This window comes from Ciconia boyciana, chromosome 5 (genome assembly GCF_034638445.1).
Source record: "Ciconia boyciana chromosome 5, ASM3463844v1, whole genome shotgun sequence".
NCBI lineage: Eukaryota > Metazoa > Chordata > Aves > Ciconiiformes > Ciconiidae > Ciconia > Ciconia boyciana.
Genome location: NC_132938.1, coordinates 25134829 through 25423186, shown reverse-complemented (window position 1 = coordinate 25423186; position 288358 = coordinate 25134829). Strand labels below are relative to the sequence as shown.

The 288358-nt window shown below is 36.9% G+C and overlaps 2 protein-coding genes across 9 annotated transcripts; one reads left to right on the top strand and one right to left on the bottom strand.

Annotated features, from left to right (window-relative positions):
* Positions 1–28332: 28332 nt before the first annotated feature.
* DTHD1 (death domain containing 1) lies at positions 28333–48770 on the bottom strand. The gene is made up of 10 exons (XM_072862851.1): positions 48500–48770; positions 43497–44283; positions 42655–42985; positions 41797–41976; positions 40733–40977; positions 38374–38538; positions 37499–37788; positions 35955–36199; positions 29212–29269; positions 28333–28622 (listed from the first exon to the last, which is right to left on the bottom strand). Exons 1-10 carry the CDS (start codon positions 48768–48770, stop codon positions 28333–28335), a joined length of 2862 nt encoding a protein of 953 aa, XP_072718952.1.
* Positions 48771–61691: 12921 nt separating this feature from the next.
* On the top strand, positions 61692–202954 carry ARAP2 (ArfGAP with RhoGAP domain, ankyrin repeat and PH domain 2). Of its 8 annotated transcripts, XM_072861826.1 has the most exons (35): positions 61921–62062; positions 63242–63296; positions 68348–68470; positions 69753–70808; positions 78035–78105; positions 79074–79153; positions 84009–84094; positions 84889–85245; positions 88338–88407; positions 94022–94142; positions 97014–97195; positions 129320–129435; positions 130637–130836; positions 131583–131668; positions 132360–132542; positions 134708–134882; positions 136215–136349; positions 141247–141391; positions 143740–143842; positions 144486–144684; positions 146762–146825; positions 153635–153798; positions 155836–156048; positions 158279–158384; positions 160273–160420; positions 161312–161380; positions 169566–169640; positions 170758–170875; positions 176029–176157; positions 182557–182696; positions 187560–187642; positions 189003–189038; positions 189530–189593; positions 194045–194173; positions 199441–202954. In XM_072861826.1, exons 4-35 carry the CDS (start codon positions 69901–69903, stop codon positions 199792–199794), a joined length of 5109 nt encoding a protein of 1702 aa, XP_072717927.1. In that variant the 5' UTR covers positions 61921–62062; positions 63242–63296; positions 68348–68470; positions 69753–69900; the 3' UTR covers positions 199795–202954. The 8 variants fall into 8 exon arrangements, 7 of the variants coding, with proteins under 7 accessions (XP_072717930.1, XP_072717927.1, XP_072717926.1 ...); XM_072861825.1 differs by lacking the exon at positions 63242–63296 and having other exon boundaries at positions 68361–68470; XM_072861827.1 differs by lacking the exon at positions 63242–63296.
* The last annotated feature ends 85404 nt before the right edge of the window (positions 202955–288358 follow it).

Here is a 288358-nt window from a genome sequence, read left to right as displayed (position 1 = left end):
AAGCATCTCTGTGCACTAATTAGTCATGGAGTGACTCCTGCTGAGATGCAGCTGCGAAAAAGAAAGCTTAGATATTTCAAACAGGTGAAGTATTTAGCAGTGCCAGGAAAAAGTCTAGTTAAAGTCAGACAGTTTTAAATAGTCTAGGCCTGATGAAATTTACTGCAGTATGCTTAGAGAATGGATGAAGTGCTTTTAATGCAGTTAGAGGATATCCATGAGAATCTTTGCAGGTTGGGAAATGTATCAAAGACTGGAGAAGTCATGTTCTCTTTAAAAAGTGAGTGTGGTTGTGGTTGGGTAGAAGAAAGAGGGATGGTATTTGGATTCTAGCTGTTGAAAAACAACAAAATAACCAAAATTTATAAGCTTCAAGAATTCTATAGGTAACAGATCCATGTCACTTTTCAGGTACAAGTTATGATAATCTAGCTACTTTTTGCGTTAGGCTAACAGGTTTACTGGACAACTGAATCAAGTATCTTTTGGTTATTTTCTAGTCCAGGTAACAGATGTGGCTTTGGCAGTCCTTTAACAGTTTGTCAGAGAAACTATATTTTCTCTTCTTGAATAGAAGTAACTAGATAATTCATCTTAAAGAAACTGATACTCTTGAGTTAGGTATCAGTGCTCTTTGGGGCTCAGAAGACAAACCCTTTTCACTGTAGTTTCTAAGAGGTTTCTCTGGAAAAGGCACACTTTTCTATTTTTCCCTATGGACTGATTTCTATTTTAGTTTATCAACTGTGAATCATGCCTCCTAGATGATTTCCAACATCTGTGTACTGTTTGTTCGTAGAGCATAGCAGATGATTGTTTAGACCCTTAGAGGTGTGCTGTTATATGTTGTTCTGCTACAAGAGTAGAGTTAGAAATAGTCTTGAAATATCACATTTCTACTTGCTCCTAGGAAAAATTCTCCATCTATGGATGTGGTTCAGGCAGCTGGTATACATGTAGGTTTGAAGCTCAAGATACCAGTAGGTCAGTCTGGGGTTCATCTTCTGCATGATTTCCAGCAACTTCAAAGGAAGATGGTTAGTCACTTGCGAGAAAAGAACATTGGAAAGTTTCGATTAAATGTATTTAACTTCTTTTGTTGCAAGGCACTTTCTACTTCTTTGTGCTTTTCTCTTGGAGGTTTTGGCTGCTATATAAAACAGTGTGCACACTGCTATAAAAGTTCTTCCGCAGGGTGCTGTTCAGAGCATTTATAAATAATTCTTTTGAAATCTGATTTTTAGACAAGAGTATCATAAAGATCTTTTAAAAAAATAATCTTGGTAAATGTGCGTGTGTAGGTAGCTTAATTGTAATCCTTGTAAAATGGAGTAGGGAGGAGGAAAGAGTACTGTGAAACTCAAAATCCAGCTATAAATCACTGGTAACATCCAGCTAAACAGAGAAGGAATTTGTCTGGTGCTTGGTAGTACATTCTCTGTATCTTAATCTTTTAGTTCCTTGTAATTTCCTAATTATTGTACTTGAGCATACCCTGTTTGGCATTAATCTGGCTCAACAGTGAGACCTGCTGCCTTAAGTAATGCTGGACTATTTAAGCCCGAGTCAACAGAGCTGTCAACAGCTGAGCTGTCTGTCAAAACAAACAGAAATGTGATCAAAATCCCCTGATTGCTTAATTTCCTCCTCCCCCAGTGTATTAACTTTATTAAAATAATCACAACAGCTAGAATAAAGCTGTAAGTGTGCTGCATCTTGTTCAAATAGCATTTGCATTAAACAAACTGTTAGAAGAGGAGGTTGCAAAGTAAAGCCCTGCCAAAATTGGCAAGTTCCAGCATTAAGACTGTAGCATAAGCCAACATTGAAAGTGTGCACTACAATATTGTTTTAAAATAATGCTTGCTATTTTTGCAATGTACTTGTTCATAGTTCAGTTGTCTCTTAACAAGCAGCTATTCTATAGTTCAGCTTATTCATTCTACAGCCCATGATCCCATACTTTATTTATCATACATTATTCAGCATCTGCCTCTAACACAGCTATTGTTAGCTTCCTTTTCTGTGAATGACTTCACTAGAGAATGTGTATTTCTTGAATGATCACATACAATGGTAAAGGAAGAAGGTATTTTATGGCTGTGGATCGAAGACACAAAGGCATTAGTGTCATATCTACTTGGTGAAGGAATATTTAACTTGAGATGCCTAGGATGTAATTTTTTTCAGAGTACGTGTATTCTGTAAGTCCGAAATGGAAATCTCTTTGGCTTCAGGTGGATTTCTGGCTTTTGAGCAATCCTGCAAACTTAGCTATGGGTGTTGTTCAGGCAACATAGAATAAACACAACCTAGAACAGTCTAGTCTAAATAAACTGCCTAGTATCATGTGAGAACCACACCCAGATGCAAACTTTCCAAAACTGCCAGTAAAACACTTTAACCAATGGGTTTATTGTTCTTTTCCAGCAAACTCCTACCTCATAGGGGATCCCCTATATCTAATACTGCAACAAAAATATTTACTTCATTGCCAGAAAAGCTCCAGTCTATTACTTCTCCCAAACAACTTTGACAACTTGTCTCACTGTGCTGATGTTCACAATTCCACTCTTGAAGTTTAATGTGATATTACTATATTAGCTAAGAACCACTAAGCAACAGTAGACAGTATCTTCCTTGCAGCTAAGCAGACTCAGCTAAGCTGGGTGACTTGGCCTGTTCTTGGGCTCCCCACAGCTTCAAGCATCGATTCCAGCTGCCAGTTAACCACATACGTTTCCCTTTGTGATTTCATTTCTCACACATTTTATACCACATCGAATTTCATACCATGTTACCATTTTTGTTGGAACAGAAATCTACTTTTTTGTGTCCAAGACAGAACTCCAAACATTTGAGTTCCCTCCTCCAAAGCATAGTGATTCCAGACTTCAAAGAAAAGGTCATCAGAATTTGTTTTATTCTCTAAGTTCTTCAAAATTACAGTTATTTTTCCAATAGCAAAAAACCTCTCAAATAACTTGGCCAGACAACCTAGAATACCTTCAAATAGTACTTGTCCGTGGCAGAAATCTATCAAGCAAAATATCAGCTCACACTGATATTTGAAGCTTGGCAACTGAGATGAGCTCTAATAATGAAGAGACCTAAGAGAATCTTAATGATGAACAGTGGTATCAGTCCCAACTGTAACTATTCAATGTTACATCTGGTATTCAGATCCCAACTGCTAATGGGAACACTTTCTAAACTAGGACCTTTGATGACAAGCAAATGACAGCTGATTGATAAATGAACTCAGCCTCCTGTGTGTGGCCCTGAACTTGTAATAACTTACTGCTGTCATGTCTCATGACCTCAGAAAAATACTATTGCCCAGAAAATAAGATAAAAAGGCAGGAGTTAAGAAATTAATGAAAATCCTTTACAGGAGACAGGTACAGCTGCATGCTGCAATTCCCACACAATCCTTACTTGGGCAAGCTGCCTAAGGTAAAGATTGCAGAATGGCAGTAGAGCTGCTCGCCCCTTTGGAAAGCCTAAGACAACATTTGTACTGAGCCATGAGTCACTTTGGGAGATTGGTGTCAGCGCCCTGAGTGATTTTCCCCTGACGTCTCTGGGGGTTTGGCTGCCTGAGCTCAGGGCCAGCTTAGAAATAGGACAGCTGAGGGCCTTGAAAGAACGAGCAAGCAGGCGCGTCCTTGGAGGCTTGCTCCCAGCAGCTCTGCTAGGAAGACTGAGCTGGGGCTCCCTCCTCCTTCGCGTGGGGCTGCGGAGGCTCTTGTGGTTGATCCCTGCCTGAGCTGTGCTGCAGCCGTGTTGTGCCTGTGCCCTGTTGATCCAGGTCCTGACCCATTGACTTGATATCCCAGCTGGAGCTCGGCCCTGCCCTGTCACCACAAGCATCCCTGCCTCGCTGCGGGTGGAGGGACAGGCCCTGGCTGGCAAGAGCCTGCCCCACCAGTGCTGCTCTGTGCATGGGCATGCGTCTTTGGCGGAAAGTGTAGGGCGAGAGAGGTGTTTGTCATTTTACTGCAAAGCCTTTAATACTGTGGACGCTCAGAATCTCAGGGATTATAAAACCCTTTGCAGTTCTTATTTTTCTTCACAGTTCTGAAATCACATTATGGTATCTTCTGCTAAGCAAGCTGTGCTTTCCAAGCACACCTGAAAAAAAAGGTTTTTGCTCCAGTTCCTTTAGGTATTTCTGTTACATCAATTTCAATAATAACAACAACAGATTAACTCAGTGCTGCAAAATTATTGGTGGGATATATTGCTGACCCTTTCCCAAAGTTGGAGAAGCTGTACAACCAATTTTATCAGCTCATGGCTCAGCCTCAGCCTAGTGATAGGTTAACTTCCTAGCATGTTTCCATACTCGATAACGTTATTTCTGCAGTATTCATATGGCTGGAAAATTCCACAATTCCTATGCTAGTATGTCCGTCTTTCAATGATGTCTTCCACTCCACATATTGCCTTGTACTGTGATTCTATTTCCTAATTCACAGATAATAAATTCTAACGGTTTAAGAAAAGCTAAAGTGCTTGTATAAAAGAGCATGTTTGCCTACTTCCCCTTAAAAATACATCCAGATTGTATTCGTGGGTACAGCTTGCGGACATCCTCAAGGACATCTCCCACAGGAGGAGGAATGCCTGGGAAGTGCCATTACAGAGAAAAATAAACTGTTAGCTCAGCTCTGTTCTAGGGACTGAGCTGTGGTGAAACAGAACGGGGAAGAAAAATCCGATCACACAGAGAAAATTACCCATGAAACTACTGTTTTCTTTTAAAAAAGGAAAGCTGCCTCTTCCACAAGAGAAAATAAATATTCCCTTCCTTGAAGAAGAGAATTTCCACCATATGTTTCTATCTCCAATTCCTCCAAAATACAGATGTGGGTGTAGAACTGCAAATTATCTCTTTTCTACTGAGATGTTTCAGCCCTTTAGGAGTGCTTGCAGGCAACAGCATGCATGTCACACTTTCAGAAGGTCCCTTCCAGTCCTATTTCCTTCAGGAAGTTTTACTCCCTTTTAAAGTCAATGGAAGATAACGATATAAAACTGAAAACGAAAAATTGAAAAAGTTCTTTTAAAACTATTTTTAATTAATAGTGAGACATTTGCCTCCTAGGATCTGGCATTACTTTGTAACCTGGAAATACTCTACAAACCTGTAAGTTTCTCTGAGTTGTTTGTTATTTCTGTGACAAGTAGCTCTACAATAGACATAGAAAAATAAGAGAAAAAATCTTTTTATAGCTGACTGTTCCCAAGAACTTGGAAAGTCTGGAATCATGTTGAGTCCAGATTACACACTGAAGCAAACACACTTTATGTAGTCTAACGCAATACATTCAGATTGTGTTGCAGTGACTTGCAGTGAAACAGTTAAGAAAATATTTTTGTGGACATAAATGTTAATTTTCATGCCTAAATGTTAAAGTAGGTTCTGACAATTTAGGATGGGATCACCTCACATAAGTGAGCTGGGATAGATTGGAGAGGATAAGATATTTTCTAATCTAGAATATGACAAATATACCTTAAAAATGCATCTAGAGCAAAGTATTTCTTTGGTTGACAAAAAGACTCTTTTGGCTGAAAAAGGCTTCTAGCCAGACGAGACTGTGGCTTCGTGACTTTCTATGTAATGTTGGAATTAGGATTCCAGAACGTATTTGTTCAGGTACAATAGTTAACTTGGAGCTAAATCACAGGTTTCTGTGTATAGGCAACATTCAGAACCCACTATGATATTGCCCTGCAGTGTTCTCCCAGTAGTTGTTCCTGTGGTTAACTTTCCTCACTTGCACAGACATTTGGGTTTTTTCTCTGAATTTCTCTGTGTTCATCTGTAGTGAATTGAACTGAAGAACCACAAAGGCACTCTTCTAGCTGCTCAACTCGTCTCCATCCTTTAAGATAAACAGGCAGAGCTTCTTGAGGTTTCTTTCCAATAACACATTTTATGTCTTCTACTGCTTTGAGTAATTCTTTTAGTGCTTCTTTCATCCGTCATCCTTATAACTGTAGCTTACTCAGAGTCAGGGCTTTGAGCTCAGCTTAGTACTATAGCAGCTTCTCCCACTGGATATGGGAGCATTACAAGTGCACGTTTCCAGCCTCTCAGCCCCATGGAACTATCGCATAGCACTGGTGGGTCAGCTCTTTTCCTTGGCACTCACCATTGCACCCCCTTCTGTTACTGTTGGCACTAGGGTCCAGGTGTGTTTCTGTGAAAGGCTCTTCTGCACCATGTGTCGAGATCTCTGGGGATGTTCAGGCTGATGGCAAAGGAGAAGAGGCTGAGTTGTGTCTCCTTTGTCTGAGTACTGCCTGGGGAATCTCAAACTCTTTCTTTCATGCCGTACAATGGTTTCCATCCTCTGCTCCTGAATGCACGTATTGCTGTATTGAATTTTTCCTTCATTGATTGAACCTGCCCTCCTTGATCACTCATTGAGTCAACAACAAAATTTATCAGCATTGACTGAATTATTTTTGTCCTCAGCTCTGTAAAAATATAATTAAATGTTAAATCAGTCCTGGGAAAGTGTGATGAAAGAAAAATAGCCACTTGGTGATATTCCCTATTTACATTGCATGGTGAGATCTATTTGTTACTCAGTTTTTAATCCCATTAGTATGTGCCTTGATGATTTTTATCAGCTGAATTTATAATTTCATAAAAATGATACCAACTTAATTTGACAAGATCTATTTTCCATGTACCCATGTTGATTAGCAGTAATTATATTATCCTCCTTTAGTTGCTTATTACTTGAATCCCATATCAGGCTTTACATAATTACAACAATCTCTTAATACTGGCAGCATGAGACCTTTCACTGATGACACTTAGATTATCTTCCCCATGATAATGCAAGGTGTTTTTTTTCCTCTAAATATTCCAGATAGATGCTTAAATACCTATTTATACCGTTCACTAAAATGTTATGATAGTGTGAGCATAATAATGAACTGAATAATACCCCATCTCATGTTTTATTTGGTGAAAGATTTGACCAGAAGGTTCAGAATTTAGTCTGAGCTGTCACTTCCCTGGAAACTTGGGGCTTTTCATATTCAAAAATCTTTCTACAAGATTTCTGTACATTAAACATTTCCTTCCTAACAAAGGAATATATTCCAGGCCTTATTCTTTTTTCCTGAGGATTCTTACGTTGTTGTATTGGAAGTAAAGGGTTGATGACCAGATTTTATGGAGCCTTTATGCAAGCACATGTTACGTAAGAAACAAAAGAGCCCCACTTACTGCAAGGACTACAAATCAAACTGACCCTTCGTGAATGTGTTTCAGATGCACTTCCAAGAAAAAGCAACTGGCCTTATAGCAGCGGGTAAGGGGAGGACTGGGAATAGAGGGAATCTTGGTTACCTATCATGTCCTTCTATCTTCTTTCTAAGAATTTAAGATTTATTATACTTTCACTATTGGACTTCATATATAGTTTAATACCTTCATGCATTCAGTAGCTAGAACGTACTTTGAAAATCTGATTTTATTTGTCTAAAAAGTGTCCAGTCCCTGGTATGTTTTGCCTACAAAATATAGTTCAGTGAACATAGTTGCATCAGCTATACGTTTAAAAACAAGAATTACCTATATTTTCACACCTACAGTAGACAGGAAAGTATTTTTCTATATCTTTTTGTAAGCAGACATCCATTTCTGGCATTCAAAATACCAAAGGCACACCTGTGTAAATAACACAATGAAGAACAAATTCATAAATTAAAGAACAAAGTCAATTGGACATTTTTATCCTCCGTGTACTTATTGGGATGAATTTGGTCCAACAATTGTATTGTTTTGTTTCCAATTAGTAAAATAGTTTGCAATAGCCTAGGTCCTTGGATGACTGAAGAACTGATATTCAAATGAATTTGTACTTCTGCTTCTGATTTTGTTTTGCTATGATTTTATTTTCATAATACAATATGATCAATTTTGCCTTGTTTGTCATATTCCTTCATTAATTTTAATTAATGAAGTCATAGCATTTTTAATAGCAAGAAGCCTTGGAACACAGTGGAAAAACAGCATCTATAGGATAAATGAAAGTCTTTGCAAAGTTCAGAGGCTCTAATTAGAAGATTGAATCTAATACATCTTTTTCCCTAAGTGATATTGGATTTTATACATGATTTATAAGATCTGAAAGGCCAAAATAAATGTAAAACACTTAGTACTGAGCCTATAGATTGATGTCCCCTGACTTTTTGAAAAGAGTATCTGAATTTACTTGAATGTATATCAGCTTATCAGAACTTTGCTGCTGTTTCTGGAATACTTGTTTCTTTTTCTGAACAACAACTTTGTTTAAAGTTTTTTGTTTAAAGATCAGTGAATATTTAACACCCTTTTCTAAGTAGTTTCTTTCCTTTGGAAGATTCTCTTGAAAAATGATCTTTTTTTCTGAGATAGGTCTTAAGTATGTGATTAAAGGAATGAAGGACATCCATACTTCTGTCATGTGGTTACCACTGGCCAAGCTGCTACTGTTTTAATGATAATGATTTTCTCAAATGAAGAAAGTAAGTGGTTTTTTGGTACTGCTATCTGGGGAAAGATTTGCTGGATTTTTATCTGAAAGAAATAAATGTAGTATTTTATATCACCTTTGTATTCACTGAGTAAGAACTTTTTTAGCATTCTGTATTTCAGTGAAATCTTTGAGACATACGTGTGAACAGGAGCTTGGGATGAAGGTGAGAAATACATGAGTGCTCTAAGTTAATGATGCTTGTAGATTTTGAACTGAGAATGACATATATTCATGTTTTAATGGTTAATTTTCCTTGATCTTTAGTGGTTTGGTGTCATAAGAAATTAAGTTGATAGCTAAGTTTCTCACATGCAAAGGCAGAACTCCTGTCTGGTTGTAGATGCAAAAGACCTACAATTATATGTAGGAAGCAAAACATAAAGCATGTTACAAAGAAAAAGAGCTGTGGGTTATATCCTTAGCTACTAGTGGAGCACAGTGATTGATATCAGGTAGGGACAAGGTCCTAGATAAAAACCCCTATATAGAGGTCTGATAACTGAGTGGTTTTATTTTCTCTCAAGCATTATTTGGAAAGGTTTTATTTTTCCTGTAGTTGTTTTCAGAAGATGGTAGGGAGGGGTGCTAATCTTTCTAAATTCTGGGTCCAGAGTATCACATCTATCTGGGATGCTTCCAAAAGGGAAAATAAAAATGTGTATGCCTGCTAGAATGTTTGGTATAGAAAAGAACTATGTAGTGGTTAACACATTATTTTTCCTATTTTTTCCCTGAAAAACTTCTAAAGGGAAAATGACTGGCAGGACAAAAGAAAATATTTATTGACCTTTTGCAATGGTTGTTAAAATCCAATACTTCAGTTCAAGCTGAACTGTATGCCATTGAATGACATGAAGCATCTTGAATCATCCTTCGTATGTACCTTGAACATCCCTTTAGTAGGCTGGCAGAATTTGGTGTACAGGGAGGATTCATTCCCATATCAAGTGTTCCAACACTGTATAAAGACACAAGACAACTGCTGCTGAGTCATAGTGGTTCATGCATCTTATTAAATTCAACTGGAATATAAAGCGAGTTGAACTGGACAAGTGACAGCATCATGCCATGGAAAAATATTTGTATGTCAATGATGGTATTAAACTTTCCTATGTGTAGAAGTAGGGCTTCTAGGGTGTATCACTTACTTTTAAGAAATAGCAGAAAGTTGAGCTGCTCAGTGAATATTTTCCAATGCCAATGTTGGCATCCAGGGTAATTGGGACGGTGCTGGAAGATTAGGATTGTTCAAAATGGAAATATTCTGTGTTTATACTGCAGAATAGTGGGTAATCAGTTCTCCAGACACAAGCTTTAGTTTATACCCTTAAATAGCAGTGGTAGGAAGTTAAGAGCAACACTGTAGGAAGAGGTAGTGTACATGGATGGGACTGCCATCTGGAGAAGCCTTTTTCACTGCAGTTTTCAGTAAAGATGCTGTGTTTTCAAAGAGAAAATTCCAGGAAGAAGGAATTTGTTTCAGAGGCACAACTTTTGTAATCTACTGCACTGTCATACGATGACCTCCTTACAATTGTCCGCCATGTAAACATGTATGTTCAAATGCAGCTTTCAGCTAGTTTTTGAGACTGGCTTGAACAAGAGAATTTGAAGATACGCAAAATAAGGCTGAAGTCATTGTTACCATCAGAAAGAGACAGAATTAGACTTTCTCATGGAATTTTCCATAAAGCAGCTTCTTTTCTGCATGAACAAGGAAACTTATTACCCTAACTGCTTTGTTCATTCGTCTCAAAAGAGAAGACTTTTTTGAGTTGTTCAGAATAGAAATGTAACAGAATTGCTCATCCTAGATAAGATTTGAAATTTAAAAGACTTCCTTTCAACCCTCAAAAATTAAAATAGCAATAATAATAAAAAAAATTTAAATTCTTATGCCTAATCAGCTATTCCCCCATTCTTAAAGTTTGCATTTTATTTCTTTTTCCCAAATATAACACTTGTGCATTGAATTCCATCATACCTTTTCTAATATAATTTTTTTTATTCTGATGCTGTGCTTATAACCTTTCCTGTCTTGGTGCCATGTACTATTTTTAGAGTGTATTCTTTATTATGTCTTTTACAACATTACTGAAAGTGTTTAATAGAATTTGATCCTTGATTGTTTTCTCCTCTTGTTCCCTGTCACATTCCCTTTGCTTCATCATCTTAATTTGTATTTATGCTCCTTTAGTTTCCTTCTTGCCTTAGGGATTTTTTCCAAGTTGATTATTACCCCTTAGGCAGTTCCTTTTCTCCTGGGGACTCTCCTTCTCTTTTTCTGAGCCCTCCTAAACATTCACTGACTGGCTAGCTTTGCATTAACACTCTACAGTGGATGCTCCTTGCTCCACTTACTTTAATTACAGTTATTTTTTAAATGGTATATTTAGCATTTCATGACAAGCATTCAAGCCAGAAGATGACAAAGCTAAGGTTTTACTGTCAGCCTTTACTCTGTTGTTTTAAAGCATATCCAGTATTATGCAATCCTGATGTGCAAAACCATACTGTTGTTTTCGTACTGGTTCTGTGAAGTGCAATGCGGGCAAAATGTTCAGGAAAGAAAAAAATTGTTCAGTGCAGATGTTATGGACCAAATGCTAAAGGACAGATCTGATGGCGTGGCAGATACTATACAGCAGTTTATTCCATGAGTAATATCCCACTTCCCTGAGGGAAATGTTGAATTGAAGGATAGTATTTGCCTGGCTATGTAAGAGAATGTACAGAATATAGTGTAGTTCAGCTTTGGTTTTAGAGTGTTTGAACCTACAGGTTCACTAAGTTTTTTCTGGAACTCAGGAATGTCAAACATGCAACACAGGACCAATGTCCTTCTGGTCTAATTTGGCAGTGGCCATAATCTGTTGCTCCAGGAAAGAATTGCTATGACATGCTGTGATGACATCTTTTCCTAATGCAAAGCTGTTAGTGGTACAGTTTATGCTCTGAAGCATGGCCTAGCCATGTTCTAGACTATTTTATTTTGCCCTAATGTAACTCTGGATGATGTTCTTATTCATGTGGACATCTTAGGCCTGTAAAGCTTCACTGTTGTCTCTGGCAGAGTCTTATTGTGGCAATTATAGTTTAGGGGTTTTTATTTCATTTTTTCCCATCTTCCCCTTAACAAAAAATATCTGTCCTAAAATGCTCCCTTCTTAATATCTCCAGTGCCATAAGTACGTAAAAGAAATAAAAATGCTCGTTTACTTCTTGCAGACACTAATTTTTTTCAAGCTTCTAAGCAACATCATGGGAGTGCAAACAAATATGATTCCAACTTGCACAGGCACATGGAGTTTGCCCAGGCTCCCAGTTGTTGTTACAGACTGAGATCATGCTCCACAGCATTACCACTCTCCTATGAACATGAGGCTTGGATGGACAAAGAGTGACCAGAAATGAGCACTTGGTGTCCAAGTACCAAGTGTCTTCAGTGCATTGGAAAATCAAATTCCAGAATCTCTAAATCTCAATTTTCTCAGATTATAAGTGATTGTTGTGTTGTTTTGCTTTGTTGTGTTTTAAGGCAAGTCACAAAACTGCTCTGTTGTTTTACAGCTTCAGAGTTGCTGTAATACTGGCTATCTAGTAAGACTTAAAGAGGTTTTGTAGTATTTGAGATCCATCGAGTGCTGGTGGTTAAATTGCAAATGTAGCTTACAAAGAGAAACCCATTGCAGAAAATAAAGTTGGCTGCAATCCCATCATAGTTTTGAGTACAATAAAAGAAGGAAGTCTGCAACAGATTTTGAAGCCCCACAGCATCAATTATGAGCACAAAAAATAAGTCAGAATTGTACTTTAGCAGACTACAAAAATTATTGCACGTGTAAAAATTGCCAGAATAAGCCTTCTGCTTTGGTTTACAAGCTAATTTGAAAGACTTCACTTGAACCTTTTTGTCTGAGAGGTTACATGCTAAGATGTAAATTAAATTTTTCCGAGAAAAGGGGAGAACTGCATGCTTTAACTGATTTATTTTTTTCTTGATTCAAAGTTTAAAATTCTTGTGGAAGATAAATTCACCTTCTTTTATATCATACAGACTTTTATGGCAACTTATTGTACATCTATGTTTCTTCCTGTTGTACTTCATTTTATAATAAGAAACCCTCCTGTAGTCCAGGAGTGGACTTAAAGGCCTGTGGAGACAAAGCATTTTTAAACTCTGTATTGCATGGTAATAGTATCATGGCAAAGAGGAAAAAAATAAATACTTGTCATCCCATTGCATGCTATCATTCTTTTTTAATTTTAAAATCATTATAACAACATATGTATATTCGAAGCATCTCATGAAAGCATGTTCTCAAGGCATTTTTGTCTGTTACGTGTAATCTCTATTCTCCCTGACTCAAGCATCTAGAAGACCATAATAAATTATCTGTCAAGGAATCAGCATTTTATTTGGTGTCACTAAGAGATTCTGTTCTGTCTCACAGCTCACAGTAGCTGAACTTTAGCAAAAGTGGAAGCACTGAGAGCTATTCCCATTATTACATACATTTTAAAAAATTTAAAAATCACGTACTTATGGCTTGTACTGTAACAACAACTGTCCTCATGGCTACTGGGGATTGCAGATGTATGGTAGTATAACCACATCCTGGCTTTCCTCTGCCACAGATATTTCTAGATTATTTTCTCTGACCATGGGAGACCAAGAGAAAGTCTCTTCCTCTTAAGAATCTCCCCTTATTGAACACATTCCACTGCTGAGCACAGCATTGGACCACTACTGTAGGAAAGATCTGAAGTCTTTCCACTTCTGATATTTGAGCCTGTACCAAGCTGTTACCAAACCTATTAAAACTGAAGTAGCATTAATCAATTATGCAATCACTTTCCAATATTAATTCATCTAAAAATGTACTCATTCCTTGTACTTCATTTAATCTTACCTTTTTTCTAATCTTTAAAACTTCAGAGTGATATTCTATATAATATAATTTTTGAATAGAGCTCTTGCTCTGTCTGTTTTTAGGTAGCAGAACGTCCATTTGCTGAATGAGTCTTCTTATCCCAGACATATTTATTTATCATCATCATGGACTAACATCATAAATTTATGTGTTGAGTTTAAAAAAAAATCTTAAAAGCTAGCAGTACAAGAATAAGCTAGAAGTAGATACCATCTACAAAACTTGGCCTCAGATTTTAAGACTGCAGTTCTGAGGCTAGTACAGATAGAGGATTTTGAATTAATTTCTTATACATAAAATAGGAATTAGTAGAAATTAGCTCCTTGTCCTTTTTTTAGGGTGTTGGATATGGAAATTTAGCTCAGTCAAGCCATGTAGAAACATCTAGTGAGTTTTGTGGGCTTTTGAAGAAGATTATTTCCATTCATGAGCAGAACGATGAATATACAAATAAGTTGTTAAAATGTTTGTGTAGTTCAGAAATAGTTGACAGAAATGGGTCCACTCTCATGGAAAAGAACTGAGTCACCTAATCCAAACTGGATCATGTTTCAGCCAAAGGATGCATGTTCCTGTCCCTTTGGATATACCAGTAATAATATTTTTGTTTTCTGCTCCTTACATTTCTACACAAAACTGCTATGGTTAGTTCTGAAACAGAGTTTTCCTATCTTTTACACCAGTTTGGTCCTGGCCCTGATCCAGGTAAGTACAGATAACACAAGGTTTTCAGGTAAATATTCATGTTCCACGAGGTCCAGCATGAATGCAGTGAAGAAGGCATTCAAGGAAAAGGTGAAATTGGAATGATGGTAACTATACCATCAGTTTCTATACTGCTTGTTGATCAATAGTTCAAATGAATTTTAGTGATGAAAAGCAGTTGAAAGTAGAGAATTATGGGATGGCAGCATAAACAGCTACACAACGGGAAACAGAACAAAAACATGCACATCAAATGTGTCCCAGCCTGTTCAGAATAAAGTGAAAATGTTTAGCTACCTTGAGTTTAAACTATGGAAAAACCCATTAATGTAAATGCAAATATTACCTCCAAAAACTTGTAATTTAAACACTTTCCCCCCTCCCCCAGGGCAATTAGCTAAAAATCTACCTTTTTTCCAAGTTTCTATTCATTTTTCCTGCAGAGGAAAACTTTAAATTGATATGGAAATATGAACTGTAATATAGAGAATCGTAATGTCACTACTATTTAAATGAACTATAGCTGCTAAGCTATAAATTAAAAAATAAAGAAGCTATATTGTACAAAACAGATTTTTATGAAGGTTAAAAGAAGCAAGGGGTTAAAATATTAGCCAAGCTAAATCTATTAAACATAAAATGGCTAGAATAGCTTTGACAAAGTCATTAAAATTAATATGAACATTTCAATGGGACAGACTGGCTGTCATAAATTATTCAGGAAAAGGAATTATGCCATTCAACAAAGCATGCATTTTTTATTAAAATACAAGCAAAATTTTAACTAGTAGCTAATTTCCATTTCACCCTGAATTACTAGTTTTATCTTCTTGGGGTTTCATAACAAAATCAGTTACAATAAACACACCCTGTATTACAGCATTGTGGATCCCTTAACTTTATTACATTGTGTAGCCATGGTTACCAGTCACTGGAAAAGAAAAGAGACAAAGACTTGACAGCAGTTTATTGTCAGCCAGGAAACCATAAATCAGATTAATTTTACACCTTTTTAGGCATGAACTGAGACTATTAGTTGCTTGTCAGGTTTAGGTGTGTGTATGTGTGTCTGTGCGTGTACACAGTGTGTAATGTGACAAGGAGTGGCAGGAGCCCACTTGCAAGATGAGGTGGATTGAGCAACTGGTATAAAGAATATGTTGATAATTCATGTCCAGTCTGTATCTGTCTGTATAATCTAGGTGTCCTGGTTTCAGCTGGGATAGAGTTAATTTTCTTCCTAGCAGCTGGTATAGTGCTGTGTTTTGGATTTAACATGAGAGTAATGTGATAACACACTGATGGTTTAGTTGTTGCTAAGCAGTGTTTATACTAAGTCAAGGACTTTTCAGCTGCCCGTGCTCTGCCAGGTGCAGAAGAAGCTGGGAGGGGGCACAGCCAGGACAGCTGACCCAAACTGGCCAAGGGGCTATTCCACACCATATGATGTCATGCTCAGTATAGAAACTGGGGGGACCTGACTGGGCGGTAGCAATCGCTGCTTGGGGAAGGGCTGGGCATCAGTCGGCAGGTGGTGAGCAGTTGCATAACTTGTTTTTCCTGGGTTTTGTTCCTCTTTCTCATTGCTTTCCTTTTCATTACAATTTATTATTATTATTATTGTTAATAATAATAATAATAATAATAATAATAATAATAATAATAATAAAAAATAAAAAAAACCCCTGTTCTTATCTCAACCCACAAGTTTTCTCACTTTTGCTGTTCCGATTCTCTCCCCCATCCCGGGCAGGGAGGGTGAGGTGAGCAAGCGGCTGTGTAGTGCTTGATTGCCAACTGGGGTTAAACCATGACACTAGGAATACAAAAATGGACAGAGAATTCCTCTCCTTGTCACTTCAGTTCTCCACTGTTGAAGACTGCTGTTATAAAACCTTTCATGAACTTTAAAAACTGCATTTTAAAATGCTTTAGGTATTTTCTCCTATTAATCCTGCTGGAAGCTTGTGATGGTTAGAAAAGTATTTCTAATTACCAATCTATATTTATGTTTATGTTCAGGAACCAGTACTGTGTTTATCTAACTGAAAATAATTTTTCAAATTTTCCTTTTTTCTGGCTAGACAAGCTTTTTTAGTTTCCTTTCAAAATCCCTTCTCCTTTTCCATGATCTTTTAGCTATCCCTTCTCTGCAGAAGGGCTCAGCAAAGAGATTCAGACTTTTAAAATAAGTTCATTCTTTTTGAACATACGTGAGCAGAACTATGCACCATGCTGCAGAGGAGCTCTCCTCAACCTCTTCTAGACTGGCACTGACAGTTTGCTCCCCTTCTTTGAAATATTTTCTCAGTATACACTGGGATTGTATTTGCATTTGGCATGGCAATGATGAGAAAAATGTGAAGCTCTTGATTAAAACTCACAGTACTTATACAGCATGTAATGAATGAATCAAAAAGACTCCCAAGCAAAGCCTAAGGGCAGAATAAATTGAGTAGACATGGTTCAATAAACCCACAGTAGTTTTGCTGACTTTGCATGCTGAGTCAATGTAGTTTTACCTTGTGTCCCTCCTTGTTTTGTTCTAAACCATTCAGCTCTATGCAAAGCTTTTGGTAGCATTTGTTTCTGGAAGATTTTGGAAGATGTCCATGGAGTTAAAAAAAATAGCAGAAGGTTTTCACTGTTTTACTTGCAGACTGACAAAAATCTAAGACTTTCAGGAGTTTCTGTGTGTGCAAACAGAGACATGAGCTAAAGTATTCTTGAAACCATTTGGATTTAGTTTTAAACGTGCGGTAAAATCTGTTACTGTATCAGCTTAATTTAATGCCTGACAGATGTTCTCAGAAAAACTTCCAGATTTTTTTTTGCATGTTGTTTTCTCTGAGGAATGATATTTCATCAAAACTCCATAAGAAAAAAAATGGAGAACATAAATTAGCTATCTCCATTAATAATTATTCATTTACCCCAAAAAGTTTGCTAGTTTTTTAAAATGTTTGGAAGTATATGAAGCAGTAAACTCTTCTGATATTGTTATAAGTTTCTTCAGTACAATTTCCTCTTTCTTTCTAGAAATAAAATACTCCAAATTATTTTTATACATTTGATTCTATACCACTTCAACCTTTTTTTTATTCCTTTCCTTAATTCCTCAGGCACGGACATGGATCTTAACAAAGTATTACTGTTAACTCTTAGAAAGAAAGCATTCCTGTTTCTGATTGCATAATATCTGCGTCTGAAATGATTCGCCTCAGAAGACTCGAAAAGGGGGTAACTCATTAAGAGGCAAGTGAATAACGCACAATCTTTCAGGAATTTCTCTTCCATTATCTTAGTGAAGTGACTTTTTAGGTACTGATTTCAGGTTTGAAAAGACGAGCAATAGGATCTTTGTAGAAGCTCTTCCGCGACACCTGCTGGTTACATTGGCATTATACTTGCCGTATAAAACTGGCATGGAAGAAGAATAATCCCGGCTGGAATCCTCCCAGTTCTATTAAGCTCTTTCAGCTTCTGATATGTAATTAGTCTGCTCGGGCCATAATCTGACCAAAGGCCAAAACTAAAATGGGTGATAACATTTCTGGAAGTCATACTATCAAAATTGGACTCCTAAATAGAGTGCAATGATGATAAAGGTTATGTATGGATTGTAAAGTATTTTAACCAGTTGAAGAACCACCATTTTTTCATTTGGGAAGCTACAGCACAAAAAGTCTTAATGGGAACAATGATGTGGTAGGTGCTTAACGGACAAAAAAGGTCAGTGAGATCTAGGCATGTAAGACCCCTTATATGGCTTTGGAAAATCTTCTGTCAAGGAGATCTGGAAAATCTTTCTGTCTGGAAAATCTTTCTGTCAAAATCTTCTATAGCCACTGTGACATAAAGAATTTATATATATAATGGGGAGTTCAAAAGCATATCAGTATTTTTGAAAGACTAAGAATAGGGTTACAATAGTAATGGCAAAGGGTTGTCTTTCACTTAGACTATAGATAAGGACAAAGTCTTACACTTGCTTATTGTACTATAGACTAATTTTTCTTATATTTATGATACTTTCATTGTTCAGGGAAAAAGGATGGACTTTGTTTCATGGACTATGATACTTTTATTTTTCAGGGAGAAACACAGACTATGCTTTTCTATTCTTGCAAGCTTTACTATGATTTATCACAATATTACAGTAGATTACTAATTCATAACAAGCTTTTTGTTAACCTCTAACAGCGTATGAGAAAATTGTTTTCATATCAGTCTGTATTAACAATGGGAGCTCTTCAAATTGCCAGATTATAAATGATTTTTTATTAAAAGAAGACATTAATAAAGTAATAGAAGTACTAAGGCAATGTTTTTCAGTTTATCAGAATCTTGTAATGATACAGGCTGTTGCAAAAACTGAGCTGGGTATTTGGGAGGAGGGGTGTTTGGGAATTTTTTTTTTTCTGTAGATTATGTTGTGATGACTGGAGAAAGACTGTTGAGTGTTTCCTGGGAGAACATGAAATACAACATAAGGAATCAACATTAAAGTTGCACTTTCTGTTTTAGAGTTTATCTAGTAATCATATTAATGATTCTTCTTTTCTGAAGAAAAAAGTATGTCTATTCACAAGGAAACTTGCCATTAAATTATTTCAGCTCCATAACATTCATTGTGTACGGTATGATTCAACTCAATTTCAGATCAGCTGAAATAGGTGAGCTTGCACTTTTCCAAATGTCTACACTATCTAGAATTATTAGGAGACCTCCTAAGTATATTTTCAGACCATCATGCAAAGACCTTGTTTCTACTTATATATTAATAATGATTGCATAATTAATGGGCAAGCTGAGTTATTAGAGAAAATATTCTAGCATCTTCATTAAAAAAGACGACTTTGAAGGAGCCTCAGAACAGGCTGGTACCTGGTAGTCAGTATTCAGACATACATTCAAGTTCCTCTACTGCTTAAAACCAGAGGAACTGCAGATAACGCGTTTCTTTGGGTGACAACTTTTCTGAGATGCATCGGAGATGCTCAAGGACTTTTTGTTGTGTCTTAGTAAAGATTATATGGAAATAAAGGAGTTATTTCAACTGGGCTATTTCATGCCAGGTTCCTGAGTGCCCCTGCCCTTTCAGGGGTTTAGCTCACTGCACTTAAGACCATCTCAGTGAAATGAGTTGTTGAGAAGAGCTGGAAGGAACCTCTACTGAGTCTCCCCTGCCAAACAGCTCTGCATGTGAGCTCCCTCCCACTTTGCTTGGGAGCAGTTTTTAAGCTGAGACTATCATGCTTGAAGATGGCTTTGCTACAGATAGTTATTTCTATGAAAACAGTACTTCTCCCAGGACTATTGAAAGCATAAATTTACTCAATTTTGCAAGGGGCTTGGATGGGATACTGATTAAATGCCGTCTTATTTTTTTTTAATTAAACCCATCTGTTGTATTCAACAACTTACTGATCCTGCTTATTGAGCCCTGTTTCACTATGTAAAGAGGATTTGTATTTTAAACGTTGAATATACAAAGTCTGCTTTATACCTTTGCGCTTCATCAGTCTCAGATACAGTTGGCAACCCAGCCTGTAACAATGCCGTCAAAGGAATACATGTGTTCCTTCCTCTCTTTTCTGCTTCACTGTTCAGTATTTAAATAATTAGCTTCTGTATTCAGTCAGCCAAATTATAGTTGTCTAGGTGGTCTCTTTATGAGCAACTGGCTTCCTATCTTAGCTCATTTTCTGTTCAGTTGCCTTCACTGTTTAGCAGAAATATGCAGCATCACCTTTTATTTAGGGGTAGAAAACATACCCATTCTAAGCAGTAAAGCTCAGATTTTGCCCTCAGTCCTGCATACTTTTTACAGCTGATAAAAACACATAGCACAGAGCAGATTTGTCCCATATAGACTGCATTCTTTCCTACATTTAGATTTCAGTTCAGTGACTCTAAATCTCTCTGAGGGAACCTTTTCATTTAGGAGTGTCCTGGTTTTGGTTGGGATAGAGTTAATTTTCTTTCTAGTAGCTGGTATAGTGCTGTGTCTTGGATTTAGCATGAGAATAATGTGATAACACACTGATGGTTTAGTTGTTGCTAAGTAGTGCTTAAACTAGTCAAGGACTTTTCAGCTTCCCATGCTCTGCCAGGTGCACAAGGAACTGAGAGGGGGCACAGCCAGGACAGCTGACCCAAACTGCCCAAAGGGCTATTCCATACGATATGACGTCATGCTCAGTATAGAAACTGGGCCGGGGGCAGCAATCACTGCTCGGGGACTGGCTGGGCGTCAGTCGATGGGTGGTGAGCAGTTGCATCACTTGTTTTTTCTTGGGTTTTGTTCCTCTCTCTCTCTCTCATTGTTTTCTTTTTCATTACAATTTATTATTATTATTATTTTATTTCAATGATTAAACTGTTCTTATCTCCACCCACAAGTTTTCTTACTTTTGCTCTTCAGATTCTTTCCCCCATCCAACCAGGGCAGGAGGGAGTGAGCGAGCAGCTGTGTGGTGCTTGGTTGCTGGCTGGGGTTAAACCCAACGTGGGGCACTAAGGGTTTGAGATAGTAAGAGATTAACCAGAGCTTATTAAGAAATTTATATCTGTTAACAGTTGTGGGTCACAATATTGCTTCATCTGTTCTCAATATTAGTTTATCTAATCTGCACCATGCTCATTTTTGCTGTTCATGTTAAAGATTGGTGTTGGTTTTTGCAGTTTGCTGTGATCTGCAGTGATTAGTGATGTTTTGTCTGGGAGATTTCTTATTAAAACCCTGGCCTTGAGCTTAATCTGGTATTTGGGCTTTGCACTGAAGCCATTACTGTACTTCAGGTACCACCTTGTGGAGACAATTAGCAATTATACTTCTTCCTCTGAGAGGTTTTTTATGGAGGAAGTACAAAATGGCACCTTCACTACCGTCTTCTATGATGTTTCCTCCTTCATTACCATAACTTTTCAGTTTCTTCAACATCCTTGGATAGTTAAGATACATCTATTGGTATTTCTTGGGAATATTGTTTGAGTTTTGTCTAAGGTTAATAAGCAATTTAAGAATACCACCCAGAGATCTGCCCCGAGGCTCGATAGTTATGCATGGCAGGGTGTGTGGGATAGCATGGGCAAATGCCTAGGACGGTGGTCACCTCCAGTGTTTTGGAACTTCACCCCTCAACAAGTGCAGCATCCTGAAAAGTTAGTAGAACAGTTGGAAGAAGTATGCTGTCATCCTGGCAATTCTAGGGAGACACAAATCACTGCAATGTGCTGGGGCCTGGCCCATGCCTACCGAGCCCTGTTCAACACTCTTCAGTACCCTCAGGGGGAAGAGAAGGTCACTGGATCTGACGACAAAATGACAGGCACTGCAGCTACTCCAACCCCCGCGACAAGCACTGTGGCTGAACTCATTGGAGATACTGACCTGGAAAGATGAAGAGGGACCAATGGTGGATGAAGCGGCTATCTGACCCTGGGAATACGAAGAAAGTGTATCTTCCGCCCTCTTTTTGGCTGTGGAGAAACTGTCCTGGTAGGTCCAGCAACTCAAAAGCAATAGCTCCTACTCTCCACCTGTACAAACCAGTATCTCAGCTATTAGAAGTAAGCGTTCTTCTGCTTGAGAGAGGATACAGACGGTGCACACCATGGGGCACCCTATGATTTTACCTGTGTGACCATGGAGAGGACATGAGGAAGTGGGATGGAAAATCTACCTTGACCCTAGAGGCACGGGTACGTGCGTTGCAAGGAAAAACAATCACACAAGGGGGTTCTTCCAGGAAAATCGCTGCTCCAGTCTCCAGTGGGAAGATCCCCAGAGAGAGCAGAAGGGCTGATCTTACTCCTGATTTTAATGAAGGAACTCCTGACTCTTAAGTACAAGAAGTGGGTGACTAATACTATGACCAGGATTAGAGGGGCCCTACCTCCAGCCAGGTGGAGGAAAGGGACAACCAGGTTTACTGGACTGTGTGGATTCGATGGCCTGGCACATCAGACCACAGGAGTATAAGGCTCTAGTAGGCACTGGTGCACAGTGTCCCCTAATGCCATCGAGCTATACAGGGGCAGAACCCATCTGTATTTCTGGAGTGACAGGGGGATCCCAACAGCTAACTGGATTGGAGGCCGAAGTGAGCCTAACTGGGAATGAGTGGCAAAAGCACCCCATTGGGACTGGCCCAGAGGCTCCATGCATCCTTGGCATAGACTCCCTCGGGAAAGGGTGTTTTGCTGACATCATCGTCCGGGGCAATACAGCAGAAGACGTTTCTGAGAAAGGGAAGAAAATAGTCCAAATCCTTCTGAAAGCACTGATCACACAACAGGCTCAAAGAGGAAACTCCAGTCGCCCAAGAATCCTGGGTGATCATGGACTGTCCAGAAGGCAAAGATTTCAGAATATCGCCAGAGGAGGAGGTGACACGTACTGAAGAGGCCCCACTGTATAATACACTACAAGAAAACGAGAAGCAATATGCCCTGTTCACTGATGGGTCCTGTTATATTGTAGGAAAACATTGGAGATGGAAGGCTGCTGTGTGGAGTCCTACATGACAAGTCGCAGAAACTGCTAAAGGAGAAGGGGAATTGAGTCAGTTTGCAGAGGTGAAAGCCATCCAGCTGGCTTTAGACATTGCTGAATGAGAAAAGTGGCCAGTACTTTATACTGACTCATAGATGGTGGCAAGTGCCCTGTGGGGGTGGTTACAGCAATGGAAGCAGAGTAACTGGCAGCACAGAGGCAAACCCGCTGTGAGAAGATATTACTGCCCAAGTAGAAAACCTGGTTGTAAAAGTACATCATGTAGATGCTCACGTACCCAAGAGTTGGGCCACTGAAGAACATCAAAACAACCAGCAGGTGGATCAGGCTGCTAAGATTGAAGTGGCTCAGGTGGATCTGGACTGGCAACATAAGGGTGAATTATTTATGGCTCAGTGGGCCCATGACACCTCAGGCCATCAAGGAAGAGATGCAGCCCATATAGATGGGCTCGTGATCAAGGGGTGGACTTGACCATGGACACTATTGCACAGGTTGTTCATGAATGTGAAACATGTGCTGCAATTAAACAAGCCAAGCGGTTAAAGCCTCTCTGGTATGGAGGACGATGGCTGAAATAGAAATATGGGGAGGCCTGACAGATCAATTATATCACACTCCCACAAAACCACCAAGGCAAGTGCCATGTGCTTACAATGGTGGCAGCAACCACCGGATGGCTGGAAACATATCCTGTGCCCCATGCCACTGCCCGGAACACTATCCTGGGCAGACCAGTCCTATGGGGACATGGAACCCCAGAGAGAACTGAGTCAGACAACAGGACTCATTTCCGAAACAACCTCATAGACACCTGGGCCAAAGAGCATGGCCTTGAGTGGGTATATCACATCCCCTATCATGCACCAGCCTCGGGAAAATCGAATGATACAATGGACTGTTAAAGAGTACACTGTGAGCAATGGGTGCTGGGACATTCAAACATTGGGATACACATCTAGCAAAGGCCACCTGGTTAGCCAACACTAGGGGATCTGCCAGTCGAGCTGGCCCTGCCCAATCAAAACTTTTATGTACTATAGAAGGGGATAAAGTCCCTGTAGTGCACATAAAAGATATGCTGGGGAAGACAGTCTGGGTTACTCCTGCCTCGGGCAAAGGCAAACCCATTTGTGGGATTGCTTTTGCTGAAGGACCTGGGTGCACTTGGTGGGTGATGCAGCAGGATGGGGAATTCCAATGTGTGCCTCGAGGGGATTTGATTTTGGGTGAAAACAGCCAATGAACTGAATGGTATGATGTTAATTGCTATGCAATACTGTATGTCATTGCTACTACAGCTGTTATATGCCACATCAACAGTATTACAGTAAGAATCACCCAGATTAATGAGGAATGAACTTTGATGAAACTGAGGAAAGTGCAGCAGTGATGGAACCAGAACTGGCTTCATCATGCAACAATCCAACACCACACACCATCTCTCCTGCCCTGAAGGACTGTTACGACAGATGGAGCCCAAAGTCATGGACTAAATGAACTCCACGGGCATTTTAGAGGGATGGCCCATAGACCAAGGGAATGATATCTGTGTGTATATATCAAAAGACAGGGAAAGTGGTGGTGATTAATTGGAATTTATTGGAAAGTGTGGGACCTGGGCATGATGTATATGGTATAGAATAAGGAGATACTGTCCTGGTTTCAGCTGGGATAGAGTTCATTTTCTTCCTAGCAGCTGGTATAGTGCTGTGTTTTGGATTTAGCATGAGAATTATGTTGATAACACAGTGATGTTTGAGTTGCTAAGCAGTGTTTATACTAAGTCAAGGACTTTTCAGCTGCCCGTGCTCTGCCAGGTGCACAAGAAGCTGGGAGGGGGCACAGCCAGGAGAGCTGACCCAAACTGGCCAAGGGGCTATTCCATACCATATGACATCATGATCAGTATAGAAACTGGGGGGAGCTGGCCGGGGGGCAGCAATCGCTGCTCAGGGACTGGCTGGGCATTGGTCAGCGGGTGGTGAATGGTTGCATTGCTTTTTTTTTCTTGGGTTTTGTTCCTCTCTGTCTCTCTCTCTCTCTCTCATTGTTTTCCTTTTCATTACATTATTATTTTTATTTTTATTTTTATTTTTATTTTTATTTTTATTTTTATTAATTTTATTTCAGTTATTAAACTGTCTTTATCTCAACCCACAACTTGTCTTACTTTTGCTCTCCAGATTCTCTCCCCCATCCCACCAGGGGGGAGGGTGAGCGAGCGGCTGTGTGGTGCTTGGTTGCCGACTGGGGCTAAACCAGAAGAAGGAGACATTTGATTGAATGAAAAGCAAATGACAGCTTTGATGCTAGATAAGAAATTGGATTTTCCACAGCAATAGTCCAGTCATGTCAGCCTGTGACTGGCATTTGCTATTTGGAAAGAAGCAGAATAGTCAGATATTCATCCTTCCATAAGGATTTAGCTGTCTCAGTTGACATTCCATTGCTCCTCCCTTTTCAACAAGGTCTCTTTGGATTCTGCTACAGCTTGATTTTAGTTTACTTTAGCCAGAAAGAGCTATATTTTGGGGTCTAACTGCTGCTGATGTCATTGTTCTGTTGCATAGCAGGCCACATTTTGTTCTGAAACTTGTTTGGTTTGGAGGTTTTGTTTACAGAGCATGAACTTTAGAGGGGGAAGAATCTCTTCTCTGACAAAACAATTGGAATAAAAAATGTATCTGTATATAAAGCTGTTGGTTGAGACCTAACATGAAGGGAAACCCCCCATATTCCCTCTTGCTGCCAGGAGTCCCTGGGGTCAGAGAGACCTAGAGAAAGAGGGTGCTTCTGCGGACACCTGGTAGAGCAAAGGAAACAAAGTGGGCAGGCATAAGCATATTTGCTTTGCATGACTTGTTTATATACATTTTTGTTAAAATCTGCATTTTAGATATGCTTTGCTGTTAAAATGTTTTTGTGAGCTGGGAAAGTGTGTGCTCAATGCTACCCATGCTCTTCCAGGAGCTGAAATAACAAAAAAGTGGGGAAAAAAACTATGAAGCTTACCAAGAACAGCTAATGGAAAGCCCCAGCGCAAGGCAGGACTGGTGGCAGAGATGAGGAAGGAGAGGAGCAGAGAAAAAGCACATCGCCAGCCAGCCAGCTTTGCTGGGCCACAGCAAGACTAGTTACTAGTTTTAGACTGTGAGTGTTACAGCAAGAAGAGAAAAATAACCGGTGGGCCTGATGGTTACCTCCTTAGAGAAGAAAAACATGAATTGTTATATTAGAAATTGTTAATTTTTTTAATCTACCTTATTAGGCTTTTCCCACTCTTCAATAAAATATATGGTTTGTTTAGTCGCTTGCTTAGTGTTTGTCACTGATAAAAACAAGCTTGTAACATGAGCAAATTTAATATAATTTAATATAACTTTAATTATATTTATGTAATTTAATTTTAATATAATTTAATATAATTTTACCATTCAATTAATGTAAAAAATAATTTCAAATTCCTAGGAAGAGAAGGCTGAATGCAGTTGTTCCCATTGTATAGATGCTACTGAAATGCCCACAGTTCTTGCTGCTTTGCACTGTTAATGATACTGTACAATGGAGTATCCAGGTCTTTATCAATGGCTTTTAGTTTTTAGCAATGTTTTATTCACATATTTTTCAGCATGTGAAATACAGGCATTATGTCTTTCTTAAACAAAGAGGCCATCTTGTGGCAGAATGTTGGTAGTTGTATTAAAATACTACTTTAGATGGAAAAATGAAGTCCAATTTGTTACAATATTTCAGTATTATTTGTAGTACCATCATACATTGAAGGATGATCATAATATACATAAATTCTGACAGTATCTGCTGACCCTGAAGCAGAATATTCATTCCTAAAGAGAAGGCACTGCAGACAAAAGATCTGATGACAAAATGTGTTAGGGCACTGAGAAAAGTGTGATAATGTTTTCCGCTAAGAAGCAGACAGTTTGCATTTTAAAAAAATCTTTATTTATAGAAAAAATTAAAAAATGAAAGGATGGTTATGTCACAGTAAAGGGGTTACATTCCTCATATATTCTGTCTTACAATTAAAAACTGATAATCCTACAGGATGAGACATTACTGAATAGATGAATGAAACTAATGAATACTATTCCTATTTATATTTTCTTCTGCACTGCAATTTTCTGATTTATAGTAGTGATTTGGAAATGTTGCAAATATATGACCTCTGAAAATAAAATATCCAGACTGGCAATGTGTATTGCAATTAAGATTTGTCACCAAGACATACAGGGACTCTAAATAGTCTAAATATTAATAAAGTTTAGATTAATAACTTTCAGATTTAGATTAAAATTTGAAGTTTATATTATATTATTAAAGTGGTGGTGGGTGGTTTGAAAGAGGAAAATAATTGGTGCATTGAATCCAGAAGAGTAACAGTAACTAAAAAATAATTATGCACAGGTGGACTTGAAGAAAGAGCTGCATCTATTGCACATTCCTAGCGCAGGAGGGAAACTGCACAAATGTGACAGCCTGTGTAGTCACAAATTGATATTTGTATGCGTAAATACCAAGCAGTCAGCTTTCTCCCAGAATTGTGTGATTCACTGGCACTTGCCAGCTGTGTTGAGCCTTTAACAGAAATGTCAAAGTTTAGCTTTTAGAGAAATTTGTGCTGTGTTGTATGAGGTGGATTGCAATATAGCAGCTACTAACAGAAGACTGTCAATTAGAATATTATTTCAGTAGAAACACAGTTATAAAAGTCCAACCCTGCTATTGCCCTGACTTTAAAAAACTAGGTTAGTCTTACTTAGCATTCTGGAAATAAATGAGTTTTTAGAGATTAAAATACATGGCTAAGGAATGGCACAAATACACCTGGTTTCCTATCTGTACCTTCAATGCAAGAACCCAGTCTAATGAATGAAATTTCAAAGCACTACATTTTAAAACTTATATGAAGTAATACTCCTTTTTCCAAATTTGATGGTAACCTGAAAAAACCCATTACCATGATAGACAAAAGTGAGGCAACAAATCTAGTAAATTCTGGAAACAGATTAGATATTCACTTGTGGTAACACTGAAATCTGCTATGACATTCACAAGGATAAAAAACATTCACTGAGAATATAAAAGTCACGTTTAATTACTAACAGACCTGAAAGTAAGAAGAAATTTCCTCTGTCTGTGCATTATAATGATCTATTATGCTTTCCTCTGAAGAACCTGGTAGCTATTCTTACTGGATGTAGAGTAATCCATATATCATGGAATGATACATAAGATTTTGGTAAAGCATAGTGAATAATTCCTAGTATTAGAAGTATATAGAAATATGATTCTATGTCAATTGAGTATGGTATGTGCAAACAATTAAAGTCCTTAAAAACCTAGGCAGACCAGTCTATAATCCTTCATACCTATATTTTCAATATCTCACTTTTCCACAGGAGAAATGTTCACTTTTAGCAAGCAAGGATATTGCTATTATACTTTGCTTCAGTAAAGAGGTTGCAAAGTAACAAATAAATAAGCAGTCTGATCCCTGACTGGTATCCCTGTCACTTGTTCATCCAAAGATATCACAGAAATATTCACACCTTTCAACAAGAAAGAAGAGAAATAGGGCTGTTAGTTGCCAGTGATTCTGTCAAGTGAACACTTTATTTTGCCACTTAAAACGAAGTTCTTCTGAAAGATCACTTCTGCCACTCTTCCGCAAATAGCGAGACAGGAGCTGCTGTTTATCAGCCGACCTTGGAAGGGTCTTTTTCCAGCAGCAAAGCAGCTCATAGATCTGGTGTGTTAAATTATCAGGGCACTTCAGCCTAACAAGCTGAAGTATGCTCCGCCGAACAGGTAAGCATAAAGCAAGCAATGATGTATTATCTTCTGCAAGCTCTTCTGCAAGCCAATATAGCAAGTTGTCCCACAGGGCCTCTGAAGGGCAAAAATTAGTAAGTTAAGAACGTTATTCTTCTGCTAGGTAAATCTTTTTTTGAAAAGCTTTTTAAAGCTGGAGGCTCAGTGGGTGAACTCCCCAACTAAATATGGTTTGGTTTTTACTTTAATGAAAACATCACCACTCCTTATTTCTGGCGTAATTTTTGGTAACTGCACTGAGATATGAAGTGAATTTAGTCAAGAAAAGAATCAGCAATGATCTATAACTTTTGGAACTGCATGGGGAAAGCTAGCAATAAAATAAAAGGGTTTGGGCATTTCCTGTGACTAATACATAACTTATACTGGAGCTTTCCAGTACAAACTGAGTCTCCTTATACAGAAAATTACATGCTGCTCAAGCACCCCCCCACAACATTGTCTTACAAGAGCTTTTGCATTTCCTGGTAAACAGATCACTTTTTTTTCTTTGAATATCTTTTAACACATTAACTACTTTGATTCATGAATATGGCATTTGAAAATGTCAGTTACAGCTGCAACAAATCTTGGCATTTAAAAAAAGTAAATGGCAAATATAACTATTATTTATATTGATATTAATATATTATGTATGTGTTCTTACCTGATGAATCGGAAGAAATTCTTTTTGTGCTTCGTGGACGGTTGATCAACTTTTCATGCTATCAAAGAAAATATGTTGAGGAAAGAGATATGACTAAATGAGTAAGGGATGAGGTGTAGGATATGGGGGTGGATTGCAGTAAATCAGCATTTAAGATTGGTCCTACCTACACAGAGGATTTTTGTCATTATTAAAAATCAGTTAACACCATCAGCAGGTAAAATCAGTATACAGCTATTAAAATAATGAAACTCAGTCTGTTTACACCAAATGGATGTTTATTGCATCTTATTAAAAAGTTTAGAATTTATGCAATTTTATAAATGTTTGATCAGTAGCATTATGTCATGACTGGTGTATAGAAACTGAGTGTATAGAAAACCTGTATAGAACCTTCGTACATGAAATGAATTCTAATTTCAAATTGTGCATTAACTTTGCCTTGCTGACTCTGTGTTCTTATTACAATTGTGTGCATGCCATACTGTTTCAAGGAAAATAACAGTTTCTAGGTATGCAGCAGCTATTGTAAAGTCTAGAAATCATGCTATGTTTGTAGCTATAGTTATTAATTTTACATGGTTCAACTTTTAATTAAAAATCACTAATAATCACCAGAATTCAAAAGACAAGTTCCATTAGAAAATGCAGAGTTCTTCCTCTTTCTTCCTCTGAACACTGGAGAGAAAGAAAAAAATACTTTCCTTAGGACTGAGAAAGAGGAAAGTCTTGTGGGCTTTACTGTCATTTCCTATTCCATATAGAACAAGAAATTACTTACATAAGCACTGAGCACAAGAATTTGTATCAAGTGAAGTTCAGCTCTTTTTTTGTTAAAAGCTGTAATTGTCCTCTTTTAGTGCCCATGTTACTTTTGTCACACACATTCAGTTGTATTACCTGGCTGTTTATGCACAGCTTTCCCTGTGAGACTTGCTCCAGGTTTATTCACTGAGCTTCTTTTTTCCATTTGTAAATTAAGAGCATGGGTAAATTACTCTCCTTTTCCTGCTGGGTATATTGAGCCTTGCTGAGCTTGTCTCAAATACTTTTATAATACAGAATTTATATATTGTTCAGTATTTGGAGTGTTTCGTATGTACTGAGCTACACATCCAAAACCTATTCACCTGTGAATTAAACAACTTTTCATCAGGCCGGTACAGTCACCTTGGTAGGGGGTTTCAGTGTGCACAGGCTGCACACAGTGTGCACCGCTTGGCAGTGCAAAACCGTCCTGTGCTGTACTCATCTTGAGACCTGAATCTGCCTCGTCTTGCGTGCTTCTACAGCAATTCTGTCACTGGATGTGCCCTAGTGTGAAGATACCACAACATGGCTAAAAAAAGCCCTCAAAATAAAGGGAATATAAAGCTCTTCCAGAAGGGGGCATTGTTTTTCTTCCAAGACTCAGCATTCTTTGGCTTCGTTTAATTATGCATTTATATTTAAACTTATTTTCATTCATTAATGAGAATTTAGCACCTCAAAGGTCTGTATGAGATTTTCAAAGTTATTGTAGATGAACTCAATTACCCATGCATTGACTTTAATCTGAACCACTTTATGCTACTTAATGTTAAAATAGTAGTAAAAATGATAGGAATTTAAAATGAGTATTGTCTAGAAACAGTGTAATACTATACAATGCATTAGATCCAAAACATTAAATCTGCCTTTAAAGATTAAATATCTGTGGCGAAGTGCTAAATTCACCCACGGTTCAGCTGCACTGGCATGTGGCCCCACTGTTCTGGTTGACAGCGTAAGTAAAATACTCTTAGCGGTCAAAGCAGTTTTCTAGCCTGGAAGGCCCTTCAATTAGCTAAGCAACTGTCTTTCTGAAGCAGAGGATCTCATGCTATTTTGCTGTTAGACAGACATTAGACATAAAACTTCAGCAGAATAGTAATTTGATAATGCTTGTATGTATTACAACAATGTCTTTTTGCAAAGCACTCTGATTTCAGCCAGCAATACTGAAGTGCTCTGTCAAATGGACCTCTCAGACATGGCCAGACTCTACTAGCATATCAAACAGGACAGACAGAAAAGGAGAAATTAACCTTTTAAACTCTCTAGCCCAGTTTCACATAAATACAACTGCTTTGAAATCAGTAGAAATATTACTGATATGCACACACATACTTGACATCAGAACCTAATCCACTGTATTTAATTTGTGTTGAAAATAACAGGTTTGACCAACCAGTGTTTTCTAATGCTGAGGAAATGAAAGCTCCATAATAGGAACTGTTAGTGAAGATCAGCTTACTTCTGTACAAGTGTAGCATGTTTGAACTAAAAACTGATGTGAATGGTTGCATACAAAGTAAACAGCCACTGCTTTGACCACTGTCAGAAATACATTTGTAAGACAGTAGATAATGTGGGCACATACATATAAAAATGGCTTATAATCTACATAGTTAGTGTCTTCTCTCAGCAATTCAAGAGAAATTTAGGTGGGAATTTTACAGAAATAAGTGAAAACGTAGTCAGAATGGTTGCCTTCAAAAAAGATTCCATCTGTCTTTATCACAATTAAAATCAGGCATTGTGGATGGTACTAGTTTTATCATCTGGCAAAAAAAAAAAGAAAAAACTTCATTTCATTTTGTTGAGAAAATTTCTAGTGTTACTGGCAACACTGAGTATTTGTCTGTATTAAAACTCATCCATTAACATGTTCAAACTAAACTTAAGATATTTATTAACTCAGCAAAGTAGTAGAAATGTATATAGTCTTTGCTGTTTTTACCCTGCATTTACTGCTATTTCAGGGATTTTATTACCAAACCATGAAAGGGTCCCCCAGCATACTGGGAGCAAGTGAGAAGTCCATCAATAATGCTACAACTTAGAGTCAACTAATTCACAATTAAGACACGAGAACCTTCCTGTGACAACTGGAATTCTGTAAGCAGCTGTGTTAGTATGAGCAATACTGTAAACAACAGCATTATCAATAGGCCAGATATGAACACTGAGAATGATATTTTAATATGCTTGCAAGATTTGCGGCAGCTTAGTTGCTGTACTGTAGTAGTATGCATCTCATAGAAACTAGCAAAATGGAAGGATCATTGCTTGAGTGTATGTCTACACACACAAATGTGGTTAGATAGTTCTAGGTGCTTTGGCAATATATATTAATAGCATCAGCATATGACTAGTTATGGACAGTGCCAGTCTCGGTTCATATTATATGGACATTAACACAAGACTTGTACTTTAATGAAGTGGTAAATAGCAGTTGCATTTGACAGATGGTTGGTGTAGTTGATTGTGTAATTAAACTAAATTAAGTTTCTCCATAACTGTGTTTTCTCATCCAATGTTAACTATTTCTTTCTATTTCTTTTATTCATTAGAAAGCCCACCTAAATGTGAAGATCTATCTCATTAAAATTTGTTGATCAGATCATGGATAGTAAAAACAGGATAAAGTTCTTACGTTAATTTTTACTGTCAGTGCTTTCATCAGTGTTAATAATTTTAGAACACTTAGTAAGACATAGTATGTAATTAGAATTTCCTTTTCATTGCTCTGGCATTTAATTGCATCTGGATCATTATGTTTAATATATGGTTCTGTCTCTCTTCCAGTCAATTCCTTTTCTAGCTCAAACACATTTTTAACTGCTGCAAATATCTGTGAAAATGAGTTCACCTTTTCATTATTTTTGTATGTAAAAAGTATGTTATTTTATATTATTGGTTATACCTGCGACTTACAAATATCATTGTTCTTATATCCTGTGAAAGGGGATATAATAATTCCCTTTTCAGTTCCTCTATAATATTCGTAAGTGTACACAATATTTCAACTTCTATCAAAACTGCCTGAAGTGTTGTCATCAATGTATTGTCCCTCTACCTGGAACCACTCCATGTTTCTGATCACCTTCTTTCTGTCCTCTTCTTCCAAATCCTCTTTCTGAGCTCTATGACCAGGAGTGCAGAGTGCAGTCTTTATGTGGACACCTCATAGATACATGGCATAATCTTGTTTTCATTTTTGTTCTCAAATAATTTGGAACATTCCGGTTACCCTTTTATTTGCTGCTGAATCGTCTGGAAGTTTTCAGAGAGCAAAATGACCGAAGATCTCTTTTCTGAGTTGTAATAGGTAATTTAGAGTCTACCAGTATAAAACTAGATAGGTATTTCCACCCCAACAAAACACTTATTGGCATCTAAATTATCTAGTTTATTTTCTAGTCACCCAGTATCATTATATTCTGTGATCCTTCACAGACAGCTTTAGTACTCTGAATATTTTGTACTGTCATCAGACTTTTCACTTAATTATTCAAAAGTTTCTGATGAATACTTTAGCATGGATCTGTGTGGGACTTTATAGTAATCACCTTCCATTGAGAAAATCAACTGCTTTTTCCTACTTTTTTTTCCTATCTTTCAGACAGCAAACAAGCCAAAAGAGAATAATTTTTGTTCTTAAAATTTCTGTGAGTTTGTTCAGTATGGAATTCAAGACTTACTTGGCTGGAAGAAGGTATGAAGAGCAAAAGAGTGAACAACATTATAACTTTGTGTTAATGAATGTAACATACCACTAGATAATGGTGTGGGTGAAATTCCCATTTGCCTTGTGTATTTATATACCAACCGTAAGGTATGCTGTATTTAATTTATTAATTATTCACTAAAGTCAAATAATCAGCTTCATTGATGTTTAATAATTCTTCAAAAGGATGATAACTGAACTAGTAAATTATTAAGGAATATTTCTTCTCTATTAAAAAACCTGACCTTAAGCATTATCAGTTTTAAATTATTACACTGGGTGGATGGAAGATAGATCAAAAAGTAGGAGGGTTCACCAACTATAGCAAAGTATAACATTTTGCGTACTAAGATGACTTGCAACATAAGGGAAGATGTTATTTTGATACTATTCTTCATTCTAGAGAAAGGTATTTCATTCTGTGTAAGACAGAAAATACAAATCATGTAATGAAAAAAAAATCAATATGCAAATGTTTTCAAGCTTTTTGATCACCTTTTTTGGCCTAATATTTGCGTTTAATGAAGATTCTGACTCCTTTGAAATGCACTTCTTAAAATATATTTACCAGAAGCAAAAGAAAAATTATTTGCAAGATGCTGCAACACTGATTTTCTGAAGTGATATAATAATTTTTTCTCTTTAAGCAGACTTTTTGTGCATCGAACTTGGGTCTACTGTGCTTGAACTGATTCAGCTGAAAGTATAGCCACTACTGAAAAAATAAATGTAGAGAAAATATTCCCAAAGGCTATCACCATTCCTGAAGTTTGACTTCATTTCTAATTTCTAATTTACCAGCAATGATCATGTTATACAGTTCCTCCATTTATTTCCATTTAAATGAGTAGGCTGCCTGGGTGCTACTGTGTACCCACATATATTATATATTCTCACACACTTATACAGACTGACCAGACTTCAGGATCTCAGCCACACTGAGAATGAGGAAATCCGGCCTTAAATTTAGTAGGAGAAAAGGGGTAGTCAGAAATATTTGTTTTGAAAAGTCCAAATAGAACATTTAAGGACTAATATGTATAGCAGTAGACCATATATGCCAACCCAAATCCAAGACACTTGATAATTACCTTTGTGGTTTAATACAAACGCATTTCAATCCTTTAAATCTTATTCTTATTATGCAATAAGATTAAATAAAGTGGAACAACGGGATAGAAGCTAGGCAGGTGGATGGAAAACTAACTGATGCCTAGGGTGTGCCACAGATTTTTTTTTAATTATTATTTTTTTAATCATCCCACTGGACCTCAAGAGTTTGTATTTCCCTCTCTGTGAATACTGCACATGGAATGCTAGCCCTGCAGAAAAGCAAACTGCTTGAAAGCATGTGATTCTCAAAAGAAAACTTACATTTTATATGGAGTTAGTCTCTAAAAGAGATCTCCACTTAAAATCTTCTGCAGTTAATTGTTCTCAATTTTTACTTGGGAGAATGGAGGTGAGAGAGAAATAAAGAGGTATGCTTATGAAATAAAAGATGTATTTGCAGGTGATAGCTTAAGGAAGAGTGAAGTAAATTACATTCAGAAAGAGAGAGATGCTGCTGCTTGTCACCACAGATTTAGACCAAGTGTTACTATACATATTTTTACATTAAAATGTATGCAAATTTGATAGCAGCAGTCTAGTGGCAGCATTTTGTACAATATAGGGTGCTGATACCTAAACTCTTTGGAAAGATTACAATGAGATTTAATTGCAGGAATATTAAGGATTAATTTATGTAGCAATAGCTTTCACCAGAGATGGAGATAATTGCCCACATGGTTGTATTGCAGAGGCTTATCAGGCATAATAGGAGAATAAGATGATAGGAGAAAGATAGGTTACATGAACCATTTAATGCTCCTACAATTTGAAATTCTGCACTCCCAAGACAAGGATACAAGAAGTATATAACTGAAACTTAAGTAATAATTTCTCAGGACCGTACCATTTGGAGAGAGCAAATGAGTGAAAAACTTCTGCTAAACATTTTTTTCCATGCTCGTGCTTGGTTGAGGGTCCCTCCCACCTGCTAAGAGAAATTCTGAAGGTGTTTGTACATTGCTGATGGATCAGAACTGCTCCATTAGTGACTCCTGTGTGTAACTGTAAAGCAAAAATCATACCAAGATCCTTTTCCCCAATAAATACATGGTAAGGGAAAAATGGAAAGATCTCTACCGTTATCAAATGAGAAACCCACCTTTGGTAATGTTAGTGCTAATTTACACAGTGGAGACTGGTGTTGATATTCACCATATGGCAAGGGTTGTTCACATTTCTTGGTTATCATCTCTCTGGTAATTTTATAAAACACTGCTGTTCCTTTGTAATGAGGTGAACTGTGATTACTGAATTCATCCACTTCTTTAATTTGGAGCTCCAGCCTGGATTTTCTTTGTGAATGAAAAATCAGCCTGTAGGATTTTCCAAAATCTTTTCCATTCTCTGCAGTCCATAAAAAAAAAAATTTTTTTACACTGTATTTAGATGTGTGGCATCTAAAATAATTCATTAGGGTGAGTCAGATAGAGCTAATCAGATAACATTTGGTTGTTCTTTATCACTATTATTACTTTATATTGAACATCTGAGGTTCAAACATTCCTGCCAGCCTGCTTCAGTAGTTGAAATATCTTCATAGTTAGCTGTCTTAGCCCCTGAATTGTTGGCATAAGGGATAAGTGGTGAAGGCTGTGGTACAAGTTGAAAAGTAAGGAACGCAGAAGGGGATAAAGTACATAACACAGAGATAAATAAAAATAAAACAGTGTGGTGAATGGAATTAGAAGTATATGCTTTCTGGTTATTCAGGATAGATATCTGTCTATCTGTAACAACAAAATGAACGGAGGCAGAGAGGTAGGTGCATTTTTAGGATTTGTAATTACATTTTAATTGATACATCTATAACACTATCCTTTGCGTATATGAGCAGTCATTCCTTGGGGGCTGGAGACTTCTCTTTTTGAAGAATAATCCTTTCTTTAGGGTAAATGAAGTTTTCAATGGGAGAGGTTATGTACAAAATGATCAGAGGGCCAAATATATATTTATATGTTCTTTCCAAAACTGACAGAAGAGACTATACGTAATTTTGGGTGAAAACTTTTCTGAGGCTTCTTATCTCTTTTCCCTTTAAGCAAGTCTCTGAATGGTGGCAGCCACTGCATGGAATTTTCAAGGCTGCTAATGGAAACGGCATAACAACTCTCTCTCATGACCTCAACTTATAGTGCAAGTCACAAAAAGGAACATTTTGCCCTGGATTTCAGTGTTTAATCTTGCTCACTTTAAGTGAATTTACACAGATAAAATAGCAGACTGTTTCTTTTTGTTTGGAATCTGTTTAATTCCTATCAAATGTTCTTTATATTAAAAAGCCATTGATGGAATCCTGCCCTTTTGAAATAAAAGATAAAATACCAGCTGTTTGTGAAGGACCAGGTTTCACAGAATGGCAGAGGTTGGAACAGATCTCTGAAGATCACCTAGTCCAACCCCCCTGCTCATAGCAGGGTCACCTAGAGCAGGTTGCTCAGGATCTTGTTCAACTAGTACATTTTATTTTTCAGTTGGAGCAGTTTCCCATGTAGTTCCATGCGCCTATCATTTACAAGAAATAAAACACTGAAATAACTAAATGTGCTGTGACTAACCACAATCTGCTAATGTTCACATACAGTATTTCTGAAGAGCTGAGGTGATTAATAATGTTCATTCAGATGCATGAACTAATTACCTTACCTGAAGCAAAAATATTGCCTCTAAATTTAAAATGAATCTGCTCTCCTTCCCTTAATGGGAACTGCTGTGTAGGTTCTGGGGGACCAAAGTAGCCCTCCTCATGGAGATTTTGAAGTTTGCAGCTCAATTCTTTGGATGCAGATAGCAAAACTACTATTTTATATGGGTTGTCTCTTTTCCGATACAGTATCACATTAGCCATTGTGCTACAAACAGCTTCTTCCAGAGCCTGAGCAAAGAGGAGAAGATACGTGTTTTCCAAGAGGAACGAAAAGCGAATGACCACAAAGCTGTATTAAAAAAAAAAAAAGGCAAGAAAATGAATAGCTCTACCTTAAATCATTTTATCAACTGCTAACAATTTATTATGCAAAATAATACAGGGCTCGGTCTCCAATGGACCTTTTGCTACCTCCTTTTCATTCTTGTTTCCAACACATGAAAGGGTGGAAATTTGCCTGCTTTTGTAGTGTAGAGTATATTGACTCTGTACCTATGAATTTAAATACATAGACATTTTAGATGAAAGAGAATATTTCCTAATAAAAAATTCAAAAAAATATTATCGTTTTGTAGTCAGAGAGCTAAATCACATTTGCAAATTAAGATTAATGTCTGCATTTCCTGTTTCAAGTTTTGTATATATTACATTGTGTACAGTCTATAGATGAAAAAATATGTAAACAAATTTATATTTTCTGTAATTAGGAGTAACAAATCTAAACGATCTTATACTGCAAAGTGGAAGAAAGAGATGCTGGCAAGTTAATAATTAATAGTGGATGATTTCTTAACTCTACTAATTTCCATTGATCTGTATACTTGGAAGTAAATATTTTAGTAAATAAAACTTTATTAAATTATTCATACATTACCTTTCTAAATGCTCATTTAGTTCGAATGATATAAGCCCATTCCGTGCATTCTGGATAATAACATCATCAAACACCTTCCACCCCTCTTCTTTGTTTCTGTGACCTAATAATTTCAAAGTATCACTGAGATTCTCCCCATTTTTTCTCAAAGAAGCACTCACAGCCCTGGAAAGCCAAGGAATTATAGGAAAAAATATAATGAAAAATAGATCCTGCAGAAAGAGTAAACTTGTATTTGTAGCTCTGCTTTCCCTTCTGCCTTCCTTGATGACTAGATGTGTTTTTCCCATCTTGCTGAAAATCTGTATCTGGAAATATACTCCAGAGTATGTAATTAATATAATTGTTAAGAAATATTTTTTTTCCAATTCTCAGAAAGAGGAAAAAAATGGAAAAAGAAAGGTTTCTATCTAAATGAATCTTGTTTAATCTATTGTTTAATATTATGCTCAGTAATTATTATGGATCAGTTTTGAGCCATTCATCAAGATTTAGATTCTCTAGAAGTAGATATCTGAAAAAAAAAAAACAAAAAACCCAACCCACCTTTTCTTCCAGAAGCAAATATTACTCAATAACCACAAAGAAATTTAGAAAATAAGACATGACTGCTATCCATTATCTCTTTCAACATAGAAAACAAAAGTAGCTTCTCTTCAAATGAGGTAATTACTTTGATATCACACTCAGAATCAAGTAACTGTGACATGACATACTCTGGCTAATTTATTCTAATGAATAAAACATGAGGGGTTCTTTACAGAAGCCCATAACTCTCCTCTCACACACACCTCTTCTTATCAATTTTTTAAAACTGGATGTGAATAACCCATTCACCTCAAAAGCACACCCTATACACAATCCAAAAAAGCAAATACTCCAGACAGGACAGCCTAAGCATTTCTCAAGCATACAGCCTCAGCCTATGTGCAAATAGAGGAAAATGTTGGCATAATTTTCTAAGGAATTTGTATAGAAATAAGCAATCAAGCCACGGTCTTTTCATGGATGTACTTTGACTGAGAATTTAAAGATTTAATAATCTTTATCTGAGAATAAAATGTCAGAATAGATTTTATTTTTATTAAAATAAAACCCAGCCATTTAGACTGGTATTAAGAGTAGGCAGATGCCACGAGGGTACTGCCACACAATTAAATGCTGCTGGTACAGGAAATGGAATTTGAATCTCCTATAAACTGACATGGGCACCCTTCCCTAATCTGAAGTTTGTGATGAAGATGGATGTCTAGTCTAAGAGACCAGTGTGGGTGTAGAGCTCTTTAAAACATGATCTGAGAAGTTTTTCAGAAATGGAAAGCTAGAACATTGTCTGCCTTCTCCATCTGTACCTTGCTTATTTTCAAGACAATCATAATCTTGGCATGTAGATGAATTTTGAAAAAGATAATGTTTAGCACAGTAGAAATAAGCTAACTCTTTAATGACCTAAAGTAGAAATACTTCAAAGCTGACTCTTGTCCCAGGCTAGTCCCTACCAAGAAATCCCAGTAAGCCTTTTTGAACCTGTAGTTGCCCATGGTAGCAGAACTGGAAGGACAACAATGAAATGGTAAGTTCAGACTGATTTTTTTCCTGCACGAGATGGTAAAAACACCATTTATTTTGCTGGCTGTCAAAATAGATCAGGTCAGCTTTGGCCTTTTCTTCCACCAAAAAGTTTTATCCATATCCTCGTGTGCATAATGGATACATTTTATTAACTGCCAGTTAACAACTGAAATTTAGAGATTTTTTTAGGAGTCCCCATGTTTTAATGTTTTTTTAAGACATTCCAAAAGGTCTGAATTTCAGAAATTTTGTAGTGAGTGCTTTGGAAAAATCTGGGCCTTTATCTAGTGCCACAGTTACCACAAAACTGACCTACTCCAAACCTTTGTGTCATAAATTTTGACTCAGGTAGCCATTGGAATGTGTACAAGTAGCGATCAGAAAATTCAAAGGCCAGGGTAGCCAAACCACTGACTGGTAAAATAATGATCACAGCAGCTTTGAGACGTGGTTATTCTCTATGTTCAATGTTTGGCTTTGTTGAAAATGGCTGAACATTTCTTGCTGAAAAAACCTCACACAATTTTCATCCTGACTCCTGCTAGAAATATAGTGGTCAGCATATTTAAAGATTGTACATCAAATGCTATATGAATTTTCCTGGTGAAGCTATAGCATGAGAATTGTGGACATTTGCTCTAGTGTTTCTAACAATGTTTCTAAATATAGCAGACTGTATTAAGGAACTAACACACTTTTAATACAAAAAATTATTAATCAGCAACTGTTAAAATTAAATTATTTTGATGTTTTGAAAATGCTGAATTTGTAGTGAAGTTGTTCTTACTGAGGATGGTACGCTGTAGCAACCCTCTTTTTTGTAGCATTAATGGCTCTCGCATGTTCTGTCTCATCTCCTTGCCTTTTTTTTTCTAGGTTTGGAGGACAGGGTAGAGTAATAGTGACTGAGCTGTTAAATGGTTGGGCTGAAGGATGCTGGACATAAATCAGTGCACTAGTAGATACTACTGAGTGGTACATATCATGTCTTGCTTTCAGTGTGGAAACCAATGATGGTTCAATTGGCTGAACCTAAATATGGAAAGCAACTGTACAATTAATTTGCAAATGAACAAATCTTCTCTTACATGCTTGTTTTTTTACAAATTGATTTATCTTTGGAATTGGATTAGACTATCACAGAAGCTTTAGTCTCCTCTCTGTAACACAGAAACAACCCTATCAATGTATCAGCACTTTATACAATGCATAACCAAGTGCTTGGAAGTAAAGAAAACCTGGAACCTTTACTGACTAAAGTATTTTGATTGTTTTGTTCCTTCTTTGAGTTCAAGTTTTGAAACTCCTGAGTTCCCTCAGAGTTTGATAATTTTCTAAGATTTTTCAAATCTGTATTTTTTTCACTGTTAATTTTAGCTTCTCTGTACCTCAGAATCAACGTTTTTATGGGGGAAGGGAGAAACACATTATAACTGAAGCAAATTTTGAGATTATTCTCAGCCTAAGACTAAGAGGTGACAAAACCTTCTGTTGCACTGCCTGGTACAAATGATGAAGGTCAGGTGAGAAAAATTGTTCCATTAACTTAAACACTGGGCCAAGCAGTTGAAGTCTGGAGTTGATGCTTATGTCATCATTGAAAACAACTGTATTTTCTGTAGATGGTTCTTCTTTTTAGCTAGAGATATCATGTTGACTACTGACAATATTATGCGGCTTTAACAAAGTTGACAGGAAACCATTTGCTGTGTATGCAGGATGTGAAGCTGCAACCACTTTTCACTTTTTCTAATAGTGGAACAGGTTGCCCTTTTACATTATTGGCAACCTTGCTTCAGAAATGATCAGATAACAGACTTATGGAACAAGTCTTGTGTATTTCAAGCTCACCTTTAACTGCATGGGTGCTGGAGAATGGAATGTTTCTGGAGGGTAATAAAAAGAGATTCTAAAATCCATGCTCAGCTTTTGTGACAGTCCTACCTTTGGAACAGTAAATGTTTCTTTCTTTAAGCATGACAACACAGAAAAAACACCCAGCTGATAAATTTTCACTTCCGCAAAGGTTTCCTGCATAAAGAGAATGTGGGGTTAGAGTATGTGGGACAGAAAGGAAGCTGTATTCTGCAGCGGATTAGCATTTTGAGAAGGCAACATTATTTATAGAGCAAGGTGTGAAATGAAAATAAATTGAATATTATTGCCACCTGGATGCCCAGTTATCTGGTGATCTCTAGTCATCATGTGATGTCATTAATATTCCTGTGTATGATTGGGGTGAAACGAAATAAGCTTGTGAACTGGGTGATTAATCTGGCCCAATGCAATTCTTCTGCAGTTAAAAAAAAAATCATCCTGTGTTTCTTTGAGATGGAGTTTGAACTCATACACACAGAATTGTGTTAATTCTCTGTGATCTGCATGCAAAATAATTCCCCTTAAGTTTTTAATTTTATCAAATAATGCAACATATTACACTTATTTACAAAAATCATGAACCGTTATTCAATCATTAGTATTGGGGGATCAAGCACTTGCCTTAACATTACGAGTGAAAAAAAGGACCTTGTTAAATACTAGGTTTCAAATAGAATTAGTTCTTTAAAAAGTAGGAAGAAAAGTTCAATTTAACCCCATGTAGTGGGCAATACGGCTTAATAATGACAACTTTCCTTGTATAACTCCACAGAGGCTTAACTGGGAACCTTGAATGATGTTTTTACAATGCTTAGATGAGAGGTTACCAACCTTATGGTTTCCTTGGTATCCCTCCAAAGAAATAGGAGTTAAGTAGTTTGAGTGAAAGTTCACATCAGTCACCTTCACCATAATCTCCCGATAATTTCCTCTGAAGCATGAAGTAAATGGGATTGCAATGTTGATAGGGAAAGGGATTGTTTTCTCATAATCAGAGCATTCAATACTGATGACATTGCTGACCAGCTCCTCAGAATCATCCACCACCAAGGAACTGGTGTCATTGACTATCTTACACTTCAGATTCTCCAGAGCAGCTGCAGGGCCTTTAATGAAACAAGCTACTTTGCGTTCATTCTTACTACTCTCTTCCACTAGAAATCTGGAGAAAAAAAATACAAAATATTATTCTTCGTATTTTGGGTGGGGTGGCATCTTGTATTTTCAATTAAATACTTTACTATAATGATGTGCTACATTGCAGCATAAGCAGATCATTCATAAAAATATGTTTATGAATAGATGGGAAAATCACGAAAATTTTTATGTTTAGCTTGTTTCAGAACAGCTTACAAATTATCATAAAACTGACTAATTGGGTCCTTTCCTACTGATTTCCAACAATTTGGGAATTATTGACTTTACTGGCTGTGACTGAGTCCCTCTGTGGCATAAAAAAAAAATCTATGCAATCAAATAGGAAGTTACAGTTTACTTTAGACCAAATGGAAGATCTTCATTGCGCATGCTTAAGTTGTAAACTGCTATTATGTGCATGACCAGCAGCTGTTCAATACATGCATATTGAGTTTCTGGGCCCACAGATGTTTATATGTGTGCTAATAAGCAATATTTATGTACATCTGTTCCTAAAAAGAAAAATATGTTCTTACTCTTTGTTCATCCAGTGCCTACATTTTTGTACTTCTTCTGAATCATTCATAGGATTCACAGCAGTAAGATCACATGTTTGTGCTGAAGATGTGAAGGTAATTAGGTCACTCCTACAAATCTCATTATTTGTTTCCATTTTACTGTCTTCCATTTGCTCTGTCAGTCTATATTCTTCACTTTCTACCCCTTTTGAAGATTCTTTGACTACTGCCTTTTTCTCCCGTTCAAAAAGATTCGTGACAGTTCCGTCATAAATGTCTTTCAATGTCCCAGATAGAATGCCTTCCTCACTGCTCATAAGAGCATCTTGAATAGCCAGTTCTAGAGACTTTTCAGTAACAGAGCTATGTCTGTGAGGTTTATCCTTTCCATTGCAATTGTTTTTCTCTGTAACAGAGTTCATTAGTAGTCTGTGTTCACCATCTTCCTTTTTCGTTGGAGGTTCTCTGGTAACGTCCTGTTCTCGAGCAGATATGTTTTCGGCTAACGATGCAACAATGTCGTTTTCCACAGTTTTAGTTTCACTTGGCTGGATTTGATTAACATTCTGACTTTCCGTCTTGTTCAGGGAAGGAGTTCTTTGGGATTGCTGATTGGGACTAGAAGATGCTTGCACAGACTCTGTTGCTTCTCCTCTAGAAGCATTTTGAGCAGACTGGATCTGAGAATCATCATCTTGTCTGCAGCTAGCAGCATAAAGTTTATTTTCTGCCTCTTGAAGCTGTAAGACTGTATTTATAAAATAATCCTTCACTTTCTGCAGACAATCTATAATTCCATTGTACTCTGAGGAAAAAAATAGGTAACGAATTGAATTTTGCTATGAAAGCTGGCCAAAAATGTGAAAACTCTTATACACATACCTAATGAATTCCACCTAATTCCATAGTGGCATTCAATACATGAAGCACAATGTATTTCCTGGCTTCCATTTAATATTTTTGCATTTATTGCTATTCAATTTGAGTGAATTTCTGAAGAACTGAATAAGGACAAGTACATTTGTGTACTTGTCCAAGTACAACTGTGTATTTGTCGAAGTACTACTGTGGCAACTCTAATGAACACCTTTCTAACGATCAGACACTAGCTAAATACTTAATGACAATCTACAGCATGGAGTTGGTAAATAATAGTCAAATCAATTTGGGAAGAGCTTCAAAACTAAACATTAATTATATATATTGCCTAAAATTGAATCCTGAAAGATTCTAATGCATGGGTCTCTAACAATGCTGTTATACATGGGCTCAATAATAAAAATGCTTAGCAGCTTTGAATTTTGCTATGGAGAACAGAGGATAACACAAAAACCACCAGCACATATACAATACTGAATTACAGCAGTTTGTAGCATACAGTTATAGGAATGGTGGAGGTTGCTCTTGCATGCAACTAAAAACACTTGGTGAAAAAGGATGGACAAAAAGCACACAATCACTATGTGCCATTCATGTAACATTTTATCTTTAACCTATTTATTTTATGATCCCTCATGTGCTGGTTTTGGCTGGGATAGAGTTAATTTTCTTCACAGTAGCTAGTATGAGACTATGTTTTGGATTTGTGCTGAAAACAGTGTTGATAATACAGAGATGTTTTAGTTACTGCTGAGCAGTGCTTACACAGACTCAAGGCCTCTTCTGCTTCTCACCCCACCCCACCAGCGAGGAGGCTGGGGGTGCACAAGAAGCTGGGAGGGGACACGGCCAGGACAGCTGACCCCAACTGACCAAAGGGCTGTTCCATACCATATGACGTCATGCTCAGCATATAAAGCTGGGGGAAGAAGAAGGAGGGGGTGATGTTTGGAGTGATGGCGTTTGTCTTCGCAAGTAACCATTACACATGATGGAGCCCTGCTTTCCTGGAGATGGCTGAACACCTGCCTGCCCATGGGAAGTAGTGAATGAATTCCGTGCTTTGCTTTGCTTGCGTGCGCGGCTTTTGCTTTCCTTATTAAACTGTCTTTATCTCAACCCTCGAGTTTTCTCACTTTTACTCGTCCGATTCTCTCCCCCATCCCACTGGGGGGGAGTGAATGAGTGGCTGTGTGGGGCTTAGTTGCCAGCTGGGGTTAAACCATGACACCTCATTTTTCTTATCTTACAGCTTTTCTTAGAAATCCTTCACATATTCTCTGCAAGGATTTCAGATGTATTACTTTCAGCTCTCCCCTCACTTTATGCTGTCAACCTCTATAACTGGAACTGTGTCTTCATTAGCTATGTATATTGCAAACCTCTTGGAAAATTTCTTGCTTATTTCTGTTTGCTGCATGAGATCCTGGAAAGCTTTTTTTTGCAGGTTAAATCCAGTGAAAGTCAATACAAATAAGAAAATTGTACAGAATGAAACACAGTATGGTGTGCTCTCCACTTATAATGGACAGAGACACACAAGGGAAGGACAATAGAAAGGGCTGATACAAGTCTTATGGGAAACCACTGGCTTACATGCACTTTTTTCAGTAACGTAATATGAGGTAAATAAATATCTCAAGCTTTTCAACTTGGAAAATAATTTTATTGAGTAAGAATGTCATCACACATCAGTGTGATGTTATATGATCTAGATAGGCCTTTCACTGTCATCTCTATTTGCATCTGATTAATTTAAACCTACAAAGAGTACGGTTCAGAATAAAGTTTTTTTCTTGTTGAACTCAATCTAAAATTTATTCCTTTGCAATATTTGCTCAGCTCCCAAATTACTTGTTATAGGATTTTGACTATATTTGGGGAAAACAAACAAACAAACAAAAAAACCCCAAAAAACAAAGCAGCCGACACATTTTTAATATATCTTTTTCCACTGGTAGTTCAAAGAAAAAAATAAGTTTGTTCTAAGGTACTGCTGTTTTTTCAGGGGCACTTTTACAATAGTGAAGAAGAACTTCTAATAGTTTAACAGGGCTGAGAAATAAAACAAAAGGATTGGAAATAACATAGCTTCGTTTGCATAACAGGTTGTAAAAGACCACTTCCCCGTCACACTGTAAGGCAAAGCTCAAGCTTTGGCAAAACTGCCAAAATTGACCTGTTTCCTGCCTGAATTTTGCTTTCTCTAGGCAAAACAAAAAACCAAAACAAAACAAATCTTACAGCTTTTTAAAACTCCCTAAAATCAAATTTGAAGATAACAGGGTCATTTGAAACAACAGCATTTTCCTGCGCTGTGAATGTGACACTTCTAATACTGCAGCGCTTAAAGCCAAGCAAAGATACCTCCTAGTAACTTTACACTACCCAACTGTGTTGCATGAAAAGACACTTTTTGCATTTTGTTACAAGGTTAACCTTGAAATAAGCCTTCTTTTGTGTTACCCCCCCCCGCCACCATCGCTTTTCTAACATTTTGCTTTCTCTGCTTTTTTGATGTTTGATAACACGGCTTTAGAATACAGTGGCAGTTCCTATGTAGTGGCAGTTTATATGCAACTGTCTTCAAACCTTTTTGCTGACTGTTTTATGGGAAAGTGTCAGATGAGGAAAAGTAGCTTTTTGGAAGGAGAATGATACTGAAGTCTTAGAAATCTAAAAAAAAAAAAATAAAAAATCACATAGGCCATGAGGCCAACAGGGCAAAGTTGGATCTTGGAGCCTGGAAGCAGGTCCTATCTTTTTTTTTTTTTTACAAAAAAAGGATGTTAAGATGTTGTTTCTGGGGAAAGAGAGTTTGTTTCATTCATTACAAAATGATCCTGCATTTTTTCACGAATAAAATCTGGATTTGCTCCTCACAATAAAAACACCGTTATTATATCCACATCGTTATTATAACAGCAAGAAATTAAATTCCATGTGTTTACCTGTGCACTAAGATGGCAGAAGTCTTTCGTATTTTAATTGTCATCTGTTTACCCACGCTGCTCCTCGTAGAGGCCTGCGGGCTGGATGTACCGCGTTTACTGCGGGAGCGGCGGGCAGCGGGGCCTGCAGGGGCCTCCGTGAGGAGGGGCCGGGGCTGCCCCCTGCCGGACACAGCCGGCTCCACAACGGACCCACTGCAGGACTGAGCGGAGCCTGCCCGCGAAGCTGGGGCTGCCGCTGTGAAAAAAATTAATAACGGGCAAGAACACCAGAGAGCAGTGAGGGAAAAAGTGTGAGAAACAGCCCTGAGAACAGCAAGGCCGGAGAAGGGGAGGTGCTCCAGGTGTAGAGTGGGGATTCCCTTGCAGCCCAGAGGAGACCAGGCCGGAGCAGATATCCACTCTGCAGCCCGTGGAGGAGCCCACACCGGAGCAGGTAGATACTCCCTGAAGGAACTGCAGTCTGTGGAGAGCCCAGGCTTTCCTGACAGGAGCTGTGGGCCATGGGAAGGACCCACGCTGGAGCACGGAAAAATATGAGGAGGAAGGAGTGGCAGAGGGGAAGTGTTACGGACTGACTGCCACCCCCATTCCCCATCCCCCTGCGCTCCTCCGGACAAGGAGGAGGTGGAGTTGGGAATGAAGGAGTGAAGTTGAGCCTGGAAAAAAGGAGGGGTGAGGGAAAGGTGGTGTTTTAATTTTTTGCCTTTTTTTCTCACTATCCAAATCTATTTCAACTGGCAATAAATTAAATTAATTTTTTCCTTAAGTGGAGTCTGTTTTGCCCATGATGGTAAGTGGTAAGTGATTTCCCTGTCTCTATATTGACCCACAAGCTTTTTGATCTTATTTTCTCCCCCCGTCCTGTTGGGGAGGGGGAGTAAATTGCTGGTGGGCACCTGGTGTCTGGCAAAGATAAATCCACCAAAGTATAATATACATAAAACTTTGAAACAATTATTTTTTTTCTCATGTAAGGAGAATTATGAGCCTCTCATTGAATCTCATGTCATAGACTCAAAACCACTGTGATACAACTGTTGAAATATGAATTCATTTGGTCTAATGAATGACCAAATACTGAAATACTAACAAATGAAAAGTAAGGTCCCCCAACATCATCACACGGCCGAACTTAGCATCCAGTATACCCAATCCATTCTCTTTACAAGTAAGTCCCTCCATACTTGCCTGGATTTGCAGTCAATTCCTTGTGTTTGTCATGGAGAGCACTCAGCAAGTGGCAGGTGTCTTGAATACTTTCTGTAACATTCTCCAGCTGCTGGCTGAGAGATCTGCTCAGCTCTTTCATTAAAGAGATCAGTCTAAGCACATACTCTACTATACCTTCATTACCCAGATCACTTTTCAGAAGCACATCTCTTGCTAGCAAGTTTAGGTGCCAAAGTTTTTCCAGGAGTTGGTCTGATTTGCCTGCAGGTGTAATCTTACCTTCAGCCATTTCCATTTTATGTTCAGAAAATACTATTACAATTTTTTCTGCTCAAACACTTCCACAAGGCATTGTCCTTGGTTCAGACTACTACACTGTTTAGTGTTTGTAGCCTAAACAGCATTTAAAAAAGTACTGTATTCCACACACACTGACAAATCAAACTCTAGCTCAGAAACTCTGAGTTGATGTTGACTATTAAAAAGTTACTAGGTGACAGAAAGGAGTGGCTCTCCTGTAACTACAGGCAAGGATTGCCAAGAGATACCAATGTACACTATGCACCTTTATGGTTATGTAACTCAGATGACTTAAATTTCAGGAGCTCTGAGCAATTTCTCACTTCAGTGGCTATAAATGATCGGTACCTATGAAATCAAGCTTAATTGTGAATTCACAATTAAGTAGTTACCAACAACGAGGAAGTGTTTTCATTGCAAGCTAACATTAAATGCTGTAGGTCACTTGACACCATTTTCTGACAACCATATTTCATTTCTTGTTCAGAGACATCAAATAGGTGGGACAGGTCCAAGCTGCTGTGCAGTCTGGATGATGTATTTGAATTATACATAGGTTTCAGCAATACAAGAATCTACAAATCTAATTTTGTGATTAGCAAGAATTATTTATTAGCAATAGACATTTAAAGAAACTTGCAATGTTTTCTGGGTGTGTTCATACAATAGGTGAAGAAATGTAAAGAAAAATCAGTAACAGCTAAAAGTTCAAATAACTAATGACTGAAATTTTGCTTGACACTTTAGAAGTTGAGAAGCAAACTTGCAAGAAAAACATGAGCTCACTAAACTTAACTGCAGCATCAAGAATTAACTATATGGGGTTCATGGGGAAAATGAACTGTCCTCAAGAGTACCTCCGTGAAAGCAGGCAGTACTGCTTTCGCAGGGGCTCACAACCACCGGCTCCTGGAGGCAACCTGGGAGGAAGCAGGGCCAGCTCCTGACAGGGCTCCTCTGCTGTTCATTGTCTTCAGTGGGTGAAATTTGAGCACTGATACCTCAATGATAGTATTTGCAATGATTTCCATTTCACCCAGCAAGTTCAGGAAAAGAAGTCTCACCAGGACAGCAATGAAAACAAGTGGAGAAACAGCATGGACATTCTCTTACTGATGCTAGTTTGCATCGTGCTGTGCTAGGGGAGGGCAGGCCTGAAACTCTCATTAGCAGACTTCAGTACTGGGCTAAATCTGAAGTATCCCATACACCAAAATATTTTATAGTTTAAGAAATGTACTACACAAATTGTTGGTACAGTGGCTTTCCTACTAAACATTCCTTTTTATCGCTCATTATAAATATAATTAATGCAGCTTTAAATAGCAATTAAAATGGGACTGTGATATAAAAGCACACTGAAAATTGCATCTAAGCATTGCAAGAACTAATAAGGTAATGTCAGCAGAGTGCTTTGAAGATGTAAAGCACTGTGTAGATGTTAAAATAACAATGAAAGATATAAAGTGTCTTTAATCAAATGTATGAGCTGAAACCAGCTGTAATTATTACATTCAAAAGGAAAGTTCCTTTTGACTCATTATAGTTTGCTTGATCACACTGAAAGTGTACTGCAGAGCTAACACAAAAAGGTATGTGAATCATTAACCTATTTACCATTTCTGATGGTCCAGCATCTCCACATTTTTCGAAATTATTCTTAGTAAAAAGGGAACTCTGAGAAGAACATATATTTTCATGTACAGGAAGTGAAAAATGTCACCTTCCTATCCAAAATTTTTGGCATGTGTAAGGGAAAAAAGAAGAAGATGGGCAAAAATGCATTATTATGTATTTACTGTATAGTATTGCATAGACCAGCTTCTCAGTGTGAATCCATCTTGTTCCCGTAACCATAGTATAGCTAGATTCATCAGCTCTGGATCTTTTCCAGTATATGTATTTGCTTAGATGACTTCAGACTAAATCAATTAGTGATATGCAGATGTGACTTATGGAAAAGACATTCGTTTGAATAAAGGTAAAAGAAGATCTGATTTTTAAAACATAAACTTTGTGTGTGAAATACATAATAATAAATGGACCTGTTGTCAGAATATGCTATTCATTGAATGTTGTAGGGCTTACGAGAAGCTACTACAACACACTGTTATAAACACAGTTTTAGAGTATATGACAAGAACTAATCTATATTCATGTTCTTTGCCATAAGCAAACTGTTTTGGTTTTTTTGTCAAAAAATTACATATCTAACTCCTGCTTCAGCTAATACATCCTATCTATACAAATTGTCTATGCATATTTGAAAGAAGACATTAGTTTAGAAAATACATTTGTCTAAAACATAATCAATAGGAGAAAATAAACTATTCTGATTTTTTAATGGGTAGTTGAAACAATTTCAAGCCTTAGAGATAATTTATATTGGTCTTCTCTGTAAACATGAGTGAAACATGCAAAAAAATAAGCTTTTGTAAAAATATGAAGTACTGCATGGTATAAGGTTTTGTAATTATAGAGTGGTCTGTGTAAGAATTTATTGTAGAGGCAATTAGGTAAGCTACGTTCTTACTGAAACAGTTACTACACAAGCACTGCTATTGTGAGACATTTGAATTTTAAACACATCATTATATATCAGATCTCATGACAGAAAATGAAGCAGTAATGACCACTCAAATCACAGTTGACTTCCAGCCTTTTTACTCTTCATCGGTAGTAAAGAGAATGTATATTTAGGTTGTCTGAGGTCTTTAAATTCAGCTATTCATATAGCAAAAACATAGTTTTGGTTAAACAAAAATAGGTCCCAGTCCGTATTTTAATTTCAGTCCCAGTGAAAACCTGTTCTTTGTGATATTTGCTACTAATTCACCAGTTTCTCCTTACTTGAAGAATGGTGATAAATTGTGTAAGTGAAATCTATTGATCTTCGATGCTATTTAGTGGATAGTCTTATGATTTAAGGCTTGTGTTTATGTACCATACTGGCAGGTATTAGACAATATGACTATAAAGTCTTTGGGAACAATCAGACATTTTTTACTTGACACAAGCTCTTGCCCAAAGAGATCCAGTTGTAATAGCAGCTTTCAGGGCCCTGCAGGCACCCATAGGCCTTCATGGCCCAGACCAGCCTCACCTGGTGAGTGCAGGTGATTAGCTGGGCCATGTTTGAAGCTTTCTGAACACTGCAGATTGTAAAAGTAAATGTTGCTGAAATTAGTAAAATATAAATGGAAAACATGAAGGGTAAAGAAAGTAGAGATCATGAGTCATTCAGAAATATTACAGAAAAGTGAGTGTATATTCTCTGAAAATATATGACTCCCTATATTAATATAGAGTATACTGAAGAAAATAAGATATTATAATAGATGACACATGTGAAAGAGGAATTCTTTTCAATGCAATATGATAAAGAATCTAGTAGAAAGGTTATTTAAATAGAATTTTGTATCATACAGTTAATGCTGGAGTTTTACAATCACTTTAAGCTCGTACTTTTGTGAAGTCAAATTCAGCCTGGATTACTTATCTGAGATGGTTTACTATGCAGCACACCAGCTACAAAGAGGGGGTTGAGAGAGTAGGAATAAACAGACTTGATAAGCACAGTATTACTCCATTCTCCAGCAGCATCAACTTTAACAGTGAAACTATAGTTTGATCTTTCAGCTTTTACTACAAAATCCTGAGCAGAAGAAAAAAAGACAGGGGGAAAAAAAAAAGGAGATACAAAGAAAACCAGTTCTGGGATATTGTATCAGAAGAAACTTATAATTTTGGGCACTGTGGATCCCCAGCCTCACTGGAAATGCCTGCCTAAAATACATCCTTTAACTGAGAAAGAGCAGGCCCGTAGGGGTAGGATGAAGACACAAGCTATCATGTTTACCATTACATATGGACACCAGCTAATTAGTCTTATAATAACAGACTCACAGGAAAGAGACATGGGTGTCCTGCAGCCCGATTGTCAAAACAGGGCCCTATGCCTGGGTAGGAAATACAATATAGAGGGAAGAAAATGAAAATAATTAAGAGACAATGTGTAAGAAATAAAAGTGCAAGAACAATTGTGATAGATGTAGAATTGTTAATAGGTTGTATCTTTTCAGGTCTTGGGTTGTTTTTTATTTATGTATTTTGTGTGAAAGAATTAATAACAAAAGAGCTGTGCACTCAACCTCAGAGCTTAGTTCTCCATTGAATTTCGCCTTTTTGAAGAGAGATCCTACCCTTCAGCGAAACTACATCAGCAAAAAAACAAAGCAGAAAATGGGCTCTGTGCTTGCTTTTGTTTTAAAACAATTCCTATTCCTGGGTTACTTTCACTTTTAACTATATTCTGTAACTATTTGAAGAGTCCTTAAAAAACAGAGCTTTCACATCCATATTAAATAGTGGTCTTGGGTGTAGGAAGAACAAAATAACAAATTTAGAAAAATAGGGCTAAAGTATACATTTAAATTAAGTTATCATTTAGCAGGGGTACATGTTCTTTTCAGAATACCTTAATGCTGTTGCATAGCTAATAACAAAGGAAGTGGACTTTGCTCTGCTAGGAAAAGAGATTAGACTGTATGATGCAGGCCCAGTAAGTTCTGTCTTTATACTCTGTCCATAATGCTAAGTTCAGTATGTGACAATAAATGCATTTTGATGCATTTATTGATCTATTCATATTTGAAAATATGTGTAATGGCTTTTCTTCCTGCCTCTGGTATTCTAAGGCCCAAGTGAGAAAACAATAATAGCATAAGAAAAACAAAGAAAGTGCTATAGATGTACTGTGCCATAGAAATTATATTATATGCTCATGTGGATGGTTCATTTAGCACTATACCATAGTGACCAGTGCTGGATGTTTTGAAGAAAGTCATAATCCCCTTGAAATACATAATTATGAAATAACATGGTTAAAAAAGGTATACCTCTCCAAGCGCAGTCACAGTACTTGACATTAAGCCATCATAACTATGAATCAGTGTGCCTGAGCCTCACGTTAGGAAAGGCAAAGCTCCAGAGCATAGGAGGGAAGAAAATCTGAGCCCCTGCTCAACCCCGATGTGGGGCTACCTATGTACCTATATTCACTTAAATGCAGCATGGTGTTCTTGGCCTGAATTTGTCATTATATTTAAGTTAATGTCTGTGGAGCTTTCAGGTAACCAATGTTGAGAAAAGAAGCCATGCTCAGCTGTGCTGGGGTAGAGCTAACACACAGAACAGGGGATCAGGGTACTGACCGTCTTTTTCTCATTTCTGAGCCTCATCTATGCCAAACTGCATAGGCACAGCCTTTGGTTAGCTTTGTGATCGGGGGGGGGGAGGAGAAGGCAGCTTATATTCTTTATGTATTCTCTTTTAGTTTAATTGTTGATAACTATTTGTAAGTAGTTTGAATAATATTCCATGGCAACAAATAATCATCTATGTACTGATCAAAGACAAAGAGATTGCAGACTGGGACTTTATGAGTCCTCATCTTTGGTGGGCAAGGTCCTCATCTTTGGAATGGCAAGAGGAACTTCTAGCCTGTCTAATCTGTCCTTTACTACTTGAGCATAGACCTACAAAATATAGCAAGAATGTAGGGGAAGATAAAAATAGCAATATATACTTACTCTCAAATCCATATACTATATTATCCTATTTACATTCTTCCTCAGGAGATAATCTTGACTTAGCTGAAAACGTACTCTGCCTGAAATCCAGCTTGAACTGTAATATGCATTTCCTATACCTCCCTTTTGTGAAAGAAATACAAACCACTTTTACTGATACTTCTCTTACGATGGGCAATTCCTTGCAGGCACAAGAGAAGTGAGCTTTGATAACAGATAGGAAGAAAAAGGGGCCTTTCCGTAGCCACTGAAATACCCTAATCAGTTTTCATTACATTTTTTGATGCTCATTTAGACCCTTGGTGCACTGTAGAAATGGCAGTGAATGGTTTTAGTGCATTAATTTAAACTATAATTTTCTTTATTTTTAAGTTTATTTGTTTTTAATTTTGTTCTGTATGCAAGAACTGTGAAGGCCTCCAGGATTCTAAGCATTCATAAACAAGCGATAAGTTTTGTATTGCAGTAGCTGAACAGAGTATGTAATTTGAATTCCATACCAGTGATTTAGTCAAGAAGCAAAAAGATTTAGTCAAGGTTTTGGTCTTGCATAGGTTTTTTTCTTTGTGCATACAAAATTGAATTATCTTGAATCAAGCCTTTGTGTGATACACTGGCTTTCCAAATATTTTGTAAGGAAAGGACAAGATTACCATGGTGTCTCTGAAAGGTCAGAAGCTTGATTAACTGTTTAGCTGGAGAAGATCATAATTTCCACAGCCTCTCTGCTGTTGTGTCTCCTTTTACAAGATTAAGTAATAACCTAATTATAACCTTTGGGAAAAACTAATTCTTGAAAGAAAAATGCCTTTTGATGTGATCAGTAATAGTATTTTGTAGTTATTAAACATGATTGATGTTGTTTTAATGTTAGTGTTTAATTATATAAGAAAAACTGTAGGTTTTTCGATCCAGTATTGAAGTGACACTTACTTAATTGCAATTTTAATTAAATTTTAGAAAGGGAGATGCTGTAGAAACATGATATGAAAGTGTTGTTTTCACTTGATAGTATTTCTTTTCCTAATGACAAAGTCCTACTCTCAGTTATACTGAGAGTAATGGAGTTACTCCTCAATAATGAAGTTAAACCTTCATTGCTCTTAAGAGATACCCTTGGTACAAAACAATCCTTGAAGGAAGTATGAAATTTTCTGAGTAAAAGAAGGTGAAAAAGATAGCAAGAACTATAACTAACTGGATATAGAATGGTGTGGTGTGACCAATTTCAGTAAAGCTTCTAACATCAGCTGAGTATTTGAATGAGATTTCTTAAATGGCAATCTAATTCAAACTTGTAGGCAGAATACTTATGCCATCCTTTGTTTACCTAAAATGGTCACTGGTACTCCCAGGTACCACCTGGTTCTCCCCACGTGGCTTGGCTACTTTTAACTTTTAGCGTTTTACGTTTGAGGCTGTTTCTCAATTTGTTATTTAGAAAAGAGACTGAAAACTAGGGAAACAGTATGTGAAATGGGATGTATGTAGTAAAACTTCAAACACTTGATACGTCTCAGCTTCTGACTTAACCTAGTAACTTCACAAGGAATTATTCATGGACAGATGGGGTATCTTCATTATGAGTTTTCTATTACAGTATTATTTGTATATACAGTAAGCCTCCAGTTTAGTCCCTTTAATAGCATCAGAATCCTGGGGAGTGAGCCTCCTATCGTGAGTTGATTTCTTTGTTTGGGGAGAAAGCAATGAGGAAAAGAGAAAACAGAAGAGAGATAATGTGTTTCACCAGACCTAAATAATAATGTCAAATTATGTTGAACTGTACACAATTTTAACTGTGATTGTACTTTGGAAATTTTTCCCTCTAAAAATAGTTCTGTGATGTCTATTATGTTTCATTACTTTCCATGCCAAATTTGCTCAAGCAACAAGCAAAATGAAAGAGGGAAGGAGATATCTGAGACGGTGACTTTTAAAACTAATAGCATCTTTAAATGTGGCATATGTGGTTTCTGTAGAATGCAAGCAAGCCAATGCTGTGTAGATAAAACCTTAATGATGTGTGATTCATTACAATTCAATGAACTGTGCAAAAGATGAATATGGGAAAAAATTTAGCACTTTGATGTGCAGGAAAGTTCCTCAGAAGGATTTATTTTCAAGTAAGTTTAAGAATGCTCAGTTAGACTTCTCAAAGATGACGGGAAGTTATGCCAAGGTAACTAGGTCCCCTAAATGAGAGCAATAGCAAAGAAATAAAAAGGAACCTACCCCATGCTTTGAAGCTGCATTTGTATTCAAAAGCAACTTGAAAACCTTTAAATATAAATGAGAGACAGAAGTGCTGGGTTAAGGTCCCACACTGAACACAGATACTCTGAAAATAAAGTATTGAAGCCACCCCTCTAGCTTTTCTAGTGACAGATTTCTTGGAGAAACCCTAAGCAGCAGCTAGAATGAGAGACTGATGCCAGGTATTTTTTAAATTTGTTTTTTTTCATGGTTAAGATGCCTTTCATTTGAAGCAAGAGCTTAACCCCCTGCCTTGCTAGAATAAATTTGCTGGTTTCATTTTTAGGCTTGTGAACTCAGGTGAATTTTATACATAGGACATGCTTTTACTTCCCCATAAGTAATGAATTCAGATGAAGCAGTACTGCAGACAAAATTCTCAGGTTGTCTGCAGATTGAAATACATATCAATGTATACGAAAGTGGGGGATCACCAGCCCATAGAGCTCTATCAACAGGTTTGGGTGCTGGCTCAAGACAGGACATGGAGCGGGTTAGTCCAGGGAAGTACGGTATTGTGTGCTTCGGCAGAAGGCAGTAGCTAGACCCTCCTTAACGTCCAGAAACCTCACATTGTCCAAGGGATGTATTCTGAATTGCCATCTTTGCAGACTCCCATTGAGGGTGAGGTGACGTTCAATGTTTCTGACTCACCCATCACCACTATACAAGGGGTGCTTTTAGAGCAAACTATTGGTTTATAAGTGTTTTTATTCTCAGAAAGAGTGTTTCAGTTAATCTGAATAACTTCTTGCCTTTAGAGGATTTTGCATGTGCAGTTGAGTGCAATATACAATACATAAGCCAGAAAATTTATTCTGACTTAACTGTCACCAGAATTGGTAAGGGAAAGAAAAAAAAATCAGTATACTGTAAAAGTAATCAGTAAACAGTATATCACCCTGTTACATCAGCTTTATGTCATTTGTTTCAAAAGTCATATATCAATATTAAAATAGCTTAAAGGGACTACTTGATGAGTCCATCAGTAGTTTTAAGAAAGCAGAGACTGCATTAAGGTCAAACATATAGCCATTAAAGGAAGTAAAATGGCAAAAGCCACAATCGTGTTGTCATACCTGTAAAGAAGAACATTAACTAGTTTATAAAGTGATAGTCTAAAAATACAAATCCATCATATGGTACAGGGAACTATCTTGCGATGCTTCTTGGAAATCAGATTGACTATTATACAATTACATTAAAATATGGAGTATGGGTCAAACGGGCTTACAGGCCTGAATAAAGATGTAGGTTGGTGTCTGGTGAGACATACAAAAGTAACTGAGTTATAACGCACTGAATAACTGGCTGAGAGGAATCCCAAGGTCACATAAACAGTGGATAGCAAATTCAAAAACTGAACCTAGATATCTCATCTCTTGTGCTTATTCTGAACTACAGTCCTATCATTTTTCTGAAGCTTTGCAGCATTTTTTTCTTACCCTGAGTGAAATGTTACCTCATGCTAAAACTCTGCTTGTGAAAATTGTAATGCATGATTTAATTTCCAAAGTTAGTTTTCCTGATATTTTATTAGCAATAATATCGATGCTATACTATAACAATAGTAGTGAAGCTCAAATCATAAAAGGCTTAGATATTCAACCTGCTGGTTGTTTGCAATGTAGCTAACATTTCATTTCTTATCATGCTTCATAAGCTCCAAAACCTAAATACAATTAACCCTCTCAACACCTCGAGGAGACTGGTGGATGAATTTTATTACCTCTGCTTTAAAGAGGAGCAAATGATGCTGAAAAGATTGCAGAAGACCAAGTTTAGAACTTTGACCTTGCTACCTAGCTTGGACTGTGTTCAATGGGAGTGTGTGCTATTTTTACAGCAGAGAGAGGAATAATCTCATTAAAAGTCACAAATAAACTCAGTTCTTCTGTGTATGTTTAGATAGCTGACAAACTTTGTGTATGATATCAGAGCTACTTGTAGGCCATCCATAAAGGAAGGAGTAGCAGTTGTTTCCCCTAGTTTATCTTATCAATTTGCTGTTTGTACAGCTAGTTTCAGAATTCTTAAATACAATAAATATGCAGCAAGTAGAACTGATCCACAGTTTTAAAGATACACACATCCAAAAATTACAATATTTGAAAACTGGAAAATGGCTGACTAGTTTGAATCAGTTACATTACTAGCTTAATGAACAATAAAAAATGTGGCAAACATCTGCTTTGACTTATGACAAACCACACAGATAGAGTGTGGAAAACTGGGGTAGACTCATATTCTAAGGATCAGTTCCTGTACAGTTTAGATGATGTTATTCCATCTTCAGTTAAACACAGACTTACATGGTTATTCTTATGGACTGATAATATTAAAAACAATTTGGCCAATATCAGTTACTGGAAAACAAGGTTATTTAAAGGTTTTGTAACCATAAATCTGAGCTGGAAGGCAATCTTAGCATGTTCACTATGCATGACCTTCTTGTATGGTCAAATGTATTTTAGGATACAAAAGTCCCTAATGTCTTTCAGAGGATATAGCAAAAGTCTTGCAAGTTTTTTTTATAATTAATTTCTAAACTGAAATTTTATCTTCACCTAAGAAAAACATTACCTACCTAACATTTTTTCCTGATAGCGATACAGAAACTCAGTGGAAGAGGAAATTATCAGATAATAAAATCTCTGCAGTTTTCAAGCCTGTCAGCAGATTTTCAAAATGCAAGAGTATCAACAAGCCATAGAATAGTACTGTGCCTTATGTCATATCTGAATTACATCAGAATTAGTAAGGTGCAATTTCCTTTTAGATTTTTGTAAGATTTTTTTTTTTTGCTGTAGTGGTAGAAAGCTGCCATTCCATGCTCTGATAGAGAAGTATATGCTGTAAATAAACCAGAGACTTGAGAGCTTTCTTAGAATCTGATAAATTATGCTACTTTATTTCTAACAAAGAGATAAACAGCATATAGGTTTGCCTGATACTGATAATGTCTTTTAGACATACACAAAAAGACAAGAAAAACCCCTAAACCCCCAAAAGCACAACATGGCTTAAAATGAACTTGCATATACTGCAATTTTTCTGGAGAGAATGCAAATAGAAATAGGTAAACACAACTGAGTAAGTGTTTCAGACATTTAACACTTATTTCTCCCATTCCTCTCCCCCCTCAAAAAAAACAAACCCCAAACCTGAAAAAAAAAAAATCTCAGATCTTGTGGTTTCACACTGTGATCCAGAAAAGCAGAGCAGTATAATTCTGCTTGAGACACAGTGTGCCAGGGTGCAGTGTCATGTTATGCTCTGAGGGGAGATGCTATTGCTGCACAAGTATAAATGTGCTGAAGGCAATCTCTTTTAGTGAGCTCCATGTGAGATTCTTGACATCTGTTTCAAAGACAAACACTGGGGGGACAATTATCTGTGGTCTCTGCTGCTGCCCATTTACATGAGCAAATCACATGGGTTTCATGGAAGAGAAAGAAAGGTGGACTTTATAGAAGGACTTGGGACTTCCTTGATAGAGAAGAGAGACCATCATGAGAAACCAATCAATGACCATACCTTAAGACTTGCAGGAAAAAGAAATTCAGCCCAGCATAAACTGCTAATTAATTGGGGTTTTGCATGGCAAGGCAAGCCTTACAAAGGGGGCAGGTCTTTTGTTGTTTACAAGACCGGAATCTTTCAAATATTTGAAGTTACTGTGGTTAAAATTCCTTTTCTAAGTCAGCATTCATTGGCATTCTTACTGTTCTGAAAGGAAGCTAGGCTTAAGCTGTAAATCTTAGGCAAATTTGTGATCGGATGAGTCTGTGAGTCATTAGGTTACAATCCAGAAATGCTATGACCAAAAAGGGTGGTAGTATACTTACCCAAATCACATCTGTGCACTAACTTGGTTTGGAAATATATGGGTCCCTTTGCAAATAATTGGGAATGACACTGAGACAGACTCAGCAAAAGCATTAATAAAAAGTCAAGCAAGAGCATAATGAATTGCTTTAGGTTATCTAAAAAGGCAAAACCAAAAGTTTGCACTGGAGTGGGCCTTTCTTGCCACAAAATTTGCTTGCATAATGCAAGTTTAGGAGGTAAAATTAACTGCATTTTTTTGGTACACTGGTATTTAGGCATCTAATAATTAGGACTTGCAGCAGGATTTTCAGAAGTGCTTCAGCACTGGTGGGGTTGGTTCTGTAATGCTGAACTTCAAACTTCTGATTGTTTTGACAGGGAGTTGGAGTGAAAAAGTTTTTTACATTCAAGAAACCTCCTTTTACTACCATGGCACCAACAGTTTTTAACAGCCTTACTATTAGTAAGGCTCTTTAGTAAGGCTGTATTTAGCATGTAGTAAGCAGTCTTTGAAGCAGGAAAAAGAGCCCAGGTTTACTTGCTCCTAAATGAGCACTTTAAGTACTGGCCTCTTTTTCTCAGTGAATCTTTGCTTCTTTTCTGCTTCAGCAGAGTGGCAGACCTCAGACTTCACCTGCAACAGTGCGAGCCTTCCAGGCATGTCCTTGGATTTCATTAGAAAGAACGAGAGCTGATACAGCAAGAGGAAGATGTATATGTACACTGATGGAATATATGAAAGTACTTTTCAGTCTCACTTTGTGTAACAAAAGTTAGTTTCGGCTGAGTGACAGTAATTCACAGATGTGGGCGAGTTCCTAGAAGTGGGGAAGTTACATGCATTACTGAAAGCGTAGTAATTTTTTAAAATTTATTTATTTATTTTTAAAGCAAGTGATCGCTCAGCAGCTGTTCCGCTACTGTAAGGGAAGACTGCTTCCTCGCACCTGGAGCGCCCGCCCGGAGCGTGGCTCCGTTTGGTGCAAGAGGTGACACAGGGAAGCCCTTTGCTCGCAGCCCGCGGCTCCCAGGCAGGGAGGGAGAGAGGGAGGAAGGCAGGGAGCCCCGCCGACCCCCCACCCCACCCCACCCCAGGCTGCGAGGGGAACACGGGCGCCTGTGAAGCGACGCGCTGGGGCAGCAAGCACTCCCAGAACCGGAGCCTGCGGCTGCAAGCGGGCTTCCTCCTGACTCCTCAAGAAATATGCTGCCCGGCGAGCACGCCCTGAGCACCCGCCCCGGCGGCCCACGCGCGGAGCGGCGGCGCGGAGGGGCGCGGAGCGGCAGGCGCTGCCCGCCCGCGCCCAGGTGCGGCCGCCTCTTGCGGGAGGGAGGGAAGGAAGGAGGGAGCCAGGCAGGCAGGCAGGCAGGCAGGCTGGCAGGCAGGGAGCTCCGCGCCGCGGGCGCGGCTTGCCAGGGAGCAGCGCGGGGGTGGGGTGGGGTGGGGTGTGGAGGCAGGAAGGAAGGAAAGAAAGAAAGAGAAAGAAAGAAAGAAGGCGAGCGACCGAGCGGAGAGATAAAAGAAAGCTGAACCAATCTAAAGTCCTGCTCTTCCTTCCCCCTGCCCCTCTCTCTCCCCTTCCCCCGCTGCCTTTTGCCAGAGGTAAGCCAGCTTCCGCGGCGTGCGGAGTTTGCGAGGCGGAGGGCAAGGACTGCCCGCCTGCTGCCCTGTGCGCGGCGCGGCGGCCTGTGCGGGCGGCTCCCCGGGCCGGGCCGGGCCGGGCCGGGCCGCGCCGCTGCTGTCACGGAGCTTCTCCGTGGGCCGCTGCTGGAGGTCCCGGTCCCGCCGGCAGCGCAGCGGCCAGCGAAAACAGCATTGCTGGAGAGTGACTTTAAAGTTACCGGCGAGTTCAGGGGCGAGGCTGAATGGTTTGGTACAGGGCACGTCTCAGATGAGCGCCAGATACCAAAGTTGGACTCTGACAAGAAATGGCTCGTAGGCAGGTGGAAAATAAGGCGTGTATTTTTTTTCCTCCTGTTTTCTTTCTGGTTTAAATTATTTTAACGGTCTGTATGTAAATGCATACTAAGGAACAGCTTTTTATTATTGTGTATTTTTTTACTCTATGAGTTGTTTTTGTGAAGTTAGATACGAACAGACTTCTTGTTAGCTGCCAGTATATTTCGGGAAATTTTATCAGAAAATGCATGAAGAGTGGCACTTTCTCGAAGTGGCACTTTGAGAAAGTCGAAGAGCCACGAGGGTGTCCTAGATAGAAAAAACACAGTGAGTGATACAGCACCCAAGTGTTGCCACAGCAACTTGCTGAAGTGTACTCAGCCAATTCCACCTTTAGTTTGCTTATTCATGCCATGCAGTTCCTTACTCTGGAGACTGACTGTGAGTTGTTCCACTGGAATTTCTTGCAGTAGGAGGTTTGACTCCAAGGTAGCGAAGGTGGCTGAACTTTTCTCTGGAAGAGAACTGTTCTGAAATAAGAAAAAAAAACAACCCCCAAACAAACAAAGAAACATTTTGACAGAGGATGTTCTTAAAGGTATTTCGTAATTATCCACTACGTTGAACTAAACTTGCTGACTTCCTTGCATTTGGAAGGGGAACAGTTCTGTCAGAATTGTTGCAATCAGTTATTCTTGCGCTGAGTTGACCCAAATGCTAATTTGTTAAGTAACCACTTTAAAAAGGTCATTTGAGAGTTGTTGTTTTTTTCTTTTTTGAGCATGTAGTCAGTATGCTGATTGCATTATGTAGATTTTTGGAAAGATCTTTAAAGATCTACGGCATTTTCTAGGCCTGTTAATCTTGTCAGTTTGTATATAGTTAAGTACAACGGGAAGAGGAAATTCACTACTGGCAGATTTCATTCTGCTCCATGGTAAGTTCTGTTGTAGTGTTGTTTTGTTTTGGGTTTTTTACCAGTTTGTTTGGATCTTAATCTAGTATGTGGTTTAGCAGAAGCTGGGAGCAAGCCTGAACTTGCTTGTATTTGCTGAACTGATTGCTTAAAGTGTGATTATCTTGCCACGCACTTCTAAAGGTTTGACACTTTCTTCAGGCTAGTATCTGTAGTGATCTTAAAAAGCGAAAAAAAGAGTCTCACTACTGCGTTTCGGTATTCACTTGATCCTGCTGTTCACACGTTTCATTATTAAAACTTGGATTGCTTGCTTGCTTCAACATAGATTCGCCTATCTATCTTCTAATCAGTGTTGTCTTGAAGACTTTTCAACTTGAAAATAATAGAATGGAAGAATCATAGAATCAACTGATAGGACTTTTCAGAATGTTAGATGCAGGTACTTATCCTCAATGTGAGGAAAGGTCCTGAAAGTTGTGTATGTTTTTCTGTGCCAGTGTTGTCATTTTTCTTTGGTGCTATTTAGCTGTCACTTTTAGTAAAACAAAAAGAACTGTTATGCCACTCTGAGTTGTTATACGTCCTTGTCTAAGCCCCTTCCAAAAGATGGGAAAAGGAAGGATGTGAAAATCAGTTTGAAAAGAAGTGTGAGAAACATCATCTTCTATGGCAAAAGTTGGATGATCCCATATAAGGCTTGGGATGTGCAACACAAATTGCAATTCATCCCCTGCCAAAACATATTTTCTTGGAAGAAAAGCCCATATGGTTTCCCTTGTATTGTTTTTTTCCACATAGCAATTTAGATGTTTTACGCTTATTTCTATAAAATTGAATGGTCAAATGTCTTCCAAGAAGCTTGATTATTTTGTGTAACTGCTATAGCAGTTTCCTGGTTTTTAGTAACCATGTTGAATGATGACTTTTGTCTTGGTTACTCTATATTGGAGAATATGATAGTACAGCAAGAATCAGTTTTATTTAAGCAAGACCAAATTCCCCTAGATTTTTTTAAATTTTCTTTTTTGAGATTTATTTCTATCAAATACTGTGGGAAAAATCTATTTTGCTTTGCTGCTGAGAGAAAAAGTTTTGTTTTACAGGTTGTATGCAACTATGTGCGCTAATGTTGAAGACTATTAAACTTGTCATAGTGGTACAAATATGGATGTGAAAGTGAACATACACATATAAATGTGTATATATCATCTATATGCACTACATATCTAATGCTGTACCAACATTCTTTAGGGTTTGTTATGACTTTTTCCGCAATTAAAGCTATGGAGGAAATTAAATTCTTTTTAAAATTGATATTAATTACATTGAAATAGATTAATATATTGGATAAGGTGGTCCTTGAGTTCTGCTTTTCTTACCTCTTGAGATTAAGCCTTTACTAAGGATGAAACATTGTAGTGTAAGAAACCATTCAGTATTTATCTTCTAGCCTGCAATACAAACATTCACCAACGTGTGTGGATTTGTTTAGCTGTTTGTTACTTGACTCTTCATCTGAGTAGTCGAACCAAAACAGGTGTCAGTATAACCCTTCGCACAAAATGTGTGTGACTGTGAACTTAGTGGTATCTAACCAGCTGTATAGCTAGGCCAGAACTATAGTGCGTCTTTGTAAATCTTGATGGATGCATTGACAGCTTCTGCCGTAGATTACTACAGAAACAAAAAATGGCTTGGGCTTTAGCTTCTAGCAGTGCTGGCATTTTGTGGTCAAAATGTCTTCTCAGTGAGCAGTTCCTTCCTTTCTCAGTCTGCTACACGTTTTGTTTATAAAATACACTGCAAAAAGTAATGGTTCTTGCAAATTTGGTAATAAAGTTTGTTCTGTAATCCTCTGCTAGGTAATCCTCTGCATTGTTATGTGGTTTATACAGAGATGGGTTAGGATCCAAATAACTGATAATACATGGCTGTTTGAGTTCCTGAAGTAAAAACACTGGAGGTGTTCCAGAATAAGGTGTGGGCAAAGCATGTAGAAAAAACAGTATTTAGATACCGAAAAGAGTGTGTGTGGGTATAAATATATATGTTTATATAAAGATATATATTTATTCATAAATATATAACTAAAAGCTACTTTCCTAAGTGTCTTTTTTTGTTACTGCTGAAGGTGGAGGGATTGAGAGAATGGTACTGTCTGAAAATAAACACTAACACCTTAGGGAAAGAATACCCAAACACCACCATGAAACCCAGAACTGCCAAGGAAGGTGGAAGTGCCTGAGATAACCAATTGCAACTCAAACTTTAAAACACTTAGACTGATATGCTAACATTGCAGGGGTTTTATATATTTGAACATGTGGGGTCTTCTTTGTTCTCCCCCCCCCCCCCCCCCCCCAAAGGTACATGAAAGACTATTCTCTGGCACAGACGGTGCCTGCCTGATACTTTTTGCCCACTTCAGTAATTCCTGTACTAATTATTTCTCATTCTGTACTCAGAATATATTTTCACCTTCTTAGAAGACTATGTGTTTATAGTTATTTTTTTCAGGGTTTAGACGTGGGTGGAGGCTATACTGTTGAATTTTATCTTATATGGCTAGAGGCTTATGTGAAAAGCTCGAGGAAGTGCTGTTGCCTTTTTCAAAGGAATTTTTAAAGGAATGATGAGTGTTTATGTAAGTATGCAAGTTGGAAAAGGACAAAGTTAAATCTCAAAGCTGATTGTTAATCAGTTTAGCTCAATCCAAGGTTTTTTGAATTTAAATGACTTGGGAATCGTTTAGTGAGGGTTAGCTCCCTAACAAACTTCATCTCTCTCTCGAGGTTGATATTTGATTGGCCTATAGGTTCTCTCTCTAAAAAGTTTTAACTGTATGAATTTCATATTCAAGATAATAAGTCACTTCTCAGACTTGTGGACAGTGGTCAAAGCCGATAAAAATATTGCCCCCAAAATGAAATTGAAGAGATTAGCTAGCAAGAATCCAAAGACTTATTTTAAATAATGGAACATTTATAGTAAGTGTGCTGTGTTGATTTTTACATCTTACAGAAAAATGTAGGTTTGTTCATCATCTTTTTTTCCTCTTATTATGTCACACAAATATATATGTGGTGTAAGTATGAAGAGGTTTGTTTTTTCCCTATTTTTGATTACCACTTTTTGTAAATAAAGATATTTACAAAATTTTGCAAGAAAAGACTTCTAGTGATTGAGTTGGTTATTTAATCATTTATTTCATAATAAAGTCCAGTCACCAATAGCAGTGATAACAGTTGTGCTCCATTTGGTACATGATTTTAAATTTATATTTATTTGTATGTGGCTTAGGGGAATGAGGAAGGGCATAAAGATTTATTTATGACTGCTTTTCTGAATAACAGCTATTCAAAATACATTGGGGAAATCTTACAGGAAGAGGTTTCATCTTTTATTGGAGGAATTGATACAGTACAAAAGTAGGCAATCCTTTAAGCTTCAATTCTAGATCATAAGTTGTGCCCTTTTTGTCAGGAAATATTTTGAAGAATAAGGTATCAATACCTACTACCATGGATATATTCTGGGCACATGATTTCTCTTCTTTCTAATTGCTACTTAAGTCTTATGCTGTTCTGCTGAAGCTGTTCTTTCTTTTCCAGGCTGCTTAAGACTAGTACCTGCATGCCAGGACAGCTGCTACAGTCAGCAGGTTTCCCTAAGGCCAAATTACTCTTTATACAGGAAGAGGGAGGTGAAAAAACCTATTGACTGATGCTGATCTTGAACTTTCTTTAAAGAGGTGTGATTTCAGGCTGTCTCAAACACCTTTAGAATGGTAGCTTCTCTGTCTGCTTTGGATTTTGTAAATGGTGAATTTGGATATGTCCGTGAAAGAAAGAAGAACTCAAACAGGTGGAATTGGGAGAGTGCAAGAGCTGAGTTGGAAAATACTGAGGAAAAACTGTTGTGGGCACTTGAGATACCAAATGTCCCTAGTGTGGAGGACAGAACTTGTCTATGTGGTTATGCCTTTGCTACTGTTTGTGGCCAAGGGACAACTGCTTCCTTGACAGAGTTGAAAAGCTAGTAGTTACCTGTTTCCTGTTTTCCCTCGTGACGGTTCTTTGAAGGGCCTGATCTGCAAGATGTGTTTTGATCTCCTCCATAGCTTTCTTACTGTAGTTATTTAAACAATTAAGGCACTCCCCCCTCCCTCCCCTGCTCAGAAGTGATCCTACCTTTGTAAACTATTTTATTGCTTATGGTACTTGTTCGTAAAGGCTTGAATCCACAGTTCACATAGAATGCTCTAGCCAGTCAGTGGGAAAAAGGAAAAAACTTTTTCCCATGGAAAATGTGAGGAGGGTAAGGAACCTGAAAGGAGGTTGTAGAGAGGTGGGGGTTGGTCTCTTCTCCCAGGTAACAAGTGATAGGATGAGAGGAAATGGCCTCAAGTTGCGCCAGGGGAGGTTTAGACTGGATATTAGGAAATGTTACTTCACTGAAAGGGTTATCCAGCATTGGAACAGGCTGCCCAGGGAAGTGGTTGAGTCACCACCCCTGGAGGTATTTAAAAGATGTTTGGATGAGGTGCTTAGGGACATGGTGTAGTGGTGGTCTTGGTAGTGTTAGGTTTACGGTTGGACTCAATGATCTTAAAGGTCTTTTCCAACCTATACGATTCTGTGATTTTGTGATTCTGTGCTAAAAAGAGTTTAAGGCTCAGGAGACCATAGAATCATAGAATGCTTTGGATTGGAAGCAGGTCATCTAGTCCAACCCCCCTGCAAGAGCAGGGACATCTTTAACAAGATCAGGTTGCTCAGAGCCCCATCCAACCTGACCTTGAATGTTTCCAGGGATGGGGCCTCCACTACCTCTCGGGGCAACCTGTTCCAGTGCCTCACCACCCTCATTGTAAGAAATTTCTTTCTTAAATCCAGTCTAAACCTGCCCTCCCTTAGTTTAAAACCATTGCTCCTTGTCCTGTCACAACAGGCCTTGCTAGAAAGTTTGTCCCTGTCTTTCCTATAGGCCCCCTTTAAGTACTGGAAGGCTGCTATAAGTTCTGCCCGCAGCCTTCTCTTCTCCAGGCTGAACAACCCCAACTCTCTCAGCTTTTCTTCATAGGAGACGTGTTCCAGCCCTCGGATCATTTCTGTGGCCCTCCTCTGGACCCGCTCCAACAGCTCCATGTCCTTCTTCTGCTGAGGGCTCCAGAGCTGGATGCAGTACTCCAAGTGAGGTCTCACCAGAGCAGAGTAGAGGGGCAGAATCACCTCCCTCAACCTGCTGGCCATGCTTCTTCTGATGCAGCCCAGGATACGGTTGGCTTTCTGGGCTGCGAGCGGACGTTGTTGGCTCATGTCCAGCTTTTCCTCCATCAGTACCCCCAAGTCCTTTTCCGCAGGGCTGCTCTCGATCACATCATCCCCCAGCCTGTATTGAAACTGAGGATTGCCCTGACCCCAGTGCAGGATGGGGGTGGCCAAGATGCACTTGGCCTTGTTGAACCTCATGAGGTTCACACAGGCTCACTTCTCCAGCTTGTCCAGGTCCCTCTGGATGACATCCCGTCCTTCTGGCGTGTTGACTTCACCACTCAGCTTGGTGTCATCTGCAAACTTGCTGAGGGTGCACTCAATCTCACTGTCAATGTCATTGATGAAAATACTGAACAGCACTGGTCCCAGTATGGACCCCGGAGAGACACCACTCGTCACTGATCTCCATCTGGACATTGGGCCATTGACCGCTGCCCTCTGGATGCGACCGTTCAACCAATTCCTTATTCACTGAACAGTCCACCCATCAAATCCATATCTCTCCAATTTAGAGAGGAGGATGTTGTGGGGGACCGTGTCAAAGGCTTTACAGAAGTCCAGATAGATGACATCCATTCCTTCTCCCTTGTCCACTGATGTGGTAACTCCCTTGTAGAAAGCCACTAGGTTGGTCAGGCAGGACTTGCCCTTGGTAAAGCCATGTTGGTTGTCTCAAATCATCTCCCTGTCCTCCATGTGCTCTAGCATAGCTTCTAGGAGGATCTGTTCCATGATCTTCCCAGGCACAGAGGTGAGGCTGACAGGTCGGTAGAGATAAGGGAGTAGAAGCCCTACGCTGTAGTTAGTTGGTGCTAGCGTGGGAATAGGAAAGCTTTGGGTTCCAGCTCTGGTCTTAGATCACTTTTTCTCCCACTTATATCTGAGTACTGTGTAATAAGAGTGTGTGTGTAGATAAGTGCTTCATCTCTTAACTGTTCATCTTAATGTTAACTACTAGGATTTTATGTTTTAAGACTGTATTACTTGTGCTGAGTTAAGACTTTGATTTCTCTATTCTCTTTATACAGGCCAAGATAAAAGGATGGAGAGGTTATGCTGTTTAGCCTCCTTGAAATTTTCATATATAAGCAATTTAAAAATATTACTCTACAAATGACAGGGAGCCTTTCAGAATTTTTTCCAAGATTAATGTGTATTGAGGTGGGAATTTTTTTAATGCCCTTTTTCTTTTCTGTAGGTTTGCAGTCTTTAAAAAAAAAAAGCAGTTTGAACTGAAGAAACTTGAAGTGTCTTGAAAAAACTGATATTCTCCATTGGCTGGCTGACACCAAATTTGGAGAATTTTGTCGCTAGTGAATATGCATGCATTCTGACGATATTTCTACATGACTGTATGGGGCAATATTCGGAATGAAGCTGCCATCATGTCAGCCACAGGCAATGGCACTGATATTGAAGAATTCTTGGTCAACATTAACTTGGGGCAGTATGTTCCTAACTTTAAAGAATACGGCTATAACATTGTGACAGATTGCATGGGAATAAATAACAGTGTGCTTCAGCAAATGGGAGTATTGCCTACAGGGCACCGCAGAAGGATTCTTAAGCAATTAGACACCACTCTTTCAAAAATGCAAGGAAATTCTCTTTTCTGTGAAGATCTAAAACTCAAAGACTTGAAAGGCTTAGAAGAGAAGCAATACTCGTCCTCGGATCAGGAGTCTCCAATAAGCAATTCAAGTGTAGATGTGACTAGCTTGATACCTGCAACATTGTCAGAACAACTTCTTAATAAAGCTTACATTGATAAAGAAAGGTTTGAACTTGCAGACCAAAACTTACCGGAGGCAAATGATGATAGCTTTACAAATTTGGATTTTTCTAGTGTATACCAGAACTCAGACAGCGTACTAAAAGCTATCAATCTGAGTGGCAATATTAAGATGAATACTCAGCCAGATACATCACTGGAAGAAGCTGCTGCATACCACGCTGATGAGCACTTGGCTGGCTGTTTGGCATTTCATGATCCTCCTTCTTCATTTGCTCATTCATGTGAGACAAAATACAATGAAAACAAGCATCTGATGTTTGCAGAGGAGGATGATTTATCTGATAGTGAGGCAAACTCTCCGTTCTTTAAGTTTAAAGGAGAAATGATAGACAATGACTTATACGATTCTTTTACGCAAAACTGCATGAAAGTATTTCCGGGAGCAAGCCGGTCTTTTATATTAAGGCATCGACCTGTACCAGAAATTCCCGAATCAAGTAAAGTTCAAGCTTCATCAAGGTAACTGCGGTTTCTTTCTAATGAAGAATTGCTATCATTGTAGAAATTATGGTTTGGGGTTTCTCACAGGTTTTTATGTTACTTTTTTGTGGATTTTTAAAAATATGTGCTGTAAATACACTGGATCTGGTATGAATGGTGCCAGGTTAACTGAAAGAGGATTAAGCTTCAATGCGAGTTAAAAGCGCAAATAAGAGTATAAAGGGACATTTTAGAACAGTGTTTCCTTATAACCTCCCCAATCATCTCTGCATCTACTTATTTTCAAAGAAAGGAATCTTTATTGCTTTAGATACAACCCTTGTTAAAAACAACTATATCAAGCATTTTTTAAACTTAATCTGTATGCTGTTAAGATAGGGAAGAATGGAAATAGACAAGTGTTACAAAACCAAGATTGAAAAATAACAGAAAAAGCTGTTGAATCTATTCCAAAGCAAAACATTGCTGATAATATTAATTAGACCTTAGCTCCAGTGTTTCTGATGAAATTCCGATCCATCACAGGAAAATGGTGACAAAATGGTGATTAAAAGAGGGCTAGAAATTCACCCTTAAGTATAAAAATCTATTTTTATGATGAGACAACAGTTATTGTGAAACACAAGTATTCACGTTGGATCTTAGTAACATTTAAGGTCATACCTTTCAAGAGATACTGTTCTTGGAAAATACAAGTTTATTATTTTTATATAAGTAACTTATAAGAAAGATCTAGGAAGTTTTACACACCTACACATATTAATGTAGTTTTATCTGAAAAGTGGGGCAAAATTTAGAAAATCTTTCTTCTGTTTTGTGCTTTGTATGGTGTAGCCACCCTGTAAACAAAGCAGGCTGTATCTGATATGATTGCATGCATGGGCATAACAAGATGATTACATGACAATCTTAAGTCTTAGCCTTAAAGCACATAAAATTCATAAGTAAATATAAATATGTAAATTTTTTGTTTTAAATTAGACTAGGATATTTTATGGAGGAGGAAATTATGTTATTCTGTGGGTCTAAAGCAAGGACTTTCTTCAAGATGGCTCTTAGATTAATTTCTAAACTGGTTGTCATTTAACTGTTAACTCAGAGAATGAATGCAACCAGTTTGTAATATTAGGTGTTGGCTTTTGCTGGTGTTCTCATAATAACAAAACCTTAGCTTTTAATGATGCTTGTAGTATAAAAATATTTTTGAGGCATTGCAGCAGGAAAAAAGAAGTGGAAAAAGGGAAAGAAAAAAAAAAATGATAGGTGGAGGAGGTTTTCAGAGTTTATGAAAACTTTGTAAGGATAGTTCTGTGCAGCATTTGTGAGGATAGTACTGGATAGAGTCCAGTAAAGTTTGTTATGATAAATTGCATAGGAGAGTTTGAATTTGTTTCAAAATATTCATGTGATGTGGGTGTCCATTTTTCTTCCTTCAAAATGGTTGAGTTCATAATTTGAATCCAGTAATTAGTGAGTAGCACTTGTCTTGAATAAGCATCAGTTGTTGTAGCTTGTTTTGCAAAAATATGATAGAACATAGAAGAAAATGTCTGATGTTATAACTTAACTCCAGGCATATCTTAATAAAAGTAATATTGTTTGAATGTTAAAAATAATAGGCACTGAATGTGCAGTTGATCACAATATTACAGGCTGTATAAACGAAGAATATCTCCCCACAGATTAATTTGTGATATTTCTCATTCTGTTAACTATAAGCTTTTACTCATCATGCTGGTTAAGTGTCTTAAACAGAGAAGAAAAATTCATGCAAAGGCATATGTCAAGTTTGTTGGCGTAGCCATATCCAAATCATTAGGTTGCACTTTTTTTAGTCAATTTTTTTTTTTTTTAAACCACTAGCTATGCCTGGAAGGGACATGTCTGAGAATGTTTTGTATTTATCTTGTCTTTTTCATCTGCGTATCTCAGCAGTTAGAAACATCATTAGCGAGTTTATGCATGCCCTAAATGCGGAGTTTTCCCAGCATTTATAAGTTTCTTTTAAATTATTGAAAGAAGTCAGTATTAAATGTTGTAATGCAGTTGTTTGATTGAACAAGTGGAGAGGCAAAGATTCTTTGCAGCAATTAAGAGATTTTTGTGTGCCTTAAAAAAATCTTTCATCAGTGCCTTCTAAATCACCAAAAAATTGTGCTTATTGAAACTTAAGTATAAATACCTTTCAGTGAGGAGCAGCCTTACGTTAACTTTTGTAGAGTGATTATCTCTACTTCATATAACAAATCTATTCCTTCTGAGCCGAAATGGGAATCTCATCCTAAAAGATAACAATAACTAGCTACTAAAAGAGTACTTGTAATGTCTTTTGAGAAACAGTCATCCAGTAGAGAGAATATGCTATATTTGTAATCTTCCCACCATTGAAGTAAATCCTCCAAATCCCAGCCTATTAGTGATTGATATGTGACTGGGTCACTAACTTCATTACCCACCATTTTGATTTATGAGCTCCAGCTTATTTTCTTCATCTTTATGCTCCAGTTATAGCAATATGGAAATCCTGAAGGACAAGTAGCAGTCTGTCTGAGGAAGATCAAGGCTAAACCAGAACTTAAACTTCACAGAAACATTCTTGATAACCTTGCTGAGTATTTTTTTAGAGGGAAAGAATTAAACACAGAACTTCAAAATGACAGCTTGTAGCATCTTTAAACTCAGGAAAGATCCTGTCTATCTTACAGAATTGCATAGACAAACATTCTCAACTGACTTTTATTGATAGACTCTGGTTTCATCCTTATGACATTGTGTGAAGGCTTTTCTGTAGAGGCAGAGAAATTCTGCTGAAATCTTCTGGGAAACTCAACATTTCCTTCTAGTTGTGCATGGATATCACTCATTAAATTTTTATGAAAGGAAATGCTTTTCTCATGATCTCCTATGTGCCTTCTGGCACAAACAGTTCATATAGTGGGTTTCTTTGTGCCCCTTAGTAGTGCTGTGATCATGTCACTTTTTATTACTAATAATGTGCTTGCCTCTCTTGCAAATATATCTGCCTCCCTGTGCCTCACTTGTGCTCCTGGCTCTTGCCTGCAACAAAACACGCTGTCAGCTGGTAAGATACCATAGCATTTTAGAAGTTGGAAGTATTTTGGTTTTCTTTATTCTTTGAAGTACATATGGCATCACTGTAGTATTGAGGGGTGCAGAATTTAAAAAAAAAAAAAAAAGACAATTACACAGTGTTCTTGATAGTGGGGTTATTGTGCAGATTTTAGTAGTGTGTTTGGCTGATCAGTATTGAAGTGATATGCAGTTATGCTAGAATCTTGTCAGCTAGACTTTTCCTTATCATAACATTATGAGCTCTCTGTTGATACAGAATTAGTAAAGATCACTCTAAAGGCGTTTAAAAGCACTGGAATTGTTAAGGAGATTGCAAATCATCTTCCAAAATTGAAAGAATCTGCATCCAAAATGCCTTTATTAGACAAAGTCCATTACCCTTTCCGAGACCCTACATTCTGTATTTAAGTGAGCAGTCTTAAATTTTTAATGTGGTTCCCCAGTCATGTTGTGGAACAGAACAAAGGGTTAAACACAGTGGATTGGAAGTTTCATGGTCTCTCTTGATACTTTTGGTCTAAGTGACTTCTGTCATGCAGACATGAGTGAAAAACTGAGGCGTTTGTAAGACAAAATAGTGAAAGTAATGCAATGGATGAAGCTAACTACTGATGTGCCTTTAGCGCAGGATTAAAAATAACAGGCATAGAGAGAGTTTTAGAGGCTTTGGATGCTTTGGGTCATGTCATTTAGCAGTCTCTCTTAGGTGAAATAGCTACTGTTGCATCATTCAGAGTAGCAATCTGTTCAAAGAAAAAGCTTCAGCACATTTATAACATGGTAGACCTGCTTGTTATACAGAATGCTACACAGATAAAATTTCAGGCTGATGAACTCTATATACTTTAGATTTTTTCATATCCCCCAACTTTGTTACTTGTATTGTTCAGTAGTGGGATTGCTCTGATTCTTTAGTAAGAGAAATAAGAAGAAATAGACCAAAAGTAATTCTGGAAAATATGCTGTGTTTGGGGGAAAATATAAATAAATAAAATATATAATGATGCTTGGCCTGAGCAGGCATTATTCGTTTTCTGCAACTGGCAGATCCTATGGTTGAAACTTCTTGCTTGGTGCTGTCTTTAGATTCCATTTCTTAACATATAAGTGGTCAAGATTGCTAATGAGGTGCCCGAGCTGGTACTGCTGTGTCTCTCTAATCTGTGTTCTGTCACACAAAGAAAATTTTTTAGGAGAGAGAAGCTGCTCCCTCTCTTTTCCTATGGTCAAGCATCACCATTAATTTACCTCTGCAAGCAGTCTATGAACCCCAAAGCTCTAACACAGCATGCTAGAGCGCTTTTGATGTGTTTGCATTATGGAAGGATTAGGTCTTGAGATAGATAGAGAAGAAAACATGTTTTGAGTGAGTTTAAAAACAAAAGCTTCATTCATTTAAAACACTCAGCAGATGAATGCCAGTAAAGACTTCAAAGCACTGACTGCTTGCACTAACCTCTCTCCCTCACTTTATTTGTGAGGTAACAGGAGTATATTGAAAAAAACAGCTCAGCTCAGCTAAGCTCTCACCTTTCCAGTCTCTCAGCCTTTAGCAAGACCAGTCGCTACCTCATCACACCCTTTCATCCTGTTTATGCATAAGTAAAGGATGGTGGGGAAGAGTATGCAGCCTGAGCCTCATCCGGTACCTCTTAATATATGAAAATAGTGGGTCTTAATCTCCACAGTTGTAACAAAGTGATAATTTAATTGAAATTATTATATCTTTTTAAAGTTGGCACACTTTGTGATTAGCAGACTGCTTGCACTAGCCTTCCTTTAAAGAGCAAAATAAACATGATCATTAATCTGAAGAGGTATTACATTTTGGAAATGGTTAAGGAAAGTCATAGATTAGTGTAGATACGAGATTTTTTTCCAATCTTATTTGCCCCCAGAGAAGACTTCAGTATTTTTCTGGCTTTTAATCCAGATGTTCAATTTGTACAATAACTATCTAACTATTCTATTGAGCATTGACAAATTATTATCATTTTATAGCTTGCACCGTAGTGTTGTTTGTTATATATAAGCTTTCAAGCAGATATTCAGAGTAGACTTGTTTCATTTATTTTATATCTTGAGATAATTTTTACCTGACAGAAGTTAGAACTTTGGTTTCCAGAAATGACAAAAAGGTTTTATTTTTGATTGCTGGAAAAAAAGACTATAGTTTGCTTATTAGCAGGTTTTCTTGCTATGTATGTGCACATGTAGGTACATAATCAAAAAAGAATACACGAGTCCTGAAAAATATATGAATTAAAAAAATGCAGGTCTTTGTAGGGTGATTTGTTGTTTTTCATTTCCTGGTGAATTTATCTTCACTCATTGCTATTACCATTAACCTGAAACTAAGCCAATGACTCACTGTTTTACATAAGGAGGAAAACCATCATTTAAAAAGCTCTTTGAGTCAAAGCAGCTTATCTGTATCTCTAATTTATTTTAATGCTATTAATACCCTTAAAAAACCCCAAGTGAACAACAGAAAATCTGGTCTGTGTTGAAAAAGTTAGGGTTTTTTCTTTTTGTAAGCATACCAAGTTCTTTAAAATTAGGTTAGTACAAATGCATGAAGTTAGCTTGCTAATGTAGCTTCAAAAGATGTAAGTACATCAATTTTAGTAAAATGTATGGAGAAACAGAGACTTTTTAAAATACTTTAAAAAAGTATTTTCTATGCATTTTTTTGTAATTGTAACTCAGGAGAGTAAACAATTATATATGGGAGCTAGGCCACGATCCACCTTCACTGGCCAAACTCGCCCTGTGCTTTCTAAAATGAGGATTTTACAAAATATCATTGAGGAACTTAGTTGATATAACCTGGATGACATTTGAAATGTCAAATAACTTTATAAGGTGCGGCTTCTGCCTTGAATTTAATATCATAATTTGTTTGTGGCAGATTTAGGCATGGATTAAAAATGATATGAAATAGTAGTTCATAAATGTATGCCTTCTGTCATAGAGAAACATCAGCCTGTAATATGGAGTAATTCAGCTTAGACTTCGTGGGACAGTATTTCTAAAGTTTTGAATGTAGCTAATCTTAAAAGAATAAAATTTCTCAATATGTCAAGTGGGGAAACAAAAATCAGGAATATTGATAAGTATGTTTTACAAAAAATATCTTTGGCTTTGAAGGATGGAGGACCTGCAAACTGTTAGAAAAACTTCAAGGATCTTGTATGGCATTTATCAGTCAATGAATGTTTTATAAGGATGCATGAGGATCTGTATTACTTATTTCAAGCAGAGAAAATGAAATTAAGAGGAAAAATTACTAATTATTCATGTTAACAGGGGAAAGCAGAGCTTGGCTGAAAACAGCTCTAATACAGACTGCTAGAGTAGTGAAGATGGGTTAGAAATGTACTAATTTGGGCATATTTGTTCCTGTGTTGTTATTCTAAAGCTGCTGTCTCAGCCTGAAATCTCAATAATAATAATAATTTTAAAAATGTGATCTCTAGCAGCATGATGAGTGCCACTATACATTGCTGAAATACTTAGGGGCCAGCACAAAACCAATAATAAAACAATTTTTCTGTTGTGTATGGGGATACATTCTTATCTATCTACAAAATGTGCAGTGGTTATCACAGGCAGTTGCAATGCAATGTCATTTATGTCTCAGATTGAAAACTTTCGGGGAAAAAAATTCACCTTGGGAAATCAAAACTTTACAGCAATTTTTTTCAGTGGTTAAGAGCATGTTTTGTCTGGATTTCCATGCCCAGGCTCCCTTTGAGCTTAATGTTAAATTAGACTTTCATAGTACATCCTTCTTTAAATATAGTCATTGGTAGTCAGTGTGAAGGAGAAGAGAGGGTGAAGGGTGGGGGAAGAGTGGGGGATGTCCTTGCTTCCCAGAAAGCGAAATGTATGATAAGATCAATTCAAAACAAACAAAAAAACCCAAAGTCAAGGTGCGTGCTAGGATCAGAGAAGTATTCAGTGTCATAAAGGGAGGAAGACACATTGTTGGGTGACTTTTAAATTAAATCAGACCTTTTCCCAAGACTTAAAATTGACTATTTCTATACTTATATATAATTTTAATAGTTTAACTGCATAAGATGTTTTTGCTCCATTTCTGGGAAATTTCACTTAATGTTTTCATTTTGTGCTTTGTTTTGTTCAAGTTCCCTTCAGAAAAGAAGAAATGTGGATCTTGTAAATATTTCTTGCACTGGGAGGCAAATTTCACAAAACAGTGAGTTAAGCACGCTGATATTTACATCTTGAATATTGAGGAAAAAGAAACCTCAGACCAGAAGTTGTCCAAAATGAGTATTGACTTGCTTATTTTAAGAAATATTGGGCATCTGTAATGTCTGGAAAAAGTGATGTATGTGATAGCAGAGCATTTAACCACTTCTGCATTTTTACTTAGTTTTTGTTTATGAACTAATAAAATGAAAATTAGAAGATCCAGTCTTTAAATCTCATTTATTTTAATATATTTTTTTGACTACAGTGTTTTGTATTTCTAAGGTTAGATCCAGATTTTTTTAACAGAGTTAGCTTTTTCTTGAAAGAAATAAGGAGCGTATTCCTGACTAATGCTGCTTAATTTGTTAGTTAGTGCTCATTGCTCCAGGAAATAACAGGAAATTAACTGTATTAAATAGTTTACTGGAAGAGTTTAGAAGTCTTGTGCAGTTGGTTGTAAACAAAAGTTCTTTCATACTCTAGAGGTATTTCTTGTTTGAAGTTATGCATATTAATTTCAAGCAAATACTTGGTCACAAAATGAAGATTGTGCACAAATGACTTTCTGTGTGTGTTTTTTTTGTTTTTTTTTTTTTTAAGTCAGAATAAAGGATACTTTGGAGCTATTGCTCCTAAGAGTATGCAACAAAAGAGTTTTGTTGTTGGGTGTTTTGGTTTTTTTTTTAACTTGATGCAGGGTAGGAAAGAAGAAAATGCCTATATGAAAATTATATCCAAATTACATAGTAATACTAGTAGTGTCTGACTAGGTGATGTCCGAGGGGAAAAAAAAAAGTGTCTGGAGTTCAGTTAGAAATGGTAAATTGTTTCTTGTTCTTCAAAACTTTTTTCTGAGAAGGACAGAGAAATCACAAACAGAAAAATCCGTGTCCCTTCTTGATTTTTATTAGTACTTTGGTAGAGTATGGCACTGTATGACTCTGTATTTATTTATTTTTTTGCTTTAAGAAACTTTCATAGAAGAAAAGCCACCCGTCATCTCTCCATACGGGGAAACCTTTATTTGTGGCAACCCTAAAGATGCTAAAGTAAGTTGAGAAGTCTGGATATAAATGGTCTATCTTCACTTTAATCTTCACGTTATGTAGTTTATAGTGTCCTTAATTCTTTTTACCTCTGCTTTTCCAGTTCCCAATTCCTTTTCTGTCTTTTTAGGTACATGCAAAAGGTTTATAGCATAAATATTTGTGGACTAGTGACTTTTCTTAATCTGGAGATACGCTTTGTACTGTTCAATAGTAATAGGAAGCTGTGGTGTTGGTTAGTTGGGGTTTTTTGGTTTTTTTTTTTTTAAACGACATAGGACAGATAACTGACTTTTTTTTTTCTTTTTTTTTTATGCCTAGAGCTGCCATATCAAATGCAAAACAGTCAGTTACAGGCAGTTGCAGACTACCTTGATTCCTTCCTTTTACCCTCTTAGGTACAGTGGTATATTGTAATACTTTGTGCCTAAGTGAGGTTAAGTAGTGGGTAACTATTAGAATTGACTAGTAAAGGTAAAAGTGGCTTTTCTCTCTTCTGATGATTGCAGATCAAGACTGCACATCTCTACGCAGGCTTGTGTATATCCTGTGAAAGCAGCTGACATGTTAGCTTAGATGATCTAATGGTCACTTTTGGCCATTCCCTTTTTTAGTTCCTGTATATGAAAATTCTCAGAACTTCTGGTATTTTTCATATGTCCCCTAAACTTGCTGTATACCCAGAAAGTCACTTTTGTTGTAGGATTCTCTGAAGTGAACGTTTTTGTCAGGGTCAGTAATTGATGGTGTGAATGCCATAGATGGCATGTGGACAGACTTCTGAATCATGTGGAGATCTGGGAGGTAAATTAGCTTAGTGAGACATCTGCCAAGTGCCATAGTTCCCAGCTCCTGCTTCTGTCTTAGCAGGATGCAGACCAGAAATTGTTGATTCTGTGATTGCTTATACTTGTCTCAGCTGATCTTAAGCCACTGAGTTAGAGAAAACAGTAAATTATTCTTAGTTTCTGTCCTGGTCTTCACTCTAATGTTTCACTTTTTAAGCTATTGTAAACTATTGACTAAAATCAAAGCTACTGAAACGGATGCCTAGGATTTTTTTCCACAATTTTAATTTGTTAGGAATTGGTCAGTGAAAATAAATGGTTCAAATTTCATCTTCTAATGGAAGTGGTTTTAGAAGCATAAAAATTATCTCTGTTTTTGGTGTGTACTTTCTTTTCTTTAGAAATATGTTGTGATTTTTTTTTTTTTTACTTTTTAAGGAGGTACACATAAATTCATGTCTTGTTTCTCCTTCTAGTTCTCGTTATCTGCACACAAGTGACCTTTGAGCTTTTGTTTTCTTTCCTTGTGTACAATGTCTTGTCTGTGCCAGTTATTGTTTTCTGTGCCAATGACTTTAACAATTCAAAATTTTACTTCTTTGTAATTGGTTCAATGGCATAAGCAGGTTTTATAGAAAAAGTTTCCTAGCCTTCTTGTTACTTCTTAGCATTATTCTGTATATTTGATTGAAATGGTTGGTTGTAAAAAAACCCAGGAAGTTTGTCAGCAATCTTTCTTATCTTACAAAGGCACCAAATACAAAAATACCATGCTGTTAAACTGGATTAACTGCTTGAAATACAATTGCTATTTCTGCTGGTTGTAGAATCACGATTAATACAGTATATTATAACATGCTTTCCCTCATCTGAAGATTTGGATTTTAATTATCACTTTCATGTAAGTGAATATTTTTTTGAGTTATATTTATCACGTGCCTGTTGGAAACTTCATAGTTAATTTTGGTTCCATTAGAACTTAATTGCAGACAAAGGTCATAAAGAATAACCATAAAACAAAGGTCGTAAGATACATTTTACTTTCAGGTTTTTTTCAGTAGGTATCAGGTATCCTAGGAACATATAAGAAAGTTTAGATAACACTGTAAAGTATCTGAGATTTTCAGGCTTGTAACTGCTGCTTCATTTTAAAAGATAACCTCACATGAGAATATAGTTTGTCTATATACACGAAAATGTACACGTTGTTCTATGGATGGACTGAAGTTTGTTCTGAGGGCTTATGAGTTGGCCACTACCCTTCTTCCTGTTTCATTGGTGTAAAGAAGAAAAGCCTTCTATAGGCTTTTATAAAGGGCGTGTCTGTAGAAATAGGTAATGAGTCACTACAGACTGGAGGTAAGTGAGCATGAGAGAACAGGGAATTAAGGTTATAAAGAAAATATGCCTTTGACATAGGTCAGGAAGAAAGACAGCTGGCAGCAGAAGCCTCTAAAGGGCAACCTGAAGAAGGAACTTTTTTTTTTTATATTGCTTTAAAAGTAACACAAATAAAAATCCAAATGTTTTAGAGCTGATTTATTGTTGTGTCCAACTGAAGAGTCAAGTATATTAGAATTCCTTCACTGAAAAACTGAATTCTAATGAGTTCAGTGCTCTAGAGTGAAGTATTGGATTTATTTCTTGCTGTAGACTGTCAGACTGAATTAAACATGCATATTGAGTTCAGTAAACTATGTGAGCTCCTAAGCATTGTGAGAGTGTGGAATGCTGGCCAGATTGCAAATCTTACCACTTCAAAATAAGAACCCTTAATATTTTAAAAGGAGGAATTTATCTTTATGGACCTGTTATAAAATTGTATTGCCAAACCGTGATTCAAGAATAAACCTGCAGAGAACTTTGTGACATTAGCTTTAATAGAAGACTAAAGCAGTATCTCTTAAGGAAGATGCCTGTCGTGAATGGCATTGAGTCTTTGTTTGATGTAGCCTCAGTTCCGCTACTTTTCATGCCGTCCATATTTTAGCATTCAGGTTTCCTGACTTGCTGTTGTGATCAGCAAGAATACCTATTAGAAAAAGCTAAAAAAGAAAAAGGCATCTGAATTACTTCCTGATTGAAAGTAGAGGATTTTTATACAGGACTGCAAGTAGGCAGTTCCATCTGTCTGGCATCCAGAAGCCAGATTTCTTCCTTAAGGATAGGTCCTTCCTATGCATAAGGACAGTACATATTTAGAGACAGTTTCTGTCCAATATATATACCGATCTTTTAAGAAATGCTTCTTTTTATAAAGGTGTCTGCAGGAGAAAATGCTGCTGCTGTATTTGTGTAATACCTCAGAATTTTCAGGAGGTGGGAGATGGGAGTTTTGTCTCATCTTGAGTCTGAGCATCTTGTAGAGTAATTCTGTAAACAACACACTGGAAATGCTTGAGATTTAATTTGGGTGAAATATGTGTCTTTGTGAGCAAATAAAACTCCATGTCCCTGCAACCTGTCTTCATTTGTGGATTTCTACATTTTAAAAATCTACTAGCAATAGAAATAAAATTCTTGATGTTGCTTGGAAGTTCTCAGGCTCCCTGAATTCACTTGCCAAAGCGCTGAACATTGCGGAGTGGGCACAAGCAGGACATAAAACTGTTATCGTAATGGTTCATGAGAGGGAGGAAGAGGTACTACCACATAGCTTCAGTGGGTATGGTTTGCGGTTGCATCCTGATGAGCAAATGAAGATAAAAGATACTGACCATTTTTACTCTGAAGATGCTTCCTGGCCAATGATGACGTTAGCCTCTTGACTATTGTGTAGAAGTGGGACACAGCCATTTCCCCTCCTTTTGTGAGATCCCAGTCAATATAAACATTTGATAAACAAAGGACACGTTGCTTTTGAGTTTTCTGTTTAGTTTGTTTAGAAGGTGTATGGGTGTTTTGTTTTTTAGGGTTTTTTTGTCTAATCGTTGGTGCTACAACATAGTTAATAGTATGGTGTGTGGGTGGTGGTGGTTGTTCTTTTTTTTGGTGCCTTTTTTTATAATGGATCTGACTGGCAGAGGAAGGCAGACTGTTCACCTAGGTTTATCCTAGTAGCAGCTTGTGATTTCTGCAATTTTTGCTGCAGCATACACATACTCAGCTTTTGGCTATGTGCTTTTTTAAGCTTGTCTTTTCATGTTGCCAAGGTACAGCCCTCAAGTACAAGATGAGGTACTGCTGCTCAGAAAACAAATGGCAACCGTTTTGAAAGCTTATCCACTTTTTTTCTGCCACCCTTCAGCTTCGTGGCATACACATCAAAGCTGAAATGAGTAAATAAAAATGCTTCCATCAGAAAGCACGAAGATGTTAATTTTATTTATTTATTTATTTTTAAAGGAAGAAAGATGAGTATTGAGAAGCATAGTAACGCAATATGATTGTCAGATCAAGTTTAGGAAGTGCAAAATGTAATGTTCTTGAGCAGTGTTAACCTTGACATTTTGTACACTGCAAGCAGTTTGTGGTAAAGATTTCTAAACAAACATTAATAAATGTGCCTTTTAGGAAGAAGAGTTTGGCAAGAAAATGTGAGATATATTCGATAGGGCTAAATTCAGTCTTACTGTAGGAATTTGAAGTTACCATTATTTTATCTTTAGTGTACTGCGAAGGCTGTACATTTAATTCAGAGAAGAAGTATTGATATGAAAGATAGGCTAGCAGTGGTAAAGCACAAGTGGTATACTTAGCAGGCATGCAACGTGTGGCTCTTGAGCTTAGAAAATTTCAAGGTAAAAGTAATACTCAGTTGTGCTTCAAGAAAAATCACAGCACTGATATTTCTACGCACTAAATTTCTTAATCTAATTTGTTTGTATCAGGTATTTTGGACTATGCTCATGTTTTATCTGAGTATTACCATTTAAAATGGAAATACTGAAAATAACATTTCTTAAAATAGTTTTAAAAACATGATCTTTCACATGTGTATTACTTGAAAATGTGGCAAAGAATAGCTTTGCTAGTTAGGCTGTTCTTTGTGTGTGATTTATGTCTACAGTAATTTAAACAACACTTACTACTTCAGTACAAATGTTGGTTACAATATATTTATTTTCTAGGAACTTCCTGGAAATGAATTCCTGGCTTGTGAAAATAAATCAGATCTAGGAATGAATGAAGAGTATTCTTCTTGCAAGAATCTATGGTATTAAATAAGAGTTATAGAGAAATAAAAATGTGAACAGGAAATATTTATTGATATCACAAGTAGATTTTTACCTCTGAAGGCACAACCATGACTGTATTTATTTATTTTTTCCTCCTATTTGAACCTTTACCCCATGCTATTAGAGGCTCTCTGGCTGTCCTGACTGTCTAACCCAGGTTTCAGAATCCTATGTGGATTTGGAAGATGTCCCTCTTTTCCTCAGTCAGAACAAGGAAGACACAAGTTTTATTTTTGTATGTCTCCTAGCTAACCATGTCTGAGTACTCTCATACTCTACCTCCTCATTAGAAAAAAAAAAAACCACAAACAAACCCCAAACAAACACAAAACTAAAACCCATTCTTTACTCCTGTCATGAGGCAGCGGCCAGTGGTTTGATGAAATGGGAGCTAATGTGCCCCTTAAGTCTCCAGTCTGTACCCGGCTTCTATTGAGGTGGGAGAGGGAAGAGAGGTGATACTGCAAGTCCTCCAAAGTATTAAAATGAATGAAGCTAGTTTTCTGAGAAAGGAGAATGAATTTTAAATTTCTGTTCGGGGTTCTAGAGGAACCAGCAAGTGTTACCTTGCTACCAGTCCCATTGAATGGAGAAAGTAGGATTCAGTATTGTCATAGTTATAAGATACATTCTGTTTAGTACGTCTGTGGTTATTGCAATGGTTAACAAGATATTTATAATACATCTTACCAATATTTGTTCTGATTAATAATTTTATGTATTTGTGCATTGTAGCAATACATTAAGAGTAAAATGTTCTTTTTCTTGCTAGTTCCTTTAATAATCAGGAAGAGAAGACAAAGGAATTTGCAAAAAATGAATTGCTGTCTCAGGAGAACAAATCATTAGCACCAGAAGAATCTGAAAGTGAATCTGTATATTCTATTGTGGAACAACGTTCTTTGCCTTTAAAGAAAAAGAAAAATAAAGACAAGACACACTCAGCATCTTGTAGTAAGATACAAAGTGGAGATTCAGATCGCTTGGTCAATCAACAAATGCATTTTTGGCAATTTGATGGAGATCAGACTTCGATTGGAAATGATTCAATAACACCGTATGCTTGTTTTTATGGACCACCAGTAAAGAAGGTTAAAGCAGGATGGCTGGATAAATTATCCCCTCAAGGGTATGGTGTTTCCAGTGATTACTGTATAATTGTGAAGATGTATGTTTGCATGAGAGATGTTACGTTTGTATTTGGTCACTGCTTACTATTTGTGGTGGGAAAGGAAAGGGAACTGTTCGTGTGGCAAGAGCATAGAGCTCTTCTGAATTATTATTTTTTTAATGATGTTACCTATTCTAAAGTTTATTTAGGAGGTGCACTCGGGAAAAATATTTTTGTTACAAATGTTGATCACCACTCATGAACTGTACCAGAAAAATACAGAATTAATTTGTAGCAGTATTTCCAATCTGTACATTTTTGCTGATTTTCTGTGGGCCACAAACTAAGTGAAAACAAACTCTGATTCTGAAATACTACTTTACCAATTTGGCTATGGATATATAAATTAATAATTACTGTGACTGGAGATCCTGTTGGTTTCACAATTGTGTATGTAAGTTGAGCTTTGAGTTTAGAAATGCATCTAGGGTGAATTGTCTCCTAGTTTAGTTTATTGATGTGCCTAAAGTTTGAAGGGAGGAATCTGAGCCCAAGTCTTGCTTTATGATTTCAAATAAGGAAGAGGAGAGAGGAACACAACAGAAAGAGAATAGACTCTTTGCCACATTTGTAGGTAAAAAAAATTAAAAAATCTTATGTTTAATTTCTGGTTTTTTTTAAAGTTTTTTTAATTGTTTTATTTTAATGTACTTTAAATTCCAGCTCTTCGTAGATTGTTTTACACTAAAGAGCACTCTGTTATCAGATCTTCCCTTCGTAAATACTTGCAAGCTCTGATAAAATTCTTCTAACCTCCTCCTTAATAAACTGAATAGACTATTCTTCATTTTAAATGGTAGTTTCCAGTTCTCCAGTTGTTCTTATGACTTTCTTCTGAATTCCTTTTTGTATTGAAAGTGCCACAATTTTACTTTTTAAATTTTTAAATAGACTTCTATTTAAATAGAGTATTTCTGATCTTCACTAGTACTTAGCATCTAGAAATTAAAGCTGTTGTCCTTGTTAGTGCTGTAATACATCTATTTTACTGTACTTCTACTCAAGCCTTAGTAGTTCTGCATTCTTTGTTTTTAGGACTGTATGTTTAACTACACTGAAAGGTGATATTACACTGTTTGGCCTTTCCTTTCATTATTTGTGGCTATAATAAGTATCACTACTCATTGACTAGTACAACAATTAAAATTGTTTTCAGTTTAGTGAGAAAGTTATTGAATTAAATTTGTTGAGAATACAATCTGGTTTGAGCCCACTGGAAGGAGCTCTGTTGTATAACAATTTCCATTTGTTTTTGTTGTTCCTTTTTAAGAGTTCTGATAACTTTTGGCAGTTAGCTAATAGTGATAAAAAGTATAGTTCTTGATTCCAGTTGACTCACCTTGTGCTATTTGAAGGAATAGAGCTGTGAACAAAGTGTGAAGGCTTTAGAGAAAGTACTGTGTGAGAATATATTATTTGAAAAAGATAATGAGTTAAGCACAAAATTAGTACTGGTTAGGGCTGAGTAGAATAGTTGCCGGGTCATTAGCTTTGAGCCAGTGATATTCCTTGGCTGAATTTCAAGGACCTTTTCTTAAGCCTGGTTTAATGAATGCTACATTTTTTGGTTTTGTTACTTACAATACCATTTCTCAAATATCAGAAGACTTAAAGAAACCAGCCAAAGAAAAAAAACCAATGATTTTTTTCATCCCTTAAAGCACTGTCATATTTTATTTAAGTCCCTGCCAGCTGAATGTTTCTTTCTGTTCCCCCCCCCCCCCCCCGCTTTTCTTCTTTTTATAGAGCTCCCATTTACACCTGGCATTTTGTGTCTCCTCAGGGGAATTAATATATACTATTTTCTTAAATTCCTACAAATTGTGCATTTAAAGTACGGCTTCTCTTTTTAGATAACTCACTATAAATTGTAAAGCCATTCATTTTACTCACATTGTATGTGATATTTAGGTTCACTTTTTCTTCCCTGCATCACCTTAAAGTTTATTGACATTTTAATGGAAAATAGATTTTACATTGGCCTTTCCAGGTTATGAAAAATGATGATTTATTGTAGTCATATAATACAAGTTAATTAAGCCAGAGCTGCTATTTGATTAAAGTTTTGATAAACTATCACATTCTACTAATCCTAAAGCAGAGCACTCATTTAGCAAGAAAGGAAGTAATGTTGGGAAAAGAGATATTAGAGTGGGGTCTTGTTCTTGCTTAATTAACTTGTTTAATACATTTTAGAATTGAAACTTTTATAGATGATAGCTAATAGGCTGTCAACATTTTTAATGAACATAACAGACTACTTCAGGTTCATGTAAAAATAATTTTTTAGGAGGTCCTTACAGAGCATGAGTTAATGGCAAACTGAAATAATCAAATGAGCTTCTCATTAATGATGTGCAGTTGATAACACAGTTTGAAAATGAAATTTTATGTTGTACTTGTGGAGTGATTTGGTGTGACCACTATTTATTCATTGGCCAGGGAAGAGAGCGTTCAGGAGACGTTGATGACTGAAGGTACTGTAATGACTGTTGATGACTGAAGATCTCTGTAAACAGAGATGTCCTTCTCATAAACATGGAGACAAAATGGTCATTTTAGCTTCTCAGCTTTCCCTTTTTAGAAAGTATCTTAGAGAGCTTGTAACACTTAAAGGTATGCTCTGTGTTCAGAATATTCCTTTGCTTCCAATTAAAATAGCCAGTCCTCATCCTTGTTAGTTTCAAGCAAAATTAAGTTATTGAAAGTTCTTTTTCCTCTGTCACTTCAGATGTGATATAAAGCACATGGGCAGGAAATAGAGAGAAATGAAACTGAACTGATTAAGAACATGAAGACACTGATTTATAAAAGAAGTCCTGTAGTACTGCACTTCGTGTTTGCAGATATTTTTATTATATTTGAAATCAGCATTCTTCTTTTAAAACGATATGATAGGGCTAAGATTTATTTTAATTTTCAAAATGTTTAGGCCCAAACACAGGAAGCTAAACATGATTTTACCTTTCTATAATTTGTGCTTGAGACATTCTTAAAAGCCAGTGTTACTTGTGTTTGTAATTTTAAGTGTATTAATTTTTGATTCACAGCAAACGTATGTTTCAGAAGCGCTGGGTTAAGTTCGACGGAGACAGCATTTCTTATTACAATAATGAAAAGGTAAGTGACATGTTTTGGTCACGTGTGGGACAAAATGCATCTGTGTAATACACACATTACCGTGAAGAAATTCAGAAATAATTACAAATGAATATTCATCTTAAATTCATTTTCAAATGCAAGGTGGTAGGATGAGACATTATTAAATATTTCAAGGTGTCCTTGAGATCTTCATGTATGGTTCATTCCCTTGTTTTCTAGAAGGGTTTGCATTCCTGACTTTTTCAGGTAGATATCATCAGAAATTCTTACTTTATTGAAGGAGTGACACTGCTGCATTTTGCAAAACAGAACAGGATCATGCAATACACATTTAAGAGATCCAATGTTGTTTTGATGGTGGTAGGTCTTGTCATGGGAACGCAGCATGCTGGAGATTTTGAGAGAGAAATTAAATGTGGCATGGAAGACCTTTTAAAAACCAAAACCCCCATACACTTGCTTACTCTTTAATTAAAAATGACTGTTTCCTGTTTGTCTTCTAGGAATAATCACATATCATTGGACTCTAGGTTATGTTTGAATGGGTCTCTTTAAAATCAGCATAGTACTGCAATGTCAGTGGCTGTTCTTTGTTTCTGTACCTAAGGATTGAATATTACTGAAACATTTGCAGACTCATGAGTTGGTTTGATTCAAGTAGTTCACTTCTGATTTGTGATATAAAATGGATTTGTAAATCATGGTTTTCAACAAAAATGTGTATTCCCTTTGTGTAATTGAGGTTTACAAAAGACTTATTTGACCTTCTGATAGTATTTCACAATAGAAACTACTTTTTTTTTTTTTGAGACTTGTCTTTAAACACTACTTTCTTTTTTTTCTTTTTTTTTAAAGTTTTCTTTAAAAAAAAAAAAGTCTTCTATTTAATACACTTTAGCCCAATACAAAATAATTTTTCTTTTGCCCTGTGATTAATTAATTTCTCCTCTTGGAAGAAATGAAGAACTTCTTAAAAGTGATAGATGATTGTATAATATGTGTGTTCGGTGAAGATGAGGTTATATGCATATGTGTTATTTGAATGCTGGAAAGCATTTCCTGTTGAAGATGCATACTAAATTAGGAACAATTTCAGGTAAAAGTTCCCAAGCAGTATGATGGGTGGTGGTAATCAATAAGAGTCCCATAGACGCTTTGTAATATGCACACTCTTAGACCTATTTTAGCAGATTATGAAGGGAGTAGAACTGAAGTAGGAAAAGACTGTTTATTTCCTGAGAGGTCAGAGAAGTTAAGAACAAGCTCAAAAAATTATTTACATTGATATTTATGCCTGCTGATTAGGAACATGAAACAATCTGGTTTTACTTGCTTACTTCGCTTCACTCACAGTAGAAGACATTATTGTGTACATGAAGGGAACAATAGAATAACATTTGGATTGCAGTGACAAAAAATGTTACCCCTTTGTGGTATTCATCCCAGGGCTTCAGAGGAACAGAAAAGCAGGGTTAGTCATTAAGAAAGACTTGGAAAAATACAGCGTTGGGATTTGCTTAACACTGTCTGTAGCATAATTAGGGAAAGAAATGCTAACACAGAATTTTAAATCTTGTAACTGCACTGAGGTTTTTGGGGTTTTTTGGGGTTTTTTTTTGTGGTGGTGGTGGCTTTTTTTGTTTGTGGGGTTTTTAAAATTTTTTATATTTTTTTATTTTTTTGGAAGGCCACTGACAAAGTGACTTGGAGGTCAATTACTCTAGAACAGTACTTGTTATACATTCGTTTGTCATACGAGATTCTAGAAATCTTCCCTTCTGCTCAGGGGAATACTTAGTGTGTCACACGATGCATAGAAAGCTACCAACTCTGCATCTTCTCTTTAAAAGGTCTCTGTGATAGGTTAGACTACCAGGAGCTTGCAGAAGGCTTGGTCTGGAGCCTCTTTGTCTCCCTTTTCCTGGAATCTGAGTACAAAACCTCACTCCTGGGGGTGAAAGAGATGCTGGTTGTTCTGTGTATGTATACAATTTGACCAAATCTTCTGTGTGTCTGACTTGTTAACTTGATGAGTCACATGTGCTAAGAACTTCGTATGTCTGAGAACTGTGAGGCCTGAAGCAAATTCTGGGAACTGAGGATTTGGTGAAATTCTTGGACTAGCTTGCAGATAGGAGGAAAACATTGTTGTGTACCAATAGTTCTCAGTGCACAGTGGGATTGTGTTGGGTGAGCAGCGGTGTCACTGGGGAACATGAGTTTTTGGTACGTTGGTGTCTGCTGGATCACTACTCCTACACCCAGAGTATACATATTGCCTGCTAGATGGATATGAGGATGTTCCTGCTGTTGCTTGTGTGTTGTTACCTTGATGTTGTAAGCAACTATTTGCAGACCCATCAAGACCTGCATGCAGCTCAGGAGCTGGTTCTGGTAAAAGACAGGGATAGTTCTACAGTTCGTTGCAAGGCAGCGGGTGCCTCCTCCTAGCTACATGGCTAGCTATATATATATTTAAATGGGGAAGTTGTTGTTTTAACTTTAGACGGATCTTGCCATTAAGATCTATTCTAATGTGTGTTTGTCCAAGGACGTTCCTACAGAGACAAGCATGTTATAAAGGAATTGTTATACTTTTGATTTCACATATCAATTAAAGTAGTCTCAAAAGGAAACCAATCCATACTCATACTCTTTTCTGATTATTACAAGCAGAGAAGGGTAGACTCAGTGGAATGAAACTATTTTACCCAGAAACACTACCAATATTAAAAAGCTCTATTTGTCATTCAAATTAGAGAGGAGTGAGGTTCTTGAGAAGGGGAAGTGTGCTACATGGCTAACGAAGAGTGAAACAAGTGGAGGATGGGGAGGGAAGACACAGAGGGTAGCATTCCTGAAAATGTGTACTTAGCCCATCTAAATGCTTCTCTGAAAGATTTAAACCTGAATTTTCTAAGTATTTCTCTAACCTTGTTCTAGTTGTGCGTCTAGAGATCTGTTCTTTCCTTTACACCTGCATATATGAAAAAATATTTGGTTTTCTGAAAACAGCATCTGACCTGGGAACGGTTTTTGTTTGAATCTGTGGTGCTGCTCATTTCTTCTATGTTCATGGTCCTGAGCAAGTTGCTGTGGTCAGACCAACATCCTGTGTGGTTTTGTCTTAACAGAATGTGGTTAACTGAAGTGAGAGCAAACTGGAGAGAGGAAGGTAGAATTTGAGAATTCTTTCCAGCTATCCATTATGCTTAGTTTTTGTTTCAGATTTCTTCCTAATTTTGGCAGGAGAACTCTGCTCTAACATGCACTTTAGAGTAAGGCAAAAACTGCTGGTTATATTGAAAATTCTTATTTAAAAACATCTTAGGGTCCCTGACAAATATATTAGTGATTTAGGAAAAAGTCTTGCCTTTTTATGTGGAGAACTTCAATATTTTGTTGTGTTATGTTGCATGTGAGCATAACAAAGAACAAAATTCACTGCAAAATAGGTGAATCATTGTCATTCTTGAAATAGATCATATTTAATCTGTTGTGGAAGGAAAGCCAAAGCAGTGCAAAACAGTGTTTTCCAGGATCTTTTAGCCCAGCCCTAAATCACAACTGTCAAGGAGGACTCCATTGGGCTGTATTTGAAAATAAAAATTTTCATCAAAACAGTTGATATCAAAAAAACATTTTTCTTTCCCCACTAGAAAATTGTTCTGTCAGAGAATATTTTAGCAGCCCTAAAACTAGTGTACAGCTCTCAGTAACAGAAGAAGTATCTGTGAGGTTCTTGGCTGTGTTTATTTGTTTTTATTTTCTATCTCCTTAAATAATTCGCCTAATTTCTAGTCTGGAGTATTTCAAGGAGAAAAATTGTATCTTAATCAACAAGAGCTTTTTAACAATAGGCATTATTTCTTGCATGTGAAAGAGAAGCGGTTGCAGAAATAAGATTGAGAAATTATTATGGTTTAAACTGTATTTTGAAAATATGTATGCCTTGGAGAACAAAGCATTAAAAAGGATTGTTTAAATAGTAAAACCAAAACTTTGCTCGTCTTAAAAGGAAACTGGCTTTTATTTTTTTAAGCAAATAAAATAAAATAGCTGTGACTTCCAGCAGTCTGAACTATTCTCTTACAGTACCAAATACAGCCAGTAGATGCCTGCAAACACCGTAACATAATTATATCTGAACACCTTTAGAAATAGTATATGTAATAAGTTTGCTTTGCCATTGTGAAGGATCAGTAGTTAACATAATGTCCAACCTTATTAACAAATATGTTAAAATCTCTTCTAAAAAATACAGCCATAATGAAAGTAGATATGCAATACTAAGTATGTTCTGAGTGACAGAGTAGCTCTTGTGTGTAATTATAGTAACATGTTAACTTCAGCTGTATTTTGATTTTCTATTTCTTTATTTGCTAAACTGCATTCACTGATACATATTAGTACCTAGAAGTGAAGCAACGTCAGAGTGTGTGTGAATTTGGTGAAAATCAGTAATATATTAAACTCAGTAAACAAAAAAAATGATCCTGTGTATCCTTCATGCTTAGCATTCACAGTGGTTCCTTAAGTCCTTGTATAAAGTCTATTATAATAATTTATACTTTGGGAGGAAAGTTATTGCAGTACAAATTCTTTATGGTGAGCTGACTCTTGGACTATTACTGCATCTGGATCATAAATCTTAGCAGTATATCTGAATTGTCGTAGTCAGAAAACCAATTGATCAAAGCATAGTGGGGACAGGAGCAGCAGCATTAACTCTGGAATCCAGGAACTGTGCAGAAGTATTTCCGAAGTGTTGCACGTCTGCTTGAGCTTTTTCGCACCCCCCCATGGAATACTTTGGTTAATTAGGTTAAAAGATGAACCACTTGGAGAAAGTGCTTGTAGCAATTCCTTTTTCCTATCTTGCTTTTGTGTTCAGTTCAGTTGTCCCGATTCCTAATTGGAAATTAGCAAATTTTGAGAAAATATGCTGTGATACCAAATGATGTTTTTGAGAGATTGTTCTCCTCCTGCCTCATATAGCAGAAAAGTACATACCTGATCCAAGCTAGAGGATTCTTGTTAGTAATGACAGGCCAATGGATTTTTCCGGAGAGTGATGACCCCCCTTTCAGTTCAAAATTAGGGATAAAATCAGTTAATTTACTTTTCTTACTGGCTAGCCACTGAAGAAGTGGGGAAAGAACAGAAAAATTTTTTTGAATTTTCTGCTTGGAGAAGGCACAATTTTTTCCCTTGTCTGATTCTATTCTATGAGTATCATAATGATATTTTTTAATTATGTTTCTGTGAGGTAGTCAATGTAATTTACTTTGGCATAAAATTGTAAATTTAAGAGAGTGTGATATTTTGCAATATTAGTGTCATGAGACAATTTATGAAGTGGTATCTCAAATATATGCATTCTATCTCACCATGAGATTTTACTCTATTTTAGAGGGCAGTAGATGTGCATAGACCCAGAACAGTGAAGTTGGTGATGTATAGGTAGCAAAGTGGTTTACTTACTGATGCAGTTTTTATTAATAGTGTGGTGAACTTCTAGGAGCAGCCCGTGTATGTGAACTTCCTAAACATCATGGCAAGTAATGCTACTTGAGAGAGATTTAACGTTCCATAAGAGTTATTAACTATTTCTCTTGCATTCTTGTTATAGGAAGTGTTCTCAAAGGGAATAATACTGCTCTCTGCTATAGCAACAGTAAGAGTTCACGGGGAGAATAAATTTGAAGTTGTCACATCCCATAGGACTTTTGTCTTCCGTGTGGACAAAGAAGGTAAGTAGAACATGTATGATTCTAATGGTTGCCAAAAAGCCATGTAATCACTGCTGATCAATTATGTTTGTGAAATATAACTTGTTATATTACCAGAAATATTTCTGGAATCCAGCTCTTCTGGGCTCATAAAGTGAAACTGGAGATAACTGTAAGCTTTGTAAGAACAACTGAAATTGTTGGGGAATGGCTTTTAAAAATATCAGAATGAGAATACTATTTTACAACTCTTCTGCCTCCTCCCCCATCCTTCCCAAAGATGAATTTTTCTGGATGTTCCTCAGGTCTCACTAGCAGCTCTTAGAGCCTGTGTGCTCTCAGCCATATGCTCCGAGTCACCACTTGATATAAAATTGACAAAGAGCAACAATGAAGCTGATGGCTGGAATGTGGTGCTGCGATCAAAGGAAATCTGGGTTTTAATGTGTGTCTTTATTTACTGCCTCATACAGTATTTTCAGCTGTGTATTGATAGAGAGTACAAATGTAAATTGTAGCAGGGAAGTTAGTATGCCTTCTAGTTTAATGCTTTATCAACCTACAGCTGTAATATGTGGAATCAATATCAGTGCATGTATGACTTATTTATGGAAACAATCAAATAAAATGGAATACCTAGAAAAAAAGATATGCAATATGTATTTACAGCAGTACATGCCAGAACCATTATAGCTAAGGGTCTCTCAGCATTTCCATTATCAAATCCCATTTTTATGGGTTATAGCTTGGTTGTAAACATTTGCTGCAGGCTGTAACAGGAGTGCAGCATCAGTGAACAAATCCTTCTTATCAGGTTTGGCTCAAATCATTTCAGGCATTTTTATGCTCGTAGCTGAGTTAAAAAGTATGTGTATTTTTATTATTTTTGCTTTTCTCTTCCAAATTTATTTTTATACTTTTTTTATAAATTGGAACATAACCATCTTAGTGCAATACATTTTGTAGGGCCGTAATTTCCTTTATGGACTGTTGCCTTTGAATACGATAAAAAAGTTAACAACTTATACTGACTTATAAAATGTATTCAGAGCAACCACTTGTTATACATTAAATTGCATTTTCATTTAGTATATAACCATCTTTGGACATAGTGGCCTGTCTATACAGCTGTTCAGGTTATACAGCTGTCCTGTCTATACAGGTTAGAAATGTGTGTTGTACAAGTAATTTGGTCCTTACTGTATCCAGAGCTGGATTATGTACTCATACTAAATTATGTAAAAAACCCTGCTTGCTTTCTGTTATGTGCACAAACTGTTATTTGGTGCTATTCCTTTTGTGGAGTTGTGGTTGGGAATTGTTCTGCGACTATTCGAAGGATACTTAACTTCTTTTCAAAGATTTTGAAATTGAGACTTTTATACATATTTCATCCTGTGGACCTTATTTATTAACTTTCCTTTCTTTCTGCTGGAGTATTAAAATAGAGAATGCTATCATTGTCTTCATTTATCTGTGTCTCTTGATACCAATGTTGGTCCGCAATCAGTGGATTATAGTGCTCGTTGTGTTTGCTTTCAGTGCTCTGATTTATTATTTTTTGGTATATCAAAAATACACTATTTTTTGATTGATGTAAATATCTAGAGGGAAAAACTATATATATAATGCTTTGGAAAGTTTAGGGGCATTTGGGGGCAAAAAATTAAGCAGTTAGGTGATAGCAATGAATTACAGCATAATCTGCTCAGATGCAGCAAGATTTTGTTTAACTGGAGTGAAATACCATTAAAAAAACCCTTTTAGAGTAATTTGTTGCCCTCAACTATACTGAAATATTCCAGTGATCTTTTCAAAGTACTTTAAAAGAGCGTGTATTAAAACAGAACTTCTAAGAGGAGCACTTGGATCACCTTCCCTGTACTAGTCTGTTGGGCTGCTATCTTCTTCTTCTTCAAACTCTTTTCTAAATTCATGTATTCCTTCTTGTTGCATGCATGACACTTGTGAGGTAAGTATGTTACTGTTTTAACAGTGGTCTTTGCAGTGTTCCACACTGATTGTATCAATTTTATATATACTGTGGATAGAACTTTCCTTCCCTCCCTGCCCCTCCAATATATTTTACGACCTGAATCTTTCATAGCAAAGAGTTGAAATATTCATGAAGTTCCAATTGCATGGGGCAAGTCTTAATTCATTCAGAGTATTCAGCATTAAAGTATATTGATCTTAGTCTGGTGAAATATCTGAACATAGTGAATGAGACTGAGTGGAACTTTATTACTTCACCTACTTGTGTTCATGATTTGTAAGATGTTAAATTAATAATGCATGCAAAGATATTCAAACATGCATTTGCTTGATTACTCAGTACCCTTGACAATATCAAGCTTAACCACTACACCTTAATGCAATAGATTGTAAATTGCCAAATGTTTATGCTTAAAAGCACGGCCAAACATAGAATAGCATTGGGGATGGCTCGCATCTTTAGTGATAGATGATATTTAGGCTCCCTGGTTTGCACTTACATAACTTCTGTAGTTCTTTCCCATTGATCTGGCTTCCAGAAGGTGAACATGCCACCTGTCTACCACCTCAGTCTTTAAGCTGTCTGAAATTCAGCACCTTAGAACTAGTAGTCATGATTTTAAGAATCTTGATCATCAGTTTGTATAACTTTTCAATTTGTGTTTTGATTGTTGAGAGCTAATTGAGTGGCTATCTTTGCTACCATCTCCACTGATATGGACTCTCATGTTGTTTTTATTTCCACCTCTTCTTCAAGGTGGATATTCTGTCTGATGTGGTATAGCTATACCATCAACCAGTATAGCATAGTAGGAAGAAGAGGAAAACAAATGTGGTAGGGAAGAATGGAGCTGCTGCTTAACCATTTGTCTTTGTGTAATTTTTTTTCTTGTTCAGAAGAAAGGAATGACTGGGTTAATACGATGCTCAATGCCTTGAAATCGCAGTCTGATAATAACTCTCAGTCTCGAACTTCTGTTGCCCCTGAGAAAAGCGGGTATCTTGAGCTGAAAGGATACAAAGCCAAAGTTTTTATTCTACTTCAGGGGAATACTGTGTGGATCTGCAAAAATGAGCAGGTAAATTTTTCATATGCTTTTTGTGAATGAATGCTTACAAAGATGATTTAACTAGTGAGTTGGAAATTGATGGCTCTTTGTGAATAGGTACATTTCAATATAAATGCATATCTCTTTTTAGGTAGTACTTTATTGCTGCAATTCTCGGAAGGTTTCAAAAAGCAGGAGAAGTATCATTATGTCTATTGTACAATGGAAAAAAACGAATAGATAGTGAGGTGAAGTGAAAAGCCCTGAGTGTCACAACAGGTTAGTGGCAGGGCTGAGATTAATTCACTCTTAAAATGTGTGCCATAAGCACTCTACTAATTCAGAAGGCTTATGTTGTTCACTGGTTTCACTGTCCTATAATGTAGTGCTCTGGAAAGTGTGCTGTACAGAAAGAAGTAGATTGTGGTATTTAAGTGATACTTCAGCTAAATGTTCAAAACTGATGTTCTTTGTGTTTTTAAGAACGTAGATTGATCACTTTCTGTTGTGCACTGTAATATATTAAACAAATCCAGTATTAAAAAACATGAACTAGGTCTATTATTTCAGCTCCCAAAATCTAGGGCTTTTTGTTTTGTTTTGGGCATGAATACATTATGATGTAAAGTAGTTAGCTGTAGCACTCTTCAGGATGCTATGGATAGGGAATAAATGGGGATAACTGGGTTCAATGACTGACTGTGTGAACTAGTGGAAGAAAAATCTGTTGCAGGACATTAAATGGAAGGTATTATTTCTGTGTGAGGAAATCGATGACCCGCGAGTAGCTGGAACCTGGGAGGGCGTTTGGGGGAGGTGGTGTTACATGTTTGCCTTGAAACTCCTGTTTCAAACGTGAATGGTCTCTCAGTAAGACTTGTCATTTTGATCTCACTTCCTCTCCTGTTGTCCTCTTAAGTGTGAAATTATTTGAGCTTGGGGGACCACATAATGTTCAATATTTAGATCTTATTATTCTTTCCCAGGGAATGGCAGGAAATTTGAGACTGAGAAAGACCTTTTTTTTTTTTTCTTTTTCTTTTTTTCTTTCTGCTTACTGTGCTCCAAAGAAGTTTTACTTGTCAGGTACATTCTTTGAGGTCAGTCAACAACCAACTGATAAGAAACTTGATGCAATTTATGGGTTTAAGCCTGCAGCATGTGTTTTGCGGAATGAGCACCATGGAGAGGAACTGGTCTTCATAGTTGAGCACAGTACTCTTTAGCTATACTGAAATCCTCAGTCTTGATTATTGTAATGAATAAGTGACCTGCCAGTTAGTTTGTTTATTTCAGTAAAGTCTACAGCTAGAGGTCTTTAAGGAGGAACAAAATGCAAATGCTGCCACCTCCCCCCCGCCCCCCGTACTTCACTGAGGTTCTCTTACATCATTCCAATAGAAAGAATGAAGTTGACCAAGTTACTTTATGGTCTCAGCCTGTGGGATGATCCACACTGTCCTGCAGTGCTCAATGTTACTGTTCTGTCATGGTGTTTCCAGGTATTTTATCAGTGAGAATCCCTGGAATGCATTCTCATCAATGAGAGTCCTCTCTTTGTCGATGTTAATTGTAAAGAGCCACTCCTGCCTTCAGAATCAATACTGTATCTGTCTTATGCCCCTGAATACGTTGAAGTGCTCCCTTATGGATGTTCTGAGCTTCTTGATTAAGGGATAAATGTGGTACTTCAATGAGGTGTACAGACTTGTGGAAGAATTTCTTTTCCAGAGTGATAGGTCATTTGAAACCAGCTATGTCCCTCTTGAGAGTCTCAGTACCAGGCATCCAATTTTTGCTTTCTTCCTTCTTTCTTACTCTGCCTGCATATAACCATTGGGAGCATCCTTCTTGCCTCAAGTAGTCCCTTGATCTTTCTCTGTTGATATGGGGCACTCCCAGCTCTGACTGCTATGCTGAATCAGTTTTTCTGACAGTTATGTTATGTTAGAAAACTGTTCCACAGCCATTCACTGTTGAAGGGTTCTTGATTGCTCTGTTACATGTTTTCAGGGTGCAGATTATGACTATCTAAGATAATCTAAGACTGTTGTCCCGTCCGCCTTCCCCCCAGTCAATTTCCTTTCTTACAGTTTTTCTTTAAGTTACTCTTTTGTATGTGCACGTGTGTGTTGGATCTATTGCTTGTGCGGGTGTATGGTAAGTTATCAGCTGTGCCCTTTCAGCATCATTGATTTCAGATTTGCTTTAGCTGATCATGAAGGCACACCCTTATACAGCCTTTCTACTAAATGTTTATTCCCTTCTACTACATGGATGCTCTGCAGAGATCACTGACTGCAGTGCAGCAGACGGCAAACCAAAATCAAGCCCTGAAACAGAATGAAGGTTAGACATGCTGCCAGCCTGTCAGCTCCTTCTGTGTGTATGAAAATTGCAAACAATGGTGCAAAACCAGCTTCTTCCCAAATATTTACTTAAAACCAAAAATATTAAATGATCCTAAGAGATTTCTTTTTAGATCCTCCGTTTGAACAAATGTCTCTTTCTTTATGCTATTTCTGGCTATTTGGGAATCAGAAGAAATAGCTTCTGTCTTTAAGCTTTCATAGTCTGTAATTCTTCTCTCACTACCTCTTGAGTTTTATTTTCAAGTTGAAAACCGAATTGTTTTTACTGCAGCACTGAAGAAAAAAACAGTAATACAGCATCAATCCCTTAGAGGGCTCTGTTGTTCTAAAAATCTTTCCCTGTCTCAAGTTTGTGCTTTAGCAAGTAATTACCAGACAAATATGTCCAGAGATGTCCTCGAATCCTGTTCATATTGGAATTCACATCCATACGAGAATGACTTCCAGAGAGACTTAGAGGGGTTTATTATAACTGAAGTGCTAAAAGACACCTATTTAGACCTCTTACAATGTTGAAATGAGATCGGATCAAGCTGATTTATTGATTTCTATTAAACTTGATAGAGGAGAGTCCACTGTTACTTTAAAAGATTTTTCTTCATTGTTAAAAGTGGAGAAGATCCTAAGCCAAATGTCAAATCCTAACATAACCACCATGAACTTTGTGAAGTTCAGATTGAGATCAGAACATCATGTCTCAGGCCCATTTCTAGTTAAAAAGTGATTGGTTTAGCTTGAGCTTCTGGCAGTGATATAGTGCTGGTATGAAACCATCAATTTCTTTGACTCTCCATGTAGTGTGAATTTCTTAAACTTCCTCTCTGGAGCAAAAGTGAAAAATAGATTGTACAGAATCAATTTGTTCAACCTGTAACTTGCTGAAATTCCCATTTCTATTTCAAAATCATTCGTGCTTAAATAAAAACATGTCATCTGATCCTTCATGACAGCTCAAACATTGGCTTGAAATGTCAGTCTGCTGTGGTGGTCCCAGTGATAACCTCCCCTCTGTGACCATCAGTAGGGCTCTCACAGATGCTTGCCTGGTCTGCTAGAATATACCCCCTTTGTTACGGTGTGTTTGAGATTCACCGGTATTTAAAGTCAGAGGGGGCCTAGGTGTCATAGTGTTTGCTCTAGAATTTGGCTTTGATAAAAAGAATTCAGGATCCTCTTTGTTACTACCTTGGGTGGTTCTGAAATAGATGTATTTACCTGGGATATTTGAGGAAACTTTGCCAAATGTAAAGACTGGGAAATGGTAGGTATGGCTCTGTGCCGTAATTATTTGTGACTTTTTTCCCCCATGCATGACTCCAAGTTTAAGCTTGAATAATGATGAGTATTTTCTCTGTTATGTACAAGAAATAGTATCCATTTCTTATCGAAAACCTCTTGTTTCATTTTGGCTCAGTGCTCTTATTGATTTCAGAGGGTTTTTTGTTTTGTCAAAGATTGAAATGATTTGCTCTGTGACAGATGGAAATGTTTATTCATGTTGAGTGAACCAGTAAGAGAGTGCCTAGTAATTTTCATTTCCTCTGTAATGCTAATGGTGCATTTAAAGGAAAACTGGACAACATCAAAAGATGTGTTACAGGAAATTATATTAAACAAGTATAAGATGGCAAAGGGTATGATAATGTAGAGAACCAGTAAGGGGATGGATGGAAGGACAAGTCAAAGATGATGCTTGAGCGTGAAGTTCTGAAAGAGAGGAAGTTATGTGAATATCAGTGGAGGGGAAGTGGAAAGCGTGTGTGCGTGTAGGAACAGAGCTGTGTTCTCGTCTCTGTTAAGAAACACAGGCTTAAAGGGGAGTGCTTTGAACAACCTGATGTAGTGAAAGATGTCCCTGTCCATGCAGGGGCTTGGACTAGATGATCTTTAAAGGTCTCTTCCAACCCAAACCATTCTGTGATTCTGGAATACAGTGCCAGAGATGATGTGGTTGAGGTTCAGGCAGACTTAGAAGTCTGTGACTTTTTGGTAATAGCAATGGGAATTTATAATGATCCTCTCTGCAAGGGGATTGTTCATTAGGAAATGTTCTGTTTTTCCCTGGAGAAAATGTAATCCTGATTAATAATCATGAACATGATGGATGAGAAAGAGAAACGCTTAAAAAAAATGAAGTAAACGATCTATTAAGTACAGTAGAAAGTGTCTAACAATGGAAGGTGAACAGAAAAGAGTAGTTAAATGAAGTCCTAAAGCTGAGTAGTAATGATTGTTTGTCATGCTAAAGCAGCATGAGAAAGCCTTTTTTAAATGTATTTAGATTCTTCGTTGTATCATTGTGATAATATAGGTGAATAGAAAATGAGTCCAAGGTGATGGCAACAGCAATATGAAAGAAGAGTTGGGAAGCGGAGTTGAGTAGAAAGCAGAATAGTTGCTTAAAGATTGTGAGATTTAATGAGGAACCCTGAGCAAAGCAACTGGCAGTTTTGGAAAGGAAGCTAGGGAAAGAGGTAGGGGATTAAAGGCAATGAAAGAAAGCGGGAGGTGGAATGGGAAGACCTTTCAGATAGTTCATAGGTGGTAAGTGAGAGGAGAGAGGAGTGCCTGATATGCAGTGGGGCGGGGTGGTGGAAGACGGAATTATTGAGAATGAGAAAACAAGAAACAGTGTTGTCCGTGTCATTGTGTTCCCCCTGTTCCCTATCCCCCCTGCCCCAAGAACATGTGTCCTTTTGGAGATTTTGCAGTGATAAGCTGTTAGTTGTAATGATAACTGGTAAGCTCTGTAAAGAAAAGAGTTCTCTACTTGATTGCTGGTGCAGACTATGATCAAACATGTTTACAAACATATGAATGAGCCTGGCCCGGAATGCTTACGTAGGTGGAGGTGACAAAAACAAATGAATATTTGTCCTCCTTTGTCCTTATTTGATTCATTCAAGCTGTACTCTTTACTTCAGAATGATACAAATCTGCAGCAAGATGTTAAAAAAAGCAAAACCAAAACAACTCAAAAATATATCAAATATATTGGAGGGGGAAAGATTAATATGAACAAATGTTTTAAGATACTGATAGATTGGTGACTTGAAGTGGAAGCAAATGATCCAGCCTCTTTTAAATATGGTTGTTTGCATCAAGCTGTAGCTGGGATGATAGATTAAGGTCATATTCCTAATTTTCCAGCAGTTCCTTGGCAAGAAATTAATTCCAGTTGTGCACACTCAAAACCATGGCAAAGATCAATTGCTGTGCATGACATCAGAAAAAAATAAGCAGGGAATAACTTGAATTCTGTAAAAAAGCTTAAAAACTTCCTTTTTTGCTTGTGGTGCGATACAAAATGAATGATTACAGGAAACTATGTTGGGTGGGGAAAAGGTTTGTTGTTGTTCTGACCATTACTTCTTCAGTTTTAAACTAACTGCACCCCTACTCCAAAAAAGATTAAAAAATGAATTTAAAATAATATGCTGTTAAAGTAAGGTGGTGGAATCAGCCAAGAAAAATATGTCCGTGACCACCTGTACAGGGAAGATCTACATTTTACATTCAAAAATAAATTTGTGGGATGTTGTTCTAGGTGTTGAAGATATTATTAAAGAACATGGAGAAGGTCATAAACAGGAATTCTATCAAAGAAAAATTAAAAAGTTAATGTTAAGCTCTTCTATGAGCTTATAAATTAAGCTTTGGCTATATGAGCATTTTATTTTTCTTGTTTATTTGTTCTTATGCTATTAAGATCTCATTGAGATGTAGGTACACCTAAAGCAATCATGAAACATGATAGAAAGCCTAATGCTTCCACAATGATCGAAAGCTTCATGATTAATCTGATTTGGGGTGGAGGGTAGTGGAAGAAGGAAGGAAAATGGCAAAGTTCTCAGCTCCTCAGTAATGCTCAGCTGAGCTTTCTGGATGACTAATACTTATACAGCCAGCTACCTTGATCGTGTAAAAATTATCAGTGAAGAAAAGTAGGTTTTGTTTGAATATTATGAAGAAAAAAGATTTTAGAGTGGCACAGCACATGCGTAAACAATTGAAGAAGGTTTTAGATCTACTTGTCATAAGGTTTTAACATTATGAATGCACTATTGGGAAAATCTGTTTTCCTCTAAGAGTACTGGAATTACCTGAGAGCATTATCCATCATTATTCATGTTACTTGCATTTAAGAACTACTAGCTTGGCTTCAAATCCCATGGTAAAATCATCTATTGGATCAAAAGCCCTGAATATAGGAAGCAGGGCATCGCTATGTGTACTTTCATTTATAATGGTAGACCAGGTCTGCATTTATTTATTTATTTTAAATCACATGAACAAGTTATTTCTGCATTCAGTGAACCTGAAAGATTGTATAATCAGTGTGTATGCATACATAGGTATATATACACTTAGATAATGGAGTGCTTTCTTTTTTTATGTGTGCAACAAGGATTGAGATGATAATGAAACTGAAGAAAAAATGTTATTCAAGAATAGTTAGATCTCTCTTTCAATAGCTCAATATACTGTGGAATTAAATGCATCTAGAACGTTATTTTGCTTCTAGTTGATTCCTGTTTAATTGTAAACGTTATCAGTCAATGCTCATAGGAGACATGCTGAAGAACTACTCAGTAGCTTTGGTTTGCTTTTTCTCCTTTAAATTGAGGGCAATGTAAACCACATTTTTCCTATCCATCTGTTACTTCTATGCATTTGCCATGTTTGGGACAGAAGTAGCTTTAAACATACCAGTGGCAACACTGATTACTTTTTTTTTTTTGTCCCCTCAGCCTGCATCCTTTATTTCAGGTATTAAACTAATTAGTATAGCTGAAATACTAATATTCATGTAAAGTTACAAAGACGTTACAGCACTGAAGACCAGAGTATTTCTGAGGCAGTGTAGACAACATATCCTCACTGAAGTGTTCATTCCACAAACTTAAAGATAGGTACAAACATATGTTATGATAGTGTATGTGAATTCCACTTCCTAATTAGTTAAAAATAGCATGATATACCACTGATATTTTTAATTATTTAGGATATATCTTCTGTTATCGACTTGCCATTTTTGAAATCTGTTACAACTCAATTAACTAAATGCAGTTTATGAATTTAATCTTAAGTTAATTGGTGTGGCAATGCTCAGACAAGTAATATCACAAAATGATATTTTTGTTTTGGTACATTGCCTGTATGATAAAGGGCTAAGTTGTATGGATATCATTCTGTGGAAGCTAAACTTTAACAGAGAGGTGAGACTATTCTTTTGTCCAGTCTGAAGTGGGAAAGCAATATTCTTGAAGACCTTGGGATTTGCTTGATCTGTGATGAGTATGATCAGGTGAGCACTGGCAGTCACATTATGATGATTAAAATGTTCTCCTTGGTTGCAATACTAAATAAAATGGATTAGTATGCACCAGCAGGAGACCTAAGAGTGTACCTGCAATTCATTAATGTGCCTTGTAACTGACACGGTAATGTCTAGAACTCCAAGCACTTAAAATCAGGTGATTGATCATCATGCATTTAGCTTGCAGTAGCTGAACAAGCAGAAGCAGCATAGCGTTCATGAAGAAAACTGTTTTGGCATTCATGGATTTCTGTTGTTACTTCATGATGATTTTCAAGATTGGGTGGTCTGACTTCAATCTCTGTTGGAGTTTATCAGAGTAAGGACCATTGGAATTTAGGATGCCCAGTATCTGTAGTCACCCCCCCCCCTTTTTTTTTTCCTTCATACTATTTCACCCCCACCTTTTTTGTTACAAACAATTAATCAAACAGTGGACGCTTGCTCCAGAACTGTTGTCTTCTGCACAATGTGCACTGAAAATGGGAACAGTATCTTTGCTGGAAGTGGAGAGAGAGCAGGCTGATGTTGCTATTGGACTACTAAAATAATTAGGCCATTTGAGTTTTCATCAGTTATGAAAAGTGGGTGGTTTAAAATAAGTGTTATAAAGATGATGCTTAAAATACTGAGAACTTTAGTATCATTGTAGCTTAAGTGACATTTTAATCTTTTGGACTTAAATAAGTTATTTTTCATTTGTGCTGGTTTCTTTATGTTGTTTGGAGCAGTTTGGCATTGTTCAGATAATAACAAAGCATTATTTTGTTTACTCCACTATCTTATATCTATAAACTTTATTCTAAATAATTGCACCATCCTTACAGCAAGAGGAAGGGAATTTATGATTTACAGCATAGTAAGAATGTGGGGAATACCCCAGTGTGCTTTCTCAGCAATAATTTCTGTCCCTGGTTAATAAATTGCTAGGCCAACAAATTTGAACTTAATCAAGTCAAACTGAATTATTGCCTCATGAAACACTTCAATGCCATTGTTATTAAATGAAATTCTCCCTCTTAAATATTTTGCATGCAAAATAATATCTCGTTAGAGATGGCATGTTTCAAAACTCATTCATTAAAAATCAATATCTTACAGATATTTCCAGAAAACTTCACTCAAAAGTTATTTCCATCTCAGCATGTGGGTCAGATACCCTCCCTCCCACCCACCCCCCCAAGGTCCACCAAAATGATTGACTGATATCTTAACACTTTTAAAGAAACGTTTGAAAAATGTTACATGCACTGAATTGTAGCAAAAATCAAGCTTTGTTACCTTCACTTAAGGTGGAAGGTTGCCGAAACAGTTGGCAGCGGGGCAGCTGGAGGACCATGTGAACAGGCCTGGACAGTGGTTGAGAAGGAAAGTATTCAGCTTAACAGAAAAGATGGAAAGCAATGATTCAGGAAATGAAAGGTGGAAATAATCTTGTTTGTTTTTTAAGTGATACCTAGTGACATTAGTATGTTTTGAGCATTTCAAACAACTTTTATTTGGTTGGGGGTTTTTTGTCTTTTGGGGACCTTTATGTTGTACTTTAGGACAAGAGGAAATGGCCTCAAGTTGTGCCAGGGGGGGTTTAGATTGGATATTAGGAAAAATTTCTTCATTGAAAGGGTTGTCAAAGCATTGGAACAGGCTGCCCGGGGAAGTGGTTGAATCGCCATCCCTGGACGTATTTAAAAGATGTGTAGATGTGGTGCTTAGAGACATGGTTTAGTGGTGGACTTGGCAGTGTTAGAGTTGGACTCAATGATCTTAAAGGTCTTTTCCAACCTAAATGATTCTATGGTTCTACTTCTGCAATATTTCCAATAAAAGTTGCTTCGAAAAAAATGTTGAGCCAAAGAATGCAGTGGCTGATGAGTGTGTTTTACTTATGAAGAGAAACACTTTAATTATTGACTTTGCCAATCATTCTGGGGGTTCTTACATCTAATATTTAATTGGATATTACAGTTCCTGTCCATGTCTTTGTTTAAGGTGAGTTAGGCTATTTAAAAAAAAAACCAAACCCAAACAACAAAAACAAACAGAAAAGAAAATACTACTGTCCATTGGATATGACTCCATTTTGATTATGGCAAAATGATTGTCTCTGTCTTGTACTGTCCAATGTTTTCAAATTGTATGGGTTTCTATACTCTGCATCTAGGCAGAGAGGAGTCTCTATCCATTACAGTGCATTTGTCCACGTTTATACATGTCTACAGTCTTAAGTGCAGTATGCAGAGCTGTGTTAGAGATACCAGAGTGAGGTTTGAAAAAGGTCTTGAAGCAGTGTGGCTGCATTAGTATAATTAATATGGCTTTGTGTACTGCTTCCTGTTCCACAAGCAGCCTGTCTGGCACTTGTTTGAGAGGCTCTGCAGGACGTTGTGTGATGATGAGAGGTGTGATGTTTCTTCCAGCCGAGGGCTGTAATTCCTTGCCACGGGGTCATAAAGAAGTTCAAAGGCAGATAAAATGACAGCAGTCAGCAACAGCAGCTCCATTCCTGCAACGCAGGAGTAATTGCAGCCCATTATTACAATTGACTCTCGCTTCTCTCCCCTGAAGGAACTGAGCAGCTGCCAATTTGCTGGGCTGCAAGAAAACTGATGAGCCAGGAGATGGGGGTCATAACGAAAGTTGAGAAACTGATCGAGGCAAAATTCATTAGTCCTGAGTAGCCATAAGAAAAGGAAACAGTGCTGACCGGTCATCACTGATGCCCGGGTAGGAGATGGATTCTGACTTCCAGGTTGGTTTGTTTCACCTTGCACTTCTCTTTTTCACAAAGAGAAGCGAGGGGGTTTCCAGCATCTTTGGTCTTACTTCATTTAAAACAAACCAACCAACCACACAGCAGAGGTACCTGCCATTTTTATGTGACTTACCTGGAAAGGGCTTGTTTCACCCTGAGTAAATACATCAGCTGTTTCTCTGTGTGTTTTCTGTGTGCTCTGTAATCATTCCTGTGCGTTAGGTATTTACAGGTTTCTCACTTTCCTTCTACAGCTAAAACAGGATGATATATAACTTGCTGCTTCTTCTGTTTTATTTAATGACAATGTGCAGCTGATAAAACGAAGAAGTCTGTTTTGAGGCTGATCTCAGGTATTTGCACTTACTTACCGTAAATGTGTACAATTAGCAGTTTAGATGCGAAACGTGTGTCTTTATTGGTGTTCGCACCAATAAATGCTAATGTGGAAATAAAAGGGTTACATCTACACAGGCTCTGTTTCTTCATCCGTCTCTTGTTGATGAGGTGTGGAATATCTGAAATGTGTCTCTTAATATATGCAGGTGGAGCTGAACTGGAATTTTAAAGGGAGAAGAAAAAATAAAGGTTAATAGAGTGCACTCTAGGTACAAACCCAGAAGATGTTATCTCATCACAGTTCTGCATGATTCTGTGGAGCTGGCTGTTCAGGTCTTCTAATTGTGCAGGTCTTTCATCCACAGACCTAAATTTCTTTCTCCTACGCTGCATGCAGATGTATTTTAAAATTAACCTTAGGAGGCCTGTGCAGATTTTCTTCTAGCTACTTGTCCTTCTAAAATGGAAAAGTTAAAGATGCATTTTCAGTATATACAAGGCAGTTTAAGGAAAGCTGTTGCTTGTAGGATCTAAACACAGATACCTGGGGTGAATCTCCAGCTCTCTGAATGTCGGCTGGAGCTTTGCCATTAATGTCGGAGTTGCTAGTGTTTCATTTCAGTCCAGTTTTTTGTTTCATTCCTGAATTCTTCTTTGTCCTAGTTTCTTAAATGGCATGGTCATGCTGGGAAAATATACCGCCTTCTAACTTCAGTGTGTTTACAGATTGCAGCTGCCCATCCTTGCTAATATAGAAGGATTTTTTGGAAGATTTTCTGTTCCCAAAAGTCATTGTAGCATATTACAAGCCTCCCCACCCACAATTGGTACAAAATGCTGCTGCTGGGTTTCTGAATATCCTGAATTGGGGCAATCTTATAATTCTAATTCTACTTCTATTTTACTGTTTGTGAGATTCTCTTTTGCAGTGCTATCTGGATCAAGCCTTTGCAATTTTGATGCAACTTCTGTGTGATGAGGTGCACCTGCGTACCTTCAGTTATGAGCCAGAACAGCTTTTTCATAGCTGTGCTTCACCATGATATGAAGTGGGTTCAGTTTGCTGGTGCTAGGTTACGATGTTGCTGTTAGATCAGCCTGTAAAACAGTGTTTCACTTTTTTTTGGTCTCTTTCCATGAACAAATTGCTACTGTAGGTGCTGTTCTTTACTAATCTCTGATTTGTGAGGCATCTTGACTTATCTGAACATAGTAATATGTGTATGTTTCAAAATAATTTTTATTTTTTATCGTTGAATGATTTTGAAGGCTGTTCTAATAGAACATTGAGGAAACAAATTTGTAAACTTGCAAAATGTGAAAGTTAACCTTCTATTTGCTACATTACTACATTAATGGTTTTAGAGTAACAGTTTAAGTAGTGATCAACCCCCATTGCCCCACCCCAAGAATGTGCTCTGAAACAGTTAACATTGATGTTGGCAAGTTTTGCCTTTTCAGTCTGTCATTAAATTCAGATGAGCAAGATTTATTTCTTCCTTGTGTAAGGAGATGGATGGGAGTGAGAGACCTGAGAAGTGAAAATAATGCAGGAGACAGGTAGAATCATTACACTACAAGGGAGCCACGCGTCTGTAGCTTGTTCAGGGTCCTACAAGACCCTCCTCTGTTGTTCATTGTGTGACAACAGGAAGCTCAGTGAAACAAACAGAAGATAAATGTAGAAATGGTAAATGGAGATAATTTATTAAAGATCACTTAATTTTTAGTGTTCTTTCAACTACCTCTCTAGGTAGTAGCACAGCGTATGAAGGTTATTTGAAAGGAGCATGTTTTAGGTTTTTTAAAGGGTTGGGGTTTTTTTGGTTTTTTTTTTTAAACTTTTAATTTGTCGTAGTATTTTCTTTTAAGTATGGTTGCTCCATGCTTGTACAAACAATTTGTATTTTTCTGTTGGATGTTAGCCTTTGCTTCCCATTAGCAGAAAATAGTTTCCTTGCAAACTTGAATTTACATGAGTTTTACATGAGCTAGAAGCATGGGCTCATAATTTTTGAGTTTTGTAAGACTGATATTCGTAAAAATTTAGACTTACATTAATTAAGATAAAGATGTTTTGGTTCAGTAAGGCTATATTAATTCTAGACCCAGTCCTGAAACACGAGTATAGTGCAGATATTTTAGAGCTGGACTCTTGTTTTATTTTTTACTATAATAAAAATATTTGAATAGCTTCTCTGTAATTGTATGGGGTTACTGTTTGAGTTGTGAATGACTTTCGTTAAATTGTGTAGCTGTGATGGTTGCCCTTCTTAACTTTAATTGTTGTAACATAAAAATTTTTAAAAAAAGTCACTAAAATCAGATGGCAATGGCTTTTATATGAACTCATAGTAACACTTATTTACGATGGATTTACTGGGATTTCAGTAAACTCTATGAGCATTTAATACTCTAGCTATTTCAGTGTTTAAGTAGTGAAAAGTAGATTGCTTATTTGTAAACTGCATTGATTTGTGAAACTCTTTTACATATTTACTTTTATACTAACAGTATTTGATTTATGTGGAATCATTACCTTTGTGACAAAAAGCCTAGGCAAATATGAAAGTGAACAGCTGCTAAAGAGTAGCTGTTTGTGTGTCCCTTAGTAATTTTGCTTTACGAAAAATCAAAACACTTTCAGTGCATTCATCAGCTATTTTCATCTTTGTCTCATAAAGATAAATTAGTATGTGTGAATCTAAAGGCAGCAGAAGAAAATATTTTCTTTAAAAACAAAACAAAACAAAAACCCCAAACAAAAGCCATAAAACCACCCCACTCTATTTTTTGGTTGAACTAAAAGTAAGGAGAATGTCGTCGCAGGAGAGAAAGTGTTGAAATGACTGACTGGGTTAGGAAAGATTCCTGCTTATCAAGAGCCACTGTGCAGTGTTGCTGTTGTCATGGCATCGGCCTTCTCTTGGTCCAGGCACAGAAGAATGTATGGCAAAACTGTTGGTGCTGCCATCCCTTCACTGTTTTAGAATAAATATTACAGAAGTAGGAAGAATTCACAAGTCATAGTTTGGTCTCCTTAGGTTTCTGATTCTAGGCGTCAGTGGGAAATTGCTGCTTTACACTGGCTTCTAGAAAATGTCTGTACCTCCAAGGGGTATAAGGCATGTTTTTCAAAGTATATGTGCATGCATGCACACACTCAAAATATAGTTCTTCTACTAAATATGTATTTGTATCTTCCATAAGAAGAAAATTTATTTTGCTAGTTTGGTTCAGATGTTTCAAAATGTTCTCAGTTGCAAATTTTAAGCAAATCTGAAATTTGATGGCGTTTAATGTCTCCTTTCTGCTAGGGTGAATATTTCTTAAACAGACAAGAATTTATACCATCTGGTCAAAAGCTTTTTCGTGGGTCTGTACTCTCCTTAGTGTATTTTTCTCTCTTAAATTAAAGATCATAATGTCACTTGTTAAAGTGCCACTTTTCTCTTCATGGCTCTGTGAGCAGCAGGTGTCTAAAATCTCCCTAGCTGGAAAAAGTACTGTTAGTGCAATCCAGAGCTCTCCATATTTCATTAAAATACTCCTGTAAGGTTTTTTGTTTGTTTTGTTGCAATTTGCATCACCTCAGAAGGGCCATTCAGTTTGATAGGATCAGAAATCTGAACTCCTGGTTTTATTATCGTCAACAGGGAAATCCCCTAGTGATCCAGTAATGATAAAATGGGGTATGTTTGGAATTTAGGGTATCTGGAAATCCATAGATACTTTTTTTTTTTTAAAGATTTCAAAACTTCCATCATAGTTAATCCTACTTGGATGGCACTTCATAAAGTGTTGAAACATGTTTTATTTTTAAGTATTTTTTTAAAATTAATTGTCCTTTGTAAATATTCTGAATTTTGCAGATTACTTGGAGATTAGATTAAGGAGTAAAAAAAGCTTTGGAAAACTTTCTCCATGAGGAAATGTTACTTTTGCTTATACTTATTGAAGGAGAAATTATGAATTATTTTTACTTGTGAAATATGATGTCACAGAATTAAATTTTATTTCAGTAAAGTAGGAGGTAGTAAATAGAAGAAAAAGGTTTTATATATACAGTGAGGACTAATTGTCTTAGGACCTTTCTGTTTGCAGTCAGTAAGTAAAAGCATTGTGCTTGGTCAATGATACTTTTTACTGGTCGATGTCATATTTGTTTATATCCACAGGTAAATTTGGAGGAAAGCAGAAACTCCATTATCTGGAGATTTTCTTAGTTCATTAAGGGATCTTTGCCACGGGGGTTATCGTACCAGTTTTCTCTATTTTCCCGTGACAACTGTACAAAAAGGTCTATAAAGAGGTTCATCAATTCTGCATGACCGCTGTTCTAGATTTTAAAATATCACAAAAACATTCACAATCTGTCCTTCCTCTAGGAGTTCAAACACTTTGTTAGCAATTTGTCTGGACTATGAATACGTAACAAGATCTTCAGTGTGTATGTAAAGCTTCAGCAAGAAAATGATAAAGATGTGAATTCAGAAAACCATAATTGTACATAGTACTTTTAAAATACACAGATCCTTCTTGTCTCCAGAGAACAGTCTCGATAAATCTTCCAAGAAGGTTTCCAGTTGTGAAGCACTTCCAAAGAAGAGTCCAGATGGCTACTTAAAATATTAATAGTAATAGCTATGTTTAAAAATGTCCTTGTATCAACGAGAGGTCCTCTGGATGCTCATTACAAGGGGAAGTGTTTAAAACTGTGTGTGAGTTTGAGATGGTGGCTATAGGGATACCTGTTTCAGCTAAATGGAAAAAAAAATCATAGGCAGGTGGAAGGGGTCAAGCAATAAAAGAAAGGAAAATTGAGGAATTTTCAGGTAATGATAGGTTTTGCATGTGTTAAACTGACATCCCTTTGGGGTGAAAAATGTGTGAAGTGAGTAGCAAGAAATGAACTCTGAAATGGCATGAACTTCCATGTGTTACGAGTTATGTATCGTAAGGAGCATGATTGTCTCTTTTAATATGAGGCAATGTTAGAAATGGCCATTGGAATAAGACTAAAGGTGAAAGCCTTGAATATGGGCTGTACTTGCTCATGACAGGGTTGGAATTTTATTTACGTGTTTATTTAGATGCACTGTCTTTATGTCATCTCATGATGTTTCATGAAGCAGCAAAAGTAAAGATCATAGCCCCGGCAGGCTGCAGTTGCTTCAGCCTCTCTAGCTAATAAGATGCTGATTTCTGAATGAGCTCCATGCTGCAGAGGAGCCCTGCTGGAAGGGAATTATCGTAATTGTTCAAATTGGAGCTTTGTCTGCACTTGTCTTTCACATGGGGGGCTGGGGTTGGCAACAAAGAGAGCAGTTTTGTCTCTCTTGCTTGGTATCTGTCAGGGTATTTGGGAAGATAGCAAGGCAGGTTTTGTATGCAGTGTTACCAGCTGGCTTTTGATTCTTGGTTCTGTCTTGTGTGCCTCATGTGAGACTGTTGCTTTCCTAGTATGTTGAGTGACAAGAAAAAGAAAGCATGTGTATGCAGAATAGAGTGTGGTCTGAATCACACTTTCTGCACCTCAGCTGAACTCTGAATTGTAGAATAGCTGAAGAATTCAGTCCTTTCAGTATTTTTCCAAAGCAGCAATGCAAATGACTATGGTACCTTTAAGTCATGAACTCTACTTTCCATTAATAGCTTTAAATTGCTTTGTGGTAAAATGCACTAGTTTATGTAGAATTCAGTTCCTTACATTGATGCAACAGCTCACACAAATTTTTTCAGAACTAACGAAAAGGTTATTGGACCATCACTAAATGGCATGCATACAAATTATTTGTAATGGCAAGGTATGGTTGCAGCATGGATTCCCCCCCCCCCCCCCCCCCCCAGCATGTTTCTGCACAAGGGAGAAACTTGTGAATATCTGCAATTATAACTTTTCCTCTCCTGTCTGTTGTTATCTTCTTGCTTTGTTTTTGAGTACTAAGAAATTGCAGCTTTTAATTTGTGTATGTATGTATTTATTTGTAGCTGTTGTCTTTGAACATCTCTTTCCAGATTGTATCATCTTGTCTTAATTCACTATGACGATGCACTAAAGCCTTTCCTTTGGGGACTGGAGAGGAGGGGAGTGGGGAAACTTAAAAGTCCATGTCTTCTGCTCTGACTTAACATTCCTTAGATCTTATTAAGACCTGAGGTATTCAGTGGCTGCTGTTATGTTGAATTTGATTGAAGCCAAGCATCTATCTAGAGTAAAAACTTACTTGGGGTTAGGTAGGGATTTGCGCACCCACTCTAAATATGGGAAAACTGGGCTTATTTCTAAGACCTTAATTTCATCCAATTCAATCCATACAATTTAATACTGTGCAGGAGATACTATAATATGCTATTTTCTTCCATAGGATCACTACCTCATTCAGTGCATTCTTTACTTATTAACTGCTTGATAATTTTAATTTATTTTCATGGAGTAACCTGTGCCTTTTTTATTGCACACTGTTGAAAAGTGCCTTACAGAAAGAATCCTTCACCGGTTGTTGTGGTTTAGCCCCAGCCGGCAACTAAGCACCACGCAGCTGCTCGCTCACTCCCCCCTGGTGGGATGGGGGAGAGAATCAGAAGAGTAAAAGTGAGAAAACTTGTGGGTTGAGGTAAAGACAGTTTAATAGGGAAAGCAAAAGCCGTGCACGCAGGCAAAGCAAAGCAAGGAATTCATTCACTGCTTCCCATGGGCAGGCAGGTGTTCAGCCATCTCCAGGAAAGCAGGGCTCCGTCACGCATAACGGTTACTTGGGAAGACAAATGCCATCACTCCGAACGGCCCCCTTCCTTCTTCCCCAGCTTTATATACTGAGCATGACGTCATGTGGTACGGAATAGCCCTCTGGCCAGTTTGGATCAACTATCCTGGCTGTGCCCCCTCCCAGCTTCTTGTGCACCTGGCAGAGCACGGGAAGCTGAAAAGTCCTTGACTAGTGTAGCAACAACTAAAACATCTCTGTATTATCAACAGTGTTTTCAGCACAAATCCAAAACATAGCCCCATACCAGCCACTCTAAAGAGAATTAACTCTATCTCAGCTGAAACCAGGATACCGGTAAAGGAGTGTTCTGTGAGGAAATGGTCAGTAATTGCTGTGTTTGGCTATTTGAGGAACAATGATTAATTTATTTTTCATCAGTTCCTGTTAGGTAAAGGAACATGATTGCCTCCTCCATATGACCACACAGTTCTGAGAAACAGAACGAATGATTCAAATAGCCATATATTTTGCCTTCTTTGTTTTCTCTGTCTTTTATGGGAAGTTGGGAGGGAATAGTTTTCTGTCAAACTACACCTGCTCAAAATACTGCTTTCATAGGTCTCGGCTGAAGTTCCAGTTGCTCAGCAGTTCTGCAAATCAAACCCTAGAGCATAAAGTCAGGTACTAGGAAATGAAAAATGTACAGTGAAATGACTGTATGCTAAGGCTTTTGATTTACACTAAGTAGAAATTGGCAAAGACAAAGATAAGAGCTAACTCTCCAGGATAGTATTCAGTCACTTTAATTATGTGATCCTCCTTTTTTTTTTGTATTTTGCAGCCTATACAGGAAGGGGCTTTCATCTTCATGTGTCCTAGATCCATCCCATACAATAAGCAAGGCATGGGCCTGATGGTGCATAATCAAGTGATTTAAAATTGTATTGATAGTGCAAAATACACACACACAGCTGCTGAAGTGAGGATTCTGAATTACTTCTGTAGTAAGTGAAAGAGATTTGTAGCTTATGTCAAAAATAACATCTAAGGTTGTAACTACCTTAGAGTGTTGTTGGTCAGGAATGCATTTTGAAACAAATCTCTTAGTTGTCCCCACTTCTTAAGTGTTGGCTTTCATCATAGAGCCATCTCAAAGTACATGTACTAGATTTCTTTATAATGTAGTGATGTAGAGCGGGGTGTGCTCCAGTAGCATATCCAATACACTCCACTGCAAGCAAGCCTACTGCATGGCACTGACTAGAGCTAATCTAAGTGGCCCTTCTCGCCTTTTGCTCTCTTCCTTCTTTTTAGCCTCCAAAATTATGGATGTCAGGTCGTTGTTACAAAATGTTTTGTAATAATAGCTCGAATCATTTTCAAGTGGTTCTATTATGGGACACAGGAATTTTGCTTAGCTAAGTAAAGAGCCTCAAATTGATGATGTGACTACCTCACATATCATAACAGATGAGCATGAAGCTGCAGAGTTAACATGCACAGACAGTTTGAATCCTAGCATCTCCTCGCTCATCAGGGCTTGAGTTGGCAAACTTCATGTTCTTTTAACATCGTTTTTTTGTGTGTGTAATTATATACTATATGCTTCACTGCAGTTTCATTTTTGAGACCTCATTAGGAAGACTGTAAGAGAGAGTATATATGTCTTTACTTATGGTAGTTTTTATTCCAACCCATGATATGTAACTATCACCTAAAATCTATATTAAAAGATTTTAGGCTGTGATGAGGGATGTAAGTCTCTAAAGATTTGAAGAGCCTGATGAAAGGTAACTGGGGAGGCTAAGCGTAAGTATAGTTTAAAAGGAAAGGAAACCAATATAAACTTGTGGAGAAGAATTAATAGAATTAATATCATCAAAGCAATTTCTGCATTACTAGTCACTGTTTCTCAAACTCTAATACATAAATATGTCTTAATTGTTCATTAAAATGGAAACAAATTTTTCCCACCTTTCTGTTGCAGAAATAAGCCTTCCTTATTAGCTGGAAAGGCTGAAATAGGTACCTCCAATTAAGGAGGAGAGGAGAGAAACTATGACTGCTTTATCTGAAGGATTCTAGTTACTGGCTTTTAATCTCTCTGGAATAATTTTGTTGTTTGAAGGGAATCAAATGCCATGGGGCTAGAATGAAGGAAAAGTCTAAATCATGTTAAATTGTTAAGGGAATTCTCAGATCTTTCAGAAATAAGTCTTAGTCTAATTGTCATGAACTTCATGGTAGCTTCCCCAAAGTAAACCTAAAGAGCTATTGCAAATAGCAAAGGTAAATTCAAGGAAACATGTGAGGTCGTATTTTGGAACTCTGATCAGAGATATTGTGATTAAAGGTCAAGAACCTTCTGTGTATGGGCAGTAGGACAAGAGTAGTGTCAGAAATATGGATGGGCCTTTTGTAAATTAATGGTAGGATGGAAAGAAAGATGGATGTTAAAAAAAAAACAACAAAACAAACGTGTGCATAGATAAACACACACATATACATACATGTGTGTATATATATGTTTATATGTAGTATATTTTTCTTGTATTATCTAGTACCTCTTACCATTATTGGGGCCTTATTATATATGTGGGTGTGTATCTGTGCGCACACACCCTTAAATATTGCATGACCTCAAGATCTGACTGCCAAAGACAAAAAAGCAAAGGGACCGAGATCTCTTAGTTCACAGAAAGGAAACCGATATGCAGTGAGAATACTCAGTTGATGTAGCAATTTCCAAAAGCACTATGCTCCCAGCATACACCAGTACTATTTCTGTACTTCAAAGTTCTGTACTTCTGTACTTCAAAATATGCTACAGATATATCTTTACATATGTATGTATATGCATGTGTGTGTGTATGTAGAAATATATTCTCTTGAAATCATGGCAGTAATTTTCCTTTTTCTCTGCTGTTGCTGTTATCCCCTTAGTCCTCCAGCAAAAAACTGAGATAAAATATGGACTGATATTTCTAAAGTGAAAATAATAGAGCTAGTTAACCTTTAAAATAAAACTTGGGATTTCCAAGAATTTTTATGTGAGGGGTAAGGGTAAACTTATAATTGTGGTTGGGTTTTTCTGTTAGCTTTTTCCGAGATATCTTCCTGAGACAATTTTTTTTTTAAATAAAATTTATATATAGTGGGAGTAATGTTAGATTCATAGAAGACAGCGCATCCAAAGACATGATTATAACTGCTAAAACAGTAAAAGTTGAGGAATACAAGCAGCAGCTCTAGAACTCCTGTGTTCAGATGAATTTTTGTTTGACTAAACCAACAAGAATGCCAGCCCAAGTGTTACTAGTGCAAAACTAAGTGCAAGAGAAGAAAAAAAAAAAGAAAGAAAGAAAGAAAGAAAAAGTATTATAATTTCCAGGGAGGAGTAATTTTGTAGAGAAGGTCTGTTCATTAACTGAGAGCCACAAGATTCAGCCTCTGATTACAGGTTTGTTTAAGAATTCCATAGAGAAAGATGCCTAGGCCTGTCTTTTTAAGACAACATACCAGAAGTTATGTGTTCAGCAACTCTGAAAATTAGACTTGTTTAGATGTAGCTGCATGATTTTATTCATACATGTACTTGTTTTCCTTAACCTTGGTGTTTATCTGTGTCTGTAAAACAGTGGTGATACATTATTTTGAAGTTCCTTGAATTTCATCCAGAATAGAATTGAAGAAAGGTTAGTAAAGCCTGTCTCAGGGTAGCTTTTGCCTATGAAAAGGTAATACATAACAGAGAAAGCAGTTTTTTACAGTGATATGCACTTTATGGATACACATTAAAGGTATGTTTAAAAAAAGGTATATAACATCACAGTTTTTATATATAGATGACAGGTTTTCATAGGTTATGTCTTTTTCAGATGGGGTGATAATGTCAGTGGGACTCACACATTATAATCATTCCTCCTTCAGGAAGGGATAACAGCTTACCAGAAAGCCAGTACTCATCTCATAGTTAACTACTTTCCCCAATTAGTATTTTTAGCTTTCAGTTAACTGCGCTGTTCAGTGAATACTTTTGATCTATCATTATATCTGTAAAGAATTTGTTCTTTTTTAAAAAAAGTTTATTGTCAACCCATTCTTCAACCTTTCTTCAAATTCATGAAGACAGTATAAATATAGACATTTAAGACATATCTCTATTTAAAAAAAAAAAAAATGAAAACAGCTCTCTCTGTCCGTTTTTGAATCTTAAACTTTTATTTCATCAGAAAGTCTAACACAGTTTAATCTATCTGAAACAATGAGCTTTCGGTCTGTAGAAGTAAGACAATTCTTATTTTGAAAAGATACTGCTTGGTCTTGCTGTCAGTACATTTTGTATAGTGCTTGAATGGCCCTATTGTCCTCTTGTGCACTCAAAGTGAATGGATATATCTTTCGAAGTGGAGCATTTCTTTCTTCCCTGTACCAATTCCCACTTCTGTTTCTGAAGGAGAGAACAAGACTGCACTCCTGAAAGCATATAATTCTGAATCTTGAAAATTAGATTCCAGTGTGCCTGTCGCTCACAACGCCTGGTTTATGCCTGGTTGTATAGTTACCGTAAAGAGTTTGTTTGGACCATTACAGAAATAACTTCACTCTAATGTACCGATGAAATTGGTTAATTTGCCACCACCTTCAGTTCTGAAAAGTATATTCCTCACTTCTAATTTCTTAACCTTTCTGACATTCCTCACACTGAAATTCAGTACTGTAAGTTCTTATGCACTTGCTGAATTTAAAACATGGTAATAGTTATTCTCTCTTCAGTGGGATTATTCATACACTGGATAGATGTGCAGATTTTGGAGGGTTGGTGCTTCAGCTAAAGGTAAAGACTTTAAAATTAATGCATTTCACTTCTAGAGTGCTTTCTTAGTTCTGCATTCTTAAGTTCAGTACAACAAAGTTTGGTGTCTGTCTTAACGGACATAAATTGATGCAATCTTTGGCCTGCAGGGTGCTTCCGTGCAGCCTGCTCCCGTTTTGCTCCAAGGAAAGTGGGCGCAGCTACCTGTTTGTCCTGGTTTTGGCTGGGATGGAGTTATTTTTCTTCCTAGTAGCGGGTATAGTGCTGTGTTTTGGATTTAGTATGAGAATAATGTTGATAACACACTGACGTTTTAGTTGTTGCTAAGCAGTGCTTACACCAAGTCAAGGACTTTTCAGCTTCTCATGCTCTACCGACTGAGAAGGCTGGAGATGCACAAGAAGCTGGGAGGGGGCACAGCCAGGAGAGCTGACCCAAACTGGCCAAAGGGCTATTGCATACCACGTGATGTCATGCTCAGTATATAAACTAGGGGAAGGCTGGCTGGGGGGCTGCTGCTCGGCGACTGGCTGGGCATCAGTCGGTTGGTGGTGAGCAATTGTTTTTCATTTGCATCACTTGTCTGTCTTGGGTTTTATTTCTCTCTCTTTTGTTATTTTACTTTTCATTACAATTTCTAAAATTATTCTATTTTATTTCAATTATTAAACTGTTCTTATCTCAACCCATAAGTGTTCTCGCTTTTACTCTTCCGATTCTCTTCCCCATACCGCTGTGGGGAAGGGAGCGAGCGAGTGGCTGCATGGTGCTTAGTTGCTGGCTGGGGATAAGCCACAACAGTCCTGTGGGGCACAAAGGCTTGAGACAACGACAGGTCTGACCAGAGCATGTTAGAACAAATTTCTGATAAGCATTCATTATATTGGTTTGATAGTCACTGGTCAGAATGTTGATTCCTTTGCTCTCAGAGTTGTTGTGCTTGTTCTCAGAGCTATGTTCTGTCACACCTTTCTTGCCGCGCGCTCTCCCTGTGGTGCTGTTTATCACCTCTGGGAGCTGGATTAAAGTTACTGCTTTGCTGTACTGTGTAACGCTGGCTTATGGTATGATAACATTCTTGGTCGTGAGATTGTACTCCGCACGGCTGTCATTCCCGTACTTCAGGAGCCATCTCACAGAAACTATTAATAATTACACTTTTTACCTCTTCTCCTCAGAGAGCCAAACTACGGGGGAGGCACCTTCCTTCACCTTCCCCTTCTCCTCCAGGCTAGTTACAATAGCTCTTGAGAATTTTGAATATCCTTAGGATGTTCAGACCAGCATGTTCCTATTGCTGTCTCCTGAATGTGTTTCAGGCCTTGTTTAAGGTCAAACAACTATTTAAGAATACCACCCAGAGATCTGCCCCGAGGCTGGATAGTTATGCATGGCAGGGTGTGTGGGATAGCATGGGCAAATGCCTAGGACGGTGGTCACCTCCAGTGTTTTGGAACTTCACCCCTCAACAAGTGCAGAATCCTGAAAAGTTAGTAGAATAGTTGGAAGAAGTATGCTGTCATCCTGGCAATTCTAGGGAGACACAAATCACTGCAATGTGCTGGGGCCTGGCCCATGCCTACCGAGCCCTGTTCAACACTCTTCAGGACCCTCAGGGGGAAGAGAAGGTCTCTGGATCTGACGACAAAATGACAGGCACTGCAGCTACTCCAACCCTGGCAACAGGCGCTGCGGCTACTCCAATCCCTGCGACAGGCACTGCGGCTGAACCAGAGAACCAACCCCTGCCGGTATCAGTCGCCCCTATACACAATAAGAACTCTTGGAAGCGAAAGTCAGCTCGTTTAGAAAGGGATGATGAAAAAGCAGGGCCATCATGAGGAGAGGAGGAGGAAGAGCTCATAAACGGGACAGAAATCACCCGATCCCTATCCCCAAGTGAGCTGTGAGACGTGAAAAGATTTCAGCCGTCGTCCACGTGAGCACATTGTCAGCCGGCTGCTCCGATGCTGGGATAACGGGGCCAGTAGCCTGGAATTAGAGGGTAAGGAAGCCAAACAGCTGGGATCCCTTTCTAGGGAAGGGAGCATTGACAAAGCGACTGGAAAAGGGGAACCAGCCCTCAGCCTCTGGAAGCGGCGCCTGTCAGGCATGAAGGAAAGATATCCCTTCAAGGAAGTTGTTATATATCGCTGAGGCAAATGGACCACCATGGAGAGAGGTATCCAGTACCTGAGGGAATTAGCCATGCTGGAGGTGATTTATGGTGACCTGGACAACGAGTGGTTACCCAGAGATCCAGATGAGGTCCAGTGCACACGACCCACGTGGCGGAAGTTGATACGGAGCGCACCAGCATCATATGCCAACTGATTGGCAGTACTGACCTGGAAAGATGAAGAGGGACCAATGGTGGATGAAGCGGCTAGCCAGCTCCGGGAATATGAAGAAGGTATCTCCTCCTCCCTCGTCTCAGCTGTGGAGAAACTGTCCCGGGAGTTCCAACGATTCAAAGAGGATAGGTCCTACTCCCCACCTGTACGGACCAGAGTCTCAGCTATTAGGAGTAAGTGCCCCTCCACGGGGCACCCTGTGGTTTTACCTGCGTGACCACGGAGAGGACATGAGGAAGTGGGATGGAAAACCTGCCTCGACCCTAGAGGCACGGGTACGTGAGTTGCAAGGAAAAACAATCACACAGGGGGGTTCTTCCAGGAAAATCGCTGCTCCAGTCTCCAGTGGAAGTTCCCCAGACAGAGTAGAAGGGCTGATCTTACTTCCAGTCTTAATAAAGGGACTTTTGATTGGCATTTACAAGAAGTGGATAACGAATACCCAGGACTAGGGGAGCCCTGCCTCCAGCCAGGTGGAGGAAAGGGACAACCAGGTTTACTGGACTGTGTGGATTCGACGGCCTGGCACATCAGACCACAGGAGTATAAGGCTCTAGTAGGCACTGGTGCACAGTGTCCCCTAATGCCATCGAGCTATACAGGGGCAGAACCCATCTGTATTTCTGGAGCGACAGGGGGATCCCAACAGCTAACTGGATTGGAGGCCGAAGTGAGCCTAAGTGGGAATGAGTGGCAAAAGCACCCCATTGGGACTGGCCCAGAGACTGTGCATCCTTGGCATAGACTCCCTCAGGAGAGGGTATTTCAAGGACCCAAAAGGGTACTGGTGGGCTTTTGGTGTAGCTGCCTTGGAGACGGAGGAGATTAAACAGCTGTCTACCTTGCCTGGTCTTTCGGAGGACCCTTCTGTTGTGGGGTTGCTGAGGGCTGAAGAACAACAGGTGCCGATCCCTACCACAACAGTGCACCGGTGGCAATATCGCACCAACTGAGACTCTCTGATTCCCATCCATAAGCTGATTTTCCAAGACTGGAGAGCCAAGGAGTGATCAGCAAGACTTGTTCACCCTTTAACAGTCCCATATGGCCAGTGAGAAAGTCTAACGGAGAGTGGGGACTAACAGTAGACTATCATGGCCTGAATGAAGTCACGCTGCCGCTGAGTGCTGCCGTGCCGGACATGCTGGAACTGCAATATGAACTGGAGTCAAAGGCAGCCAAGTGCTATGCCACAGCTGATATCGCTAATGCGTTTTTCTCAATCCCTTTGGCAGCAGAGTGCAGGCCACAGTTTGCTTTCACTTGGAGGGGCGTTCAGTACACCTGGAATCGACTGCCCCAGGGGTGGAAACACAGCCCCACCATTTGCCATGGAATGATCCAGACAGCGCTGGAACAGGGTGAAGTTCCAGAACATCTGCAATACATTGATGACATTATCATGTGGGGCAACACAGCAGAAGAAGTTTTTGAGAAAGGGAAGACAATAGTCCAGATCCTCCTGAAAGCTGGTTTTGCCATAAAACAAAGTAAGGTCAAGGGACCTGCACAGGAGATCCAGGTTTTAGGAAAAAAATGGCAAGATGGACGTCGTCAGATCCCAATGGATGTGATCAACAAAATAACAGCCATGTCTCCAGCAACTAGCAAAAAGGAAACACAAGCTTTCTTAGGTGTTGTGGGTTTTTGGAGAATGCCTATTCCAAATTACAGTCTGATCATAAGCCCTCTCTATCAATCAAGTGACCCAGAAGAAGGAACAATTTCAAATGGGGCCCTGAGCAATGAAAAGCCTTTGAACAAATTAAATGGGAGATAGTTCATGCAATAGCCCTTGGGCCAGTCTGGGCAGGACAAGATGTAAAAAATGTGCCCTACACAACAGCCGGGGAGAATGGCCCAACCTGGAGCCTCTGGCAGAAAGCACCAGGGGAGACTCAAGGTCGACCCTTAGGGTTTTGGAGTGGGCGATACAGAGGATCCGAGGCCCGCTATACTCCAACAGAAAAAGAGATATTGGCAGCATATGAAGGGGTTTGAGCTGCTTTGGAAGTGGTTGGTACTGAAGCACTTGGAAGTGGTTGGTACAGCTTCTCCTGGCACCCTGACTGCTGGTGCTGAGCTGGATGTTCAAAGGGAGGGTCCCCTGTACACATCATGCAACCGATGCTATGTGGAGTAAGTGGGTTGCACTGATCACACAACGGGCTTGGATAGGAAACCCCAATCACCCAGGAATGTTGGAAGTAATTATGGACTGGCCAGAAGGCAAAGATTTCAGAATATTGCCAGAGAAGGAGGTGATGTGCTGAAGAGGCCCCACTGTATAATAAACTACCAGAAAATGAGAAGCAATATGCCCTGTTCACTGAAGGGTCCTGTTGTCTTGTAGGAAAGCATCGGAGATGGAAGGCTGCTGTATGGAGTCCTACATGACAAGTCACAGAAAGTGCTGAAGGAGACAGTGAATCGAGCCAATTTGCAGAGGTGAAAGCCATCCAGCTGGCTTTAGACATTGCCAGTCTGGCAGTCTTTCTCTGGCAGACATTGCCAGAGAAAAATGGCCAGTGCTCTATCTCTATACTGACTCATGGATGGTGGCAAATGCTCTGTGGGGGTGGCTACAACAATGGAAGCCTGGCAGCACAGAGGTAAACCCATCTGGGCTGCTGAATTATGGCAAGATATTGCTGCCCGGATAGAAAACCTGGTTGTAAAAGTACATCATGTAGATGCTCATGTACCCAAGAGCTGGGCCACTGAAGAACATCAAAACAACCAGCAGGTGAATCAGGCTGCTAAGATTGAAGTGGCTCAGGTAGATCTGGACTGGCGACATAAGGGTGAATTATTTATAGCTTGGTGGGCCCATGACACCTCAGGCCATCAAGAAAGAGATGCAACATATAGATGGGCTCGTGATCGACGAGTGGACTTGACCATTGACGCTATTGCACAGGTTATCCATGAATGTGAAATATGCGCTGCAATCAAGCAAGCCAAGCGGTTAAAGCCTCTCTGGTATGGAGGATGATGGCTGAAATAGAAATATGGGGAGGCCTGGCAGATCGATTATATCACACTCCCACAAACTCGCCAAGGCAAGTGCCATGTGCTTACAATGGTGGCAGCAACCACCGGATGGCTGGAAACATATCCTGTGCCCCATGCTACTGCCCGGAACACCATCCTGGCCCTTGAAAAGCAAGTCCTATGGCGATATGGAACCCCAGAGAGAATTGAGTCAGGCAACAGGACTCATTTCCAAAACAACCTCATAGACACCTGGGCCAAAGAGCATGGCCTTGAGTGGGTATATCACACCCCCTATCATGCACCAGCCTCAGGAAAATCATATGATACAATGGACTGTTAAAGACTGCACTGCGAGCGATGGGTGCTGGGACATTCAAACATTGGGATACACATTTAGCAAAGGCCACCTGGTTAGTCAACACTAGGGGATCTGGCCCTGTGTCAATCGAGCTGGCCCTGCCCAATCAAAACTTTTATGTACTGTAGAAGGGGATAAAGTCCCTGTAGTGCACATAAAAGATATGCTGGGGAAGACAGTCTGGGTTACTCCTGCCTCGGGCAAAGGCAAACCCATTTGTGGGATTGCTTTTGCTGAAGGACTTGGGTGCACTTGGTGGGTGATGCAAAAGGATGGGGAAGTCCGCTGTGTACCTCAAGGGGATTTGATTTTGGGTGAGAATAGCCAATGAACTGAATGGTATGATGTTAATTGCTATGCAATACTGTATGTCATTGCTACTACAGCTGTTATATGCCACATCAATGGTATTACAGTAAGAATCACCCAGATTAATGAAGAATGAACTTTGATGAAAACCAAGCAAAGTGCAGTGGTGATAGAACCGGACAAGTGCAGTGGTGATGGAACCAGAACTGGCTTCATCATGCAACAATCCAACACCACACACCATCTCTCCTACCATGAAAGACTGTTATGCCAGGTGGAGCCCAAAGTCATGGACTAAGTGAGTCCAACAGACATTTTAGAGGGATGGCCCGTAGACCAAGGGAATGATACCTCTGTGTGTATATATCAAAAGACAGGAAAGGTGGTGGTGATTAATTGGGATGTATTGGAAAGTGTGGGACCTGGGCATGACGTAGATGGTATAGAATAAAGGGTGGATACTGTCCTGGTTTCAGCTGGGATAGGGTTAATTTTCTTCCTAGTAGTGGGTATAGTGCTGTGCTTTGGATTTAGTATGAGAATAACGTTGATAACACACTGGTGTTTTACTTGTTGCTAAGTTGTTACACTAAGTCGAGGACTTTTCAGCTTCTCATGCTTTACTGACTGAGAGGGCTGGAGATGCACAAGAAGCTGGGAGGGGGCACAGCCAGGAGAGCTGACCCAAACTGGCCAAAGGGCTATTGCATACCACATGATGTCATGCTCAGTATGATGTCCGGGAAAGCTGGCCGGGGGGCTGCTGCTCGGTGACTGGCAGGGCATCGGTCGGTTGGTGGTGAGCAATTGTTTTTCATTTGCATCACTTGTCTGTCTTGGGTTTTATTTCTCTCTCTTTTGTTATTTTACTTTTCATTACAATTTCTAAAATGATTATTATTATATTTTGTTTCAATTATTAAACTGTTCTTATCTCAACCCATAAGTGTTCTCACTTTTACTCTTCTGATTGTCTCCCCCAACCCACTGTGGGGGGAAGGGAGCGAGTGAGTGGCTGCGTGGTGCTTAGTTGCTGGCTGGGGTTAAACCATGGCAGTATTTGAAGGCATAGAAAGGAAGAGACTAAAGGAAATACAGGATAGACATTTTCAAGAAGGAATGGTATGGAATACATAGATGAATAAAGTTTAGTTACTCTTTCTTTTCTGTAACGTCATGTAATGAAATTCTTAGTTACCAGGAGAAAAAAAACCCAACGTGCATGCACAAAAGGAACTACTTACTTGCACAATTAGTATTTTGGAAATTTATGAAGTAGGGTGCTGCGGAGGCCTCAAAGCATGAATTTGTTTAAATTCCTTTAGGATGCGGCAGTTAATGGCTAGTAAGTGTGGTAGCTTGCCTGCGTCTCTCTTTCAGGGACTTTCCAAGCTGTAAGTCCTTGGATTGCTAGAAGCTTATTTGGGAAGATGAGAATGTACGTTTTCATATTTATGTTCTTTTTATGACAGTTGCCAGTAGCAAGTGTTTAAAGGGAAGCTGCTGTACTAGGTGAACTTTTGATCTGGCTCAATATGGTAGTTATTATTTTAGTTGTCTTCATTACTCAATATTTACCTTCAGTAAATTCTAATGTGGACCTAAGAGTATATTGAACTCCTGTTAACCATGGCTTCTGGCAGTCATTCAGCTGTTATTAAATAAACAAAGAATGCATTGCAGTATTGTTCAGGTACAAGTATAGTCTTGTTACCTGTCCTTTAAGGACTTTCTTAAGGCCAATTATTTGAAATAATTGAAACCAGGAAATGAAACCTGCATCCAGTTTACATCTCAGAAGCGCAAACCACGTAATTCTAGAAAGTTAAAGGTTATTTTTTTCATTTTGCTCCTTTAATTTAAGGCATTGCTGCTGATAGAAATAAAATTGTAGTATTTTCCTATCCTCAGTACTTTTTTTTACCCTATATTTCATGCTTCTGTTTTTCTCAATGGTGATGTCTGACTTTAAGAATGCTTCCCTGCTACAGAGCATGCTGTCAAGTTCATACTTGAAAAGAGATTATTCTGCCCACTACTTGCCCATAGAAATGATCTTTGAGGATGAATTAGGGACTGTATAGGCTTCACAGAACTCTCTGCTCTCTTCTAAGGCAGATAAGTCAGTATGAAAACCATTGATTTATAGGAAAATGGGATGGGGGCTGAAGATGAGGTGGGAGAATAAAAATGTTGATGTTACAGGATACGAGGGTAGAAGAAAGGTAGAAATATTAAAAAATGTATTATATGAGGAGTGGCTAAGCCAGGGCACTTGTTGAAAAGTTATTACTTTATAAAAAGATTTGCACTGAAATCCACACCTGGGTTCCACACCGTTACTGTCAAAGGTAACAGAAGGTTAAAAAAAAAAAAAAATTCTTAAGAAGTCTTGCAAGGAAACTTGAGCTGACTTATCCCACACTATGTTTAATTAGTGGAAATTAATGGCATTTTAAAAATCTTGGCTTAAAATGGACACTTTCCATTGCCCCAAATGCCTTTTGGGGCATAATTGTCTGCAATGCCCTTTGTTACCCTAATGTGATATAATTAGTAATTCCACTTGTGCCTAGACCCATATGTGTGTTCTATGTCAGATGTAGCCTTATCAATCATGGCTAAAATGATATTTTTATTTGCTCATACCTGAAATAAGGGAATGAAGTGAAGAGGGTTTTGTGAAGTATCTTCTCCATGTGAGCTTTAATGCTCACAGAATTTGAAAATCTTATGAAGAGCAGCTTGTCAGTGATGCAGGTTTAAATATGTATTTACTAGAAAAACAATCCCCTCTGCATAGGCAGGTAACTCTGAAGCTTTTCCCCTCCAGTGCTTGTGTTTTTATCAGCCCATACCTAACTAGTTACGTGAGAGGTAACTTAGTGAACACCTTGCAGATGGTAAGGTATGTGGATTTGGCTTTTTGATTGGGTGATGTAGTTTGTTTTTTGTTTCTGATGCATTTACTGTTTCCAAGAAGTATGTTAGTATTTCCAGAAATTAAACTTGTGAAAGTGACTGCCATTAGATGAACATCTAAATCAGTTTAAGAAGAAGATACTGATGGTGTTCCGAGTAGATCAGAAATAATGTACATGCCTATCGGTGTTTCCAAAATGCATGTATTTGAGAGAGCCTCAAATGAACATTTTATTTCCCAACTATGTTAATGTAAGATTGATTTTTATTTTAAGTACATTGTTCCATGGGGCAGGGGAGAAAAATAATTTTTCCTGGTTTAAGGCAAAAATGCTTAGCATTTGTAACTGAGTCACAGATAACCCCTTGTTTATTTTAGCTGCTGTATAGGATTTTTTTTCAAAGACATGTTTGACACGTTTAGTTCATGTACTACATCAGAAGCATGAGCAACCAAAGGTTTAAGAAATAATTTCATACATGTTTTATTTTGTTAAAACAGCCTGTTTAAAAGCAGGCAAAACTGCTGTTAATGAGAAGAATTTAGATGTATAAACATTGTTTAGTCACTAAAGCATCATTTAAGCTAGATAATTCCATAGTTTTGGATCCACATTTTAATGCAATCTGTTACTTAACCTTTTCTTTCCTTTATTAATAGTTACAGTGTGCATTTTTTCTCCCACTAACTATCAAGTAAGATCATTCTAGCAATTAGAAGCATAGTGTTTGGACAAAATTTAGTATGGGTTTATTTATCCATTGATGAATTAGAAGAAGTTTGCATGTTGTGGCCAAAATGTGTATTACTGACCTTGGATTTTTGGACCATGCTGATTTAATTGTTCTATACATGTTTGATTCTTGAATTATAAAACCCTGAACTTTTATTGTCTTTTCCCTAGGATTTTAAGACAGGATTTGGTATCACTTTAATCCCTATGAATGTGGCCAATGTAAAACAAGTGGATCGGACTGCAAAGCAATCTTTTGAAATAATTACTCCTTATAAAAGCTTTAGGTGAGAACTTTAATATTTACACTACAAAATATACAACTAACTAACGCACTAAAGAAATACTTGCTTCATACTCCAGTGATTTACCTAATTTGGATGTAAAGGTAATGTTTTTATTAAGAATGCTGAGCATTTTTTTAAAAACAGAAGGATTTTCTTTCCTTTGTTTAGCTGTGTGCTTCATCTGTTACCTCCCTGACTAGACATCCTATGCCCACAGATTTATATTTTTATGTAGCTTTCTTTGTTCTTTCTGTGCAAGGGCAGAAGGAAAAAAAAAAAGTCACTTTAACAACTTGGCTCCATCTTAAAGAATAATAAACTGCAGTAGTGAAATAATGCTGCATCCATTTAATTTTAAGCATTTTATTCGAAATGAAAAGAATCAGTCAAGTGCCATCCCTTGTAGAAATCCTCCATTGAAATCAGTAGGAAGTTTCACTTCGGCTGATGCTGTGACTTGTAATGATTTTTAAGAAAATAAAAGTATATGCTACTAAAAGCCTTTTGTTAAGTGTTGTAGTGTTTCTTAAATTAAATCTCAGTAATGCAAAAGAAGAAGAAATCCCTTCATTCTCCTGGGCTTGCTAAATATTAGCAAAGAATTTCCTTTCATTCTCAGTTGACTAAAGTAGCGGGTAAATTAGTCTTGATCAGTGATTTGAATCTGTGGCTAGTTGGTAGATAGGTAGTTTGAATTTCTCTAAGCCATCACCATGTTGGTGTTTGCTTATTATTATTTATATTTTTCAAAAAGATCAATTTAAAGGAAAAGCATTTTTTGGCTGTTGTAGTTAGCAAGTCCATTTTTACTCCTCGGGAAGTCTCCATGTTTCCTTAGGTCATTCTATGCTTTTGTTAAAGTTCAGGTTTTAAGTTTGGTATGTGGTAACATAAAAAGATTGAAAGTAACTCAAGTTGAGCGTTACATAAGAAAGATTGGAAGTAACGTAACTTGAACATTACAAAAGCTATGTAGCTCATGCTAGTAGTGGTTTTGTTGAAAACTGAACACAAAAACAGAGGGAGTTTTCATTGACTAAAAATACAAAATAATACATTCCATCTTAGTATTTATATCTGTGTAGGGGAAGACTTTTTGACTGTGATTTTGAGTGTAAATGTAATAAATGAGAGACTACAGACTATGTTTAATTGGGCTTTAAAATAAAGATCAATAACACAGAAAAGTCAATTGTTTCAGCTTTACAGCAGAGTCGGAAAGAGAGAAACAAGAGTGGATTGAAGTACTGCAGCAATCGATAGCAGAAACTCTGTCTGATTATGAAGTAGCTGAGAAGATTTGGTTCAATGAGTCCAACAGGAGCTGTGCTGACTGTAAAGCTCCCAGTCCTGACTGGGCATCCATCAATCTCTGTGTTGTCATTTGTAAGAAGTGCGCAGGTACAGTAATTAATGACAGGCTGTGCGGGTTCTGCAAAATGTCATATTTGCATATCTGTGTATGTCCTTGAATTGGCTTTTTTATTTTTACAGTGCCATCCTTGTGAAAGTTTTGACAAACAAAAAGTGAATGTAACTTTTTTTTAATACCAAGGTCATCCTTATTCTAAAGCACTTCCATGCATAAATGACAGGTCTGTAAAGTGATTGGTTTCCTTCAGATGAATAATCCTTCACAATTAGTGGAAATTAAGACACTCTAGCACTTTGTGGGAAATGGCTGGCTTTTGCAGGGCTGGATGCCAAAGGATAACAATTTTCAGTGTATAAATTTGGGGAATTAATTCTATTACATCAGGGCATATTTTACTGCCAATAGGGATAGCTTTTTCAGATACTACTAAAAATCTAGTTCTGTCATGTTTTATATTTAAATATGTGCTTAAGCAGTAGATTCAGGAAAATAGTTTATAACTCTAGGCTTTCTTTCAAAACAAACCCTCCCAAAAGTATTCTACATCAGACAGCCTACTTTGTATATTCATTACTATCAAATGCAATCCACTTTTTTTTAAAAATTTTGGGTTTTTTTTGTGCTTTTATTTTATATTCAAATGTCAAACCCAGCCTTTTTTAGAAATAGCAATTAGAATAAATCTGTCTTCATTAAATATTTTTGTTACATCAGCAGAACAGAAACCCAGTTTAAGTGCTTTCATTAAGTTAAAATACCCTTGGATTTTCAGGACAGCACAGATCTTTAGGACCAAGAGATTCAAAGGTCCGGAGTCTAAAAATGGATGCAAGCATTTGGAGCAATGAACTTATTGAGGTATGTAGTGATATTCTAACTCTTTTTTCCATCTTGAAAACTACTGTATGAATGTTCTTTATTGCTTTACTCACAAGAAAACTGAACATATTAGCTGCTAAATAACATGCTGCTGTTAGAGTAAACTTGATGTCTCTGGGTATAATATACCTTTTGTGTCATTCAAAATACTCATTTGTTTTAATAACTATCTATCCAATTTCTCTTAGTATTTCTCCAAGCATCTAGTTTTTGGGGAGAAAAAGAAAGAAAATGCTTTTGGAGAGCAATCATGATGGGCAATACTGGGAAGGGGAAAATAAAGGAAACTTCTCACTACCAGTTTAGTTGTTTGGGGTGTTAAAAAGGGGTGCTGACAGAAAGGGATGAGTCATCAGTGTTTTCTTTAAAACATATGCTAGTCTTCTCTGACCTATTACTGGTATTTTCTAATATGTATTGAAATACTATAACTGGTTAACCTTGTAAAGCTTAGTTGCTATTGATGGTAAGTGATGACTACAGACTTCATTATTCATTTATAGATGACCATAAGCAGTGACTGAGATAGGCTTTCATTTCATCTCCTGCAGGCAATTTTCCTTTCTTTAATAACTTTTTTTTTAAACTTTTAGCAGCTGAAAACTATTTAGAGGCTAGCTTCATATCCTTTGTGCTGTTTTGCTTGTTTTTTTTCTTGCACCTCACCCAGCTCTTTATCATCATTGGAAATAAGAGGGCAAATAGTTTTTGGGCAGGAAATCTTCCTCCAGATGAAGAGCTGCATATGGATGCCCCTGCAGAAAAAAGGATAGCATTCATTACACAAAAATACAAAGAGGGAAAATTCAGGAAAGCACCTTTTGTCTACAAAACCAAGGAACAGTTAAATAAGGTAATACTAGAAAGGGTAAGCCCATACTATACCTTTTGTATTGTATTGGATCTGTGTGCAATTTGGCCATCTTGTTAAACTGGTGAGAAATAAATTCAGAATCCTGAGTGACATTCTCACAGAGCTGAATAAGGGTTGTTTTGGAGACTTTACAGGAGTAATTTCATGATTTCTTAGTTCCTAGTTTTTCCAGTTTGTAAAAGGTTATAGTACCTAATATGGTGCCTGTAACATATCTTCCAGAGCCATCAATGCACACAACAATTCTTCTTCAAATACACACTCTAGGGATGCAAATTCCCACTTCACTTCTTTAGATTCCTTCTTTATGTGTTTTTGGTATCTTCTGTGTCTGACATCTAACATTGCAGTACATTAAATGATTCAGTGTTATCAATGGTGAAAGTAGCTCATGCACACTTATGTAGTAGCTTGTAGCTAACTGGAAATGAAACAAGCTAAAATTAATGATGAAAAATGTGTGTTCTCCGTGTTTCCTTTTACACAAATAACACCAATTCTTTACAGTTATAAAATGGAAATTCTAATTATAATTACCAATTTCTGTGTAATTTTTGATGTCCATTTGACTGACTTCTAATATCTGTTGATTTTGGAGTCATGATTGTTTAGGGTTTATGAATATCAGAGTTTAAATGCATGTATTTTTACAATGCTAATGCATTCAATTGCATGAGTCAAATTTGTCTCTAAGGGTATGCAGAGATTGTGGGGAGGCAGTAACATTTAAAAGTTATTGTGGTTTGAACTAGAGAGATCTCATTTGTTCAGTGGTTATTGTGTTAAAAAGGAAGTGTTATTTTCCGTTATAAGTTGTATGGTAGTTATACACATAAGAAGTTAAAATGGGGGCATAGAAGAATAGTTGTCATTAAAACACTTCTAGCCAAAGAACCATCACACTGTATAGCTTGAATTTAGGTTTTCTGCATTTCATTGGAACTGGGAAACATTTCTGGGCTTCACGGGGAGCTCTTTGTCTTTGCAAAATAAAACATTTGGATTGTTTTCTATTTATTGGTAGCAGCTGTGCAAGAGACTTTATTTAATATAGTAACTGCAGACCACAGAAAATAGCTCTGTGTTTTACAGGCTTAATTTTTCTGAAGTCTGTTTTTTTTTGTTGGTGGGGGGGAAGTGTGTCTGTCAATTAATCATTTAACTACCGGGAAAAAATATCAGATGTAATGGTCAAATTGTCTATAGAGACATGAAATTACGATGTAATAAGGTGGTCATTGCCAAGTAATTCTAGAACTTTTACTGAACTGTCTGCCCTGTCATCTCGCGCCTACTGGATGCTTATATGTTTATTAGAGCAGCTGAATTTGAGAGTAGTACTCTTCTTGTGTTGAGTGACCTCTGCCTTAATCATTTAAGAAAACCTCATTCATTAAGTAAATAATTGAAATAAATACTAAATCACAGAAATTGTTATGGAATAGACTGCTGTAATTGTGTAGCTGCTCCTGGTTTTAAGGTTTTGGACCAACATTTTGAAAGAAAATAAAAAGGGGTGGTGGGGGGGGGGAAGATTGTTATGTTTGCCTGTCTTCGTGTATACAAAAAATAAAGGGGACTGATGTTTTAGGATACAGTGAGATCTTTAAATCTCAAGGAAGATGATCAAGTATGAAGATACCCTGAAGAATTGTTGCCTTATCGACTGCGACCATAGTTTTGAAAAACTACCTATGAATTTCAGTCTGTTTCCTAGTAATGTAAGGAGTGTAAGGATCAAATCTTGTCTCTTTGGTTGAACTTTTGAGGTCTGAAATAATAAGATTTTTTTCTTTAGTAGTTTGGTGTGTGAAGGAAAATGAGGGGGAATTTTTCACGTAAATAAACCACAAGCTTCCCCTCCAGTTGTATTAATTCATGTTGTGCTTCCCAAGTGAAACCTGGGGCAGCAATGTCTTGCAGGGTTTGGGTTGATGATGTTGGGTTTTCTTTTTTAGTTGTTTCTGCTTTTTTCTAGATTCAGACCACACTTCATGATTCCTGCTACTTCTCAATGTTTATGTTTTTTGAAAATGCAGGGGAACTATATTGGAGGTGAAAGGATTTGCATCTAAATGACATGTACTTGTTGCCACTAACTTTCAAATTTAAACAGACTTCTTGTTTTCCCTCTCCATGATAAGGCCCTGTGTGCTGCCGTAGTTAAACAAGATGTGCTAGAAACTCTGATGTTGCTGTTCAGTGGGGCTGATGCTATGTGTGCCACTGGAGACCCTGTTTACAGTACTCCGTACTTATTAGCCAAGAAAGCTGGACAAAGACTGCAGATGGAATTCCTGTACCATAATAAGTTCTCAGGTAGGATATATTCTCTTTGTTTTGATCTTCTAATTTTATATTGAGCAAAAGGGAACAAAGGAATTTAGAAGAAAAATTGTCATTGAGTTGAACAACAGTGGTATAGCGAAGGGGGAGTTGTGATGGCATTAACTGTATTTCAGCAGACAGCGTATGTAATTGTGTACAAGTTACTTTTATTTTGCTCAGACATCAAGTTTAGGACGTAAAATAATAAAAAACTCAGTGATAACTCATAGAGCTCGTACTCTTATTTATAACAGAAGAAAAACGTCATCTGTTCTGCCAATATTATTAGGCTTTTACTAGAAAAAATGGGTATATACAGTTAATATGTATCTAAAGTATTTGTCTGGGCTTTGTTTTTTCTTAAAAATTACTTAAATTGATATCTACCCCTACTGCACACAGACCTACCTGTTTTTTCACAAACTATCCTCCCAAAATAAAACTCACCTCTTGAACCTGTAATATGATCTATCCCAGCAAACTATCTTTTTTTCCGATCACAACTTCTGTTACAGGTTGGAGCACGTGATAAACTCTGGCTTTGAAAGTCAACAGTTCTGGTCACAGCGTGTAACTGTTATGAGGCTCTTTGAAACAGAAAGCTATTCTTAAAAAATAGAAAAATAAATAAATTCTAGAGTATGGATGTGCCTGCGCTTACCTTTTAAAAAGGCCGTAGAGTATCTGAAGCAATCTGGGAAATGAAAGTTGCAGCTTTACACTGGAAAAAATTAGCTATGCTATTCTGCAGCCAGCATTGTGGACATACTCCTGGACCAACTTTCCATTGTCTCGTGCCACTCTGCAAAGTAACACTTCATTGGCTGTGTCTTTTCTCCTTTTAGCCTTCCAGCCAAGGCAGCATCACCGTATGCTGGTGCTAGTGTTTGTTCTTCTCTTCAGAGAAAGGGAGGTCATTGCAGGTTGACAGTGATTCTCCGAATCATTGTCTGTCTGCTGCCAGAGTTGGTGGTAAACTTCTAGATAAGCCCTCCAGAGAAACAATTCCCTTCTGCTGAAGTATGTTACATAAGGGATGAAAAAAAAAGCTTACTACACCATAAAACTGTATTTTAGATTACATTGGCAAGCAGTGGTAGACAATGGCAATGTTGTAACAAATGTGAACCAATGTTTTTTTGATGAATATGTAAGCATTTTATTCTAATTATAAAAATAAATCAGTAAGATTTATCTGTGCTGGAGTAAAGATATTACAGAGCAATTGCATATGTACAGATAGGCAGTTAGAAAGACCTGTGGAGAAATGATTATAACTGATATAACTGAAGTTTTGTATGTTACTACTTTGTCTTTTAATAGATTTCCCAAACTATGATACTTGTTTTGAAAGTGGCTTCTCTGAAGATTCTTCACATTCCACCTTTCTTTGTGAATTCTTATACAAAGTTTCTTCTAATACTGCTAAGCTTCTTACAGAGAAGAAATTAAAAGAAGGTATTTCACTTTTACTTCATGCATTTGGATAAAACATGAATATGTATGGTTTGGATGAATTTGGTTCTTTTTAACTTCTTGCATTACGTTTTAAAAGATAAAATGTCTTTGACGTGACATATCCTCTTTTGATTAAGTAGACCTTTTTCAGATAAAGAAAATACTGATTATCTTGATCTTTTTATTCAGTGTTTGACAGAGGAAGAAAACTGAACTGCTGAAAAATTATTCAGTTAACAACAGTTATTGATAAATAAAAAACATGTTTAATTATACTTAGATGAATGCTACTAACTGTGAAAAAGTAGTTTCCATCTAAATGATAATATTCCAGAAATCTTTTAAAAGTATCACTGACTTTTTAGTAAGAGTCCAAATGGCTAACACCTGAGATATTTCTAAAGCTCACAAATTTTAAAAGTATTCCAAGTGGAAATGAGCACTTCCAACAACTTTACAATAAATTGAGCTTTGTGGGGTGAAAATGTGTGTATATCACCGTAGATATACATGGTCTTCTGTGTACATGAGTCTTCTGTGATTTTTTTTTTTGAGAGATGTTATCAGATAATTTTCTTATCTTTTTATTACCTTTTTCTCCCCAGTTGTGTTCCTATATTTTTCTTCCATCTAAACAAAAAAATGATGCAGATTTTAAAAATCTGGGCTGATTTGTGGTTGAGTTTATTGCTCCTAAAATCTTGACACGGTGTCCTATGTTGGTATATACATATTTTTGTATGATTATGTCCATATTCTCATGGTGTATGCCTTTAAGATCCTTTGTGGAGATTAAAGCATGTAAAAGCACGTAACTCCTATTTAAATATGCTTTTGAAGAATCTACATGTTAGTGTGGGTCCAAATACTTGAAAGCATTGGATGATCAACAGAACTAATGCCTGATCACAGGCATTTCCCAGCAACTTTGCAGTTGTTAACAAAGGCACCTGTTGTGGCAGAGGACTGCTGCTGGACAGGACTTTCTTGAGGATTGTTCTGAAACTGCACTGAGCTTATTCAGGAAAGGAAGGAATAACTACAGACCTCACTACTACTTGCTCTAAGTGTAGACCTTGTCTTCTGTGCTGTGGGTATCTGTAGCTATATTCATTAAAAAAAAAAAAAAAAAAGACCTCACTAAGAGAAGCAGAGAACAGATACAAGGCAATACTACTGCTCTGTTCTAACACAATGGTATGTTAGAAGTGCAGTATAAGTTTGTAAATACCTGTATAGATTGAAGATTTAGCTATAAATGCTCACAGAATGTCTTCTGTAGTACTTTTTGGGGAGATGCAGTGGGAGTGAGCATCATTAGTAGGATGCCTTAAAAATATTTATGAAGAAAACCTGCAGACAGGAAACTACTGAATTTTGACTGTTTTTCCATCATAAGTTTTTAGTGGACAGAAATGAAGCTGCTTTGAAAGCTTGTAGTCTATTGCTTAGTATTGCACTTACTACTTGAAGGAACATTCTGTAAATGGAAAGGAACTAGATTTCCCTCAGCTCAAGTTTTGGCCTCTGAAATTGTGATAGTGTCTTGTAGATGGTAGATGTTCTGCTAGTTTGCTTTTTGGGGGATTTTTCTTGGGGTGTTTGTTTGCTTTGTTTTTGCATTAATGTTGAATTACCTATGTGTTTGTCAGGACTGATGTTTCTGGGATGGGTGCTTTACAGATACATTGGAAGATAGGTTTCCCTGACCAGTTGCAGTTTAAGAAGACAAATGACAAATGTGACAAGGGAGGAAGGTGTAATAATAACATCCTTTCAACAACAATGAAAAACCCCTGCAATTTTGAAAACCCTCTTGCCTGAGGGCTCTAATATATCTCAACCATGTGTAAGAAGTATTATGACAAAAGGGCTTTTTGCTGTTTAAAACATAAAACACGTAATCTTTTTTTCCCTTCTGTATTGATTTTTTTTTTCCCTACATCAAGAACTGTGTCTACCTTTATATAATCTCATTAACATGAAGTAATATGGGATATGCATATTGTAGATTGTTGGGAATAGGTGGTAATACTTCTTTTCCTTCTTACTGTCTTTAGAAAATAATTTGATGGTTAGAGTGCTAATGTGTGGGAGATACAGTTTCAGTTCCCTCCTCTGCCTGTAAAGATTCAAATAAAAAGGTCACATTACCCTAAAAAGTGACCTAGCTGTTTAGTGCTAGAGAAACAAATAAGCTCTCCTGTTGAAGAATTTCTGATGCTGCAAACTAATTGAGTTCTCACTGGGCCAGAGAGGGAGCACCATTCTCTAACTGGGGATTACAGCACTTGTCTAAATTTTGGGCCTTGTCCCAAAGCACATTGGGCTTCTGATCTACTGATTTTTAATTTTTTTTTAATGCTGTTTGTGGAAAGGGCTGTAAGCCAGAATCCTAGTAAACTGTCTAACCATTAAACTAGAGTGAAGTTCTTCCTCAGGGTTACGAATCTCTGAGGCAGTTGTCAGCCTTGCCTTTAGTGCCAAGGGCTGAAAATCTAAGCGCTGTGTTTGTTGTCACAGAAAACTCTTATCTCTTTGTGGGCTGAGCCCTAGTGGTAAAAGCACACTCAAGAAATTGCTCAGTGCTGTGAACTGCACCCAGGTTTTATAATAACCAGGTGGAACACCTGGAAATACAGTCCAGTTTTTCATTATGTAGGTTTCAGATAGCGCAGGAGAGAATAAGCCAACTTTGTGTGTACTTCTTGTTATAGCGGCATCAGTGGTTTCAGCAGGGGTGCATAACTTTTGAGGAAAGTTGTTGTTAATTAACAGCTGTTGATGATCAGCAGGAAGAGTGCTCAAACATTGGTGCTATTCTGATGCAATGGATCAAAAAGTAAAGGTTACAGGTTTAGTGGCTCAGGTTTGATTTTTTTGCTTCTGTTTTTAGTGTAGAAGGTTTTATGGAGCCCTGTTAAAAGCCTTGACATTCCAAAATCATCCTTGAGAGTTGTAACAGCTTAATGAATATTGAAGCAGTGAGCTGTTTTGTAGAATAGGCTTTGGGCGATGGGAGGAGGAAAGCTGGGGGACAAAAAACCCTAAGCAATCAAAACCTCCAAGTTTGATGCTCAGCTCCTGTAAACCTATACATTTTCAAACCCTTTATTTTATGTTTATTTTAGTATTTAAAAAGTGTATTTAGACAGAATATAGATAGAACTAGATAGCAAGTAGAATGATACAAATAAATACTAATAAAATAGTACTTAGGTATTTATAAAACATGCATAAATCATATAGCAAATAACAGAAAAACTAATTGGATGAAATATCAGATAACATACTAAGTAAGTATTGGCTAACTACAACTGCACTTTGTTTTTTTGTTTTATTTTTGTGGTTTTTTTCCAGAGCTGTTTTACCAAATTCTCACAAATACTTTACCAGAATATTTGCAGCTGTATAGGAATTTTAAGACTGTAGAAATAAACAGAGTATTTTCTCTTAGGACCTGCTTCTCTGCAGTGGTGGGAATAGATACACCTCAAATTATATTCTAAGAACTAGATGTAAGCTAGAATGAATGCATGAGTATTTTGAGTAGCAAATAGTCATTAATATGCTATGTTGTGTGCTGTATTTGTATTTTTAGGTTCATAAGAGGGAGTAGACATTTGGTCTTAATTAAATATGCCAAATAATACTTCTGAGTTGCTCTGCAGATTTTTTTCCTCCACCTTTGTTTTTTTTTTAACGTATAGATGGCAATTACTAGATATTCCAAGTATCTTATTCAAAGTTATTTGAAGATAGGAATTCTTAACTAGGTAATTTAACCATGCTCAGCAACTGTAAATTGTTACACGTTGAAAGCACCCTACAAATATTAGCATTCCATAAACTAGTGTTGCTAAATGCATTTACCCTTGCGAGGTATATATGTGAATAGCAACAAGAGAGATCTCCAATATGTTCTAATGTGAACATGCCATCCTGAAATGGCTATAGCTACTGCCTGTCTATGATGTATTCATTTATCTGCCCCAGTATACAGAATAAATTCTGTACAATTTCATTACTATCTGACACTTGGGCCTGCAGTAGGAGAGAATTGAGCTCAACCACTGATGTACCTAGAAAGGGTTGTTCTATTAGTTTTTCTGTTCTTCAGTTTGTCATCCTCTACTATTTTGGTAGCGTATTTTTAAAAAAAAACCAATCATGTTAAATAACACAACTTCTGATAGTGTTTTCCTTGTGCTTTCTAACATGTGCAGTACAAGTTCTGGCATGTATGACATTGTTTTTTCTAGACTATTTGAAAGGTTTAAATTGTTTTCCTTGGTCTTGTGACAGTGAGTGGACACCCAAGCGTTACCAAACAACGGAAGACAGATTGACTTGGTTTTGGCCTCTAGTTCCAGTAACAGGAAAGAAAGAGTAGTCCTTTTTTGCTACTGCATACTATGACTCACTCACTCATTTTGCTCTCAGCTGTTGTCAGAATATACTGTTCTTGTAGCTTTCAGTGTTTCTAACTTTGTAGCATGTTTTCTTTTTGCTTGCTTAACTCTCTTCTGATAAACGTATGACTATTGTGTACTAGCTCTTCCCCCATCAAGTTCCACAGGAAGTGAAGTAAAAGCCCTATACAATGCTAAAGTTAAATTAAGTGATTTAATATACTCATAAAGTAAAAATAAGTGTGTTATATTTGAAATACTCTTTTCTTAAATTACCATGTGCTAGAGTTTCTGTAGGTTAAGTTGTATCAACACAGACATTGAATTCCTGGCTCACTGAAGTCAATGAGACTGAGATTTCATCATAAATGTATTGCAAGTACAACAGAGCTATGCATCCTTCTATAGGAAGAGGTAACTTCTATAGGAAGAGGTAATTTTTATTATTATGCCAACTGACTTTTCTATTATTTCTTTAATCACAGATTGCAACAAGAGATGGTGCACTTTGGAAAGTGGCTTTCTGAGCTACTATGAAAATGATAAAACTACGACTCCTAATGGTATGATTGACATCAGTGAAGTTATCTGTCTTGTAGTGCACAAGTCAGACTTCTTTTTAAATAGAGGGTAGGTTCCCAAATTAATATTTTGATAAACAAACTCGGGTATTTCAAAGATTTTATTCTGGGTTTTGAGAGCAGTTCATTTGTTCCTGAATTTTGAACATGCAATTTAGAAAAAAATCTGAATTGTTTTATGTTGACTTCAAGAAATAAGTGCTAAGTGGTATTTGGGGATTATTTTTTTTTTTTCTTACAGTGATATAATGAAAATGTTAGGGCAATTTAAAAGGGCAACATAAATTAGATACATCTGTTTCTTATTATAACTGTAATGCATATTCTCAGTGCTTAAAAGGTTACATGATGATAAATTGAACAATTAATACTCATTTTTCTTCCTCGGATTGACCTCTGCCTCAAGCCAAAACTCCTGCTTTGTTTCTTCCTGATAATCAGCAGATTAGAGTTCTCCACAATGATTTCGATTTTGATCACAGATCTGTCTTTGAAACCCATTCTTTGTTCTGCAGTTGAGGACAACAGTGTTAACTGTTGAACATTGTGTTAGCTTGAAGATAACTTTTTTCGTGGTCTTTTCTTTTATAACTCGCTCATCTTATTTGTACATTAAAAACATCACATGGAGATGCACCTAAATCTGAGTTGCATCCCAGTAATACTTGATTTCTTTAGGGCAACATTTTTGTTTAAACTATACTTTGGATCTGTCTAACAACCTCCATAACACTTCCTTTTAAATTCCTTTATGTGTGTGTATATGTAAAATAACAAGATCTTTCTACAGTATAATCCTGTAATGCTTGTAGTTAAAATGCAAAGTGTCTGCAAAGAAAACAGTCTATTCAGTGAGCTTCTGGAAAAGATAATGGGAAGAAAGGACTTTATCTACTATAGTGATAAAGGGCACACAGAGGGGAGAAATCCTGACACATGGTGGTGCCTCAACATGCTATAAAATACAGTGGAGATGGCCTTCACTATTCTGCAGTAGCATAGCTTTGTGGTATCCAGAAAAAAGAAAAATATCACCTTCTTCTGTCATTGAATCTAACCTATTGCTTGCCACATTTCCAAATGGTTCAGGATAATACCTAAATTAAAAACATGTTGGCTGAATACTTCACTTTTAGGGAATGACTAATGTCCTGCTGTCCGTTACCTGCAATTGGATAGTTTTATGAGAAACTTCCCTAAATTCGATATTTCATGTAGTGAAACAATTGGTCCTTAAAATGTCTATTCTATTAGTCAGAATTAAGTATTTACATATCATTTTCAAGGTGGTTATTGAAAATGAGAGAGCTGACTCATGTTCAGTTCTCCAGATTTAGACAAATCTCAGCTCCAGCATTGAGAGGAAAACGCGTGCTCCATCTATTTGGATTCTAGGGAAAGGTCACAGACGAAATCACACTTAAATTGGTGAACCATAATTTATAAATTAAAGACTGACCCTAAGTCCAACAAGATATTTACTTTCCAAATTCCACCCCAATTTCAATTGGTTTGCTTTTTCTTCTTTTACTATCCTATTATTTTGTCAGTTAAAAATGGAAAAAAACAGGGTCCATCTGTTTAAATAATGATATACTTTTTAAAAACAAAACCCCCAAGAAACTCCCCCCAAAAACTTCTAAGAACTTCTTGAGCTACAGCAACTTCAAAGGGTAGTCAAAGACGTCAGAACCAAACGCTTCTTGGTGGTGGCAGGTGATAAAAGGAGTGGCAGTGACCATGCATTTCACCCTAGGAGGTTCAGGATGGATAATAGGAAAAGCCTCTTCATTAGAAGGGTGGTGGTGAACAGGAACAGGTTGCTCAGAGAAACAGTAGTCTCCATCCTCAAAGGTTTTCAAGGCTTTTCATTGCCGTTCTGGTCTATGGTTAGTGATAGTCCCACTTTGAGCAGGAGATTAGACCAAGTGACATCTAAAAATCCCGTTGAACCAACGTTTCTATGATTCTGTGGTAACTTGTTTACAACTTCCCATTCAATGACTTGGTCTGCTTATATTAAACCTAAACAAAATGTTTTGAATGCATAGCAAAAATATACTTGCTGAAATCAAATGAACTTGCAAAAGCAAAAAATTCCCTGTGAATTTCAATGACTATATGTAAACATTTTTTTAATTTCAGAATTACTGAAAAAAGCTATTAAGCAGTAGCCTCTAAACACATATTATTGACCTGAAAAGCACTTTGATCATGTTGTGTTATAAAATATTCTGTTATTAGCTGGGTTGTACTTGTAAGATTGGAGGAGAAATGCAAATGGGTTCCATTCCATAGGTATGAAATAATGAAAAAATAGAGAGAGAAATGGGACTCTCGTGTGTCTACTGTTATGAAGACTAAATACAGCTGCCTTTTTTCTCTTGCTTGCTTTAGGGACATCTTTACCTTTGAAATCTACTTAATGTCAGAACGTGTTTTTCTATTTGGAGCTGAAACTGCATATTCACAAAGAAAATGGACTTGGGCAATAGCTAAGGTAATACTGATAATTATCTTTTCCAGTTAGGCCAGGAGCCTTTGCACAAAGAATAAAGTGTCATTGTTAGCTTAAAATCCTCTGAGAAGACATTCTTGATGAATACTGATCTATCTCATGTGTAAAGGTTTCTTGTGCAGCAGGAAGAAATAACTTCTGTGATTTAATGTTTGAAACAAGATAATAAAATAAAATGGAAAAGGAATTGAAGCCATATTTTAATGCCGACCTTAAGGATATATTAAAGGCACTCTAGTATAAAGACACATACTATATGAATTTATTTCAGCTAAGTTGTTTATGGTTGCAATTCTATTCTTTTATTTGCTGAAACAGAATTCATAAAGCAGTATCGTATTTTATACAGTACCAAATGCTAATAGGCACATTACTAATTAAATCAATTGTAGTTTAAAAAGCAAAAATGTTTGAATTGTAGAGTATGAATGGAAAAAATATTATATTTGATTTTATAATTTAAATTTAGTGTATGTATGGGTTATGAATGATAAATCTGAAAGTCTTATTTTTTTACTGTGGCTTTCATCCTTGAATCTTATAGATTTGCAATATCTTGATTTGTTTTTTTTTAGGGGAAGAGGGTTTTTTTTCTTCATCTGACTCACCCCATTTTCTTTGGTAGCATTTTGTTCCCCCTGTGGCTGAATGCTTATTAGAGAGAGACTGTGACCTGATTGGACAGCTGTACTACAAAGATTGCCATAACCTGGATCAGTGGAGAAAAGGCTGGTTCGCTATAGAGAAGTCGAGCCTTTATTTTTGTCTTGAAATGGAGAATGCTGAAGAAGATTCCATATATCTAAGGAGGTTGCAAGAACTAAGTAAGAATTTTGCTTAATATCTAGAATTCAGGAAATACTCTACAGAATTAATTCAATGTTACGGACATTTCTGTTACATTTTAAAGTCATAAACATTAGGGAGCTCAGTAACTATTCCTTTGCATGAGCCAGATGCTCTCCCAACTCTCATCTAAATATGGAGTTGGTAAAGTTCTGTCTTGGATTTTTTTCCCTACTCAGTGGCACACGCTAGAGAGATTTTTCACAGCTTCATAATGAATGAAGACAATTTTTGTTCCAGTTGCAGCAGTATCTTTCTTACAAGAGTGCAGAATTGAATAATAATATATGACCTTTTGGGATTATTGTGTCATATTTTTGACAGGGCAGAAGTATTCACTGCAGAATGTGTTCTTGAGATGATTGACAGGCCTAGTTTTAAAATACTCAAATGTACCGGAAAAATTATAATTCTCGTGGAAAACTATTTCACAGACTAATAGACTTTTCTTTTTTTCTGATACTAAAAATATCTTTGCTCAATATCATGATGTGGAAAGATAAGAATATTTATACAAATGGTCTTCGATGAACAATTTTATATCATTGTCTGTAATTATGCTCTGAATCCTCTTTAAGCCCTACTTATTTTTATTTTAAGCCCTATTGCCCATATCTGCCCTACTTGTTTTTATATCGAACAAGGCAATGTGTTATGTAGGAAAGTAAAAATAATTTGAGATTTTATATTAAAGTAACATAGAGAAGATAATTTAGTTCTTTATTGATGATCCTCTTTGTAAATTGTTTTGCAGGAACTTGCCTAAATGCCATTGGGCTTTCTACTATTTATTTACTGCCACCTTACATTTGCTGTGAATAACACCATGAAGGTGGTTTTTAATCAGGAATATTTTTATGCCTCTAGCTATCTTTTAATTTGTGAAGACTTTTTGATCTTGATTCATAATTAAAAGGTTAGGCAGTAGGAGAACTGTTTCTGATATTAGTTTTGATAATGCAACTGTAGTTGCTCCTACCCTAATCACAGGAGCATCCAAAATCTGTGTATATCTCAAGTATAGAAATGAAACAAACATTTAGCTTTCGGTTGAAAATTGTTTTTGCTTGGGTTTTGATTTTTAAATATTAGTTGTATAACAGAGTTGTATTTCTTAGAAATATTATATATCTTTTCTTTGATTTCTGGTTTCCCCAAAATAAATTTGCTCCACTATTAAGACTGAATTGTATAACTGAAACTTGCCAAATAATGAATCATCAGTGGAAGTATAGTCATTTACCTTCTTGATATTTGACTCAGTAAATGTAAATGAGGCCAGGATTATGTGTGATACAAAACCATCATATAACATGCATCAGAATATGTTTATTGAACTTCATTGATATTCAGGACTTTACTGTCTCTGGGAATTAGTTGGGATAAGATGTAGATTATATATAAGACCTAAACTTTGAAAGAATTAACTTTTCAGAATTTTGAATTCATAAACAGGTTACATTTAATTTACCATTTTTAGTATAGTGCACAGCATAGTTTTATAAGCACTTTTACTGGAAACTATCCAGATGTATTTTCTGTATTATGTTTAATGTAAGTGTTGTTCAGGGTGCTTTTTTTTTTACCAGGAATAGCATAAGGCAACATAAAGAAGGGTGGCAGTGATCTTCACAGTGTAACATATAACTCACATTATGTTATTGTAAATATCTGCAGCCATTAGAGAGCAAGTAAATTAATGGATTAAAAAATCCAGCTTACTTCTGAATCATTATGTCTTCTAAAACTTGTATTTACAAGCTTAATTTTAATATAATAAAGCACTGTAGCATGTTTTTGCATTAAAATACCTGTTTAACCTTTTTTATAATTTTCTGTATTAATTTTTCTTGTAAATATGAGTGTATTGTGGTATTTTGTGCAGTTTTGTTTCTATTATCAGCAGCATTCTTTATTTGAAATGTTTAAGAATTCCATGCTCCTTTTGTCACTGAAGATCATTTTGTAAAAACATGTCTGTATGTGCATGTATGTGTTTGTCTATATATATGTGTCTGTGTAGATCATATGAACGTGTATGTGTTTTGTTTTCAGCAATCAGTAGTGTGATGCAAAATGGAGAGAAAATAGATGTCCTGCTGCTCGTTGAAAAAGGAAGGTAAGGTTCCCATCTGAATAAAGCTTTGATCTGCTTTTATATTGATGTGTTCGAATTCTTGCTGATCAGTCATGGAGCTTTTTCACTTGCGGTTGCTAGAGAGAGAGTAAATTTGCAGACTTTTTAAAGGAGGGAAAGTCTTTGTGTATTAATTACGTTTCATGTCTGTGTCAGGAAATGCTAACAAGTACTGCTTAATTAAAAGCAGTTTTCCCACTGAGAAAATTATTCCCAGTCAGATTAGTCTGCCAATAACAGTTTCTTCAAAAGGACCTAACTTCTTTTACCCTGTAAAGAAAGAGTACGTCTTTGGAGCATTTACCAGTTGCTTCTCAATTTTTTTATCACTTGCACGAACCCAGAATTCTGTGTCTCAGTCTGTGTAGGTCAGGACTGAGAGGGCACGTATGAGTCTTCTGGTTAGTCTTATTATAATGTCTGAGCTCAGTTAGCACCATACTAGCTAGAAAAAAACATACTTGGGAAGCAAACATGATCCATGTCTGCTTCCAAGTAGGTAATATCCTGCTGAGATGACTCTGTCAAATATAGTGATATGGAAGGTTGAAACTTGAAGTAGGGTATTTCTGCCTCCTATGTGGGTACAAATTTAAAGATGAAAGTAAAATTATTGAAAATAATTCTTATTTTGTAATAGGTTGGGGTTTTTTTATTTCAATGATAGAATATTGGGCAAACGTCTGTATAAGAAGTGGTGCAGTGTTTACACAGTCTTCTGAACAGCCAATAATAGGTTAATAAAGAAAGATCGTTTTTCTCTTTGTTGGGGAAACAAATAAACCACCACAGATACCTTTGGCATCTATTCAGAGCTGGAGAAACTTGTTGGAGAAACTCATTGTAACTTGTGTGTTCTGAATTTTAACTCTTCCTAAGATACTGTTCAAGTTCCAGAATTCAGTAAGGTGATGCAGATCAGAAACACTTTTTCCTGTTGTTTCTTTTTCGAAGATGCATATTGAAAGATTCAGCATTAAGTAAGCTGCATAGACCAACCAGGGAACCAGACGTATCCTGTTCAAGGTGCAGTCCAATAGATGAATACAAACTGTGCATCTAATTTCATAGATAGCAGCACTGAGCAAAGCTCCTAGCTCCAAGTCAGCTTTTATTATTTATTTCATTATAATATTCTGTCAGTGAAGGTAGGTTTTCCCTAAACTACTTTAATAGTTTAATGGAAATTCTGAACTATTTGAAAATAATTTCAACAGGAGCACCAGCTGATTTATGGTGGCCATGAATATGTTTAATTTTTCTTCACTGAAGTCTGCCATAAAGGATTTAATTGCATAGTGTTCACATTATCTTAACCATTAAAAGCCATATGGGTATACAAGCTTTGGCATAGTGATTCTTGCTTAGGATATTATTCCAAAACTATCCAGGTGTTCAGCACAGTTGCATGATAATTGCATCTTGCAGTGATAAGGAATTTAATGTGTGTGTGGGGAAAATGATTAAATATAAAATCACCTTTATCTTTAGACTCAATTATTGTAAATGGAAACAAAACCAGCAATCCTCCTTCTGCCCCTCCAAACCCTAGATAGATTAATTAATACTTTTGAGAAGTCATCATCATCAACTAAATGAGATACATAGTTTCTAGGTTTTCCTATTTTGTCTGTTATGTTATAGTGCTTGTCTAATGCCAAGTTTGGCATAGATTGATCACTTGGAAGAGACCCTATATACTGATCTTTTGACAACTTTCATGTTAATTTGTTAGTCACTTAAATGCAGGATAAATTATAAAATCCCAAAAACCAGTATGTCAAGAATGAAACGAAATGATTAAGATTCTTCCAGAATTAAGAAAAGTTTTTGGGGAAAAAAAACCAAAACGCCAAAACCCACAAAAAACCCCAAAAACAAAACAAAAAAACACCCCACCCTTTTTTGCATAAAGAAATACATGTGGTTGATGTGTTACAACATCTTGCTAAATTTTATTAGAAGAAACGATGAAAATACCTTGAGTATTTTCTTACTGAAGCTCATACTGTTCTTCCTTTTGTTTTTTTTTTGTTACTGACTTCAAACTAACTTCCCATTACTTACAAATACTTATGCCTTTTTTCAAGTGTCAGTCATTGGGTTGATTAATTAGGGAAGATCAAACATTACATGTATCATGCACCTTTTTCTCCAACCCAGCTGGAAATCCTGACTTCTCACTACACTGTTTTCTTATGCCATAATCAGATGGTCATTTGCCTCATCCTATGTTCTGCTTTCATAGTTAAAATGCTTCTTGACTTCTTGCTAGAAGTGGCAAACGATTTTCCAGATTTCTGTGGCTGACACTTCCCTCTGTCACATAGAGATGTCTTCTGGTTTGCTCCATATTCAGTTTGGGTTTTTTTCCCCTCGATCTGTCCTATCTATTTGTAAAATTCCTGAAGTAACTGGTGATACTTGGTCTCTTGTTGCCATCCAAACAGAAGTTGCATAGTGGATAGGTGAAGAAGCTACTCCTGTGTAGTTTAACAGAGGTCAACAGAGGGATCTGTACACTGAAGAGAGGAAAGTAATTTTTAAATATATCTTTTGTATATAAAATCTAATGCAAATTCTCTAATGCCATACTTTAAGGAAAAACAGTTGTGCAGATAATTTATTTTCAAATGTTTCTTCTTTTTTTTCCCTGTAATCATTTAAGCTCTCTCTTAGGTGTTTGTGAATGTTTTCAGACCATGCTGTAATCCAGATGTGCTCTTTTTTTTTCCCTGTTACGCTTCTCTTGTAGTTAGCTCTTTCTTATTATAGATAATAAACCTTCCCTACATACTGGCACAATTTCTTTATGCTGATGGTTCATTAATTACAATGCTTTCTTCTTAACCCTTTGATGATAGCAGTAAGATTTCTTGTAAAATGCAGTTATGAGCACAAAATTCTAGAATCCAGAAATAATCTAAACATAAGACTGAGATGAGTGAAAGGACTCGTGCTTCCAGTATGATGTGCTGGATGTGAGGCCCTTAGTATTGTTTGAAGAAATATTGCTGACTTTTGTTATATATCTGTAATTATTAGTGGAATTCCCATGCTTTAATCGCAATTTGATTATTCCTATATAATTTCATAGCAATGCGTACCTTTTTAGTACTTCTGTTTTCAGACATGTAGATTATTAGAATCACTTGAAAATTGCTGGAGGGCACTGGGTTGTGCTGACGTCTGTTTCTCACCCTTCATCCCCACAATCCTTACGCAGAATCACTTAGTATCACTGCTTTCCCAATGCAGAGTTATGCAGCAAAGCATACAGACATAGCTAAAGCTAGTGGACTTTGCAAGATGGGTTAAAGAGAAGCCTTTGCACTGTTGTGGATGAAGTGTGCTCATGTATGTTGTTTGCCTGACTACTGGTGCAGAAGGATGTGGTGGCAGTCCACGATAAAGTTGAAAAGCTAACAGTAGCTTCCTTGATGTTGAGACTTGGTGATCTTGGACTGCTGCAGTCATTTGTGGCAATTCAATTGCCTCAATTCACTAAGGCAGAAACCTATGTTGGTGGGTCGTCTTGTTTGTTTGAGTACTTAAATTATTAATTTCTTGGGTTTGGACTGTATGTGCTTCACACTTAACAGAGCAAAAACTCTGCCATTATTCACCATGTAATCACTATTGCTAACTAGTTGTCATGAAGTGTGTGCTCTGTATCAATTTTTTGAACTGGAAGAAGTAGCACATATATAAACATACTGTAGAAGGCACTGAATTTATATTGGAGGAATGCATTTTGGTTCAGAGTCTGTGCAAAGTAGTTGTTAGTCTGCATGATAGGTAGATCTTTGTAAACATTACAGTAAAAATTCTTTCAAACATGATTACTTCTATAAGCTTAGAAGTATTTTTGACATTAAGTTGCTCTGTTTTGTGGTACACGGGACATCAGTACACTTCAGCCTGTGTTTATATGCTTAGTCTTAAGCCTTACATTTAATATAACTTTATATTTTGATAGTAGCAATTAGTTCAGTGAGAAATACATGTATTTGTTATTACCACTGTCTCTGAAAACTGTGTGGAAGAGATGATGACATTGACATGAAAAGCAGAAGCTAGATCTGCAAAGCTGTCTCTATTGCTTCATGGAATTCTGTAGAAGACTTCTGCTGTGTTTTGAGGAAAGTTCTGCTTTTCTGCTGGTAACTATTTCCCCTTTCCTTTTCATACCACCTTCCAGCTTCATGGAGATCAACAAATGGTTTCCAAGTAGGAAAAATATGTTGTTAAGTTTGGCTAAAATTGTTAAAATTAGAAGGAATGCTTAAACTTCTTACTCATACATTGTTGTATGTTTTTATGATTTAAATATATCCCAGGTGTGCTATCTCTGCCAAAAATACTGTGGTTTGAGATAAGCTTTCTAAGGCACTTCACAGTAAATTGACTGAATTCTGAACCATGTCTGGTACTGGTTTCATTTCCTTTTCTCCCTTCTTCTCTTTTATGCTGTTGTAGTAAATGCTGAAATTGCTTCTCGGACTTCCCTGACTTTCTTAGGTGACTGCTCTGGAGATTTTTGACTGGGTGAAGTTGTTAATTTTTTGGAAAATAATTAGTTGCCTTCCATGAATGATCCAGGTTCCACAATAGCAGCAAGATTTTTCACGTTTATATTTTTTACCAGCAACTTCTCTTTCATGACTGTGTTGGTGCTATAAGACTGCTACTTAAAGAGATATCCCATTTTCTTTGTTAATTATTAAGTAACTTCTTCCTCTGTAATTTGAATTTAACTCAACAGCTTTTCAAATTTTAGAAAACAATGAGAGCATCATCTCTTGGTAGTTCTGATATGTTTTTTCTAATGTGATGCATTGAGGGGAAGATGGGAAGATCCACAGAGTACAGGATGGTCTTTTTCACATAGTTTAGGTAACTCATATATCATGACAGTTAATTCAGAGGCACATGATTTAGACTTTCATATCTCTGTGAAAAAATACAGATAAGTTTAAATTACCTTTTGAAGTTCAATACACTACTGTATTTCCTCTCTCCTCCTCTGGTGCCGATTCATTGATATACAGCAGAGTTGCCCTTTTCTTGTTTAGAAGTAATAATATTTTCACTTTACAGTATGCTGCTTCCTGTACATATCATGATTCTTTAGATAACAAAAAATAATCTGTTGAGACTTCCATTTATCCTTTCGCATAATACCGTAATGCAAATCCTGCTGTTCTACAGGGAAAATAAAAAGATGGTAATATGCATATATGTGTGCATCTCTTGTGTTGGGAAGCAACATAAATCTTTTGTAAATCATAGTCCTAACCTCTGCTGATCTGTGAGCAGTACTAAAGGAATAGTGTAACATGCACTGAGTGGAAAAGAGTCTGACAGTACAAACTTTTTCATTTCCTCTTGTAAATGGCTACAGCAGTACCGGAGGATGTCAGGGTGATGTGTTGTTTGGAAGCCATTGGTTGGGAGCCACCCATGTAGGATATCCTTCTGACAGGTCTTCAGAAAATTGAATTAGGCACTCTCATTTTACTGTAAAAATTTGAAAGCTTTATGCAAAGTATTGGTTTTTCTTAATGGAAGAGAGAGGCTGAGTGTTTCTACTAGCCAGGCATGTGTGGTGGTTAATACAACTGTCAAAGTCATGAAGTAGAGACTTTTTTAAAAGGGGCTTCAGTAAGATGAACTATTTTTTTGTCTCCTACTCTGCTGCTGAATGGCTAAGTCTATATGGTGCATCCTGAGAATACTTCAGATCCTGGGTCTGTGTGTGTACATTGACTGCATCCTCGCTTCCTATTGAGACAGGAATGCTAGAATGGAAATGTTTATGAAAGCAAAATTGCAAGAAGCTGATAAAAAAAATTGAAATTAAATATTCCATCATTATATGAAATGCTCTGCATTTTTTTCTAAATAAAATAATCAAAATGAATGCTTGATTATATTTTGATGAAAGTATTTTCATAGAAGTTCAGTAGAACATTTTAACTTTTCCTAATTAGCAAATAAATTGTCATTAAAGAAATGAATCCCTTACATTTCTTTAGTGGGAGACAAAGAGTATGTATGTAGAAAACTTTGCTTGCTATTTTAACACTTAAAACAATTGTTTATTACATACATGCATATGAGTGGACATACACCCTTAAACTTTTCAATTGTCTCTTAGAAGGTAACCTGTCAAGGGTAAACAGAGGAGATTGTTGCGTGTTTAAATAATAAAATCAGAACAGGGCCATGCTTTGAGATAAACAGGTAATTAAAGAGTTGCATTAACTTATTCTACCTCAACTCTTAGTTTTTTCATATGTGTTCCTTAGCTCTGTGATTGCCTGAGGGTGATCACTTTGATACATGTAAAAGAGGGAAGTTCAATATGTCTCAGCTCCTCTACAGAAGTTTGGGGGGGGTGGGGAGTAGAAAAGAAGGAAAGCCTTTTCCGGTATTGGAAGATGTCTCTAAATCTCTCTTTCCCACTGAACTGTGACTTGGACTTATGAATGCACAGTGTAGGAGCAGGACTGAAGAAGAGTAATTAAAACATTGGTCAGGTCCTTTCAAAGGCCTGTGACAGTGTTTGTGGATCTTTCATTTACTGTGACACTGCTAGTACAAATATAGTTGGAAAAAAAAGGTGCTGTAACAACAGGCCACCACGACAGCTTTATGTGGTAGAAGGTGCCTTGATGTCTTATTCCAAGTAGTTCTTATTTTTTCTGGCCATCTACTATGTTGCTATAGTAAAATAACATCAGTTGTATATTTCTTTTCTGCATTCAAAATATTTTTATACTTTTCAGAACGCTATACATCCATGGCCATACGAAGCTGGATTTCATGGTCTGGTATACTGCAATTGAAAAAGCAGCAGGTACAGATGGTAATGCGTTACAAGATCAGCAGCTCAGCAAAAATGATGTTCCTATTATAGTGAACAGCTGTATAGCATTTGTTACACAGTATGGTAAGTATAGCAGATTTTATTCAACTTAAAATCATTTGTATAATACCTAGGCCCCCACGCCATCAGATCTTATTGAATGAGTTTATATATTACCTAAAGTAAAACCATACCCCTCGTTAGCCTTGCCGCTCTTTGATGTGGTGGTGAATTACGCTGCCACACATCTGAGAATGGGCAGTTTGGGGAAATACAACTTGGTACATTCCCTTTATAGACACCTTCCTATTTTAAAAATTGACTTGTTTGCCTGATGTAGCTCAGCTTTGAGGTCCAGTGCCTCAGTGCAGAACACCTCAGCCCTGAAAATAAGCTATGTGAACTAGGAAAGGCTATGGCCTGGAATGGTCAGCACATCTTCTGGGAAACTGATATTAACTGTGGAGCTGAGTTCAGTCTTAAGGCTGCTGTTTTTTCAGCATAATAGCCTAAGGACGTATAGTCAGTTACCATTTGTTTAAGTAAATTTTGCCAGCATAACTTTCCACAGCCTTAGATCATATGCAGGTGATGTCTGTGTCCTTTTTACTACTGCAAATTCATCAGTTTTCTTTTGAAATGTTAAACACATATCAACCTTGTACAAATCTGTCTTCAGGATAAATGTGTCTGTAACCTCTGTCAGTATGAGAAAGCCTAATTTATATTTCAGTGATTGAAGTTTAACTAAATAACTTTTGAATATGGCAACACTGCATTATGGTAAATAGTTGTGTCGGGGTTACAACTATTGCCTAAAACCAAGAAAAAAATGTTTTTGCAAAATTTTTTTTTAACCATTAGCAATAGGAATTATTGTAAGTATAGTTTACACTGTTTCATGCGCTGAAATGTTGTTAAAGCGGGGTAATTATGTCCGCCACTCAGAATAATCGCTCGTGTGTGTTCTAAATTAAAAGTCAGTTTCCTGAGGTCTTTTAAATAAGTTAGGTCTTTATTGAAAAATATGTTTTTTCAGGATCAGCATTACTGGGTGTTAAAATACTCATTTGAAAGCTGAAGGAATTATTTGTATGCATTACTTGTATGCATACATGTTTTTGTGTCATCATGGTAAAAGTTCTGTCTACAGATGACAGACACTATCGGGTCCCACAGCTGTTCCTGACAGTAGCAATACAAAGGCAGTATCAAATGGTAGTGCTTGTGGGCATTACAGGAAAGGTGAATTGCAAGAACATAACACATGATTTCGTAGATTTTGACAGAGTACTTAATTTGACAGGTACATAAGAAAAGCAGGGTTTTGTATAAAATACAGTTCTCTTTGAAGAAATGTGGGGAATGTGGGAAACACCTCCACAAAGAGAAACAACAGGACTGCACATCTATGCCAAACTTCCACAAGTTTAAAAAAAAAAAAAGTTTTGGCTACTCTCATATGCAGTGATTGAAAGTAGTCTTGACTGTGTTTTAGACTATGAATTTTGTGTTAAGTTGGCTTTAAGCTTTGGTGTTTTTAGTTGTAAAATACAATAACAGTAGCTGCCTGATGTCTTCCTGAACGTGAGAAAAATCAGAAAAAAAGGAATGCTTTCTACTAATCTTGAGGCTTTTAAGAATGAAATGTTTCAGGTTAGATGAATACAATACTACTTTATGGAGTCCTAAGTTGAGTTCATCAGTAGGGTAATAAAATAGTGGGAGTTTTGCTCATGAAAGCAGCTGTGTTTTATGTGTAATACAATACCAGTCATCAAAACTTCTTTCCTTCACTGTGCCTTTTGAAACTATTGTTTTAGGAAGTTCTGAAGAGATTTGGGGATTTGAATTGCCTGTAAGGTATTCCTGAAATTGTGATCACAGGCTTTCTTAATATTATGATGTGTATTTTTGCAAAGAGGTCTGGTTGGGTGTAAGCAGACTTGGCAGTATTTTTACTAACAAAGTGAGTATGTGCAAAAGGTCAGAGAGATTTTTAGTAGGAAATATGATGTTTAACAGCCAGATATGCTTTTCATATAATGAAGTTTGGAATTTTTCAAAGAATACTCGATTTTACATTTATTTATTTTTCTGTCCTGTATTTTGGTAACTTAGGTTTAGGTAGCAAGCAGATCTACCTTAAGAATGGTGATTCTTCCAATGTGGCTGAACTGCTGGAAAGCTTCAAAAAAGATGCAAGGAGTGTTAAACTAAGAGCAGGAAAACATCAGCTTGAAGATGTGACTGATGTATTGAAAAGTTTTCTTTCTCAAATAGATGATGCACTTCTCACTAAAGAACTTTATCCATTCTGGATCTCTGCGTTAGGTAATGTATTCAATAACACTCAATACAGGAAAGGTTGTATGTACGTTTTCAGTATCAAATTTGAGGGGGTTGTTAATTACTTGCCGTATGTCAACCTATGTTATTTGATAATCAGCAAAACAATTGTAGTGAGGAAAAAATGTTTAGAGCTTGGCTGCAATAGACTTATGTTAATCAGAGATGATTTTATTACCTTTAAGTGAACCATTATAATAATAATAAATAGCAATGTTTCCTTGACAATGTGTCTGTAAACAGTAGACCAATATCGCAGTGTGTTGTAGTTGTATCAGCCAAGGTAAGTGATGATTAATATTTTATGGAAGCATTGTTGGTAGAATTCAAGGCAAACGTTAGAGTAGGAAAAAAATGTGTACTCTGTCTTTTGACCATATGTAGAAATTTAGTTCGAAACTGGCAAAATGTTGATGCTATCATCCACACGATAGTTAAATGACAGTCTTGCTGCTTAAATTCTTCAGATATCTTTTCTGAACATTCACACAAAGTTATGTATATTAACAATGTAGACTTCTTAACAACTATTACTTGTTTTTTGTTTCCTTAGCAATATTAATTTAATTTGAAAGAAAATTTAAGTAACTTCAACTCAAACTGTAACTTGTGATAGATACATGAGGATGTGCATCTCTGTATGGTTGAAAACAGAACCATGAGATTACTAATACATTAATTAGTTACTCATTACATAAATTGTGATGATTTTTATAGTGTTCTTACAAAACAGCTATATTTCTATCTGTTTCTGTATTGCAGTATTTACAGACTGCAAGAAACAAATCCTTTCCCTCCCAAACTGTGCTATAAAATTGTAGATGACGCATAGCAATAAGAGATGCATAGGAAAAGCTAAGATAGAACATCAATTTCTGCATTAGTGCATGGAAATCATATAGCCCTATTTACTGTGTGGCGAGTTTTGTCTTTTTTAAAGATATTAAAAGCATATTCCTCTCTGATTTTGCTTAAGTTCAAACAGATGGAGGTTGCTTTAATATGAACCACTAGAAGTTTGGGAAATTCAAGTATGAATATTACACATTTTTGACCTTTAACCTCAATTTGAAAAAAATAGAGGAAAGAATATTAAGAACTTATTCACTTACCACAAGATTGCTCTCATCAGAAATCAGAAAAAATCATTTTCTGTAGCAGTTTAGATTTAAGTTGTCTCTTTTGTGAAAGTGCATAATGGTGTCACAGTGATTTAACTTCCTGATTTGTACATGGGGCTAAAATTCTGCTTCAGCTTTACAGCAGAGAATCTTGTCCTGTTACAGTTAAGTGACACTGCAAGTACTTGTGGGAAGACTAAAACACTTAGGAAGATAGAGTAGAAGACCTTTAAACTGTTTTTTGTTTGTTTGTTTGTTCTTCCAATTACCAAAGGAATCAAAACATAGTATGGTAGTTAGTGGAGAGTGCTAGCAATCAGCTGGAAGAGATAAGAGTTCTTCTGTGCTTTTTCTTTTCAGAAACTTGAGAGAAACAAGGGGCTCAGAAGAAAAAGCTAAATAAATAAATGAAATTTACATTAAATTTGCTCATGTCCCAAGCAGGATTATGCTATGTAGTATCTATGCAGCACAGGGAGGCAGACTTGAAGGTAGGGAGCTGTGGCTGTGTGTCAGATACTGTAATTCCCAAGACTGGAGTTCCTGTCATCGGCTCTGCCACTGTTCAGCTATGTAACTTTGTACAACTTAATTCACCACCCCTTCCCCTTTGCTATCCTCTTATCATTCTTATATATTTGGATCTTTAAACTACTTTGGACCTTGAGACACTTTTCCAATAAAAGTGAAAAAGATGAAAAGGTCTTTTCCTTTCTCTTCTCTGGGAACTCTCAGAAGTACATTTGCACTTGTGCATACGCAGATGCACTCACACATGTACACACACAAACTACAGATTAAATATCCTTTGAGAGGAATAGCAATTGCTATCCTGGGATTTAGTCTTAAACTGTAGCAAATGGTGCTTGAATATAGAACTGGCCCTCTTTATTGCTGATATTGTTTCCCTGAACTAGTGTACAATAGTAGACTTTGATAATAGTAGATTGTCAGTATTGCCTTTATGAAGAGGAGGTTGATTGGGTAAATTGTAATTTTAAATGACTAAATGATGCTAATATAGTTAATAAGAACTGTTGTTGGGTTTTAGTGTGCATTGTTATTAATGCTCAATGATTATTATTTTCCGGCAGATACACAGAATGAAAAGGAACGTGTGAGGAAGTACGAAGCTTTTATTCGGACACTTCCACCAGTCAATAGGGCAACTTTGGCTGCTTTAATTGAACATCTTTACAGGTCAATGCAAATGATGCACTGTAGCAGAGAAATTCTTGTAATGTGTTCTCAGTATAACTCTACCATAAATGAAATGTGGCTTGTTTCATTAACTAGTAAGCATCAAAGGCTTACCTAGTTGTGACGATTAATTATATTTGATTCCCTTTAATTTATAATGTGTTTTTTCTTTGGTTGTATTTTTAGCAGTAGGTATCTATAAATATCAATGGGATGGAACAGTCTTACAGTGAGATAGGGCTGCCAGTGTATGTGTCCAAGTAGGGTAATTTTTGATGTATTTTCTTTATACGAATTCATTTTACCCCAGTCTGCTAGTCTTCCAGAAGATTGTTGCAAATGGTTCTTGAAATTAAAAGATTTTTTCGGGGAAAATGTCCTTCTCCACAATCTGTGTTGTACATAATAAGTTTGAGAATTAGCTACCCTTTCTGTTTTTCATCAGCGCTTCATTTTGCAACTGAGGTAGCAGTAGAGAATATCCAAAACTTAAACTTGTTTAAGCAGCAAAGGTCATGTCTTATTCCTAGATCAAAGCAGCAGCAGCAAATGTATAAAAAATGTGTGACTTGGATGATTCTGCACTGTCATGGTTAAATAGTAATGGTCTCATATTATATTATATTATCTATTGAACAAGTCAAATCATATTCCTGGTAAATTGTAGTGGGTAGGGAATGTGTAGAACCTTTTCTTTACAAGATATTGTGTTTAGAAATTACATTACATAGCCAGGTATGTAGCAGATGTCCTTTAAAAACTGTTTATACGATTATTAAATTGATTGGTGCCATTATTCGGATGAAGATTATAGTAAATATTGTGTTTAACAATGCTTCTAAGCATATCCAGTTAAGATATATTAATATGCTGTTATTTCTGTTCTGAAAGTAGTTTGAATTCATGTGTTTAACAGCCAAAATTCTGTGATACTGTAAAGTGTTTGCTTCCAAAAGAGGACACATTATGTAAACAACAGAACTGATATGAAAACTTTACCATAAATGTAGAAACTAAGAAAGATCTCTTTTCTTTCCACATTTTGTTTGATCTTGGATCATAAGTTTGTAAGGATATACTTACATAACATAATATAGCAAAGCTGTATTTAGCATTGGTGTGGCCTCACCTTGAGTACTGTGTGCAGTTCTTGGCCCCACAATTTAAGAAGGATGTGAAGGTCCTTGAATGCGTCCAGAGGAGGACAACAAAGCTGGTGAAAGGGCTGGAAGGAATGTCCTGTGGGGAGTGGCTGAGGACTTCGGGCTTGTCAAGTTTGGAGAAAAGGAGGCTGAGAGGCGACCTCATTGCTCTCTACAGCTTCCTGAGGAGGGGAAGTGGAGAGGGAGGTGGTGATCTCTTTTCCCTGGTATCCAGTAACAGGATGCGTGGGAACGGTTCAAAGCTGCTTCTGGGGAGGTTCAGATTTGATATTAGGAGACACTTCTTTACCGAGAGGGTGGCCAAATACTGGAACGGGCTTCCTAGAGAGGTGGTCAATGTCCCAAACCTGTCAGTGTTTAAGAGGCATTTGGACAATGCCCTTAACAGCATGCTTTAACTTTTGGTCAGCCCTGAATTGGTCAGGCAGTTGGACTAGGTGATCGTTGTAGGTCCCTTCCAACTGAACTATTCTATTTTTATTCTATTCTAAATAATTTTGATATCACTTGAGATGCAGATAGAAAGTATAAGTTTTCATTTCTGTAATGAGATGTGAGATAAAGTATATAAAGAAATAAATATAAAAAAGAATAAATAATACTAGATTTTTTTCATTGCATTTAATGTTATTCTTTTTGAAATGCACTGCATAATCTGTAGAGGAGCCTCAGACAATTAAAGGAACAATGAAACCTCCTAAATATGTTTATTTTTCCTTCAACAGGGTGCAGAAGTGTTCTGAAATCAATCATATGAACCCTCACAATCTAGCCATGGTGTTTTCCTCATGCTTATTCCAAACTAAAGGCCAAACTAGTGAAGAAGTCAATGTAATTGAAGATCTAATTAAAAATTATGTGCAACTTTTTGATGTAGGTATCTTCATATAAAAGTGCCCTAATTGTTCAGCTGTTAGACATGCTAAAATATAGAAATCTTCATAAATATGATCTTGCTATTAGTTACACTGTCTGAGGATTTGCGGGGCTTTTGAACTCTAATTCAGTGGACATTGTTCTTGGTCTGCTTTAAATTTTATTTCCCAGCTAGCTTAGCCTGTGTAGGAAAGACTATATTTATAGGATTGCTGTGAGCTACTGTTTCCCAAAATGGTGCGCATCCTTCTTGCTGACACCAGCATACCAATTTCAAGAAAATTTTAACATTATGACTATTAAATATAATACTTGTATTCAAATGTTATGGGCCTGATCAGAACTGAAGCATGGAAGAATTCTGTGTTCTTAGTCTCTGAGCTGTGGTTACAATAAAGGCTTTAGAGAAAGAGTTTGGTTCCTTAGCCTAGAAAGAACATTAAATCCAACTGGATAGAAAAGATACTACTAGCAGCAATTCGTATTAGCCATTTTGGTTTAGAGTTTACTGTACCACTGTAACATTGTTTGGCAGTTTTTCATGGACTCCTCGCTCTTCTAGTATGTATTTGGTAAAATTTATAGTAACGAATCCCGTCAATGGAAGTGCTGTTTCTGACTGATAGAATATTTTGCGTAGCTGCTTCTATAAGAACATGATGACCAGTTTTTTTATTTATTATTTACTATTGTTAAATGTAAGCATTCCTCTATATCAGTTATTGTTATTTATTATTTAGTATTGTTAAATGTAAGCATTCCTCTATATTTCTATTTGTATTTATCTTAGTTTATTATATTAAATTGGTGTTTGCTAGTTTATGTTGTGATTTTTATACTAGCTCCCTTATACTTATTAATTGATCAAAAATGATCCATTTTAAATAGATAAATGAAGACCAGGTCAAACAAATGGATATAGAGAACAGCTTTATTACCAGGTGGAAAGACACTCAGGTAAGTGGCAAATATCAACTGGTATGAAAACAATTTTAACAAAGACTATTCTGTTGTTTACAGGTTTTAATACCTAGATTTAAATATAAATTTCTAAGTTTGTATAGTGACCAGTGTTAACTACGGAGCTGAGGGAAATAAAATGAAACAAAAGAGGAGGCATAAACTGATAAAGCAAAACAGTTCTGTGTGAAGCATACTGTGGAATTATGTTCTGGCCTGAGCACTGGGATGACTTACAGATTGTTACATGCTTTTACTGTGCTTCATCAATTGTACTAGGAGGAAATGGTCAACATTTGCAAGTGTGAAAGTGATGACCTGTCTTTTCTTAATTTTAAACACGCATATTAAATACCTTCAAGTGTATATTAATACTTTTATTATTTCATGAGCTTTGGGTATACATGGTCTCTCTTCATTAGAGTTTCACCATCCCTTTCAGTTTAAAGCATCTGAATCTTTAGCTGCATCCTGTTTTGTGACCAACCCCAAAGCACAAATATTATTTGAGGAAGCTTCAGACACATACTAACAGTAAAACTGAACTTAGTGATACGATATAAGAAAATGGGACATCTTATGCCACTTATTATCATCTTGAGTTCCAGTCTTACCTGTAACAACTTTTGAATAACTTCAGAGTGATAAGAAACAGTGAAGTGATAGCATGTTTCACTGTCTGAATGGTATTTGTGTACAGTCCTAATTAAAGCAAAAATTAAAATTGGTAAGTTTCATAACACTACCAAGGTTGTTGAATTAAGAGAGGTAAAAGAAAATGTAGGGAGCTTAAAAGCTTTTTCAGAAATATAAAGTAGTGGAGGAGAAGCTTTCAATGATTTTGGAGCTTATAGGGCTTTAGAAACTAACAGAAAGCTAGCAAAAAAATCTATAATGCTTTGTGTGTTGGCTGCCTTCCCCCTTCCAGCAACAGTTTTGTGGTACCTTGTAAGCCATCATTAAGAAGACAAGGTCTTGCAAATGCACGTTGAACTTCCATGTTCTGTGAATTGCTATCTGGAGTCTTATTTTTATCTCATATTGAGATATGAGAGGAGTTTCATGAGTAGAGAAAGAGATAGTGGAGACGTTTTGATTAGATAGGGAGAAAAAAAGTAGAAAGGAAACTGAAAGACCGTTGATGGATTGAATAATATAGTAGCAACTGCTGGTTAGGTAGGTTTGTCTAAAACTGAAGCTGTGAGGAATATAGAGAAGACCCAAATAAAGTAGGCTTGTTCTGTACTTTTCCACCTGGATACCACTGTGAAATCACCTTTATGAGGTGTGTTGTATTTGAAAGGCTGCTTGTTGAAGAAAAAGAGAGAGACTTGCTTTTGTTTTTTTAAAATAAAAGTCTAGGCTTTCTAAAATTGGTAAGATTTTTATTAAAAACCTTCCAGCACCTGAAAAGCCAGTCTTCCAAATTTTAAACTTTATAATCAAATTGGAACCTTCATGAATAATTGGGCCTGTTTGGACTGGTTTCCCTGGGACTCTCCAGGTTGTTGGGCGGCGGAGTTATAGAAAGATTGAACCAGGGTTTTAACTGTTCTTATTTTGCTCTCAGCAAAGTCTCTAGCATTAATAATCAGCTTTCTGAATTTATGGTTACACCTACTGTGTTAATAGACTCTGGCTTGATTCTCATAACACACATGGCTAAGCTTTAAATTCTCTACAAAAAATAGTAATACCACTTTAACCTTAAAAATGAAACAAAATCTGCTACCTCATCACAGAATTATCATAGAATCATAGAATATCTCAAATTGGAATGGACCCATAAGGATCATGGAGTTCAACTCCCTGCTCCTTGCAGGACTACCTAAAACTAAACCATGTGACTAAGAGTGTTGTCCAGATGCTCCTTGAACTCTGACAGTCTTGGTTCCGTGACCACTTCCTAACTAATCCCAATCACCTTGTTCTCATTCATGTTTGGAAACACTTTCCAGGAGGATTTTCTCCGTCACCTTCCCAGGGACTGAGGTGAGGTTGACCAGCCTGTAGCTCCCCAAATCTTCCTTCTTGCCCTTCTTGAAGATGGGATTGATACTTGTGCTCTTCCAGTCTTTGGAAACATCTCCCAGCTGTCATGACTCTTCAAAGATAATTGAGAGTGACTTTACAGTGACATCAGTGAGATTCCTCAGCATTCGTGGGTCCTCCTTGTCAGGCCGCATGGACTTGCGTACATCTAGTTTCTTTAAGTGCTCCTTAACCTGGTTCTCCTCCACTGAGGGTAATCTTCCTTGCTCCAGACCTTCCCTCTAGTACTTGTAGAATCCTTTCCTGTTGCCCTTCACATACCTTGCAAGTCTCAACTTGGGGTCAGCCTTGTTTTTTCTAACCTCGTCCCTGCACAATGGGACAGTAGCTCTGTGCTTTTCTTGGGTCACCTGCCCCTGCTTCCATCTCTTATACACTTTGTTCGTTTTGTCTGAATTCAGTCAGGAGCTCTTTGCTCATCCATCCAGGCCTCAGAAATAGAAAGAGATAATTTACAGTGCTTTATTGTACTTAAAATTTGGAAGGCAGCAGTGAAAGGGCTTCTTATTTTATTAGGTGGTATGCAACTGTCAAATTTGTTCTCGTTCATTCTTAACACATTGCTAGAAATTACTACTTTTAGTTTGGGAGAGAACGCTTGTACAAATAGAACTTACAAAATAGAAGAAAATTACACTTCCTACTTCAGTTTAAAGGGAGAGAAAGGGCTAAAAAGAAATGCATTAGGAATTGTATTTAAATGTATGCATTTGAAAATCTATTTTTTTCATCCCATGGGAAAAAAAGTTCTCCAAAGAATGTGGTAAATAAGTGCTAAATACTTAGATATGATGTATGAGAGAGTCTCAGCTGGACTATGAAGTCTGCCTACTGAGTCTCCTAGATACGACATGTCACCGATATTAAATTTCACTGAATCATGTTATCACCTGGGTTTATCTGTGAATTTTTGCTGTATTCATTAAGTGCTTTCTCAGACAATTTCTAGAGTAAGTTACTGTATCACAGCTATGACTTCCATCTCAGCATTGCTCCCCCCCCCAGCAGGAGGTCTTGTGTTTGCATCCCACATAGTTCTGAAACTCCAGAGGCCTTAGGTGCATGAGGGCTAACCTTACCTGAGGTGCAGAAGCACTCCCTGGCTCGCTCTGGGATCTTGGGACCCCAGTTGCTCAGAGCCCTGACCAGAGTGTGCCCTGGTTCTTTCCAGGCCCATGCTGTTTGGTTGCTGGTGGCATGATCTCAGGCATTGTGTCATGTAAGAAGCAGTATTTCAATTTCAAGAATTTAGTGCAAGGCTCCTGGATGCCAGTAGTACTGTTCTGTCCCAGATTAAGCACTTCAGTTACTTGTGAAATGGGTAGGGAGACTTGCAGTCTTAACGGTCAGCATGCTGCATAGGAAGCCTTCTGACCTAGCCCGTAGCTGCGATGCTGAAGGAAGGAGCCTCTTAAATTCTCCTTTTCTTATGTGCCTCAACATGTGTGTGTCAGATACTGATTCACAGACCCAAACCACTGTCTTAAGATAAGGTACTTTCTAAAGGAGAACTTGAACATTTTCTTCCATTTTAATATGCAGATGAGGAATGAGGAGGCTAAATACTTCCTTGTGCAAGGAAATGGCTGACATGAATGCATTTTTCCTTCTCTTGAATATCTGTGGTTACAGTGTGGTACAGCTTTATTAGATGCAGTGGAGTGTATTATTTCCTTTGTGTCAAATTCCAACCCTTCACAATCCTTCCACAACTTTACAATCACCTGGAATAAATTCGAGCCCGTCTATTATGGCACTGCCTTGGAAGTATGAATTCAAATCATTGGGTTTGGCAGTGGGCTCATTCAGAGTGTATCCTGGATGAGTTTAGTGGTTAGATGGATGAGCTTCTCGGCTTTACCAAGGTGGCACCAGTCTTAAGTAAGAAAAGAAACTTTAGGTACCAAGAATGTTTTAATAGAAAAGGCTAATTCGTTGGATACCCATGTACATAAGTGATTGTTTTGAGGATTGCTATTGCAAAATTAAACACAGAAAGATCTGTTTAGCCTCTTTTTGCATTGCTCAAGACCTTATGTGACCAAACACTTTGGATTTCCATATGAACTGTTACATAAACAAAGGAAAAAGATATCAGAAATGCTGTATGCTAGAAAATCTCAATGTGAAAAGGAGACAGAAAAATTGATTATTAATGACAAATTATTATAGTAAAGTACTGCCTTTTTCACTCTCTTCTAGAAACATTTTACTATTAAGACCTAATCAGATATTTTATGCTATATTATTTGTATTGTGTGGGCAAAATGGATGTGCGCTATAAATGGTGTACATTGTTTTATGGCTTTATTCTTTAATATAGACTTGAATGGCGTAAACCGGAAAATAGTATACAGAATGATCAACTCCCCTGTTTCCCAAATAGGACAATGATCTCAACTTAAAGCTGTGGTTGATGTTCTTCTCCCTATACAGAAAATAAGTAATGCAAAATTCTTAGAACAAACTCGGTCACTGGGGCATTTTAACATTGTGTATCTGAAGTAAGTCCAGATTCCTACTTGGAAAACATGGATTCTTAATATTCAGTACATGTTTTCACAACCTGTTATGAGGTAAATAGTAACTGAGCTGCTGGATTTTATTAATTAATCTTTGTCAATATTGTATCTGGAGACATCATGAAATGCTGAGTTTGAGTTGGAAAATGGTTTTGGATCTTACCAAATCATTGGTATCTTTAGTCTGTATGGCATTTCCTGGAAAAAAGAGCCACCAGAAGTCAAGCTAGCAAATATGAACTCAGGAGACCTTAGTTGTTTGGGAGCACTTGCCCCAGAGATAACAGCCTTTTTCTTTTTAGCCTTCTAAACAAGCAATGGACACTGGAACAAAACTTCTGCCTTTTAATGGTTGATAAATTGAAGTTTGAACTGCTCTTAAGGTTAGGGACTGCATGCTCTCCGTTGTGTCAGCCTATTACCCATTGAATGTAACAACTGAGGAATGGAGTCCTCAAGAGTCTGACTGTCATTTGTGGCAATTTGATTGTGACTATGAACATTTTTCCCCTCTGAATTAAGCTGTGGAACATTTTATGCCAGTTGCCAATTTTTCTGTAGCAGACATGATTAATGTAACTAGTGTTTCAATTTAAACACTGTTTTCAATTTAGTGTTTCACATAACATGTGAAATGCATGGATGTCTAATGCCTGGGGCCACTTCAATGCACAAGGGAGTAATTCTGATCAAAGATGGTGCACTTGCTATTATTTCAAAGTATTTACTGCCTGAAGCCCACTGATTACAGAAGCTTATTCTAGGTGGTTACAAGGATGTTTTGAGATTTATATAAAACTTTTCCTCTGGAAGAATTCAACATTTCCCTAACTATGCATGGTATTGTCAGTAGGTTTTGCTGGGGGAATACATTAGAGCCAGACCTGGCCTAACACTAAGTGCTTTTGAAAAAGATTGACCTTCGTCTTTTGTTATACTTTATACTCATGACAGAAGTTATAAATATAAAGTGCATATTACTCATAATTTTGGAAGACTAGATTATATGGATGCCTATGCTTTGTATTTTACCAGGCTTGGCTGTATAAACTTTTTAAACTGCTGCTGTTAAGTTCAACTTAGCATTTGATGCTTTCATTAACACTATATAAAGAATAGCCAGACCCCAGCCTATTGTCATGAGCTATATTTGCCACTACAGACATGAAATAGAATAAACATTTTCAGAATAGAAACAGTGGTTAGTTGGAATGGTATAGCTTTAAGTTGATATCTTTCATTATTTCAGTGAAAGAAAGGGGTATGCTGAAACATTTTCAGCTGCTCTACTTCCTCCGTTAGTAGCTACCATCATTCAGCCTGTAAGCAGTTTGCAGGACCATGCATATGCAAGTCTTGCGTATGCAGACCATGTGGCATGGAGATTGGACTTCAGGCTCATGCAGGAGAGGTAGCTCTTTGGCAACTTTTTTTGGATGGGCTTCCCGCTACTGCTAAAACTGATGACGTGGTGCAGACCGAGTGATGTAACAGCATGGGTGATTGGCAACTTAGGCCTCAAGCAGCTACAATGAAGAATTGTGTGTAAGAATCCTTTTCATTTAATCTGACATTATTGCATCAAAATGTGTGCATATTTGTGGGAAAATCATTGATATGGATACTTAATACATTCAAGTATATAGGTTGCTGTAGTAGAATTATTTCCAGGCTGGTGATGCAGAGTATTCAGAGAAGAACAACTGAACCAAATTTCTGCTGAAGGCCTGGAAGTTCTCATGTCTGAAATGTCACTGAAGTTCCATTCCAGGTGGCACTTCATTAGCCGCTCTTCATTTTCTGTCCACCATATACTTATGCCAGCTGTTTCTGTTTGCTGCTGTAATTTACATCACATTTTCTCTCCACACAGTTGTTTACATGAACCCAGTGGAAATCAAATGTCAGCTTCATTCTTATTTCCAACCTTCTTCTGTAATATCATCTGAAAAGCAAATTTTACAACTAAATGAGCTTTTTTGAGTCTGTGCCACTATAATTAAGCAGCTTTCTTCAAAGTAGCTTTGTAATGTTTTTCCTCACAAATGTTTCCATTAGTTTTCTGTTCTCAGGGGCTAAACTAACTTTAAAGTCACCATTTTTCAGAATGTTAATGTTCTTTAAAATTGAGTGCTGCCATTTATTTTTTTATAGAAATGTAGTTTTAGCTTCTGTAAATTAGTCAAAATGTATCCCAAAGCTTGCCTGTTTCTGTCATTTTCTCCATATCTTATTCTGTATATGATGCAGTTTTTTTACTTTTCTTAACCTCTTCCTCTGAGTAATATATAAATAAGTAGCATCACTATGAATACTGTTCTCAAAATTAAGACACAAATTGTTATTCCTCATGTTAATTTGATTATGAATTCTTTATATTGGCTTATTAATAAAAGGGTACACCTCCTGAAAGGTCCAGTTTTCGGCCTTATTTTTTCTTCCTATGCTCTGATCATCACCATGTATTTTAGTTTTAGAAAATATTTTTGGTACTTTGATGCATTACAATCTTTTGAAGATGCTTATTACTATAGTGCAAGGGAATCAGAGCAGGCAAAACATGAGATTTTTAACTGTAGAAAAGTAATTTCTCATCCTTGAAGATAATTTTATTGCCATAGATGAGCAAACCTAGGAAAATAAAAAATTCCTTCTCATGAATCAGATTTTTGTCCTTGATCATAAAATGTTGGATTTACTGACTTTCCAATTTCTTTGTAAGTTTCATATTATTAGACATTCTTGAATTATGTTTGTTGGTATTGAGTATATTAAACTATTATATATTATGTAATACATTTGCTTTATCCTCTAATTATTCCACATGTTAGCGTTGTACATAAAGGTTAGATATCTATCAAAAAAATTTGAAGAGCTATGTTTAACATAGGTTGCTATCAAGAGCATTCATTTTGATTCCTTTTTTAACTATGTAATGACAAGTTTTAATTGTGATTAATAATCATAAATGTAGTCTTCATAGTAATGAATTTTGATTATCTGGATGTGTACGTATGGCTATATGACTGAAACATTCTGTTATTTGTAATTTTTCCTCTCATTTTTAACTAACTCATTTTAGTTTGGAGTTCCTGTCCTGTCTTTTTTCATGGTTTTAAATTCTATTAATCTGTTTTGCCTCTGAAGTGAACCTGGCTAACCTCTAAACCAGAGTTGTGGTTCTGACACTGTAAGATACCAAGGTACACTCATGTCTTAGACTTTGCAGTCTTAAATATAACTTTAAAATTTCCACTTATTTCATGTCTCCCCTAGTTTTCCTGCTCTTGAATGTATATTTGTAAAGCGTGTTCGTTTTGTTTGATATGATTCTGTTGGATTTAAGTCAGGGTTTGGATTTTCCCCCTGAATCTGTGAATAGGGTTTTTTTTTTCCTTACAGTAGTCAAATAAAAGTGAATGTAGTGCAGGTTTTCCCATTAGAGTCAACATTGCACTACTTTTGTAGATAAGTGGGTGAAAAAAAAGTTTTGAGTTCAGTAGGTTCTAGCACATCTACTAGATAATAATTGTACTTTCTCAATTTAAAAGGATACTTAAAATATTTTTAAGACAGTCTAATTTTTTTTTAATTGTGTTTTGTTTTAGGTTTCCCAGGCTGGAGACTTGCTTATTGAAGTTTACGTGGAAAGAAAGGAGCCAGACTGTAGTATTATAATCAGGGTTAGTGTATAGAAGTGATACAGTGTTTTTACTAAGCACTTTCTCATGAAGTATACCAAATTTATTCTCATACATGTTTTTATATAATTACATAATGAAAATATGAATTTATATCTATCACTATTCTTTTAAATATTTTTTTTTTTAATTTGCTGTGTTGTCTAGGTTTTGTAAAGACTGATTATTATGCATTTTTAGGGAGAATGTTATACAATTTTAAAGGGGAGATAGCCTCTAGTTTTACTGCAGTATACACTGGTATACATTCTCACAGCTCTACGGCTGCAACAGGCAAGGACGTTAACAAGTACACAGTGAATGCTGGTTTTATTCAATAGTACAAGGCTATTTAAATGACCTTCCTCCTGATTTTTCTTTTTGCCAGTGGCTATCTGCTTTCCTTGAGTGCTAAGAAACCAAAGCTTGTTACTTAACTATGATTGAGATATTTCAGCCTTATATCTGATAGTGTATTTTAAATACACTCATCTCCATGTAGTAGTCCTCTATTGTTTGGATGCTGAGGAAAAAAATTTAATTTCTATAATGACAAAGGACAAATATTGTTAAGAAGGAAGTAGAAAATTTATGGCAATGCCTTTTTTTTTTTAAAGTTATACCTCTCTGTTTCTGTTTCCTTTTTGTTCTGTTCACCATATGACTCTCAAACGCTTGTGTTTGTACATATATGTGGTATACAGAGATGCACACATACATACACATAAGACATGCTTTTTAAAATAGGAATAAAAATGGGAATATGTATTGCTAAGATGATAAAATGGTACTTCGGTAATATTTACCTTCCCATACCCAAGAAAACGTATCAAGGCTTTCCCCCCCCCGCCCCCTAATTTTTCAAGGGTAGAGAAAAGGAATTTCAAGTTACCAAGTTATCAGTCAGCTAAAAATTATAACTACGATTTTGTGGAACAAAGTAAGGAAATAATGCTGGAGTCTGATAAATAATTTATGTGTTTCCAACTCTGTATATCTGCTGCCTTCCCTCCCCCCCCCCCCCCCCCCCCAAGTCAATTGCAGGGAAGAAGATTTTGAAAACAGAAATCAGAAATCGGGATTTGTAATATATTATAAACTGCTTCAATTTGTATTACAGGTATCACCTTTGATGGAAGCAGAAGAATTAACTAATGATGTTTTAGGAATCAAAAACATTATTCCCAACAAAGATGATATCTGGGCTGCTTTTGAAGTACTTGAAAATGGAGAACTAGGTTAGTGACACTTAAATTTATGTGTGTTCATCAGATTTTATTGTTTTTATTTTTCAATACTTAACATAATCAAAAGCTTAGTTAAGGAGTTACAAAAAAGTTTATAGAAAGAAAACAAAAATTAACCTTCATGCCATTGTTTTACATTTGGTTACTGTGACAGCTACATGATTTCTTTCTACACTTTGCCAGAAATAATGTGATGAATTGTTTTAAAATGCTTATAAATTGGGGGCTGAAAAAATATTCTTTATATTACTCTGCTTTGCAGTTCATTAGTCATCAGCTATAGAAAAGTAGGCCTTCCCAATAAGTCTCAAAGAAGAAACTTATTTTCATTAGAATGTCAGCAGTTGATTTTATAAGAAATAATGTTTTTCAGAAAATGAAATGAGAAAATACATGTAAGACTTGGGGGAAAGGATCTTTTTTATTATTTAGTCAATTATTGTATGTGTGTAGATGAAAAAGGAGGCATAAAGTTGTGTAGTCCTGTGTTTATGGCAAGTGGCATTATGGTGTATCTAGCAGAATCTTGAAAAATTTGTTTTAAATATGGTTTTGCTGCCAGCAGGAGCAAATGTCACACGGTCACAATATTCATGAACTGTAAAGAGGTTTTAACATTGGGAGTGCTTTATGCATGCTGGAGCTTGCACTTTATTATTAGAGATACTTAACATAAAGTAATAGAGATTTTATTTAATTAAAACATTGTATTTCAATGAATACTCACTAATGTAATCTGATTTTTGAAGAATACCTGGGGGACAGAAATAAAATTCCCTCTAAAATTGCTTTTAGTAAAAAGCAATGTCTAGTTGTACTTCGTAGTAAGTTGCTGCTCTTATTATTTTTGTGTTACAGAAGTGGACTGTGGACTAGTTTATTTCTGTAGTGAAGGTACCTATTTTCAAGTTAAGAAAAAAACTACAAAAAATTGAGAAAACTAAGATTACTAAATGTTCCAAGATTGTTTGAATAGTGTCATGGTTTAATGCCAGCCAGCAACTAATCCCCACACAGCCGCTCGCTCACTCCACCCCGGTGGGATGGGGGAGAGAATCAGAAGAGTAAAAGAGAGAAAACTTGTGGGTTGAGATAAAGACAGTTTAATAGGGAAAGCAAAAACCATGCACATATGCAAAGCAAAGCAAGGAATTCATTCACTCCTTCCCATGGGCAGGCAGGTGTTCAGCCATCTCCAGGAAAGCAGGGCTCCATCACGCGTAATGGTTACTTGGGAAGACAAAATGCCATTACTCTGAACATCCCCCTTGCTTCTTCCCCCAGCTTTATGTGCTGAGCATGATGTCATATGGTATGGAAGAGCCCTTTGGTCAGTTGGGGTCAGCTGTCCTGGCTGTGTCCCCTCCCAACTTCTTGTGCACCCCCAGCCTACTCGCTGGTGTGGTGGGGTGAGAAGCAGAAAAGGCCTTGACTCTGTGTAATTGCTGCTCAGCAATAACAAAATCAGCACAAATCCAAAACATAGTCTCATACTAGCTACTATGAAGAAAATTAACTCTACTCCAGCCAAAACCAGCACAAATAGCTTTGTTGTACTTGATTTTCAGATGTGCTTACAGTAATCTCTTTAGATTTACTAGTATTTCTGATATACTCAGTCTTGACCTTTTCGGTATCAATAACGAGAATGGAATTGCATTCTCCCTTTCGACTTAAAATAAATGATACTGATCCCTGTTTGCATCTTGCAGTCTTGTGGTGATGCTGTGTAGGGTTGTAACATAGAGTTCATTTCCAGATTCATAGATGCGAGTGTCAACTGACAAAGAATGCTAGCATCTAGTATCTTTAGAAGAGTCCTGATAACTTTTACAAGTACTCTAGAAATCCTATTTCTTTTGACTGAGTAATGGAAAAATCTGAAGAGGGAATTTTATTTTCTTAAACTGTATATATAATACTTGCAGGCAAATGAAAACTAAACTAGATATGGCCAAGAGAACATAAAAGTAAATACAAAAGATAGACCCCACAGCAGCTTCTTGAGGTATTTGTGTGCAGCAACTAGTATTTTAGTGTGGGCTAGAAATGTTGTCTGGGCTAATGTCTATGGAGGATCAGTAAAATTAAGCTTAGAGTGAGACACTACAGGCCCTATATATGACAATAAATATTGGCAAGGGATTAGAGTGTATCCCATTGAAACAAGAGTTTACAATGCAAAGTCGAAGTGGGATACCAGTGTTTTAAAACCAAAATAGACAAGCAAAAAGCAAACTAAATAAAGTCCTAATTCAGCACCTGGCTCCAATCAGTAGAGACTGTGGAGAGTCTGCTTCGTGGACCCCTTCGTGGAAGAATCTGTGCATCAGAACAGGCGAACTGAATTAATAATGTTGAAAAATAAAAATAATGCATGTAGTAAGAGGTGCTTAATCAGGAAGACTCCTGTGGTGCTATGGCTGAATCTAGCAGATTTTCAAAAGGCTGAAATCCAGAGAAAATAACAGAGGAAAAATCCTGTGCAGTCTTTGGTCCAAATGTGACACTAAAGAACTAAAAATCCCCTTGAGTCTTTGCTGCTGCAAGTCGATCTTACTAGCATAATTTAACAAACGCATTGAACATTACATAATCTAAGGCATTTACAAATAAGTTGAGATTCTGACATGTCATGACAGAAACAAAGTTTGTGTATTTGTTTCAAATGTACATTAATGATCACAATGTCTTTCTGACAGAAATTAATTTTCTGCTTGTGTTCTTGCCATGGCCTGGTACCTGTCCAGTGCATGGTGGTATTCAGTTTGTTACACTTCGTCCTGAAGTTTTATAAGAGTTATTTTACTTTTTAAGATATACTGCCCTCAAAACAAACCCTGAGAAATCAAGAAAATTAGAATCTTACGTTTTCTAAAAAGTAATTTTCTCCTGATAGTTAGTGTTGTTTAAGGTGAAAATGACTGGTTTTGGATATTTACCAGCATATGATGACCTAAGTAAAAGGGTAATTGGAAGTATGTGTTGACTGCTTGCTGTTCAAAATACTAAAATTGCAATATTAAAAATCAGCTAAATTATTTGCATATAGAAAAGTTGAAATAATTGATAATTTTATCTAACCTAATGCAGAACCTTCCATACCATATGCTTTTACAAAATAGGGTGTATAATTTTTTCAGTAATTTGTGCTTGATAGATAGTTGGTAAACGAGGTGTGTTGCCAGTAAAATAGCTAATACATTTCAGCATCATGATTTATGTACCATGTAATCCGTGATGACAGATGGTCTTATATGTGACTATAAATAAAACAGTAGGTATTTACTCTGGGAGTGCTGGTGTTCTAGGAAGATGTGGTGATTTGCCAGTGTTTCCTGCCTTAGATTTGTAAAGTTCTCCTTAAAATAGATTTTTCTGTCTGGTACAAAGGCAACAAGTTATTTTAACTTTGTCACATCAGTGTCCACAGTTTTCCCAAAGCTGAAAAGAAATTTTATAAGTTTGACCATTTAAAACAAAAGGGCCAGAAGAAATGGTGTTATAAAGTAGGGATTGAGCTGCTGTCTACAGAATAGTATTTTTGTTAGGCTGCTTTGTTGTCATGTCTGAATAATAAAATCTTTATATAAGTGGTATAACAAGTCTACAGGTAAGGTAGGTTTTTTGCATCCCAAAACAGCGGTAGTTTTTTCTGTCACTTAAGTGTGTTATTTTTGGCTGCTGCTTTCTGGAGCTCTGGTGTTCAGGAAAATATGTTCTGCTGGAGGGTAGTGGTGGACAGTCCCAAAACAGCTGTTGACATTTCATATTCATCTACCTTAGCAGAAATGAAAAACGAGATTATGCCGGCATACTTTTCCCCTCAGTACTTGAGATACAGGACTAGCGTGCCTGACCCAACATGATGGTGTCACACAGGTGTGACAGGAGCTGTACCCAGCTGTTCTCAAGGCCTGACCCACATAAGGTGGTATGCGAGTGGGAACTCAGAACTTTTGGAAAAGTCTGTCTTTGGAGATAAAATGACACTTGGATCCACTGCTCTAAGTTGTAGCCTGCAAAGCCATCATTAAGGTTTTTGTGCTCTCATGAATTATAGTAGGTGCCTACTGCTGAGCAAGTGAAAGCCTTCAGAGGTGTGCGTGGATTCATAGAGGGGGAACTGTACAGTGTTCCTCCATCCACATCAGTGTTGCCTTGTATCATACCTCTGGCTGTGTTGCAGTACATGTCATACTCAGATTTCTGCTGGATCTGGTAATGAAGATTTAGGGACTATTTGCAAGGTCTTCCCTACTTTCATTTGGTATATGAACTGGGGTTTGTATGGAGTACGGGCTGGACTTTCTTATCACTGCAGTTTTTTCAATCCTGTGAAAGGGTCTCAGAGCTGTTTTAGGATGGATGATACCTATCTATCAACAAAGGTATGTTTAAGCAACTGAAGTGTTGAAGCGCACGCATACAGTCTAGTCATGCCTTCCTTCATCTATTGGTATTTTAATCTTGCTGCACTCTTTGTATGAGGTTGGAATATAAAAGTGCAAGTCTGGAAATTCCTCAGCCACAGCAACAGGGAGAAGACCTAGTAAGACCACATGCTTTTCCCTTCTAGTAAAAGGAAGGTAATGAAACCAAGAGTCTGTCTCAGTCTGCTTTGATCATTAACAGACAATATAATCTTGCAAATTTTTTTTTTTTTTTTCACTGTAACTGCTCCAAATTCTTTGGGTTTTGGCTGCAGAGAATTGGTAGCTATGATGATTCATTTTGTATTGAGCCTAGGCCAATGAGGCCCAGTATAGCTGCAGGTCTCAGGTCTGTTTGATCATATTTAGGTATGCCCGGTTCCTAACTTTTGTATTTAGTTTGAAAGCAATGTTTTAGTGTTTTTACATAAGAAAATATTCATAACTAAATACAAAAGAATCAATGAACGTTTGATTATTGCTTGTTTAATTTGGTATTTGTTACCTGTGCAGACCCTGCCAGCAAAGGTGTTGCTGCAGAAAGTCGATGAAGTGCCTAATTGTCATATTTTGAAAGCAGCATTTTTCTTCTGTAGCTCAAAGTGAATGAGACAGTGTTGTGTATAGGCATGTGTAACTTCTAAAGGCCTCCAATCTTGGGGTTATTTTTTTGTTTCAGCATTGTTGTTTTTTTTCCCCGGCATTTTTCAGAACGTCCTCTGCATTATACAGAGAATGTACTAGAACAAGTTCTTCACTGGAGTTCTCTACCAGAGCCTGGCACTGCATATCTGATAATAAAGAGATTTCTCACAGCAGACATGATAAAACTCTACAGTGGTACGTATCTTTTTTGAAACTTAAGATATTTCATGTGGGAACATGAGGATGGCAATTGTTTTATAGCTGTTTCCTTGGGGCAGAGTGTCCCAGAACATCTATATTACTACTACTTCATAAAGGTACTGATTTACTGAGGGTTGTGCTGACTTCCTTTTAAAACATAGAAAATACATATATTCTTGTTTCTGCAAACTATAAGCTCTCCCATTTGAACATAAAAGTATACAGAAACTCTGCATTCATTTCACAGTTTGTGAACTTCTGCTGTGGAGCTCGAGACTGCTGTTTTATCCATAGTGCAGTTCTGCACAATCCATCCACATACATAATACAGTATACTCTCTCTGTGGACTATATATACATATATCTTATATAATGATTACATTATATATAAAACATGTAATTTATATATAATTATATAAGTATGTTATATTGTAATAATAATAATTTCTGTTATATGATACGATGCCTCCAAACTACAAAGCTAATTTGAATGAAATACTCAAGCAACTGAATTACTTAGAGAGTATGTGGCCTTTAATAAGGATGAGGAATTTGGATCTGACACTTGAAAGGAACTATAGCTCAAATATATAGTGGAAAAATACAATACATAAGCTGCCCCAGTCCTTTTTTTTTTTTTTTTTTTCTTTTTTTTACATAATACCTGGCTTTAAATCTCCTGTATAATAATATGTAGTATTCACTTTGAGGGAAGCAGGAGTTTAGAAGTTAAACATGTCCAAAAATTACTATCCTGTTTGAAGCAGTTGAAATCCTATATGCTGTCACTGTGAAACATGCGATGGTGACACATCATGCCTGGTTTAATGCCCATCTGATTTTATCTGATGACTTATTCAAATATGTAGTCTTTTCTTTTCTTGTAGATCTCTTCCCTATCTCTTCCCTATACACAGAGGCATTAATCTCTCCATCTATGTATCTCTTCTGTCTTGATTTCAAGAAGTAAAAGTTATGCTGTTATGCTTACTCTTCTGAAGGTAATAGCCTTCTGTCATGATCCTTTATTCCTGGAAAAGCATTTTCCACAAATATGAACCAACCTTAACAAGTGTGCTATTCATGACTTTTATGTTTGAGTTTCACTATCTCTAAACGTGTCATAGCAGATAGCGAATAGAGAGAAATGGCCTACTTCATTAAAAGCTTGATATATGAACTCCCATCACCTCACTCAGTATGTGTTGAGGTATAATCAGAAAAGGGAATGGATCGTAAGGACTGTGTGAACCACTGCTCTGAGAAACACATGAGGATTAGGCTAGTGTCTGAAGTTCAATGTACAAAATGTAGTACTATTTAAAGGGGAGATCTGCCATTTGCCCTCCTTCTCTCCTAATTCCTACATGCGTTTGCTCTCCCAACCCATCACAGTAATTGTTTGCATCAATTCTATTCAGTTTGACCTTAGTCTAGACACACTGGCTTTTGACTGAATGCTTACATTTACTGGTGCTTTTTTTGGTGTTAAAATAATAAAACCTTATTTAATAAGTTACATTGGTTTTCTTAGTTTGAAGGGAAAAATCTCTGCCATATTGCAGACTTATATTCTTGATCTCTGCAAACTCTACATGGCAGAGTAATCTCGTGTACTACAAAATCTTTTCTTGAAAATGGAATTGCTGTTTTAAGGAACACTTACATGGTGAGCATTTTAATTTCTAAAACGTTACTTTTTCTAACTGAATCTTGTTATAATAAAATAATAAATACAGTTTTGTAGTCATTTCATCTTGTTAGAGTTTTTAAGTCCACTTTTAGCTTGTAAATTTACTCTGAAACATTAGCAATACTGAGGAACAAGTTCACTAGCTTCAGCAAAACAGTGTATATATTAAGTGTAGGCAAAGATGTATAGAAAGTCTGCATCATTCATCCACATTTTGTAGTTGCAGGAATCTACGTGTTTATTGTTTCTGTTTCTAATCTTGCATCTGTACACACTGTTAAAACAAGTAAGCAGCTATTTCAGGACAAAAACATACGGGTTTTTTAGATAAAAATTGTACTTCCATCATTAGGTACTTCCATCATTAGGTAGTGTCAGAATGAGAAAAGATACAGGATGAGGTCACTGGGGAAGGGATGCTCCCCGTGTCTAGAGAAGGAGGCAGTTGTGGTTACATGGGGGCTCTCCATCTCAAAGTGCACAAAAAATGACTGCTGGCTTGAAGGAAGAAGGGGACACCTTAGTCTTTTCAGTCTTTTACTCTCTTTATGTGGATAATTCCTCCTCGCTGAGTAGTAAGGCTGAGGCCAGATGTCCAGCCACACTACTATTTGAAGTATGTTTCTTGACAGTGGATTCAGCCCGTACCAATGGACAACTGGATGGATGGATGTACTCCTTTGCAGTAAAATTAATAGGGCTGTGATCATATGCTTATAACTGAATTCCATGAGTTTCCCTTGGTTCTCTGATTTATGTTAGAGTCTTACAGACTAAATTAAGATATTCCTGACTTTTTTGTCTGTTAGTGTTACCTCAGAGCTTTGTGTCATCAGCACTTTTCTCCTTTTTCTTCCAGAGACTTTAATGATGTTTGAAATAATGTTGGTTCAATAGTGAGCCTAAAGGAACAACGCTATTAGCCTCATTTAGTCTTGGCAACTTATCATTGTCTTCCCTGTCAGTGCGACTTTTCCCATGTTCCTTATACATAGTGTATTCTCCTTTTTCGTAATTATTATACTCATTTGCATTTTCTCCATTTTAAAATAATTTCTCATGTTGTGCAATATCAAACATTGTATTGAGTTCTAGATGTACATTTTCTCTTGTCTAGAAATCAACTTTCCTTTTCAAGGAAAAAAAGATGTTTGTTTATTTCTATTGATATGTTTCAGTAAATTCGTGGCGAGTTTTCCGCTTTCTTCCAGATCTTTAGTTATTCTCTCTTGACAGTTTATTCCACAGCTTTTCATGCTTGTTGCAAGAGCACTTTTTCAGGTGCTATTCAGAAGGGCAAGGTGTGCGTTATATTTTGGTATAAGAGATACTCAGTACAGCTTAGTTCTATTTCAAGACCCTTTTTCTTCTCCTTACCTGAAAATTTCCCACATTAAAGTTTCATTTGTTAGAAAAATATGAGAGAATAGATTCACTATAAAGTATGTGTATATAGGTCCTTGAAATTTTACCAGTACAGAGTTATTTTTGAGTGGGAAGTATTGATTTCTGAGAACAGGGGCTATTATTCAGAGATATTCTTTGAAATGCAAACTTATAAACCATAGGTGGATCAATCGTGAATGGATTGAGTGCATCTAGTTCCTAGTAGTTGCAAAGTTCTAGAAAGTTCTGCATGTTTTGGAAAGTTTGTATCTGAAAAATAATTCTGGTTAGGACACATCCCGATTATTTTAGGTTTACTTTAGGAAATACTGGCTTCTAAAGAATATAGAATATCATCAATTTAGAGGATTATTATTTTTCCTCCTTCAGGCTTTCTAAGATCTTTGTAAGTATCAAGTGTTTGATAGATTTGCTATGGTGGGAATGCTGTGAAGTTTTGAATGAGTTTTTGTCATTTCGAGAGCTATGTGCAGAAATTTAAAATCTTTCAATTTGGTACAGATGTGGAAGTATCCTACTACTCTCATTTGGTATGGATAAAAAAAAAAGCTTGTGATTGTGTGGATAAGCATTCATATTCTATTCTTAACATGAAATAAATATTATTGGCAAAGAGGGAATATGTTAGCGCTTTTTTTAACTGTGCGTGTATATTTGCACTTATAACTGAGGCAATCCAGGTAACTTCTGATTTTAATTGTTGAAATGTCTGGCTTTAGATTCTATCTTAAACTCTAACGAAAATACTGGGAAATTTTCTTTTGAGATTTTCCTTTAATGGCAAACATGCTGATTAGAATGTAGTTGGTTTTATTTGATGAAATCAAAGTTTATTATCTTTCTAATTTCTATTGTATTTTTAAATGTTTTTCATAACTTCAGTTTGTACTAAGATATAAAGCAAGAGGGAATTAAATTCACAACTATTAATTATCTTCTTTTTGCAAATAATTAAGGTTAGTAGGAGGGATGATTTAATTCCGACTCTTTAAACAGCTGTTTTTCAGCCAGTACGCAACATGGGATTAAGACACAACTTTTCAAGTTAGTCCCAAAGTCTCTCTACACCATACAAATGATAATAGAATCTGACTCTGAGTTTCGAAATACAATGTAACTGGGTTTTTTGTATGTACAAATTGTAAAGTACAAATTTGTGAAGTACAAATACACTTGGTACTTTAAAGTGTATTTGCATAAGTGGACATTTGAGACTGGATATCACTCATGTACTTTTTGTGCATGCACAACCATGCATCTAATGCATTAATACATTTTTTTCACTATTAAAATGTTGGGGCTCTTCCTAAATAGTCACGTGTGGAATAACTGTCTACAGGTTCTTTAAAAGAAGGACGAAACCCATAAATACTGAAATACAGGTAGTTACAAACAGTATCCTGAAATATATTTGCATTAGAACCTGTCATGTTTCATGCAAATTCTTAATTCTCACTTGTCACCTCTCATACTTGCTTTGTGGATGTTATGCGGTACTTGAAGATATTGACTGCTCATTTAGCAGAATGTATGAAGATGGAAAAAATATATAGTTTTGATCAGTACACGTTACAGCAAGTGTCACTTCCAAAGCATGGCTAGTTCTGTAGTTAGCTGTGGCTGTGTAATAGTGCTCTTCGCAAATAAAAAAAATGACGCAAACAATGAAAGTTGGTCTTTTCTGTGTTCCTGTCTTTCCTGACCAAATAAAAATGTATTTTATGTTTCTTTTTATTGTTGATTTATATAAAACATTTTATTCTTATTTTTTGAGATTATATTGTGTGCTACCTCTTAATAACAGAGTTTTGATATCAGATGCTCAAATCCTAAGTGGAATTTTAATGAAAAAAGCCAATTGAGTAGTTGGGTAAGGATGCTATTCTCCATATACCACATACTACTTTTATACCACAGTTTTATTTACTATCTTGAAATTAATATATTATAATAACTAGTGGTATCATTCTGGGACTCCTAAAAAAGTTTATTCAGTATTTTCTAAATAAATGAATTACTTACAAGAAATATCTGTATTTAGCAAAAGAAAATAGGTGGGGAAAGCCAAAATACAGCCTAAGTAGCAGGCTTGTAGTGTTTTGGGATAAAGGAATTATTAGCCCTGTTAGTGTGGCTCCCTCCTCAAGGTGAAATGGTGTTGACTGGAATGGAGGAGAAGAGTTCATCTCCTGCCTAGCTGCTCTGTCTTCATGCTGGCAGTCTGCTTCGAGCACTAGTTACCTCAAGGAGAAAAGAATACTTTAGAATTCTGCTGAATTTTGTGCTCTTTCATAAAGACTTCATAAGATGCGAGTAGGAATTTTTTTTTTCTTTTGTTGTTCCTTACTTTGTTTAAGTGCTGTTTTGGTTTGAGTTTATATGCATGAGTCATATCAGCATGGTAATTACTGTAATTAGTGGTAAGAAGTTTTTGCTATTTGAAAGTGGACTTGCTGGGAAAAGCTGATAAACTAGTTTAAAAAAAAAATACATATATTGGGCAGAATAGGAAAACAAAAAACACGTAGAAGTGGTGGTGCAGTAGTTTATATGTACTAGTAATACTTTTTTGTATTATTTTATTTAGAATTTTAAATTGCTGAGAATGTACTGAAGAATCTAGTCTCTTAACATAGAAAACCTTCAATGGTACTGATATTTTTTTTTAAATAAAAGCTTTTTCAGCACAAAGTTAAATGCTTTATAAAGCTGACTGCAAAGTTGTGGTTTGGGTTTGGTGGGGGTTTTTTTGTGGGGGGATTGTTTTATTATTTTTACCAAATATATGTGTGTTTCTGTGTGTATTTTGACTCAAACAGGAAAATGTAGACAGACTCATGACAAAATCAGATGTTTATGGAAAATTTTTTGCGTCTCTGAAGCACAGAGGTTAAAAGTATCCGTGTCTTTTGCACTTAACTGCACATTCTATTCTGAAAAGATTCTTTTAATTAAAGTATGTTGGTGGATTCTGTCCGTGTTACCTTAGAAGTGAAACAGAGAAAACTTTTTTCCCCAGTAATTAAAATCATAATGGTGTCAGTATTTAAGAATACTTTTCTTATTAATATATTATACATTAAATGTAAATACCTATCATATATTAATATATTATTATAAATATTTATACATTATATGTAATTTTATTATTTTTATATATCTATCATAATAACAAATCAGTGGAATTGTAATTTTAGTCTTTTGATAAACAGTAATACTAGGGGCACTTAAAAACTAGCAGCTTCCAGTGTTGTAAAATCTTCTAACAAAATGCTTTTTTATTTTCTTGATAGAGAAAAATGAGAAAGGTAGCATGAAAGCAGGCAATCTGAAGTACAAAGAAGAACCATCGAAACTACTGTCTGGAAACAAATTTCAAGAGCGTTATTTTGTGTTACAGGAAGGAAACTTGCTTCTTTATAAGGATATGAAGGTACAACAAACTCCTTACCAAACTACTAAGCACTCACTTAAGCTTTCTTTTTCATACGAAAAAGTGAAGAAAGGCAAGCAGATCAACATTTCTGATATTAAATGGCAATTTCTAGAGTCTGGGGTTGAAGTACAAGATTTTGATCTTACTATTTCACAGACGCTTTAGTAAAAGGAGTTTGTGTCAGTTGCTCATTTAGCTATTCTAATTATGCATTACTGTAAGCTTTAAAAAATAAAAATAAACCAATGTTTAGGAATGTCTACAGCTTGTGCTGTGATTAAGTTCCATATTACTTCTACTACTGCTGTCCACAGTAGGTTTTCACAAAACTTGTGAGCTGCATGCTGGTTTTTCTTGGTATCTCACACAAAGCCTTTAGAAACTACAAGCAATAACATTCTTATATGTACAAGTGTACAAGCAATAGGGTTCTTATACCTACAAGTGTCACGGTAGAAGAGATTGTAGGAAACAATAACTCAATACACCAGCAAAATCTTCCCCTGATTCCCAACAACAGTTTTCAGATGTATCCTCAATCCTCCAAAAACTAGTATTGATAATTAGATATACCTCAGAATTCCACAGAAGCAAATTTAGGCATACTTAATAGTGTGGTGGGTTCAGTTTTAAATATTTCATGTGAGTTTTCTTTAAAGAGTGTTTTTGGGTGTACGCAGCTTGTATTAAAGTATGAAACTAAATCATAGGCATCGTGAACTATGTTTTCATTTTAGTTTTGATAATTTCTGGTTTAAAAAAAAATAAAAAATCTCATAAAGTGGTTTTATTTTTGCTGACTGCTGGTTTTGCCCATCTAGCAAGTATAGATGTATACTCGCTGACCTTCATAAAGTACTCTTTTTTTAAAGACAGATCCATTGCTCAAGTAAGCTAATGCAAAGGAAATATTGTGTAGTCTTGTGATACTGTGGATATAATCTTAATTAGAATGACCCCAGAATGTCAAAAATAGTGTCTCATAATTTAGTGCTAAAACTCAAATTGGCACATATGTGAGAATAAATTAATATGCCTGTAAAACCTTAATTAGTATCTTGGAAAGAGTTTATGATAGGATTGTTGTACTACTTTATAATCTCCTTTTTTTAAGCCATTCTGGTTTAGAAAACATTAAATTCCCCAACTCAGGTGGAGTTTTGTACAGTGTGACTTTTAAATGGCTTTACATTTGTTTTTTAAAAAAGCAAATGGAAATTCCATTCTGACAAAATAGTGTATATCAGTTTGTTTTATTTTCTTTTGAGAGATGTTCAACTACCACTAATAATCTTGGTTTAATTTTAGTCATATTTAGAAATTAATAGTAGGAAAGCTTGACATTGCAGATGGAAAATTGTATTTAATAATACTGCATGTACTAGTTAATTTATAAATTCTCATTAACAGCGAATTAAGTTTGTATATGCAGGTGGAGATACATTCTGCTAAGTGTTTCTCTTGTTCAAGAGCAATTACCAAAAAAGTGAAAAGTTTCCATGATACCGTATGTTAAATTACAGTATTGTGCTAATTGACTGAAATGGCATACCACTTTAAGGTACTGTTGTTAAGAGATAGGCTCACACACAGACAAATAGCTTCGTTAAGGTACATTTTTGTGAGAAGTGTACTGTTATTTAACTAAATAGCATGTTTTGTAGGGGTGTGTTTTCATCCTGGCAGTACCCTTGCTTTGAGCAGGAAGTTACACAAGAATACCAACCATAAAACTGTTGTGTGGGGTTTTTGTTTTGTTTGTTTTCTTAAATGTTTATGCCATCTCAGATTCTGTCTCTTTTTCCCCACTCTGAGTGTTAGAGATTGAAAGCTGTAGAGGGAGAAATTGAGAATCCAGGACAGTAAACACTATGGAGTAGCTTTACGTACTGGGATTATAGGATTTGTTAAGTATTTTTTTTTTCTAAATAGAAAGCTAAAACACTTGACCTAAAAGTACTAAAGGGATGTTAGTGTGTTCTGTTAGATGTTGTGTTCTGTAGTAGAATAGTGTACATGAGAATTTTATTGTTTCCTTTCAGCATTTCATCATCCAGTCATGTTCACTTCTTGTACCTGGCGTGGGTATGTGTCTGTTGTAGGTTGGCTAAAGGTAGTTTGTTCAAGGAAAGAAGGAACCTCAGGAGATCTCTAGTCCAACTTCCTGTTCACAGCAGGGCTAGCAACTGAGGTCAGAGCAGGTTGCTCAGGGCTTGATGTAGTTAAGTCTTGCAAACGCCTGAGGATGGAGATTGCACAACCTCTCTGGGCAGCCTGTTGCAGTACCTGACTATCCTCATGCAAAAAAGTTTCTCCTTATATCTAGTTATCTTCTCATGATGTGAAGAGCCTCACTCGATCTTCTTAACTTCCCTGTAGGTGCTGTGGGGCTGCCATTAGGTCAGCCTCTCCTCACACGGCAAGTGCTCCAGCCCCCAGCCAGTTTCGTGGGCCTCTGCTGAACTCACTCCAGATTACTGATTCTCTTTATTGGGGGGCGCAGGACTGCAGGATGCAGTCTCACAAGTGCTGAGGAGAGGTGGACAATCACTCTCTTCAACTACCAGCTGTGCTTCTGCTAACACAGCCCAGGAGACCTTCTTTGCTGCCAGGACACACTGCTGGCTTATGCCAAGCTTGCCATCTACCAGCACCCTCAGGTCCTTCTCAGCAGAACTGCTCCCCAGTCTGTGTCATTGCAGGTTTTTTTTTTCTTCCCCGGTGCAGGACTTGGTATTTATCGTTGTTGAATTTCATAAGATTCCTGTTGGCCTATTTCTTTGTCCTGTATAGGTCCATCTGGAAGTCAGCTCTGCCACCAAGTATATTGACTGGTCCTCTGGGTGGTTGTGCAAACTTGATGATTGACTCCTCCAGGTCATTGATGAAGAAGTTAAAAAGGACAGGTCCCAGGATAGACCCCTGCATTTACTCCCCTCGTTGTAGGTCCGCAGTTAGAGTATGTTTGATTAACCGTCACCCTCTGAGTCTGATCATGCAACTAGCTTTTTACTGACATAGGTGTCCACCCATCCAGACCGTAACATCCCAACTTGGGTAGAAGAGTATTGTGTGAGACAGTGTGAGAAGCCTTGATAAAGCTGAGGTAGACATCCAGTGGCCCCCCCATCCACAAATCCAGTCATTTTATTGTAGAAGTCAATCACGTTGGTCATGCTGCATGCTCCCAGTAGCACCTTCTCTTCCACGTGCTCAGAAACGTGCTCCAAGAAAACTCACTCTAGGATTTCCCCGGGGACTGAAATGAGGCTGGCAGGCAACTAATTCTTCAAGTTGTCTTTTCAGCCTTTATTGAGGATGGATGCAATGTTTCCCTTTTTCCAGTTGCCAGCAGTTGCCCCTAATCTCTGACCCTTCCAAGATGACACAGAGCAGCCTTTCAAGGATGTCAGCCAGCACACTCGGAACACTTGGATGCAGCCTGTCTGATTCAGTGGACTTGAATGACTTAAATTCTCTCAAGTCTTTTCTGACTCAATCCAGTGCTCCTCTGGTGCAGTCGTCATTCTCCTCCTTGAACCCTGTCTGTAAGTGTAGAGGCCTAGGAGACCTTGGTGGTGCAAAGGAAATATTGAGTTACCTTAGCCTTACCTGTGTCTGCTATTGCTAATTCACCCTCCCTGTTCAGCATTGGGTCTACATTTAACTTGTTCAGCCTTTTACTACTAAAATACTGATGTAGAAGGTCTTCATGTTGCCCGTGTTGTCCATAGCAGTTCTCAATTCCAAATGAGCTTTGGCTTTTCAAACACCATATCTACATGGCCTGGGCAGAGTTTCTGAATTTCTTCTTTCATAGTCTTTCCCTGCTTCCACCTCCTGTATACTGCCTTTGTCTGCATTGGAGCTCCACCATGAGCTACCAATTTACCGGGGCTTGTCTCCTGATAAATCTACTTGTTTTCCTGAGTATTGGGATGAACCGTTCTTGTTCTTGGAGAACGCTGTCCTTAAAGACCTGCCAGCTTTCCTGAGCTCCTTTACCCTTCAGAGTTGCCTCCTCCCATGGACACACACCTATCAGTTCCCTGAACAAGCCAAATGTAGTTCTTCTAATCTCCATGGTCTGTCCTCTGCTAACTTGTAATCTTTTTTACACTCAAGATCTCGAGCTCTACTATTTCATCGTAACTATGGCCAATACTACCATTGATTATTACATCCCTGACCAGTTCTTCCTTGTCTGTGAATAGCAGATCCAGCTGTGCATCACCCCTTGTTGGCCCATCCAGTACTGGTGTCAAGAAGTTATCCCTGACACCCTTCAGAAATCAGCTGGATTGCTTGTGTCCCACTGTGTTGCCCTTCCAGAAGATACCAGGGAGAGCAAAGCCCTGCCTTCCCCATCCCCTGCCCCATAAGAGTCAGGATCTGTTATCCAGAGACTTCCTTGGGTTGTTTAAAGACTTCATCTGCTTTTTTTGATCCTGATTTGGGTGATCTGAAGCAAATAGTCAGCATGATATTGTCCATCCCATAGAAGAGCTCCTTTAACAGAGGGCAACCCCACTCCTCATCTTCCCTGACTGTCTCTCTTGAAGAGCTTGTGTCCATATATTACACCACTCCAGTTTTGTGGTTTTGTACCACCACATCTTCATTATTCCAGTTGTGTTACAGTTTTGTGACTTCACGTGGACCTCAAGTTCTTAATCAGTCTGCTTCCAGTAATAGTGATTGGCAGACTTTGTTAGTGGGAAAGAAGGAGAGAAAAAATGTAATGATCTGTTAGAAAAGAGGGGTGCAGCCCATGAAAGAAGCGTAACTATGAAGACAGTCATGTGGCACTTTCTTTTTTGCACATTACTGATACTAATTAGAATCTTATTTTATTTGCAGGCTAGCAAACCTGAAAAAGTGTTGCCTGTCAATTCTCTGAAGCTTTATCTCGGAGTGAAAAAGAAAATGAAGCCACCAACAAAGTAAGACTAGAAAAGAAAAAAAGTTAAACACTGTGTAGCATGGTACTTGTAGTATCATCAAGAAAGGGGAACATAAAACATTGTGGAACAAGGAAAATCAAGAAGCCAATTGAAGTATGCTGAATTAAATTACCTTCTATAGTATTATTTGTTCTGTTTCTATCCCTGTTTTTGTGTTGCATGTTAACTCTTCTGGGCTAGGAAATTACTTTATTTGTTGGCTTTTCTTAATCTTAAGTTTATTATCTCTTGTGGATATGTTTGCTGCTAGCTCACTTAGTTTTGTAGTATGTGTCCTGCATTTCATTGATGGACACACCTTCTTTGGACCAAGAAAAAAGAAGAGAAAACCAACTAGTCATGGCCTTTATGACAGTCCCTGTTCAGTAGAGGATTTTCCTTTTTCAGGATCCTTGTTATTTTGATGTTTCTTCTTCTAGCTGAAGACTACAGTGCCCTTTACAAACGTCAGTGGCTATGTTTCTGGAAAAGAGCAGTGAAAAATGATACCTGTTTTTCTCAGATGTTTCTGGAATGCTGACACTGAGACAATGTACATAAGATCCTGTCCCAAGGGGATTCTAAGTTGGCTGTAGCTTTTAAACAGACCTGCTTGAACTTTTCCTTTACAGTTGGCACATCAAAATGCCCCAAAAAGGTCTGTAAATTTCAAAGCTTTGCTCTGTTAGAGAAAAAGTTGGTGGTTTTTGGTTTTTTTTGAGTTAAGCACAGAATGAGTAGCAGATTAGACCAAAATAGGAATAAAAAGATTATGTAAACGAGTCTTTGCAGGTAGGTTCTTTCCTTGAGGTTTATATTCAGTCTACTTTTAAAAGCAGACTTTGCAAAGTCTCTTCTGGATCTCCAGGAGTGTGTGTTTGTTTCACCTCAGGGGCTTCATTGTGCACCTATTCCCTTTTTTCCCAGCAATTTTTAAATATCTGTAGACTCATCAGATTCCTTCTGTTTATAGTGCAAGTATCTCTTCCCTCTGTGACTTCCACACTGTAGTGGACTCTTTACTGGGCACCATCTTAGCAGTTTTACTTCTGGCAGCTTTCAGAAAGTACAGCCACAGCCAAAATGAGGCAAGTAGTTAGCCATCATCTGCAGGGCTTGGCTATAACCCTTTGTCCAGAACAGAATGTTCATTTACCTGTGAATCAACTGTGAGAAAATGAGCAAAATCCATCATTAAACCCACAATTTGATTCTAGATTTGCAGTACACATTTAAACTTTGTAATTTTACTTTTTTTTCCACTTAAAAGCACTATATAAAGGTAATGGATCTCAGTTTGAGGAATGTGTCCCTGTCTTGAGTTTCTGGAACTAATTTTTGAAACTTTTATTTGTTTCAGCTGGGGACTTGCAGTATTTTCTGAAAAGCACCAGTGGTAGGTAAACACGAAACATGTGATTGGTTTAACTTCAATGTTTAATATTTGTTGAAATGTTCAATTTCAAAATAAGAATGTTTGAAAACTAATGGGCATTATTTTGCTTGCATGTTGACTTTTTGCTATGTTTTTCTTAATTAACTAAACAGTCATAATTCATATGTTTTGGTAATCTTTTGGGGTTAGGTGTCTGTCTCCCTTCTGTGGCCATAAAGCAGACTATTTTCATAAATTTAGAATGATAGATTTTAAACCTATGCACATACTTTAAATGAAGCACATGCATTGTCTTCAAAGTAGGGTAAAATGGTAATTTGAAGTATTTATATTTCCCTATCTTTTTATGGGAGTGTTAATAATAAATATGGACAACATTCATAAATGAAAGCAAGCACTGTTTGAAGTTGTTTCGAAGTCTATTCTTTAATATGTTTGACTGCAACAGGAGTTTTTGTTGTTTTTCTTGTTAATTATATATTGCGTTCTAGGTATATATGTTGTGATGGACAAGATGCACAGATGGAGTGGATGATCAGCATTTTTACTGCACAGGTACTAATCTGATCAAAGAAATGTAACTTTTACTGCTGTTACGAAAATCCCATTAAACAATCATATGTATGTGCTATGGATATGTTATAGATAAAGTTGCAATGCCATTAAAGTTTCTGGAATACTCAATGTAATAAAACTTCAGAAAGATGGTCTAGTCTATGAAGACTATTATTTATAATGTCATTTTCATATGAAAGCTGAGTGCTTTGAGAGTAATGGAGAGCAACATTATATTCTGGCATAAGTTTTTTTTTTTCTCCTGCTTGTTGTGGAGAAGCTGGTTAAAGACAGACAACTCATTTCCTTTGCAGTAATAAACCTCTTCTGGGTGAAGTTCTGACCTGTGTGCCACAACACCCGAGTGGTATTTCTCTGCTCACTAGTTTGGATGCCGCATGCAAAGTAGTCATGAAAGAAGGGTGCCCTGTTTAAAAACATAGTGGTGTGAGCTAGCCCTGTCGCAGACCCATGCCAATACAGCTGTATTTCTCTGGTATCCAGGTTAGCTTAGTTAACACTGACAATTCATTGTGTTGGATGGGCATTATCCTAATTAAGTAATCTGCGTGCTACTAGATTGTGAGTAAGGAGGGTGTACGTTTGAGTGCCATTTAACATCCTTGCAAATGGCGTTTAATATTTACATAGGAGGAAGTGGGAGTAAGAGACATGGGAAGAATTCAACCTGACAGGAGACTGGAACATAGTTTAAGGTTTTAAAAGGATTTTGCATTTGTGTCAGATTTTTCTTGTCTCTCCCACGACGTTCAAGGAACTTTGGGAAATATAACTGTGAATAAATATCACTACATTTATGATTACCTGTGAGCTTTACGTATTACATAAAGTGGTATAGGCACAAGGCTGTTGCAATACATACTTCTTAGAGGCTTTCTAAAACAGAATCTGACCTTCACAGATAGTAGTGCTAGAAATACAATGCATGCCTTGTAAGGAAGACTTCCAAATTTTTGTCTTATTCAGCTCCCTTAACTGAAGTAACTATTGTAGTTTCCATGGAAACAGGCACTGGTCCTGGCATACATCTCATGGGCATAACATGAGCAGTGTCACAACAAATAGGCTCAGAGGTTATTGATATAGGCTACTTAGAAATAACTCATACAAGCTTGGTAACTGTTGAAGTCCTTTTGACGTAGAATCACAAGAAGAATAATCTATTAGGATTCTGATCAGGTAGTGTGGTATGTAGAATGTTCCTCTGACAATATAGATAAAAAACTGAGAGGCACTGCTCAATGTTCAGGATATTTTTTCTAACAAAAAAACCTAAGTGATTTCATGTGCATTTTTTAAAAAAAATTGCTATGAATTAATATTATTGTTTTAAAAAAACTTCATTCCAATGAATGAACAGTACAATGGATTAGCAGTACTAATGAGCTGCATTGGGAGGGGTTTTGGGGTTTGTTTTTTTTGGGTTTTTTTGTGGGGTTTAGGTTTTTTTTAATCAGCATTCTGGACATCAGTAAAGTTGTCAGTCTTTGAATTACATGAGAAATTAAGTGCTAACGATGCAGATTTGCTGTATTGTTCTTATTACAATATACTGCTTTAAATATAATTTACAGTTAAAATCTCCTTGAGAATGCAATGGCTTATGTTGCTAAAGCTTACTATAAGATTTCCAAATGTTTTGTATCATGCAGCAGCAGACAATTATTAACACATTGTCCCATTTCTCAATCAGAAAACTAAATGTCAACTGAGGTTATTTCTAGTTGGAATTTTCAAATTGAGGCCATCTTTACGGAAGATAGCTTGTCTTTTACCTTAGCTGTTATCACAGTATTTGAATACCTTTGTTAGAGAGACTGCAGGCACCACATTTTATTTGTCAGTGGAATAGCTTAGATTACAAATTGAAAAATACTGTAAAGTAGGTTTTGAAGTGTTAAGACATTGACATTTAATGATCCAGTGCAATTAGGAGGGAGATAAATCTATGTTACTGGGCTCCTCGGTGCTCAAGCAGAATAAGACTTTATTGGTAATTAATATCAATAAGATAGTAGTACTATTGTTACCTTTTTTTTCCATTTTCTGGTAATGTTTATTCCTGTAGTTTAAATAGTGCAGAGAATATAAATAGCAAAGTGTAGGTACCACTGTAATCTAGTAACAAGAGTACTTTTGATACAGAAAGTAAAGTTAGCCCAGTGGTTATTAATCTTGTACTTCAAGCTGGTAAATACTAAGAGGGTTTGAAGGAGGACCATTGTTTCTTTCAGTTCTATGCAAAATCATCCTGAAAAATATGGCTGAAACTTGATTCTTGAATTCTGTAATAGTTTAGTACAAAATCACTTAATAACATACAGTTGGAAGTAATTAATTGATATGAAGATGGACACAATAATATTCTTCCAGTTCCATTGCCTTTGATCAACTAGAGAGAAGCACATTATATTACCATGAGGTGCAGTTGAGCAGATAGGTCAAAACTATGAATAAATACATTTATTATGTGGCCTAATACGTTGCTAGTATTTCTGATGTACTTTCCCAGAGTTCTATTTTAAGAAATGTTACAGACACAAAAGAGAAATCAGGCTGCTTAACTGACAGGGTTAGTTTCCTTAAGCTTGCTGAGAATTAAGGGAGGCAGTTTCCTTCAGAAGCTGACTTAGTTTCTCAATCACTTTCTGAATTGCATCTGTTTCTTGTATCTTGGTCCACAATAAACTGATTTTGGTTGGCAAGACCTGCTCTTTCAGATAATACCTTCTCAGTGTTTCTTTGGAAGAAAATGTTCTCAGTGTTCACTGGGGAGAACTCTTACAACAGACTGTTACATCACCCTGGCCAGCACCATGTGTGAGAATTTTTTACTCCATAAAGATGTGAATCTATAAAATACTTCTTCTGAGTTTTAAATTGGGGCTTCTGATTTCTCGACTGCTGTTCTACGTCAATAATCACTGATTCTGATAGCTTTTTAATAGTAACGCTGTTGGTACTTGCAGACCATCTGCAAGTATGATCACAGCTCCACCACTGGATTTTTGTATACAGTCCTGAAGAGACTTCTTACTTCATGGATGCAGCATGATTGAATACCATTAAAAAAATAAAGGATACTGAAGATCCTGACACCTGTGAAAAAAATCTATTACAGATTTGGACAGTATCACAGAATTGTTTAGGTTGGAAGAGACCTCTGGGGATGATCTAGCCAAATGCCTCTGTTCAAAGCAGGGTCAGCTAGAGCAGGTTGCTCAGGGCTGTGTCCAGTCAGGTTTGAATAACTGGAGACTCCACAACCTCTCTAGGCAATTTGTCAGTGTTTAACCACTCTCACAGCAAAAAAGGGTTGTTGTTTTCTTATGTTCAGACAGAATTTCTTGTTTCCTAGTTATTATAACTGATGCTTTGAATTAGTATTTTGCCAATATTTACACAAAGTATTCTCAGCTTTTATTAGGTTTCCTCTGCAGTTCTGGCTTGCCAGTTTCCTTTGGCGTTGTGCTGATTTAGCTTCATGCGCTCATCTCGAAGCTTTAGAAACTATTCTTCTGTAGGCCTTGTACATCCTCTTTGATTCACAGAATCTCATGTTGAAGCTTTTTCAGGAAAATACTCTTACATTACCTTGTCCTCAGAGCTATCTTTCTGGTTACCATTAACATCACCAGAGGACTCTGTGAGCTTCAAGCACTTGTGCTCAAATTTCTACATGAGAAATTGTACATGATCTGCTAATGAAAGTTCATTATAGACCTTCTACACAAAGAGGTTTTAACATTTTATTTGAAATATTCAGTTAATGTTGTTTTTTTCTTCCCTTCTCTTCCCAGTCATGTTTTTCACTCAGAATGAAGCTGCACACTTCGGAGTTCTGCCCAAAACTGACCTGTTTCAGTAGAGCTAAAGCAAAGACTATTATTGAAGCCAGATCTGTTTATTTGTAGATTGTGTTTTTGGAACATTCAGAATGTCAAGCCATTTCCTTTTGGATAACACATGTTGTTATTGTAGGTTAAGCAATTATTTTCTCCTAAATTATTAATATAAATTTTGAAACACTTGTTTGCAAATTGGGGTAATTTTATTTTATTTCAGAAACTTTTGTTGGGACTCCTGAAAGCATGCTTATGTGGAATTTTGAAATTGTGAATCAAGTCAATGTGTGTGTCTTGTTTGATGATATTTTCTATTCTTAGAAGATAATTGTATCGATACATAGTATGGAGGGAAGGTGCACGAAAATTATGTAGAGACGTTTTGGTTCTGTTCACTCAATATTGTGCAGCACTTACAAAATATTAACATAATTTTAAGCACCATAGTGTTTTCCCCCTTCTCCCACAAGGGGAAGGCATGGTGATATGCAGTAGATAGCTTTTTCCAGGAGAGTTTTACATACAAAAGAATGTTGTGTATTTATGAAACTGCACACCAAAAATAAGGATTATTCTGTTCTTCAGCATGCAGATATATGGCCACCTGCTGGAAAAGCAAGAAAACAGTCTATAACTAAAAGTCCAAAAATTGGAGGCTTACCACTAATTCCCATTCAACAGGAGAAGAACACTTGTAAAATCAGGAGTACAGAAGTAAGTGGGGCTTAAACTTGGTGTAGAACTTCTAACCGCAATGCTGTGTTTTTAAATAGTCCAGTAATAATGAACTCTCTAGAGCTGGATAAATACAAAATGTAGATGCTCATATTATCAATGTCCTTTTCATTGTTTTGTCATTCAAGGAACAGTTAGGACAATTTAATGTAAAAAAACATTGTGACCTAAACTTGTATCACCTCTTTGACTGTTCAGTAAATCAATAGTGGATTTTTATTTGTGTTCAGGGTTTTTTTGAGCAATGATTGTTCATTAAAAGTGAATAGGACTTTTACCTGGAAATATAATGCACATTATTACAGTGCACTTTATTACAGTTTTATTTTAATAAGTCCTTGAAAACTGTCCTGCATGCATATTCTACCATATGTTTTTGTCTGTCTAAAATAACTGGACTGTTTTAGTTATCTGCTGTGTGAATGTAATGGAAAAGCTCAGATGGAACTAACTGTGATACATTCAAGTTGTAATATTATTAGTCTCAAAGAATAACAAGAGGGTTTAGTGACAACTCTTTGCAGAAACTGAGCTGTGTCACTACATTACATGCATTAGTGATATGACTCAACCTTATCATATTAGCTTGAGATGAATTTCTGGTATCCACACAGAGATACTGATGCCTGTGGGGAGGACTTATTTGTCTTACTTCCAGCTGAGAAGAAACAGTGGTAGTGGAGGCACTGTTCTGCTTGGGAAAAATAGTGGTAACTAATCTGAATGCAGCAAAGAATAAGTGTTGAAACAAAACAGCTTGGTCCTTTGACTGTATGCAGTATTATTTCTTGCATGTTTTAGAAGATTTTGAAGGGAGGTAGATAATGCGGTATGTGTTACCACCACTTACAGACAGATTGGTGAAGCTGACTCAGTTCCATAGCAAACTAAAAGCAAAGGTAGACGTAGTGCTTTATCTAAAAGGCAACTCCATCTTTCTTTTTTTACACTTTCTTCAGGCATTTCTCCTCTGTCTTACCAAATGAGTATAATACAGTGTGAATGCAATTATGGTTTTCCTATTTTGTTTAATTTGTCCTTTTGTTTTAACCTTCTCTCAGAAAGTATTTTTGCAGTTCTTCGATAAGTTCCTTCTAATGCTTGCATTTTTAAACTTATTGATGAAAGTAAATCATAGGTCTTGTAATTTAAAAAGCTTCATAACCCTTAGGTATGTCTCTTACCTGTCCTTTATGCAGGTACAGTTGAGATCTCCAATACATTCTTTGAGCTGGCTACAAATTCAGACATTCTAGGATAAAGGTTTTATTGGATTTTGAGCTTCATGATTTAAAATCCTTAATACCTTATAGTACTAGAATTATTTTTTTATTGTTGATAATGTGCTTCATTAGGAAGGACTCTAATGTTTTGTACACTGCAACTTAGAGGAAGTCTGCATTTAAACTTAAAAGTAGAAGATCACTGTCTTCATTATTTATGCCATGACTAGATCTAGCAAAGTTTCATGCAAAGGGTATTTGCATACTTTAGGAAGATTAACACAAAATTGTGTAATGGAAAATAAAAACTAACACTTTTTTTACATGGAAAGCCAAAACTGTAATGAACAGTAAAAAGTGGTGGAAAGTAAGTATATGATATGGTTTATTAAGGAGAAACATTGTACAGCAGTGTAGTCAGTAAAGCAATAGATATCCATTTGGAGACCACGCCTTGAGTCTTTCCATGGATTTGTAGTACTCTTCCAACAAGCAAAAAATCTCCATTTTAAATCATTAGAAAGTAATAACATGAGCAAGCATTTTCTGAAAGATGCTAGTTTATGAAAAATGGAGGTCTGTTTACAGATCAATGCGTAAACTTGTAGTAGAAATGTGATCAAAGCTATCTTCATATAGGCAGGAAGGAGACTAAATTTTCCGAACGGTGGAAAAAGTGACATCTTTGTGATGTGATGATAAGTGGGGAAAAAGTAAAAAACAAAACCTCAAAGATACCTAGAAACCAACAAGGTTAATATTAATGTTCTTTGTTAAAATGTCTATATTGAATGTCTTATTTTTTCCCATTATTGGAAGTAATTTTATTGTGTGCTAACAAAATAAATATATAATACAGAAAGTTTGAAAACAGTGTAAAGTTAAGAATCCTTCTAATAACAAATAGAATCAAAAGATTTCCATTACTTCTACACCGCTTGTTGCATATATGGATAGTGCATTTAAAATATGCATATTTCTCATATAGGATAATTTAACTTAAATCGAAATACATTGCTGTATATCTGTAAGTCTGTAATTTATTTCATATTTATTTCAAGACTTACATGCAGTAAGTCTGTAATTTTATTTCAAAATACAGGAAGATTGAGGAGCGAGGAAAAACTTTCTGTCTCTTTCAAGCCGTGGTCAAATACCATACTGACTTATAATAGGTTATACCTGTGTAGCATTTTGAAAGGAACAGTATGTCACGGGGATAATGGATGTTGCAAATAGGTAGAGTTGCTCCATATTTTTTTGCTGGTGATGTGCACAAAAAGGAAAAATGTAGTTAGATATACATATTACTATCAATTTATTCACCAATTACTTGATTAAGGGGCTGAAATTTAGAGGCAAATAGCTGCTTCTAACATGAAATTGTTGCTTATTACATTAGGGGTTACTGGGAGAAAAGTATGGAGTCCAGAAGTGCAATTTATAGCATGTGACTAACAGTGGTCAGTGGATCAAATACTAAGAAATAATATTATTAAGAAATTTGATGTGGCAGTTTTGTTCACACATCATTTTGATATGTTATTTATAAGGGAGACTGTTTACAACTGTAACTGTTAGTGCTCTAATTTGAACAACAGAATTTGGCTCCATCAATTGAATATTCTTACAATGCAAATGTCTGGGAATTAGGATTCCTGTATATACTGAATCTACTTTAAAAGTTCAAAATGTTGAGTAGTAGTCTGTGTTAAGGAGCTACATGCCAATATACAAGACTGTTTCAGCTAAGTAGGCAACCTTTAAATTTGAGTTCTGTATTTGATCTGTTCCTACTTTATTTTATTAAGGGCTCCTGCTATACCCAGATTAGCAGAACTATACTGATTTCAGAAGTGTGGTCAGTATTTTTCTTCTCAAAAGATGCAAAATTGAAACATGATGTAAAAAATTCTGTAAATAGAAGGTTGTTGTTCCTGACTGAATTTTACGACTAATTCATATCTTTGTTTGCTGAATAACAGTGAATAGCTTGGAGTGCGTTACTGTTTTCTGAAAGGTACTGCATGACAATTTACATTTCACATATTGCGTGTATATTATCACAGATTTTTTTTTCAAATATTTGGCAGAATAGAACTCCCTGCATTCATGAGTCGTTGGGACAGTTCCTCAGTTGCTTTGAGCTTTTTTTCACTGAATATAGCTGAACACGTTAAATATTAGGGTGCTTCCTGCTGGCTTAGGTGGTAGCAGGAGATTTTAAACTGATGGCAGTAGAATTTAAGAGTTGTCAGGCAAGCTAAAAGCTGCTTCATAGCATGCACCAGCGGTAACCCGTGTAGCAGTATGAACTCTTGCGTGCGTTGTTCTGGGACTGATACTTTTTTTTGCATATCATGGCCACTGGTGCTTCGTTACTAATTGGTAGTTTTCATTCTGGGTGAATGCAAATAGAAATACCAACCTCTTTAATGTTAAAAGTGGTATCAATAAAATAACTCCTTTATCTGCTCTTTTAAAAATTGTGATTTGTATCATCCAAATGTTTGTTTCTTTTATTATTGAACAGATGCTAGCTCAGGTGAAATTTCAAGGTACTGCACAAATTTAGGCTTTGTTTTATAGCGTAGCTCTCTTCAATGTAAACTCATTTAATAATATTTGCTATTTTTCTTCCTACGCAGCAACTAATTTGCTGCATCAGTGCTCATTTTTTGCAATGGGCTTACGTTTGCTGTCCTCATGAAGAAAGAAATGTCACTTCAAAACATATAAGGCAAATAAGGAATGGTAGAGGAATTTATTCTACTCTGTCTGCTCAGTTGATGTGGAAGTAGGCAGATCATTCCTTTTGTGGAAGAGCCTTACAGTTCTCGAAGAAAATAAGGTCTTGGAATTCTTCTTTCATGTGTGACATCTTTGTCGACTACTAGAAAATACTCAAACCTGAGGGAGACTTTGGTCCTTTTTGTAACTTTCCTGTGTGGCACTTGTTCAGTTTGGCTGGATTTTTATGGAGTTATTCGTCCATAGCATATAAGCAAGTTGTCTCATGGAATCTTGATACTTTAGGAGCAAATCTTCCAGTTGTTCTCAGTTACTCTGTTTTGCTTCGTATGGTGGAGTGGTTCTGGAGCATGTGAACTTGGATTGCTTTCAGATGAAACTGAAGTTGAAGATATTCTGCAGGAGCATATCTAATGCACTGCAGCCAAAAATAGGCCTTCTGCCAGTAGGAGAAAGCTAAAGCTAGTCTGAAGTGTATTTAAAAAAAAAAAAAAAAGGCAACAGCCCTGAAAGAAGGTTAGTGTGGATGTCGGGTTCTCAGTACTTTTCTTTCACTGTACAGATGTGCTCCTAATGGGCCACACTAGTTGTGAGTTTAGATACAGCATTTGATTTACCTTTCATTTCCTACAGCTTAAGGACTTGAAAACAGCCCACCAATATGGAATGGTTGCATTGCCATCAGTTTGTTGTTTTAGCTGAGTTCCCAGTATGTTACTTAAAATCGCTAGCCAAAATTTGAAAAAGCAGACAGTCTTTATAATTTATCAGGTAGTACTGAACAGCTGCTGAAAATGTTTATATGATCATGTAAAATTATCTTTTGTACATTCATGTAGCTCAGTCATTAAGTTATCAAAATTGCAACATTCTCGGTTGTATATGTTCGATTTAAGAATTCTGAGTTTTTAAGAGTATATGGATCTGCTGTAAAACATTACAATTTAGTCTACTGTGGTAGAATGAAAAATAAAATCGTGAATATATGCAAATGAATGCCTTCATTGTCATGGTGCATTTAACTGAAAGATTTATGTAATTTTCAGAAGTATCACTAATTGAGAAAATGCACTCACTAAAAATGCTTACTCAGTGATAATAGCACAAATTGTGGGAATTCGAGACTATTAACTGTGCTGTCTCAGCTCTTGAGTAAAATTGATTTTTCTTTTAAACTGTTATGTGAAACTAACGAGCAAAAATTGCAATCTAAATATTATTGAATATTGTGTTAATGTGAATGATCTTATTTCTCTTTGCTTGTTTGCTTAGAATATAGAACTGCAATCTGGGAAACAAAAATTTGGTGAGCATCATGAAAATTACTCTCTGGAAGAAAGAAAAAACTTGAAAGAAAAAGCATCTATTGTGGCACAATGTTTGGAACGGAAGGAGGAGAAAGTGCGAAATCATGCAAAAACACAACACAGCTTGATCTCTGTTGAGGATGTAGGTGCAGGGATGACTGACCTACACCAAAGACCACATAAGGCACTGAAGAAAAATAAGAAAAAAACAAACAAAACTACTTTGGAATTAGATAACAAATTGCCATCAAATGTGATTCAGGAACTAAATACAGTGCTGCAGAAGAACAGAGCACTTCATGATGAAACCTCCAGCTGATTTCCTGAATCTGAAGTTATTTTTATATATATATATATATTTTTATATATATATATATCTATATATATCTCTGTGTGTGTATTTTCTGGGCAAAAGTAGTCTTTTTTGATGTGTGTAGTTTGTACAGTGCAGAGGAAATATAATTTGTTTATATACAGCTGTTGATTTTGTATATGTGTATGCCACATATTATAATTTAAGATTGAACTGAGAGAACCGATTATGTAAAACTCCTGAAATTTGCAAGTTTTCCTGTGCAGTGCAATGACACCATGGTTTTTTCTATTATATTTTGTTGCAGATTTTGTTTGATATAATAATTCTAAGCACTATGAAAAGCTTTTGCTCTGTGTATATTCTGTACCATCTTGTAAGTACTGGAGAGATATTTTTGGAAGGAAGACAAGTTATACACTGAAATTCATACTGTTGGCCTGCAATATTTTTATTTGTCTAACACTATAAAAATGAGAAACATCTGCTTTGAAAAGTGATTTTTGCATGTAATTTTTTTTTGTATTTAAGAATAAAATTAGTATCTGTTTCCAAAGATTTGTCCTCTGACAGAGCAGCATGTGAAAGAATCAAAAGGGAGAGGGATATAGTAGATAAGACAACATATTACTTCTTGTATCTCAAAACTGTGTCTATGTGGTGTACATCTGATCATGACATCTAAGCAATGAGAGAGAATGCTGAGGATGACAAAAAGAAGTCTTCAAAGCAACACCTAATTTAAAAGCGTATATGAATTGGAAAAGTAGCATCATCTCTTTCTGCTCAACAGGCTGAAGTAATTTTATAAACAGACCTTGGTTAGCTCAGGGTGACAAAGGCAGACTTTTTTATCAGTTTGGATAGAGCTTGCTTAGTGCTGACAAAGTTGCTGGCATCTGATGAATATTTAATAGTCACATGTGAAATGAATTTCCTTAAGAAAAAAGGGTCCCCACACAAACATATCTATCAGAAGGGCAGTAACTCACTCAGTTAAGAAGTGCCAGTTACTAAATGGGTGAGAAGATTAACCCCTCCCTTTACCATGAGGACAAAGGGGAAGAGTATGCTGTTTGCAGGGACTAGGAAATGCTTGTGTTACTGCTCTTTTGAGTGTGAGGAGAGGTCCCAAGGTTGAGACGACAGCCTCAGTTACTCATTTCTGAGTATGTAGGTAGCAGTTCCTAAGACACATGAGGTACTATCCTGCAGCTACTTCGGTTTTTAAGCCCTGAGTTCCGTAAATTTAAAAAACAGTGTCTGGCTTCAAAACAAAACCTATGTGAGCAATGAATTTTTTTTTGTTTTCTTCAGTTGTTTTGTGGATCTCACCTTCACTTATCCTACGGGATTGCCTCCTTCCTCTTTCATGGCATATCCCAGTTTTTACTTTGTCCCATAACAGCTGGATGGGCAAAAGGCACCACTGTGCTGAGGCTGTTTCCAGGGGTGGCAGATGCTGTCTGGTTAAGCAGCAGGACCAACAGAGCAGAGAGCTAATGAGCTCACTCTGCACCTTTGCTTCGGGGGAGGCATTAATAACAGCATCTGCTTTATTTTGCTGCTGTCCCTTTTGTGCTCTGATTAGCCACTCTGCCACACATTTTCATCACCCTTTTAAGAACTTACTGAAGCCTTCAGTGTTCCTCAAGTTTGATTGGAATTGACCAGACCTCTTAGGGTAGAAGAGAGAATTTTAAACTATTTTTTGTTTATTGAAAATTGTTTTAAGTAGTCTGTTAATTCCTTAAAATTTCAGAGGAAAAATTCAATTTAATCAACATCAATGACATTTGATTTTTATTAACGGATAGTTTTGAAGATACTTTATGTTGCTACTGAATTTCTTCCCATACAGAAGCCGTATGCTCACTTATCCCCTCTTCTATTTTTGGTAGTCACAGGTGCCGTAACATTTCTCACATCATTTACTTCTATTCTTGATTGCATTGAGCAGCTTAATTGGAAAAATGATTTGTTTGATTGAAGAAATTAGACAAATGACTCAATGTATCTGGCAACTCTCCTAGGAAGTAAAGGGAAAATGAGATCAAACCCAAATGTTTTATAGTGTTTTGTATTTATTCTTCTGGAATGTAGCACTGACAAAGCAACTTTAGTCTTTCAGACTTTGCACTTACCATATTTGACCAGTTGTTAAATCTGAAATGAGTTTGTAGATTTTAATTTTCCCAGTGCACTATTGACTGTTTTGCTACCTTTAGTTTGTAATTGAGCCTCTTCTAATCATTGAGGCCCTGGCTCAAGAAAGCATATAAGCCTGAACTTAAATTGTATTGACTAAAGCCAGTGCTTAATGTTAATAAGCATATTCTTAAATGCTGATTTGAATCGGGGCCTAATGGCATCAGAAGAAATTGCTTTACTTTCTGTGTGAGGCTGGACCTGAATGTACTGTTTACAGTTGTACTTTTATTTGCAAATGTTTTTCAGTATTGAGTTATGGTTGCTGTATTGTTTATCTTTTTATTGGGTTCTTAAAAATGGCATTCACCTCTGCTGAAAGCCTCATGCATCATTTAAGCCCCTACACTAATGGAATAAATGGAGCAATGGAAGAGTTTTGTGCATTGAAGTGAATATATCCATGAAGAAAATGTTTTGTGCATTTTTATTGGATCTAAGGTCTAGAGAAACATTTGTTCTATTTCAAAAGCGTATCACAGATAAAGTATCTGTATGGCTGCTGTTAAAGGTCCCTAAAAATCAAGAAGAAAACATGTTTACTAAAATATGTTTAAATTGGGGTTTGTATGTGTATATGCACAGACACTCACACTGTATATGTGTGCACACAGTTATGTGCACATCCACAGAGGCACACTGCATGGTGACAGTGTTAACCCAAGGAAAGTTTCTTTGGGAAAGTAGAAATTAAATTTGCAATGAATTATTTCATATAGGTATCAAAGTTTTGGACCAGTTATCTGACATATCATTGTTGCACTACACATTTCAGACTCATGTAAGACCTGCAGAAGAAATGTGTTTTGTTGCAATACCTTAATGGCTGCTGATCTTTTATTGTTCCTGTGCCATGTTGTGGAATGGTAAAGGAAGTGTAATTTTCAGAGAATAAATGGTAATTATTTGAATAAATGCTATTTCTCTAAAATAGGTGATGGATTTTTTTCAGAAAAAATTTAAATCAATAAAAATGTTTAAAAAAAAAAAAAGATTTCTGTATGTCTTTCCGTATGAAAGCTATTGAATAGCCTCGTAAGTGTTTACTTTCTGATCTGCAAAATGAAATTAAATGAGACACAGGTATTTTATGTATGGGCTTATAACAGTGGGAAGACTAGGATTAAAATCTCAGTAAATCTCAGGTTCATCATTACCTTGTTAGACTTCTGCAACTGTCGTAGGTGTAAAGCTGACTCGTAAGCGTGATTTATACTAATTGTTTTAACATAATGCCTGTTTTCTCTTTGTGTGGGTTTTTTCACATTTATTAGGATGGTGGAGGGAAACAAGACAAAACCCAAAGAAAAATACAAGCTGGAATCTGTTTGTTTTATTTTTTCCTTTAGTTGAGCTGAATATTGGCTACTATTTTGGAACTTTTATTTGAAACAGATCTTTTTCCGAGATGTTATTTTGGGCTACGAGTTCAAAAGAGCAGTTTGACTAATAGGTTTTGTGTCTCAGCAGAGGCTGCTTTAGCGTAGGGTCAATTTGACCAGCTGAGATCTACAAGAGTGTGTTCATGCAGAGCTTACCTTTACTGTGTGACTCAGGTTGAGACACAATTTCTGCATTATAAGGCTTTGCAAATGTTATCCAAGAATCTGTCCAGTGGGGGAAGGATATCCCGAAAGATTTCTTTAATTAACAGGGTGGGCTTGGCCATATCGTTGATTTTTGTTTCTTCATTGTGAAGAGCTCTGGGCTGCTGTGCCTAAAGCGAGTTGTGAGGATGCCACTGGCTCTGCCTGCCAGAGGCACCCCAGGGGTGCCTTCCACTGTCACGTGTGGGCGTAATTTTGGACTGCTCCGCAGATACAGGTTTATCAGAGAGTAAGAGTTACAGGGATTTTATTTCACTGCTATGATTCTTCTCTCCCCTGATACAGTGCTGGCACAGTTTGCGTTCCTATGAGTGCCGCCAGGTTGCCAGCAGCTCCACATCTCAAGTTTCAGATTAAGGAGTCAGGAAAAAACTTGCATGCTGTGCTGGGGGGTTGGTGGTGCCTGCAGAAGTCAGGAGGTAAGGGGTATGTGTCTCACTGGCTGAGACACTTCGTTATGTGCCTACCCTGTCATATCACTTTTCTGATTTTTAAATCCTGTTTTCCAGTGAAAGCTGTTTCAGTGGGAGCGAATCAATTATCAAACTGTTGCTGGCATCTGAATTAGAACAACTTCAGTTGTGCCTGAGTCCAAATGGAAACTGAATTAAAAAAAAAAAAAATAGTACTGACTCAAGTCCTTGTGAGCATAGCATGCTCTAAAAAATACATTTGATTTGGCAAATCTGCAGTTTCAGTAGGTTACATTAGGAAACCTGAAGTATGTATGTGTGGGGTAGAAACAGATTACCTTGATGGATGGATGGAATGTATTCCAAGTTGAATTGTTTGAAAAAATATATACTAACTTGCAAAACTGAGCCTATTGCAGCAAGATTGACTGGGTAGGTTCAGAATGCTTAGATATGGTCTGTACAGTATTCCTGCTTCTGACCCGCCAGAAATATTCCCTGCGCTGTCAAAAAAGAAGTATTTGCCAAACTCGGTGGTTTTTGAGGCTAGATTGTTCTGTCTAAGAAAGGCAGGAAGCCTTGCAAAGCTTTCCTCATGGGTCACACTAGATCTGGATGTACTGCTTTACTTGCAACTCCACTGCAAATGGGATCCATTTACAGCTTAGTTAAGGGGAAAAACAGTCCTGCTGTTTTAGTTCTTCCAACTTAGCTTAACTGTAGCTTAACTGTCCAGTTATTGTCTTTGCTGAAATTTCTTTGAGAATATTCCTGTTATGCTTTGCTGCGCATGTTTTACTATAAAATCATGGCAATCTGTGATACCGAAGAGGAAGAAGGATGTGGATGTTAATGCCACAGTTGCAGTAGACAATTGTATCTTCTTACATACCTATATACTTGCACTGCAGTTCAGGTTTTTGGGTTGCTTTAGTACTTGCTTAGCCTACTTGACCTTACTTGAGCCCTTCCTGCTTTTTGTTCTATACCCTATTCTGTGTCATAGACTCCAGAACATCCTAATCTTTAGGTTGTCTTTCATAGACACTCCCATTCCACTCATTGGCTAGATGTATTTTCACTCTGCTTTTCTAATTTATGGCTCAAACTTTACCCATGCTTTCTGTTTAGACCCCGTGACATCTCTGACTATTGACTTTGGCTTGTTTTGCAGATGGCATGTGCATTATGGTCAAGCCCATTATATCAAGCTTGCCTTAACCTTTATCTTAAATCCTGGTAGAGATCTTCTCAGTGTTTCCCTATATAGAAAGGGGTCTCACTGAACTGGCCAAGAGAGACAGAGGTTTACATGTTGACAAATAGGTGTTACAAAGTTCTGTAACCCATTTCTATAAATGCTCATGAAGGTCTTCTACATATTTACATTTGTAGTTCTCAGCAAATCAGAAGGCAAACTAAAGCAAATGTACTCTGTTTGCCTTTATAAATTATTTTAGTTCAGTGCCTTAATGATCCTATAATATGTGTTGTGCCTGGTAATAAAGAATGCAATTTATTGCAAATTATACCTTTGGCTACATAAACAGTAAAGCCTTTTCTTTCAAAACTTAATTAGCATTGGTTTGTCCAGTACTGCAAACTGCTTAAGAACTAATAGGTCTGAATAAATTGAGGTTTGCTGTACGTATGAGTTTTATAACTTGTCATTTTCTCCCCTATCTATGTTTCCAATATGTTCCATTTAAAAGCTAATAATGTGTTTGTATTTGACTAGTTTTGCTTTATATGTCTATTTCAATTACAGCATGATTAAAATATAATTTCTTCCACTAGCCTTTAACCATTAGCCTTTAGTTTATTGTGTCTTAGTAGTTTACATTTGTGATTGGTGTGCAGCACTTAAGTTTGTTTTCAGTTTTGTTTTTTTTTTTTCTCCCCTGCTGTTTACTCATTCATCTTATACATTGGAACTGTTCAAGCTCATTGGATGATAAATGTCATAAACTGCATATAACAATCCTAAGGTCTTCCCAGGCTACTACAGGTAGAACATTTTTCACATGAGGATCCTTACAGGCTTTCCTTCCAGGGGAAACCAGGTTTCATGGGAGATTACACAATTTCCCTGTAGGAGAATATGTCTTGGAATCTTGGTTAAATCCTTGAGTGAAATAACAGTACATTTTATCCCTATCCTGGAGATTGTTGGTTTAGTTTTCTTTCTGTCACTTTTTGATCTTGTATAGCACAGCTTAGGTAAATGAGTTTTGAAAATGTTGGCATAGGATCTGTTCTAAGAACTAGTGTACAGACAAATAAATATGAAATATCTGTAAAATAGCAAGAAATTCCACCATTAGCTTAAAAAAGTTTATTTTTTACTCATTCAATAGCAAAATGGAAGTAAACTCAGATTTATTGTTTTTTCCTCCCAGCTTTTAAAGTTCTCACTAGCTTGAACTTTCTATGAATTTTCAATACTAGTAATTGAGTTTAATTCAGAAAGCTTATCTTCCAAGACTTAAATCTTGATAGACAGAGGTTACTAAATGTAAAATATTTTGAAAAGATCTTTTATAAAGGTTTGCTTTCCTACAAACTAGCTACATCATAGCAGCATTAACTTGTTTAGTTCTCTCTGAATAGTAGTTCTGGGATAAATACATATCCTGTGATGATTATTAATCTTTTTTAATGTCAGTCATGAAAAAAATTCAAAAGTTTCCCATATATTACTGAATTAATAAAAAATGCAAATGTAGGATATTTACCGTTTACTATTGGAATTTGTCAAAACAACCTGACAGCATTAGGCAAAATATTGTTATTGAAATTCAACAGCCATGAATATGTTGCTTACTTGAATAATACAACCTTGATTTGTTGTGGCCAATGATGAGGAACTAGTTACAGGGAATCTGACATTTCTGCAGTTTGCAGTTAATTTATCTCCAATTGAGTCTCTTGTGGCCATCTCCTCTTTCTCTGAACTCCTTGGGTTTCAAAAAAAGGCATTATTTTAGAGTTCCAAATGTACAGCCAGAGATTCATCTTGAAAATTCTATTTAAAAAAAACCCAAAAAACCCACAAAAAATAATGCTTCTCCTTAATGTGTTTGCATAAGCTTCCTATATTAAATGATTTTTGAGAGGCATATAACAAAACAGGGATGACACCCATGCTGATGATGGGTGACAAACCAGTTCTGCAATAGGTGAGTACTATTTGCCTTGGAATAGTTCTTTCTCCATCAGATGGATTAGGGGGATCAAGCAAATATTGCAAATGGTTTGAATCAAGGTCAGAAGTCTTTGGCAAGAAATTGCACCTGTGTCTTGCTAAGGACTTCAAAGATGAATGTTCTCTCCATGGTTTCACCAAATTTTTTACTTCAGTTGTTATAGAAAGGCCTCAAATGTAGCTCAGGGAAGTGGAATTAAGGAGTTTCTCTGATTCCCTTCCAGCTTCTTAGGCCTTGTTGGTATGCATCTGGTCATGCATTATTTACTGAGTGTTGCTACTTCTCTGCTGTAGCTTTTGGAAATTTCATTTCTAGGACTAAACTGATCTGCAGAATTCTACAATTTGTCTGACATGCCTAGAATACACAACTAGGACAAGAAAGGTGAAAACCACTGCTCTATAAAGAACAAAGTGTTTTTCTACCTTTGAGCATATGCTCTGGCCTGTACCTGAGATTTGCTCTCCTGAGAGGTATCAAAAAGCGTATCTTATTTGTAAATGGTCTTTGTTAGAGTTTATTGTCACACTGGACTTTTTAGTGAAGATTAATGAAATCTGTAGTCAAATAACATTTTTGTGGAACTAACCTAATTTCTTTCCTTGATATATTCTGAAATGAGCAGCCACACTTTAAATGGACAAACTTTATAGTCAGATTCTAGTTAACTGTACCAGAATATTAGGGTGAATACTCTTTTTGTATGTTTACATTAAACAGAATCTTCCTCTTCACGGGTACTGGAGGTTTCATGTGATTTGGTTTTTTTTGGCTAACCAAGCCATGGATGGCATGCAGCCAAGTATTGGATCTCTGGCAGGATATAACCTGGTATGTTTGAAGGTATGTAAGAAAACAAAAAAGGTTATTAAAGCATGCGGTCAGTAGTATCACACATTTGTCACTGACCGGTAACCTTTTTTGATAATGCACTTACATCACTTTGGTTTTCATAGTAAATCTTTCATTACAAATAAAAAGTAATTCAAAGATGTTTTACAAATAAACTAACATTATTTCGTTCAAGTTTTCCTTTCAAGCTTTTGTTTTGGCTTTTTAAGCAGACATTTTAATAGACAAGTACAGCACTCAATTTTTTTCCTGATTGCCCTAAGCAAAAGCAATGGATAGTCATGGACTATCATTGCATATACCTTATTTTACCCTTTCCAGTACCTGCTTCCTCCACTACCTTTGAAGGTATATTTTTGTTATTTATTAAATAAAGAGTGGTCCAATTGTGTTCTGTTGCACTCACATTCTCTTGTTTTTACTTAACACCTTTGATGAGAATCTTCGTTAGCCTTGCCTGTTGTCCTCCAAAAGTACAGTATGTTGTCCATTCTTATAAATGTTTTCAGCTTCTTAGCTATTGATGTCCACCTTTCTATTCCCTGATGTATCATTAGTGAGAACACATAAAAGTGTACCCCATCCTCATGGCCATACAGGACACTATCACAAAATGACAAACTTTTTTTTTCTTTCAAGTTATCTCTTCACAATTAATGAACTGTGAAAAGAAATTGCACAGTAAAAGGGTACTACCTGTGCAGCTGTATTTATGGTTAGATCTTAAATGGAGGGCCAGTTTATGTGTTACTTGGATTGCAAAAATCACTTACTTTCTCCTATTATTTTTTTTTATTATCAAGATAAAATGTCTCCTAGGCCAACAGGAGGAAAAACTCTGAATGCAAGCAAAATTATATAGGCTTTATTCTGAGAAAAAAATCTCATTAACATTCTTATTTATATACTCCATTTCCAGACAATAACTTTAGTTTTATTAAGAGGCTAGAGTCCATGTCACTATCTGCTTTTAATAATGACTTCTGAACTACTATGTACACCAGAAACTGTTTTCTTTCCCAGAATCATAACACTTTGCCATAGATTTCTTGGAACAAACGTTGGTATCTAGATTTATATTTTAAAATTAATAGTTAACTTAAATTCTTTTGTGTCGTGGTTTAACCCCAGTCGGCAACCAAGCCCCATACAGCCGCTCACTCACCCTCCCCCCTCAGTGGGATGGGGGAGAGAATCTGAAGAGCAAAAGTAAGAAAACTTGTGGGTTGAGATAAGAACAGTTTGAAATAAAATTAATATTGAAATAAAAGTAATAATAATAATAAATTGTAATGAAAAGGAAAAGAACAAGAGAGAGAGGAACAAAACTCAAGAAAAAACAAAGGATGCAACCGTTCACCACCCACCAGCTGATGCCCAGCCAGTCCCCGAGCCGTGATCGCTGCCCCCCAGCCAACTCCCCCCAGTTCATATACTGAGCATGACATCATATGGTATGGAATAGCCCCTTGGCCAGTTGGGGTCAGCTGTCCTGGCTGTGCCCCCTCCCAGCTTCTTCTGCACCTGGCAGAGCATGGAAAGCTGAAAAGTCCTTGACTGGTGTAAACACCACTTAGCAACAACTAAAACATCACTGCGTTACTAACGTTATGCTCATACTAAATCCAAACCACAGCACTATACCAGCTACTAGGGAGAAAATTAACTTTATCCCAGCTGAAACCAGGACTTTTTGCAATAAATTAACTCAAGTTAATTGGCAATTGACTGAACCATGAGAAAGCTTTACCACGCAGTCTAAGATACCTAATGTATTCAGTGTGCCATACATTTTATGCTATTGAAAAAAGTGTCATGTTGCTGCTTTTTATGTTTCTTTTAAGACCAAATGTTTGCTTTTGTGTTCCCTGACATTTGTGTGCATTTTATTTTCAGTTGCAGAACTCCAGATTCCAGTGGAAAATAAAAATGTCTCATCAATTTATTGGGTGTTGCCCTAAACATTTACAGGTGAAGGAGGTGTGCCTCTTAAAAGAGGTTTCAGAGTAAGGTGATCAACTGGTTTGAAGGTTCCCAAAAAGTCACATCTGCGTCTTCGTGAAGAGTAAGGTCATTTTACTCTGATCTACAGTTTAGTTCAGGCCCCCAAAGGTTAATGTCCAGTACATTAGGCATGTTATAATTGAACTGTTGAGAAACAAATTAAAATGTTAATGAACTGTCTTCCCTTTGGAAGTAAACTCTAGGTTTCTTATTACCAGCACTGCCAGCATTCTTGATCTTATTGTCTAATCGACACTTAATGGCTCTCTCTCGGTGTCTCTAATTTTACATAATTAATGTGCATGTAAAATGAACCTTGTAAATATTTTGTGCTCATATACCACATGCTGAATAATGTAAGCAAGCTATTATAAGTTGCTTATGTTTGCCCCTTGATCTCAGAACTTTGCATTAACATGGATCTGTGAGGGAGAAATGTACCAGGCAGCTCACCTTCTTGAAGCATATAACCCAGAAACAATGAAAAAATTCTAAAGAGCAAAAAGATCAACTAGGTTCTTTTTTGTTTGTTTTTCCCATACCAAAGCAGTTTAGTGAATAATAGATTGCAGGATTTTCAACTAATACATATTCCTGTTTTACAAATATTCCTCTCTAAACTGATTATGTTTTTAACATCTAGATGACTTGCAGATGGCCCTTATGGATACTTACCAAGGCAAAACTTGTCCACACTTGTAAGTAATATCTAATTACGAAGTATAGGATATAAGATTAAAAATAATGAAAAGTTTTCTAGGTTGTTGAAATTATATTGAGGGGCTCTAGCAAGAGGAAACAATCTTTTCAGTTTTAAGTATGGGCTGAGTTTCCAGAAAAGGAAATTATCAGGTCACTAACCAGAAATTTGTTGTGCATTAGTGAATCAAAAATTTATTTTTTCATCTTTTCTACCAGTCTTTACTCTGCAGTGCAGAATGCTGGCTTAAAACTATTGTATTTGATAACTGTGATTAAAGAAATAAAGATTTTCTCACCGTTTTATTTTGCTGCTATTATTTTTTATTTAATCCTGCTCTCCATGTAAGCTTTAGTGAGTTTAAAAACAGTTCAATGATACAGATCAGGGTGGCTCAGCCTCCACAGAAAATAGATACCATAAGAGTGTTGTCTTTTAACGGTTATGTTTTTAATAAGGTCTTTTCCAGCTGCTGCTCGTAATATACATTCTGTTTCATGGAAATCAGAGAGAGTCTTCATTTTTTCTCGTTGATGTTAGAAAGGGCTTGCTCATCAGAATTATGTAACAGTTCTCTTTTTCCATCTCTTCATTTATCACCTGCCACTGGAAATTTCATAAAGGTTGAGTCTAGGTCCGTGCAACAATCTGGCAGCTAGGATGCCTTATTTTGATACATTTTCCCACACTAATTCAAATAAAAATTCTTTCTAACATAGAGGAAAAACTCAAATAAGTAAATACATAATCAGCTTAATTGAAGGAAAACTTACGGAGTCCTGACTACACAAAGCTGTCTGTATGTGTAAATAAATGGCAGTCTGCTGTTATATGTATTATAAAATTGAAGAAAATGGTTGTCTACCAGGCTGGTGACACACGCTTTTGTGCTGGTACATGCGCATTTGCGAGTGAAAATATTTAGTCATTGCATTTCCCTTTGCAGTTCATCAAGTATCTGTCTAACGCTAGTGCCTCTTCTGCTGCTGTTAGTTGGTATGTATGTGTGTATTAAATATATTTCAAAGCCGCTGTTGTGACCTTGTGGTTAACCTGATGGCAAGTTTGCTGTCCAAGCCAAATGGATTGCATTCCAGTGGAATGCCAACCTGATCTTCAGTACTGGCTCCATTTTTCCCTTTCTCCAGGCTCCACCTTCCTATGCTTCGTAGGACTACAGGGAGAGAAGTCCCTCCAGGGCCACTGACCCATTTCTACTGTCAGAGTAAATTAGGACCTCTATTCTACTCAGACTGGAAAGTGGTCACACAGCTGAGTTATCAAAATATTGGTGGGAACATTATGGAGGACAAACATTAGCAGTGATATTTTTAAAACAGTGATGCAGGGATGAGTTACAAGTGCCTTCACTGTCTTTTCATAGTGTGTTGAATTTCTTCAACATACGAGTGAAGGATATAACTCATGTTTTTAGTCCATAGAGATTTTTGTTGACCTGTGGGTGACAGTGAGATAGAAAAAGTATTAACCATCATTAATGGATTATTTTGTCATTAAGGACAGGAGAAGAACTAAATATATTAAATCAAATCCCTCTCCCCCCCCTCAAATTCCCCTGCCTGCAAAAAGCAGCGGCTGTTTGCAAAACACTTCAAAAGAAATTTTGTTCTACAGAAATTTGGTCTCAATTGTCCATGAGTGTGAAGTCCTGTCTTAAAGTGTTACAGAAGAATCATTAATCAGTTAGTAGTTGAACACAGAATTATTTCAATATTTTCTGAATTATAATTTAATATTTAAAGTTTAATGAAATAAATATTTAAGTAATTTGCTAAAAATGTGCATTTTCAAGGTGTTTTCTTCAAACAGGTAAATCAGGACAGATCAGACCTTAAATCTAAATGAAAGTCCAATATTATTCTCATTTACCAAAATGAAATCATGTCTTTGTTATAGATATACAAGTGTTAAATCATTTCCTGGTCACCAAAAAAACCTTTGTGTCTTAAATTACAGAAGATTACACTAGCATTCTATTAAAATCACTTTCACAGAAAAATGAAATGGAATTCCTAGATAAACCTTTTTTACTTCATCCCAGCAATGTAATTTGAAGACCTGGTGATAATATGTTTTAAGCTGGAAAGTTGATACTTTTTTTTTGGTTTTTACTGTATTATAGTTGCCCTAGGGCACATTCATCTCTTCTGGTGCCTTACAGGGGCCTAATGTGAGTGAGGTCTGAATGTAGAAAAATCTAGATGGGAAACAACACTTCAGTGGGGAAAAAAATAATGGTTTAGCCTTTGGAAGGCATTATAGTAAAGAACTGAGGCTGATGCATATTGCTGTATGCTGCTTATCTGATGAATATTTTCTTCTTTGTCTGCAACTTCCTAACCTTAAAGGAAGGTTTATGTAAAATTGTGAAAGGCTGTTTCCACTGTATGTAGTTACTGCCAAGAATCAATTGATTTTATGGTGAAAGGTTATTTTAAAATTAATTTTCTCAACTTCGTGCTGCAGAGGTAGAGTTCAGGATAATTGAGACACTTGGAAATTAAGGCTTTCAAACAGTTCTTTTTTTTTTATACTGAATGTCCTGGTTTTAACTCCAGCTAACAAAGATTTTCTAGACTTGGAACACGGGCAGTCTAGTCCTGTAGAGCAGACGATAATTTTATTTCCTAGATTTCTCTGCTGTGATAGAAACAATAACAAATGCAGGTAAGTGGAGGTCGCCTGCTGCTAATATGAGCAATGTAGAGTTTATCCACTTTCCACAGCTAATCTGGACACTAAACAGAGCTAATCTTTTCTTTCTCTGTCTTTTCTTTAATAGATGCACCACTATTCTAAGTAAATACCTTTCCCAACTACTGAATTTCTCTATCACAAAAAGGGTTAATGGATGAGGTGATTCTGTCAGGTTTTGAACTGGAGGAAATTCAGCTGTTACAAAACCAAGTAATATTATCCTTCTCCATCTCCCCTTGATCAAATCAGTTAGTAAAGTAAGTATAAAAATAATGTAATACTCTATAATACTAAAATTGATAGCACAGGTGTTAAAATATTTTAAAATATTTTAGAAAAAAATATGCCTAGACTTATTCTTTTATATTTACACCATATTGCTTCACATGTAATCTCATCATTCCACACACATTGGCAAATATTTCTTAAGTGCAGAGAAGGTCTGTAAACCTCTAGAAATAGTGGTGCATAAAATATTTTCAGATAATTATAGTGCAACTGCTTGCAGATTTCCAGTTACAGGTTGCAATGTGCATTCAGGCTATGGTCATATTTAATACATCACAGGCATAAAATCTGTATTTTGCTAAGTTTTATATGCGAAGAGGTTTTAATCTAATTTTACTTTACAAGTAATGAACGAAGGTGAGATAATGATGTCCTACGATGATTAGGTGTACTGGCAAGGGTGACTCATCAATCCTAACTGACCCCTGTAAAAAATAGCATCTTGGATAATTTCACAGTCAAAGAGAAACATTACACTACATACAGTCTTTCAGCATGCTTCCATTTTAATATTACTTTCAATACAAATTAAAAAAGGAGACTTTTTTGGCAAATGAACAGTTTTGCCTTATTAATGCTGAGTGGAAAAGAGAGGAAAAACAGCTCTTGACAAGTGAAGTTACGTATCCCACCATATGGATTCTAACGCTTTAATTATATTGTTCTCTTTCTTTTTATGGCAACTTTTAGTGATAATAATTTTTCAACTAATTAAAGACCAGCTGCTACTTAGCAAGCTAGGCACCCAATTAGGAATCCAGAACCTGGTAAACAACCTTTACTGCCAGCCAGCTAGTTGAATCACCTCCTGTCACTGGCATGGAAGTCTTTTTGTAGTTGTTGTTTTATAAATGCACATTTTAGTCCTATTGACTGGCTCTGCTGAATGCTCTTCCTTGAGACTAGCATGGGAATCTGACATCATGTTCACTTACTTTTTTCAGGGCAGTCTGCAATACCTTGTGGTTTTCTACATTTTTTTTTTAAGTTTGCTAGCAATTAAAAGACATTTTTTTAGGAAAAGTTTTACTGAGCAGAAAAACAGATGTATTTCCTGGGTGCAGAAAGCAGTTTGCCTACAGCAACTTCCTGCTACTTAATGATATTTGGAGAAATGTTGTTGTTGTTTCAGATTGAATTCTAGTACTTCCATGCAGTGTACAGTCCATATGAATGTGGCCCATGCTTATTCTGCCTTGTGTTGTGGAGTAAATAAATAATCTATATATGTGTTGTCTTGACTTTGTACATAAAAAGTAATCACTGCAGAACTCTTTAGGACCAGCAGCCATGAAAAAGAAATCTGTGTAGCTTGTCCTGACTGGTTTTGTTCACTGGTCACTCTGAAATATATGAGAATGAATTTACTGGCAGAGACAATGGGAAAAGGGAAGAAAATCTGCAGATGACAGAATCGCTTAGGTTAACCAAAGCTAGAAAACGCTCAGTGTAAGTTCAGGTGCACAGTTTTGGATAAATGTAAAGTGATTCATACTGAAGGGGATAGTTTGAATGATTCGTATGTATCGCAGCAAGCCACCTTCTAGGCCACTCAGGAAACAGATTTGGTGTTGTAATAAGAATAAGCAGCTTCTATGTAATACACACCCTTGCTCAAAAAGACAAAAATGTTAGTATGTTTCAAAATAAAATGAAAACAGAAGTAGCTACAAAATGAAGTTGACAGCTTTTCCATGGATCTAGTGCTTGCTTAACTAATACTGAGAGAAAAAGCATCATTAACAGAGCTAAAGGAAGAGTACAGGCATTTTACAAGCATGAAACAGACATTGAGAAGTCTTGGGCTATCAAGGTTAAAAAGGAAGTGAAGGAAAGTGTTTGTAGAAGAGCAACATGAGAATTTCTGTAGACTTGATAGATGAAGGTTTGTATTTCATAGTTTTAGTGATGAGAAATTAGTCATGTTTTCACAGCAGACCAACAGCTCCAGATGTTAGAGAAAGTTTCCCATACAAATGTTAGCCAGTTCCTGTGGCAGCCTCTGCTTTTTTGCCTTTGTTCTGGCTTTGCACGTCTGTCAGCACAAGAAAGGTAAGCTTCATTCTCATGGAATGAAAAGTAGATCTTTCAATGGAAATACAACACAGTAAGTTTTGAAACTATTAAAAAAAAAAAGGTTGTGTCTAGTTCTTAACAACATGAGAGCTCTGCCAAAAGGAATGGCTCAGATGAAGATTTTAGGAGGAATAGATGCTTTTATGAACTATGAAAACATCCATTTGTTTTCAAAAGAGAGAGAGAATTGAGTTACTTTGGAAAACAATATAGATACTCTTACATGTTTTTACTGGAAATTGTAGATTCTAGTGGCAGGATTAAGAAAGGGCACAAAGTTGCAAGGCCAGTGATGAAAATCACAGTCACAAGGGTGAGATCTGGCAAGTTTCCCAGGCTCAGATTTTCAGCTAAATGTTTACCACTGATTACCATCCTCTTACACCACACTCTTCATCCATTCCTTCCTCCTAAGTTTGCTCAAGAAGATTCAAGATCATCTGCTGTAGTATTTCCTCCCTGCTCCTGCCATGTGTGAATGGTTAATCTTGCACTGCTCTACCCACCTCTTCTACTAGTCTTGATCAAAGTGACAGAATTGCAAGCAGAATAACTCCATTTGTGCTTCTCAGAAACCACCTGGAACCAAGGAGTCTCTTTTGCTGTGTGTAAGAACTAGGTTATTAGCACCCTGCAACAACCAGTTCCCAATGCCTTACGCTGACCGAGCTGGTAGGTATTTTAGCCTATGCCCCTGCTGAAATCCCAAGCTTTTATTATGCTGCTGAGTTTTCTTGGAACCTTGTTCAATAACAACAGAATGAAGGAAAAAAACCAAACCAAACCAAAACCAAACTGTGGTAGAAAACTGGTACTGGGAGTATAATTTTCCCTTTGTGCTTCAAGTTGTTTCCATGAATCTGGGATAGCAGAGATGGTGATATTAATGATGGAGCATACCCCCAGCATTACACTAGCTTCATGAAGTTGCACTGAAAAGGAACTGCTAGTTAGAAAGTATATTTCTCATAGTTAGGATTAGATTAAAACTGAAATCAAGGTATATTTGTCAGAGCTGGGTTTAAGGCTTCTCAAAGGCATTTTGAAAGCATTCTTTTCTGAACTGCTTTTGCAAATCACATTCTTTTAACCCAAATAGAGGTATTCTGCCTTTCAGAACACACCTTTTTGAGACGTTCATAGCATTAGTGGTACTGAGTATGCAGTACTGAATACTGTGAATGCTAAGCAGCTGTTTTGCAAAGTTAAATAACTTGGCCATTTCCCAATAGTTTTTTTGAAGAATTGATGAGCTTAGTGTACTTTATGGATGGTCTGCAGTAACATTTAATTCTGTTCCTTTTCTTTTCCTTCTGTTAAGCCCAATGAAAATAAGTTTAAAACTGTATCCAGGTTGTATACTTTCACTTTGAATAGGTGGTAAAAAGAACATGTAAGCATTAGATATTTCAATGTATTGTTGACTTATTTGATTACAAATAAAATTGATTTATCTTTTTTTTTCCTGTCTATCCAAAGTGACCATATAAGATTGAAAATGTGTACTTGTTTGCCTCTGACAGCCAGTGTTTAATTTTGTTATTTTATCTATGGGTAGTTTTTCTACTTAGGAGTAGAATATATTTTTATTATTAGTTACATTGTGGCTTTAACCAGAAATGTCAGTCTTAGTGTTCTAGAATATGTGCAAATACATGGTGTGGGGGTGGGGGGTGATGATGGTGGTAGTGGTGGAAAAATTGGCAGTAATACATATTAAAAGTTGAATTTGGCATTACAGAAATGCTAAAATTGCCCTCTTATAGAGGGAAAACTACTCAAGTCAAATGCAGTCACTTTACTTGTATTAGACGGTTAACTCCTATTGATTTTTAAATACCTCATGGGCCTCGTGCATCACTGTGTCCAGCCTCCCAGAATTAATCTTGGGAAAAAAAAAAAAAAAACAAAACCAAAACAAGCCAAAATCCAAACCAAAACACCTTCTCTTCCTCTTGCACTCACACTAGAGGTCACACACTGGCCACACTATATGGTAAACCAAAGACTAGTGCTGCTTAACCAAAAGTAGCAATTTAACGGGAACAGAGAAGAGAAAGAAAAGGAAATGTGTTACCAATTGATCACATGCTGAGCTGACTGTGGGAGGTATAATGTACCATGTCTGGCCAAGAGAGATTTAAAACTCCTTTTATTCTGAGACAGAGGAAAAATTTTTCCAGACGAAAATTTTAAATGACCAAGAAATTTCAGTAATGACCTAGAGATCTTAAAACCACCAGTAGCACCATGCATCTTGACCTGTCTGTAGCTATAGGCAATCTCCAGTGCTTCATAAGAAGTTTTTCTCTTGGAGGAGAGCAAGAAGAGGAGGGGAATCCTTCCTGCAATGCAAGCAGTTATCTTCTGGCGTTACACAGAAAAGAGATTCATCCTCATGCTGCAAAAACAAATGAGACAGCACCACTTGCCTCGGCTGATTTCAGCCTTCCCCCATCCTTTTAAATATGCATGTACGGGGATTTACGTCTGTGTGCAGATTAGTGTGGAAACATAGGTTTGTGGTCAAACTGCAAGTACAGCTTGTAAAGCCTTGGTTTTGTTTTCCTAGATCTGATAGAAATCATCATACAAATTATAGAAACTGTATTTCATTTATGGAATAGAAAAAAAAAAAATACAGAACAGTATTTGTCCAGAGATTCGCCTTAATTTCTTGTTCAATGTCTTTTTCATCTTTTTATGTAGGTGGCAACTAGGATTGCCATCATTTTTTTTTTTTTTTCTGGCTATAAGCAGACAGAAGGCCTGGTTGCCCAGGCTGGGAATGAAGAGACTACAGTTTCATTTGGAGCCCCAAATGCTAATTATTTGTCTACATTGTTAGTATTTGCTTTGTTCTTTGAGACAGATCTTGATGAATACACAAGTACCTTTATTCATTATTGTTCCAGAAGAGAGCAGGGATTACCAGCCTGCAACAGGTAAGGAAGACAGCCTGTGTAAGATTCTGGAAATGTGCTATTCGTGCTCAATTTTTCTTGAAGGTAATAGGATATGAGATGGTCTTTAGACCCTCAGAGAGAACATTTGAAAATATCAGTTATTTAGACCTAAGACCCACTACTTCTTCTTGATTTAGTGAATGCTTCACTAGGAAATGCCTTCTTAGAAACTCTTCTTGAAGGACCTCCTATCCTAAGCTGCAGTTTGGGTATAACAGCTCTGGGCAGATAAGCTCCCTTTCTTTTTACCAGAACCCTGAAGAGGGTTCGCAAAACGTACAATATTGTTCCTTTGCTCAAGTACAAGTATTGTTATTATTTCCGAGACTAAAATATCTTGACATATTTTAAGCATCTTAGTTTGGATAATGTAATTTTCATTCTTACTGTATTTCAATGGGAACAAAGCTAAGTCAGCAATCAGTACTTTATGATGCATCTCCCAGAATTAGAATAGCCTGCAAAAGAGTTAAGGTAGAAGAATAGAATACAAAAATCATAATTTATAGCTAGGAATTCAAGTGTGATCCTTGAATATCTTTATTGTTTGTATATTGTCACATTATTTTTGTCATTTATGTTCTTTTTCCACAGGAGAAAAGTATATTTGATTTTTATATGATTTTATATATGATAACAGTGACTTAATCTATTTATCTTTGATTTTCTAATAATAAAATGTAATGCTTTCTTTTCAGTTTCAAAGAAAGTTTTATATTCCACTTTTCTAAAAAAAGCAACAACAACAACAAAGCCTTTAAATAATGTGAAATCATTAGAAAAATAAAAGGAGCATGGTCTGCCAAGAAAATTGTTCTGTTGCAAAGTATGTCTATTCCGGAAAAATTAAAGGTAAAGAAGTTCTAACTTAGGGATTGGTGGAAGGTCAACATTTGCATTTTAATAGGAGTGTTTTAGCAAGTGTTCTTTCATTATGAGATCATAAACTGTGCATTTTGATGCACATTTGATAGAATGAAGGCATAGAAGGAGCTATGGGTTCCTGGAATTTGAAAAGGTGTAATACATTCACAATTCTTCCTCCATATACCAGTGGTACTAGAAGTTCATACCTAGTGTAAAGCAAACAAAACACCCAAGTAAATTACTAAACAAAAAAAGAATTCTTCTGCTTTGACATGTATTAGTCAGGAGAAATTATCTCTCTTTAGTTGTTGCTTCTTTAACACATGCAAGTGACAAGCGTTTAGTACATCTGTTCAGCTGACAATAGAGCTTTGTCACTGTGATGACAAATGAAAAAGGATTGGATTAATTTAGTTATAAAGAGATTTACATTTTGCTGCTTCTGACTCATCTCCACGAGACTGATGAATTAGAAATAATAATTTGTTCTGAAGCCACCGTTGTAGAATGAGGTAGAAAAATTCTGCTCACTGAAATATGTATCATATATCTGGCAGGTAAACCCAAAGAAAGTTCCTTCTGTTATTAACTAAACTTACAGGAGAGAACAGATTTTGTAAGATGTATGGCCTTATTACATTGCTGGAGCGCAGGAACTCTACTATGCTGTTGAGTACACCACCTTCACCATTTTTTTTTTCTGATATTCTTTGGCACGTTTAGTGCTAGAAGGGTTGATGTTGCAATCAGTGTAAGATTCCTCAAATTTCCATGTTTTTAGAATGATATAGAGGGATATAATTTAAGCTTTTTACAAAGTACACTAAAGAGTGGCAAAGTGATTCACTTGTTTTCCTAACCATTGCTTTCATGTAATACGCATTGACTAGTTTACAGTCTGGATTTTATGTAGTATCAGACTTATGCAAAATTAACTGGTACGCAAGCTTAGCAGTAACCTGATTGTCTGATGGATCATTTCCTGAACACTCAGATAACACTAAAAGATCAACATAACAACTGAAAAGTGAATTGCAGAACACAGGATCTGAAGAGAAAGAAGGAGGAAAGTATTTCAGAAGCATAAAGTCGTCACTGAAACAAAATGACAACAAAGGCTTGTGGAAATAAAACTGGCAGTTTTCAAATGTACTGATAACTGTGAAATATCTTCTTGTGCTTTTCAGAGATGGTCAGATGTGACAGAGCAATTAAATGAGATGCAGAAATTTTCACCTGCTGGCTTTGCTCTCTGACTCAAATTCTACCTGCAGAAACCCACACACTTATCAGACATTAAGACAGCATACCAGTCTAAAAATGGCACGCTATATTAAAAAAAGTTCAGAGATTCAAGAAATGATACTTTTCAGCATTGTTTAAAAAAGAAAAACCAAACCCACAAAGGTCAATTAGCTTCAACAATATAACTGACTCCTCCTTCAAGTTCACTGACACGTTTGGACTTTTATCTATAGTATGTTTTTGTCAAATAGCAGCATATTTATCTCTTATTGCAAACCAGTTGGTCTTTCAACAATATGCAATAATTGCACAGCTGGCTCCCCAAATTATTGTGCTTGGTAAAAATATGCAAGCATCACAGCCTTGGTTGTGTACGTGTGGTGCTGACTGACAGCCTCAAGAGCACAGCATGCAGTAAGCACCTCGAGAGGGCTCCCGAGATATTTAAAGAGTTATGACCCTATTACTTCTCCTTAAAAGCTTTTTTTTCTCTGACAGTGGTTTTTTTTTCCGAGTTTTTTATTTCCCTTCCTTTAATTTTTTTTATTATTGAGTGTCACCATTTTTATCTCTCTTATTAAATATTTCCATGCCTATTTAGGTACTTTTCATTAAAATTTTCTCCTCTATTTATTTGCTTCCTTTCTGACTCCTTTTGCATATACACCTAAACTTCAGTCTCTACTGTCATTGTCTTAAAAGGAAAATCTGAGATCTGTTTGCTGCTGTGTGAAGAACAGTGGCGGTGTCCTGCCCCAGGACAGAGTTTTAAGCTTTGAATTCAAGGTCTCCCTTGAGCCCTAAATCATCAGCATCAAGAAAGGCAGTATTTCACACATAGCCCATCCTCTGTATGTCTTGTTCTTTGCTGGCTGGTTTAGTTTCTTTATGCTGTCCAGTGAGTTAAATTATAAGCCTTATTAGATGTATTTCCTTAGGTTTCCAATATCATAGCTTTTGAGCCCTGTCTTGCTCTTTCCTGTCTCACTGTTGTCAGTGTGCAGTGGGAATTGGTACTTCAAACTTAAACTTTAAAGGAATTGATACCTATTCTGGCATGCAAGTGCATTGGTGTTTGTGTGAGGGAGGAAACGTTAAGTGCCGGTGATTTGATGCAAACTAGGAATGTTTTTTATTTTCCTGTGAGATATAACACTATGCCACTGTGCATGTGTCGTAACCAACATTGTATCAACCACGCAGGCAGCCCACCATACTGAGAAAATATAGGTGTTGCCTGTGTTCCTCTCAAGAAACAGTTAAATAAAAAGTATAGTTTACTCTGTGTGTACCTGTCAGTTTTCAGAGATGAAAGGAAACTGAAGTCTGAATGTGGTCCTTTGGGATGAAACCCTGGTTCCACTGAAGCTGGTTGAAGTTTATGCATTGACCTAACCAGGGACCTGATTTTGACTTCTACTTTATATGTGTCCAGGAAGAGTAAGGTGAAGAGTAAAAAAAAGTAGTTTCAGTCTAATCTGTGCCATCAGGAAGTGTACTGTATTTTCTGCAGCTGGAATAAACCGCAAATAGAGGGAAAGTGCGAAAGGACTAATCAGTAGGATAAGTTAATGAATGCAGCATGTGTCATAGCAGTGCAGTATGATCATATAATTTACATGAATGTATGTTATAAACAAAGGCCACAGAGAGCTCTTTTTCAATTGCTCCTTCAGCTATATCATAGGGAAATACCTGACAACAAAGGAAATGTCTTTGTAGGGCTTTACTGAAGCCTCTTCAGTATCAGTGCATGGCACTGGTGGCCAGCAGTTGGCCAAACAAGTTGGCCAGCAGTATTTAATGCTGATAATGAGAAAACTGAATCAAACTTAAAGTTCATTAAACACAATTGTACATTTACAATAACTTCATTATATATATTATATATACACACATAGATATACACACATATATACATATTTACATACATATACACAGATATACATGTATACATATACATACATATATACACACACATACCCCTCGGAAAAAAACAAAAACCAAAAAACCAAAAACTTATGGTGCCAAAGACATCTCTGTACAGCAAAGTGTATGGTTAAGTTACGTTGGCATGGTAAAACCCCTCATGAAAGAACTGTGAAAGTTAAATTGCTTATTTGGTCGTTCTTAACCTCACATTTGTTTAAGCAGGATGGCCTTAATCTGAAGGAAATACGATTTTTTTTAATCTTCAGCTTTTTGAAAGCAAGACAATTGTTATTGATTGTCTTGCTTTCAAAATTTGATTTAAGAGGTGAAAATGCAGATTGAGTCAACCAAGAAGGCAAGGGGAAAGAGATTTACTATTATTCTTTCAAGTGAGTGATGTGAATAGTACAGAGACTGTACATTTCAGTGTGGTGTTTTCCCCTTCTACAGGCCATTACATTGTCAAAATGTGACACTGACTTATATTAAGCTTATGATCCAATGCAACTTCCACATCCTTTTCTATAGGATGGGTTTTTGGCTTGTCATTTCCCACTTTGGTGTGAAAGATTTAAAAATACAGGAGCTGTTTAGCTTCAAGAGAGGACTGAGTAGGACATTAACTGTCTCAAAATGCAACTCAGCTACTGCAAAGCAATAAAGAAAAATCTGTTATTTCCATTTATGACAGAACAAGAAATATTGGGCTAAATCGAAGCACCTATGGTGCAGTTCAGAGGTCAGGAAATCTGACACTCATTGACTCCACAGCCTGTTGCCTGAGGAGTTTATGGAGTCTCTGAGTACAAGTTTAACATGGTCCTTCAGGAATGAAATAGCTGAGGGTGATCCTGCATCGGAGAAGCACTAGGTTCTCTTTCCAGCTCCATTCTGGTGCTATGTATGGACATAGTGTTGCTGTTATAGATCATGGTCTGAAGATGAACAGAGGGCTTCAGTGGTGCTCAAATCCAAAAGGAAGCATACCTATAGCGTGCAGCAGAAGTACAAGTAAATAGGATTTTTTTCTTTTCACTAATTTCCATATTATTTTTAACACTGCAAAAGAATAAAGTAAAGAAAGAGAATTGTCAAAGGAGACATTTAGCTTTAGGTATAGAATACCAGCAAAAATAGATGCATAATAAAATAAATTGATAAAAACAATATGTTTTGTAATTTGACAATAAGTAGTATATTATTTTATCCTGTATTTAAAATTATTCTTTTAATAATTTTTACACATAATTCATGAGGTAAAATTTGTTTGTGAGCATTTTTCTAGTATTCAAAACTCCAGAGCTTCTGGCTTGCTTTGGTGGGGTACATAGGTCATATATTTTCTTTTGTTTTGAATTACATAGCTTAACTTTAAGAATCAGCATAATTTTCAAGCCATTAATGGCATTTTTCATGCAATTTTCAGCATAATATTCATGCCAAAGCCAAGATTTGTTCTTGTCAATGATTTTTTCATTTATGTGTAAAGTCACCTGTACTTAACTTCTACTGCTGTGAACTTGAGCATATAGGCCAAGGCTACCACTAAAGGAAATTTTGTATTTCTTTCAGTAAAAATTATTAGAAAAACTTTTTCATATGTCTTTAGGGGCTTAAAAAAGCCCATATGATTTTTTTCATTTGTTTTCGCTAAATTTTGCTGTACTTGAAACAATTGAACTTGGCTTTCAGTTACAAGAAAAGAACTTTATTGCTTTGAGAGAGTTCTCATTTTAATTTGGGGTTTTGGCTTGTACAATAAAAATTGTGTTAACACTATTCATAAAACACCATCCACATGATTTTGTAAGGATTAGTACGCTGTTGAAAGTAATGAATTTAAACAGAGCTATTCTAAATGCTTTTCTAAATATTTATACCACATTTACCATCTCATTTACTGAGTGCTTGCAAATAGATCTGCCAAGCACCAAACATCAGAAATGATAGATGAGATGCCATTTAAGATCTAACCAACAGACATGATTTCATTGATGCTACTGATTAAATTAAAAAACACCCTAAAACCCACAAGGCAGAGAAGTAGTAAGGGTCATATAACAACCAGAGGAATGGATAGAGTATAACTAATTTCTATTTTTTCCATTAGAGGTGTAAGACTATTAACCCATTTACATAGATGATCCTCTTGAACAAATACTAATTTCTGGTCATGATCTCATGTATTACTTCAAAACTGCTAGAAAACATGATGATTTGAAACAAAATTAATTCAGCATTTCAGAATGGGCTAACCTGCTTTTAGAAGTTTTATTATTACCAGCAAGGAGAGGTTTATTTTCATGTGTCATGTTTTTTTGTTTAGAGCAAAGAGAGTAAGTATGTAAGTACTTGTGTGACTCAAAACCTAGGAAGTCCACTTTCCTTTTAAAAGCATTATTCTAATATAGGAATATTTATGTATTGAATTATAATGACCTCCATACGCTTGTTATTGTAGTTGATGTAGTTTACCTTTAGGTAGAAGGTTTGACTCCCTCTAGGGTGAAGAGTAATTTGGATGATCCTCTTTTTAGGCAAAAATGAGTGGCAAATAAAATTATTTATATCACCACTCTTCCGGACCTGAATTGAGGTACTTTGTGCTGCTTTGATATGATGCTGAAGCTACACAGAGCCTTAGGATTTCAGGTGAACGGCTGTTTCTAACATTTCCAGTTTGGCTAGAAAGAAGTACTTTTTATCAGTGTATAGGTCACTTCAGATTCCATTTGTGGTGTCCAAGGTTATGCTGAATATTGCTATAGCAAGGATCATTCCTCATCTCCTAAGCCCAGCTGCAGCCACTTTCTTGTAGCTTCATTACATTTCCTTGTCAGAAGGAGACCTGGGCATGGTTATGCCGCTTGCCTCTCTACTTTTGCACAAAAAGCCCACTAGGAGCTGGAGCAGTAATGTGCTCTACAGAAGTGCTAGTCTGCATGATCTGTAAACTGCTGTGTTGAAGTGCTCATTGAAAGATGAGAATAGATGCAGCCTAACTTTCCCTATGCACTGCAGATTGCCCTTATGCATCTCAGGGTTTTAATCTTAGAGTCCTCCTAGAGCTGGAGTGCTGGTAATATACTGTGCTGACTAATTTTTTGGCATTTATGTTATTTCATGCATCTAATTCTCTGCCACTTGACCATATCAAAGACTATGGCAGAGTTAGGATTTTTACCTGAACTTTTAAGAACTCTACAAATATCCATTTTGTATGTGTTATTTGTGCATGTATGGGGGTGTGTGTGTGTATGTCCTTTTTTTTAAAAAAAAAAAAAAAATTCATTTGCCTGTACCTCTACATATAGTCTTATTCATCCAAAATTGAATGACACATCTCTGAGCCTGCTGCTTAGTGGACTTGACTTTACTGCTTAAGTACAGTAGCCACTTCTTAATAGATACTTGTTTAGTCAAGGAGAAGGAGAGCCCAGCACTGGTAGAAGAGAATCTTTGCAGGAAAAATAATAGCATTTTGAGGAAATTATTACCCACCAATTCTAAAATCAAGTTGCTGTTCATACATGGTGTTTTGGCTTACAGAATGAACAAGTACATAGCTAGTAGAGAACAAATAATAAAGACTGGCAATTTTATGCGCTGAAGAAAAGTTGGGGAGGTATAGAAGTAGTCAAATGATTTCCGAGGTGATAAGTCCTATCAATTTTAATTAAACTGAAATAATAAATGATATAATAAGCTGTGAAAAACAACCTACTTGTCCCATTGCATACATTTTACACTTTAAATAGGCCCCTAACATAGCAGTTTCTGCAGCTTTGAGAAGATCATTACTGAGTATATTCAGATGATTTAAATATGGATCTGATCTGTAACTTATCTGAGTGCACAGCACTTGACAAAGCTTTCAAAGCTGAACTGCTCTTTTTGGCTAGGTGACAGGGTAAGAGATAGCAAAGGACAATAACAGAACATTAATATTTTCAGCTCAGCTCTTTGACTTCTGCAGTAATGACACTACATATCTGTCAGTTAGTCATGTTTGTTTTCTACAAGACCTTAACGCCGACTGGACTAACATGTTTTTTTTTTTAAGTGGCACAGGAGGAAGAGAAGGCAAAAACACTTTTTTATGTATGAGAGCTAGTAGGATAAAGTGATGTGGGCCATTAGGTCTTAGAAACAGAAGTGTACAGCTCCATTTTTGTTGTTGTTTCTCTGTCAACTGAAAAAAAAATCCTCTAATCTTTCCTACTCTGGTTAATTTAAAGAATTTATCTGAAAAGTTTGCAAATACACTAGAGGTGGTTGCACTTTAGAAGTGGTGTGCATGTATGTCAGGAACTTGGAGATCTAAGTTCTAAGCTGAATAAATATAAAATACAAATTGTTCACTGTAGAATAAGCTGTGAATACAAGAAGACTGGTGAACACTGCAAATAGTAAAGGGAAAGTATAGAAACATAAACGATTTCTGGAGGCTTTACAAGTGAAGGGCTTCCTTTTATCCTTTGAGAATATTTTGTATTGCTCAAGTGATTGTTCTCTGGATGCCTCTGCTTGATGAGTTCATGAATTGATTCAGCACGTCCCAACTATCATCCTTCTTTTTTTCTACACACTCAATCCGAATAGATTTGCATTAGTAATTGAAGACTTTTTTGGTGTTAGTTGTGCTTGGAAAGGGTGATTTAGGAGAGGATCACATTCCAGAGCGTGGCCTATGGCACATGGTAATTGGCTAATAAAGCATGGGTCTGTCAGTAGGAATATAAATACTGCCAGACGTAATTGCCGTTCCCTGTTCTTGCAGTCCTTCAGTAAGCCTGTGGAAGTGGAGCAGTTAATATGCTTCAGAAACAGCTTCTTTTTTAATGTACATCATTATTTTTCTACGTTTTATAATGCTTAATGGGGGATTGTGAGTAAGGTGGTTCCTTAAAGTATCCCCTGGTCCCGTGGGAGGATAGAAGCAAGATGGCTTTTTTAATTTAGGTCTAAATGTCACAGTTTCTCATAGCCAATATTTTATGTGCTGGATGTACATCTACACAGCCATTCACATCTGAGCCTCTTCTCCAATGACCAGGTGCGAGTGCTAACATATAAACTATGCTTCAGAGTGGAACTCTTGAACAAATAACTTAGTAGACATTGATAAAAATTCCATGAGTCGATAATAACCAATGTCAATGACAACAACTGACTCAAAAATAACAATTCTATGAATTCAGCAATTTGAAACTAGCTTATTTGAAACCTCAGCTTCTTAGCAATTTGTGTCTTATGTACTTCCCACACTCCCATCATGATATAGCCAGCTCTCTCCAGGTCCACAATATATTTAATCTTCCAGATTCCATCATTGATTCCTTCTGGTAATATTTCTGGATCCTGCTCATATTCTTTGGCCCATCTCACTGAATCGCCAGTCACTTGCTATATCCATCCATCATCTCTTGCTTGATTCCACTTATCAGGCACCTGGGTGGACCCTTGTGTGTTGGGGCAGAGCCTGTGGGTGCTGACTGACCTGTTGATTCTCCAGATAGCACAAATAATGCTAAACACACAATGCAGCCTCTCCTTTGGTAGGGCAATAACTTGAATTTCTTTCCTTTGTCCATCCTCTGCCTTTCATGCAAAAACTTAATGCCTTTGGCTGCCCCTGAGCTGTGTTCTTCAGTGCAGCTGGCAGTTCCCAGCTCCTTGCATCTGCAGTACGGGGCCAGAGGCAATATGCTGTCTCCTTGCTCCTTACAGCGCAGAGGACAGGAGCTTTCCTTCACCTTTGCTGGAAGAGGATGGTGTGCAGCTGGATCTCATGTGGCCAGTGAGTGGGCAGCTGGGCTGTGCTCAGGTATGTAGGTACTCTAGTCCAGATAAAGCCTTTGAGACTCCTCTGTCAGAGTCAGACCTGGAAAACAAGATCAAAAATGTGTGAAGAGGAGAGGGAAAGGAAAGAAAGAGCGATATCACAAGAACTTAATTTCCTAAGGAAACAAGGGTAAAACATAGACCGTGCATCAGCTTTGTGTTAGATTTACTTGATGTTCTGTAAGATGTCTTTTCAATAAACTGGTCAAAAATGAAAAGTAGGGCTGAAAAGTTTCTGTGTGGGACCACTTTCAAAGACTATCCCTTAAACATTTATGAAGAGAAACCAAGAGACTGCACAGAAAATTCAAACTGTGAAATTGTACATCAACAGATTATTTTCAGAAGAAGAGAAATGTCTCAGTGTAATCTCATTTCAGAATATGATTTCCTTTTCATAATCACTAACAGGTTCCCCCATAATACCTATTTCAGTCTTTTTCTGAATAATATCACAAGGCGCATAACCAAGAATAACATTTATACATAATAAATTACCTGATAAGGTATCCCTTTGGAGTAATGACCCAAAGGGAATTGCGAGATGATACAGTAAGTAGCAAACTTAGTAAATAGTACAGTAAGTAGAAAATCTAACTTTCACTATCTTCAGGTATTTTAAAACCCTATTTTGGGGGAAAAATAAACAAGACTCTGATGTTCATTTTCATATTTACACCAGTAGATAATGTCTTCTATATCTCTACAACACTAGGTGATGTCCATTTAAAATTTGCTTAGTCTATATGGTAGAAAGTCATTTACCAGTATCAACCTGAGGTTTCAATAACAGATATTAAAAACACAAACAAAGAACAATAGCATTTTATATTGCATGAAACTGTTCCTATCTGATCAATAATGTATTCCTTCTTAATTATTCAATATTATTTAGTGAAAATTTTATGACTACTGGAATATTAATATGATATAACAACTGTAAATACTTCCATTTTAATTAAAATACTTTAGCAAAAGTTGGATGAGAAAGTTTTGATGCATTTTTGATAGTCATGGCAAAGCAAAGTAATCCATTGAAGTGCAAAATAAAGACAAGGAATTATAAAACTACTAAGGAAATGCTGGAAAATTATCTTTATAAATCATAGACTTTATTTTTTGCTTTTAAATTCTATTGTATATACAAATGATATAACAAAAACATTCTAAAATAATCTGTTATTCTATTTATTTTTCATGTATTGTGTATAACTTTTCTGGGAGCTTTTAGGAATAGAAGGTGCTCCTATTTAGTGCTACAGAATGGCAGTCTCGGATTGCCAGGAAGTTAGGTTTTCTTTTAACTAAAAAGGTTCATTCCAACTGGAAAATATTCCAGATGAGGTATTCCTGCCAGAACCCATGAAAGTATTAACAAGCTCCTGGATATGTTTCATGTAAGTGTGACAGCATCGTTGAGCAGAGAACTTCACAGTATGGAGGTGCTCCACATCCATTGTAGGCTTCATGCTATGGCTGCAGTCCTGGATTCACTGTTCTTGATAGCAAAAGGTCTTCTGAGGGGACCTTATTGCACAGCTGTGCAGGGAGGGGGTCTCATTGCATGCCCCTGCTACTGGAGGTGGCTGACCATAGCTGCCCATGATACCTTGGCAAACATGGAACAAGAAAAGGAGAAGAGAAATGGCAAAGAGGTTCTCCAGAAGGAGCCATGAAAATGTTTGCAGAACTTTTTAAAATTCCACTTAATGATAATACCATTATGTACTCATTTGGCAACAAAAAAAAGGAAAAACAAAACAACCTGTCTCTCCCCCAAAAAACTAACTAAATAACATTGCAGCGTGAGAGATAAGGGAAGTTTACGAGATAAAGAGACCGGAGATATTTTATGAATACTGTTAAATGTGTGAACTTGTACTGTCCTTGGAGTAATAATCTCAGACAAATTGGAAATTTATCTTGTCAACAATGCTTTCAATAAGGTATAGAGCTAACTAAAGCATATTGAATCTGCACCTCCCAATACTGGGGCTGCCTCTATGAGGACTACCTGAGGTAGTGCCGCATCTCATCAAATCATCCCACATTGACATTAGTCCTGTGTGGGGCTGTTCTCAGGGTTAATGTGTATGCTTAAGTTACTTTGCTCAATGGGACCTACAGCAGTGTGAAAATATGAAAAGAGAAAAAAAGGAATAAATTCATTAGAAAGGAGATAACAATCACAGAAACAAAAGCTAGGGGAAAAAATGGATTGTACTATATTTCCCCTTTCACTCTTTGAATAAATTGCTGTTTCGATGCTAGAAAATGGCCCTTTTCACTATAGCAGCACCTTATCTTCACAGCTTCATGTTTCAAACTGTCAAAATGTAATAGACCTTACTAAACTGCTACTGGTGGATAAGAGATGATGCTTAAAAACCAGAACAAAATAATGCAAACAGAAAATGGATATTCTTCTCTCACAGATACAATGTTAGGAGTAAAGCAAAAGCCAAACCAACTTAAAATAGCACCAGTTATGAACAATGCTGTAAACTGTTCAGAGATATGTTAAGTAAGGTAGCCTGAGCTATTCCAAGCATGGGATACCCTCTGTCAGGCCACATAACTGGCATATGCTCACAAGATGGGTTTGTTTGCTGATTCAGATCTGCCCTTAATTTGTTACACCATTTCATACAATTTATTTTTAATTTTTACCCCAGATATTTTTGTTCTTCAAGATATGCATAAAACCAAAGTACTGGAAAAAAAATAATAAGCTATGAGAAGATAGCTGTACAGGACACCAGCCTACTAAGTCAGACCAATGGCCCATCTAGCCTGCCTCTTGCAGTGGCAAAAAAGTGATGTTATATAGAGAGCAGACAGTAACTGAAGTCATCCCCAGGGGACATAACTTCCGGCTCTTCTCTATCCCAGACAGAAACTACTAAGTCTTAACCCTTTGTTTCCTATCTTTTAGACAGCTTTCAACTCATAAAATGACCTTTCCTACATTCAAAGACTATGAGCATGGCAGCTTTGTTCCTGTCAAAGCTTTTAGTGTGGCATCCTCTCAAACGCTTCTGAAAAATCCAGACTTTATGTCCACTGAATCCTCTTTATCCATGCATGTATTTACATGCTCATAAAATGCTGGGAGGTTAGTGAGACAGCATTGTCCTTCACAAAATCCATACTGACTCTAGAGCTCTTCTTTATTATAGAGTCTTTCCTTTTACCAGAGATGGTAGCCAGAGTCACCAGTTTATTGTTTCCAGAAACTCCATCCAGATCTTGAGACAGGAAAAATTGCTCCAAACCATTCCTTTTCATTTCTTCATTTATTTTTCAGGGAAGATTTAACAAATATTTAAGTGTTTGCATCTGTGTTTCCATGTGTTGTATGGAAACCTCTCCAAGCACCCCTACATCTGAGGTGAAAAGTGGAAAAAAGGAGGGGGGGTAAGGGAAAAAAAATCATTCTCTCTAATACTGTCTGAATGTTCCCCCATATTTAATACAATGCTTATGGAAAAACTAAAAGTGACAACTCTAGTACAAGAGCAGTGGAGCTACTGTGTTTGTTGTCATTAAGGTTTAAATTCATAAATACTATAATTATAGTTAGCAGTAAGCAATATGAGCAGGAGGCATATCCACTTGTTCAAATCCTGCAGTGTTTGTCTATGTGGGAAACCCTGAGAATTCTAATTTAAGGCTTGGAGTCACCTCTAAGATAGGGAAGTAGAGTTGTTTGTTATAAAGGGAGGCACAATACTGTAATTACTTTTTATGCCAGTGTCAGCATCTTTAATAAGTATCTGCACTCTCCTCAGCATGTGTACTAAACCTTGATGCAGTCAGTGTAGAACAAAATTGGCATTTCTTTGTCCTGCTTTGTCCTTTCCGTTAAAGTTGTACAGCTAAAACTGAGATAAAGATGCTATTTTCTAACTAATGAGTAGGGAAGATGCTTATTTTATTTCTTTGCAACATTATTGCATGCTTAAGACAAGACCCATCAGGAACAGATTTTGTTTATTGTAGAGTGCTCATCTAATAGTCATGCACAGTAGGGGAAATATAACCTTGGGCCTAATGGTTTTTTTCTGTTCTTCTGTTACTTGGTAAAATTCTATCTGTTCTACAGGTGTTGACCTCCTTTTTCCTTTCAAACTATATAAATGAATAACATAATAAGTTAAACTCAGAATAACTATTCCTAACTTCAATCTCAGAATTTGTTGCTTCTGTTTCAACCTGTAGAATCACTTATGTGACCCTAATCTTGTCTCCTTATTCCCGTTTCCCCTTTTCATTTAACCTTTTCAGAAAAATCGCATCTCCTTTTAAGCCTTGCTTTCTCTCGGGTCTTAGGCTGTCACAACTCTAGCAGCATTACAACCTCAATAGCCATGGTAGTTAGTGGATGGCAAAACCAGTAGCAGTTAATTTGAAGGAGTTTCTGAATAAGTGATCAGATACATTCACACTGTGATCATTTAGTTTCTCCTTTTCAGAGGACAGGCCATAGGTCATCCTCAACTTTCCACCTGCAATGAAGCATACGTACTAGAAAATAGTCAGTCTTGATTTTTAAATTGCCAACAGAAACCTATGTAACCTGTTCTAATTACTTGCCCTCACTGTTAAAAATGTGTACCTGATTAAAAAGCTGAGTTTGTCTAACTTCAGCTGCCAGCCATAGGATCCTGTTATACTGCCAGCTGCTAGGCTGAAAGCCCATTATCAATACCATTATCAATTTAATTGATCTTTTGCTGCTGCTTCACCATTAAGCTTTTAACTCGCATTTCTAACTATGCTGTAAAGTCATGTGAAACATTACTCACTGCAGGTAGTGATTTGGGGCATGACTCTCCCCCAACATTTACTTGGAAAACTGGATGTGCAAAAAGTGCAACTAGAATGAGAATGGATGAGTCTGGTCTGCTAGTGAGTAACAACTCCTACATTGTTCATGCTTCGCACAAGTGTAAAAGACTAAGTGAAGTACATGCAGTGGAAAATCAGATCCACTGAAATGTTTTTGTCTAGATGCTAGAAAGCATAAATTTAAATTCTGAACAGCTATTGTCTTTGACCATATTGCTGCCCCCTTTTTATTTGCTATTTACAAATATTCATGTGAACATATTATTGTTCCCAAGGATGTTTGGGGAATAGCTACTCTACATATAGAGACATGCATTTGCATGCAAGTAAGTATTTCTGCAATAAAAAGATTATTTAGTCCTTATAGTTTTCCATTTCAAAGCACTTCAACCAACCAATCAGGGAACAGAACAAACTCTAACTATTAGATGACCATTGGCATGCCCTGAATAGGGAGAGGCAAACAACTGAATCCACAAAAGGTTTCAGGATTTTTTGGCTATCTGTCAAGTAGGTCTAAATAATAAGCATTTTCACATAAATAAATCTTTGTTTACTGAACAGAACTCACTACAGAACTTGTTTACTATGAATAATTTCCTCAGTTGTTCCAAAAGACAGAATTATTTTTATCCACTTCTGATACTGGAAGAATGCTATTAATGATCAAAAGCTGGTCTTTAGAACAGTCTTGGCTTTCAAATTTTGGTGCTTGCTTGCTTTCCGTGCTCCTGCAGTGTGCAATCTTATCTCTTCAGGTCATCGCTTTCATTCACTGAGGTGCTGGAAGTAGAGCAGATAATAGTGCTTGGACAGATAAAACACATTCTCAGCACCTCTGTTAAAATATTAGGACTGCTGGTCAGGAGTGCTCAGACTTGTTCAGGAATTTTCAGTTCACAGATGAAAGTACAGACTATTTGATATCAGTGCACATGGTGACATCTTTGATGGGTACAATAAAGTCTTTCTGCTATGCTTGTGAGTAGTTGCAGGAATATATTTACAGCTCAGTGACTGAATTTGCAAATCTGTTTCTCTTCCCATTTTCCAGCATGAAAAGTGGTGTAATATTTGTTTCTGTTTTAAGAAGTCAATGGTCTGATAAACATCTTTTTCCTTTCAAGTGGGAACAGAGAGAGCAGAAGATGTTCCCTAAATATCTATTTTAGAGAAACCTAAATTGCATCTGATTAGCTTTTTATCAAATTAATAGGAGGCCATCCCTTGTGAAGTAGACAAGTTTATAGCCTTGTAAAATGTGGGGATGAGATATTTCTCTAATTGCCCTTTAGCTCTTCTTTCGTGGAAATCTATTTTTCACTGCCTGGAGATTTTAAATATTTCCCAGATCTATTTTAGAAACTGGACAGACCTCATTGTCTTCCTCTTGAATTTTCTACTCTGAAACTAGCTCTGGTGATGAACAAATGTACTTTGTATGCTCTTGGCACTGCCAGTAACAGCTTCAAACTAGAAATTAATTTTTAAACACCAGGCTTCTGTGACCACTGCACTGCTATTAAGCTCTCTGGCACAATCTTTAGTTTTACTCAGTTACAGTTGATGATAGCTTTTTTTTTTTTTAAAAAGCTCTATTTTATGGTGCACATTACCTTTTCCCCCATATTAATATTTAACTCAAAGTATATTGGAAAATAAAAAACCAGACATATTAAAGGTGCATATGCCTGGTCAAGTTAGAGATTTCACTTTATCTGCAAATAATAGAATTTCAGTTTGGCTCAGCTGTTTACACCTTGGTGGAAAAACACTATATCGACAATTTTCTGTTCCTTTCAGTGGCTGTTGTGCTGTAAAAAAGGCTGCAACATCAGCAGGCCCAGCAATCTGAAACCTTTTCAATGAAATACTTGAAAAGGCAAAGCCAGCTGTGTCTCCCAAAGTTTGGCCCCTGGCTGTCTGAAGGAAAGAGAATAAGTGGGAACATCCATTGCCGGCCTGGCCATTCTAGTAATCTTCTAAAATTATCCTCGGGGTGACAACTATCTCGATTGACATCAAAATACAGGTGAAGATCTCTGATATGTAGTAGAAGAGGGATGAAGCTGATGAAGCTCAGATGGGAACTGGGAAGTGTACGCTTCAAATGTATACCTTTCCATCCCTCTGGGACCAGTGCTGAATAGGCTTCAGAATACCTGAGAATCAAGATTAAAATTTGTTTTGCATCTTAAATTCATCATGTCTGAAAGAAAAATAATCTAACACTTCCCTTATGATTCCAGAGGGCAGAAGCCTAATGCTTATAGCATACAAAGTAATCATGGAAATAATTCTATCTTTATTTTTCTCTTTTTTTTTCCAAGTCTGGTGTTATTTCAACTGCTACAAATTATGCTACTAAACTGAACAAACATGATGTAACTGAAGATTTAAATATGAACCTGGGCTGATTAAACTGCATGTTTATGTGGAAAGAGCAGATGCCATCAGTAACATATTGAACTTCCTTAAGTCAGTGTTCTCCAACCCTTGTTGTAACATAGCCCAACAAGGACTGTGCTGTTACTAAAAATATTCATCTCTCTCCGCCTTCTTGATTTTAACTTTTTAAATTTCCTGTGGCTGCAAGGGTGTTCTCTGTAAGTCACGGCTTGCTTTGAAAGTCTAAAACACAATGCTCCTTTATATTTTGTGTAAATATGCAGTAAAAAAGCTCATTTCAACTTGGAATACTAAGGGGTGAATGAAATTCTGTCTCCACTGAAATCAACAGCTGTTCTGCTTCTGAGAGTAGTCTAGGTCAGATTTCATCCTTGTCAATGAAAACAGAAGATGCTTTCTTTGACTTCACTAGACTCCAAGAATTAAGAAAGTTATGTACAAAAATCCTCTCTGCTTTGATTTTGGAGTTCCAGGGCATTTACCTTGTTTAGCATTAGTTTGGATGGGATTATTATTTTCAGAAAATAAACAAAACTGGAATCTGTAAGTGAAAATACAGAGCATACAAAATAATGTTTAAAGCATTTTTGGAGGTGTTGTTATGGGAGTTCACATATTTCTATTTTGTTGTCTTCCTTCTGAATACTGGCCTTTAATTGCAGCAAATACTTTGCTACTAGTAAAGCAAGGTAATTCCTATATGTTATTATTGTTTCTGCTGGAGAGTAAGTAAACAACAGTATGACACTGTGTAGCAGCTGCGATATGCTCTAGATATTTCATATATATTCTAATTATTCTATAAGCACTTTTTTTTATACCAGTATACCAGGTAAAATATTAATCTGGTGTGATATTAAAATAAAGAGGTATCTTAGTTCTTTATTTCTGTACTGTCAGATCACCCTTCATTTTGTATATTTAAATTTCTTGTCCTTCCATAATGCGGTTTTTTTTTTCATCTGATATGTAACAACAACCTTCAAGAAGACTTTGCCTTTATGTTGCTGATATAGACTGTCAGATTCAATTTTATTTTTGTAAGGAATTTATATGAAATATATATATACTTATATATAGTAAAAATAAGACTAGAAAAGCATCATTGACCTTATGGTATTGTATTGATACTACTTTTAAAGTTAAAGCAGGTTCCAGAGTTTTTGAGGCCAGCTTTTATGATCTTGAATATTTTATTCCAACACCAACACTGAAGGAAGGTTTAGTTCACACACATCAATGGTTTTAATGCAGCAACCTTTTCAACTGGATCTAAGACATAAAAATTCTTTAGCTTGCTTGGGAGGCTTATTCAACACTGTGAACTTGAGCTCAGCTGAATCACAATGTGACAATGCAAAGCAGCCTACAGAAAACTAAATTAAAAATATAAATAAAAAATTCAGAGCTGAAGCCATCATGGAAAGTTTGCCCTATGTAGAAACAAAATGTTCGAATGTTTGAATAAGTTATTGTTCCATGAAGAATATCATATTTCCCTCTTCCAATTTATTCTGAAATTTAATGAAATCCAAAGAATATTGAGCCTACTGTTTTTCTGGGATAAGACTAAAAGAATGCAATTGTGAACTCCTGGGGTTCTTTGCACTATCGTTGATTCACCAGGAGGTCACTCAGTCTCCTGAGTTTATGTGTCTTGTGCTCAGGGCATGAGGACTATTATATTTGGGAAGCAATTCCTTATTCTGTACGTGTTTACTTTTCTACCTTGCCTATCATTTTGTGATGATTACAGCATCTTCCAAGCATTGAATACTTCCTTAAAAACGTGCGTGTCATCACAATATTTAAATCTTTATTTCCAACCATAAACCCACCTTTTTCTACAGAGTAATCTACAGGACATGGATTAACTGGAGAAAGAGTATGACTCACCAAGAGGCCAAGAGAGGAAGTACTTGCTCTAATGAATATAGTTATTACTGAAGCTGTGAAGCATTCTCTGTATCCACCTTTTTGATGCTCGCTTCCCCTGTTGCAGAAGGAGGGGTTTGTGTACAACATTTCATAGTGATGCAAGTACCAGAACTGTAGGTTGCACTAAATGGCTGACAGGCCAAGGGGGAAATGGTCACAGTGAAAGGTACACCCCACTGGATAACACCAATGTGTCTGTTCCCAGCGACACCGCCTGAAAGGAAGAAACAGCGTATAGTGTTTTATAAAACACTCAGTCATCTGGCAAACAATCAGCTGGATTTGTGACTTCCTGTCACAGTGACTTCCTGGTGAGGACTGTAAATTCCTTACCTTACCATGTGCAAAGATAGCGGACAAGGAACCTGTGTACCTCATTTGGAACTTGACAAAGGACCTGAGGTTGAGATCCATGCAGCAGAATAAGATGAGAGAAAAGATTTGGGAACAGAATTTAGAAGCTCTTGGAAAGAAGTATGAACACCATCATTACTACAATAGCATCTTTTAAATTTTTCCCTGCACAGGACAATGGAGGAGATAGCACTGCTATGGGCTATGAAATGAGAGCAGACACTTCCTATTCCCCACTCATAGATCCTCCCTCCTCAAACTAAACATCTTCTGTAGTGTCTGAGAAAGAAGAAGGTTATCCTGAGCAAAAAGCCCATCCGTTTTCTTCCCACTGGCATAAGTAAATGGCTATAAAGAGTGGATTTTATTGGAATATTATAACACAGATTTTGGTTGGTTGTGTGTGTGTGCCCAGAAGCTAAGACTTCGCTACAGATTGTGTAAGTTGTATTGAGTTACTGAAAACAAAATACTTTTTTCAATTAAAACCTGCATATTTTTACTTAATGCATGTGACTGAGACAAATTCTGGTATATAATTTGCTCTGTTGTATCAAAATGGCATAGTTATATGATAGTAAGTATCAGTCGTAAAATGCCTTCTATTGCGGGTAAAAAGACTTGTCGAGTGGGTGATGACAAAACCAAGATATCTGAGTATATAAGAATGCCTCCCTGAGGATTGCATTAGATGATATTTGTTGTAAAATGAGATTGTGAATTGCAGTTCCTTGCTCCAGCAAATCAGGCAGTATGTTGCTCCCATATAGCTGGTATGGAACAGTATTAATTTCAGTAAGTTTGTCAGTTAATGAAAAACTTGTCTGAAGCACAGGAATAACCTGTACAAATGAACTCTTTCTAATTTTATATATGTAATAGCTATAGCACAAATAACAATGTATATGAAAATACTCATATTCTTGTTATAAAGTGATGTCTCTGCAAAAGAGAAGGAAAGAATTTCTCCTGTTCTGTTTTTTTTAATGTTTTCTTTAATCTCCATTTTAAATTTAAATTTATTGTAATTAAGGTATTGTACTGTAATGAAGAGTTCAATATTTTAATTACAATAAATTTAAAGGAGGATCTGACTCTGCTTTTGTATTTTTTTAAAATAAATGTTTTCTTACTAAATTTATGCAAAAAATCCTGAACTGATCCTCAAACAACCTTTCTTGGCCCTCATTTGCTGACACATGGCAAGTGAGATTTAAGGTCCACTCATCCTGAACTATCCCATTGTGGTTGTTTTATTACTTTTACATCTTTCTTTCTCTCAAGAGCTAATAATGAGCCACATTCATTGTTCCCCATTTGTATGAAATGTAATTTTTCTAATGTAAATGGTTATGAACTGAAATGTAAACTTCTCCTTTCTAGTCTGCAGAGGAAATTTGCTGTGGGTAAACACTTTGTTTATATCAAATACCAGCTAGCTGCTAGATTTTTATTTGCCAGTAATAACTGGGACAACAGAGTTTCTGGGGTGACAGAATACAGCTGTCGAATATTCTTTTGGAAGATGTGATCACATTTCTGACCCATGGAAAACTATAAAATAAGGTCAAGGAGGCTTCAAAAGGTCATGGATGCTGTTTCACTAAGCTACAAAGGAGCTGATAAAGCAGAGTGTTGGTCTAGCAGAAATGCTTCCCAGAGGGAAGTGTTAATCAGCCTATCCTTGGCAGGTAGAAGGGCAGTGGAGAAAATGCTTGGAGGAGAATGTCTCCTTGGAATGGTAACATCATAAAACCTTTTTTTATAAAGTTTTAAGTATGAAAGCAACTAGCCTTTTTGTAGAAAGTACTTTGGAATATATATATTTTAATAGAGATTTGTAGAGTGTTAGATGTTTTTATTAAGAAACCATATAGAATTTAATCTTATATCCATTCCATAGAATTCTGTTCTTACCAACTGTCAAGCAGTAATAGATTCTGAGCTCTTGCAAGTCATTTTTTGGTCAGAAGAATCTGGATATTTTCTTAGCCTGCCTTGCTGTACTGATGTTCCCACTTCTGAAAAGAAGGAATACAAGATACATAGGCAAGCCTACTTTTTAGGAATCTCAGCCAGAACACTAGAATCTCCTTCATAGAAAGCAGCAGTACCTCCAAAACTGACTGATGTAGAGAGGAAAAGGCAGGCAGCATTTTCTTCATATTTCAAAACTGTATTTTTAAAGTAGTTAATATTTCATTTAGACAAGGGTACTCTACTCTTTTCTAAAAAAACAAGACTGCGTGACCGAAGTTGAAAATCCCACTGGAAGAGAAAATTTATAGGAAAATATTAGAAAACCTATTGGAAAGCTTTCCTTAGGATCAGCTTATTAACAAAGCTACAGTTAGAAGAAAACAAGATTTTTAATTTTTTTTTCCAATTTTCAAATGCATCTGTATTTTTTAGAAAACGTAATTTATCTGTGGATTAGGCCACCTGCTCTGCAGTTTCGATCCTTCCAGTGGTAGGCTTATGTGTTTTTTTCACTTTCAGTTCAAAGTTTGAGTCCTGGTTTTCAATACTGGATTTTCAGTTACGATTTTTATGCTTTACTATCAATGTTATGCTACCTAATTGCATATGAGGGCAGTGATTCAACAAATACTGTTCATCAGTCTGAGCAGGATAGTGTTTACATTCTTTGGATAATAAATGATCCAAGGAGAGTAACACATGTTATACATACACTTATATAGTGATTTGTATATATATCACTAGTCCTGTGGTGAAGAAGAGATTAACTCCATCTTCAGTGAAATAAATAGACTGTGTTGCCATATAGCAAGTGAAACTCCTATCCGCAACATCAGGCAGGAAAAAAATCGTAGTAAAGATTAGCCTTAAAACTACAAGTAGAGTAATTTAGATATTTTTCCTTCCCTCCTATACCATATGGGAAAACTCTTTAGTTAGCCATACCCTAACACTTTGAAAGAAAAGTATAAAATTTAAATATAGATCCTTTTTGTTTTCCTTCTATGTCAGTTAATCCTGCCTACAAACCTTAAGACACGGTTTGTGCATTGAAGAATTTGCAGTCATTTTGCGTGGATTCACTGGCAAGATCAGGGCTTAAGGAGAACAAATGTGAGTGCAACCATATAGATAATTGCTTACTAGAAGTAATGTGTGTGCTTATTTTTAGATAATGGACTCTTACTAAAATATTAATATTATTATATTAATATAATATTAAAGTTAGTATAATATTGTGTAACATGTAAGCACTCCTTAAACTAAGTCTGTCTTAAATGTATATAAAACATATTTGCAAGCATCACGCATTGCATACTGTTCATAATATTAAAGACATCAGTAAAAGAAAAAAACGCCACCAAAGAATATTTGGCTTAATCCTATGAAACCAGACTTGCTTAAGAGTTTTTCCTTAAATGCAGAAAGCATACGAGGCAAAAGAGCAGGGAAATGCAGCTTAAGTAAACCCATCGCTATAGCAAAAGCATTGGCCACTGGGTGTCACTGTTGAACCATGCAGTTTTATACAAAATACTTTCTTTGGCAGTACAAATGTTTCTCGTCCCATGAACAGCAGGTGATCTCTTAACTGTTTGAACATCCCTACAGAGAAGAAGAGTGTCTGATTATGGAAAAAGACTTTTTTCCTTTCTTTTTTTTTTTCTTTCCCTGGTGGAAGCTCTCTGTCTTCCTCACCTTTGCTGTTACTTAACCTCACCAAAGACATATACAAGAATGGAAAACTGGAACTGAGTTTAAAACTGGGGTTACTAGGTGTTTTGTGTAGAGGTTGCATGGATGGTGATCTGCTGAATTTCAAATCTAGTAGAGTCAAAGCTAAAAAGGAAAGAGACTTTTATATATTATAGTCTATGATAACAGCGTTTGCTGTTTTGTGGTATTGCAAACACATGCCCTAATTTTACCAGACTTTTTTCTGCTGCTGTTTGGAGTGTGGTGTACACAAACAGCAGAGGAAACTGAGAACAGTGAAGTTGCCCATATATGAAATAACACTGAATATGTAAAGTACTGTGTAAAAATGGACGCATACTCTTCCTTTTTGCCTGGATTTTTTTAACAGAATGAGTAATTGTTTATTGTTGTTCTCTTGTAAGACTGAAAACTGAAAACAGTAGTAGAATTAATACTGTGAAGTTACTTCAGTGGAAGATGTTAAATATACTTCCTATTTTGACCTTTCTCAATGACTTTGACATTTTCTCCTTGAACAAACTTCTGGGAAATTTTCCTTGTTCAAATATTGTGTTTTTCTCCAAGTTAAAGTTTTCTGTTTGTGTCCTCAGGATAACTAAAAATGTTAATGATTTTTATATTGCTGCGAATTGGAAGGTTGATTTTCAGGGTTCTGTTATCGAATTCAAATGTCATAAATTCATAAAAGAACACACAGCAAACAACTGAATATTCAGTGACATTCACTTTATTTAGGTGTTTCCATTTAAAAACCTCACCAAGGCATAACACAATCTTTTCCAAATGAGCCCAGGTTTCATGGCAAGTAGAAAAAAGATGCGTGTTCAGAAGGTCAATAAACCAATGCTATAAATATTCAGCAAATTTGACATCTACAAACAATTCAAGCAAATTATATCCTTACCTCTTTTGCACCTAGTTATCTGCTAGCTTGATCAGATCAAAAAGACACTAAACCCATATGTGAAGAGAGGACTGATTTTTATGAAATAACTGTTAAATACTTTCAGAATGCTAAAGGACATATCTCAGAAACCTGTATACATTGACTTTTTGAACAGGCAATTTATTTGTACATGTTCTATTCCTTTCAGCACTATAATGTGCACTAAACTGGACAACACACTGGGGCTAGTTTATGAACTCTTACATTTCTTTTGCAGCATACTTACTGCTAAGAAGAAATAATAATACAACTGACATTTTGCCAGCCTAATAGAACTCTTTTTCCTTTCCCTTTTCCTATTCCCCACCTGCATCCCAGGTTTGTACATCATCTTATTGCTTTACATTCTGTGTCATTCTTTTAAAGACATGGAAGGCTAAACAATGCAATTCAAAATGTGATTTTAAAAACAAAGGTATTTATTTCTTTTGTTCTTTCTCTGTCCTTCATTCTTTTCTCTCTCTCTCTCTTTCTCTCTTTTTCTTCATTATTTTTTTGCAGCACCAGAGGATTGGAGCACTGTGTAGTCTCTACAAATATGAATCCACCTTCTTAATATGAATAATAATAAATAGAACTTTACAAGAGAGTATGAGCTGTTATGAAGCTAAGATAGACCATTATTGTTTTGTGAGCTATTTTTTCAGAGACATATTCCTACAAAGCAACATACCCTTATAAACATCACATTTTCCCGGTGCTTTCACTCTGAAGGTTTGTCAGTTTCAGTAATGTTACTTAAAGGAAGGCTGTGGGTAGAGTATCTCCAAGTGGACTTTCTAAACTATAACTAGGGTGTAGTCAAAGTGTTCTTTCGATTCAAAAATTGCCTTCAGTGTTTTGTTGGAGATCCATCATTAGTTGTGTTTTCATTGATCTTTTTTTGTGTCTTTAGGATATTTTGAAAAATGTAGAGGTATTTGTGAAGTGTCAAAAGGACCATGTACTTATTTTTATGTATACAGCATAGTTTCTTCTGTTTAGACAAATCAAATATCCACTCTCTGCAAATGCACTGTTTAATACCACAGCCACCAGTAAACAACAGAAGTAACTAAAAAAAATATTTTTCGAGCAGCATATTTGTTTAGCAGTGTGTCAAAAGAAGACTAATTTACTGGTGAGAGAGTTCGAAGAGGTAAGAATATGAAAAATAAGAAGCCTAAAACTAAACTGGGAAGATATGAATGAATTTACATCACAGAAAAAGCCTGAAATAATAAAGTGATTAGAAATCACTACCAGTGGACTAAAAGAGAGGTGAATATAAACTGATAACTTTTACTGAAATTATCATTTATACAAGTTGCCTGTGACTAAGGAGATTTTTTGGAAATATTAGAAAGAAATATTAAAGCTAGATAGTTTGTAAACTGATGATAGATGAAAAAGACATAAACATATTTATGATAATGCAATGCTCAAAAAAAAAGGAGCTCACATCTCCAGGAAAAAGTGATGATTTCTGAGCTAGTTATGATCTAACAGAAGTGTAGTTCTGCTGCTGCAACCTGAAGCAATATGAGAGAGATGTTTCTGAAGTTACAGATCTTAGAAAACAACATGGTATCACTATTTGCTTGTTACTAACTCAGTTTCTAAATTTGGTTTGTCGTTTTGTTTTGGAAAAGGGAGACCAGATAGAAATGTGAAAGAATATCTGAAGAAGGAAAAGTTATTAGACAGTGAAGTTAGTATTTGGGGAATTCCAAGTCCTCTGCCACAACTTTCTTGAGAGAACTGGAACAGTTCTCATCTTTAGTATGTTTCAATGTCTCCAGCTGCAAAATTAACAAGATACTTCTGTGATGAAGATAATATACACGCTGGTGTGTCTTTTCAGAGAAGAAGAAACTTTGTGGAGTAATGGATAACATACAGACATTAAGATGTAGTTTTATCTTTTAGTTTTATGTTGTACAATATCAACAAAGCAGAAAATATAACACATGATTTTCCTGCAGAATATAGTAATTCATAATTTGTACTCAGTTATGCAATATTCTTTGGCTGAAGACAAAAAGTAACTATAACCCACTATAGATTTGGGAAAAATTACCAGAGAGAGGTTAACTTACTTTCTGAACATCATTAAAAATAAAAAGAAATAAAATCTGAACTTTAATATCAAATTATTTTATTGAGCAAATTATTGAGCATCATTGGCTTGCTCTTAACTCATGGTAATTCATATGCATTTATAAGTGTGAGGATAACAGAAACATTGACACTGGTTATTAAAATTACAGAAGATACATAAGATTTAGGATAAAGTATAAAATAATAATCCTCTATCTTAAAATATGAGATCAGAGAAAAATCTCCTTGCATGATACGAATATATATTAGATTGTGTATCATAGTTTTTTATATTATGTTCTAAAGAATTTGTCTTGACATCTGCCAGGACAAGAAGTTAATAAGGGCTGCAATGGTAATTCCTGTGTACTGACAGGATAGGACAGAAACCAAAGGAGTGGATTTATTCATCCAGGCCATGAACTCCAAATGACAACCTGCCATCGTTGTTTTTATGGCAGATAAAGTTGCTAAGCCACTATCCATCATATTTGAAAAGTCATGGCAGACTGGTGAAGTTCCCAGTGACTGGAAAAAGGGAAACATAAGCTCCATTTCTAAAAAGGGAAAAAAGGAAGTCTCGGGGAAGTACAGGCCAGTCAGTCTTACCTCTGTGCCTGGCAAGATCATGGAGCAGATCCTCCTGGAAACTATGCTAAGGCGCATGGAAAACAGAGAAGTGACTGGTGACAGCCAACGTGGCTTCACTAAGAGCAAATCATGCCTGACAAATTTGGTGGCCTTCTATGATGGGGTTATGGATAATGGACTTGTGCAAAGCATTTGATACTGTCCCGCACAACGTCCTTGTCTCTAAAATGGAGAGAGATGGATTTGATGGGTGGCCCACTCGTTGGATAAGGAATTGGCTGGATGGTTGCACTCAAAGAGTTGCAGTCAACTGCTTGTCGTGGTTTAGCCCCAGCCGGGAACTAAGCACCACGCAGCCGCTCGCTCACTCCCCCCTGGTGGGATGGGGGAGAGAATCGGAAGAGCAAAAGTAAGAAAACTCGAGGGTTGAGATAAAAACAGTTTAATAGGTAAAGCAAAAGCCGTGCATGCAAGCAAAGCAAAGCAAGGAATTGATTCATTACTTCCCATGGGCAGGCAGGTGTTCAGCCATCTCCAGGAAAGCAGGGCTCCATCACGCGTAATGGTTACTTGGGAAGACAAACGCCATCACTCCTAACGTCCCCTCCTTCCTTCTTCTTCCCCAGCTTTATATACTGAGCATGACATCATGTGGTATGGTATAGCCCTTTGGTCAGTTTGGATCAACTATCCTGGCTGTGTCCCCTCCCAGCTTCTTCTGCACCTGGCAGAGCATGGGAAGCTGAAAAGTCCTTGACTAGTGCAGCAACAACTAAAACATCTCTATTATCAACACTGTTTTCAGCACAAATCCAAAACATATCCCCATACCAGCCACTATAAAGAAAATTAACTCTATCTCAGCTGAAACCAGGACACTGCTCAATGTCCAGGTGGAGACCAGTGATGAGTGGTGTCCCTCAGGGGTCCATACTGGGACCAATATTATTTAACGTCTTTGTGGGGACATGGACAGTGGGATTGAGTGCACCCTCAGCAAGTTTACGGATGACACCGAGCTGAGTGGTGTGGTTGATACTCTAGAGGGAAGGGATGCCATTCAGAGGGACCTTGACAGGCTTGAGAGGTGGGCCTGTGTGAAGCTCATGAAGTTCAACTCATGCAAGGTCCTGCACCTGGGTCAGGTCCTGCACCTTGAGTACTGTGTTCAGCTCTGGGGCCCCAGCACAGGAAAGACATGGACCTGCTTGAGCGGGTCCAGAGGAGGGCCATGAAGATAATCACTTCATGGCTGGAGCATGATCACTTCATGGCTGGAGCACTTTGCCTATGAGGACAGGCTGAGAGAGTTGGGGTTGTTTAGCCTAGAGAAGAGAAGGCTCCAGGGAGACCTTATAGCAGCCTTCCAGTACTTAAAGGGGGCCTACAGGAAAGATATGGAGGGACTCTTTATCAGGGAGTGTAGAGGTAATGGTTTTAAACTGAAAGAGGGTAGATTTAGATTAGATGTTAGGAAGAAATTATTTACTGTGAGGGTGGTGAGATGCTGGAACAGGTTGCCCAGAGGGGTGGTAGATGCCCCATTGCTGGAAACATTCAAGGTCAGGTTGGATGGGGCTCTGAGCAACCTGATCTAGTTGAAGATGTCCCTGCTCATTGCAGGGGGGTTGGAACTAGATGATCTTTAAAGGTCCCTTCCAACCCAAACCATTCTATGATTCTATGCGCCTTATACATCGCATAAGCAGCTGGTCACAAGTGGTGTTCCCCAGGGCTCAGTATTGGGGCCAGTTCTGTTTGTTTAATATCTTTATCAATGATCTGGACGAGGGGATCGAGTGCACCCTCAGTAAGTTTGCAGAAGACACCTAGTTGGGTGGGAGTGTTGATCTGCTTGAGGGTAGGAAGGCTCTACAGAGGGATCTGGACTGGCTGGATAGATGGGCTGAGGCCAATTGTATGAGGTTCAACAAGGCTAAGTGCAAGGTCCTGCACTTGGGTCACAACAACCCCATGGAATGCTACAGACTTGGGGAAGAGTGGCTGGAAAGCTTCCCGGTGGAAAAGAACCTGGGAGTGTTGGTTGATAGCTGGCTGAATATGAGCCTGCAGTGTGCCCAGGTGGCCGACAAGGCATCCTGGCTTGTATCAGAAATAGTGTAGCCAGCAGGACTAGGGAAGTGATTGTCTCCTGTACTCAGCACTGGTGAGGCCACACCTCAAATCCTGTGTTCAGTTTTGGGCCCCTCACTACAAGAAAGTCATTGAGAAGCTGGAGCGTGTCCAGAGAAGGGCAATGAAGCTGGTGAGGGGTCTAGAGCACAAGTCCTGTGAGGAACGGCTGAGGGAACTGGGGTTGTTTAGCCTGGAGAAAAAGAGGCTGAGGGGAGACCTTATCACTCTCTACAGCTACCTGAAAGGAGGTTGTAGAGAGGTGGGTATTGGTCTCTTCTCCCATGTAACAAGCCATAGGACAAGAGGAAATGGCCTCAAGTTACACCAGGGGAGGTTTAGATTGGCTATTAGGAAATACTTCTTCACCGAAAGGGTGGTCAAGCATTGGAACAGGCTGCCCAGGGAAGTGGTTGAGTCACCATCCCTGGAGGTATTTAAAAGACGTGTAGATGTGGTGCTTAGGGACATGTTTTAGTGGTGGACTAGGTTAATGGTTGGACTTGATGATCTTAAAGGTCTTTTCCAACCTAAACAATTGTATGATTCTATGATTCTGTGATTATCTTAGGTCTAAGAAATGAAAGAGCTTGTAAAACAAGCGAAAAGTTGTTTTATTCTCCTTGGAAAGTTCAAATGTCAGAGAGACAACAGGAGATAGCTAGAAATACGATTCCTGTTTCATATGAACTTAATTTACTGGGGTTTGGACTGTATGAATTAAAATTTGGTAATGAGATTTTAAGATTTTAATTACTTCCTGGTTTCTTGGTTCATGCTTCATGCACACACACAAGGTCTTAGGAAAGATATTAAATTGATTAGACTGTTGGAAATAGGAAAGAAAAATCTTAATGCTAAAAATTTACCAAATTTGCAAGTAGACTATTGTGTTCAAATATACCTTTTGGTTACCTTCGTTCCAATGGCAAAATAATAAATAATGCTTTTCTATTTGTCTACCATTTCCATCTCTACTTGCATTGCAGGATAAGGTCTAAAATACAGGAAAATATATTAGACAGACAAAAAAAAAAGAAAAGATATAAACTTTCAAACCCTTGAAATTGGTAACTGGAAGTATGTTCTGTCTGAATACCTACAGATTATCTGGATGGTGGAAGAAATTAGATTTAAAATGCTGCAAGATTTTAGTATTTTACCACTGCAACTAGATCAATATCGGGGGCGGGGGGGAAGGCTTTGGGATAAGTAAATGCTACAGTTTCAATCTGAGCAGTCCCAGAAGCTATCTGTTAATGAAAAATAAGATCTATACCTAACCTGATGTGAAGGAAAGGAGGTTTTATAGAATGTGAAAAAATAACTCCCATGGAAACACACACTGGAAACATTTTTTTCTCACTGTTAATAGAAGAAAAATTACTGTATTTTTACTACTTAAAACTGTAACAATTGTCAAATTACTAACTAGGTTAGAAAATTTTCAATATTCTCTTTCTCTGGTTGGAAAATAAGTTTGATAAGACTGTGCTATTCTCTGTGCTTTTGTTCTTTATTATGCACAGATATGGATTTTCTGATTGGGAAGAAGAGGTGCACATGGAACAAAGCTGGACAATTGCAGCACTGCTGCTCTCTTGATATTCTCTTTAAAATCTACCCCAAATAAAAGTAAACATTCTGCTCTTATCTACTTTGCTATTAGTAATAAACCACCTCAACAATTTTTCTGCACGTGTCTTCTTAAAACATGCCAGTATTAGTAATACAATTGATATATAGCAAATTAAAATTTGTATGAATCTTTTATTGGCCATTGTGAATTATATAAAATTGTTATTTAACTGTGTTGTAGCCTTAGAATTTTGCAAATTCCACATTTTTTTAAACATACTGAATACATTGCAAATATATTGATCAAAGTTTACAAATTGAGATGTTGGTTAAAAACCTATGCCACTAAATTTCCAAGGTACAGAGATAATGGTGGTTGCAGATGAGGACCTATAGGTCTGCAATGGAAAGCGCCACTGATTTTTGATTGTTTTGTTTTCTCCAATGATATTAAAATCTCTGCTAAAAAAGGAGTATCGATATATCAGGAAAAGTTTATAAAGTGCTGTGATCCTTGAAGAAGTTGGATGAGCAAAAAGGCAGTTTCTGAAGAGCACTCTCCCTCTCTCTCTCTCTCATTGATGCTGAAATAGTTTCTAAATCAAGGAAAATGACATGAGATCTTGCAGGAGATCCACCCATCCACTTTAGACGTATTAGGCTTGTTTTATGAATTTGGTTGCATACTTGGTCGACTGCTTCTTTCTGTTCTGTTGGTATAAAGTCTGTTTTCTCTTTATGCTTTTGTCCTAAATAAATAATTTAAGCAATATTCATTGTTCCATGTTGTGACTCTAAGTCAAGATTGCACCAGTGTATTGCATTTGAGTGTCGGAGAACTGCACGATGTCACTTCAAAACAGATTTGTTAGTTAGACCTGTAAGAGGTAATGCCTGAAGGATGTAGGAGGGATGGAAGGCCAGTCTGGATACTGTCACAGGTAGAAATCTCAACTGCTCTGTAAATTTAGAATTGCTCTATAGGACTTTTTTCTGTCCAGGAGAAGAATTACATTTTTAATGTGAGTTTCACATTAAAAGGAACATCCAACCTTCTATAGGATTTCAGTTTATTAGGGAGTCAACATTGGTACTAATTCCAGGTTCTCTCTCATTCATATATAAGGTTTTTTCTTTAACTCTAGGCAAAATGAATGAAGGATCAAAGCATAAGGGTTCTTAGACCACTGGTCAAACTGGAAGGTGAAATTATTATTCGACAAGATAGGTTGTGCTGAAATCTCCCCTTCTTCAAAATCTCCAAACTCATAATTTCCTTCAGTCTAAAATCTAATTCTACTTTCAAGAAAACTGTCAGAAAACCTTCCCTGACTCTAAGCAGTGAAACTTTCAAAGTAGCTATTCAGAATATTAGTATAAAATATCTATTGAACTGAACTGTCCAAAACTCAACTATTGACATACTGCAGTCCATCTTAACAAAGCCAAGCAAATGCATAAAGTATCCAATTACCTCAACCCAAAATTAAAGTTTAACTGGGGAAATAAAAATGAGCCACTTTCTTCCTGAATTCAGAAACATGGCAATGCTCTCACCTTAGAAAATGGCTCTCAGTCAGTACTCTGTAGTAATCACCAGGGATTTCTGCAATTAATGTGGGAACACCTTATTTTACCCATAACTCATTTATTCATATATAGTAACACCCACTGACCAGGTCAAGACATTTTCCTTTTGAACTATATGAACAATGCTTAGATATGCTTCTGTCAGATAAGTATTTATAATTTAATCACTGGGACCTTATTTCAATATTTCTCTTGAGACTAAACCCCCCACTTTTCTGAAATCTAAGTGCTTCATTCTCCTACGGGCTTCTCTTCAGCCTATGAGCCTAAACTGTCTGAGAGACCATACACCTTTGCTCTATCTGCGGTGTATATTTGCTTCAGTTTAAGCAGTGTTAGGCCAATGCTTAGTGGTTTTTGAAAATCCCTTTTGAAGGGAATTTCATTCCACCTGATCGATCCAGCTTTATGACAAAGGACCAGCTTCAAATGCTGTATTTAGCCCTCTTCAGTTGTACACATGACCACTGAAACAAAGAGAAGCATTAAACATTATTATACTTTGATGTAGAGAAAGTGTTTTACTCCATTGAATGGTCTGCATTTTTTTTCCTCCTTTAAAAGGTTCTGTTTTGGAGGGAATAAGATTAAATGGATAAAGGTCCTGTATATTTGAAAGCATAGTTTAGATCAGCTATGCTTTTTCTAACAAAACCAGTTACCTTACTTTGCTTCAGCTGCTATAGAATTTCTTTCTGAGTATCTGTCAGAACAAAAGATTCAAAGGGCTTCAGTTTGCTGATACTGACAACCATACTTTTCTACAAACTGATAATCCACTCGGCTGCTACCCCAGCAAACTCTGACCTTTCACAAAGGCACCTAATTGATCGGTAGAATGAATTGTTAACTGATGCAACACGCAAACCCCACTTATTGCCTGCTTTCCTCTTAAATTAAACAGATTTTGTAGGTAGGATATATTAATAGTAATATTGTCAATAGGTAGCTATGCTGCCTGAGGTTTCTTTGCAAAACCCGTGTCATTAGAGAGCACGTTCTGCTGCTATCACTTTTTGTAATGCTTAAGTCTTTGTTTACCTAAAACCAGAGGCTATGGGATATGGGCAGAGAGGAGAATTTTGTCTGATGTGGGGGGAGTGGTACAGAATGTGGAGGATGAAAAGAAGTGCTGAACATGAGGACAAAAGGGAAAGCACAGAAAGATCAACCAAAAGAAAAAAACAAGCATAAACCATTATGCTACCTGAATATCACTGTCATAGAAACTAGAAATGATACAGAAAGAAACAGTTGTTTATGCTAGCAGAGGCTACAGCAGCAATGAGGAAAGCTCAAGTGTTTTTGGGGAAAAAAACTTTCAACCAACTGTTGAAATCATGAAGACTGAAATGTCTTTGAGGACTATTAAGAAGTATTTTTTTCTTTCCAAATTTGTGGGCAAAATTTTTGGTGACTGCCATTGTAATTTGCTGCTCAAACACCATAGAATGGCCAGGGGACAGGGCCATTAATCTTGTGCACTGAAAAAAAAAAAATTTTTTTCTGGTGGCTATGTGAGTCATTTTTTCTTTTTCACAGCATTAATGGTAATTTTTTTTTTCTGAAGGAGTTGGCAACAACTTTTGCCATATAAGGATAAAACAAGTTAGAAAAAATAAACTCTTGAAATAAACAATCTCCTCATAAGTTTTAACTGCAATTTATTTAAAATTTAATGAAATGTTTTTTTAATGTATTTGTTGTATTTTGTCACAGCAGCAAGGGTATACATAATTTATATCTTGTTTATAAGCCTAACAAATGTGTTTTCCAGAGATAAGGGGTCTGTTTCTAATACCAGTTATTCTTTGCATAGCAGAACTTTCCTAAAAGGTTTATGAACATTTCTTATGATTATTTGTTGATGCTTCTGCTTTTTTTTAATTGTAGCCCCTGCCTTGCATGCCAGAAATCCTAATGCTTATTCACTTCACTTGATGATCAGCGAAGATCAGCCTCCCTTCAGATAATTCCACAGACCAGCAGGGAATTCAACATCCTGACACTGGCCTGTAGATATACAACTCTGTTAAGTAAGAAACTCTAATACTTAATTACTGTTTACAGATATTTAGGTATCAAAAGCCTGGGTACAAGATACTTGTCACTGAATTTACTCTGACATTTTTAGCTTCGTATCCCAGTAGTTTGCAATCTAATCTAACATATTACAAACCCAAATGCCAAAAGGCTTTTATCAAATTGAACTATATGTGGACTATTTTAGCTAAGTTTTCTAAAATGCTTGATTTCTCCTTAAGCATTGTAATAAAGTGCCATATTTTAAGGAGAACCAGCATTGAGAACTGAGCTCTTGAAAATACACATACTAGTACCCATTGTACAGATTAAACTGGGTAAATCATGGGTGAAATCTTGGCCCCACTGAATTCAGTGGCAAAAATACTCTTGATTACAGTGAAGCCAGAATTTGACTCAGCAGAATGGAAGCGTTTTTAAAAACTTTGCTTGGAGTTCAGTCTCTGTCTTTTATGGGGAGAAACAAGTTGCTGATTATTATAGTGTTATCATCCTTTTTTCTTTCGTTCTCTGCTCAGCAGTGAAATAACACTCACTGGTTGCAAAATAGGTTTTAGAATTATCATTCAGGGAGATGAATGGAGGACTTGTGTACTTCACTCCTAGATCTACTTTTGTTGCCAGCTGAACAGGCACCACGGTGTGCATTTCCTTTTGCTGTGTTTTCTTCATCATGGTAGATTCCTAAGCATAGATTTTTCTTCCAAACGAGAGCTTATACTGCAGTTACATGGACAGGATCTGATTTACCACACTGCTGGGAGCTAAGTTGAAGTGACCCCAGCTTGCAAGACGCCCTCTTGGTAATCTGCAAAATTAAACCTCTAAAGAGCCAAGTGGCCTTGAGAACAGATATGAAGTTTGCCTGTGTTCTCTCTTATCTTTCAGGTTTCTGTGTACAGAGCTGGTTTAGCGGTCTGCCTCCTAGTCCCTGCTGATTATAAAAAAGCCTCTGTGAATGCCTCCAAGTGATTTCTCCTTGAACAGAGCTGATACCATTATAAGAAGTTATGCTTTGTGGCTGAGAGAGTGGGGTATTGGATTTGGACCCAGAAGGGGAGAAAAAAGTTATTTTTCCTTTTCTGTCACTGAGCTCCTTTGTGAACTTGGGCAAATAAGTTCACCTCAATAATTTCCCCCATGTGTAGAAAGGGAATAATGCTTCTTTATAAAAAGAACTGCTGGTTCTTAGGTTACCTCAGGTAGAGCTCTGACAGAACATGTTCTGGCTGAAAAACTGAAGTATATAGGAGGACAAGTGACAGTTCTTGGAGACAGCGGTAACAGAGGAGATGTAGAGGTAACAGTTCTGGTCACTGACTCTGCAGATAACCTTGAGAAAGTCACACATTGTGTTTTAGTTTCTAGGAGCATTCCTCTATTAAACAATGGTGTTCTGAAGACAAATTCATTAACTTTTGTGAGGCATTCATCTACTACAGGCATGGAAAGTAGATGATTTCTCTTTTGCTTTCACAAAGCAGAGGTACATCCTGGAAGAATCTGGCCTATGAAGGAAGGTGCAGTCCAAATGAGAAGCAGGGCAAGGGTTCTCTTGTCATCATCACTCTCTCTTAGAGAGTAGTCCACAATATGCTAAAGTTCCTTCAGAAATTATAGCTGGAAATGAACTGCCCCAGTAAATATGAAGCTTCTATTAGGGTAGAAGAACATGTATCCAAGCCTTTTTGAGAAACGGGGATTTGTTTTTAAAATAGTCATGAGTTACATAAAGATCTAATTTACATGAGAAATCTGCAGCTCTTTAGATATTTTAAAAATTGTAATGGAAAATAAAAGCATATTTCCAATGGAAAGCAAAACAAGAAGTAATGAAAATTCAAGGAAATAATGGAAATGTATAAGTAATGGATATCAAAGGTTAGCTAGGGAGCTAATATTTACATGATGCAATTATATTTTTGAGCCAATTACCAAAATTTGTGGTGTGTTAGTTGTTTCATTTAAGAGGATAAATTCATGGTGCAAACCTGTACGTATACAATGAAAGCGTACACATTTGTGGTTTTCTGTACAGAGTAGGAATCAAACAACAGCAGAAATGTTTTTGTTTAAAATTTCAAGTGTCTTTTATCTAGTCAGGCCACTGTTTCACAAGCTTAGTTTGTCTGTCTCTACCGTTCACTGAATGTCAGTTTCTTTGCATTTCTTCTGTTTTTCACCTTTCGCACTATTGTAAAATTGCAATCCAGTTAATTACCCACCTAGGGTCTTATTATTAATATCTAACTATTAAGACATTATTAGAGTGCTAGGAAACCCAGCACCCAGGTCTGCACAGGATCTAGGCTGGCTGTCCCCACAGTGGCTTGCTAGTGCATGCTACCATATGAAGAGCATATGAAAGGATCTGGATCTCATGAGCTGTGTTTTCCATATGTACTGCTTGTAGGTTGTTCTAATTCAAAGCACAGGACAGTACCGGGGTAAAGCCTGCCTCCAGGTCAAGGGGTGGATGGGACACTGGCACATGCATTTGTTTAATGCATTCAGCCCCCATGAGCCAGCGATCCTGCTCCAGCATGCTCCAGAGCATGGGTGACACACACATCTGAATGTGTGGTGGTGCATTAACAGTGATTATGATGGGTGATTTTGGACTTAAGAACGGACCTGGACAGCTGTTTAAATGGGGATTTAGACTAACCCTGTCCTGTCACAAATCCCATTGCTTGGATGCTACTGCTGCAGCAAAAAATTGTGTGTGTGCAGGGAGGCTGTTTGTCAGCAGAAGAGGACTTGTGCCACGTTACCTTGTTCTCTGGGAGCTGGTGGGAGCCGTGCTGCCAGCAGACCCCCCTCCTTGCCCAGCAGCTCTGACGACACCACGTGGGGCTGGGGCCGAGGCCGAGGGTACCGCGGCAGGGCTGTGAGCGGTGCCGGCTGTCCCCGGGTCAGCGCGGGCTGACCCCGGCACGTTCGCCTGTTTTCAGTTATTGCTGCAAGAAGGAGCATCTAACCACTCCCTTACTTAACTGAGGAGGACCGCCGTGTTCAAAAGCTTCTGTAAATACCATAACAACCCAGAACAGAAATACTTCAAGGCTGCAGTAGTGCGATATCAAAATATTATTTACCCATTTATTTTCCCAGAAGGTTTACGTGAAAAAGTTGTGTAGCTGCAGCAGTTTTTCAAATGACTCTTGATTTACTAAGAGTGAATTACTGATGTTTGGCTAAAAGGGTTTTAAAAAACAATGGAGGGTTTTAGATATTCTGTTAATTTTTTCTTAGTATTACAGTCGCCAACATAAATCTTCTGTTAAGACTGCCGGTGCTTTCCCCTGCCTGCAGAAGGTTGCTTAGCAACCTCCTTGGTTTAGTCGTGTGATAAAAGTAATAGGATGCCAAAAAAAGTTCACATTAAAACTATAAAAAAAAAGAGGGGGTTTTCACTTTTCACTTTTCACATACTTTTCACTTACAGAGTATACTTTTCAAAATGACTGACTAGGTAAAAAGAAAAGTAGATTTGAATAACTTGAAAATTTGTTTTTATTTTGCTCAGATACTTGAGGTACAAACATCCACTGAACCCCAAATTCCAAGCAATTAGTTTTGAATTTTTTACAGACAAATCCACTCCAGACTTCCAGTGTTCAGAAAAACACTCCACTGGTTGCACTACAGTGCAATCCCCCTTGATAACAGGATAAAATTGCATGTCTCTGCAAAGAGAATTAATAGCATTATGACATTTACTGAACACATAAAGTACTTAAACACATCAGAAAATATGTGACTTTGTAAAGGACTTCAATTTTTAAATGTCAAACTGTCTTTAAAGTAGAAAGATTTTCGGAAGCTTATTTGGATTCCTAATACAAAACTTAGTACAGTCACTATCTATTTTTTTAAACAGTTTTTTTTCTTCAGAGAATTGGTGCAGCCTCCATCACAGAAATTTTGAGCCGGTGTTATTGCTTGTCAGATGTGATCCCACAGAATTTCAGCCAGCAAGGGTATAATAAGGTAAGTTTTGGTTTTCCAAGCTCACATAGATGAAGAATTCTTGATGCTTTTTTTCTTTTCACTATGTTAAATATTAAACTTCTTTTTTCTTTCACAGAAAGTTAAATTCACATGTTTATGAAGAACTTGGTTAAAAATTTTCATGTTAGTGTAGATAATGATGTGTTACTATAAATAGAGACAGAGAAAGGAAAACACATTTACACAAAAGGTCTGACTCAAAATTCCTTTGCTGAAAAACCTAAATTCTAATGGACATTTTGAGCAAGAGGATGATATTTACATTTGAAGTGGTACAAACATGTAGTTTCAGAAATCAGATTTATAATAAAGAATTAAAGGACTGTTGTTTTTCTTTTTGTACTATATTTTGTCTAGGTACAGCCACATTGTGACTTCTTCCTGTTTTGGGGAAAATTCCTTCCCCATTTGGAGATATCAACAAAATAAAAAAGACTTTGATGGACATGTTGATTTGCTGTTACAGCTGTATGAACTTTTAAAATGGAAATTCATGTTACTAGGCCCGTGTCTCCCTTACCTTGTACAATTTAATTGTTGATTTAGAGATGTTATCTTATTCTCTTCCATTTCCTAACCCCACTCACTGGGCTGTTCATCAGTGCTTCTGGCTTGTGCTGATACCCGTTCTGTTGGAAGCAGACCGCAATCATTGCCTTGCTCTGCCTGGTGGGAATATTTTTCCTTTCCTTATCTTCATTACTCTCAGTTAGTCAGTTCCCTTTGTCCTGGGTTCTGCCACCTCTCTGTTGGAACAAGAATATATTTTCCTGGCTGATGAAAGGGTGTGAACTGCTGTCCTAACCAATGCCTTGCACCTGTCTGCTGAGCCTACTCTGAGTTTCCAGATAGATATGCATTTTCCAGATACATATAATCTCTTATTTAATGGGATATTAAATCGCTGTTTTCGCCTTGCATATGTCTGCAAATGTACATTTATGCTTTTTTAAAAATTTAACATCAAGAGCTCCTTTTGCAAAAAAATCTAATCTCTGAAATCTGTGAGAGGCAACTCTGATAAACAGGAAGACAAAGTGAAAGCTGACAAACAGGTTTTATAAACACATGCATTTATTTGTTGTTAGAGGCTAGGAGGACTAGTTACAAGGCAGGAATATCCCAGCAGCTTTATGAGATACTGTTTTGTTTTTGCTTTTCACGGTTGAGAACAACAGTCCACTTGGATGAACAGGGGTCAAGATAATTGACAGAAAAAAGTACTGTAGAAAGACCCCTCTGAGTTGCTCTGCAGGATCAAATATGATGATAACTGAAGACAGAAAATCCTCTGACTTCTAATTTCTTTCTCATACTTTAAAGAGGCAAGGTATGGCATGGATAGTAAGATGATTATCTGTCACCTGAGAGTCAACCAATACGTTTTGTTTAGTTAGCGTAATATTGATGAGTGGAGTAAGAATGGCGTAAGACTACTAATTTGCCGTTGGATGAATTTTAGTGGTCTGCAGAACACGCAAAGCTTTTATTAAGACTGCCTAAAGCTAAAATGTGAATTGCTACCTATTAGTTCACCTTTATCCTTCACATAAACATTCAGGAGAACTGAATGAGTATTTAAAAGGGCAGGACTTGTTTGCTGTCTCACAATCCGGTGAAGACGTACCTGTGAGGAAATTATGCGAGAGCAGACCCAGCTTTTCAATTTATGAAGTTAAAGAAAGCTTTGTCAGAACAGTGTGGAATTTCATAACACTCCATTGAATATATTGGAAGGGGCTGGAGGGGAGGGGAGGAAGAGCATATACATCACTGACATACTTCATCACTTCACATACAGACATCACATTCAATTAAGTATAGAGCTCTCTGCCAACAAACTTGACACATACATCTAGGGAATGTCACCAACCCCCCAAAATCAATATTCAAGTTATGATGGACTGACAGCTTACCAGCTGAGTGAGTGTCCCCTGATTTTACTGCTTCTTGCTTCAGAACAGTGCAAAGTCCTTGTAGCATGAACAAACAAACTTAATTAACTAAGGGATATGGATGAGTACAAACCAAGAGTCAACAATTCATACAGCATTAAAAAAACCCCTAGTTAATGAAATTCAGATCATCAAGAAACTAAAATATAGTGCTGTTAAGGAATCTGAAAATACAAATTCTCAATATCCTAGGAAGCTAAAGTTGCATTTTTGTACGATTTATCCAGATGAATACAACTTCCCATGTAGAATTAAATCACTATAGACCTAGGGAAGAGTTTACCAGTGCTGCCATGTTATTACCATTTTTCTTTTTCTGATATATAAGAACATAAAGGCACTATAACCACAGCAGAAAAGACCAATGGGGTAGCTAGTTTGAAAATTGCATCTTTGGCAATGGCCAATGTTATATGAATGAGATGAAGGTTAAACATGCTACCTCTGAAACACTACTCTTTGTAAGTGTAGCTCGAGGTATACAGTATATCTATAAAAGGAGGAGAATCTATAACTCATAATCTATAATGTTAATTCTGCCACTATTTTAGAATGTTTTAGGGGATGACAGCCTTATTGTGCTCAAGACTCTTCACACTGTATGAGTAGTCTAATGGAAGGAATGTACATAATGGTCTTGTTTATGCTGAACAGAATAAACTGACCTCTAAAAATTGAATATTTTTTGTGGAGATAAACTCCAGAATCAGTTCGTCCTTATGGATCCTTATTTTGGCAACTTGGTCCTACTTCAAAATACACATCAGTAATAGCAATTATTTTGATTTGGCAAGTCTGAAAATGCAATATTGGGTATTTCTGCTGTCATACAACTGACCCATTTAACAGGAGCTTTGGTATTTAAATCCAATTTCAAAGTGTTCACGGGAGATGCACAAAAGAGCACAAAAGCATCCTTATGCAGTAGCACAAAAAGGTTTGATACGTGTTATTTATCATCTTTACACTACAAATGGCTCAGGTGTAACACCTACTGCCTTAAAAATATTGCATTGTAAAAGGGCTATTCACAAAATTACTGAATGGTTGAGGTTGGAAGGCACCTCTTGAGATCATTTAGCCTAAACCCCCTACTCAGGCTAGAGCAGGTTGCCCAGAAACATGTTGAGATGGCTTTTGAATATCTTCACAGATGAAGACTTCCCAACTTCTCTGGGCAACCTGTTCCAGTGTTTGACCACCCTTGCAGTAAAAAAGTGTTTTCTTGTGTTCAGATTAATTTTTGTATTTTTTAATTTGTGCTGTTAGTGGGCACTACTGAGAAGAGTCTGGCTCTTCTTCATTCCCTCCGTCAGATTTTTGCACACAGTGATAAGATCCCTCTGAGCTTTCTCTTCTCCAGGCTGAACAGTCTCAACTGTCTCAGCCTTTCTTCATAGGAGAGATGCTCCAGTCCCTTAACCGTCTTAGTGGCCCTTTGTTGGACTCTCTCCAGTATGTCAATGTCTCTCTTGTACCAGGGAGCCCAGCACCGGACCCAGCACTCCAGGTGCAGCCTCACCAGTGCTGAGTAGAGGGCAAGAATCACCCCTCTTGACCTGCTGGCAATGCTCTGCCTAATGCAGCCCAGGAGGCAGTTGGCCTGCTTTACTGAGAGGGCACACTGCTGGCTCATGGTCAGTTTGTTGTCCACCAGTATCACCAGATCCTTCTCAGCAAAGCTGCTTTCTAGCTGGTCAGCAGTTAGAAACCAGTATGCACTGATCCTCATGCCCCCACCTCCATCCCCCCTGTATGACTTGGGGTGGGGTTGAGGACTTAGTTAAGTCCGGTGTGGAGTTGAGCCTAGGAAAGGAGGGAGGAAAGGTGCTGTTTTAATGTTTGCCTTTTTGTTTTTCACTGCCCTAATCAGTAATTAAATATCTATTTTAATTGGCAATAAATTAAGTTAATTTTCCCAAAGTCAAGTCTGTTTTGCCAGTGATGGTAATGGGAAGTAATCTCTCTGTCTTTATCTTGAACCACGAACTTTCTCATTCCTCTTCTTTCTGTTTTCTCCCCCTGTGCTGCCAAGGGTAGGGGTGGGAGGAAGTGAGCAATAACGGGGGAGGGAGGTGTTTGGCTGCTGGCCAAGCCTAACCCACTACAATCATCTGATTCCTCCCCTTTTCATATCATCTGCAAACTTGCTGAGGGTACGGTGTCCCATAGTCCAGGTCATTAATGAAGAGGTTGAACAGTATTGGCCCCAATATCAACCTCTGGGGTACACTGCTAGTGGTCTGCCTCCAACTGGACTTCGTGCCACTGGTTAAAAGCCTCCGGGCTCAGCCATTCAGCCAGTTTTCATCACTCCACGGTGCACTCACATAACCTGTACTTCATCAGCTTGTCTAAGAGAATGTTATGGGAGACTGTTAAAAGCCTTACTAAAGTCACAGTAGATAACATCCACTACCCTTCTCATTCACCAAGTTAGTCACCTCATTGTAGAAGGCTAATGGGTTGGTCAAGCATGATTTCCTCTTCATAATTCTGTGCAGACTACTCCTGATCGCCTTGTCCTTCATGTGTTTGGAAATGTTTTTCAGGAGAATTATCTCCATCACCTTTCCAGGTACTGAGGTGAGGCTGACTATTTTGTAGTTCTCCAGTTCTTCCTTCTTGCCCTTTTTGAAGATAGGAGTGACATTTGCTCTCTTCCAGTCTTCTGGAACCTCTCCCAGTCATCATAACTGTTCAAAGACCATCAAGAGTGATCTCACAATGTCATCAGCCAGCTCCCTCAGCATTTATGGGTGCAACCTCTCAGACCCCATGAGCATATTTATGTACATGCAGTTTGTTTAAGTGTTCCCTGACCAGTTCTTCCTTGTACCAGACTCTCTGGTTTCAGGCGTTTGGGATCCCTGAAGGTTGTTCTTACCACTGAAGACTGAGGCAAAGAAGGCACTGAGTACCTTGGCCTTTTCTGTTTAATTTGTCAGCAGTTCCCTTGCTCCATTCAGCAGCAGGCCCCTTGACTCCCTTTTGCTGTTTATGTACTTGCAGAATCCTTTTGTATTGTCCTTCATATCCCTTGCCAGATTCTACTCCAGGTCGACCTTGGCTTTTCTAACCTCATCCCTGCACAAAGGAACAGCAACTCTATACTCCTTCTGGGTTACCTGCTCCCACTTCAAACCTTTGCACAATCCCTTTTATGTCTGAGTTCAAGTAGGACATCTTTGCTATCCATGCAGGCCTCCTGATGCCTTTGCTTGATTTCCTACTTGTTGGGGTGAACCTTTATCGAGGTTGGAGGACCATATCTCTTGCAGCCTTCCTACCTCCAGGGCCATATCCCTTAGGATCCTTCCAAGCACATCTCTGAAGAGGTTGAAGTCTCTTCTGTTGAAATCCATGGTTGCAGTCCTGCTTTTTACCCTGCTTCCTTTTAGGTTCCTGAACTCCCTCATGTCATGGCCACTACAGCCAAGGCTGCTTCCAACTTTTATATCCATGACCAGTTCTTTCTTGTACGAGGTCCAGCAGAGCACAGTTCCTTGTTGGCTGCTCAGTCACCTGTGTCAGGAAGTTGTTGTAAATGCATTCTAGAAATCTCATAGATTGGACAAGCCCTGCTGTATTGGCCTTCCAGCAGATATCAGGGTGGTTAAACTCCTCATGAGGACCAAGGCTGTTACTGTGAGGCTTCTTCCAGTTGTTTGAACAAGACCTCATCTGCTTTGTCTTCCTGATCAGGACATTTATAGGAGATTATACCCTTTACAACAGCACTTTTAAGCTCTCAACCGGCTCCTGACCTGTCCCAAGGTAGAGCTTCATGTATTCCAGCTGCTCTCTCACAGGAAGTGCAGCACTCCCTCCTCACCTTCCTGGCCTGTCCTTCCTAAAAAACCTGTATTCATTCACCCATCCATTGCAGCACTCCAATCATGTGAACTATCCCACCATAACTCCCTAATCCCGATGAGGTCATAGCTCAGTAACTGCACAGACTTCTAACTCCTGTTTTACATCTAACTCCATGTTATGTGCATTACTGAAGAGGCCCTTCCGAGAGGCACCCAAGCATGCTGATTCCCCACTACAGGCTTGAGAGCATTCTCCGTAAGGCTGTTTCGCATGCATTTCCATCTCTACATGCCTACACTTGAGGTGATTCCACTTCAGCTCCATTTTGTTAATTGCGCTGTCCTTTTTGTTCCCATCACCCCAGGCCCTTGGCTTGCCTACTCCATCCGCAACTTCCTTACTTGTTTGTTGAAGAATCAATCCCTCGTCCATCACTAATGTACTATAGGTATATTACAGTGATCCTTATAGCATTTATGTATACTGTTTTCAAGGTCTTGAGACATATCATTTGACAATCCCTCAAATTCTGTTTTTACTGTGAATTTACTGGTTGGTTGATGAACTGAGAAGAGAATGAGGAATAGCTTTGCTTTTTTGCAGTTCAAGACTAAATTTTTACTGTTAAATGAGTAGAGGTGCCTTGGTTTTTGGTTTGTTGGGGTTTTTTTTTGTTATTTTAAACACTGGTGTTTCTAAATGCTCTTTGGAAGGAGGCTTTCAAAACTGAAATAGAATTTAGAAAATTAGTTTAAGTTTTGCCTAAAGATTTTCCAGAAAGGTTAGTTAGGAATATTGCTGGTATTTTGATCCAAACTTAATTTTGTCCTAATGTACTTCGTGGAGAAAGAGAAGACTTTATAAAACTAATAGTGTTTCAGGAGAAACTTTCTTTGAGAGTGAACTAATAACGTCTCCACGACAGTGATTGTTAACTATTGGATAAGTGAAAGAGGAATCCTTCAAAATATTTTCACAGTCTTCTGCAAATAACATGCTACTTACTTACTTAAACATCTAACTTTTATAGACCTCTCTGATATGTTCTATACATGAAGTAAAGGTGAGGCCAGGTTCAGGAATTATTGCACTGAGTTCAGCCATCCAGACAGAATTTTGGACTGAGAAAGAAAAGTAATATTCAGAGATGATAATATTTGGTTTCTGCTCAGGTATCCACTTTAAACCCATTAGAAGCAAGAAAAAACTAGTGGATATACAAAAGTGCAAAGTACACAGGAGCAATAAAGCAAAATGAAGTGACAATTTCTTGATGTACTGGGATTTGGTTATCAAGAGCTATTTCAAATACTGTTTTTCAATAATGTGACATGTAGAATAGTTTATTATTTTCTTTTGTATTTTAGTCATTGTAATTTCTTGTAACTGTTTGCCATAAACTGGCTAATCTTTACTTTTTACCTTTCTTCATGTACTAAGTAGAATTTTGCTGTTGCTTGTTGCTACACTGTTAAACTGAGACTGCAGCTTCTTTCATTAATGCATCACATAGACTTTGTTGTTTACATGGACTCATGACAAAGCTCCAAATGTCTATATGTGTATACAAGATGATATATAGAAAATACCTCTATTCATTTTCTAATGCAGATTTTAATGAGAAAATAGCACAAAGAAACACCTGCTTTCCATAAGTATTATTCCACCCTTTAATAAACTGACATTTGTTACATTTGTCACCTACAAAGGAATAAAACCTATATTTGATTGTCTCCAGGAAAGTCTTTAAAAGAAAATATTTTTCTTGTACTGTTTTAGGATCCTGCTAATTTAGCAGCCAGAAGGAGTTTTATGGTCTGAAAAGATGCAAGCATATTTACTAGAGAGACTTCAGGAACACAAATTTGCAAACATTTTGTACTCACTTAAGCTTAGAAGGAACAAAATGTACTGTAACAAATAAAGCTTTTAAAATGTTTACTGAACACAGCTCCTTTAAATTTTCAATAAGGCTGCTGCTCCAATATAATATTCAAAGGAATAGAATAAGTCAGATTTACTGAGTGCTATTTTAAATTCAGAGCAAAGAAGGGAGATTTTTTTTCTTATTATGAAGTTAAAGGCAGGTACACAAAATAACTTTTCAAGGTCAAACAGCAAGCGAATTGCTGAACTGGGCGCAGAGTCCAGATTTCCTGCTATGCAGTTTTGTATATCATCTAATAAATCACAGGAAACCTTTTCCCAAAGCTGAGCTCATTAGTTTGGAAATATTAGTGCTGTAAGTTTTACTAATAAAATCTACTTTGGTTCTGTGTCAAGATGTGAAGGTTGACATTGTGATGGAAGTTTGTTTCAGACCACTTGATCAGGATGAAAAATCTGATGAAGTCTTCTTTAAACAACTCAGAAGTCTCTGGCTCTTTCAGGGCGGGGCAGGGGGGCACGCTGTGCTCTCCCTGGTGTCCTCTGGAAGGGCAACACAGCAAGACATAAGAAACCCAGAAGATTTCTGGAGGACGTCAGGGATAACTTCTCAACACAGGTACTGGATAGGCTAAGGGGTGATGCACAGATGGATCTGCTATTCACAGACAGGGAAGAACTGATCAGGGATAGAATAAATAATGGTAGCATTGGCTATAGTGACCATGAAATAGTGGAGTGAAAGATCCCGAGGTGAATGAAGAAAACAAGTAGCAGAGAACTGATCCTGCAGTTTAGGAGAGCAGCTTTCAGATTACTCATGGAACTTCCCTTCCCCTTCCCTTTCCCCTTCTCCTTCCCCTAGAACTGGCTCCACACCATGAGTGGAGGTAACTGGAGTTACATGGTAGGACTAAGTCTGTAATACTGGTAACTGAGACTAGCAAACCAGGAAATCTGAGGCTACGTACGATCCTTTCCAGATGGTTGTTTTTCAACATCTTGCTTCCTCTAGCACTGTGTTTAACTTAATCTCACTTGATGGTTTTGTCTGATGTAATGTAGATTGTCTATATTTGATTTAGTTTTTGAGATTCTGTTTATACTGAAGACTTCTATAGACACACTAAAGCACGGTTCATTTGACTAACACAGGCCAGATACTTTATGCCTTAAATGTGCCTGTTCTCATCACTGACTAAAGGAAAGCTAATACAATAAGCTTAGAATACAGATATCTCATACTTGGTGAGGCAAATCCCGTCATTATAACATAAACCTAAGCTGGGCTTGGAAAATTTTTTTCAAGTCTCTGAATGGTACTGTTTTTACACTTAAAGATTAGATCCTCAAACATTCTTATAATAAATACTGTATTTAAACTTTGATGATAGTTTATAGAAAGCCAAATTCTCAGTACCTCCTGAGGCTGCTCCTTTGTAACAGTGCATTTTGAGCCTAGTATTTCTTTGCTGCAATCCCATCTCAGTCATGCTTTATAAGAACCATGTTCCTTCTCATACCAAAGCATCATTGTAGGAAGTGGTAACACATCATTTCCTACCATACAGATGGAAGAAAGTGGTGAGCTAGGAAAAGAATATGAACCCTATTGTGGGGTAAGGGAGAGTTAGCAAATCCAAATTAGTCTTGCCTAAACCCAAAAGTAGAAGCAAATAGCATCATACATACATCAGATGTGTCTTGTATTCTGCTCGGTCTCCATTTACAGCTTGCAGAAGCAAGCTGCAGGCTGTTGAGAACAGCGTAGGACACATCTGGGATATGTGATCATTGTTTTTTAACTTTTTTTAACTGGAACCTTCTTTTAGATTTTGAAAGTACTTGTGTGGAGACAAAAAAACCTTTTTCTTCCATGTGGACCCACATGAAGACTTGCATAATCAAAACCAGGAATGGCTTTTCTCTGTCCTGTAGTTGCCAATTTGCATAACAGCAGTGGTTGTATGGAAGTCTTGACACACAAAAAAAATCCATTCATTAACATTCAGAATACACCTGCACACTGCTTGAGTTAATTTTTTTTTCTCTAATGCTGCACCTGTACATACACTACTTTCTTTTTCACCAGTGGCTTTTTGGCATAATAGCGAAACAATGGAAATGTTACCTTTGTCATAGAAAATGAGTGGACACTGTATATTTTGTCAAAGCCAGAAAATACTGGCCTTGTGGTAGGAGATGAGAAAAAAATAAGTACAACATAGTGAAACAGTAGGTTCCAACTCATTGGACCTCACTGTGTTATGTGCTTGAAAGGCTTTAGGAATACTAAAAAACCCCAAACATAACCATGTTTGGGAAACTCAGAATAGGAACAGCTGATGTCCTTATCACCTCTCATTTAAATCCCCAGAGGCAGTACTGTTTTCCTTGCCAATAATTTGTTTATTTCCAGGCATTTTTATATTTGTCTTCCCCCCCCCCCAATGTAAATGTTTGTAAAGAAATATCACTGATGGATGATGTGAATGGGTCCCACAGCAATGAGTTTTCAGTCCTTGCTCTTTCATCTTGTTTTGTTTAACTAGAGAAACCTAAATTCATCTTCCTGCTGTGAACAAATGTTTCTGCTCATATTGCTTGAATTTTGGCAGTGATCTTATGAAACAGGAGACTGAGGTCAAATGCAGAGGCTCTTAGGCTCTCTTTAATGGTCTGGCTTAAAAGCAGTAACCTCTTATATCCTTTGCCAGTTCCTAAGCATGAAAGTTAGAACAAATAGCACTCCCCCTTGAATCTGAGTTCAATTTCTGCAAATGCCTCATTTACATGCAGATTTAGCCATGAGGGTTACTGCAACATTTGCTATATTTTGCACCTCTTCTGAACTGTGACTTCACCATTTAAATGGGATGCCAAAAAAATTTCTTCCTTCATCTAAATGAAATCAGTAACGTCACTAAAAAGTGGGAGCATGTAGTGGTATAGAGACAAATAGACAAGATGTAAGATCATGTTACTGTAAAAACAGAGAGTAGCTGATGCACTTGAGTCATGCACTGGTAATAAACTATGCATATAGTGCACAAAAATTAATAGAATATGTGAGTAATATATAGAGAAGTGAGTGATATGTGTATGGGAGAAAAGTTTAAAGGGAGTCTGACTCATCTGGAGGCAATCATAAAACTCTTCATGACAGCAACACCAAAGGTACAAAATCGTATAGGTTATTTAATACAACATTAAATTAAAACTCCAACTAGAGGAGGATGTGGCAGTTCTAATGCATTAAGCAAATTGTTTTTTTCCCAAGAAATAACAAAGTGAGGATCGACTTGAGTCACAAATAACTTTATTTACATTTGGTTTACTGGTCTCGGACAATAACTTGACAGAACTGAGGACAGCAACTGATCAAGATGCTCAGCTACATGCAGTGCTGGAAGCTTACATCTGTCAGTTAAATGCATTCCTCGGTTGCAGAGATCTCCAGTATCTGCCAAGAAAGAAGGCCACAGGCAGGGTGCCTGCACAGGTGGTGGGCTGTAGTTATCGTAGTAGGTTGCAGTGAGGGTGTCTCTATTACATAGTGCTGGTACTGGCTTCGTCATGCAACCTCACTGGTGAAAGCAGTCCCAGAGTGAGGATTTCACTACGTAATCACATGAAATTATGTAATCTAACAGGGATTTTCTAGAGACTTGAGGAATTCCTGACTAAGACTCCTGGCTATTCCAACTCCATTAGAAACTCTTAGGTAGGAACCAGTGTTGTCATTATTGCTGAATGCAACATAAGAAAGACTGCTTACCCGCGATAAACAGAATTAAAGGATAAAAAAGTGGTTGTGCAGGGACAGGGTTAGGCTGTTTATGTTCCGTATGAATGTTCAAGATGAAGTATGGTTTCACCAGGTTAAAAGAATTTTAATTGTAAACCTACAAGCTTTATCTGTTTTATAGCTTGAAAAAGAGGGCGTGACATTTGCAAGTTTTGCTTTTTGCTGGTTTTCTTATAGGCTTGCTTATAGGAAGCCTTTCTTATAGGCTTGTTGCCTTGCTTATAGGAAACATATACCCTTAAAATTATTTCCTTTCCCCTTCCAAGCAATTTATGACATGACCAAAATAAGGTGCTTGATTTTTTATCACGTCTTTACATGATACAAATCACTTTTGCTAGCAGTGATTTTGGGGATGATGCAGCTCGCACTGGGTAGCAACTATAAACAGGTGCCCAACTAACTAGGAAGAAGGCTTCTGTGTGTATGTGGGGGGCTGATCTTACAAGGCTGTTTTTAATGTGAAAGCAGTCAAGGATATTCTGCCTATGGCAAGGTCATGCAATGGCATTGAATTTATTTTCTGTGATAAGGGAAGACATTTATTAAGCATTAGAACAAGTGAGTGAAGGGTAGAGGGATAGTTTGACAGACACTTTCAGGCATATTTAGATTTCAAGCCTGCAAAGATTTGCAATAGCTGGATGATACATCTAGAGAGTATCCATACAGAAACTAAATCACTTACAGTCAACACTGTCCAGGTCCCTAATGTCAAAATATCAGGCAAGGATTCTTGGATCCTTGAATGTATTTTACGGTTTACAGGTTATTTAAAACATAGGATGGAAGATGGCTTATAAAAGGACAAAAAGCCTTACAAAAAGTGAAGTAAAATAGAGGAAGGAGAAGTTTAGGAAATATGCATATTAGGGAAATGTAGAGAAACATATGGTTAGGAGATAGGCAGTTTCCTTTATGTAATACATTGAAGGAGGTCAGTATATTATACATAGGATGGTAATAGGTCATGGTATAACACCAGGAATGAGCTTGACTTAGGCAGAGTGCAGGCTTGTTAAGCATTGTTTATTTCTAAAATCACTGTTATATTGGATTTATAAAAGTGAACTAAGAATATTTCTCTTGCTGTGCATAGGCTTGTCTTGTGGTATCAGCAGTCTCTTTGACACTAAAGAAGAATTCTGACAAGTACCCTTTATCTCTACAGGCTGCATTAGAAGAGTAGATTTGAGGAAAGGGAAGGAGGGATGTCATACTTTTCTTATGCCTCTGTTGTCATGATCACATTGTAAAGCTGCTGAGTATGAGATTACTAAGTGAACTTTCATTATTACTTTCTCCTCCTTAAGGCAGAGTAGGAATTTGACCACCATTTACTCGTGTTCCTGTTCTGTCAGCTGTGACATATTAAAGGCACTAATATAAAAATGAATCTGGTTTTGTCAGATGTTTTTACAATTGTATTTGTGGAGTTGTTTGGTTGCTGTCTACAGCTGAAGTACAGCAGAGGCATTGCTCCTCATTATAACTAGTGATAGTCTGAACTGGGTCAGTCTGAATGCTGCAGGGCTCCATGGGCTATTGAGCAGAGTAAAATACTGCTAAATCTGGTTGGGAAGGATAGACTAAATGGGTTATGTATTTTTTGACTTATAGGCTGCAAGTGTGTACACAGGCCTAAATACAAGCAATGAACTCATAGTAAAGTCTTTTTACACCAACTTTCTATGTAGCCTGTGATATCTCACTGTGTGTCTGGATTATATTTATCTCACTATTTTGAAATTTGCTTAGAAATAAGGAAAGGAAGACAAAAGCAAATTTGGTGGAATATTTGTTACTGGATTCATAAAGTGGTCTAATTGCCATGATGCTATTTCAGATAAAATCTCAAAAATGAAGCACTTCGAGCCTCCTATGGAATGCATGAATAGACAGGTAACTGCCTAAGATTGGGATCAAACCAGACAGTCTTCATAAGGCAGAAGAAAAAAGTTAAGTAGGTTGTTTAATGGTGGCCAATGGAAAATAGTGAGAATACAACTGGGTCTGTCTTCTCCAAAGTTCAGACATTTTGTAGAGTCAGGATTGACTCCATGGCCTTTCCTCACCAAGCAAACAAACAAAATTCCAAAACCCAGGCAGGAAATAATTCTTTTGAGTTTATTGCTAATGCTTGGCTAACTTAGCTGGCAGGAAACAGGACTGGGTTTCTAGAATCTGTTTGTGCATTTCAAAAGAAGTCCTTTGTAGTTTGGATGACTTTATCTTCCAAGAAACTGCTCTAGACATTCAATTACCCTCTTCACAGTCTCTTCTCTGCCAATGAATTCTGAATTCCTTTATGTGTAATAAAAGGGACTGACATTATTTTTTTCTTCCTTTCCAGAAACAGCCTATTGCTTTGTTGCTAAGGCATATCAATGTGGTTTAGGATTTGATCTTCCTTCTGAAAGCAATTGGATCTGGGTCTCCCACAACATACATGATTCTACAAAGCACAGGACTATTGAAGAAGGGACATAGACCATACTGCCAGACTGCTTTCAGAAAAAATAACAGTTTCTATCACTTTTTAGGAATTTATTTTCAAGGTATCCTGAACTGGTAGGCATGCTTTGAGAGTCTTTGCTAGGTTACTTTCCTCAGGATTCAGCTGGAGGATTGTTTAATTTCAGGATGCTGGTGTTCTGTTCATCAGTAATGAAATGGTTCTACATATATATGCACAGAGGCAGAGTTTCAGGCAGCAGAACAACTTCAAGAAAACAGTTGAGCAGTACATGCTGTTAAGCTGCAGCTCAGTTAGATATCAGTCAGTGAGAAATGGATCGTGATTCTGATCCGAAATCTTTTGGCAGGGTCATAATTGCTATTATTTTTCTGACTATCAGAGAAAATATTACCCACTAGTTTGTCTTCTGTAATTTTATTTTTTCAGGATCTCTCCATTTTGGGGAGTTGCTCCCTTTTGAAAATCTTAATGTTAGTTCAGGTAAACACAGCTAAAGTAAATTGTTTATTATCGTTCCTTAATGCTTATCCAATAATAATGAGATGCTGAATCCAGAAATATGTTGGCTTTCATAGTATTGAATACAAATGGTCAAGTCTTCTTTGTTGCTATTGAGCCTGCTGCAACTGTTACCCAAAGGCTGGAGTTGGTCCTCTGAATCTAGTATTTAAAGATTGTGGGCTCCCCTTAAAGGATATTGTACAGCATTAAGAAAGTATTTCAGATTTTTTTGTTACTGCCAACTGGTTTTGGAAGACTCTGATAGGCATAGAATTGCTGGGTATAGCAAATATTATGTATTTGGATAATTAATTTAGCTTGACTAATTAACAGTCTTCAGAATATATTATTAAAGCCAAGGGGAACTTAATGTCACACACTCACACTCCATAATAAGAAAGTGACTAAGTGTGTTATTACAGTCAAGCTGTTTCTTGGACTTACTTCAGGAAATACAAGTTAGATTAAGTTCCTTTTGGTTACAGGCAGTATTTTTAATATTGTTTCTCAGACAAAGAGAAGGTTAGGTAAGGGGAAGGGTACCTCATTGACTGATTTCAGCAGGGGCCAGGTCTGATCCTGGGATCAGTAAGGTAACTACGACATAATGGCTAGGAAAAGTGGGATTACTTTCTGGGGCTGAGAGATCTACCTTTTCTATGTTTGTTTTGAGTCTTGAAGATTCCTCATTAACTTGAGCTTTAAAAGCCATTTGTTCTTCTATGTAACAACAACTACTAACATTTCACTCCTCTGTCCTTCTCTAACAGAAACAATCATAGAAAAGTGCCACATCCCTTCAAAAAAAAAAAGGGGGTAGGGGGGAGATGGACAAACAAACCTACCAGAGTGGATTTTCCCTTAGGAGATATTTTCAGTAAAGTCTACATTACTGCAGTTTTCCCATATATAGCCACTTTATTTTTCTAAATGTTGATCTGTGGTCTCTCATAATACAAGATTAAAAATCTGTAGGAGAGTGGGAACTCTTTCTTTTATAATTGTATCTCTAGCAAAGTGTGTTTATCTCCAAAGTAGGCTTCTAATCACCACCATACCTTAATTAATCTTTGAATACTTACAATATTGGCAGGTCCAAGACTGCAATGGATTTACTATGTAAATATGCTGGCTTTGTCTCAGAAGCCTGTGAATTAAAAAGCAATAGATCAGATTCCAAACAGGAAGGTACTAAGAGTAATCTGCCATCAAGATTGATCAAAATTGACATTTAATATCTGAAATGCCTTATTCCCTGTTAATATATTCTGAATTCTTAAAAGAATGTGAGTTTTAACTGAACGGAATTGATTACTTTCAGGTAGATTAAGCTGATCTAGCAAATGGAACATCGGTGCCGTTTATAGTATTCTTATTAGACTGCAGGAGAAAAAAATGCTAAAAGACATTTCATAAGCTAAAAAAATGCTTCACAATTTCATTAGATTTTAAGAGAACATGCATAAGAAGTTTTTCAACTATTTCAGATCCTGTTATTTGGGCTTTCCACAAGGAATACAGTAATTAAAGACCTATATCATTCTATCTTCAATATGTAACAACTGAACCATGAAAACTTCATAATCTTCAATGAACTCTTATCATGGAAGGCATGACACTATTATTAGTAATTATAGGTCTTTCTTTGATATTCTATATGTTGGAGTAGGTTCAGCACAGTTAGTAACTGTGTAGTACTGAAAACCAAGAATTTACACTTCCTTGGTAATTTTTTCTCCTTTCTAATGCTCACATGACAGTGTCAACATACACTGTCTGAAGCTAAGAAGCAGCTAACAGTTCTAGTAGCTGGGTTCTTCCATGATTATTTGTTGCAATGACTGTCCTCAAAAGCACTGGTAGGATCCAGCAGGCAGCACCCCTGAATTACTTGTAGGCAGTGGTACTGTCCATTGCTAAGGTTTTTCCAACAGTGCCACAGAAAAATCTGAGGGTTTTGTTAAATATTTGTGCTTTTTCTGCAACATTCATACAAGAGTTAAAAATGCAAATTACATGCAATTAATGTGTTTAAATGAAAACATAAAGTCAGAAGTCATGTCTATGATACTTCAGACAAACCCTGTGTAAGTTATTCTAGGTTTGTACATTTCTCTCCATCTTATTTTTTACTTTGGAGCATGATAAATTAAATCCCTAAGTGGTGTATAGGGCATAGAATTTATTTACTGGGTATTAAGCAGCATAGCCACTATAAATTACCATCCAGTGTAAATCTGACTAATGCTATTTGTTCTCTGACTCAAGTTCTACTTAACAGTTTGTTTTTTAAAAGTTTAAAATATCAGGTCCTAAAATAGTTTAAATTGAAAAATATAACTTTCATGGTTGAACTATGTTTTGAAACCCTTCAAACCATATGATTTTTTTTTTTTAAAAGGCCAATATACAATCAGGGTTTACAGCAACTCTGCAGAAATATGTATTCTGCTAGCATTTAGTTGCACTATGAACATCAGATAGAAATGATGCATGCTGGCAACTTAGTCTTGCAATTACCCTGAATTTATTTCAAAATTTATTTCCAAATTTGTTACACATAGAAGTGGCAAAAGGAAGAAATTGGAATTTAACTTTATAGGTTTAGATTAAGAATGTTTGACTATCTCTTTTCATCTGTCTTCTACATGAAAATCACCTCCTCAATGCCAACATACTGCTTTCCTTGTTACACATTACAGAAGCTAAAACTGCATATGTTACAGAAGGTAAAACATTCCACACAGTAGCAACTGAGTGGACCTGGGAAATGTTAATCTTTGCTGAGAGGGCAGTTAAATTTCCCTAAAGAATAGGGAACTTTCTCATCCATGAAAAGAGGCTCCCTGAGGTTCTGGTGAGGTACGAGTTCCCACACTTTAATGAGGCTTGTATGCCACTGCCTATTCAAAGGGGGTTACCTTTTCCTCTGCTTCTTGCTACAAAGGGTTTACATACACTGCCTGATGGATTTTAGGTTATATATTTTTTTATGATTTCTGAGTAGGATCAGAGTAAAGGTCATAGAAAAATAATCTAAAAGTCACTTATATACATATAAAATATTTCAATGATCCTTCAAAGGAAAAAAAAAGAAAACCAAGAAACCTAACACCTTTTGAAAATATAGTTTCCTTCCATTTGCTTTTCCTCTCAAACTCCTTCTCTTTTAACCATGACTGCTTTCTCCATTTGTTGTGTCCTTCAACCTCAGGTGGCTGTAAAAGTCTTTTAATGCTCTCTATGACAGTTTCTTTTTTCTACTAATCCCAGGCTGTTTCTTGGCTCATCTAACAACTCTTCTCATCACACATCTCTGTTACTTCAGTTCTGCTTTATTGATTCCAGGATGTTGCTTTCGTTATACTCTTTCTGGTATGGCTGTTGAATTGAAGAACTAGCCTGTGTCTCTTGCTTGATGACTTTTTGGCACAGCCCTGCTAAGTCTTGACACACACTGACTCCAGAGTCTCTCCATTCAGTGGTAGGTAGGAAGGATGACTGGAGCAAGAACAGTTATTGAATGAGAACAAAAAGCTACTTCTCATTGCCACACAGTCTTGAGAAATTGGCTAAGATATTGATTTACTGGGACAGTAGTAGACTTGAGCAGATCAGAACTATTGGCAGCATGAAAGAATGACTGTCTGGAAGGTGCGGTCGGGGACAGAAAGTAGAACACGTAGGACTGTAATACTGTAAGATGAGTTTGTTAAAACATATAATAGTCTTCCTGAGAGGACATCTGTGCCTAGAACAATAAACTGTGGACACAAGGACACCAAAGGACATAAAAGGCAAAATGGGATTGGATTTACTGTTATTAATTCCACCCACCAGCTGTCATCTCCCTTTAGTTATATGGGGTTACACAGAAAATAAAGTTTTCTGCTTCTTTATGCCTCAAGTCAGCAAAACATTTGAGCATATCCTTAACTCCAAAAGAATTCCAGTTGTATGCAATGGGACTTAGATATGTAATTCAAGTTAAGGATATAGTTAAGTGTTTCTAGAATAGACATGGAATTGGGTCTCAACAAGTTCTTTTCATTTTGGTTCAATGCATTCAAGGCAATTTACTTCTGTTCCTTTTTATGTTCCCAGCTCCATTTTAATATTACTACTTGTTTGCTTTGTTATTTCAGAGCTGCCAACTGTCCCAAACCAGCCAGGACCATCCACATTAAAATAAAAAGACTAACAATTTTCTCAGGGAATGGAGTTTTCTGTGAATCTTTTAGGCCTATGTGCCTGCAGAAGGCAGCTTCCCCTTTTTCTCTGTATTGTAATTGGTTCCTCTAATTGAAGGAACCCACACTTTGGCGCTGCTTTATAAACACTCATGATTTTGAATAAGAAAATTCTATCTGGCCAATGGAGACAATTGTGTTCTCAGGAACAACATAAACCACTTTGACTTCTACCTAATCTAGTTAGGGAACTGCTCACTCTGGAAACGTAAGTTGTGTTTGGCCACATCTACAGTTTCAATTGTCTTGAAAAATCTTATCTGTGTTTTCCTGTGATAAAATATTGGTTCTAGATTTGTTACAAAACTCTGTTGTTCTTTCTCTTAAGCTAATAGAGCTTTCATCTGATTTTGCTGTTATTGAAGCTTCTGGATTTCTGTTTTCTTTATAATGCTAAATTAAATTAATGTTATGGATTAGAAATACATATTGTGCAAGCATGCGATAGGGCTTCTGCTGTTGCTTGTGGGTCACAAATATGTTTTTCTTCCTTGCTGCTTTTAGAATTTTTGTTTCTTTGCTTTTCCCTGAACTACTGCATTTGGACCTTTCTCTGAATGTTACAGAAGTGGCAGTCTTGGCAGGATGTGTTGCAGGGATTTAAAAGAACCTATATCCATTATCTTACCCGATCTTTTTCAGTGGCGTTATTAGTTGTGATTTTTGGACTTATACTATGTCTTAAGCTTGTTAAAAGTTGCTGGGAATCATCCTATAACTAAACTTCTTCATCTTTATCAAGGACTAGACCAAGTAGTCTTGTCAATTCCTTCCAATCCTATGGTCCTAATTCTGATATCTTCCAACATCTATTATTTGAGTTAGAAAGGTCAGTTTGCTTCTTCTATTGAAAGCTGGGAGAGCTAAAGTTGTTTCATATTTGGCAGATTTCCACACTGTTCATTCATAAAAAGCTTAAATTTTGGTAGGGAAAATTTTCTCTGCAAATAGCAGGGAAAATTTTTGCTTTTTGATGCACATAGAAATTTTTTTTTAAGTAGTCTTGTTTGTCATTTACTGAGACTCATATGCTTTGAATAAATCTTACTATAGTCCACTTCAGCAAATTATTAAACAAATTTCCACAAGGTAAAATTCAATTCTGGTACAGTACTTGAAAATTAAAATACTGTTAATGCTTATTTATAAATTGGTACGTTAGTTTAGGGAGATAGTGTTCAGGCAAAAAGGGTATACCAATTTTCCAGGAAAGCTATTAAAATTAACACTTGAGTAATATCCATAGTAAAATTATTTTATCTGTCCTTAAGAATTTTATAAACATGTTAATATTGTCTAAAAATAATCTTCTATAAATATCAAGAAATACATTATTAAAAGACAAATTGTTATAAGGTTTGCATTAGAAACTATGTAAATAACTTGGACTTTCTCAAAATAATAACAAGCTTTGTTATGTGTGTCCCTTTGTTATGTGTGTTGACCAACGTAAAAAGCTTGGTCCTTCATAAACTCTAGTCTTTAATCCAGGATACTTATGATCTACTTCCTGTCATCTAGTAGGTCAGATAATAACACAGAATCAGTATCTGAAATTACATACAAGCTTCACATACACAAAAGTATTAGAACTGTTTGGAGATATAAGGTGATACCCCTCAAAGATGGGTTGTGGCAGTGTGTTTCCCAACCATATTTTTTCTTCAACTGCAAATACAATTTGTTCTTTTGCTAAAATATTCATTGAAAGGTAAAAAGCAAATCCAGCTATATAACTACCTAAAACAAATAGGCATATTCGAGGATTTTTTTAATGTGTTTTTGTTTTTCTGGCTCAAGTGAAGAATCATCTGCCAGGTTTTTCTTAGAAATTGTCAGAAGAACAATTCCCACTGCCATTCTGGCACAGTATAGAAGCAATGTACGTTTCAGCAATAGCAAGAGGTGAATTACTTACACAGAAGTTACACCTTAGTTTGCTGGATTAGAAATTCTTCCGTTTTATCTCAGAAGAAGAGCAAATAAATATTAACCAGCAACTAGCAGAGAAAGTCTCTCATTTTACAAGACTTATGTGAAAGAAATACTTTGAAAACTCAGGCTTTAGTGCAAGCATTTGGTCTTTTCAATGAGACACAATCACAGATGCATTGCAATAGCTGTTCATGTTTTAAAACTGCCTTTGAAAATTTTGGTGAGAAGACAAGTTATAAAATATAATTAAGTGTTGGTAAGCATTGTGAATAGATAGATGCCTTACAAGTGACCAGACAAAGACGTTGTCATTAACTGGAACAACCAAGATCCAGGAGGAATCACAGGGAGGACACAAGTATTATGTAGACAGTCTCTGTAAATGGGATTAGAGACATAATCATCCTTTCAGGAAAACATCAGCAGTGAGACTTTTCAACACTTTCTGGTAGGTGAGACAGAAGATGTGGGTGCAGACTTAGTCCTTTGGTGAACACCAAGCAAAATAGTTGTTGAGAACAGTAATAAAGGAAGAACCATTCAAGGATGTTATCAGGAGCAGGTTTACCCTAAGATGATCCTGAGACATCTGAATGGAGTGTAATGAAGACTCACCTTTCAGGTGGTGAAGTAAGAACAAACAAACCAATTTGTCCATAAGGACTTAGCAGAATGACAGAGCTGCTGGAAAACTTTAGCTGACCATAAAGAACAGTTCAACAATCCTCCCTCACAAAACAGAATGACATGATTAATTTACTAAGGCCAGAAAACAAAGAGATATTTAAAAATGAATGGATACTATTTCACAAATCAAATTGAATCTATTGATTAAGTTTTTTAGGAGCACTTGGGAAAAAGAGGCATATGATGGCTGGATATGGAGTTACTCTGATGGTACAAGGAGTAGTGGGGGCATGCATTTACAAACATTAATGACTCTCTTTAAATAGCAAGTGTGAACCACTTTTTAAATTTTCTGGTTTTGTGATAACTGCAATGGTTGGGATTTGATTTCTTTTATTGCATTTGTAATACACTATCTGTACTAAATGTTCATTTGTGGTTTTACTAAAGGGACTAGCAGATTCATTAAATGCGTTTTTTTCATACTTGATAATGGCAGCCTAAATACCATATTAATTCCAAAATATGATTTCTTCATTGCCTCTTTTTCTGGTATTCCTTTAATCTGAACAATTATTTTTATAAGACCTTGACCAGAATTAAATAAGTTTTGATACAATGGTTTTTGCCAGGAATAATTTTCCTTTGCAATACTATATAATATACTCTATGCTGTTTCAGTAATTAGAGCTGAAACATACATATTCTTTAATGGATTCTGCCCCAAACCATCTGCTCTATGTGTACTTTCATCTGCCCCATCCCAGATCCACTCTAAAAATGTCCAGACAAACTAACTGGAGCTCAATAAACTATGATTGAATGTAATGGGCATAGGATTGCTAAGAAGATGTTGATTAGGAAATGAAAAGCTACTTAGAGACAATGCTAGCCATTAAATGTAACAGTTCATTCAGGAAATCCATACTCAGTTTCTTGGTCTATATTTTGGGGTATGACTATAATTTCCAACTCTGTATATTCTATAAATAGGCTTTTTATTTTGGCAGGAATGCTACCTGGTTCTGTCATTCAAGCATCACTGTATTGGAGAGAAGAATTCCAGAATAATCTCAATGACATAGACATTGCATTATTTGGAATGGTATTTTCAGAAATGAAATCATCAAAAAAATTAAAACCAAAATTAAATATTAAAATGATGATTAGAGTTTCATCTATCTGTTTATTTTTTCAATATTTTGTTACTTAAAAACTTCTATGCCCAATGAATGATGCATGTACTATTTTCTCTCAATGGAGAGTAAGGTTAAGACCAAAGATTTTTACTTTATGGATAATTTTCAGATCTGTGTTGTACATGTAAGAAAATGTATCACATTTATTAACGCTTATGAACATTTTCATATTACTTGGCAGTCAGTGTGTGAAAGATTATCCATATGACCTATCAGGCCCCATATTCTGTTTCATACATGCATATATATATGTGTGTGTATATATATATTCATAGCATATTTATTTGTGTATATATAGTTTCTTGATATCAAGAATCACCATTCATTCCCTGGAATGTATACACACACATACATAAAAGTTTTTATATATATAAGGTTTATACATATATATAAGGCTTTAAAAATATATTTTTATATAAGATTTTCTAGTGAAGTTTTCCTATAATGACTAACTTTGAAAGAAGCTTCTGCCGACAGTCAAGCATCAAAGCTTCTGATCCAAAACTGCATCAAAGCTAGTTTTGAATGTTGCACTGAACATCCTGAAACTTTTACATTCAGCCAAGCATTGACGAAGCACAAAACCAGAAGCCTTGTCACTCAAGACTCCCAATCATATGGAATAAATAAACTTTTAGAGCACTTCTGAAGCTACCAAAAAAGAGCACCCATTCCACAATTATACTTCACTGTAACAACTTCTTGTTGAATTTCTTCTGCTCCTAGGTAGTACAAGACTTTAGTCTTCTATGAATAGAAAATGACTGTGCTGCCACAGAATATAGCATCCAGGTAAAACTACAAATTAATATTACAAAGAAACAGATGAAACATAAATCTGTCAGTGGAATTCCTTCACATTTTACTGAGGTTTCTATTTTGTTTTTCAATGTAAGTAACTTGTATAGTCTTTTTCAAGTATTTATATATGTACTGTCATATGTGAGAGCAAAGTGATCTTTTATAAACCAAATAATATTTGAAACTCCAAATAATATAACATAAACATAATATAAACTCCATAATATAAAACATCATATGAACTCCATCATATTTGAAAAGTCATGACAGTCAGGTAAAGTCATCAGTGACTCGAAAAGGAAACATTGCACCCATTTTTAAAAAGGGTAAAAAGGAGGACTGTGGGAACTACCGACCAGCCACCCTCCCCTCAGTGCCTGAGAAGATCATGGAATGGAGCCTCCTGAAAGACATGTTGAAACATGTGGAAGACAGGGAGGTGATTAGAGATAACCAACATGGCTTAACCAAAGGCAAATCATGCCTGACTATTCTAGTGGCCTTCTACGATGGAGTGACTGCATCAGTGGACAAGGAAAGAGCTATGGGTGTCATCTACCTGGACTTCTGTAAGGCCTTTAATACAGTCCTCCACAACATTCTTGCTGCTAAATTGGAGAGGTATGGGTTTGATGGATGGACTATTGGATGCATAAGGAATTGGCTGGATGGCCACATCCAAAGAGTTGCAGTCATCAGCTCAATGTCCAAATGGAAACCAGTAAAGAGTGGTGTCCCTCAGGGGTCTGTATAGGGACTGGTAGTGTTCAATACCTTTATAATGACATAGACAGTGGGACTGAGTGCACCCTCAGCAAGTTTGCGGATGACACCAAGCTGAGTGGTGCAGCTGATACACTAGAGAGAAGGGATGCCATTGAGAGGGACTTTGACAGGCTTGAAAAGTGGGCCAGTATGAACCTCATGAAGTCAACAAGACCAAGTGGAAGGTCCTGCACCTGGATTTGGGCAATCCTCAGTATCAGTACCAACTGCATGATGAATGGACTGAGAGTAGCCCTGTGGAGAAGGGCTTGGGGATATTGGTGGATGAAAATTGGTTATGAGCTGGCAATGTGCGCTTGCAGCTCAGAAAGCCAATTGTATCCTGGGCTGCATATCGAGAAGTATGGCCAGCATGTTGAAGGAAGTGATTCTGCCCCTCTACTCCACTCTCATGAGATCCTACCTGGAGTACTGCGTCCAGCTCTGGGGGCTCCCAGCACAAGAAAGACATGGGCCTGTTGGAGTGGGTCCAGAGGAGGGCCATGAAAATGGTCAGAGGGCTGGAACACCTCTGCTATGAAGAAAAACTGAGAGAGTTGGGGTTATTTAGTCTGGAGAAGAGAAGGCTCCAGGGAGACTTTATGGTAGCCTTTCAACATATAAAGGGGACTTACAAGAAAGATGGAGCAAGATTTTTTACCAGGGCCTATTGTGATAGGACAAGAGGTAATGGTTTTAAATTAAAAGAGGGTAGATTTAGATTGGACATAAGGAAGAAATTCTTTACAATGAGGGTGATGAGAGCCTGGAACAGGTTGCACAGAGAAGTCATGGATGCCCCATCCCTGGAAGTGTTCAAGGTCAGGGCGGACAGAGCTTTGAGCAACCTGATCTAGTCTCTGCCCATGGCAGGGGGGATTAGACTAGATGATCTTTGGGGGATTGGACTAGATGACCTTTAAAGGTCCCTTCCAACCCAAACCATCCTATGTTTCTATCATTCTAATATCCTGTTTGGATCTGTGGCTTTCCATTGCAAACATTTACATAATTTCAGGAGTTGGTGGTAATTTCCACATTCCCTAATCAGTGAAGCAGGGCTTAATATCTCTGTCCATAATTTCTAAAGGGCTACTATTCTTTAATTTACAGTGAGCACATTTTCAGAAGGTAGCAACGCATTCTTCATCAGAGCTCGTACATGGTGTCATAATGTCAAATATGCATCAAAGTTATGCTCTGCTCCTTTTCACATCTGCTCCTCTCTTCGACATTGTTTTTCTCCACACACTGGTTAGGGAGATTACTGGTGTTCTGTCACTAACTATGTTGTGTTTAAAACACAATTAATCATCAAGAAATTATATTTCATTGTCAAATGCTACCATGACGGTTATGCCATACCTGGTGAAAATGGATTTGACAGCTCTGATTAGCTGCAAATCTTTCTCTTATAGGAAGACTAGTTCAAGGACATGAGAATTCTAGTCTAGGCTTGATCAGTTGCTTATTTCCCAGCCAAGATGAACATTTCTCTGTCTCTAACGTTTATTCTCTAAGGTCCAATGTTCTCTCTTCCATGGGTGTTTTATATGCTTGATTTGATCTGCATTTCTGATGTGCAATAAACTATGTTGCAGCTTCCAAAGTGATACTGTTCACTTTGGGTGAGGATTTAAAATCTCTGACCTGTTCTTTTTATTTTTATTCCATAAATTAAATGTTACTTTTAAAATATATTTCTGTAAGTCTTTATCACCCTCTCAGACAAGACTTAGTTTGATAACAACATTTGTATTAAGTCAGAAATAGTGCTTGGGAATAGTTCTACTACTGCACTGACAGCATCAACTAATTTTCCTTTTCTCCGTCCTAATAATACTAATACTAATACTAATACTAATACTAATACTAATACTAATACTAATACTAATACTAATTTGTCTTTTCCTGAGAAATACTTCTGCTAATCATAGCCTATACTTCCTCTTTGGATACACTTTTGGAAATAATAATAATTAATATATACATCATTGTGTTCTGGACTTCACCTTGCTGATTTTTGTTTAATGTTCAAGAGATTATATCTGCATCATCTAGTACTTTCCTTTATTCAATCTGCAAATACTGGAAAATACTTTGGGAAACTTGGTTCTATATTTCTGAGTGGAGGAAGTAAATTGTAAAGGTCTTTAAAAAATGGTAATAAATGATTCATGGTCAGTTTCAGATTCCATTTGCCTACCATAAGTGAAGAGAAATAGGAGCCTTATTGTGGCTTTTCTATTCAACTCACTTTGCCAGCAATTTGCCTTTGCAGCAAAGAAGGCTAACAGTATCCTGGGCTGCAATTAGTCAGAGTGTCGCCAGCAGGTTGTAGAAGGTGATCCTTCCCCTCTACTCAGCACTGGTGAGGCCACACCTGGAGTGCTGCATCCAGTTCTGGGCTCCCCAGTACAAGAGAGACATGGACATACTGGAGAGTGTCCAGCAAAGGGCCACAAAGGTGATGAAGGGACTGGAGCATCTCTCACATGAGGAAAGAGAGAGACCTGCGACTGTTTAGCCTAGAGAAGAGAAGGCTCAAGGGGGGATCATATTAATGTATATAAATACCTGAAGAGAGGATGTAAAAAAGATGGAGCCAGCCTCTTTTCAGTGGTGCCCAGTGACAGGACAAGAGGAAACAGGTACAAACTGAAACACAGGAGGTTCTGTCTGAACATCAGGAAACACTTTTTAACTGTGAGGGTGACCAAGCACTGGCACAGGTTGCCCAGGGAGGTTTTGCAGTCTCCATCCTTGGAGATATTCAAAAGCTGCCTGGATGTGGTCCTGGGCAACTGGCTCTAGGTGTCCCTGCTTGAGTAGGGGCATTGGACCAGATGACCTCCAGGGATGCCTTCCAACTGCAAACATTCTGTGCAATTCTGTTAATGGCTCATTGCATTTATTTTGTCCTACTGTTTCTCCATGGAGCAAAATCACTCCTCTGTAGATCTTAGCACTGTCTTTGCCAGTTGTTCTCAACTTCACGAGCTCTCCAATTCCATAAGGTGAGTCTAATGGCCAAAGAAATTTGAGGACTGAGTTATTTACCTTTTGAGAAGTTTTAGAAGTTTTTCTCCACAGCATCAAAACAGAGTTATATTCTTCCATTTTTATTGGGGTTACTGAACATAGCCCAATAAGCAGTCTGATGTTACAAATGTGCACAAAATATGCTCTGTTTTTCTAACAATTATAATCTTTACTAACATATCAAACGTAGATTTATTTTTTTAATTTTGTGTTTTTTTTGACTTAAAAGTGTTCTCCTTTTAAGACTTAGAAAAAGCTCTTTTTATTGAGATAGTTGACTAATTTGGAGGGTTTTCATAGAAATAGAAAATCTATCATTCTTTTCCTATTTTGGACCAACTGATGTATGCATCCTGTTGTTTCCTCAGCTTGTTAAAAAATTGGTTTTTTTACACTTTCACTATAGTAGAAACGGTTCTTACCATATTGGTAAAAATTATTCCATCCCTTAGAAAACATTTTTGTTTCTTTCCTCAATTATTTTGATTCCTTTTTCCTCAAAAGACCACTCAAGATTAGAAGACTGTGCATAACACAATGCAGTTATAAACTGCTTTTTTTCCCAAGTTACATCAGCAAACATTTAACAAATATAGTCCTTGACTGATTTTAGGTCTCCCTATTTTAGGCAGATAATCATGAAATTAGGAGCTAACTTGCCCAAGGCTGTTTCTATTTCCATTGCAAAGAGATGGGTATTCTGAAAGGAAAGTCAGATGTCAGGAGTTTTTAAATGCCCTCTAAAAACATTTGCATCTTCTCAGCAACTACAGAGAATGCTTTGGGCATCTGTATATCTAACTTAAGTGCCTCAGTGGAGTGTCTAACATTACCTTAGATGAATCCAGACATGCTCTGTCTTTGGACATAGATTCACTGACTGTAGTTAGATCTTTGTTTTACTTGTTTATCTTGCAGACCCTGGCCCTTGTACTATTTTATATTATTCAGTAGTAATATTACTACAGGGAGCATTACTCCAGTTTGTGCACCAACACCGCTGAAAATTAAGCTGTGTCCCATTTGCTTTTAGGCCAACAGTTCATTCATCATCTTCTGCAACTTTATCCCACTAAAAATTCCTCTGGACTGTGATGGTATTGTCACTGATTTTACCTGTGTGGTATATTAGACTTGCAAGGTGTAATTTTTAGAAAGTCGTTCATTGTTTCCTTCAAGCTTGAAATACGATTGGCTTCTTTGTGACTCTGGACTTTGACTTTCAGGACTCCTTCCTTCATAAATTTTAAACTATCATGATGATGGGATCAGAGCAGTGTCCATCTTCAATCTCTTTCTGTCGAAACTAGGTTTACAGGACCTGAAAATGGCTGGAAATGGGTGGCATGGTGCATGCTGTTTTCAAACTGGGAAAGCTGCACCTGGATGAGGATCTAACCTTGGTTTTCTGTTGGTTTTCTGTTGGTGAGAGAGGCAGCCCAGGATCCCCTCCTTTTCTGTTCCCACTCTCACAGCTGCTTGTCTGCTTCCCTCAGTTCCTTGCCTTCTGGCTGGAATCTGAAGGTTGATTGGTTGCCTGTTCACTAATCACAATCAGCCTTTCTCTGTCATAAGCCAGAATTACATCTTCTTCCTGATTTTAGCTAAAGAAAGCAGGTGGGTCGTGTGAAAAAACGTTGTACTTACGAGTGGCTCACAAGTTGCATGAAATTTGCATTTTTACTAAGGGAAACAAAATGTCAGGAAAAATATACAGCTGATCCAACAGGAGCAACTGAAAACTTTTCCCATTGTTCAATTGATTTGAAATGCCTTTTGAGATACTTAGATAAGCAGAACAAATAATGTATTTTTTTTATTGTTATCCATTACTGAAAATTATAATCCCTGCTTTTGCAAAATTCAGACTATGAAAGTGAAATATATTTGAATTTGTTAAGGGCATGGCCATTTGTCTTTGTGCACCATCAATTTATGTACTTATCATCACAACTTTTGGTGCATAAAAAATCAAAACAATTTTGAAAACATGTTCTAATAAGACTCTAATGAGCACTTTCAGTAAAGCAAAAGAGACAGCATAGTTTCAAATTCTGAAATAAATGCATTTCAGGAAGATGTAAGTGATAAGGTAAAATACTGACTTAGCAGGATGCCACTAGTACACAGCTAGAAGGTTAAAAGAATATAAAACTTGTGTGATGATAGACCAAATCTTATCAACTGGAAACCAAAACTTTTTCTACTCTTCTTCTTTGAGAAGAAGAAAAAACTTAAAAATACCCAGCAGGAGAGCAAAGCTACAAAAGGACTCTAAAGAACTAAGTTTCTACAAGAAAAAGCAAATAGTTCTTCATGAAACTTGAAACACAAATCAGTGACAACATAGTAGAAAAAATATGAGAGAGTTCAAAATAAGTGGGGGACAAATTGCTTTGAGGTATAGAAATCTCACAGGGAAACAGAAGGACCATTTGTTCCAGTAAATTGACATAGCAAGCTCTACTCCAGAAAAATCACAACCACTTAAAAATAGATCAAGGACACAGCTGAATTCAAGCAAAACTAGAGACAAAGGATTCTAAAACCTCTTTGGAAAATTGAATAAATTCCACTGAATTCATTTTGTGTAATGGATATTGCTCCCTCTGTTGGAATGAACACCTTGCTAATTTTCCAAGAAGTTTTGGTTGGTTGGGGTTTTTTTTTTGTTTTGATTTGGTTTGGTTTTTTTTGTTTTGGTTGGTTTTTGTTTGTTTGTTTGTTTTTAAAGTCAGGTAGGACTAGTTCAGGAATATTAACTATAAGAGTCACAAGCCAAGACTGCAGAGTCACCGTTTATTAGGCAGACTGCAACTTATCACACTTCATTTTATGTGACTCACAGTTCAAAACTATCTGACCATAGCAATGGTTTGTAACGGTGACACAGAGGTGCACTCTGCTTGCGCTTCTAGAGATACTCTGCTTAGTTACTTGCATAGCTAGTCTTAAAGAATGCAGCAACTGGGCTAGATATAGTAGATCCATGCCTCAAGGAATGTGTTAAACTGGAATCTTATTCAGACTCACATAACCAAGGACTGAGAGACCTCTTACATTCTCATTTAAGTTAATCATAATTTTGCCACGGCTTTTAAGGGCAAAAAAATTCAGGTCAATGAAAGATACTGCTTATGCTTCATGCAACAATACTAGTTTTATGTAAATTATGGTGCATGGTTGGCAAAGACAATGTCATCAGAATTGAGGAGAGTTAAGACAGCTGGACAAATGTGGATTAAAGCTTCAGGATCATGTGGTTGTTTGCATGTCATGCAAACAGTAGCTACTGCCATTGGCACTGAGTTGGAATAATTATAGGTTAAATAATGTTAAATTGTGGATGGAAATGTGTAAGTTTATCATGGCCTCAATAGATCAGTCAGAGTCATATTCAGAACCATGACTAAAAACTGCCAAACACCATATGTTTATTAAAAGGACCCTCAAATTATCATCCCCTTTAGTATATTTTTTAAAATATCAACATATTAGTATATTTTAAAAGTGTCTGCTTTGGTTAAACAGGAACAGGGTGCCATGAGTTTTCAGAATAATTTTAAACTTTGGAAAATTTGAATTTAATGAATGAATAAACTCTACTAGGATGACATTTTACATTAACAGGAATATAACACAAGGACAGTCCCTCTATAATAATGTTTTTTTCTGCCTTGTGTAAGAGAGGTGTCCTAAAATCTGAGGGATTATGCTCATTACTATTATAAACGTGCAGAGCAATTATTATCTCTATTGTTTCATTTATATTTTTAAAAAGCAGATACTTTGTTTGTGTGTATTGGGAGAGCAGATGGCTTCTTTGGTATTTAAAATGACAGTAGGAGTATTGATGCTGCCGGTAGAAACTAGGAAAAAAGAAGTAAGAAACTGAGCTTTTGTACTTGATTGAAATGTCAGTCTCAGATTTTATTTTTATTTGTTTTTTTAATTGTTTTTAAAGAAGAGAAAAAACAGGGCAGCATCTTCCAAAGGCTGCTGTAAGCATCTGTAAATGCTTACTGTAAATATCTAACTTTTTAATATCATCTAAGTCTCTATGGCTTGGTCAAGAAAGAGAATAAGGCACCTGTCGTGGTTTAACCCCAGCCAGCAACTAAGCCCCATGCAGCTGCTCGCTCACTCCCCCCCAGTGGGACGGGGGAGAGAATCAGAAGAGTAAAAGTGAGAAAACTCGTGGGTTGAGATAAAGACAGTTTAATAGCTAAAGCAAAAGCCGCGCACGCAAGCAAAGCAAAACAAGGAATTAATTCACTACTTCCCGTGGGCAGGCAGGTGTTCAGTCATCTCCAGGAAAGCAGGGCTCCATTGCACGTAATAGTTACTTGGG

Coding starts and splice junctions, on each gene's coding strand:
- DTHD1 (XM_072862851.1), bottom strand. CDS start 48,770: ATGGCTGAAGGTAAGATTACACCTGCAGGCAAATCAGACCAACTCCTG. Junction 38,539..40,732: donor GCTACAGCGTACCATCCTCA/GTAAGAACAACT, acceptor TTGGCTTTCCAG/GGCTGTGAGTGCTTCTTTGA. Junction 37,789..38,373: donor CTAAATGAGCATTTAGAAAG/GTAATGTATGAA, acceptor TTTTTAATACAG/CTTTGTGGTCATTCGCTTTT.
- ARAP2 (XM_072861829.1), top strand. CDS start 69,901: ATGACTGTATGGGGCAATATTCGGAATGAAGCTGCCATCATGTCAGCC. Junction 97,196..129,319: donor GGATCTGCAAAAATGAGCAG/GTAAATTTTTCA, acceptor TCTTTTCCCTAG/GATTTTAAGACAGGATTTGG. Junction 176,158..182,556: donor CATGATAAAACTCTACAGTG/GTACGTATCTTT, acceptor TTTTCTTGATAG/AGAAAAATGAGAAAGGTAGC.